This window comes from Lutra lutra, chromosome 16 (genome assembly GCF_902655055.1).
Source record: "Lutra lutra chromosome 16, mLutLut1.2, whole genome shotgun sequence".
Taxonomy (NCBI): Eukaryota; Metazoa; Chordata; class Mammalia; order Carnivora; family Mustelidae; genus Lutra; species Lutra lutra.
Genome location: NC_062293.1, coordinates 692,529 through 932,783, shown reverse-complemented (window position 1 = coordinate 932,783; position 240,255 = coordinate 692,529). Strand labels below are relative to the sequence as shown.

The window sequence follows — 240,255 nt, the reverse complement described above, 5'->3', positions numbered from 1 at the left end:
AGGCCTTCCCAGGGATACGGCTGAGGCGACAATGTGAGAGCACCCGCACCCCAGGGCAGGATGCGAAGGGTCTTCCGTGCCCAGATCAGGGCCGATGGAGCAAAGACTTGCCAAGCGCCTGGCAGCGGCCTAGGCCCCCGCACGAGCTCACTGCAGTCTCAGAAAGGAAGGTCTTCGGCCCCTCCCTGAGCGACACGTGGAACCACCACAGCCCGGCTTGTGTTCTGGGCTTGGGACCCACCCAGAAAGGGACCAAGAAATAGGTGTGTCCCATGCTGCGCAGGCTGCCGGTGCATGGAGCCCCCGCGCAAGGCTGGGGCCAGGCACAGGTGCTCACCCGCCTTGCCCCAGCTTGCATGGTGGACCCCAGCCCTCGAAGACTGTGTGTCGTGGAAAATTAACTACAGGGGCCTGGCCCTTGTCACTGTTCCCCGGACAGGATCTCCAGGCCCCTGCCGGGTCCCGCCCAACAGGCGTGTCTGGACTTTCCTGGGAGCCTGGGCATAGGGTAGTCTCGGATGTGATCTTCGCTGGGGGCTCAGGGCCTGACCTCTGGGGGGACCTGGAGTCTAGGTGTCGGCCGGCCACACAGGAAGTAGGTGATGGAGCCCCCAAGCCCCTGGACACCAAGGGTTCAGGCAAGCCTCCCTGGTTGGCAATATTCCGTGGGTGTTGTCACAGGTCAGGACTCCAGTGGGAAGAGACAGTCGGAGGTTGGCCCCTCCCAGGTGCCACCCTCTGTCTCTCCCTTTGGTGATTTTCCATATCCATTTGGTGTAACAAAACTGTAACTCTAAGTACATCTTCTTGACACCAGTGGATCATTCTAGTGACTTATGGAAACTGAGGATGTCTGGGGGTCCCCTGCATTTGTACCCAGCTGGTCTGTAGGGAGGGTGGCCCTGGGGACCCCTGAGCTTGCCACTGGTGTCTGAGATGAGGGTTGTCTCCTGGGGATGTCCCCAGGGCTGCCACTGGCTAAGCTCCTGTGCCACAGGCCAAAGCTGTAACCTCAGGGGCTTGATGTAAGGACACCTTCACTCCCGCTCCCGCCGTGGCCGGGGCCAGCCGTGCAGGGACGAGGCTGGACTGCCTCGTAGCTGTGACATCTGGACCCTGGTCGTTGCAAGAGGCAGCTGTCATGCCCTGTACCAGCCCTTGGTGACACACATTCCTTTGCCCGCGGCCAGGGCTAGGATGAGTCTCTTGGTCCCACCTGCACTTAGAGCCACTGGGGCAAGTCAGGGAGCAACTGAACGTTCTCCACTGCACCTGGCCCGTCCGGCTGCCTCTACTGATTGCGGACCGAGAGGACACACACATGCCATCATCACTCACTCCCACAAACGGCCTCTCTGAGCTTCCCAATGACCGCCCACAGTTCCCAGGATTCTCACCTCCCGTTGTCTCTGCAAACCCTCAGTGCTGGCCCTCCTCCCTCCTAGCCGATGGCCTGCAGCACACAGCCTGTCCACTCTCCTCTCCCAGCCCTGTCCCCCTGGAGGATCCCCCCCTTCACGAGTGACCCTTCCCTCCTGGCGTCCCGCAGCCTCCCCAGGAGCCTCTCGCTGCTGCACCCATAGCTTGCTATCGTCTCTCTCTCTTTTTTTTTTAAAGATTTTATTTATTTACTTGACAGAGATCACAAGTAGACAGAGAAGCAGGCAGAGAGAGGGGGAAAGCAGGCTCCCCGCTGAGCAGAGAGCCCGACGTGGGGCTCGATCCCAGGACCCTGAAAGCATGACCTGAGCTGAAGGCAGAGACTTTAACCCACTGAGCCACCCAGGTACCCCAACTATTGTCTCTTCTTAAAAGCAACCCAGGGATGCCCAGGTGGCTCTGTGGGTTAGGTGTCTGCTTTCAGCTCAGGTTATGATCTCAGGGTCCTGGGATCGAGTCCCACATTGGGCTCCCTGCTCAGTGGGGAGCCTGCTTCTCCCTCTTCCACTCTACCTGCTTGTGCTCTCTCTCTGTGAAATGAATAAATAAAATCTTTTTAAAAAAAAACAAAACCAAAAAACCAACCCAGGAACGTGCTGAAAAACTCCTTGAGAAGAAGTTGTCCTCACCAGCTGCTGCCCCAGAAAACCCATGTGAATGGAGCTCCTGTGTCCAGCCCTAGCGGTGCCCCCAGGCCCTGCCTCACTGACCTCCAGCAGTGCACGGCCGGGGGCGCCATGGGGAGGGCAACCCCGGCACATACTTGAACACACACTTGGGTCACAAGCACACACATCTGGCCACGGGGCTCGGCCGTCGGAGCAACGGGGAGGGGGGACAGGGCGGGCAGCATGCTGAGGGCCCGGGAGAAGGTCTCCAGCTTCGAGGTGCAGAAGGGGCCATGGGGTGGGGGAGGCCTCAGGCGCACGCTCGTGACAGGCCTGTGGTGCCCCTGAAAAAAGGTCCTTCCTGAGCCTCAGAGCTAACTTTAACTCAGGTTTCCTCCTTGAGAGAGGGGAGGTTTTCTTTCTCTTCCTGTTTTTCAGGGCAAGGAAAACACTCTTGAGCAGACCTGCCTGAAACTGGACCTGGCCAGGGCTAGGCTCCAGACGGGACACTCGAGCAGGGTAGGGTGGGGTAAGTCAGAGCCGGCTGGGGCCAGGTAAGGGGCAGCGCTGAGGGCCAGAGCCTGGGTACCCACTGGAAAAGGCTGGGCTGCGGGCTGCACTCAGAAGGGCGGGGGGCCTCAGGGAGGCTTGGGCACCTGACAGGCCTGGGAAGGAGGGCCCCCTCCGCAGGCCAGATCCCACCCCACTGCCTGGGCTGGGCAGTTTCTCAATCGGGAAGGCTTGACACCACCTTGAACATTCTGGGATTGGGAGGTGTAGACAGATGCGGTCCCATGTCTGTATTCTGTGCACCTGCAGAAGGAGGCCGGACGGGGAGCGGATGCCAAGCCAGACCGTCTCCAAGCCAGGGCACTCTGGTGCCACGAGGAGTGTGGAGGGGGGTTGCCCCTGGTGCCGTTCATGCTGAGCCAGAGGCTTCTCTCTGAGTGGCACGTGTCTGCTGTGTGACCCAGGGCCCAGAGCTGCCCTGGTTCCAGAACTTTCCTCATACTCCACTGGCCTCTTGCTGCCCAGCAGGCAGCACTGGTCTTACTTCATGAGGGTCTACCTGTTCCCAAGGCCAGGTCGCCTGCACTGTCCCACCCAGGCTCCCAGCCCTGCTTAGCTCCTGTCGCATCTGCCTGGAGGGGCCCCGCCCCCGCCCTGCTGGCCACGGCCTGCTCAGCTCTTTGCTCTGTGCACCTTCCTGGCATCTGGGCCCGAGAAGCCAAGCTGGGACGTCGGCTTCCCTGAGGGTCACCCCTCTGGGTTCCTGCAGCCCTGGTGTGGGCCCCACAACAGCCGCTCTGGGACTCCTGACAGCCTGAGTCCCGGGGGCAGGGCGCGCTGGGGCTCGGTTTCCCCAACAGCGGGCAAGATCTTCCATGTGTCTGTGGAGTGAGGAGCGAGTGAAGGAGTAAACGAACGAATGCACATTCTTTTTTTTTTTTTTTAAGATTTTATTTTTTTTAATTAAAATATTTTATTTATTTATTTGACAGACAGAGATCACAAGCAGGCAGAGAGGCAGGCAGAGAGAGAGAGAGGGAAGCAGGCTCCCCGCTGAGCAGAGAGCACGATTCGAGGCTCCATCCCAGGACCCCAGGATCATGACCCGAGCCTAAGGCAGAGGCTTCAACCCACTGAGCCACCCAGGCGCCCAAGATTTTATTTCTTTATTGGGATGGCTGGGGGGCTCAGCCCGTGAAGCGTCTGCCTTCGGCTCAGGTCATGATCTCTGGGCCCGGGAATCCATCCCGCCTTGGGCTCCCTGCTCTGTGGGGAGCCTGCTTCTCCCTCTCACCCTCCCTGCTGCTCTCCCTGCTCCTGTGCTCTCTCTGTCTCTGTCAAATAAATAAATGAAGCCGCACAGACACTCCAGATCAGACCTCCCCTCCTGGGCCTCTGTGCCCCCATCTGGGAGCAGGATCCAGGGCTCAGGCCACCCCAGGAGTTCAGTGTGGGGACGGCTTTGCCTCTGGGGGTGTCTGTGGGTTCAGCGCCAGGCCTCTCCTGCTTCGAACCCCCCATCTGCGGACAGGCGTTCAGGCTGTGGACACCCCAGGGAAAGGACTCCTGCAAGGTTTCCTTTGAGGATCTGGGAGCCCTGCACGCCGCCTCCGTCAGGCCACGTGGGACATGCCGCAAACCACAGCTCCTTGGCTCTTCCTCACCCGTGGTGGCCAGGCTTTACCCAGCCGCGGGGGCCCCGAGCCTAGAACGGAGAGCCCCGGGTGTCTGCGGAAGGGGTGCCCTCAGCTCTGTGGAGCCGGCTGGGGGTGCAGGCCAGAGCCACAGTGGAGGTCTCCGTCCTTCTCAGGGATTCCCAGCCCTGCCGGCCTCCAGCACCTCCTGAAGGCCCCGGGCCCACTCCGGGGGTCACCCCTCCCCTCTCAGAAGCTATTTCACAGCCTGGCGCTGGGGCTTGGAGAATGACAGGGAGGCCCTGGGTGTCAGGGTCAGTGGGCAGGGCCCCTTCCTGGAAGCTCCTGGGTCCTTGGGACCGAGCCTGCCCCCCCACTGACAGCTTCTCGGGTGGGAAAAGGCCTCAGGCTCCTGCTCCCAATTTAATGGGGTGACAGCGGAATGTGTCAGGTGTAGAGAGGGCCTTCAGGCAGATCTCCTTTGCCAAGAACCTAGTAAGCTGCTTGCTGAGGTGGTCTAATGCACAAAGCCCACGTGGGTGAGTGTAACGCGATACCTCTGGGAAAAGGCATCCGGGCTACTCCCAGGATTAGGCCTGGGGGCGGGGGCGGGCAGAACTATAGTGCTGGGAAGGGGACATCAAGCTTCCTGCTTGCAAGCTGTCTCCCTGGGCCTGTCCCTGGGCCCTTTGGGAGTTGACCCCAGGCTGCAGGCACAGGTGTCCTCCTCCCCCCACCATGCACTGTGAGTCGAGTCTGGAAGCAGAGGGCCCAGCTGTTGGGACCCAGGTAACTTTCTGGAGGTGAGGTTTCTAGGGGTTTCTCGTCCTCAGGCCAAGTCACTGAGTTCTCACATCCCTTGACCTCTCCCAGTGCATGGAGAAGATGGTCCCTTCCACCAGCATGACAGTGTCTCTGGGGAGCTGGCCCAGCTTAGATGAATTTCTGTCTCCTCAGACCCCACTAGACCCTTCCACCAGCTAGTGCTTCCTCAGGAGCAACTATAACTTGGCCCTTGGATCGGAGCAGAACAAGGGAAAACAGACCAAGATTTACAATGCGATGTCTTCCTCATAGACTGAAAATCTCGTACACTTGCTTCCAGCGGGGATGTTATAACTGGTTCCCAGACTAGCCTTCCCGCTGTGAGTAACCGTGGAGTTTGACAAATGTACCCAGTAGTGGTTTTCTGGAAATGGATAGTAGCCGGTACAAGACTTCCACCCTTGATGGATAGAAACCCCTAAGGTCAGACCCACAGATGCTCTGCCGGGGATAACGCGTCCACCGAGGGGCAGGGAGTCAGAATCTAAGCAGAACACGTGGTCCTGCCATGCAGCAGAGGCAGATCAGGGTTCGAGGCAATTGAAGGGATGGAATCTTCAGGGAGTGGAGGAGGCTGTGCCCAGGAGTTTGTGTGTGGTCTCTGTTTGCTCCCTGTCTAGTCCGTGGCTGAGGAGTGGGCTGAACACAGGCAGGATGAGATCACCCAAGAGTGGCTCAGGACAAAAGAGAGCAGTTGTTATGGGTCCAGTGCTGGGGACCTGGGAGCTCTGGCCCAGCCAGAGAGGGTACAACCTAGTGCACACCCTGGGCATCCAGCCAGGACCTGGAAAGTCTCATCCTTAGGAGTTAGGGCCAGTGCTTCTCTCTCTGAAGCCCTCACAGAAGCCCTCACAGAGTATACAGGGGAGACAGTTTGGAGGCTGAGTCCCACTGAGTTAGAGGACCCGGGGAAACGCCAGAAGTCTTCTGCAGATAACCCTAATAAAGCACAAAACCAAATCCGAACAAGTTTGGAATGATTAGTCAGTAATTAAACTGTCTACCAGAAAAAAAAAAAAAAAAAAAAACCAACGAAAACAAAACAAAACAAAACAAAACAAAAAAAACCCCAACACTCTTCAGAGGAAGATAACAAAATCCAGACTTTCTATGGTGTATCATCTGTAATGTCCAGTACACAATGAAATATATCTAGGAATGAAAAGAAACAGGAAAACATTGCCCATAGTCAAGGAAAAAGCAGCCAACTGAAATAAACATTGTCTTGATATACCAAACAAGACTTTAAAGCACATATTTAAATGTGTTCAGAAATTAAAGGAAAATAACATTTTGATGAGCAAACAATTACAAAGTTTTATCATAGAAATGGAAACAATAAAAAAGAATCAAGGAGTGCCTGGGTGGCTCAGTGGGTTGGGCCTCTTTTGGCTCTGGTCACGGTCTCAGGGTCCTGGGATCTAGCTCCGCATTGGGCTCCCTGCCCACTTGGCGGGGAGCCTGCTTCTTCCTCTCCCTCTGCCTGCGTCTCTGCCTGCTTGTGATCTCTCTCTCTCTCTCTGCCAAATAAGTAAATAAAATCTTAAAAAAGAGAATCGAATGGAAATTGTGACTTTAAAAGTACAATAACTAAAAGAAATTTGCTAGGTAGGTTTAATGAGATTGTAGGTATTAGAAAAGAGAGTCATCACACTTGAAGGCAGGTCAATAGAAATGAGCCAATCTGAAGAAAGAGAACAAAAAGACCAAAGAAAAATGAAGAGACCCTCAAGGATCCTCTGGATAAGGGTCAAATAAATGGTCTAACATGCAGGTAACTGATGTCCCAGAAGAAAAAAATGAGAAGAGAAGTAAAAAATATCTGAAGAACTAAACCCCTAAATTCTCAAACATTTGATTAAAATTGTCAACATACAGACCCCAGAGCTCACCAAACTCCAAGCAGGATAAGCAGAAAAAGAATGACATCAAAGTGCATTATTATCAACCCGATGAAACCAAAGATAAAAGGAGGATGTGGAAAGAGACCAGAGGAGGAGCTCCCATTGCCCAGGGGGAAGAGGAGCATGAACGATGAGCCCTCATAAGCCAACGAGGAGGCCAGGAAGCAGTGAAATGACATCTCCAAAGTGTTAAAAGAAAAAAAAAGTCTGTCAATCCAGAAATTCTAGACGCAGCAAAAATATCTCTCAGCAATGAGGTGAGGGGCGCCCGGTGGGCTCAGTGGGTGGGGCAGGTGACTCGATCTTGGGGTTGTAAGTTCAAGCTCCGTGTTAGGTGTAGAGATGACTTAAAAATAACACCTCAGAGGGGCGCCTGGGTGGCTCAGTGGGTTAGGGCCTCTGCCTTCGGCTCAGGTCATGATCCCAGGGTCCCAGGGTCCTGGGATCAAGCCCCGCATCGGGCTCTCTGCTCAGCAGAGAGCCTGCTTCTCTCTCTCTCTCTCTCTGCCTACTTGTGATCTCTGTCTGTCAAATAAATAAATAAAATCTTAAAAAAAAAAAATAACACCTCAGAGGCACCTGGTTGGCTCAGTGGGTTGATTCCCTGTTTTTGTCTCAGGTCATGGTCTCAGGGTCCTGGGATCGAGCCCCGCATTGGGCTCTCTGCTCAGTGGGGAGCCTGCTTCTTCCTCTGCCTCTGCCCCTCCCCTTCCCTTCCCCCCTCCCTTTTCTCCTTACCCCCTGCTCCTGCATGTGCGTGCTCTCTCTCAAATAAATAAAACCTTTTTAAAAAGATGATACATGGGGCGCCTGGGTGGCTCAGTGGGTTAAGTCGCTGCCTTCGGCTCAGGTCATGATCTCAGGGTCCTGGGATCGAGCCCCGCATCGGGCTCTCTGCTCGGCAGGGAGCCTGCTTCCTCCTCTCTCTCTGCCTGCCTCTCTGCCTGCTTGTGATCTCTCTCTGTCAAATAAATAAATAAAATCTTAAAAAAAAAAAAAAGATGATACACACTTTACAAGAATACAACCACACGCTTATACCCTGAGACACATGGACGGTTTCCAGGAGGGGTGGGAGCGGAGGACAGAACTACAAGGAACAATTGGGTGAAAAGAGGGGAACCCGGCCCAGATGGGAGAGCGTGAGAAAGGGATTCTTGGAGGCGCCTGGGCGGCTCAGTGGGTTAAGCCTCTGCCTTCGGCTCAGGTCATGATCCCAGGTCCTGGGATCGAGCCCCGCATCAGGCTCTCTGCTCTGCGGGGAGCCTGCTTCTCCCTCTCTCTGAGCCTGCCTCTCTGCCTCCTTGTGAACTCTGTCTGTCAAGTAAATAAATAAAATCTTAAGGAAAAAAAAAATTAAAAAAAAAAAAAAAGAACGTGATTCTTGGCACAAATTCCAAGAAAGGAAAAGCAAGGAGGAACAGAAGGGAGGGAAGGGGAAGGCAGCAGGCGGGAAGAATGGGGGGGTGAGGGGAGGAGGCAGGAGGGGTGAGGCGTCTCCTGGGGAGGCCTCCCAGTGCTCCGCATCTGGGGCTGTTGCTCCTTTCTCCCGGGCAAGGGGAGTAAGGGGACAGGTTAGGGGCCCAAGGTCACTCTGTGTGGCTTCAAGCTTTTAATTTATTATTTTATTTCATTTTTTAAGTGGGTGCCATGCCCAGCATGGAGCCCAGTGTGGGGCTTGAACTCTCGACCTCGAGATCAAGACCTGATGCTTACCTGACTGGGCCCCCCAGGCATCCCTCAGGTTTCTTCCAGGAACCCCTCTGAGAACTGTCTGCCCTTCCCGGGCCACGGCTACCTTGGCCTTGACCAGAGCACAGCTAGGAAAGCGGCTTCAGGAGGCTGGTGGGGCCCAAGCTCTGGCTCAAACAGGAAGAAGGACGCTGCTGAGGTTCAAGGGCTGTGGGACTGGGGAGGAAAGCCCAGCGGCCAGGCCAGGGGGCGATGAGGCCTGGGGTGCAGAGTAGGGGTGCCCTGGGCCTGGCACAGGCGCGGTGAAGCTGCCTGGAGGTGGTGGCTGTGGCCAGGGCGTGGGGACCGGAGCCCATGCAGCCCTGCACGGAGGCCGGGACCCCGTGGAGACCCCTCCTCACCGGGGCGACTCCCCACAACTGAGCTTTCTAAAGGCGGTGCTGGTGTCCCTCCTCCAAGAAGACAGAAGACCGTTGCCCCGCGGGGTGCCTGGGTGGCTCAGTGGGTTAAAGCCTCCGCCTTCGGCTCAGGTCATGATCTCAGGGTCCTGGGATCGAGCCCCACATCGGGCTCCCTGCTCAGCGGGGAGCCTGCTTCCTCCTCTCTCTCTGCCTGCCTCTCTGCCTGCTTGTGATCTCTGTCTGTCAAATAAATAAATAAAATCTTAAAAATAAAAAAAGAAGACCATTGCCCCTGCCAGGGGTGCAAGCCAGCAGCCGCGAGCAGAGGGCCCTGACCTCCACGTCCTGCCTTTTCCCGCATCTCCTCCTCCTCCTTTAAGATTGTATTTATTTATTTGACAGAGAGAGAGAGAGAGCACAAGCAGGGGGAGTAGCAGGCAGAGGGAGAGGGAGAAGCAGGCTCCCCAGAGAGTTGGGGGAGCCCAATGCTGGGCTCCATCTCAGGACCCTGGACCACGACCTGAGCCGAAGACAGTCACCAAACCACCTGAGCCACCCAGGCGTCCTTCTTTCTTCTTCCTCTTTCTTCTCCTTCCAGAACCTGTTGGTGGCTGCTGGCCTGGCTTCATGTTCCACGTCAGGAAAACCTGGCCGAGAACAAGATGGTTACCACCGGCTGAAACTAGGAGTTTGTGTCTCTGGTAACAACAGGTGACAGGTGCTTCATAAGATCCCCACCCCCGCCCCCGCCGCCAACACAGCATCAGAGCCCTGGGGCTCCCACTCCCTCTGTCCGGCCCGCTCAGGGCACAGGCCAGCCGAAGGGCTCCTCCACACTTCCCCGCTTCCATCCCGCTGAGCCGGCGAGAGCGGGGAGAGGACCGTGTCCCTTCTGGACTTGGTGCTCCTGATACTTCTCTCTGCCTCCGTTTTACCCGCTGACGCTGGGGCGACTTGGAAGCCACAGATGGTGGCCCCAGAGGTAGGGGCGCCCTGGGTTCCTGACCCTCGCGATCGCCCCGTCATGTGAACAAACGCGCATTTTGGGCTGGGTCCGTACCGCACCACCGCCCAGCCCATCCCGCTGGCCCTCCGTGCTGGCTTCTTCTTTCTCTTTCTTTTTTTTTTTTTTTTAAGTCAAAACTAATGACTTCATGGACTGATTCTAGCCCTATTTGTTGAAAGGACTCCCCCGTCGGCTTGCTCTGGGGACCTTACTGGCCCCCTGTGGCATGTGCACCTGTGTCCAGGCCGTCCTCCGGGCCCTCGGGCTCTGTGTGTGGGCCTGCGCGGCACCTGCTACCTCAGACTGCAGCCCCACCGCAGGTCTTGAAGTCTTTAACTTGGTTCTTTTCCGAGGTTGCATTTGGGATCCCACTAACGTGCCTAGTGTTTCCATACGACGTTCCGATTCGGCTGATCAACTTTTTTGTAATGTATTTGTCAGACTTTGGTACCAGAATTATACTGGCCTCACAAAATGAGGAAAAATGTCCTCTTCTGGCCTGATTTCTGGAAGGTTTTGGGTAATGTTGCTACTCTTCCCTTGAATGTTTGATAGAATTTGGCAGTGAAAGCACCTGAAACTGGGTATTTCTTTGTGGGAACTTTTTTGGTTAATACATTGAAATTGTGCAATAAATATGGGCCACTCCCGTTCTGAATCTCATCCTGGCTCACTTCCTAAACAACGTCTTTATGGAGACATCACTTGTATCAAAACGTGCCCGGTGTTGAAGTGTACAGTTTGGTGTTTTTATTATGTTCAGAGAGTTGTGTAACCACGACTACTATCTAATCCCGAATAGGGCTAATCCTATTACTCACGGTGGGATGCATCGCCACAAACACCGAGCCCTTGCTCTAGAGGGATGCGTGTGGCCTTCCTGCACGCACACGGTTCATGGAGATAATAACCCTAGCAATCGAAACACAGTTCCTTCCGGTAGATTCTGTTTGACAAAAGAGAAAACAAGGCTCAGAAGTGTCGTGTGAACTGGCTGGGAGTGGGGACTCGGCCCTGTGCCTCTGGCCCCAGACCAGGAGCCCTCTGCCCTCCATGCACACCCATCCCCACCCGCCCACATACTCGGGCCTCGGAGGCAGGAGGCAGGGCCTCACCTAGTCCGACCTCGACCTCGGCTGGGGATGCTCAGGTCTTCCACTGTCAGATGAGGACAGGAAGGACTGATCTTGAGATTACAAACAAAATATGATCAAGCAGGCCAGTCTGCAAACGCACAGCCTTCCAGTGGGGATCAAGGGGTTTTCGTGGCCCCAAGAAAGCCCACACCCATCAGCAGCTGTCCCCGTTCACCGGCTCCCAGCCCCCAGCAGCTGGCCTGCTCTGTGGGCCACTGTCCCTCCAGGGCTGGCCTGGGGCCTGGCTGCAGTGACACAGGGTGTCCTGATATTTATTAAATACTCGTTAAAAAAAATGTTAGATGGAGGCCCAGGGATGCACGATTGAATTTTTAAGCTTAATTTATAAAATTTTAACTTTTTCTGATGCTTCGTCTATTGCATGTCCATCATATGACATATTTTGTTATGCCTAAAATGCCATAAAGGAGAAAGAGAAAAATTCATTTTACTGGTTTTTGCATTTTTCAGAGACAACTAAACATTTTGGCGTTTCAGGGTGCCTGGGTGGCTCAGTGGGTTAAGCCTCTGCCTTCGGCTCAGGTCATGATCCCAGGGTTCTGGGATCGAGCCCCGCGTCGGGCTCTCTGCTCTGCACGGAGCCTGCTTCCTCCTCTCTCTCTGCCTGCCTCTCTGCCTGCTTGCGATCTCTCTCTGTCAAATAAATAAGTAAAATCTTAAAAACAAACAAACAAACAAACAAACAAAAAAACAGTTTGGCGTTTCTTTCCAGGCTTTTTGTCCTCCCTGAAAAACAAAGGCGCCAGCTGGTCTGGCAGACCACGCCGCTCCGGAAGCCGGCCAGTCCCCACTCCCCTTGGAGGCTGCCGGGGGTCCGGGGACGACTCTTCCTCCTGACCCAGCGAGGGGGTCTAGGTCTCTGAAGGGGCCCAGCCTAGTGCTCCAGCCAGCAGGTGGGCCGATTGGGCCAATCCAATGCTGTGCTGCGTCTATGCTCTGTGCGCACAGGACACAGGGGAGGCAGAGGGCCTGAGCGGCCTGGGGTATGGGAGGTTTGGCTACTGTCCTGGTCTTGGGGGACTGCATGCTCTATGTCCGGGGGTGTGAGGGGGCGTCCCGAGCAGGGACAATGCCTGGTGGTGACCTGCCGCAAGCCCTCCCGAGTGACGGGGGTCCCATGCGAACTTGCTGCTTCCAGGGCTAAGGGCATCCCTTTCCCAGGACCCCAACTGGCATCTCCCACTTCCTGGACTTCTGGAGCCCACATCTACCCGTCCTCAGGCTCCGTTCCCAGTCTGAGGCTCGGGCCGCCTCCTGGTACCCGTCTCACCCTCCACCCTGACGGCCCCCCGCAGCCCCAAGCTCGCCCGGTCTGCCTGTCTGCCATGGTGTGCGGCTGGGGACACAGGATCCTCTCCCCAGGAGCCCCGAACAGTGCGACCGTGCGCCTGGGGACAGACATTTGAAGCAAAGTGGGAAACTGCCTGTTGGAAAATTTCATAACCCAAGTCCAGCAACACAAATGGGCTGTGCTGGGGCCACTAACGAGAAAAGCCTCAAGGCCCGAGTGAGTGGACGTGAACTCAGACCCCAGCCAGAGCGGGAGAAACGGCTCAGGCTTAGCTCACGAGCCCACAGCAAATCCAAGCCTGGAGGACGGTTTGGAGAGCAGAGTGACCAGCTCAGACTTGATGGCGTCTGAATGGTAAGCGGTGTAGACAGAGCAGAGGTAGAGGGGGCGCGATTCTCCACAGCAGAGACGTCCCCCACGGGCACAGCGTGGCCCAGGCTGAGGTGAGGGCGTAACAGAGGCTGAGGAAGGGGCAGAAGGATCCCCCACCTGCCACGGACGGAGCATCACGCACACCCACATGCCCCGGCCCACAGACCGCACCGCAAGGCGCTGACCCGGTGCTGAGATCCGGTGCCCGTTTCCGTTGCGGATCCCTCCCCGGTTGCCGTGACAGTCGTGCAGCACCAAGAACACGAGGTTTCAGACTTGCTGAAATTCGCCACTCACTGAGTTTGCCTGGACCGCAGTGCTCCTATTCCAGCCCCAATGGTGCTCAGTCTGGGGCTCCTCCCGGGACTGTTCGCAGCCCTGGGGCCTGGAACCCGTGATGCTCGACTCCCAGTGACCTCCGGACCTGTCTTCCTCCTGGCGGAGCGCCATCGAACCATACACGGACACCAGTCCACACGGACACCAGTCCACGCGGACTCCAAGCTGCTGTCTGGGTGCTCCCTGCCTGCCCTATGCACAGGCATCGGTACCTACGGCCCTGCACACACGCGCGCGCACGAGTGCACGCTCACGTACAGCCCTGCACACACACACACTCACATACGGCCCTGCACACACACACTCACGCATGCTCACGTACAGCCCTGCCCTTATGCACACTCACGCACGGCCCTGCACACACACATACTCACGCACGGCCCTGCACACACGCACGAGTGCACGCTCATGTGCGGCCTCGCACACACACACATCCACGTATGCTCACGTATTGCCCTGCACACACGTACATCCACACACACTCACGTATGGCCCTGCACACACGCACATTCATGCACGCTCACGTATAGCCCTGCACACAAGCACGAGTGCATGCTCATGTACAGCTCTGCACACACGCACACTCACATATGGCCCTGCACACACGCACACTCACGCATGTTCACGTACGGCCCTGCACACACGCACATCCACGCACACTCAACGTACAGCCCTGCACACACGCACGCTCACGTACGGCCCTGCACACACTAACGAGTGCACGCTCACATATGGCCTTGCACACACACATCCACGCACGCTCACGTATGGCCCTGCTCACGCACATTCACACACGCTCACGTACAGCCTTGCACCCCCCCACGCACACACTAGTCGTCCCGCAGTGTGCTGAGAAAGCAGGCGCGACGGAAGACTAGCCTCCGGGGCCAGGTCTGCGGTGGGTCCATCGTTCCCCGCAGGTACCGCCGCCCAGCCCCCGCTTGGGACCCCACGGAAGAGCCCCACGGGCAGTTAAGGCTTGGCAAGCAGGGCTTTGAGGGGCACAGAGTTGCCTGGAGAGACCCTTCCCGGGGCAGCAGCTGGAGGCCTGTCAGCTCAGCTGCGAGGTGCCATGCTGGTCCATTAAGCCAACGAGCCAAAGAGTAACAAGCCTTTATTCACTTCCGGCAACTGCGCAGCCAGGACCCAGGACGAAAGTGCCGAGTTCCCTCATTCCCCTCTCTTCCACGGAAAGGCACAGTTAAGGCGGGCGGGGGCTGCAGGGGCGGGGGGCACCGCCCGGCAGGGGGAGCCCGGAACAGAAGGGCCCTGTTGCTTTTTGGACTTGGGGCAGGGGCAAGGTCAGGGAGGAAAAGCACTGAGCGGTGGGTCGGAGTGGAGAGACGATACAAAGACCTTGGCTGAAGGGACCGGGTGAGGCGGCCTCCGGGTGGCGATGCCTAGGGCAGGAGTAAGCTGGGTTCCGGGCCCGCTGGCCGGAGGCCTTACCGCAGCGCCTTCAGAGACCAGCCAGGTGGGGGGAGGGCGGCTCCCCGCTCCAGGCCTGGAGTGCAGCCTCCGTGCCCACTGATGGCCTGCCAACGGGGCCCACGCACGACCCTGGCCTGCAGCCCACTCAGGGAGCCTACTCTGCCCGGAACCCCCTCTCCAGCAGGGTGAAGAGGGCAGGATGGGGCCCTGGGAGCACAAGCCAGCCTCCTCCCAGGCCCCTAGGTCCCAGGGTAGACACCTTTCCTGCGGGAGCACACCTTGGGGGCTGCGCTGGAAGGAGGACCCACATCTCCCCCTCCCGCCTCTGCGGCAGCTGGTACATGCACAGCCTGGACCCTGCGTGGGGGCAGGCCGCTCACCCAGGGAGCTTGGTCACCTGGCCCGCCAGGGGCTCTGGGGGGGCGCTCTGGGGGAGGCCTGCAGCACCCCCATCTCCCTGGACGTGGTTGTGGCCAACTAAGAGAGCCAAGGGCGGAAAGGGTCAGCAACGGTCCTGCTCCCTGGGTCGGGAGTCCAGGATCACCGAGCAACGAGGTCACTCTGCTTGTGCATAGGACACCAATCCGTGTCTGGGTAGAGAAGGCAGTGGACAGACTTGAACCTGGGAAGGAAATGCGGAGGTCAGCCCTACCGGGATGTAGGTGTTGTTGGGGGTAGCGCCAGAGGCCCTCCCCACCGCCCATTTACCGTGTGGGGTCCTGCTGCAAGCTGAAGCCTCCCACATTCACCACATTATGTGGGTTCTCTGGACCCCCATAGCTCAAGGTGACCTGAGGTGGGGGGAGACAAGTCACTCCCAGGATCAGCTCTTCCCCCACACCCTCCTCTGACATCCAGAGTCAAACCAGGAGAGGCCGCTGTGCCTCTGGCTCCCCGGGGCCCTCCAGGGCAGGACTGCCCCCCATCCCGGTGCACCCAGGGCACGACCTCCCCCCCACCTTCCAGGGTAGGTGGAGGGCCCACACAGGCCAAGTCCAGACCCACCCCCCACTCTCCCCACCCAGGGCAGGACTGTCCCCCTCCATCTGGGGCATCCAGGCAGGCCCCTCACAAAGGAGCCCCTGTACCCGGGCCCCTGGGTCCCAGCTGCGGGGCTGGGAATGCTTCCCTGAGCCCTGGTGATCGGCCTGAGATCCGGGGGAAGGGCCAGGCACCTCGGGGGGACAGGCGGGGGGCGAGGCCCGGGAGCTGTGCCGTACCTGCTGCAGCACGGCGTCGGGCGGCAGCCTCCGCAGGTCCTCCAGGTGGGAGTGGAAGAGCGAGCTCGGCAACAGGCGCGCGCCCAGCAGCCCCTCCACGATGTAGCCCACAGTGCAGTCGTCCGGCAGCCGCGCCCGCTCGGCCGTGCTGATGAAGCTGCCCAGGCTGGTGGGGGGCCGGGGCCAGCGGGTCAGGGCCTCCTCCATCCTCAGCACCACCATGCCCGCCTCCCAGCCCGGGCAGCCGGCCCCCCACGCACCGCCCCTTCACCTGGCCCAGGGGCTCATCTTCAGAGCGAGGCCTCTGCTCAGGCAGAAGCCGGCTCCGCCTGTCGCGAACCAGAACTTGACGGTGGTTACCTGAGGAGGAGAGAGACGTGGGGCAGGGCGGTGTCCTCAGCTGCTCCCCACACAAAGGGCAGGGGGACCCCCGGGCACAAGTGAGGGGCTTCCTGGGGGCCCAGCTCCTCCCACAGCACCTCCTGAAGGGCCCCCACCCCAGCATGGACCAGACTCTCCACCCTGCCGCCCTTCCCCAGCGGGGTCTCCGTGCTCTCAACCGTGCTCCGGGCCCAGCACTCACGGTGCCCCCTCCCTGGACCCTTTCGGCGGCCTCGATGGGGTGGTCCAGGCTGGGCCGGCCCAGGTAGATGTCCTGGCTGGGCGAGAAGGTGGAGAGCAGCCGCAGCAGGCCTCTGGGGTTCACGTAGTTGTCGTCGTCCACGTGGCAGAACCACCTGGGAGCAGCCAGAGGTACTCTGGAGCGAGGGGCTGGTGCCGCTGGGGGCCTCCCCCTGCTGGCTCCCAAGCGTGTGTGGGCCCAGCCTCAGCCCTGGGCTCTCCCGGGGGCACTGGAGCAAGGCCACCACATACTTGCGTCCGGACTCGATGAACTTGTCATACTCCACGGCCATCTTGCAGCACAGGGCCTGGCGGGTATGCACGGCCGAGCAATTGGTGTTGATGACGTGGCTGCCTACCCGGCGCAGGAAACGGGGGAGGCATGAGGGCCAGCCCGCCCCATGGTGATCAGGGCAAAACGGGGCTGTCCAGCGGGCATGGCCACCTCGCCCTGCTTGAAGCCCCCAGGCCGGGTCCAACCGCGCAGCCCTGGCCAGCTGCTGACCCACGGGGCCCAGACCGGTGACAACCATCTGCACCACTGTGAGCGCAAAGCCGGCCCAGGTTGACGACGTGCCCAGAGTGGGGCTGCCCGGAAAGAGTGGCCCTCTGCTGGAGCGTCTTCAGGGACCGTTTGGGGACTGTGGCTCCGGCTCGAGGCCCTGGGAGGCCTGCCAGGGCTGCGGGAGGCAGAGCCCAGCCCGTGTGTGTAGGGGGCCTGGATGCTGGCCCTGCTCTCCACCAGCTGTGTGACCCTGGGCAAGCGACGACGGCCCCAACCCCGCCCCGGACTTCTCTACACAGCAGGGAGATGGGTGTCACCGCACCAAAGGATCCATGAGGGGGCCCCATGCATGCAGGCTGGGGAGTTGCACTCACCTGCCCGGAGTCGCAGTTCAGGGTCATCCCCGTCCGTGAAGATGAACGTCTGGGGAGAGACAACCTGTGAAGCCCCAGGGGGACCGGGATGGAGCTGCAGAGACGCCCCTGGGTGAGCCTGGGCTTCAGAGATGGAACTTCGGGATGAGAAGAGGGTGCCCAGGACGGGGCTGGACTCTTGGGGTTGGGACAGGGGAGCGGGGGTCCCTAGCGACGGCCTGCTGCTGTCCCCAGTGTCTCCTGCTGCGGTTGGGGCCAGGCCTGCTCTCACGGGACATCTGTGGGGTCTTGGTCCAGTGTCAGCTGAGAGAACCCACCCAGCTGGGAGGGCAGCCGTGCTTGGGTCCCCACAGACTCAGAGTGAAGGTCTGGCCATCACTCTGGGGACACAGCAGTGGGCAGGGGGTCCCGGGGATGAGGTCTCCGGGGCAGCCCTTGCAGGGACAGGGGTGTAGGGGGCGCGGACGGTTGAGGTCCGGCACCGGGGGATAGGGGTGCCGGGGTCGGGGGCTGGGGTGCCGGGATCGGGGATCCCGGGGCGAGGCCCACCTGCTGGCGGGCCCGGGAGATCCAGGTGCTCAGCAGCAGCCCCAGGCGTGGCCCGTGGTTCTTCTGGGTGGTCTTGACAGCGATGAAGACGTCGTCCGGCCGCAGGCGGGGGACGGAGGCGGGTCGGGTGGGGGATGCCCGCCGGCCGGCGCTCGGACTGGGAGCCCTGGCAGGGGCGGGGGCCGGCGCCGGTACGCGGGGTAGTGGCAAGGGCAGCAGCAGTAGCGCGGCCAGGGCCGCGGCCAGCGCGAGGCAGGCCCGGCACAGCGCCCCCCGCGCGCGGCTCATGCGGCCGCGGGACCCGCGGGCACCGCCCGGGCCCAGGCCGCGCAGCGGCCCCTTTAAGAGCCGCCCCGCCCGCCGCGCCCCGGATGCGCTGCCCCGGAAGTGGATGGTGCTGCCCCGGAAGTGGACGGCGCGCCGCGGCGGGGTCGGTGAAGATGCCGCTGCCGGTTCAGGTGTTTAACCTGCAGGTAACGAGCCGCGGCCGGCGACCCCTCCGCGCCCTCCCGCACCCCTGCTCCCGCCCCCCAGCCTCGTCGCCGCCGGGCCGGGGCCGGGCCCCCACGCGGCCTCCCCTCCCCGCCGCCCGGCGGCCTCGCGCAGGGAACCCGCCGTGGGCCCGGCAGCCCGGCCCGGCGCTAACTCTGTCTTTCCCTTCGGCCGCAGGCCAGCTGTGTGTCAGGGTCGGGGGGTGCAGAGAGTCAGGACAGGATGAGGGGTAGCCCGGCCCCCAGCTCGGCCTCCTCGTCAGTGACCGATCTGTACCGCGCCCCTCACAGCAGTAGGTCAGACCTCTTCCTGCGGGGCACGGCCGGGGACTTCAGCCTGAGCGCCAGCCTGTCGGCCTGTACGCTGCTTCACGAGGTACCTTCCAGGACAGGGGGCCCAGGAGCGAGCGAGCCTGGGAGGGGGGCGCGCCCCCGCCCGCCGTCCGGGCCCGCCGGCGCAGGACGCGCGCCCCAGGACACTGTTCCGTCGCCGCCTGGGCCCGCCGCCCCCGCTGCCGGGCGCTGCTTGAGGCTCGGAGAAGCTGCGTCAGGACGGTGGCTGCGGCCGTGAAGGGACCGCAGCCCCCCTCCCCCGCCCCGCGCCCCGCTGCCTGCCCGCGGCCCCGGAGACCCGCGGTGGAGAGGGCGCCAGGGCTCTCTGCTCAGCGGCCGCGGGGCTTGCGAGGGGCGGCGTGGGACACGGGCTGGGGAAGGGTCAGGGACGGCCAGCGCCTCCGGACTGGGTCCTGGACAGGATCCCGCAGACAGGATCCCGCAGACAGGATCCCGCAGACAGGATCCTGCCGGGGACGTGGCACCTCGGGCAGAGCCCGACTCAGGGCACAGTGAGGGTTTCTCGCCCTTCCTGGTCAGTCCGGTTCGAGTGCCAAGTGCCTGCCTGTGTTGCAGGGGGCCGTGGAGCCCATGCAGATCGATGTGGACCCCCAGGAGGACCCGCAGAATGCGTCCGATGTCAACTACGTGGTGGAGAACCCCACCCTGGTAAGGAGCCCTGCCGGCAGTCCTAGGGCAGGCAGCAGGGGCGTGTGGTGTCAGTCCTGGGGCGGGGGTAGGCTAGGCTCCCCACCCAAGCCATGTTTTTCTCTGACCCAGAAACCTCTAGGCTGTTTGGTTGCCACTGGTCATGGGGGGCGGTAGCCCAGCCAGAGACCGTGTGCCCCACTTCTCTTCATGGGGCAAGAGCCCACGAGCGGCTCTCCTCAGACCCAGGACAGGTCTTTCTTGGCACCCAGGTCAGGAGCACGGCCTCCTGACCGCTCTGCCTGGGGACTGGCAGTCGCGAGTCATGCCCATCTGGCTCTGGCCATTCACCCCTTCAGCGCCCCAGGCAGAGCTCTACCCTGGAGGCCCCCGCCCTGGCTCACGCCAGGTGGCCTTTGCCAGCACCGGAGAGCCGTCTGGCTGGCGCCCGAGCACCTTGTTCTTGCCATGGGTATAGGGCTTCTCGGATACCGCAGGAGGGTCAGTGTCTGGGTCCTGCTCCTGGCTCACCTGCCAGGGCTTGGGGTCTGGGGTCCCGCCTTGCACAGCCTCCGTCCACTCCCGCCTCCCTGACTTCAGGATCTGGAGCAGTACGCGGCCAGCTACAGCGGGCTGATGCGCATCGAGCGGCTGCAGTTCATTGCCGACCACTGCCCCCCGCTGCGGGCGGAAGCCCTGAAGATGGCCCTGTCCTTTGTGCAGAGGACCTTCAATGTGGACATGTATGAAGAGATTCACCGCAAGCTCTCGGAGGCCACCAGGTGACACCAGGGGCATGACCAGAGGAGGCAGGGCCCTTGGTGGGAGCAGACTCCAGGGACTGGGCATGGTGTGTCTCCCTTGGGTCTAGCCTGGGCAGGGGCCCTTCCTGTGCTCCTGACGCCTGACACCATCCCCTTGTGGGCACTTAATAGCGTCCCTGCCTCAACGTGGGGACATGGCCTTCTTTGTTAAAAAGCCAGGAGGGGCGATAAATGGCAAAACAGGCCAGGTTCTCAGTCGCCCTATCGTGGGGCTCTCTGCGTTGCCCTGGCCTTTCTCTGCGTGCACAGGGCGCATAGACGTCCTGGCGGGAAGCAGGGCTTCTGGAGACGGCACCTTGCTCTCCTCTGCGCGTGGCCGCACGCACGCGCCTTCTCCTGGTGGGTGTGCGCTCCAGGCTGTGGGCCTGTGTTCCTCTGCTGCCTGGGCGCTCCCTCGGCAGGGGCTGGGCAGGGGCCCCCGGGGGGCACCCCCCCGCCTGCACCTTGGCCCCTGACTGCCGGAGCACTCCCTCAGGGAGCTGCAGAACGTGCCGGACACCATCCCCGAGAGTGGCGTGGAGCCGCCGCCCCTTGACACGGCCTGGGTGGAGGCCACTCGGAAGAAGGCTCTGCTGAAGCTGGAGAAGCTGGACACGGACCTCAAGAACTACAAGGGCAACTCCATCAAGGAGAGCATCAGGTGCCGTTCTTGGGAGGCTGGGAGGCTGGGAGGCTGGCGCCGGCAAGGCCCACGTGGCCCTGGGCCAGGTCCGCTCACCTCTGGCCCCACAGGCGCGGCCACGACGACCTGGGTGACCACTATCTGGACTGTGGGGACCTGAGCAACGCCCTCAAGTGTTACTCCCGGGCCCGAGATTACTGCACCAGTGCCAAGCACGTCATCAACATGTGCCTCAACGTCATCAAGGTGGGCCCTGCCTCGGTGGGATGGGCGGCCGGAGGGGCTGCGGGGCAGTGCTGCCCCTGAGCCAGGAGGGGGCGCCCCAGCTGAGCCCACCCCACCTGCCTGCCAGGTCAGCGTCTACCTGCAGAACTGGTCTCACGTGCTGAGCTACGTGAGCAAGGCCGAGTCCACCCCGGAGATCGCCGAGGTAACGGCGGCGTCCCCACTCTGTCCTGGTCCCCGGACCGCCGCGTCCCGGTGGGCGGGGCCCTCCCCCAACTGCCCTTGCCCCTCAGGCTGGGGCAGGGCCCAGGAAAGGACCAGGGTGTGCAGGCTGGTGGCTGACGTGTCCCACTTTGCCCTGCAGCAGCGTGGGGAGCGGGACAGCCAGACCCAGGCCATCCTCACCAAGCTCAAGTGTGCCGCCGGTGAGGGCTTCGGGGCGGAGGACGCCACAGCTGAGCCCGGCCGGGTCCCATGTCGGTTCTCACTGCCAGGGTGGGGGGCCTCGTCGCAGCTGAGGACACGTCAGCTGGGGTGCCCGCAGGCCACGGTGCTGGGTGGGGAGGCCAGTGCGCAGCCGTGGTCGGGGACGGGGACGGAGGTGTGGCTAGCGGGTGGGCCTGGGAGTCCTTCGTCGGAGTCCCCGCCGCTGCCCACGGCTTCCCCAGGCCCTCGGCTCCAGGGCGCTCCAGGCCAGGCTCGCGGCGTGGCCTCGTTTGAGCAGAGTCCCTGTCCTTGACACCGGGAAGTGGCTGGGGTGGGGCGGGCAAGGGCGCCGGGCTTCACCGTGCCCCCCGCCCCCGCAGGCCTGGCGGAGCTGGCCGCCCGCAAGTACAAGCAGGCGGCCAAGTGCTTCCTGCTGGCCTCGTTCGATCACTGCGACTTCCCCGAGGTGAGGGCCCCGAGGCCGTGTGGGGTCGCGCCTTGCTGGGACTCGGGAAGCAGGGGAGGGCTCGTGGGTTACGGTCTTTCTTGAGGGACGTCCGCGGAGTCCTGCATGTGGTTCGGGTGGGGGTGGGCGGGGCGGGGCGGCCCAGCCTCGTGTCTGCGCGTCCCCCTTGGATTCTGTCTTGGCTGTCCGTGACCCCGGCCGTCTGGCCCATCCCTTCTGGCCGTAGCTGCTGTCTCCCAGCAACGTGGCCGTCTACGGTGGCCTGTGCGCCTTGGCCGCCTTTGACCGACAGGAACTGCAGCGCAACGTCATCGCCAGCAGGTGCGGGGGGGGGGGCTGGTGCGGGGGGGTGGGGGGCGGGGCCCATGGGGGCGGGTGCGGGGGGGGGGCGCCCGGGGCCCGTGGGGGCGGGTGCGGGGGGCGCCCGGGGCCCGTGGGGGCAGGTGCGGGGGGGGGCGCCCGGGGCCCGTGGGGGCAGGTGCGGGGGGGGGGCGCCCGGGGCCCGTGGGGGCAGGTGCGGGGGGGGGCGCCCGGGGGCCCATGGGGGCGGGTGCGGGGCCGGCTCTGAGGGCCGTGCGTCTGCAGCTCCTTCAAGCTGTTCCTGGAGCTGGAGCCACAGGTCCGCGACATCATCTTCAAATTCTACGAGTCCAAGTACGCCTCGTGCCTGAAGATGCTGGATGAGATGAAGGTGAGGGACCGGCCAGCTTTGGGGCGAGGGGGGCGGGGACCGGGGGCGGCGGTGCCTGAGCAGGTCTCCTCACCAGGACAACCTGCTCTTGGACATGTACCTGGCCCCCCACGTCAGGACGCTGTACACCCAGATCCGCAACCGCGCCCTCATCCAGGTAGACGCCGGGGCGCGGAGGCTGAGGCGAGGCGCTGCGGGCGGGCCTGGGAGTCCCTGGCGGCTGACTCGGCCTCGGCCCCGCAGTACTTCAGCCCCTACGTGTCGGCGGACATGCACAAGATGGCCGCGGCCTTCAACACCACCGTGGTGGCGCTGGAGGACGAGCTGACGCAGCTCATCCTCGAGGGGCTCATCAACGCCCGCATCGACTCCCATAGCAAGGTGGCCGGCCCCGGGCCAAGGCCGTGGGTGCAGGGCGGGCCCCCAGGCCGTGGGGAGCACCGCTGAACCCCATCCCTCCGCCGCAGATCCTGTACGCCCGGGACGTGGACCAGCGCAGCACGACCTTCGAGAAGTCCCTGCTGATGGGGAAGGAGTTCCAGAGGCGCGCCAAAGCCATGATCCTGCGGGCGGCCGTGCTGCGCAACCAGATTCACGTCAAGGTGAGGGCAGGGGCGGCCCCCGCGCAGACGAGCGGCAGGGTGGGTGCACACGCGTCCCCCGGGCTGAGCAGCCCCGTCTCCCCTCCAGTCCCCTCCCCGAGAAGGGAGCCAGGGGGAGCTGACGCCGGCCAACAGCCAGTCCCGGATGAGCACCAACATGTGAGGGCGCCCGCTGGCCTCCAGGACGGCTCGTGCCCCACCCGCCCCCGCCGCGGCCTCGACACACAGGCTCCCACGGCTCACCCGCTACTTGTGGAGGGCCTGTGTACCCCCCTGGCCCCCGCTCTGCAGGGCCTCCTGCCAGGGCATCCAGGCCCGGCTTCTCGTGTTCCCTCGCCCCCTGCTGTGCCCGGCGAGGGGGGGCTGCTGCTGCTCAAGGCCCTTCTCGGAAGGAGACGGCCAGGGCTCACCCGTGTGACCTCCTGGTGCCGCCCCCGCCCCCCAGCAGCACTGCCTCCCAGCCCCCTTGTTGTGTCATCGAGGGTGCAGGCGAGTTCGACGTCAGTCCATTAAAGGGCAGCCTGAGAACGTTCCCTTGTGCCATTCCTGCCCGCTAAGAGGGCTCGCGAGCCCCATCTCCATGAGGTCAGGCTCTGGGGTCAGGGCTCCCCACCCATTATGCGGGCCAAACGGCCAGGAGGGGGCTGAGGCCAGCCCACACCCCCTCCTTTAGGGGTTTCCCAAGGCAGCGGCTCCCGCCCGTGGCCACTGGCTGAGTCTTCACCGGCCCTGGCTCCGCCCTCCCAGCCTCGCGTCGCGAGGTCTCGCAGGCGCAGGGTCTGCTCGCGCCGTCTGGTTCTCTGCATCCTTTCAGAGATGCACATTTATTGTTCGCTTTTGAACACACGCGTTGCAGGGAGGGGGCAGGTCCAGCCTGGGCGCCTGCTCCCCAGTGCAGCATTTCTGGGCTCCTGGCGTTGGCCGAGGGGAGACCAGCTCTTCCTTCCGCGCTGAGTAGCGGGAGGCTCCCTGAGTAAAGGCATTTCCTTAAGTGGGACGCGTAGAGGTCTGAGCAGCAGTCCTGGGGCCTGGGGCGGCGCTGTGTCCGGCTCCAGCTGCCCCTCAGGCCAGGGCACTGCCCACCACCTCAGGAAGGCCGCCTGGCTCCCCAGGTCCTGCCGGCTGGGGCTCCTGCAGCGGGGACGGGGCCCCCTTCCAGGCCAGAGACTTCTCCAGTTTGGTTTTAAAAAGCAATCCGTGACCTGGCGGCAGAGGAGGAGGACAGTGGGGCCCAGGAGGCTGAGGGTCCCACTGCCCACTGGGGGCTGGGACTGGGGGTGGGGGGTGCGGGCAGCAGAGGCGCCCCTTACCTGGGCAGTCCGCGGCCTCTCTGAAAGCACTCTTCTTGCAGCAGCCCCGGCACAGGCTGAACACACACCTGTTGCCCTGGACGCGGGGAAGCCGATGAGCCTGCAGCTGAGGCCCCTCCACCTGAGCCAGCCCCCCAAAGCCCAGGGTCGGCCAGGAGCCCCGGCGGGCTGCAGCCCAGCCCAGGGCCTGCCTTCCACAGCGCGAGCGGCTGTCGTGAGGCGGGCAAACAGCCATCCTCCCTGGGGCTGCCCCCCGACCTCCGCCAGGTCCTGGGCAGTGTCCGTGGCACCGCCCCGCCCACCACCCCCAGCGCTGAGCTCTGGCCCGGGCAGCACGGCCAGACTCACCTTCGGGTTTCCACACTGGTCACACTTAGCGTATTTTGCTGAGAAAAGAACAGAAGCAGGTGTTGCTAGAGCCGGTGAGCCGGCCCGAGGACGCAGCACACGTGCCCCCACCGCGTACTAGGTGCTTGCCCCTAGAACCTTCTCCGGAGGGTGGCCTCAGAGCCCAGCCCCACCTCCAAGCAGCAGCCAGGGAAGCAGGTGGCAGGCCGGGCCGTGGTCACGCACCGTGGCAGCCTGGCTCCCAGCAGGCCCTTGCCACTGCGCTCCCCCGTCCTGGGGAGCAGCCCCTGGGGCCCCACAGGGGAACTGCTTACGCTTCAGCGAGGGGTCGAAGGTCTTGTGGGGGTTCCTCAGCTGCTTCTTCTGCTTGTTCTTGGACAGGACGTCTGCGCCGCCCTCCTCCTCCTCCAGGGCCCGCTTGCTCCGTGCCCCCCCGTTCTCCTTGCTCCCTTCCCCGGGCCTGGAAGGGGAGGGCAGCGGGCAGAGCCGGCCCCGTTGAGAGGTGATCCACCAGCCTGGGCCCCAGGACGTGTACAGCGCCCCAGCAGCTGGGCTCCTGGGCTCCCGGGGCTGTGGCTGGGTCTGAGTGGCCCCAGATGACAGCCCAGCCACGGCTGCAGGGACCCAGGGGAAGCTCAGGGGTTGCCTGCCACTTGCCCCCAGGACAAATCCACTGGGACCGCTTAAGAGAATCACCTTACAGGGACAGCTGGCATCTCAAGACAGAGCCGAGCCGCCAGCACCCTCCACCAGGGCTGCAGAAGGCACGCCGGGCCCCAGTGCAGGGAGCAGGTGCCCTCTCCTCCGTGTGTACCCCAGCCCGTGGGCCGCTGGGAAGCTCACCCTGGCCGCAGGTAGGGCTGGCAGATCCAGTGGAAGAAAGGCAAGCCACCAGATGGCTTCTCTCCCTCCTTCTGCCTGGATATATCCTCCTGCAGAAGCCCAGAGCAACCCACATCACAGAGCCCAGACGCCCCACCTGCCGCCCTGCCCCCCGCCAGCCCCACCACCTGCCTGACACCGCAGCTTCAGCTCCTGGTTCACGGCCACAACACCCTCCAGAGTCTTCACCTTGGCGAGCTCCTCCCGGAGCTGCTGATGCACCTGCAGCCTGAGACAAAGGCTCCGTCCCCGAGCCGCCCCCAGGTCGAGCCCCTGCCCGGCACGCAGACCCGACTCCGGAGCGAGCTCTCCTGATACACGCTTCCAGAGAGCTCCCCTTAAGTCCCCCAACACCCAGCCAGGGTTCAGACCCACCAGCATCTGCCTTGAGGAGCAACTCACGTGTGGTGCCACAGCTTGAAGAGGTGGGCGCGGACGCAGGACAGGGGGCAGGGGTGCTGCCGCACGATGTCCAGGTACTCCTCAGCCAGCTCCCACACGGCAGGGCTGCGGCCCTCAAACAGGGCGGGGTTGTGCAGGTTGCCCTCTGGGGGGAATCGGGGGGAGGACGGCTCAAGGCGGCAGGCACTCACGTCCCCGGAGGGGTGGCCCCCCACCCCTCAGGCCACACGCGGCCGAGGCCTGGGAGTGAGGCCAGCACGGGCCCCGGGCACCCCAACGGGGCCCAGCCCCTCCGTGGCCTGCCAGCCATGGCCCATCAGCCGCGGCCCTGCCTCACCTGCACTCATGACCCCCTGGACTCCTGTGTCCTGGAGGCAGCGCTCCACGTCCCGCAGGCACTGGATGTTCCCGTTGGCAAATACAGGGATGGCCACTGCCTTCCTGTCGGGAGCAGGGGGCAGACGCTCAGCAGAGGAGAACCATGTCCCTTCGTCCCCCCTACCAGGCACAGAGCTCCAGCCCCCACACTCCCTCCGACCCCACCGCACAGCTCCCTGCCAGCTCGGGCAGCCGCGGCCCCCTCCACGCACACTCACCGCACGGCCTTGATGTGCTCCCAGGAGGCAGTGCCCGACAAGGGCCCCTTCTGCTCCTTGGTGCGCCCATGCACGGTCAGCAACTAGAACACGGTGAGGCCCGGCTCTACTGTGCTGTGACCACAGACCCCAAACCAAACCCTGGGCCTCACATGCCCAGTGCCGGCCCCCCAGTACCCTGGCTTGCAACGGGGGGGCTGCTGCCTGTGGCTCCCGTGTCCCACGGATCCACCCAGCGTGCGGCACAGAGGCGGCACCTGTTGGAGGGCCGCTCTTCGTGAAGTGGCAGCACGCCAGGTCCAAAGGTGTTGGGGGGGGCACCAACCTGACCTTAAGGCTGGGGTCAGGTAGGGAGAGGGCAGCTGAGGCCTGGCCCCTCCCAGGACCAGCCTCCTCCTTGGGAACACGCAGCTCCCCCACCCTCACCAGGCCTTGCCTCGTGGTGACCATGATTCTGGCCCTCCCTGGCGAGTCGGCGCCTCAAGGGAGCTCCTGGGGGCAAGGACCCCTCCCTACCTGGTCAGGGTGCAGGGGACAGGAGGCAGGGGAGTAGGGCGTGACCTGCGAGCCCTCAGCCCCTCACCTGGCAGCCGGCCTTCTCCAGCATCTGGGCGTACCTCACGGTCTTGTCGATCTCCGGGAAGACTCGGATTTTGCACGTGACAGGCACGGCGAGCTTCTCGTGCGCCAGGAGAACTGGGGAAAAGGAGTCGGCTTCGGACCAGCGTGCTGCTCACCCTGGGCCGGCCGTGGGGAGCCCCGCCTCGCACCAGCTCCCACCTGCCCAGACACTGCAGGGCCGGCCGGGCCGGGACACCTGCCCTCAGCTCCCGCGGTCCGGTCTGCTGTCGGGTTCAAAGGGGAGTGGCTGGCATGGAGCAGCGGTTTCGCCGTCCCTCCTGCAGCCGCAAGTGTGCGCTGGCCAGGACTCAGCGGCCACCACCTTGGGGCTCCTTCACCAACCATGACCCAGCCTGATCCCCACCCCGGCCCCAGCACGCAGCCGACTCACTCATTCTCTGGAGCAGGTCCCACTCCTCCTGCAGGAAGGCACCGTAGTGACCTGCAAAAGAGCAGCACGGCCTCGGCCCCCGTTCTGCCACATCACACCTGGGGGCTGTGTGCCCGGCTGCCGGAGCTCAAGGGCACGGAGTGGGATGCCCACCACGTCTGACCAACCAGCAACCCCTCAGACTCAGCGAAGAACAATGTCTGTGCCCCAGGCCGGGGAGCGGTCCCAATGCCTAAACTACACTGGGCGACACACAGCAGCAGGGTGAGGGCGGGGGGGGGGGGGGTGTCCATCCTCCCCAGGCACTAAAGAGGGCAACGAGCCTCAGGCCAGCAGAACCCTGTCGCTCGAGGGAGGAGCAAAGACAGGTCAGGGACGCCACCAGGAGCAGAGCGCAGGCCTTCCCCTGGTCTTGCCCACACCCTGGCCTCTACGTGGGCCCCTGTGGTTTAAGGCTTTGCCCTCCCCCACCAAGGCAGTGCTCCGCACCGCGACCTGCGGCTGACCCACCTCTTTTGGCTATCATCTGCGGGCAGCCCAAATTCAGGTCGATGGCGTCACAGTAATCCTGAGCCAGGAGAGCCGCCTGGACAAACACCTCCGGGTCATTGGCACAGAACTGGGAAAGACACAGGTGGTGTCGTGAGCCCGAGACAAACCCTGGTACCGCAGCTCCCCGGCCCCACAGGACATTCAGGGTCCCCGGGGCTGCCTGCCAGATGGCATCCTGCACTAACATTTACGCGCCGACACGTGCCCACACCACAAGGAGGGGGAGTCACAGACGCACGTCCGTCCCGACGGTGACGCAACACTGGCATCACTGACTTTAGGAGAGCAGAGTGTGCCTCCCCAAGGTCCCGTAACGAGAGGACACGTGGCAGACAGGCAGGCGAGGGGGGAGGGGCTGCCAATCTCGCACAGCACCCACGGCGTCCCCTCGCCCAAACTGAGCCGGCGGCCTGGGAAGGGGTCAATCTCTGGGAGACCAGCCCCAGGAGCCCCGGGAAGCCCGGAGCTTCGCCAGAGAATGCCCGCCCCCACCCCCCGAAGCTGTTCCTGGAAAGATGCTGCACCTGGCATTCCCGGCCAGGCCCCTGCCCACCTGCACAATGAGAGGCCGGTCCTCGGGGCACACCTCGCAGTACAGGTTCTCCTTCCGATAGTTGGCGTCGCGGACGAAGACCTGGGCGTGCAGCATGGGGGTGTAGCAGAGCTGGGCCCCGTGCCGGCGGCTCAGCAGCCTCCAGGCCAGCTCACTCTGGTCCACCATGGGCGCCACCACGTGGCGGGCGCCCCCCAGGGTGCGGCTCCAGAACTCGAAGCCCTGCAGCTTTGGCATCGCCTCCACACTGAAAAGGGGGAGACCAAGGGTCAGCCACTGGGGCAGAGCGGCAGGGCAGCCGTGAAGGCATCGGGTGGAGCCCAGAGGATGCACAACCCTCCTCGAGGCCGCTCCAGGGCAGCCCGACGGTCGCAGACACAGACATCAGGGTCACCCTTGCTGCAGACCCAAGGCCATCGCCTCCGGGCAGAGCGTCCCCACCCGCTCGCCAGTGAGCCAAAAAGCCAGGGAACGCGCTGTCCTGGTCCTGCCTCCCCCCGACACCTCGGTCAGGGAGGACGGCCCTGCCCACCTGCTCCGCACAGGAAACGCCTCAACGCGCCCCGGCTCACCGCACCGGTGCTGGCCAGACGCCCTCGCTGCAGCCGCCCTTCCCCACAGGCCGTCAGAGCGGCCGTGGCCCCGCTGCCTCCCCCAGCGGAACCCCGGGGACAGCCCCCGCAGGGGCGCGCGACTCCGCGCACTGAGCTCCGCGGTCACGAAGCAGTCACCGGCCTGACCACCCACCGAGCGCGCCCCTGGGGGTCCTGACACTGCCCGACCGAGGTCCCACGGGGAGGTCCCACGGGAAAGTGCCCGGGGCACAGGCGCGCGGGGCGCTGAGGCGCTGTCACCGTCGCTGCCGCCTCGCGCGGGCGCCCGGCGGGACCCGCAGGACACCTACCCGCCCGGGCCCCTCCCGGACCGCCGGCGGGCCTCTGGGAGCCAGGGCGCGGCGGGGGCTCCCTCGGTGCCCGTAGGCCGCCACGCCGGGGCCGCCGCCCGGCCCAGGGCTCCGCGCCGGGGCCGCCGGAAGGTGCCTCCGCCAGGGCGGTCCGGGCGGCCCGCGGTGCGGCGGGAAACGCGTCCCCGGGAAACCGCGCCCGGCCGCGGAGGAGCCCCGCCCCGCGAGGTCGGAGGTCAGAGGCCGGAGGTCGGGCGGAGAAGGGAGACGCGCCGGCAGCGGGCGCCGAGGCCCGGCTCGCCCAGCTCCCGCTTTCCACTCCAGGCTCCCGCTTCTGCCTCCCGAAAGGGCCGCAAGTGCCCCGCCTCGGCCCGGCGCTCAAAGGCCTCCGGGAGCCCCCACAGGCCGGAAGCGCTGCCGTCCGCGGGGCCCCACCCCCGCACTTCCGGGGCCCGGCCAGGGTGCGCGCGCGGCTAACCCGCCTGAAACGGAGCACGCACGCGCAGGGCGCTCCCCGCCGCAGGGGCTGGCGCAGGCGCACCCGGGAGTCGGGGGCGGGGGTGGTCGCGGCGGGAGCTGCGAGCGGGAGCCGCTGCGGTGCGGGCCTTTCCCCTGGCTGTTTCCGAAACCCGCTCGCTCCCCCGCAGGAGGCCGTGCGCTCCCCTCTCCGCCGCTAGCGAGGCGCCCGAAGCCCTGCCCGTGCCTGCCGCGAGCCGCGGACGGCCGGCGCCCGTGCTTTAATTCGCGGGCCCCTGCGCACAAACCCGACAGTGTGTTGGCCGTTTAGTTCCGGCCTTGAGTACGGCCGCGTCCCCGAAGGACGGGCGTTGGAGGAAGGACAGGTCCAGACCGAGAGACGCGTCAGCCCGTCCGAAACGACGAGCGCACCGAGCACCTCCGCCGGCTCCGCGGGGCCGGCCGCTCCCGGACGCAGCCGGTCAGGGCCGGGACGTGCTGGGAGCGCGACCCGCGCCGGCTGCGGACGCTCGGGGAGGGACAGAGGCGCGAGCGTTCGTTCCTGGACCTAGGAGTGCTGATTCCGGATGCACGGGACCGTTCTTCGCTTGGCTTCAACACGTTATTAAGAGGAAGGTCGTGCGGGCGCCTGGGGGGCTCCTGGGTCGAGCGTCCACTCGTGGTTTCAGCTCAGCTGATTGTGTCGGGTTCGGGGGATGGAGCCCCTTGTGGGGGTCTCCCCGGGATTCTTTGCTCTCCTCTGCCCCTTCCCTCCCACCTGCCCTTACTAAAAACACACAACAACCCCGAAATCAATGCCATGCAGTCTTTAAAAAATACGGTAACTAGAAAATTTAAAACTATCTACATGGGCAGGATTTCTGGAATAGCAGATAGAGGAGTTTTCCAAATGCCTTCCCAAAAAAGCAATGTTTAAAACAGGGCAAATCGTTTAAAGCAACCATTCCAGGACTCTTTTTTTTCAAGATTTTATTTATTTATTTATTCGACAGAGAGAGCACAAGCTTTCTCCCAGGTCCCCATTCCAGGACTCCTGACCAAAGATATACAACATTTAAGAGCACTTAGATGGAAGTTATGAACGTCAGGTGGGCCTGGCTGGCTTCTCAGCAGAGCCAGGGGCCGGGTGTGACCCTTGATCTTGGGGTTGTAGGTATGGACCCCATGTTGGCTACAGAAATTACTCAAAAATAAAATCTTTAAGAAAAAAAAAGGAAGGGGTGACTGGGTGGCTCAGTGGGTGAAGCGTCTGCCTTCGGCTCAGGTCATGATCCCGGGGTCCTGGGTTCAAGCGTAGGTCGGGCTTTGCTCTGCGGGGAGTGTGCTCCCTCTGCTGCTGCTCTCCCTGCTCGTGTGCTCAACGTCTCTCTCTCTCTTTATCTTGCTGTCAAATAAATAACTAAAATCCTTAAAAAGAAAGGGGGCATTTTGTGGAGTTTCGGGAAGGGGCGCCTTTCCTTTCCTCCCACCCTCTGGTAATTCCACCAGAGTCAGGTGGGCCTCCAGGACCTGACACCGGGGAGGGCTGATTACAAAGCCTCCCAGGGTGTTGAGAAAATTGCAGTCATGGTGGCAGACGGCGAGCTGGACACCCAGCTGCCAGAGGCCACAGGACTGGTTAAAGCAAGGACAGTGCAGCCAGAAATTCAACAAGGAGACTCAGTCGACAAAACAGCAGTCATCGGGTCAGCTGCCGGTGGTGCCTGGTGGCCTGCAAGGCCGCGTGTGTGCCCCGCAGGGACCAGGCTGCACTCCCAGCTCCACACTCTTCTCTGGCTGCATTTGAGGCTTCGCAGCAGCAAAACGGAAAAACCAGGGCTGAACTGCGGACTGCTAGGACTTGGAATGCGTCCCCAACCTACGCAGAACTGTCGACAAAGGACGCAGCCCCCCCAAAGGACGCTGGCTCACGATGCTTACGTGCGCCTTCTGACCAGTAACTTACGGTCGTTAAGCTGTACTGACCCAGGGAAACGGAGGAGACCAGGGGCACCCGGCTGGCTCTGTCCACACAGCTCAAGAATTTTGGTCACGCAGGGTGTGGAGCCTACTTAAGAAACAAACAACCTGGCAGATACCCCAGTGACCACACTGTGGAGGGGACAGGCTCAGCAGAACCCACCATCCAGGCGCGGTGCTGTGTAAACCCACACCTGCACCAAGAACAACACTGAATTGGGTGGGGCAGGGGGTTCAGAACCCAGAGTCTACAGCACGTCATCTAAAAATGCCCCGTAGTCGATTAAAAACATTCTTTAAAGATTATTCAGTTTAGGGGGCGCCTGGGTGGCTCAGTGGGTGAAGCGTCTGCCTTCGGCTCAGGTCATGATCTCAGGATCCTGGGATCAAGTCCTGTGTAGGGCTCCCTGCTCTGTGGGGGGTCTGCTTCTCCCTCTACCATTCCCCCTGCTTGTGTGCTCTCTCTCTCAAATAAATAAAATCTTTTTAAAAATTCGTTTACGAAAATCATGCAGCCGGCAGCAAGCACAGCGGTGAGGGTCTGGGGCCTTTCCCTCTGATCAGGGGCAAGGTAAGGAGGCTACTGCCTCTCTTTACTCGAAATAGTCCTGGGGTTCTCCCGGCACCTCAGGCAAGAAAGAGGAATAAAAGGCATCCAGACAGGAACAGAAGGAAGAAAATGCCTCCTTTCGCCGTCACTGTCTATGTAGAAACTCCCCCAAAACAAAAACAACCTACAACACCCCTAGCCCTAGCCCTGCTTCCCCCCGCTCCCCGCCTCTCTGCCTACTTGTGATTTCTCTCTCTCCGTCAAATGAAAAAATGGAATTTAAAAAAACAAAATACAAATATTTATGACCCCCTCATGTTGCCTCCTGCCCCCCACAAGCCCCGTCCCTAGAAAGCACTGATCTGTTTTCTGTCCCTAGAGATTGCCTCGCCGTTTCAGCATTTTGCAGAAATGGACTCATGCTGCGCGGACTCTCCTGGTCCAGGGTCTGCGCTCAGCGGCGTCTCGAGCCCGTCCACGCCGTCCTGGGCGTCCGTGGGCCGCGCTTGCTGCTGGGCCGCATTCCTCGGTCCGGACAAGCCGCCGTCCACCTGTCGCTTCACCTGCGATGGAGGTCTCCATGTGTGCGGCTTTGGGCTACAAAAAAGGTTTGTGGACAAGTCTGTGTGTGGACACAGACTCTGTTTCTCTTGGATACATGCTTGGAGTGGAACGGTCGCCTCGTATGGTAGCTGCACGTGTCACTTTTTCAGAAACTGCCAAATTGTTTTCCGGTGCCAGCGCACCGTTTCACATTTCCGCTAGCAACACGGGGAAGTCCCAGCTGGTCCATATCCTCCAACACTTAATATTCTTTTATTTTTTTTAAGATTTTATTTTTTAAAAGATTTTATTTATTTATTTGACAGAGATCACAAGTAGGCAGAGAGAGAGGAGGAAGCAGGCTCTCTGCTGAGCGGAGAGCTTGATGCAGGGCTCGATCCCAGGACCCTGAGATCATGACCTGAGCCGAAGGCAGACGCTTCACTGACTGAGCCCCCCAGGCACCTCTCTCATTGTGTTCTTAATTATGAAATGTTATGTCTGTTCCTTTTATCTGTTTCACATCTTTTGCCCATTCAAAATTTTAAAAAAATTTTAAAGATTTTATTTTTAAATAATCTCTACACCCAGCGTGGGGCTTGAACTCACAACCCCAAGATCAAGAGTCACAGGCTCCACCAACTGAGCCAACTGGCAACCCTCTTTTGCCGATTTTTAAAAAATTAAAATGTTTGTTTCCATTTTGTTGAATTTTGAGAGGTCTTTACATGTTCTAGACATAGATCCAGTGGTCTGTGACTTACTTTTCATTTTTCATGATCTGTGTCTTTTTTTTTTTTTTAAAGATTTTATTTATTTATCTGACAGAGAGAGATCACAAGTAGGCAGCGAGGCAGGCAGAGAGAGAGAGGGGGAAGCAGGCTCCCTGCTGAGCAGAGAGCCCGATGCGGGGCTCCATCCCAGGACCCTGAGATCATGACCTGAGCCGAAGGCAGAGGCTTTAACCCACTGAGCCACCCAGGCGCCCCTGATCTGTGTCTTTCAAAGAGCAGACACAGGCGCCTGGGGGTCAGTCAGTTGAGCATCGGACTCTTTTTTTTTTTTTTTTTAAGATTTTTTATTTTATTTATTTGACAGAGATCACAAGTAGGCAGAGAGGCAGGCAGAGAGAGAGAGGGGGAAGCAGGCTCCCCGCTGAGGGGGGAGCCCGACGCAGGATTCGATCCCACGATCCTGAGATCATGACCTGAGCCGAAGGCAGAGGCTTTACCCCCTGACCACGCAGGAGCCCCTTCATGGCTCTAATTCTGTGTCCTATGTCAGTAAACGCACGGATTATTGCAGCTTTGTAATACATTTTGAAGAGTCTTGGAATCAGGCACCGCAGCTTCTCCACCCCTGCCACTCTCCAGCGCATCCCACAGGAACTGACTTTCGGGTCCGTGTGTCCCTCCAGACAGGCTTCCGGGATTTCGATCGAGGCTGTACGATGTGTGCGGGCCGGGGGGTGCCCAGGCGGCTCCGGCGCAGCTCGTGGGCCTCCTGGTCTCTGGGTCTTGAGTCCAAGCCCATGTTGGGTACAGAGATTGCTTAAAGTTAAAATCTTTAAAAAAAACAAACCCGTAATGCTCATTCTGGGGAGAATGGACACATCAGCCCTGAGTTTTGTGACCATGAGCGTGGCACATCTCTGCACCCGCTCCCTTCACCTGGCTCAGCGGGGCCGCGCCCATCTTCCATCGCACTCCCCCAGCTCTGCCTTCTCTGAGAGGCAACTGGCGCTGACTTGTTGATGGCAGCGTCTGCCGTTCGTGTCCCTTGTCGGTACTTGCGTGATGGGCTCAAACCCTGTCTCTGCTGGGGTCGTCCCACACTCACCGCCTCCATCTAGCAGGTTTCCGGAGGATCCGTCAGCGTCTCCGCACGGGGGACCATGTTGTTGGCAACCAGGGTCGGTGTCATTCCTTCCTTCTCTGCTGGACACCTTTTCCCTCCGCTCAGCGGGTTAGTCTCTGCCTCGTCCCCCGTCGCAGGGGGATGCCTGCTCTGCAGCCAGTAGGGGCGACGGCGGCTGCATCTTGCCGTCTATCCGGTGCAGGGGGTCTCGCGTCTCTAGCGGGCGGAGAGCTGCCCCCGCAGACCTGGGTTAGGCTTCACGCCTCTGTGTTCAGCACATGCTGTTTTCTGCATCCAGTGAGATGATCCCTTTTCGGCCGTTAATGTGGTGAGTTACGGTGATTGATTTTTGAAAATCCAACCAGCCTTGAATTCCTAGGATAAACCCCAATTGGTCATGATGTATTCCCCCTTAATCCGTGACTCTACATGCTAAAATGCCATCGATGTTTTGCTTGCGTGACTGTGACGGATACTGGTAGGTTTCCTGTAACGCCGGGCTTTGGTACCAAGGGGATGCTGGCCTCGCAGCAAAGCTGCACGTTACCCTCTTGCTGTGGAATGGATTGTGTCTCCCACATTCCTGGGGGAGCCCTAATCCCCAAAGGGACAGTATTTGCAGACGGGGCCCTCAAGAAGGTGCTAAAGGCGAAATGAGGCCCTAGGAGTGGCCCCTCAGCAGACAGGGCTGTGTCCTTACAGGAAGAGGGAGCGACACCGGACTTGTGTGCTCGCTCTGTGCCACGGGAGGACAGCAAGAAGGCAGCTGAGAGCCGGGAGAACAGCGCTCCCCAGGAACTGCGCCAGCAGGAACCTCGACCGTGGACTTCCCGGCTGTGAGGGTGAATTCCAGTCTGTAGTGTCATGTTACGGCAGCACGAGCAGACGGACACATCCCCGAAATATTTCGTGCAAACGGAATCCTCCGCATGCGCGGAGACTGGTCTCCCTTCTGGAACTCGGGGAGCGTCTGGAGGGAATGGGTCACCTTTTTCTCCTACACGTCCTGCAGAACTGGCCATTCCGCTCTGGAGTTAGCTCTGCAGACAGGTGTTAGCCGCAAACTCACTGTCTCCCACGCAGGTAGGGTCACTCGGGCTGCGACTCCTTCTTGACTTTGTCCGGTGTGGGATTTCGTCACCTTACCTAGGCTGCCCGGTTGTGTGGCACGAAACCGTCCGTAGTTCTCTGGCACGGGGGGGTCTCGGGGACGTCCCCTCCCGTTGCTGACGCCGGCTCTTGGGGTCTTCACTCCTCTTCCGGCTCGGTCTTCTTTAAGGTTTGTGCACTGCTGATCACCTCTAAGAACTTGGTTCTGGGTTCATTAAATTTCTGTTGTTCTGCACTTTATTCAGCTGATTTTCACTCTGGCGTGCATTGCTTCCGTTATTCTGCGGAGCCGGATCTCGTTTGCCCCTATTGTAGTGTCTGAAGGTTCATCTGCGCCGTCGGTGCCTTCGTCCCTGCCACGGCTGCCCGCCGAGTGTGGTGCTGTGCTCTCAGCTCTGACCCCGATTTCTCTTTCCAGTTTTTCTTTTTTTCTTTTTTATTTTATTATTATTTTTTAAAGATTTTATTTATTTATTTGACAGAGAGATCACAAGCAGGCAGAGAGGCAGGCAGAGAGAGGAGGAAGCAGGCTCCCCGCTGAGCAGAGAGCCTGATGCGGGGCTCGATCCCAGGACTCTGAGATCATGACCTGAGCCGAAGGCAGTGGCTTAACCCACTGAGCCACCCAGGCGCCCCATCCAGTTTTTCTTTTTTTAAAGATTTTATTTATTTATTTGACAGACAGAGATCACAAGTAGGCAGAGAGAGAGGGGAAAGCAAGTTCCCTTTGAGCAGAGAGCCCGACGCGGGGCTCGATCCCAGGATCCCAGGATCATGACTCGAGCTGAAGGCAGAGGCTTTAACCCCCTAAGCCACCCAGGTGCCCCTCCAGTTTTTCTTTAACCCGAGGATTCTTTAGAACTGAGATCTGAGGGGCGCCTGGGGGGCTCAGTGGGTTAAGCGTCTGCCTTTGGCTCAGGTCATGATCTTGGTGTCCCGGGATCATGTCCCCCGTCCTGCGGCGGGGAGCCCGCCTCTCCCTCTGCCTGTGATCTCTCTTTCTCTCTGACAAAGGAATAAGATCTTAAAAACAACAACAACAAAACTGTGGTCTGATTTCCACACATTTGAAGATATTCTAGAGAACTTTTTGTTATTCTCGTTTTATTAATTGTGGTTAGAGAAAATATTTTCTAAAGTTGAATTTCTTTTTAACTTAATGACACTGGTTTTATGACCCAGAATGTGTGCTCCCTTGGTAAACGTTCCACGTCAGTTTGAAAAGAACCGTGTTGTGCTGCTGCCCCGTGGGTGTTCTACCTCCGCCAGCCGAGTGGGCTGGTCACACCGTCCATCTGATTCACCCCCGACATCCTGTCTCCGTGTCCTGCCAGTTCAGGACAGGGCTTTTGGACTCTCCAACTTTCATTGTACATTTGTGGTTTCTCTTCGGATGTAGAACCTTGTTTCCTGTGATTTGGAGCTGTCATGGGGGCACAGAGGCCCAGGGTTGTTACAGCCTTTCAATCAGCTGACTCTTAACTTTTTTCTCATTATGGAGGAACCCTTTTTACCCCCGGTGCATTTTTAAAAAAATTTTACTTATTTACTTGACAGAGAGAGATCACAAGCAGGCAGAGAGGCAGGCAGAGAGAGAGGGGGAAGCAGGCTCCCTGCTGAGCAGAGAGCCCGATGTGGGGCTCGATCCCAGGACCCCGAGATCATGACCTGAGCCGAAGGCAGAGGCTTTAACCCACTGAGCCACCCAGGCGCCCCTCAGGTGTATTTTTTGCTCCGAGATCTGTTCCCTGTTGGCACATACAGAGCCATGTGCCAGAACAACAGCCATTCCCACAGCAGGAGATTCCAGGCGGGAACAGACTGCATCTGTCCACTGTGCGTTAGTGGACACCTGCTGGCCGTCATGAGCAGTGCCACTGTGAACACTGACACACACGTCTGTACGAGCCCTGCTGTGCCATTCTTTGGGGCATATACCTAGGAGCATAATTGGTGGTTCACGGTAATTCTACGCTGAACTTTCTGAGGAATACGGAAGATCCCCTGGTCTGTTCTGGTTTCAACTCACCAATTTAGAAGCCTGGAGGTGGGCCTGATCCCCCTGACCCTGGACTCCCTGGCTGCAGGGTCCAGCTCTCCCTGCTCATTCCCAGTTGGCCCAGAACTCACAGCTCCCCATACCCCACAGACCCACTGGGGTCTACCTCACCCCTTGGCTCTCAGGGTTCAGATGCTCAGGGGACCTCCCTGCCCCCCCGACTTCCTCAGATGCACCTTTGTCTACCCCAGCATGACGGCCAGTCTCTCGTTCGGCTCGGCTAGTTCTGCCAAGAGCAGCCTAGGTACGGCTGGGAAGGCAGTGTGCCGACGAGATTCACACGTCGGACCCCAACTCCCGGTCAAGATCATGCTCAGTCATGTGGGCGGGACCCTCAAGTGAGCAGAAGCCCCAGTTGTCCCTGAGGAACAAGGAATCCCAGCCACAAGCAGTGGCGCTGGGGACCCCACACTCAGCCTGGCCCATCTCTTCAGTCCACAGCGGCAGATTATCTGTGTCCCCCTGGCTGTGTGTTCCCAGTGGAGCTCCCGCCTGGCCCTCCAGGAGCCAGGCCCCATCCCTGTGTCTGAGGGCTGCGGGGAGCAGAGGGGCAGCCTGCCACCCCAGGTTCCCACAGCAGCTGTCAGAGGAGGGAAGGAAGGGTGACCGGAGGCCAGAGCTCAGGTGGGGTTCAATTGTTGGGAGGCCGGTGGGCCTTTACCAGGTTGGGGTAAAGATGGGACATTGTCCAGACGTGGCCCTTGACACGGACAGTTACAGTAAATTCCAGAACTCAAGCAGCAACATGGATCATGTTTCTTGAAAAACGAATACAGACGAACACAGACGGGGTGCCCGCGTGCCCTGGGCTGCTCCTTTCCACAGGCCCCTGCATCATGGGGGCCCCAGGGCTGGGGCTCCTGCGCCCCCCTGCCTTCCTGGGGGGGACGAGGCCCTGGCGTCTCCCCAGCGACGCAATAAATAGGAGAACCGGAGGGACGAGCGGGGGGCAGACCCCCGCGGGCCCCACACGGCGCACCGCCCGCCGGCCGACCCTTCACAGACCTGGCAGGTCTCCGAGTCGGTGGCTGCGGCAGCAGGGGCAGCGGCCCGGGGTGCGGGCGGGGTCCCACCGGCAGGACCCCGGTCCCCCGGGGCGCAGGGGCGGCTAGCCCTCCCGCACACTGACGCGGGGCTCAGCCAGGGCACTGTGGATGATGCTGAGGATGGACTCCAGGCCGCTGCCCTCCAGCAGCGTGCGGTGGTCGCCCTCGATCACGTGCACCGACACCTTGCCGTCGCACACCTGCGACAGGTTGTAGTCGGCGCCCAGGCCCTCGCCGTAGAGGCTGCCGGTCTTGGCGCGCAGCAGCGTCACGTTGCCATGGTAGGTGGCCTGGGGCGCGTACTGCTCGGCTGCGCGCAGCTTGTGGTAGAAGGAGCGCGCGGCGAAGCTCAGCTGCCTGCGGTCCAGGCCCGCGTGGCTGCGCACAATCAGGTCCACGGCGGCCACCACGCGCTCCTCCAAGCCCCGGAGGGGCAGCAGCGCCTCGAGCACCTGCGGGCCGGGGCACAGGACGGCTGTGAGCGGCGCCAGCTGTGGCCCCCCACCTGCGGGGCCCGCCCCCCACCCCTGAGCCTAGCCCTGGCCCCGCTCCCTGCCCCCGGCCCGCTGACCCACCCTGTCGTGCTCCACGTCCATGAACTGCTGCACGAAGAAGCACATGGCCTCGGCCTCGGCCTCGGCCTCACAACCCAGGGTCATCTTGGCGCGGTAGCTCTGCGGAGGGAGAAGAGGCCGCTGCAGCGGGGGGCCGGATAGGGGCCGGGCAGGGCCGGGCAGGGCTGGGGGAGCCCGCGGACACCCGAGGGCCTCACCTGCGTGTAGGCCAGCACGTAGGAGTGCGAGCCGTCGAACAGGAAGAGGCTGTTGTGCGTGGGGGCGGGGCTGGGCTGTGCCGCCTGCAGCTGTGAGCACATCTCGAAGGCCACGCAGGCCCCGTACGAGTAGCCGGCGATGCGGTAGGGCCCCTCGGCCTGCACCTGGCGGATGCACTCGATGTAGTAGGCGGCCAGACTCTGGATGCTGTCCAGGGGCGCAGCTGCGGGGGAGGAGGAGGTCAGCGGCAGGCGGTGGGGGTGGGACACGCCCACCACCCTGCCTTACTGGGGGTGGGGACGGCCTCGAAGGACGGGTCCTACCTCGGGTACACTGCAAGCCGTAGGTGGGGATGCTGAGCTTGGCAGCCAGGCTGTGGAACACCGTGATGGAGCCCTCGATGGGATGCACCAGGAAGAGCGGTCGCTCAGAGCTCTGCACCGAGTTGAGCCGAGTCAAGGTGGGGCCCTCTGGGTTCACCAGCAGGGTGCTCAGGTTCAGCTGGGCCTGCTGACCCGCAGGGCTGCTGTTCTTGGGCGTGGCGGCCACCAGCTCTGTAATGAGGGGAGGGTGCTAGGGAGGCCCAGCGCCGGAGAAGGGTGGGGGTCCCGAGGCCCCACAAAGGGCTCACAGGAAGGGGCCCGATGGACAAACCCTGACCTGGGGGGTGGCCCAGGGACCCTCCTCCTTCTACAGCTCTGTCCCCACAGCCACGCACCTTTAGCCGGGCCACCCTTTGAAGAAAGCTCCTGCAGCTTCCGGAGTGAGAGCTGCCGGATGTCCCGCATGGACATTAGCAGGTCGTGCTCGCGCTCTAGCATCTGCCGCACCTCCACGCCCATGAGCGAGTCCAGGCCCAGGTCTGCCAGCGTGCTGTCCAAGTTGACGGTGGCCAAGTCTCGGATGCCTGGGGACAGGGACTCAGTTGGCAGTTTGGGAGGTGGAGAGGGGGGCCCTGGGTGAGCGTAGACACGCCAGTGGCCGGCGCCCTTCCCAAACCACCGTTGCCCTGCTTCCCGCACACAGCCCCCCACCCAGCCCTGTGCCAACCAGAGGCGCCTGGCCTCTCCCGCAGTGAAAAGGCACAGCCTCTTCCTAGCCGGGATGACAGCGGTCAGCGGGGACGGTGGGCTCCCTCACCCAGGATGTGGGCCACGGCCTTCATGAGGTCCTGCTGGGTGCTGCTGTCTCCCTGGGCGGCGGCCTTCTTCTCAGCCAGCACAAAGCTGCTCAGGACGGGGTAGGGCTGGCTCAGGAAGAAATCCAGCACCCCCAAGCAGGAGCTCATTCGCTGAGGCAGCGTCCCGCCGATGGCCATGTCGTTGGAGCCCATCGCCTCCAGGATGAGGCCCACGTCACCGATGGCACCCCATTGCACGGCGAGGCCTATGGGAGGACCAGGGCCAGCGGGCCCGGGTGAGAGGGGGCACCTGTCAGGGCCGCGGCAGGCGGTGGGGGCTGCCGGGCGGGGAGCGGGCTGGCCTACCTGGGAGCCCGTCGTGCCGGCGCCTCTCACACACGCGCTCCATCGTAGAGTTCGCGAAGCCGTAGTTGGTCTGGCCGGCGTTGCCACGCCCACAGCTCACAGACGAGAAGGCCACAAAGTAGTCCAGCTCGGGGCATGCCGCCCGCGTCACCCTGTGGGTGCTCGAGTCACACCCTGCTTGCTCTCCTGGCCCACCTGCCGCCATGCCCAGGAGCCTCTGTCTGCTGAACCGCCTCCACGGCCCTGAACCCCCCGCTCAGGCCCCAGCAGAGGCCTGCTGCCTGGTCCCCGAGTGGCAGTGGGAACTGAGCTGGGATGCACGCAGGACAAGAGACAGCTGCTCCCAGCACGTGCCAGGTCAGAGCCAGGCCGGGCTGGGGGATGGGGACAGGGTTCGGGCCGGCAGGGGGTAGACACCTCACCTGTCCTGCCAGGTCAGGGCCAGACTGGGCTGGGGGACGGGGACAGGGCTAAGAGGGCCGGACACCTCACCTGTCCAAGTTCACGGTACCACTGTACTTGGGCTTGTTGACGTCCTGGAAGAACTCAGGAGTCTGATTCTCTAGCACGGCGTCTCTCAGGACCTGGGAGTCAGGGACTCTTAGCAGCTATCCTGACCTCATGGCTCTGGAGAGCGGGGCCTGGGAGAGCCTTCCCTGGGAGGGCCTGCTTGGGAACCCTTCAGAGTCACACTCACCACGGCCAGGTTGAAGACACCTCCCACAGGCCCCAGCTGCATGGCCTCCGCGATGAGGTTCCGGGCCCCGTCGAGCGAGCTGGCGTTGCTGGTGGATACCAGGACCTGCACACCTTGGCGTCTCCACTCGCGGACTTGCTTGGCCTGGTAGCCTGGGGAACACAGGGCAGTGCGGTCGGGCCCCCTGGGCTTCCAGATCCAAGAGCGCAGAGCTGAGTGGGCGTCCCGGCCCTCAAGCCCGCTCACCTGTGCGGATCCCAGAGCGAGAGGTCAACACGAGCCTCTGGGCGCCCCGCAGCACGAGCCAGTGGGCCAGCTCCAGGCCAAAGCCGCCCAGGCCGCCCGTGATGATGTAGCTCTTGTGGGCTGGGCAGAAGGTCTTGGACACTGCGGTCATCAGCGTGGGCCTGGGCACCTGTGGTGCTGCCTCTGGCTCTTCCTTGAGCACCTGCGGCCCAAGCAGCAGCCCGGCTCAGGCCCCGACCGCAGGGCAGGGCGGGGGGCGGGAGCCAGGGGCGCCAGGGGCCCCAGGGGCCGCGCTCACCTGCACCACCACTTTGCCGATGTGCTTCCCCTGGGCCATGAAGCGGAAGGCGTCCTCCACCCGGTGCTTGGGGAACGTGGTGCACTTGAGGGGCTGTACCACGCCGTCCCGAATGCCCGCCCGCAGCAGGGTCGCCACCTCCTGCCAGCCGCTGCTCACGTCGTCCAGGAGCGAGTCCAGCAGAATGCCGTGGAAGGTCACGTTCTTCAGGAAGACGGCCATGCCTGCGCGGGCAGGGGGAGGGCTCACCACTCGCGGCAGCCCCTCTGCGGCCGACCCCATGGACTGTGCCTGAGTGCGGGCCTCCCACCGCCACCTGCCTGCCGCCCGCCTCACCCAGCTGGTGGTTGTTGGAAAGGTCGAATTTGCCGATCTCCAGGAAGCGGCCGTGCACGGCCAGGCAACGCACGCTGGCCTGCAGCTTCTCCTCCGCCAGAGAGTTCAGAACCAGGTCAACACCTGGGGGCGGGGGTAAGAGAGGTCCTCCCGTCACCACTGGGCCCAGGTCCCGAGTGCCAGACCTGGCCCCCGCCTGGGCCCGGGGAGGAGGCGAGAGGTGGGTGTGCTGGGGACACTGCTCACCCTTCCCGGCCGTGTGCCGTAGCACGTGCTGTTCGAAGGACGTGTCCCGGGAGTTGGCAAAGCTGGTCTCGCTGAGCTGGGGGAACCTGGCCTGGAGATATGCCCGCTTCTCGGCGGACCCTGGCAGAGAGAGGCGTGTGCCGCTGAGCCAGGCTGTGGGGCTGGGGTCGGGCGGGGGGGCAGCCCTGGGCTCCCGGGAGGGCCGGCAGGCTTACCCACGGTGGTGAAGACACGGCAGCCCAGGCTCAGGGCGATGGCGATGGCGGCCTGGCCCACGCCGCCTGAGCCCGAGTGGATGAGCACCGTCTCCCCGCGCTGCATGCGCCCCCGCACGATCAGTGAGTAGTAGGCGGTGGTGTACACCACGGGCACAGACGCGGCCTCCTCTAGGGTCCTGTGGGCACGGTACAGGAGGTCAGCTTGGCCTAAGGCTTGGCCGCAGCTGTGCAGGGCACCGGGCTCAGAGTCCCCCTGACTCACCAGCTGGACGGCACATCCCACAGGAAGTCCTCCGACAGCAGGACGGAGGTGGCCAGGCCTTCAGCCGGCACTAGCCCCATCACGCGCTTGCCACTGGCGTCCCGGCCAGAGAACTCCATGCCTAGCATACAGTCCCGGGAGGACCATTTCCCTGGGGGCAGATAGCGGTGGTGAGCCCTGCGTCGCCCGGGGGGCGGGGGACGGTGCACAAGCTCAGGAGCCCCCAGGTCCTGAATGCTGCGATCGAGGACCCTCCTCCTCCCAGCCCCTGGCCCGGAGCGTCTGCCGCAGCCGAGGACGTGCTCCCACACCTGGGATGGAGTCGGGGGACAGCTTGCCCGTGGCCAGCATGATGTCTCGGAAGTTGAGGGAGGCATAGTTGACGGTGCAGAGGTGCATGTTGGGGTCAGTGGGCTGGGTGTGACGCAGAGGCGAGCAGACCCAGCGGATGGAGGAGAGGTCCCCCCGGGTGAGAACGTTGACAAAGGCGTGCTCGGTCTGCTCCTCCGGCAGGCCTGACGGCAAGAGGGAAGCGGGGCTGCCACGGGGGCTTTCCAGCCAGGGCCCCCCAGGCCCCGTCACCCTCAGCCCACCCAGGTATAACGCAGGGAGCTGGTGGGGGTCAGGGAGTTATCTTGGGGCGCTCACCGTGCTCCAGTGGGAAATGGCGGAAGGCCCCCCATGACCCGTCCCGGTAGACATTCATCACGAGGTCCCCCTGTAACACCTTCTGCAGCTCCGAGGAGCTTGGGTCCATCTTGGGGGTGGGGGACGTGCTGCTGAGGTTGGACACCAGGATGCATCTGGGGGCAGCCAAACAGGTGAGGGATGCTGGAGAAGGAGAAGAGGGAGTGGGGGGAGAGAGAGGGCAGAAGAGGGAGAGGGGGCAGGGCAGGCAAGGGAGAGAGCCTGCAGGGGAGGGAGGGAGCAGTGGAAAGGGGTGGGGCAGGAGAGGGAGAGAGCAGGAAATGGAGAGAGGAAGGGGGGAGGGCAGGGCAGGGGGAGGGGTGGGCGCCTGCAGCCCCAGGGCTGTCCCTCACCGAACCCGCTGCCCGCCGGGCTCCCGGCGGAGACAGTTCACCATGCCCACGACGCCCGAGGTAGGGCAGCTGGCGGCCGTCAGCCACACAGGTCGGGAGGAGTTATCTGCCAGGACGTTCTGCAAGACGAAGGAAGAGTTGGCGTCGGAGTGGGTCCCCAGGCCCGTGGGCGTGGTGCTGGGCAGCCGGGCAGACACTGACCTTCAGGGATTCCACCCAGCGGAAGCTGGTGTCCTCCACGGGCAGGAAGACGGGGCTGCCCTGCGGGGCCGGCCGGCGGCACAGGAAGAGTGCAGAGCCATAGAAGGACCTCTTCAGGGCCACCGGATGCAGGGAGACCTGGGCAAATAGCCCCTCCCACTCATCCTGCTCGGGGGGCGGGGTCAGTGCTGGAGTCAGTGTTGGGCCCAGTGCTGGGCCCGTCTCCTGCGCCGCCCAGCCCCGCCCCCAGCCCGCCTCTGCACCTGGCTCAGGAGGCTCTGCTTCCCGCGCTGGGGCTCCGGGCAGGTGAGGAAGGCGACTATCTCTCCCAGGGGGTGTCCTCTGAGCAGGGTATGCAGCAGCAGGAAGCCACCCTCCTTGAGAGCGGCCACCATGTTGCTGAGGGCCGTGGCCGGGTCGTGGAGGGTGGCCACGGCACAGTTGCACACCAGCAGGTCAGCCGGGCCCAGGCTGCTGGGGACGGGGCCCGCAGGGTCCCACTGCTCCTGGGTCAGGTCGTACTCCTGCAGCTTGGCTTGGGCGGCCTCCAGGGCCTGCGGGTGGCGGTCCGTGGCCGTGTAGTCCAGCTGGAGCATGGGCTGGGTGCCGAGCAGCGGTGGGATGCGGGAGTAGAGGCAGCCGTCGCCAGCCAGCACCTGCAGGCGGGGAGAGCATCCTGGTCCAGCGGCTCCCCAGGCAGACACCCGGGTCCAAGCTGGATGTCCAAGGTGGACATCTGGCCCCACCCACCCACCCTGCTGCAGAGACCGCCAGCTCGTGTCCTCCCCCCAGCCCACCTCTAAGCAAGGCAGAAGGATCAAGGACACGACGGCAGCCTCGGCACAGCCTCCTATGGGGCCCTGGCGCTGCTGACATCTGAGCCTGCTTGGACCTGGCCCCACACACCCACCTCGATGACGCGCATGCGGGTGCTGGTCAGGTTCTCCAGGGAGGTGTCCACGCAGGCCTTGAGTGCCGGGGCGTCGAGCAGGCCACAGAGCAGCGGGTCGTCGTGCAGCAGGGGCCTCTGCTGGGCCAGGAGCTGGCTCAGCTCCATCTGCAGGCTCCCGTTGAGCTGGAGCTGACAGGCGGCGGCCAGCAGCTGCGGCAGGCCCTGCTGCGGGGGCTCCCGGGGGACCTGGGCCCCGTCCAGCCCGGGCACCACCATCTTCAGCCCCTGCTGGGCCACCTTGGTCTGCAGGACCTGTGCCAGCCCTGAGGAGGAGAGAGATGGCCGCTAGGGAAGGGTCCCACCTGCACCAGTGTTCCCTGAGCCCCCCTCGGAGCAGGCTCCGTCGCTAACCAGGCCCGCTGCCTGGCCCTCCCCTGAAGAAGCAAACAGATGGGAAGCACAGAGTGGGCAGCCTGGTCCTCTAGGACCAGGAGTCAGGCCCCTGGGTATCACCGAGGCATGAGCTCCGCAGAGGGCAGACTTCCTACAGAGCACAGGCTCAGCGCCCCACCAGTTATCCGCCCCCATCGGTGCCGGGGCGAGGGCGGGGTGCCGTCCGCTGGGCCAGGCCCCCGGGCCCTCCCACCCCCCGACAATGGCTGGCTGGGGACAGAGGCCGGAAGGACAAATCTGTCCTCGTGCCCTGGGCCGACCCTGAATGCCGGGGGGCCTCTCAAGGAGGCGGGTTTCCGCGCCTTGTGAAGCAGGAGGTTGTCGAGCTGGAATGGGTCCGGCGAGGGGCTGCGTGGGCAGGGGAGACTCCCTCTTGCCAGAGGCAGCGGTGAAGGGCGGGGCACAGAGCAGGGATAGGGACTCACCCCTGCACAGTTGCAGCTCCTCCTGCAGGGCCGTGTCTCCGGCCAGGAGCCCCCCCTCCATGTGTGGGGTGAAGCAGAACTTCTCCAGGACGGGGGCCAGCTGTTCCTGCTGCCGCCGCGGGGCCACAGAGGCATGCAGGCCCGAGACGAGGGCGCCCCCGGCCACCGTGCTGTTCAGGCACCTGCTCACCACCACGTCGGCCACTGTGGGGGACAGGCAGGGGCGAGCTGGGGGCGCGCAGGCTTGGGTAGCCGGGGGCGCGGGGGGGGGTGGGGGGGTGGGACACGGGTCTACCTTGGGCCTGGCCCTTGAGCGAGTACACCTTCCGCCGGTGCGTGGCGGGGTCAATGTGCAGGGAGGTGATGCGGGTGGGCAGGCGCAGGCTGCGCTGGGCCGTCCCCAGGATGGAGAGCTGGAGCATGGCGTCCAGGAAGGTCACCCAGTTGTCCTTCCACAGCAGCTGGCCTGTGTTGCCTGTGGCCGAGGGGCCGTCAGCGTGGCCTCTGGAGCTCACAGTACCCTCTCCTCCACGTGCCCCCTCACGCCCTGTACAGCCTCCCCCGCCCCCCGCCCCCACCCCCACGACAGCTCCCGGATGCTGTGTGGCCTGAAGGGAGGCGACCCCAAGGCTTGTTCCCCGCCCTTCCCACGAGAACGTGGCGCCCTACCTTCAAGGTTGGCCTCCAGGACGCCCTGGAAATGGGGGCCGTAGTCATAGCCTCGCAGCCGCAGCTCCTTATATACGTCCCCCTGGGACAGGCAGAACGCAGCTATGGGGTCCGTGGGGTCCGTGGGGTCAGTGCCATCCTGGCTGTCGAAGAGCTTGGGGTCGGGGTCCTCCCACTGGTACACCTTCCCTGGGGTGAGGGCAGAACAGCCTGAGACGCGTCCCACAGAGCTGGCCGCCAAGGGCCCCCCCAGAGGCCAAGCTCCCCGGAGAGCCTGGGGCCCGGCCAGACACCCGCTGCTCACCGCTCACGATCAGGTTGCCGTTCTCAGACACCTCGAAGGCGCGGGAAGCCTCCAGCAGCCGCACTTCCAGAGCCACAGTCCCTGTTGACAGCAGAGCCGGCACTGAGCCGCAGGGGTCGGCCGAAAGCTCTCCTGCCCTCACCCAGTGGCCGCCCCACCTCACCGGTCTTGGGCAGGATGGTGGCCTGGTGCAGCGTCACCCCCTCAAACACCACAGGCATGTCGTCCATGTTCTGGCTCAGGGCCCGCGCCAGCGTCCTCCAGACCAGGCACAGGTAGCCGGTGGCGGGGAAGAGCACGCGGCCGTCGATGCGGTGGTCCACCAGGTAGTGGTCAGGGGACTCAGGACTGGTGTCTGTGTGGGCTGAACCTTAGTGCCGGTGCCTGGGCGGGCGAAGGCGAGCCCTGCTAGCACCCGCAGCCCGGCCCTTGGCTCCCCTCAGCCCCTCCTCACCGATGCTGTAGACGGTGGCCGCGGAGGAGCTGCTGGAGCCGCTGGGGAAGTCCCCGGCCGCAGGCACGTCCCAGGTCTGACTGTGGTCCCACTTGATGTGGGGGGAGATGAGGGGGGTCCCCCGGGGCACCGGGACCGCCATGGGTGGATATAGGCCATTGGGGTTGGCATCAATGCTGAAGGGGAGGGTACGGTGTGAGGTGCACGCCTGGGTGGGCGGCCTGGCCCGGGACTGCCCCGTTGTACCCACAGCCAGCCGTCTCCCACGAGGCCCTGGAGGCCACCCGGATGGGGTGCGGTGGGGGCCGTAGCAAGGGAGCTTGGGGTGGCCCGGCACCCACCTCCCACTTCCGGGGGATGACTTCAAGGCCACCGAGCGGCCCTATAAAAACGCTTTGCTGTCGGGGAGAAGCTCCGCGTGGCCCGCCCCACCCTGCCCCAGAGCCCGGCCCCCTCCCCGGCGAGCTGGCAGGGGCCGCTGACCCACCCCAGCAGGTGCAGCCTGCCCACGCTCCTGAGGAAGAACTCCAGGTTGTCCGTCTGGTCCTTCTTCATCAAGGGAACGATGGTACAGCTGGACTTGAGGCCTCTCTTCAGGACAGCCTGGCGGGGCAGACAGGCTCGACCTTCCTCGCTGGCTCCCACCTGCCCCCAGGCCCAGACCCTGGGCTGCTCTTGGCCGATGCCCCGAGACCAGGGTCCCTCCTGGGACCGGCCGGCCTCCCCCTCCCCCGGGGCAGGGCGCGCACCTGCAGCAGCGCGTGGGGGGCGATCTCCAGCACCACGGCGTGCTCGGGCACATGGTAGAGCGCCTCCTGGAACAGCACCGGGCTCACGAGGTTGTTGACGCTGTACTCTGCCGAGGATGTGCGGGCCAGGCTGCCCTGCCACTGGGCCTCGGGGATGGAGGTGCTGAGCCAGCGTGCCGAGCGGGGCCTGGGCTCCCGGATCACCTGTGCGCATGGCCCGGTCAGCACGGCCGGGTCAGCTCGAGGCCTTGGCTGCCGCTGCCCTGCCTCCCCGCCGCCCCCGAGGGCAGCCGGCCCACCTTCTTGAGCGCCTGCAGCAGTGTGGGGGCGATGGCCTCCATGAAGTAGGAGTGGAAGGCCATGCCGCCCGTCCGCACCTCCTTGGCAAACACACCCTCCTTCTTCAGCTCCTCCAAGAAGGCGACCATCTCGGCCTGAGGACAGAGACGTCTGGAGCTGTACGGTGGAACCACACCGACTGCCTGCGCGGAGCTGCCCCCAAGGGACAAGGAAGGGACCCGGGGACACGCCTGGCCTTGTGGGCCCACCTGCTGGCCCCCCACGAAGAGCTGCCCCTGAGGGACGGGGAGGGACCCAGGGATGCGCCTGGCCTCACAGGCCCACCTGTGGTCCTGAGATGGTCACCGTGTCTTCAGAGTTGTGGCAGGCGGGCACGATGCCGGGGGGGCAGCGCTGTTTACACTCCTCCCAGGACAGGCCTGTGGGCAGGGGTGGCCTCAGGGGGCGGGCTGTGGAGAGCCAGGCGCACACCACCCCACCCCTCCCCGGCGAGGACGGTGACGCCCCAGGCAGGCCCTAATGACGGGTGTGGTAATGACCGCCGCGGAGCAGGGCCTTTATGGGGCACTTTCGCTCCTGCCGCGTTTGATCTCAAGGGAAGGTGTTCTCTCTGTTGTCCCGCAGGTGGGCAGCTGGGTCCCAGACACTCGGCCTTGGCCTCTCCTGTCAGCACCTCAGGGTGGTGGCTCTTGGAGGTGGCCCTCCTGTCTCCAGCCCAGCCCGCCCGAAGCATGAGCAGGTGCCAATAGAAGGGAGCCACAGCGAGCCACCCTGACACCGAACTTTCCCGAAAGCCCTCGGGCTGCTTGCCTACAGGTGGGAGCTGGTTCTCAACCCCATGTGGCTTCAGCCCTCCCTGTGGCCACTGCACCGGTGCTGACAGACGGCCACCATGCTGCACCCAACAGGGTGCTGGGGTGGGTGGCCGCCTATGCCCCGTGGGAACATAAGGAACACCAGGGACGACACCCCCACTCTGGACCCCCAGGCTGGCAGGGGGAGAAGGATGGGGGACCTCAGTGATACCCACCCACGGCTGCCATGGTTCCCGGAGGAATGCTGGCCTCCTTGATGCACTGGCCCCGCCAGTAGGCGGTGAGGATGGTCTCCTCCCGAGTGAGGCAGCCGTCGGCGTAGCCGCAGGCCACCTCCCCCAGGGAGTGTCCAATGATGCCGTCTGGCTGCACGCCCATTGAGGTCAACAGGTCTATGAGAGCGATCTGGGGGGTGGGGGGGAACGTGACACATCACGCCAGTCCGGCCACCAGCACCACCCCAGCAGCCCCATCCTGCCCACAGGCCGTTGGGCCCCCAGGGTGCACCTGGATGGCAGTGAGGCTGACGAAGGCGTGGACGAGGTCGTCAAAGGTGGCCTCGTCCTTGCTCAGGAGCAGCTCAGACACCTGCAGACCCAGGGGCTTCACGACCTCGTCGGAGCGCAGGATGGACTCCCGGAAGCCGTGCAGGCGCATGAGGCTTGACCCCATCCCGTGCCACTGCGCGCCCATCCCTGTAAAAGGAGACAGGTCAGGGCTGCCGGCCACCCGGCGCCCACCGTCCCCCAGGGCAGGCCCGGGCCCTCACCGGAGCAGATGAACCAGACCGGACGCGGGCCGGGGGGCGGCTGTGGCACCTCCTGCACCTCCAGGCCGCCGTCCTGCACCCCCAGCATCGTGAAGCCCCGGAAGGGCATGGCGGCGGGGGGGCTGGCCGCGATGTCGTTGAGCATGCTCACGAAGGCCGGGTCCCTGTGGTGCCGGTGACCCTGCTCCAGCAGGCAGCGCACAGCCTCCGCGGTGCGCCCGCTGGCCCGCAGCAGACGGGGCAGGATGATGTGCGGGGTGGCTGGCGAGGGTGGCCGTGAGTTGGGTCTGAGGACCACGTGCACGTTGGAGCCTCCAAAGCCGAAGGAGTTGATGGCCACGATGCCGCCGCGGACAGGCAGGGGCCGGTCCACCACCTGCAGCCGCCCTTCCCGGAGGGCGGGGATCTCAGGGTTCGGGCTGCTGAAGTGGAGGTTGGGGGCCCAGAGCCCGTGTTCCAGGCACAGCAGCACCTGCGGAGGCTCGCAGTCAGTGGGGCAGCCGGCCCCGGACACTCAGCACTGTTGCCGGAGTCCTGCCTGTCCCCAGCCTCGGCCCGCCACGGTGCAGGGACCCAAAGATCTGACCTCGAGTCCCTTCCCCTCTCTGGGCCTCCTGCCTTAACCCGGGGCCCCATGGTGGCCCCTGGATGGGTGGGCTGTGGGCCTAGACACAGAGGCACCGCCCCCACCCCCGCCAGGGCTCCCCCCAGGTCCCAGTTCTTGCGGGAACCACAAATAGGTGACTACGTCAGCCCGAAGGAACCTAGAGCACCAGCAGCTACAGTGCGTGGTCTCCCCACAGGCCACCCGGTCCCCGCTGCCCCCTATTCTGGCTGAGTGTCTGACCCACAGAGAGCAAGGGGAGAGGCCTGTTATAGGCCTGGCTCCTGCTGTTCGGGCCTCTGTGGCTCACCCCCCTCAAGCATAGCCTGTGGGACCCCCCACCCTGGCCTGGCAGGCAGGATGGCTCTGGACTCGCCCACCCACCTTGGCCAGTGCCGCGAGCCCTGAGGCGGGCTCTGGGTGCCCCATGTTTGACTTTGTGGACCCGATTAGCAGCGGGTCCTGGCGGGTGGTGCAAAGGGCTCGGTCAATGCCGTTCAGCTCCTGGGGGTCACCCACCTGTGGAGGACAGGAGGAGGGTCAGGACCCCAGTCAGGTGCCTCTCGGGCGTGGGGTGTGGGGCGCGGGGCGCTGACCTTGGTGCCCGTGCCATGGGCTTCGATGTACTCCAGGGACTCTGGGGCCAGCCCGGCTGGCTCGTACAGGGAGCGGATGAGCTGCTCCTGCACCGCCCCGGAGGGGAAGGTCACACCTGTAGGACGAGTCCGGCCTCAGCCCCCGGCCGGTGACCCCTCGCGGTAGCCCGGCCCGGGGCCCCTGCAGCCCCCAGCCGGCACCCACCTTGCTCCTTGTATCCGTCGGTGTTGGTGCCGGCATTCAGGATGGTGGCGTACACGCGCCGGGCCAGGGACTTCTTGGTCAGCAGCATGACCACCACGGCCTCCGAGCGGCAATAGCCACTCCCTGTGTGCAGAGCGCACTGAGGCCCGGGCGCTAGAGCGCAGTGAGGCCTGGGCGCTGGAGCCCCCCAGCCCCCAGGCCCAGTGCTCTGGGGCTGCCGCCCGCCCCGTCCCCTGCGCCCCGCCGTTGCTCACCAGACGTGTCGAAGGACCGGCAGGCGCCCTCGGGGCTCAGCATGCCCAGCTTCATGAACTGCACGGATGTATTGGGCTTGAGCAGGACGTTGATGCCGCCCACGACAGCGCTGGGGCACTGCCCGCTGTGGATGGCCTGGTACGCATTCTGCAGAGCCATTAGGCTGGACGAGCACGCTGTGTCCAGAGCAATGCTGGGCCCTGGGAGCAACAGCACAGTGTGGGGGCCTAGCGGCTCGAGCAGCGTGGCCCCCCGGGAGCCCCGTCCAACCATCCTGGGGGACCCAGGGCCAGAGGGGCTGAGTGGGTACCCACCTTTAAAATCAAAGAAGAAGGAGAGACGGTTGGCCATCATGGCACGCTGGCAGCCCACCATGCTGTAGCCCACAAGATTCTCGGGGTCTCGGCTAAGGGCCTCCGAGGCCTCGGAGCCGCTCACGCCCACCCAGACACCGGTGTGTGTCCCTCGGAGTGACGCTGGGTTGATGCCTGCAGGAAGCAACGGTGAGACCTGGCGGCTGGGCCTGTTGTCCAGCTCTGGGGTAAGTCCGCCCCTCTCGGCCCGGCTTTGGAGGGGCCGGAGCAGAGCAGCCAGCCCAGGTGGGGTGGAAGACGGATAACTGGGTCCCAGGGAACTCAGGGCCCAGGAGACAGGTGGGGCTCCAGGCTTTGGGTCAGGCAGAGGCCAGAGAAAGCTGGAGGTGAGGATAGAAGGCACCATTGTCCTCAGGACACTCCCCTGGCCCCTGGTGTCACCAGTAGGGTCTGGCAAGCCCCAGTGACCAATGAGCACCCGAGCACCAAGGGCAGCCTGCCCTAGGACAGGCTCAGATAAGGAAACAGAGGGAGACAAAGGCTGAGTGTCCAAGCTGGGAAAGGAGGGAGGGACCCTGGCCAGCCCCCGGGGAGCGGCACCCAAGGTCTCCGCTCGCCCTTCACTCCAGGGAGCTCTGTGCCAGCGACACTGTTGAGTTCAGGGCCCGGGGGCTGGCCAGCTGTGGGGCAAGCAAGCGGGCAGACCAGGACTTTCCGCCTGCAGTGCGATAGGTCGGCCCCCGGCTCCCCCTCAGGGCCGGGCTCCTGCCACCCACCTGCTGAGGTGCCAGACCCACGAGGCCAGCCTCCTCTCCCCACCAGGCAGGGCTTCTAGGCCCTTGGGGTGGTAGCGACAGGTCTGTGCCCCGTGACAAGGGACAGCTGTCTCAGGGCACTTGTACAAGGCCAGACACAGCCCAGAGAAGGGGAGAGTGGAGGGCACGAGTCCTGGGGGCCGGCCCCCACCTCCCAGTCTGCCTGGCACTCCACCCTTGACCCAAGAGCAGCTGTCCTCTGGGGAGGGAAGAAACTGTGGCGTCAGGGCATGCCAGGGACACCTGCGTGCGCTGTTGTGAAAGCTCAACCTGCTCCCAGGCCCACACCTCCCGCACCACCCTGAGCCCACGGGCCCTGAGCCACAGCCCCGGAGAGCCACAGCGCCTTGGGATGCCTCCTTGGTGTTTCTGTGTCTTCAGACTTCTGCTTTTAGAAGTGGGAAGAGGCAGTGTTGTCACGATTTCTGGAGAGGTGGGAACCTCAAGGATGGGCCCCTAGCCCCAAGGAGGCCACGGCTGGCCCGTAGCCTCATGGGGACCCACCTCCGTCCAAGATGGCCTCGTAGGTGACCTCCAGCAGCAAGCGCAGCTGGGGGTCCATCGTGTGAGCCTGCTTTGGGTGGACCCCGAAGAAGGAGGCGTCGAACTTGGACAGGTCCTTCAGCTTCCCGGACCGCCTGGGCAGGCCGTAGAGCCCTGCGGACACAGGCAGTGGAGGGCTGTGGGACCCGAGGGACCAACGGCAAAGTCCCTGCCGTGACAGGGGGCCATGAGCTCCTCAAGAAGACTGGGCAGGGGCCAGTGTTGCTGGGTCTCGGGGGCCCTGTGGGTGACACCAGCCCTGCTTCTGAGCAGGGGCCCCACTGGGTAGCCATTTGGGAGGTGGTCTCAGAGCAGAGCACAGTGGGGACGGGGCCTCCTCCTGCTCACCACTGCCCCAGCCGGAGACCCCTGCCTGTCCTAATGCTGCCTGGCGGCCGCGGCCAGCCCTACTCCACCGGCTGACTCACACCCCGCAGATCAGGTACAACGGCTCTGCGGAAGAACCTCCTGGGCGGGAGGGAGTCAAACCAGCTTCCCGAGAGAACCTGGCATCTTATCTGGCAGTGGCTGGCTGGGCTCTGAGAGACAGGGTGGTGGGCGGTGGGACCACGAGTGCCTGCCCCACCTGGCCTCACCCTGGATCTGCCCCCCCAGTGGGTCACCTAGCTCGGCCATGCCCAGGCTTGGCTCTCAGTCCCCAGCCTTGCCTTGGTGTCCAATGGCTCTGCCGCTGGGACGGGGGCTCAGGCTGGAGCCGGTCTGCCCTGTGTGGGAGGGGAGTGCAAGGGGCCACCCACTCACCGGCCTTCCACCTCCTGTCATCGTCTGTCACCATGTCTATGCCGCCGATGAGATTGGTCCAGAACTCCTGCATGTTGTCCGACTCGGGCAGCTTCCCGGACATACCAGCGATCACCACCTCCTCCATGGCTGTTCTGTACAGGGAGGGCAGTGTGGGGGCCTAGTGCTGGTCAGCTGCGGCGGCCACACCACCAGGATGCAGCCTCCCGCCCTCTCCCCTGGCTTCCTGACCCCACAGCACCACCTATGGGTCTGAGAGCACTGAGACCACGATCCAAGTGGCCAGCTCCTGCGCCCTGCACTGGCAGGGACAGAAGCCCGGGTGCATGGGGTGGGGGTCCATGGCGGTCCAGCCAGCCCTTACTCGTCATTGGGAGGATCAGGCCCTCTAGCCTTTGGCACTGACCTGTCCCATGTGGGACCCTGGCCTGGGTGACTACCCCATGGCCCTGCTGCCCTGTACTGTGGGTAGGCGGGCTCCACACCCTGCTGCTGGGGTGCTCCTGGGACAGGGCCATCCCCGAAGGGCCAAACTCTTCCCGGGACAGGGCCACTCGGCCCTCAGTCTGTTGGGAGCTGACCCAGGGAATCAAGCAAGCAAAAGAGGGTGCCAAAGTCTGAGGGGAGTTGGGGGAGTACCGGGCCACACTGACCAGTGGGCCCTGCACCCCACACACCAGCTTGTTCTCCATTGGGGGCAGCCCATGGACTGCCAGGGCTTGGGAGGGACATGGGTGTCCCAAGAGCCAAGCCCCTGCAGGTGGACCCACCCAGCTGGTCTGACCACCCAAGCAGGGTCCAACCTGGGAGACCCGTCCTTGGTTAGGGGCCAGGCAAGTGCGGCTCGCGCCCGCACACCTGTGCAGGTGAGGCCTCAGGACACCCCCGGCCGACCTCTGCACAGCCTGGCCGACCACCCAGACTCAGGTCCCTCAGGTCCCCCTGCACGGAAAGCCCCCACGCCCCTGAGCACGGGCGCTCCTGGGCGGCCCCTGGAGGAGCGGGCAAAGCCAGGCTTGGTCCGGCCACTTCCGCCAAGGCCCCAGGGCCTCGTGGCGCTAAGGACCGGCGGACACGCCAGCCTCCGGCCGCCCCGGGTCCCCGGGCCTCTCCGAGCAAGGCCGCGCGAGCGGAGAGCAGCGTCCTCGTCGCGTGGCCCGGCGTGCCCGAGTCCCGGCCCGGAGGGAGCCCCCACCCCCAGCACCGAATAAAGAGCCCTTTTGGCGGCCCGGGCAGCCCGGCTCCGGGGCGGCCGCTGCCTCCAGAGAGCGCCCGCGGTCCCCCTACTTGCTATTCACCGAGCGCGGCGCGGCCCGGGCAGGGGCTGGAGACCCCGCGGCGCCGCCTCGCCTCGCCGCCCGCCCGCCCTCCGACGCTTGGGGCTCCGCGCGGCGCCCACGTGACGCGAGCCGGCTCCCACCCCCCCGCCACGGCCCAGCACCCCGGCCGCGGGCCTCGGCACCGGGGATGCGGGATGCGGGATGCGGCCGGGCCCTTCGGGCCGCGTGGCCCAGCCAGCGACCAAAATGGCTGTTCGCGCCGCGCCCGGCGTCCGCCTTCGCCCACCCGCCCCGCCGGCCCCCGGCGCCCCGCGCACCCACAGCGGGCGTCTCGGAGCCCGCGGCCGGACGGCCCGACCCCTCCCCGCGGGAGCGCCCCGAGACCGCAGCGTGCGGGCCGCCGCCCCGGCCCCCCGGCCCCCAGGCCGCGCCGGGCCGCTCGTACCTGGTCTGGCGCGGGCGGCGGAGCGGGCGGCGGAGCGAGGATGGAGCGGGCGGCGGAGGGGAGGCCGGGCCGCTGCCGTCTCTCTGGCTCCCTCTAGGCCGGCGCGACTCTATTTAACCGCGGCCGTCCCCGCGCGGACACGCCACATGGGCTGACAGCTTGGCTGCGCCGCCCAGGCCAATGAGCGTCGGGGCTGCGCCCCGGGACCCGGCGCGCCGCCGCCGATGGGGTGATGCCGCGCGCCGCCGAGTCGCCGGGACCCCGCGCGGGGGCGCGCAGCCGCGGGGAGCCGGCCGCTCGGGGGGCGCCGGGAGGGGCGCCTCGGCACCCGCCCCCACCCCCCCGCCCCCGGCTTCCGAGCCCCGCCCCGCGGGCCCCCGCGCGGAACCGCCAGAGGCGCACGCGCACGCGCCGGGGCCCGAGACCCGCGGCCGCCCCCCGCCCCCTCCCGGGGCCGCCCCCCGCCCCCTCCCGGGGCCGCCCCCCGCCCCCTCCCGGGGCCGCCCCCCGCCCCCTCCCGGGGCCGCCCCCCGCCCCCTCCCGGGGCCGCCCCCCGCCCCCTCGGGCCGCGGGGCCACGTGTGCACGCCGCGCGGGGGAAGCTGGACGGGGATGTGCTTGGGTGCCACTCGGGGACCACGCTGGGGGCACGCAGGGGGGCCGGCCGGACCCCCGGGAAGACCGACGGAGCGGCCCGCGCTCTGGCCGCTCGGAACGCGGCTGGCGTGGGGCGGCGGGGGCGGGGCTCGCTCCGCCGCCGCGACCAATCGGGGGCCGGGGGCGTGCGTACCGGCCCAATGGCGGCGCGCGAGTGGGCGTTGCTAGGCGATAGGGTGATGGGCCGGGCGGCGCGGCGGTCGTTGACCCCTGCCGAGGGCGCCCCGAGCGGGGTCACTGCCGGTCACCGCAGCGCGGCGCGGCGGGCCTCCCCAGTCCCGCGGACCGGCGCGCGCGCCCCACGGCTCCCGGAGCCCGCGGGTGGGGCGTGGCACGGACACCGCTTGGCGTGGTTCGAACAAAGGCGCCCCCCTGGGCAGAGGCGCTCGCGCGCGCACGTGGCCGCTTGCACCCACAGGCGCGCACACGCCCGGCTGGAGGCTCCAGCCCTGCGTCTCCGCGCACTCCCCAGCTCACGTGCTTGTACAACTTACAGAAAGACCTAGGCTTCCAGACCAAAAGGAAACCCACCGCCTGTCTAGGGGACAGCTGACACTCCAAGAGGGCTGCCTCCCTCCCTAGTGGCCATGCCTTACAGAACCCAGTCGCCGTATGGGCCCCCCAGCAGGTCCTTTGTGAGGCTATGCAGCTCGTGTTGGGCCCCAGGAGGGCCAGTGCCCTGCTTCCTCTCCACCGCCTCATTGTCTTGAAATCAATGCTGCTTTCCTCGGCGGTCCCTCCAGCTTTGCTTCCGGGAGTGCAGGGACTGTGCAGCAGGACACTGGCCAGGGACGCTCAGAGACAGTACAGAACGGGACTGGCAGGGTGACACCAGTAGCCGCAGCTTCACTTGGCCACATGCCCCTGGATGCCCCATAGTGCTCACCAGCCCGATGAGGTCCTCGTGGTCCCTCCACACCCTGATGCTTCCATCGTCCCTTTGCGTCTTGTCACTGGGGGGCTTCTAACTCCTGACAGTGGAAGGAAGCGCAGGCCAGGAAAAGATGGGAGAGTGCCCTGAGGTCCAACAGCCAAATTAATGTCCTGAACAACCTTCCCATGGGTTTTTCTTTCTCTTCCAAATTAAAAATTTTTCAGCTACCTTGTACCCTAGGCCAGGAGTCACTGGGCCATGGTGCATCACACTCCCAACCTTGGGTGACTTGAACGGTCCCAGGCTCATTTCTTGCTGGTCAGTGGGGCTCTGCTCACTGCAGCCTGCAAGGGGCCAGATAATGGGGGCCCACCCCACGCTGGGCCAACCTGAGATGGAGGGCCTGGGTTGGTACCTTCAAGGGAGGGCTCGGAGACTGGCTCATGGGCTCTCTCTTTTTTTTTTTTTTTTTAAAGATTTTATTTATTTACTTGACTGACAGAGATCACAAGTAGGCAGAGAGACAGGCAGAGAGAGAGGGGGAAGCAGGCTCCTCGCTGAACAGAGAGCCCGATGCGGGGCTCGATCCCAGGACCCCGAGACCATGACCTGAGCCAAAGGCAGAGGCTTTAACCCACTGAGCCACCCAGGCACCCCGCTCATGGGCTCTTAAGTGCCTCTTCGGAAAGTCACAATGCATCTCCGCTCAGGTTTTCAGCTTAAGGAAGTCACACAGCCACGCCTCACTTCTAAGGACACACCAGAAACGGCAGAGCCCTGGCACCACCCCGCCTCGGCAAATCTTCCTCCAGGTTGCTGCTTCCTGGCACATCGGGGAGGGCCCAGCATGGCCTCTGCAGCTCCTGGAAGCACAGTGGGCCCAGGCTGAGTATTATCCTGTGGCAAGGATGTCCCCAGGCCCGTGTGCCGTCACATGGAGCTCAAGGGTGCGCAGGATAGGACAGGAGCCACTGCAGACCACTGGAGCCTGGTCTGTGGTCTCTTGGCCCAATATCAGGGCGACGCGTGAGCTGCAACACCACCCGTTCATGGTCTCTCCCTGCGATGTGCTTCCACAAGCGCCCCTGCACCTGGGAGCCAGGTGGGGAGAGCACGTCGTGCACATTCTACATGAGGTCAACGGAAGCCACAAAGGTGGCACATGTGTGCCGGTCAGCCTTCCCCCAGCACTCTCCCATCCTCCCAGAGAAGCCGTCTGCCCGGTTCCGTGGGAGCCGCTGCCCAGAAAGGGAAAGCCTCCGCGCAGAGAGCTCAGGCTGCTTGAGGGCACAACCGCACTCTGCCTCAGGTGGGGACAGACTGTCTCCGTTACTGAGCGCTGCTGAGGGGACAGAATGGCCTGGCTCTGCCAACCAGGTGTGGACACCAGAGGAGCCAGAGGCTGAGGGCTCTGGGGGAGCACAGCAGGAAATTGGGATCGTTCCCTGCAGAGCAAGTCCGCAAGTGTCAAGCATGTGTGGTTACAGTGTGTGAGACGTTTCTCAGGTAGGGAAGTGTGGGTGTGGTTTTGTGGTACTTGGAGCAAGGGGTTCAGTGTCCAGCCCCAGGCATCAGGCTGTTGGGAATGTCTCACTTCTGTCCTACGTGGGGAGCGGACGTAGAAAGCTCCAGACTGACCTGCTGTGTTGGCCTCACGGGGCCAAAGAGGTCTGGAAGTGCCACCCCCACATCACCAGGGGCCAGATGCCCGCAGCTAGGCCGTCCCTTCTTCCAGGAGGTCCCCTCGCATGGCAGCACCCCGTGGGGAGATGCCTGTTTTGTGGACGGGCATTCTGCTCCCAGTGTCCCCCAGCACCGCAGCAGGCTTACCAGCCACGCTGCCCTCCTGGCTTCCTCTCCCAGGTGAGGACTGCAGGGCTGAGCACGAGCATGGGAGACACGGGCTTTTATGGCTCTGGGTCGGTCAATGGGGCCTCTGCTCCGGGGCTGTGGGCACACTCACACTCTCCTCGTGCACATGTGGGCACTCACACACACCCCCCACCCCGATGCGGGATGAAAGCACGGGCCCCACGTGCCAACACGGGACGGGAGGCGGGACGGCGGTTGCCATGAGGAAGGCCCGAGAAGTCAGTCCTTCAAATTGTAGTTACGGATCTTAGGGGACTGCTGGCAGCCTTTAGGTTTTGAAGGGGGAGCTCTGGCGGGTCTGGCGGGGAGGGCCTTTGCCCGAGCTTCCATTTTCATCCCTTCGACGGCAAAGGCTGCCCGTGTCGCCACAGAGCTCCCGGCCGGGTGTCCGAGGCTGTCCGCTGCTGGCCGCGCAGTGCACTCTGCAGAAGGACAGCAAGAGAAAAGCCTGTCACAGCACGAAGGGAGGAAGGGGCAGGAAGCCTGGGCTCCCCGAGGACGAGCTAAGCAGCTGCGCCTCTCGCCCGCACAACCCAGAAACCCCATGCCTTGGCCCTCAGAGTAGAGCCCGTCAGGCCAGAGGTCCTCCCTGGGGGACGAGCTCCGCGGCTGCAGCTGTGCCTCAGGGGCCCGGCACGGGGGGATCTCTGGGACACATACTCCCCAGATGCACTGCAGGGCCTGGGCCTGCTCCTCCACTGGGCACTCTGGACATACCATCTCCTGCCGTGACCATTTCGTAATGGGTCTCCTGGGCGGGTGCTGAGTTAATGGTTGACCCAAGGCAGGTCTCAGGGCGTCCCCAGCTGTCAGCCACCTTCTGCCTGCTGGCTGTGCTTGCCAGCCCCTCCAGCTGCCCAGCAGCCCTGATGTGTGCGTCCAGGCACAGGCCGAGGACCCAGGAGCCTGGCCCACATGCCGCACGCGTGGGCCCACACTCAGGGGCAGCCTTTCCGTAGTGGCCACCGAGGCTTCTCTGGACTCGGGCACAGTAGGGGGCTTCCAGTTTTCAAGCTTCTCTCTACTTGGCAAGTTTTTAGAACTAGGACTATATTTCTTTTGTAAACAAAACAAAAAAGATGGTGGTGGGAAGCAGCTACAGCTGGAAAGTTCCCTGAGAGGTCAGAGTGGCTCTCCCTGTGGGCTGGCCCAGCAGGGAGGGCCGGGGTCCCTGGAGTACCCCAGGAGGGTCCTGGCAGATGGGAAAGCTGCCCCAGAGAGCACACGTGGGGCAAGGTGGGGCCCGGCACCAGCATCTCACACACGAGACACACGGGTGACACACACACCAGACGTCTCGGAGCCAACTCCCCAGGGCCTGGACCCCACAGGGCAGTGTGCAGCACAGGTGGGGGACACCGCGTGGTGGCGAGCCCCCCGGGTAAGGTCTGAGGGCAGACCGAGGGGACAGGAAAAGGCCTGTGCTCTGGAAAGCACACACAGGTGAGGCACACTGTGGGCTTGCTAGTAGTGTCCCCAGAGCTGGGAGGTGGAGGTCTGCCATGTGTACCCAGGTCCCTCGCCCTCACCTTGGGCCTCTTCTGTCCTCTCAAGTACCCGGAACTGGTCTGTTCCCTACAGGCTCCCTGGGGTCACACAGCCTTAGGCCCCCTTCCTGGGGCCAGGCCCCGTTCTCTTCCTAGTGCCTGGGCTCCAAGCACTGGGATCCTGGAGTGGGGCAAGGTTGGTCCCTTGATGTCCCTGTTCCTCTCTGCTTCCTGAGGCCATGGCTGTCTCCCTCATGGAGGAAAGGCCTGTGCCTTTGCTTCTCTAACTGCAGACCAATTCCTTCCCCTGCACACGCCCTCTTGCCCCCACTCTCATCGGCCCCATCCCGATAGCTGATAATATCTGGGCCCGTCCTCGGCGCCTGGGGGGCTCAGTTGGTTGGGCGACTGCCTTCCACTCAGGTCATGATCCTGGAGTCACAGGATCGAGTCCCACATCGGGCTCCCTGCTTGGTGGGGGTTCTGCTTCTCCGTCTGACCTGCCCTCTTCTCATGCTCTCTCTCAAATAAATAAATAAATAAATAAATAAATAAATAAATAAAATAAAAAAAATCTAGGCCCACCCTCTGCTCCAAAGGCAGTGGCCAGCAGGGAGGGGCAGAGTTGGGACCCTGACCCTACAATGTGAGGGACCAGCCCTTGCAGGGGTTACACGGGCCTGGCCTGAGCTCCCCCTCGCCATCCACTGCCACCGGGTTTGGAGAAGCGGGGGGGAAGTGGCGCTCTGGGAGGAGGAAGAGCCCAGGCCCCGAGGCCTTGTGCTTGGGGGGCCCGTGACGCTGACAGTGGGAACAAGGCCTCTGAAAGAAAACGGCGGAGGCAGCCATGTAGTCTCGGGGGTCTCTGTCATGCCCCTTCCCGCAGAGCCCTCCCTGAGGCGGCGAGGAGGCAGCCAGTTGCCCCAGGTGTGAAGCTGGACGGGTCATGCCTGTTTGCCCTGTGACCATAACCTAAGACACGCCCTCCTCGCTCAGGCTGGTTTGTGGCGGGGGATCCCCCTCCACTCTGCCCTTCCCGGTCCCCCCCTGCAGAGCCCAGCCTGGGACTGCTCTTTCTGCGCTGGGGCCCGACTTGCCTCCCGCCGGCTGCCGGTCTGGCTCCCCTGTGCCCAGGGCCTCACAGCTAAGAACGTGAAAGCAGGAGCCTGTGTCTGTGCCGCGGCTCCCAGGGCTCTGTGAGTGCTCTGAGCTTCCCGGCTGCCTGGAGCTGCTGCTCAGCCCTCTCCTGACTTGGGGAGGCTGGCTGCTCTCCAGCCTGACTCTCCAGAGCCTTCCTTGGGGCCACGGGGGCCGCTCAGCTCTCAAGTCCTTGTTGCGGCCTTGGACACTAGGGACAAGGCCTCCTCGGGCTCACGGCAGCCTTGGCGGTGCAGGCAGCCCTCCTGGCTCCCCTCCTTCCATCCGGGGTGCTGAAGGCCCTGCTTCCCCTGAAGCCTCCCTCCTGCTTCTGTGGGAGCCCCTCATGCCGCAGGGTCCAGCCCTTCTCAAATGGATGAATTGTACCCCCACCTCGCCGTGCCCCTCATCCCAACCCCCGCAACTTTCCCTGTAAGCAGGCTCCATGCCCAGTGTGGAGCCCAACATGGGGCTTGAACTCATGGCCCCGAGGTCAAGACCTGAGCGATCAGGAGTCGGACACGAAACCGACCGAGCCCCCAGACGCCCCCCAGCCCTCCTTTTGATACATTGTTATGAATTAGATCAGGTCAAACTCCCTAGAAGCTTCCAGGGCTTCCTACCATGGTGGGATGGAGCCCAGGCCTTCAGTAGACAATGCATCATGTGGGGTGGCCTCTCTCCTAAGCCCACGCCCCAAGTCTCCAGAAGCTGCCAGCTACTTCCCAGGGCCCCGAGTCTGCCTGGAGTGACCCTGCAGGGAGCTCCTGTCTGCCCTCGGTACAGAGGCTCTGGGTGGACACTCCTGGGCACGGCTGTACTCAGCAGGGGGAGGGCAGTGCATAGGAAACCCCAGATCCTTCAGGGCCCGTCAGGCTGCCCCTGGCCTGGGGCTGGAACCCTCTTGTTAATCACACTGGCATGCCTGCTCTGCCCCCTCCTCCCTGAGGTTAATACCCAATGCCAACCCTTAATCACTCCTTCCTACTATCATTTTCGGGGTGCCCCTCCCTAGATCTGAGTTTGCCCAGGCCTGTCTGCTGATGCCTCCCAGTGTGGCCCAGTGTGGTTCCTGTCCTGCGTCTCAGGAAGCGCCGCTGGGCAGCAGGGAGCATCCTGGGGCCCCAGGGAAGGGAATTTAGGGGACATACCCTGTGAAAGCAGCTAGCCCTGCCCTTGTCGGGGGCTGATTTGTCCGAGGCGGGCAGGCAGAACCCGGAGAGCGACCCAGGCCTCCACGTGGCCTCTGTTCCTTCTCTGGGCCCTGAGGCTGGGCAGCATAGGAAAGAGGAACTGACAGAGGCCAGAGGTGGGGCGGGCGGGCCGCAGAGGTGTGGGTGCAGGGGTGGGGGGGGCCGGGACAGTGAGGACTGCAGGTCCGGGAAGGAGCAGAGAGTGATGGCCAGTCCATCAGCCCCGCAGACGCGGTGGTGGGAAGAAGTGCCTGGGCCCCAGAAGGGAAAGCGTGCAGTGGACAAGCCGGGGGTGCGGCCTGTGTGAATAGGACATCGGGACCCTGGGCCGAGGGCCTGGGGAGCATTCAGAGAGCCGTCCTGTGAGGCACAGGGAACAGAGGGGCAGGGGTGGGCTCGCACCTGCCTCCTTTCCACAGATCTAAGCCCAAAAGCTGGCTAAACGGGGTGAGATTCACGAAGGACTAGTGTCCACACGGGACCATGGCGGGCACACCGCGGTCACAGCCGGCAGGCTCCCTGCAACCCGTGCTGGGGCTGCCCGGCCTCGTGCCCCCGGCCACACGCCGCAGTGAGCTGCTCTCTACCCCTCTTGGCGGAGGCCGCTGCAGGGGACTGAGGTAATGCTCTCCTTTTTCTCGAAAACGCGGCCCCTTGAGAGGGCTGCCGCTGGCCACACGCCCACAAGCTGCCCATCTTGCTCAAGGCGCTGAGCCACTCTGGCCAGAGGCCTCCCCACACCAGACCCCAAAATGGCTCTCTGGAGGTCTGGTGAGGGCTGCATCCGGGCTGCTCTCGGGTGCCCCAGAAGCAAAGGCAAACGGACAGAATGTCCACAGGCCAACCGCCGAGGTGCCGGCGGAGTAGGGGGTCCCGCGCAGGCTCCCCTGGGTCTGGGGCCTGGCTGTCAGGCTCTGGGACGTGGCGTGCGGCTCCGGTGCGGCTCCCTGTCTGGCTGCAGCAGCGTGGGGAGCAGGAAGGCCCGTGGTGGCTTCCCGGGGCGCTTCCCTCCGGAAGGGCTGGCCACGAGAGGACACGTGTCCTGTGTGCCGAGTCCCGACGCCGAGCCAGCAGGGCTCAGGGCACAGCTTTCTGCACGCATTCCTGTCTCATCCCCGGGCCGCGGTGTCCCCGTTCCCCTTCACCGCCCCCGACCCTCTCCAGGAGACCCAGGGGACCGTGGTTAACTTTGCTCCAAAGGGGGGTGGGCGCGATAGGCATCGATGTCCCCCCTCCTCAGGAGGCCAAGCCAAACTGCACGGAGACGTGGGCCTCAGAGCCTGAACCACAGTGCCACGGCCGTGCTCCTGACTCAGCCTGGAAAGGGGCCCGGCCACCCTTGGGGGCTGGACTCCAGCTGAAATGGGGCCTCGGCTGCCCACAGGGGCCAGAGCGTCTCTCCGCCTCGTGCCCCAGCTCAGAGGAGGCTTCACGAAGCCCAGAAACCGACCTGACGGAGCCCCTGGCTTCCCCACGGGCCGCGCGGCCCACCTCCTCCCTGGCCTGACAGAATGTCAGCTATGACACGTCGGCCTGCCTAGAAGGTCCTCCACCCACAGGAAGCCAGGGGCCCTGAGTGCAGCCCAGCCTCCAGCCCAGCGGCCCGTGGGCGGCTCTGCGAGGGCCCGGGTGGCGGGGGGCAGGCGGAGGCACCACGGACAGGCCAGAAGATGGTAGGGCTGTGGAGATGGGCAGACGGCACTGGGCCCGCTGGGGGTGCCCAGCCCGGGGTCTCGGGCTCCCCGGCGATCCCTGCCCACGGTGGCCTGGAGACGGAGCCGCCTCAGTTCCGGCGCACTGGCTGTTCCCTGGACTGTCTGGCAGAGGCCCAGCCCTCAGGAGACAGGTCTGCCCTCCTGCCTCTGCGGGCTGCAGTGCCGCTGGGGACTCTCAGGACAGACGCTTCCAGAAAAGGCTCCTGTACAGAAAGGGGGGCTGGCTCTAGGGCCTGTGGTCCCCACGTGGACACCAGGGCAGGGTCACTGTGCATGTCAGAGATAAAAGTTCACATCAGAAAATGCAACGGGGGGGGGGGGGGCTGGTGACGCAGTTGGTGGAGCCTCTGACTCTTGGTTTCAGCTCACTTTGTGGTCTCAGGGTCCTGGGATGGAGCCCTGCATCGGGCTCCCTGCCGGGTGGGAAGCCTGCTTCTCCCTCCCTCTCCCCACCGCTTGTGTTCCCTCTCTCCCTGTTTCTCCCTGTCAAATAAATAGATAAAATATTAAAAAAAAAAAAAGGAGAAAGAAAAAGAATTTATCTCAGTAATGCGAGGCCAGCTTCTTCTCAGAAAATCTACACATATTTACCACATCAATAAGTGAAAAGGGAAAATGCAGAAAAAACTGATAAAGTTTAATACCTATTTGTGATGAAAACTCTCAATAAATCTGGGTTATAAAAGAAATTTTTAATTTGATGGAGGGTATATTTTTAGAACACAGCAATCATAAATATTGGGCAGAAAAACCAGCCTCATTGCCTTCAGGTTTGTGAGTGGATGAGATGCCCACCGTCCTGTGGCTGTAGGGTCCAGCCAACTCTACAAGGAAAGAGCGAGAAATCAGGAGTAGAAGGCTTGGAGGGGAAGGCGACAGTCGCCTTCTGAAAACGACCCCCTGATGTACTTAGGGAAGACGGACTGCTGGCGTGGGTGCGGATGAGGAAGCCAACCCGGGACTCTGGGGAACTTCCCTCTAGAACAGCAACCGCCGGGGGGGAGAGGATAAAATGTCAGAAGTAGGGAAATTGTGAACAGGACGGCCGCCTGCTTTGTCAGTGCATGGGCCCCTTGTTACACAGTCAGAGGCTGGCGGGGGGCTGCGTGGTGGCCCTTCCCTAGGAGAGGTGAGTGAGTATGACAGATCTGCAGCCTTCTCCAGATGTAAAATGACCCCATGAGACAAGAAGGCGGAGGTCTCACCTGAAGCCGATGGAAACCATGCCATTATACAGGTGAGAGCGAGCGAAAAAACGCAAGTAAGTTTGTTCTATACCCAGTTTAATGTCTTTTAAAGGGTAATGTCTTCACCTTTGCCGACCCGCAGGGGCTCCTGGGGCCCTTCCAAGAAGCCCGGGGGCCCCGCTGGGAGGACACAGGCTATGGTAATGACCTCCCCCAGGAGCTCCTAAGTTCCACAGCGCAGAATAATTAAGAGAGCTGAGTAAATTGATAAGAATTACCAGGATCGGGCACCTGGGTGGCTCAGTGGGTTAAAGCCTCTGCCTTGGGCTCAGGTCATAATCCCAGGGTCCTGGGATCGAGCCCCACATTGGGCTCTCTGCTCGGCAGGGAGCCTGCTTCCTCCTCTCTCTCTGTCTGCCTCTCTGCCTGCTTGTGGTCTCTGTCAAGTGAATAAGTAAAATCTTTTAAAAAAAGAAAAAAAGAATTACCAGGATCCTCGGAGGTCCCGCAGCGACCTGGAGGGGATGCAGGCGGTGTCTTCACGACAGCAGGAGAGAGACTGAGCGCACGGAGCGGAACAGGGACGCCCACCAGGAGCTGTCACTGGATTGTCGCGGCTCCTTGCTGAGAAAATCGCTTCTATCCAGTTACAACTTACGGGCAATAAAATGCACCCATTGTTTCTTAAAGATTTTATTTATTTATTTACAGAGAGCATGAGAGGAGAGAGGTCAGTGGGAGAAGCAGACTCCCCGTGGAGCTGGGAGCCCGATGTGGGAATCAGTCCCGGGACTCCAGGATCAGGACCTGAGCTGAAGGCAGTCGCCCAACCGAGCCACCCGGGCGCCCAATGCACCCATTTCTAACCGTACATCTCAATGGCTTTTAGAAAACGTACGACTCGATGCGTTTGGAACGTTGATCCCCTGCAGCCCCAAGCCAGCCCTGCCTTCTGCCACCACTGATCACACAGTCTCTTCTAGAGTTTCACGTCAATGGAACACAAGACACTAGGCACTTTCTGAAGTCTGGTTCTCCCAGAAACCGAAGAAATGTTTCCTGAGAACATTCCTGTTCTTATGAATGACCCAAGCTCCTTTACTTGCGGGTTAGTGTTCTGTTCTGCTCTGGGGGAGTGCGTGCCTCGTCCCCTACCTAGGCTCGAAGCAGCTATAAACATTCATGCTAAACTCTTCGGGTGCATCTTTTTTTTTTTTTTTTTAATTTTTACTTATTTATCGGAGAGAGCGAGAGCACACGGAGGGAGCAGCAGAGGGAGAGGGACAGGCAGACTGTGTGGAGCATGGTGGGGCCTGATGTAGGGCTCCATCCCAGCACCCCAAGACCGTGACGTGAGCCCAGATCAAGAGCCGTGTCTAACCACCGACCCCCAGGTGGCCCCGCGTGGACGTTTCCCTTTCTCCTGCACAGTAGCCTTGAAACCAGAGGGCTAGGTTGTGCAGTGAGTACACGTTTAACTGAAGAAACTGCTGAACCGCTTCCCAAAGCAGCGGCGTCACATCACCCCCACCCCCACCCCGGCCGCCCCGTGCGCACGCATTCCCGCGGCTCCACTCCCGCCCGACCAACACGGTCTCGGTCGCACGAGCGGGGGGCTGTCCCTGTTCTTCAGGTCTGCAGTGCCCTCGTGACATCACCCTCGAGCATCCGTCGTGCGCTTATTCTCCATTTAATGATCTTCTTTTGTAAAGAGTCTTTCCAAGTATTTTGGCTATTTTCTGTTGTGTGCATTTGTGTCTCATTCTTGACTTGTGAAGTTCCTTGTATGTTCTGGGTGCAAGTCCTCGACACGCCGTCCCAGCCTGTGGCTTACTTTCTCACGTCTTCACTGCGTCACTGGGAAAGCAGACTCTGCGTTGCCCACGGAGTCCAATCCATCAGTTTTTTCTTTTTTTAAAAAATATTTTATTTATTTGAGACAGCCAGAGAGAGATCATAAGCAGAGAGGCAGGCAGAGAGCCCGGGGAGGGGGGGTGAAGCAGGCTCCCCGCTGAGCAGAGAGCCCGATGCAGGGCCCTGAGACCACGACCTGAGCTGAAGGCAGAGGCTTAACCCACTGAGCCACCCAGGCGCCCCTCATTGTTCCCCACTTTTATCTTCACTATTTTCTCCTACTATAAACCTAAACTTTGAATTTAGTTTGTTCCTATTTTTCTAAGTTTTTTTTTTTTTTTTTTTTTTTTTTTTTAATTTTAGAGATGGGGTGGGGCACTCTGGTGGCTCAGTAGGTGAAGTGTCTGCCTTCAACTCAGGTCTTGACCTCAGGGTCCTGGGATCGAGCCCTGCATCAGGTTCCCTGCTCAGCGGGGAGCCTGCTTCTCCCTCTTCCTCTCCCTCTGCCACTACCCCTGCTTGTGCTCTCTCATTCTCAATCTCTGTTAAATAAATAAATAAAATCTTTTAAAAAAGAGAGAGAGAGAGAGAAATGAGGAAGGGGCAGAGGGAGAGGGAGAGAGAAAATCTCAAGCACACAGTGTGGAGCCTGATATGGGGCTCGACCTCACCACCCCGAGATCATGACCTGAGCTGAAATCAAGAGTCGGTCGCTTCAACCAACAGAGCCACCCAGGCGCCCCTTACTTGTCGAGCTTTTTGAGGTGGGTCAGGTGGATGACTGAATTTAGAACAGTGTTTTTCTCTCATTTAAGTATTTGGACGCTTAAGTTTCCAAGTACTACTTTGTGATTTCTTCTTTAACCCATGAGCATTTTTTTGGTTGTTATTTTCTGAGATACTTCTCTGTTCTTGATTTCCAATATAATATGTTTGCGGCCAGCAAATACAGTACGTATGATTACCATCTTCTCAAATTTACCAAGACCAGTTTGATGGCCAACATGTGGTCTACCTTGTCAAATGTCCCATGTGCATCTGAAAAGAATGTGTGTTCTGGTTCAGGTTACAGAGCTGTACACACGCCTGTTCGGCCGAGCTAGCTGACTGAGCTGCTGAAACCCTCTAGACCCCAGCTGACTTTTCTGTCTCCTTGTTCTGCTGATTACTGACAGAGAAATCCGCAAGGCCCCAAGTATAATGACGGATCCCTCTACATTTCCTTCCATTTCTGAGAGGGTTTTTTAAAAAAGATTTTATTTATTTATTTTAGAGAGAGAGAACACAAGTTGGGGGGAAGGGCAGAGGGAGACGAGAGAGAATCTCAAGCGGACTCCATGCCGAATGCAAAGCCTGATGTGGGGCTTGACCTCACGACCCCAAGATCACGACTTGAGCTGCATCAAGAGTTGGATGCTCAACTGACTGAGCCCCCCAGGTGGCCCTTCTTCTGAGAGGCGATAAACTCCATGCGTTTACCACGCTGGCATTAGGAGCATACACACTTGGGAAGGTTGTGTCCTCCTGATTAACTGACTTCTATGCTGTCACGAAATGTACCTCGTAATCTTAGCACTCCTCGTTGGGAAGTCCACCCTGCTGGGCGTTAGGTAGCCATCCAGCCTCCCTTGTCTCTGTCTCTGCATGTACAAGCGGGCTTCGTGTAGACAGCACACAGTCGAGACTAGCTTTCTGCTCCCAGTCGGCTTTGTAATGCAATATTTAGGCCATTATGTTTAATATAATTGTCAACATGATTGGTTTTAATGTTTTAAATGTATCTTCTTGCTAAATTGCACTGCTGATTGTTTTCTGTCCTGTCGGTCCTTGTTCTTCTCTCCCTCTGTCTGAGGCTGCTCTTGGGTCGATGTCTTCACTCCATTTTGTCTATACTGCACTACTGGCTGTTCTTTGTCATTGTTTTTTAATGGCCGTTCTGTGGTTTACGACGTGTACTTTTAACTTACCTCGTTCTGCTGTGACACGCTGCTACACAATGTCACCTCCAGGAGCCTTACAAGAGTGTGCTTCCCCTTCCCTGTCCCACCACGCCTGCCATCTCGTCACTGGTAGCATCTTGTCACCTTGTGACAGGTAGCACACACTTCTGACTTCCACATGTCTCACAAGCCCCATAAGACACTGTTAATACGTGCATTTTAAACAGTCAGTTAGCATTTGAAGAAAAATGTAAGCCTGTCCTCTTCATTTACCTGCAGACCCGCCATGTCTGCCTCTCCAGATTATTCTCTGTTGACCCCCGTTTCCATCCAGCATCATTTTCTTTCAGTCCGAAGAGCATCCTCTAACATTTCGTGTAGTGGGGGGTCAGTTGGTAGTGAATTCTATCAGATTTGTTTATCTGTGAAAGCTTTTATTTTGCCTTAATTTTTGGAGGATATTTTTGCTAGATACAGAATTCCATTTTGATGGCTTTTCTTTCAGTATTTTAAACCCAATGAGCCTTTGTCTTCTGGCTTGCACAGTTTCTGAAGAGAAGTCTGCCATAATTATTTGTTCATCTCTATGTACTGTGTCCTTTGTTTTTCCTTTGACTGCTTTTTAGATTTTCTTCATCACTGATTTTCAGAAACTCCGCTGCAGTACTCCCTGGGTGGCACACGCGTGTTTAGCCAGCTGCTGGGGTAGTTGAACCCGGATCTGTGAGAGAAGAGTTTGCATCAAATTTAGGGGGGAATCTTTTTTTTTTTTTTTTTACAGAGAGCGAGCATGCAAGTGGGACAATCTCCAGCAGACTCTGTGCTCAGCGTGGAGCCTGACATGGGGCTCAATATCATGACACTGAGACCATGACCCGAGCTGAAATCCAAGAGTCAAAAGACGCTCAACCAACTGAGCCACCCAGGTGACCCTAGTCATTATTGCTTGAAATCGTTTGTCTTCCTTGTTCTCTCCCCTTCTGTTAGACTGATGGACTCTGGAAGGAGGCCGAGGCTTTTTCTCTCTTTGCGTCTCATTTAGGACAGATTCTCTTGCGATGACTTGGAACTTTCTGTTCTTCCTTCTACCATCTTTATTCTTGGGTTAATCCCATCTAGTGAGCTTTCCTTATCAAATATTATAGTTTCCACCTACAGAAGTTTTGTTTAGAACTTTTCATATTCTCGGTTCTTCTCATCATGTGAATGTTTTCCTTTAAGTATTTGAATGCAGTCGTTCCAGTTCTTTTTAATACCTTTGTCTGCTCAGTTATTTCTGGGCCTCTTCCGACTGGTGGATTTTCCTCTTGCATGTGGATCACATTTCCCGCTTCTTCACATGTCCTGTACGTTTTGATCGGGTGTTAGGCATTGTAACATTTCCTTGAAAAAATTTTTTTTAGAGTGTTGGTTTTATTTTGGTGGGCAGTTACGTTCCTTGACTGGTCATTTCGAAGATTTTTAACTTTTCTAGTCTAAGTCTACGTGGGGCTTCACTCCAGAGGTCCCTAGGCCTACTGCTGACGTGTGACTTCTCTCGGTCTCCACTAAAGGGAGGTGACGATGGAGACTCATCCCTCGGACTGAGTATCTCCCTGCTCTGACAGCTCTGGAAATGGTTTGGCTTACAAGTTGTCTGTCTTTCCTTCCCCTTTTCGTATAGATAGCTACGCTACACGTCTATGGGCTAGTACGCAGGGAGGACTAAAAAAAATGCCTCTACAGGTTTCTGGAGCTCTCTTCTGTGTAGTACCTCCTTTCTAGACTGTCCTGCGACTGCCAGCCCCCTCTGCCTTCCCAAACTCCAATTCCCATTTTTGCAACTCAGTAAGGCTGCTGAGTTCTGTTTGGCCTCCCTCTCTGTGTCTTCAGCCCAGAAATTGCCTTCAGGCAGAAAGTCAGGGGGATTCTGGAATTCACCTCATTTGTTTTCCTTTTTTCAAGGACCATGGTCCTGTGCTGACTACTGCCTGATGCCTGAAAACACTTGTTTCATATATTTTGTCCAACTTCCTAGCTGTTTACGAGAGACATTAAAGTCTAGTCCATAGAATAGCCAGAAGACGAAGAGGGCATTAGCCATGCTGTGGCCCCAGAACACATGCTGCTGAAGAGTAAGCCGATTTGGCTATTTCTTAAAGTATTTACTTTGGTATAGAAGTCTTTCTACATAAACTTTCCCCCAAGTGGCATAACTGTTTCATCAAAACTCTTTCAAGAGAAGAGCTAACAAAGATCTACTTGACTGCCGCTTCTCGAAAAGTTTACAGGACACTCTGCACTTCTTAAAATGTCTCAGGTTGTAATCATTAGCCCAGGCAGGAAGCCGGTGCTGCTCGCTCAGGACCCGGAGCTCAGGACCCGGAGCTGCTCCCTCCTCTGACCAGAGCACTGGTTCTGGGATTTCTTTTGTTGTGATCACAACAGTGCTGATAGGTAGCGCATAGCAACCCGTAACAATTTCACTGGTATGCCAGGTACTCCCATCCAGTCCTGCCTGAGAGTGGGAACAGGCAGAGCCAAGAGGGTGAAGGGTGCTGGGCAGCAAGGGGGAAGACTCCTTGCCCCCTGGGGTCCCACGACCTAACAGTCAAAGTGCCGAATAAGCTTCCTGGCTCTCAGGGCCAGCCCTTGCCCCCACGTGGCTCACGAGGTCTCTCTGTGGCAGTGGCCAGCGAGAACGCGTGCTGAGCCCGACAGCGGGAGGTACTCCACCCATCAGCAGCTCATGCTCCCAAAGCCCAGCCAATGAGCCCTGACTGGGAATTGCCTCACAACACGTTTCTGGTGCAAAGGCCAGCCCCCCTGGCTCTAGCTGGCCTCCTTTCCTGTGGCTTATGCTGCTGGTCTCTGAGTCGGGTCTCACAAGGTTCTCCTAGGTCTATCTGTCTCACAGATGCTCACATTCCAGTAAGGCTCTCAGACCCAAGGGGAGGTCCCTGGTTAGTGCCCAGGTATGAGGACTACACAGGAAGAAGAGAATGTATTGTTCCAGGTGCATTTACAATAGAATCACAAGACATTCTTCCAGGTCACCTAACCTGTGTCATTCTAACCTGCCTTATCACAAATCCATATCACAAGTGGCCATCACTCAAAACCAGTGCTGGGCCATCAGCCTGCGGTCCCCTGTGCAAGCCCTGGGTTTCATGAGAAAAACAAGAGCATCTCTGGGGAAGCCAGATGTTAATACCCTTGGTCTTAAGCAGATGTGGATGGGGTAACTCTAAGGTCCCATGTTCACTGTATGTTTTTATGACCTCAGACCAGGGCTGGGCTCGCAGAGCCACAGCTGAAGGAAGGTCCCTTCAGAGGAACGTCCAGACCCTGCTCCTGAGCCGACGCAGCCTTCAGGGAGGGCACAGGACGGTCTCCACTCAAGAACACAGACACCAAGAAGGGGACAGATAAGATGAAGTCCTGGGGGCCCACTCAGCCCTCGTCAGAGGCAGGTGACACGCTGCAGGATGGACATAGGGACAAGCCCAGGAGGGCCTGGTGTGTTTGCCCTGTGATAACAAGCGGAAACATACCGGACTCTCCAGTAGAGAAGCCCAGTTTCCCAGCAGTCACCAGATTCCCCGGCTGGGAAGGAACCTTGCCAGAGGCTGGGCCTCTCTCTGGAGCCCACCTGGCTGATGAGTCACTGCAGCGTGTTGTCTGTCCTCGCCTCATGCGCGTGCAGTCCTGGCACAGCCCCCAGCCAGCGGGCCACACAGCATGAGGCGGGGCCGGGCTGGGCTCAGGGGAGTGTGTACCTCACAAACCAGCGGTAATTCGGCCCACACACTGTTCTGATTTTTTTTTTTTTAAAGATTTTATTCATTTGACAGAGAGAGATCACAAGCAGGCAGAGAGGCAGGCAGAGAGAGAGGAGGAAGCAGCTCCCCGCTGAGCAGAAAGCCCGATGCGGGGCTCGATCCCAGGACCCTGGGACCACGACCTGAGCCGAAGGCAGCGGCTTAACCCACTGAGCCACCCAGGCGCCCCCTGTTCTGATTTTTTAAATTAGTTGCCAATACTCAAAAATGAAAACATGCTATATAAAAGCAAGATTTCCTCAGCCCTGGTCTGAGGCCATTTTCTCTTGAAAAATGGGACGATCTGGCGCGTTGCACCATCCGCCACTGAGGGTCAACCGCGGGACGGTGTCACGGGCTCGCTAGAGCCAGCCACCGGCCCACCGCCACCGCCACCCGGAGGACCGCCCGGTGGTTAGCGCGGCCCTCTGAGGCCTGCGCGCAGCCATCCATGCCTGGCGTCCACGGGCACCGTGGCGTGGACTCTCCTCAGCCGGTGGGCTCAGGGTCCGGTGGGCTCAGGGTCCAGAGAGCAGCGGCTTGGACTCTGGTCCTGATCCCCTGACCGGGAGCTGGGAAACCTTAGGGGGTGACCTAGTGTCTGTGGGCCCAGGTCTGCTCACCCGAAGGCAGAGCCCCGGCCTCTGAGCTCCGGGAGCTGCTGAGAAAGGGACCCGCTGCTGAGAGGCCTCCATGCGCGCTCGGGCTGCGAACACGAGGCGGCTGGCTCTGTTTTTCCGCGGATCCTCGGATCGCTGGTGAGGAACCGCCTGGCAACGTGCTTATCTGATTGAGATGTCATCTCTGTAGAGAGCTCTGTTTGGAAACATTCTTACCACACAGGATTTAAAAATAATTTCGGATTAGAAGCCAGTTAGTAGCACCATGCATATAGCCTTTTCTTAACCTTTTATGCAACCTTTTTAGAGAGAAAAATGTTTAATTTCAGGAAACACTACTGTAATCTTCAAAAGAACAATAACTGAAAGAAAAGAAAATGACACCCACATTATATCCTTTGAAAGTTGTAACCCTTCCACCCCTCCTCATTTTGATCCCCCAGGGGATCCCCTTGGAGGCAGCAGGGGAGGGAGGGTGAGGGTCTCCATGCAGGGGAGCACTGGGTGCACAGAGAGACCTTTTCAGACCCCACACGAGAGCTCCCCACACCAGCCACCATGGTGCAGCTCCAGCAGGACCCACCTGGAGTGGGCGGGGCCTCCCAGGCAGAGCCCGCCTCGGACTCTAGAGGAGGTGACCCCACAGCCACATTCCTCAGGTGCCCCAGGGCCATTATCTGTCTGACCTCTGGGACAGCCTTGGCCCTTCCCCCAGCCACCTGCCCTTGCTCCAGTCAGGCCTATCCCCTCTGGAGCTCCAGGAGTGCAGGGAGGACCAGGACTTGGACCCTCTGGCTAGGAGCTCCCTGGCCTTGGGCAGGCACTCAGAGTCCTGGGCCTTGGTTTCCTCACTTGAAAATGGGACAGCAGTGGTCCTGCCGACGGTTTCCTCACGAACAGCCGCTGACCCCGTTCAGGTTACATTCATTTGTAAAAACAGATCTCTAGCCGCCCCCTTCCCAGAACAGGGTCAGAGTCCCCTCCTTCTGGGTTCTGACTTTCACAGCTCACAACGAACATGCATTTTCTTACTCTGCGAGCTTCCGCAGTCACTTTTAAACACGGTGTGAAACCTAATGACCACAGCACCTGAAAGACAGCCTGCCTCACCCATAATTTAAACCTGCAAATTAAAACCAATAATGAAATGTACTTTTCATCATCACATTAGCAAAATAGAAAATGCTTGATAAAAATCCAGAAGTGCTGGGGGCGCCCGGCTGGCACAGATGGTGAAGTCGCTCACTCTGGGTTTTGGCTCAGGCCCTGATCTTGGGGTCAAGTCCCACAAGGGGCTCTGTGCTCAGCTCTGTCTGCCTCTCTCAAATAAATAAAACCTTAAAAAAAAAATCCACCATTATGGGAGTTAGGAAACACACTCGTACGCCCTGCAGCCATGAACACAAGCTGGGCCAACTTCTTGAGGGTGATTTGGAAATAGCTCCACAGAACTCAAACCACTCACACCTTTGACCCAGTGATTCGACTTGGAGATACCATCCTGACAACAGACTCCCACAGCCCCGCACATACACAGCAGCACGGTCTTAGGAGCGAAGACCACAGGCCATTGAAACGTGCATGAATACAAAGCACTTAAAGCCTGTATTCAGCAGCGGATCAGGAACTACTGGGAGGTGTTAGCTCTGTTTGTCTGTGCCCACACAGAGAGAGAGATGGCAGATGGGGGTTTAAAGCAAGCCGTCCGCTGCTGCATACGACTAAAAAGAAAAAGGGAGGCATGCACATTTTTAAATATTTGCTTCTGTGGCCACAGAGAGCAGGGCACACCTGGAGAGGAGCAGGGGACTGTACAGTTGTGGTCTGGGGGACAGAGATGGGACTGGAGGCAGGCAGGGGACTGGTAGGGAGGGAGGGGTGAGAAGGGGACTAACTTCTCGCGGAAAACCCTCTGCACCATTTAAATTTATTTCTCAGCCATAAGGAAGTAGGTGTCCGCCATAACTGGCTGAGGTCTGGAGCCTCCTTTGCCCCAATGGGCGTTCTGCTTCCTGAGTGTCCACACACGTGGCAGGGACACTTGGGAGGCTGACTGCCCCAACCATCCCTGGGACGGACACACCAACCCAACGCTTCCTGGAAGTCCCAGTGCCCCGGCCTGCCCCTCCGAGCTGGGTCAGGCTTCCCAAGGCAGGCGCTGAGTTGCCAGTGGGGCCCAACAGCTGTGCTTTTCTGCTGCGGCCCTGGCTGAGTGCTACTGTCCTGCTCAACTGGGATGAATTACTTGTATGTGAACTTTGTCATCTTGCTTAAGAAAATCTCTCTCCAGTTAGATCATTTTTGAAGTGAAAAAGGGATTATTTTAGACATTTGTGATTTTTAAATCACATCTCAGGTTAACCTTCTGGTCTTTTGTGAAACCTCAGTTCCATTTCTGTATATCTTCAGGTTTGATTTTAAGTCATTTAAGTGTGCAGCCGGCACTGCTGGTGGAGGGCAGTCCCTTCTGCTCGGACTGGCCATTCCGGGCTGGCCTCTCCTTACTGATGCGCCGGCATCTAGAAAGCCTGGTTCTTCCCCTGTGCGACCTCTTCCCCTTGAAAACACACTCATTTAGCTTCAAGGGAAACTAGCAACCAGCTGCTTCAAGGTGGAGAAAACAGCTTTATGAGATGTAGTACTTCCTCCCAGGAAGAGTCCACTGTCAAAACCTACTTTGTCAACAATGCTGGGCACTTGCTCTAATCATAGGCTCTTCCCGGGAATCCAGATCCCTGGGCTGCAGACTAAGGGCCTCCCTGGGTTCCATTCTTTCCAGTTATCTCCCTGCTCAACTTGATTGAGCACCGATTGTGTACTGGCTCACGCTGACCACGGTGTGTGTGTGTGTGTGTGAAGGATCAAGGCCGATGCCCCCAGCCCAGGTGCATGTGGTCCCAGCATGGGGGCTGGTGCTGGTAGCCGCCTCTAGCAGGGCTTGCGGGGGAGGCAGGCAGGCGCTTGCACAGGAAGGTGGGGAGGAGGTGTCCACCAACGCAGGCCGGGGGGCGGGGTGCCGAGGTCGCAGTCCCTAGGCCCTGCAGTGGGGCGAGAGGAGAGAGGGTAGGAAGCAGGTGTGGGTCGGGGTTGTCGGAAGTGGGGCTGGGCAGAGGGCTGGGATGGAGGGTCCTACCCTTCAGACAGGATGGAGGAGCGAGTGGCGCCCCTGAGGCCCTGGCACAGCCAGGTGATCTGGACCCCAGGCCACTGTCTGGGCGCAGGGGGTCGGGCTGGGGCTCAGGCCCCAGCCTCACATGGGGGTGCAGCAGGGATGGCCAGGCCTGCTGGGGGCAGGATAGGGGTGGCTCTGGTCCCGCCTAGAAACCAAGGAGCGTGTGTGTCCTTCCAGTGTAAGAACCACGTGCCCCCTGAGATATACCGTGAACTAAAGGTAATTCTTCACGTGTGAATGCAGATGTCCCACACCATCAAACTACTCACCACTCTGACTGCTCACGATTGCTACTCACCCTGCACTGAAAATGGGCAAGCGCGGAACTGCTTCCCCCAGTTTCTAGAATGGAGCCCCCAGCCTGCTTGTCTGGGGTCCAACTTCTAGCTTTCTACTCGACCATCGGTGCTTGGGGACACACGTTTCCCCTCCAGCAGAGTTCCTGTCTGCCTAAGACTGTCTTTGAGGAATCCAGTGAGGTCTTCGAAAGTACTCTTACACGACGTCGAGAATCATACAGGTAACTCGGTTATGCGTACTCGATACTCCTGTGTAAAGCTCTGTGGCTCATTAGACATCTAAACCTCATTAATTTCAACCTATTCCTCCCACCTCAGTTTTTCAAAGGGCGAACCAAAAGCCTACACTGAAATGTGTCTGCCTTTTCATCACAAAGCCCTGCTCACCAAGGACAACAGCAACCCACCCTCCCCTGCACAGACTGTGTTGAAGGCTCCTCCACACCAGCGTTCCCCAGCTTTCCCGCTGAGGACCCCAACACAGCTACTGGCTGCTGTCCTCAGGGTTTGAGACAATGCCCTGATGAGGTGGAAGAGGGGTCTGTCAGGAGCTCTGGAGAAGCATTTCCATTTGTGTTGAAGAGAAAGAGAAGCACAGCCAACCCCGTGATGGTCGGGGCTGCTGCAGCCCTTCTGGACCACCAGGAGGAGGGAGAATCCCGGAGGATCCGGCCCCAGGCTCACCTGCCTCTGGACCTAACATGCAAATTGAGGGACTCCCCTGTGTGGGTCAGTGTGTTGGTCCCACCACTGTGCCAGGCACGCCACGGGTCAGAAATGTGATCGAATGCCCACCACCTTGGCTGCCCCGTCCTGGCTCCAGTGAGCACATGTAAGTTTCTGGGGGTGCCATGATGAGATAAAGTGTTTTAAGTCACTCCCATGAGGCTGTCCTGTGACCTGTGCACAAGCATGGCAGGCGGCTGGGGGCGGGGGCTGCACTCTTCCCCATGCAGGAGGGTCTCTGCTATCACCTGTGGCAGCTCTGCTCACCACAGGTCTGATGCTGCCGGGCCATCCCCTTCCACCTGCTTCCCGACTTGTCCAACAACCATTTCACAACTGGGTTCTGCAAGCCTCCCACAGTCGCCTCCTCTCTGAGCCGTGGCTCTGGGTCACACTTAAATACAAGCAAGAAAGGAGATCTGACCGGAGCCTCCTTTCCCACCAGCAGACCTGCTCCCAGGACAGCTCTCCAGCGGTCTCTGGCACCTCTGCTGTCAGAGCTCAGACAGCTTCTGTTCTGGACTCTCCCGTGGGTGTTTGTGTAGCCTGGCCTCAGGCGGAGAGGGCAGATGGGCCTGTAGCCCACCCCCAAGTCCGCCTTGCCCTGGTGTGGGGTAGGGGATGGGGAGACAGGGGACCCACAGCTGTTGGCTGTGCCAGGAGAGCCTCACACCTGCCCTTGGGGCCTTGTATCTTCTGCCGGGCCCCATGAAGCAGTGGCCCGTGCCCCCGTCAGCTGAGTGCACAGTTCTGGCCACCCCTAACACCCTTGCCTCTGTCCTGTCATCAAGAGAGGCCTGTCCTGTCCAACCCCAGCCCCGCATGGCCTCCGGCCCTCCTCTCCTGAGTCTGCCTCCCCCTGCGAGACCTACCGTGCCCCCCCTACCTCTGTGGCCTGCACGCAGACAGGCTTCCTCCAGCGTGGTCCTCTCTCAGGGCACGGGCTCTGGACAACTCCTCCACCCCGTCCTGGCCTCCAGCCACTCCCCCCGGGAAGCCTGGCATGACCCCACCACCAGCCCCCGCAGACCAGCCGTGACCCCGCAGTGACCTCCACCTCACCACAGTACGAGCTGCCTGACCTCCCCTGTCCTCCCCGCCACACGACCCACCCCCCCGGTGACCACTCTCGCCGTCTTTAAGACCTTCCATTGCAAAAGATACCCAAATTTCACCAAGCACACATACATGTGTGGTTTCAAGAACAGAAATAAAATGTCCTAACGCATAAAGCAGACACCGGGGCGCCTGGCCGAGCCCCTGCTGGGGCGCTCAGCCCTTCATCTCCAGACGGAGAGTCCGACATCCGTGCTGGGTGCTGGGGTTACTTAAAAAAAAAAGAAGAAGAAGAAGAAAGCAAATGGCTGTGCGCTGAGCTTACACAATACTGCTGCCCCGTTTTCCTAAGTAACGTTCGACTGGCGCGGCCGCGGGCCTGACGGCCCATCGTCTGTGGCCCTCACAGAAAAGTCAGCCACCTGCTACTTCGGGTCCTTTTGTTTTCAGTGAGGGACAGGGGTGGGGGGCGAGCTGCTCAGCTCTCACTGTCTGTAAAGTCTTCGTTTCGCCGGGGGTTGGTGAAGGATGCGTCCCCTGGTGGGGGTTCTGGGCCCACAGCACGTGCGGATGGCCCAGGTGAGGCGTCGCCAGGCATCAGTGTCAGCTGCGAGCGGGTGGTGGCCGCCGCCGCCCCCACGCCCCCGAGTGCTCGCCGCTGTCCGGACACACCCCGTGCCCCGCTTTGCAGTCACTCACGCTGGGGTTTGCGAGGCTGCCCGGGGCGGGGGTGGGGGGGGGACGAGGACCGCGCGAGGCTTCGGCGGATCTTCCCAGGGCACCTTTGGCCCAGACTCTGTTCTTTGGAGGCTCTGGCCGGCAGGCGTCACGTCACACCTGCTTACGCCGTCCTCGGGGCTCCTGACCTGCTTTCTTTCCGTTTCTCTTCCAATCGCTTTGTCTCAGAGTAATTTCTTCATATATGTCTGTGTCACCGATCTGTTCAACCCACCCACCAAGATTTTAATTTGAATAATCACGTTTTTCTTTTCTTAAAGTTCCTGTTTGTTCTTTTCTTAAGCTTGCTTGGTCTTTCTTTATAATTCTTTGTTTCCTGAACGTGCTTTCTTGTGAGTCTCTTACTTGTTTGAATCTATGAAACTCAGCCGGTCAGACCTTGTGTCTTCCAGGTTCGTGGAAGGTCTGCTCTGCCTGTCTCATTCCTGGTGCCTTGACCCCTGCGTGTGGGATCCCATTCTCAGCTGGAATCTGATTTGTGGGAATGCTTATGGCCCGGGACAAAGGGGGTCCCCTAAAGTAGCCTGTCTCCACTGCCACCCGGTCCTTGGGGGCTCCACCGGTTCAGAATCCTGAGAACTAAAATCCTCAGGCCACCCAGGCCTTGTAACTGGGAGCAACTCACATGAGAGCCACTCTCTCATGGTGACAAGTTGGAGGTGACAACCTGCTGCAGTGTCTGGGCGAGGGCCCTGACCCCGCTCTGGGCAGGCGGGACACGGAGCTGTTTCTGACTCACCTTCCCACTGAGGGTGGGGGAGACCCTTCCCAGTCTCTGTCTTTGAGCCAGGATCATCTGTCACACCCCCACCCAGGATGGGCCCTGACTTCTGTCACTTGCTTTCTGAACACCGTGAGGCTACGACACCCAGTGCCAAGTTTACCCAGTCTGACAGGGGCCCTGGGGTCAAAGCTGCTGGTGGCGATCAGCCTGCAGTCAGGGCCCCCTTTCACGGGATCTCTGGCTTTAAGAATTCTTCACCTTCTGGCCACGTACGGGTGCCTTCAAGCATGACTGTGGCATGTTTTAAGAGCACACTCTGGGCTACGTATTTTGTTGTATGTAGGCTCCAGCCAACGTGGCGCTTGAACTCATGACCCCACGACCAACAGTCAGCAGGGTCCACCGACGGAGCTGGCCAGGCGCCCTGACTGTGGCATTTCCTTCGGCAGGTTTGTGGGGCCGTGTGCAGAGGCAGTGTGAGTCCATGCCTCTGCTGGGGCGCTGGGACACGGGGCTGAGCTTTGCGCTGAACTAGAGTGACTCAGACGCGAGGCAGAGGGAACACTCTCCTCGAATAAGGCCTGAAAAAGCTTCCCATTAAAACTCTCCTTTAAAATTCTTCTGGAAGAAGAAAAACATATCCAAAGGCTACTATGAGAGATTTGCAAAGTATGTAAGGATAAGTCTAAACAAATTTAGTCAAATTTGGGCGCCTAGCTGGCTCAGTCAGTTAAGCATGTGGGTTCGGCTCAGGTCATGATCCTGGAGTCCCGGGATCGAGTCCCACATCGGGCTCCCTGCTCGGCGGGAAGTCTGCTTCTCCCGCTGACCTCTCTCCTCTCATGCTTTCTCTCTCTCATTCTCTCTGTCCCTCTCAAGTAAATGAATAAAATCTTTCAAAAAATAAAAATAAAAAAATAAGAGAAAGAACAAGAACCACATGATACTCTCAATAGATGCTGAAAAAGCATTTGACAAAGTCCAGCGCCCCTTCCTGATCCAAACTCTTCACAGTGTGGGGATAGAGGGCACATACCTCAATTCATCAAAGCCACCTATGAAAAACCCATAGCGAATATCATTCTCAATGGAGAAAAACTGAGAGCGTTTTCTCTAAGGTCAGGAACACGGCAGGGATGTCTACTATCACCACTGCTATTCAACATCGTACTAGAAGTCCTAGCCTCAGAAATCAGACAACAAAAAGAAATTAAAGGCATCCAAATTGGCAAAGAAGAAGTCAAACTTTAGCTCTTTGCAGAAAATATGATACTCTATGTGGAAAACCCAAAAAACTCCACCCCCAAATTGCGAGAACTCATACAAGAATTCAGTAAAGGGTCAGGGTATAAAATCAATACACAGAAATCAGTTCCATTTCTATACACCAACAGCAAGACAGAAGAAAGAGAAATTAAGGAGTCAATCCCATTTACATCTGTACCCAAAACTGTAAGATGCCCAGGAACAAACCTAACCAAAGACACAAAGGAGCTATACCCTGAAAACTATAGATCAATCATGAAAGAAATGGAGAAAGATACAAAGAAATGGAAAAACGTTCCATGCTCATGGGTTGGAAGAAGAAATATTGTGAAAATGTCTATGCTACCTAAAGCAATCTACACATTTAATGCATTCCCTACCAAAACACCATCAACTTTTTCACAGAGCTGGAACAAATAATCCTAAAATTTATGTGGAACCGGAATAGACCCTGAATAGCCACAGGAATGTTGAAAAAGAAAACCAATGCTGGCGGCATCACAACTGCAGACTTTAAGCTTTGTTACAAAGCTGTCATCATCAAGACAGCCTGGTCCTGGGGCGCCTGGGTGGCTCAGTGGGTTAAAGCCTCTGCCTTCGGCTCAGGTCATGTTCTCAGGGTCCTGGGATCGAGCCCTGCATCGGGCTCTCTGCTCAGCGGGGAGCCTGCTTTCCCCCCGCGCCCCCGCCGCCGTCTGCCTCTCTGCCTACTTGTGATCTCTCTCTCTTTCAAACAAATAAATAAAATCTTAAGAAAAAAAAAAGACAGCCTGTTACTGGCACAAAAACACAGATCAATGGAACAAAATAGAAAACCCAGATATGGACCCTCACCCCTATGGTCAACTCATCTTCCACAAAGCAGGAAAGAATGTCCAATGGAACAAAGACGGTCTCTTCAACAGATGGTGCTGGGAAAACTGGACAGCCACGTGCAGAAGAATGAAACTGGACCATTTCCTTACACCACACATGAAAACAGACTCAAATGGATGAAGGACCTCAGTGTGAGACAGGAAGCCGTCCAGATCCTAGAGGAGAACACAGGCGCGACCTCCGTGACCTTGGCAGCAGCAGGTTCCTGCTACACGTGTCCCCAAAGGCAGGGGAAGCAAGGGTGAAAGTGAACTCCTGGGACTTCATCAAGATCAAACACTTCTGCACAGCAAAGGAAACAGTGGACAAAACCAAAAGACAACCAACAGAATGGGAGAAGATAATCGCAAAAGTCTTATCAGATAAAGGGCTAGTATCCAAAATCTATAAAGAACTTAGCAAACTCAACACCCAAAGAACAAATAATCCAACCAAGAAATGGGCAGAGGACATGAACAGACATTTCTGCAAAGAAGACATCCAGATGGCCAACAGACACATGAAGAAAGTGCTCCACCTCACTCGGCATCAGGGAAATACAGATGAAAACCACAATGAGATCCCACCTCATGCCAGTCAGAATGGCTAAAATTAACACGTCAGGGAAGGACAGACGCTGGTGAGGATGCAGAGAAAGGGGAGCCTCCTGCACTGTTGGTGGGAATGCAAGCTGGTGCAGCCACTCTGGAAAACAGCATGGAGGTTCCTCAAAAAGTTGAAAATAGGGCTGCCCTACGACCGCAATCGCACTACTGGGTATTTACCCCAAAGATACAGATGCAGTGATCTGAAGGGGCATCTGTACCCCAATGTTTATAGCAGCCACGTCCGCAGCAGCTGACCTATGGGGAGAGCCCAGATGTCCATCGACAGGTGAATGGATACAGAAGATGTGGTGTATATACACAACGGAACATATGTAGCCATCAGAAAACGAAATCTTGCTATTTGTAATGATATGGACAGAACTAGAGGGTGTTATGCTGAGCGAAGTCAGTCAGTCGGAGAAAGACAGTTATCATAGAATCTTACTGATACGAAGAATTTGAGAAAGAAGACAGCAGCAAAGGGGAAGGGAGGGAAAAACAAAACAAGACGAAATTGGGGGAGACAAACCGTAAGAGACCCTTAGCCACAGGAAACAGACCGAGGGTGGCTGGAGGGCCGGGGCTGGGGGGCCGGGGGCACTGGGTGACGGGCACTGAGGAGGACATGGGATGCGATGAGCACCGGGTGTTGTGAGCAACCGACGCGTCACTGACCTCCGTCCCTGAAACTAACAGTTCACTCTGTGTTAATTAATTGAATTTAAAAATGAAAATGTTAAAAAAAATTTTTTTAAAGTCAAATAAGAACCTGGGAGGTGTTGGGGTGGTGAGATCTGTAATTCATGTTTTAGAAAAGGTCTAATTTCCATCATAAATGATGAGCTCCCACAAATCAGTAAGACAAAGACAGCAAACTCCATGTACAAAGGGGCAGGGACCTGAAGGCGAGGAGAAGAAGTGAGGACTCGGGAAGGGCCACCACCTCCCAACCCCAGCGGCTGCAGACACTGCCAGAGCCCCGCTGGACGGCGGCTTCCGGAACCGACAAAGCAAGGCCCCGCCCCGCGGGCTGCAAGGCCCTTCACTATAACAGGACACGTGTGACAGAAGATTGGAAATAACCCACAAAGTCCACAGCAAGGACAACGGTCACACAGGTTGAGGCACATCGACCCAACGGAGCCTGCTGCGTGGGGCCAGAGCCAGAGCGGGGACACTCTGTGCACACGGATCCCCGAGGGGCTCCACACGGGCTGCCCTCCCTCTGCCTTCTTGCCACAAGGGGGGGCGGCATGCAGCTCCCCGAGAGGTGGGCCCTCTAGGTGGATCCTTCGGACATCGAGAGCACCAGGCGGGACTAGGGCAAGGACAGAGCGGGGCTTGTGAGGCCGGCTGGCACAGAGAGTGCTGGTCTCCCAGGTGGATGCAACAGCTCCCCAGGGAGGGGACCCCCGCGGATGGGCCCAGGAATGACGTGGCCGGAGCGCCCGCACAGGAGCCCGCACAGGCAGAAAGAATGCCATGTGTCTGTCTGCATGTCAGCCTGATAGTGGTCATCCAGCCCCGCCAGGCAGCGGTGGGGACAGCACATCTCACCTCTGTTCTGACCTCCGGCCAGACGGTCGTGGCTCAAGTTCTGCCTTCCCGCTTCTCTCTGAGACCCTGAGAGCAGGGTCCCCAGTGGGGACTGAAATTCCCCTCGAGCTGGAAGGACTGAGCCAGCGGGATCCCCGTGACTGATCCCATGACAGGGACCAACCTGGCTGTCACGGCCGCCTGCCCGCACTCATGGACCTTTGTCCCATGTGGTCCCTACGTAAACTGGGACGTGTTTCCTGCACTTGGAGGGTTCTGAACGCTGGTCCGCTGGCCTCCCAGGAACGACGTCCCTGAAATAATCTTTCTCATGTCACCACTGCCGTCTCTCTGCCTGTGGCTTCTGTCGGCGGCCAGGGGCCAAGCCTGGCCTGTTGAGGACCCTGGAGCCTGCCCCAGCCTACCTGGTGCCAAGTCGTCCTGGGACGTGAGGCCAGAGGGGCTGGATCCCAGGTGCAGTAACTTCCACGTGTCCTGGAGGGGACAGCTGGCCATCGAGGAGGAGCTCCCAGCCGGGCACCTACTCTCCACGGGGCATTCGTGAGCCGGGCGCGGCTTTGGGGACCGGTTCTCTTTGTGCCAACTGCATCTGCAAGTCGCCGCAGACATTTGGTGCTGCCGCTACGGAAGTAAACAAAGACAGAATGACCCCAGAGCCGGCTCTCCCTGCCCCTGGAGTCAGCGACAAGACTGTTGGCCAGGCTGGGCAGAGGCTTCAGGGACTGTCGCGCAGAGGCCCTGGGGACAGGCCCATGCTCCCAAGCCCACTGGCTGGCCAGTGCGGGACCAGCTGGGATTCCTACGGACCCTGGAAGGACAAAGCAGTCTGGTCTCCATGGAAAGATGCCCCAGAGCCCACGTCTCTGGCTGCGCCAAGGCCCCCTCTGGCATCCGTGCCCACCCGCCCCCCCGCGCCCCGGGTGCGCCCACTCTGCGGAGGCATGAGAGGCAACTCCCTCCATCCTAAGAGGACCGTCTGGGGTGGCCACAGCAGCAGCCCCCTGCTAGGACCCCAGGCGCTCTGCTGCCCGCAGCTGGCTCCCGTGCTGAGATGGGGTGTGGTGTCCCAGCACCTTCGGCCCAGCGTACCTGCCCTGACCTTGTCACTGCTCCCGCGGCCTGGCCCTGCGGAGGCTGGGTTCTCCCAGCTGTCTGGGCCCGGCGGGGCTGCACCCTCCCCGAGCGCTCGGAGACACGGGTCTTCCTGGTGTTCTCAGAGCCCTGCCGTGGAAATGCAAAGAGAAGGAATCTGGTGTCGGTGACAGCTGATGGGCTGTGTTACCAAGGCCTCCCCCGAGATGAGGAAGGACTCCCTGTGTCAGGGACTCGCTCAGGTCAGTGGCAGCTGGGAAAGGAGGGGCAATGTCACGTCCACCCGCCAGGATGAATAGTGTCCCCAAGTACCCCTTCCGGCATTCAGGAGACCAAGCGCCCAGACATCACACAGACCGCTTTCCCGCGGCCTGGCCCCCGTGCCCCTACCCCCGTGCCCCTCAGTCTGCTGGCAGGGCCCTCCCACCCTCCGAGGGGACGCCCGCCGAGCCGTCGAGGGGAACTGTAAGGAGTCTTAGGAGGCACTGAACAGAAACCTGGAAGAAAACGGAGGAATTAAAAGGAGCCGCACTAGGGCAGATGCTGAGCAGCGGGCTACTCGTGCGGGAGCCGGCCAGACCCCCAGCATCTTCCTGGAGCCCCGGAGGACATTCAGGCCCACAGCGCCGCTCTTCTCTGCTCTCGTGGGATTAATATTTGAACTGGACTGAGTAATGCATGCACGTCTTTGGTTTTAACGAGCCGGCTCTGATGATGAACGGGCTTTTCGTGTTTGTTGAGCGACTCCCTGGGCTTCTTCCTCCGTGGTTTCTTTTCTTTTTCTTTCTTTTTTTTTTTTTTTAAAGATTTTATTTATTTATTTGACAGAGAGAGATCACAAGCAGGCAGAGAGGCAGGCAGAGAGAGAGGGGGAAGCAGGCTCCCTGCTGAGCAGAGAGCCCGATGCGGGGCTCGATCCCGGACCCTGAGATCATGACCTGAGCCGAAGGCAGAGGCTTAACCCACTGAGCCACCCAGGTGCCCCTCTTTTCTTTTTCTAAACATTTATTGAGAGAAAGTGAGTGAGCTCGAGTGGGCGGGGGGACAGAGGCAGAGAGAGAGACTCTCACCCCCCACTGAGTAGGGAACCCGACACGACACTACACGACACGGGGCTCGATCCTGGGACCTGAGGTCACGACCTGAGCCGTGATTGAGAGTCAGACACTTAACCGACCGCGCCTCATAGGCGCCCTTCTCTGTGGTTTCCGATCGTACCCGCTGCTTATTTATCTACTGGTTCAGAGAGTGGGCCTCAGGGGTCGTCCTCTCCCAAGTTGTAAGAAAGGAGTCATCTCACTGGGGTAGTGAATTCTGTGGTCTGGAGGGGTTCATAGAGTGTAAGACGGTACTTAATGCACCAGAAGGAAGTGGAGGTCCAGGGAGCAACGCGCACATTTTACTGTGACAGAGAACAGGCATATCTATGCGACACCTTGGGAGATTTTCTTCCAACACGAGTTTAGAATTTTAATCAATGCAGGTTGGAAAGTCACGAACTGCTGGTACTTCAGTGCTTCACAGCAAGTCCCACAAGCAGTGAAGGGTCCCCCAGGACAGGGGGCCGTGCGGGGGATGGGGTCCTCTGGTGGAAGTAGCCATGGTCTTCGGCCCCTTTTCTGTGGCCAGCCCTGCCCAGGTTCTCAGGCCGGCGTCGCCTCGTCGGGCAGACCACTGCCGTTGTGCAGGCCTCTCCTGCAGACCCATTTCGGGCACTGTCCACGCTGTCCCTGCCATTCGTGCTGTCCCTGCTGTCCCGTGACTGAGACGTTGCCCTTTGCCGAGGACTTGTGTCTCGGCCCAGTGGAAGGCCCCCGACCCCCAGCCCCGTGAGGTGTGTGCCCGACGGACGTGTTGGATGGGCAGCTCGGGTCTCGCCAAGCCCAAGCCACCGTTCGCCTCCCCACGGCCCAGCAGCCGGGTTCCTGCCCGCTCTCACATTCCAAAGCCATCCCACAACGAACCCTGACTTCAGCTGTCTCCAGATGTGCCACTTCTCCTGGCTGGCCACCCAGCCCTCGTGCCCGGACCCCAGGTCAACGTAGAACCTGAACACAGCTACCTTGCTCGGGCCACCTTGGGGCTCACGCCAGCCCACGGTGGAACGGGCCATCTGTCTCCCAGCTGCTACTTCACTGCCAAGGAACGGAAAAGGCAAAGCCACACACTGGAGACTACCTTGGTAGAGCACGAGCAGGTAAGGTTAGTCTCAAGACTTTAGGAAACTCCCCTATCCTTCCAGGAAACCGAACGTTGGCAAATGACACACTACACACAGCGCCAAGACACGTGCTTGCTACCGCCATCAGCTCATGACAGGCAGGAGCTCCTCGTCATGCGGAACAGCTAGTGAGGAGCCGACTCTGAAGGCAGCAACGCCTGGCCCGCACACGCAGGTGGCTGGCACGCCGGAGGCCGTAACCTCTGTGGAAGGACAGTGGCATCCCGCCGGCCGGGCCCCAGGTCGTGGTCATCGGGCTAGAGTCAGAAGCATGAGCAGACGGAACGCAGCATCTGTTCTGGGTAAGAACTCAGTAGAGCAGGAGGAGAAAGCACTTCTAACTGACGAAGGGTCTGTCTGAGGTCGAGCTGCATGAAATTGCTGATATTTAACCACTTTTGACTCACAGAAGTGGCCATTTCGTAGGATTCAACGTAATACCCAAGTCAATACCAAACTTTCTACGTGAATGTAAAATGCAAAAAGCATTTGGGGCGCCTAGCGGGCCTAGCTGGTGGAACACATGACTCTTCATCTCGGGACGGAGTTTGAGCCCCACGTTTCATGTAGAGATTGATTAAAAAAATAAAATTGTTACCAAAAAAAAATGCAAAAGAGCATTCCATAAAACAGGACAAAGGTGCGGATGGCCCTATTCCCTGTGATGCATGGGAATCCCGGACAGCAGCATGAGACAGGACTGTGAGGGGAGGAGCCACACCCTCACCACAGATGCTCTCCATCCGCACAGAGAACACAGGAAAACGGCTGCCACAAGTGTTAGTGCCGATCCGTTCTGCAGAGTTGCCAGATACAAAACATTTCATAAAAGCCAACTATGGGGGCGCCTGAGTGGCTCAGTGGGTTGAGCATCTGCCTTTGGCTCAGGTCATGATCTCAGTGACCTGGGTTCGAGTCCCGCATTGGGCTCTCTGCTCAGCCGGGAGCCTGCTTCTCCCTTGCTTGTGCGCTCTCGCTCTCTCTCTCCCTCTCTGACAAATAAATAAAAACTCTTAAAAAAAAAAAAAGCCAACTCTGCTCCTAAGCACCCGCAATAGCTAGAAAAGGTTAGTTTATTTATTTATTTTTTTAAAATATTTATTTGACAGAGAGATCACAAGTAGGCAGAGAGGCAGGCAGAGAGAGAGAGGGGGAAGCGGGCTTCTTGCTGAGCAGAGAGCCCGATGCGGGGCTCGATCCCAGGACCCTGAGATCATAACCCTGGCGGAAGGCAGAGGCTTAACCTGCTGAGCCACCCAGGCGCCCCGAAAAGGTTAGTTTAAAGAGAGCCTCGAGATGAACAAACGGGTACAGTCATCAGACAGAATGCCTCCCGGAGGGAAGAAGTGAGCTTTCCAGCCGTGGGAAGACGTGAGGCAGCTCACATGCACGTTCCCCGGAGAAAGAAGGCCACAGAGCACAGGATCGCAACCCCAGGACGTTCTGGAAACAGCAGAGCCGGGGGCAGTAAGATCAGTGGGTACCAAGGACAGAGCTGGGACGGGGGAAGGATGAGCAGAGCACAGAGAATTGTCGGATGGCGAGACTGCTCCGTAGGAGACCGTGATGGTGGACACACGTCATTACACACATGTGCAAACCCACAGAACGCACAGCGGCGAGAGCGAGCCGTGACGTACGCCACGGGCTCTGCGTGACGATGGCGTGTCCGTGCGGGCTCGTCAGCTGTGACAGACACACCATCTGTGGGATGCTGACATGTGTGTGCCAGAGGACTTTCGTAACAATGTTTACAGCAAAAAACACCCTGACTGTCCCCTGAGAGAAGAATGGATGAGCCACTGTTGTATTTACTCGACAAAAAGAACGTATACAGACCAGTATGTAGACCTGGGCTTGGCAAGCCACACCTGGCAGAGGCCAAATCCCCACCTTTGTCCAGCCCATGAGCTAAAAATAGTTTTTATGTTTTTAAATAGTTGAAAAAAATCTGTTTCATGACAGGAAGATTACATGAAATCAAACTTTCAGAGTCTACTGGGCTCTCGTGGGGTGCACCGAGGCCCGTCTTCTCACGTACCACCTGCACCACAGCTGGTCTAGCAACAAAGTCGTGCACATGTTCATGTGTCTATGTGTGTCATCCAACCGCCCATCTGTCCGTCCATCGTCCATCCACCCACCCATCACCTATCCATCTATCTAAAATGTAGGGGAGGCAGAGGGAGGGAAGAAAGAGAATGGCATAGCAAATGTAGTGATCAGTTAACAACTAACTGGTAAGTCTAGGTGAAGAGTATAGTGCTATTTTTGCAACTCTGTGTAAATTTGAAATTATTTCAAAATAAAAAATGAATTTGAAAAAGACATAAGCAAGAGTTTAAATGTTTAACAGATGATTAAAGAAAAATCCATTCAAAACCAGTGAGAAAGGGGTGCCTGGGTGGCTCAGTGGGTTAAGCCTCTACCTTCGGCTCAGGTCATGATCCCAGGGTCCTGGGATCGAGCCCCGCATCGGGCTCTCTGCACAGCGGGGAGCCTGCTTCCCTCTCTCTCTGTCTGCTTCTCTGTCTACTTGTGATCTCTCTCTTTCTCTGTTGAATAAATAAATAAAATCTTGAAAAAAAAAACAGTGAGAAAAAGGATAATTACTTAAGGGCACTATGACAGTGAAACAGAAAAGCTAGAAAAAATGGGTAGATATTTACTTAAACTTGAAACAGAGAAAAAACACAGTGAAATAAATCGTGAAAGTAGACCGACAAGAGTTCACCATATTAAAAAAAGTTACCGGTGGATTAAGAAAACAAAGAAAGGATAAGGCAGGTAACTCTGGGAAAGGCTATAATGGACAAGTAGCAGTTCCTCCACTGATAAGGAACTCAAGAGAACTAACAAGTACAAACACAATAGAACGATTAGCAAAGCATGTGTATAAATAACCCACAAAAGAGGAAATGTATATGGCCAATAAATAGATTACAGGCTTTAATACCACCAAAGAAACAAGAAAATTCTAAAAGATGAAATTTTTTTAACTCACCATATTGGTAAAGATTTGAAAAATAGGGGACGCCTGCGGGGCTCAGTCAGTTGGGCGTCTGCCTTCCGCTCAGGTCATGGTCCTAAGGTCCTGGGGTCGAGCCCCGTGTCAGGCTCCCTGCCCAGTGGGGCACCTGTTTCTCCCTCTGCCTCTGGGTGTGTGTGTGCGCTCACTGTTCTCTCTCTCAAATAAATAAATAAGTAAAATCTTTAAAAAAAAGGAAAAATAATGCCCAGATGGGTAAGGCTACTGTAAAACATACATATGATGTAATTGGTAATTTTATGTTTGCTATTTACTTAGGTCATTTTAAAATCAGCAGGAGTGGTGCCTGACTGGCTCGGCTGGTTGTGTCCGACTTCTGGTCTCAACTCTTGGGTTCAGCTCAGGTCACGATCTCAGAGTTGGGAGACAGCCCCACCGGGGCTCTGAGTTCAGCAGGGAGTCTGCCTGAGATTCCCTCTCCCCCTCCCTCAGGCCCCTTCTCTAAAATAAATAAACGAATATTTAAAACGGAAACAGGAGGAGACGCACTGAGATGTTACTGGTAGCGACACTTGGGTGTGAACATCAGAGGACTTTGCAGCCATGCTCACTGGGTTTTCCATGTCAGTAATGAAATTCCACACTCAGGTGACCCGTAAACAGGTACTAAAGGGACAGTTCTTAGATAAAGGAGAATTACCTGAGCTGCAAAACGGGGCTGCAGTTGTCCCAAAGGGGCCTCGCAGGTGACACTCCGGTTCTGGACCTTGGGGCCGGGCAGGGGGTGATGAGGCGCTTCCCCTAGAAACAAGGGCAGGAGAAGGATTTGCTTCTTTTTGGTGTTTTTGTTTGGTTGGTTGGTTTTCATGGAAGCTCTATGTGGGCCTGGAACTCACCACCCTGAGGTCAGGACCTCGTGCTCCAGCGACCGAGACGAGGCGCCGACGGGGTTTGCTCTCCGAGTGTCCGTCACTCTGGCCCCCCGTGGCCGCACAAGCACTCGGCGGGCGCGGCTCGGCCGGCCCCGCTCCCGGCACGTCTGTCTGGCGGGGCGCGGGCGGGGCGGCCGGGAGCCGGGGCGCGGCCGCGGGGGCAGGGGCCGGGGACACCCTGGAGACGCGCGAGGAGCCTCCGCGGCGCGTCCGGACCGGGCAGGGTTCCCGGCGGCCGGCGCGCGGCGTGCGGGCTCCGGCGCCTCCGGGTCTCGGAATCCAGGCCCGGCGCGTGGCGGGGCCGCCTGCCGCCGGGGGAGCGCTCGGAGCGAGCGTGCGGGGGCTCCGGCGAGGCCGGGGCGACCTGGAACGACGCTGCGGGGTGCGCGGTGCGCGGCCAAAGCAGAATCGCCGACGGCCGACGGGACGCCGCGCTGGGACCCCCAGTGCTCGGTGCGCATCTGTCCGGGACACAAAAGGACGCGGGGCCGGGTGTGGAGATGAGTTTCTTTCCTTCGTCCGCGACGCGCAGGCTGCGAGCCGGGGCGGAAGCGGAGACCGCAGCCCCGCGCCGCCCCGAGCAGCCCCGCGCCGCCCCGAGCAGCCCCGCGCCGCAGGGTCGGGGACCAGCAGCAAAAGGCCGCCGCGGCTGTGGAAAAGTTCTGCTTTGACCAAAGAGAACAGCGCGCGCGGAGGGAGGCTCGACGAGGCGGCCGCGGGCTGCGCAGACAAGGTCAGGCGCCCCACGGTCAGCTCCGCAGCGGCCTCGCCCGAGCTCGCGGGCCCGCGCCCCTGCCCTCCGTCCTCTCGCCCGCCGCGTCGCCGCACCCCGAGGAAGGTCCCTCCGAGGGACGCGGGCGCAGACCTCCGTCGCAGCGCGCGCTGTCGCCGCCGTTTCGCCGCTGGGAGCCTCTCGCCGCGCGTCGTGGACAGACGTCGCCACCGGCCGGAGCGTCCGCCAACACCGGCGGGTGCGCGCGGTTTGCTCCCGCCCGCGGCTTCAGGCGCCCGCGGGGGTCACGGGCCGCCCCGCTCCCCCCGCTCCGAGGCAGGATCTCGGGGGCCCCCGTCGGGAAGCACGTGGACTCCTCGGGCCAGAGCCGAACTCACGCGGGCCCAGAGTTCGTCCCCGGGGACGCGTGTACACGGCCGCAGGCTCGGCCCCACCCGCTCCCGCCCTCCGCGGCCGCGCCTGACCCCTGGGCGCCTCCGCTCCGACACCCGGAGGGCAGCGCTCCCAAGCGGCCTCGTGTCTCCCCGGGCCTTCCGGACGCCGACGCTCGGGCCAGAGCGGGCGGCGCGTCCCCGGGAGCCGCAGGGAGCCGCGGCCGGGCGGGTCAGGGCGCGGCGCGAGTCGGGGACGACGCCGGAGGCCGCGGACCCGGCTGGGGGACAACCCTCCGCAGTCGCGCTCTCCGAGGCCCCGGGGGACGGTGGCCCTGCCCAGCCGCAGCCTCCAGCTGCCAGCGGAGCGGCTCCCGCTCGGACAAGGTCCGACGAGCTGGTCCGTCTCACGGCAGCCGGGCGGCGCGGGGGGGGGGCGCTCAGGTCCCGGCCCCGGGGTCCCTCCCCCGCTGCCCCGCGCTGCCCCCGCTGCCCGCGCTGCCCCCGCTGCCCCCGCGCTGCCCCCGCTGCCCCCGCTGCCCCCGCGCTGCCCCCGCTGCCCCCGCGCTGCCCCCGCTGCCCGCGCTGCCCCCGCTGCCCCCGCTGCCCCCGCGCTGCCCCCGCTGCCCCCGCGCTGCCCCCGCTGCCCGCGCTGCCCCCGCTGCCCCCGCTGCCCCCGCGCTGCCCCCGCTGCCCCCGCGCTGCCCCCGCGCTGCCCCCGCTGCCCCCGCGCTGCCCCCGCTGCCCCCGCGCTGCCCCCGCTGCCCGCGCTGCCCCCGCTGCCCCCGCGCTGCCCCCGCTCCGCCTCGCGCACATCCAAGCTTTAGCAGCAAGTGAGACACCGGCGTCGCGGCCGGTCCCAGGCAGAGCAGCGGGCAGCGCGCCCTCCGCTCCTGCCCAGCTCCTGCCCAGCTCGAACCGCCCCTGGGCCTTTTCGGGGCAAAGGACGAGACCGTCACCAAGTGCACTGACGGGGAACCGCCCTGGAGGTGGCAGGTGAGCCGGCTGACTGCGACCCGCTGCGCTGCCGGGAAGGTTTCGGGCCGCGTCTCGCTGACCGTCCCCTCCTCACGGTAACTCGGTAACTCGACGCGCTCAACCCTCGAAGGGCTGACGCGCGACAGCTTTTGCCCGAGCAGTGTCTGGGATCATCTGAAATTTTTGGGTCTTTGGTTTATGGCCATGTGACAAGGGAAAGCTGATTTTATTTTATTTTATTTTATTTTATTTTATTTTATTTTTTAAAGATTTTATTTATTTATTTGAGAGAGAAACAGTGAGAGAGAGCATGAGCGAGGAGAAGGTCAGAGAGAGAAGCGGACTCCCTGCAGAGCCGGGAGCCCGACGTGGGACTCGATCCTGGGACTCCAGGATCATGACCTGAGCCGAAGGCAGTCGTCCAACCAACTGAGCCACCCAGGCGTTCCGGGAAAGCTGATTTTAAACCAAAACTTCCAATTTATAGGAAAACAATAGCCCTCTATGTCTTAAAAAAAACTTGCTAAGGAGTGTTTGAAAACTGTCTACAGGTTCAATTCAGCCTATTTTCTGGGTGCTCCATAAATTTAATCTTGAACAGCCACTGTCAGCATTGGAGTCTGCGACATTCATAATAGCATCTTCCAGAATAAACATCTGCAACTGAATTCAGTGGCAACGATTCAAATTAGTCTCAAATTAGGTAGACTAGGTATTTATGTTCTACCTTGTATCAGTTAGTGGCCCACTGATTCTCATAAGAATAATATTGGTTTTATTGATGCTGGTTTAGAATTGTAGCTGTTCTTTGTTTCTTTCAGGTTGAAAAGCATAATAAGTTCAAAGGTTTTCATTTGGTGTTGTCTTTATTTTTTTATTTTAAAGATTTTATTTATTTATCTATTTGACAGAGAGAGAGAGAACACAAGCAGGAGGAGGGTCAGACGGAGAGGGAGAAGCAGGCCTCCCACAGAGCAGGGAGCCCGATGTGGGGCTCGACCCTGGGACTCCGGGATCATGACCTGAGCCAAAGGCAGATGCTTAACGACGGAGTCCCCCCCAGGCGCCCCAGTCTCCATCTGTAATTCAGTTTCTTTATTCCGGATAAATCTGTGTACCAGCTTTTCCTTGGAACTGGCTGTAACATCTGACTGGTCCCCTCACTATCTAGTGAACAGAAGCAAACCCTAAACCTTTGCCCATTTTCATAGCTATTTGAGCCATATTTTACCTTTCTGGAAACGACCCTTTTAAACACCTGATTAAAAATACCGACAAGTGTTACCGGACATCAGAAAGGACGGCGCACAGTGTGAGCAGGCTGAGCCGCACCTCTGCGGGCACTTCACACCAAGTGGCAGCGCCGGAAGAAGGGAAGGGGAACCAGCAGAAACGCAGGGGCCGCACCAAGATTTCAATACAAAATCATGGATCTCGGCAGTTCAAGTGGACAAACACACATAAATTTAGAAAAAAATGTGAGTAAGTAAGTATGATAAGACTGCTTAATAGAACAGATTCAAAAGTAAAACTCAACACGTGTTTAAAAATAACTAAAAAATTCTAAAACTCTCCTACTCGGGTGAACTAGAAAACCCAGTGCATAACGGCAGACTGTCTGGAAGCTATAATCGTACCAACAATCCTGCCCCTCCAGATCCCCAAGGCCCAGCCACAGCAGCCCTCAGATGCAGACGCAATCACTAAACAAGAATAAGGTAACTGTTAAAGAAATCAGGGAAAGATAAAAAACCAATGAAAGAAATGAACAAACACAATATGTAACCTCCTTATAAAGATAAAGGAATCCATCCACTGGCTCCCAGCATTTCCTTTGGGGAACCCCAGGGAGGCAGGAGAGGAGGGGGAGGGAGGGATGGAGGGAGGGAGGGGCTTCCAGCAGGTCTGATGAGATCTCCAGAAGAGGTCAGAAACAAACCAGACGAAGAGTCTTTAAAGAAACGATGGCTGAGAATTTCAAACAATGGGAAGAACAACCAACCAAGATTTCATAAGTCCTAAGTTTTAAGATTCTAAGATAAGTCTTAAGATTTCAGAAAACCAACCAATTCCTGAGCAGGTAAAATTAAGGCAAACTGATCTAGTCCAGACACCAGCCAGTAACACAGGAGAAAGGCAGCCAGAGAGAAAAGGGAGGCCCTCCCCAAGGACAGAGCTCCGACTGAGGGCCAATTTCTCTGAGGACACTGGGACATTTGCTTTAAAAAAGGTTGTAAGAAAATGCCAGGTTCTTGTTCGAGCCAAACCATCATTCGAGAAAGTGGTCACGGTACCATCATTTTTGACAAGCATGTGCGCTGCCCCTGTGCCGCGGTCACGTGGGAGACACTGGCGTCCAAGAGCCAGCCCGGCACGAGTCTCAGTCAAGCAGGACACACAACATGACTGAAAATCACTGCTTCCACGGTGGGATAGTTTTACACCAGGATTTTAGATGCATGTGTAATAATGAATAATAAACGCGAATAGTGATTTTAGTATTCATACACACATGCCTAGTAAGTAGTGGTGGGTTAGCAGGCTAACTAAAGCTAGGTCCCTAATCTGTTTGTTTGTTTTTTACCAAATAATTTTTTTCTTAAGATTTTATTTGAGAGTGAGAGAGCATGATGCGGAGGGAGGGGCAGAGGGAGAGGCAGGCTCCCAGATGAGCAGGGAGCCCAGTGCGGGTCTCGATCCGGGACCCTGGCAGATGCTTCACCGACTAAGCCACCCAGACGTCCCCCGCAAGTCATTTCTTCATGAACAAAAACTTCATCAGGAAAATGACACGATAAGGAGACATGAAAGGCTCTGTGCTCCCTGATTCCAACTGTGCGACCCTGGGAGAAAGGCAGAACAGAGACGGTGAAAGGGTCAGTGGCCCCCAGGGAGGGGAGGGACACGCAGGCAGGGCACAGAGGGTTTCTGTAAAATTCCTCTGCACGATGCCACCCACAGTCCCGTGGCGGGTATGTGTGGTGACACACCTGTCCCAACCTGTATGACGTCCAGCACCAAGAGGACCCCAGATGTCAGCACAGACTCGGGTGCCGATGGCATGTCAGGAGGTTCATGGCCTGCGACCACGGAGGCCCTGTGGTGGGATGCTGACTGCGGGAGGCAGTTCTGAACCTAAAACTGCTCTGAAACGCCGCGTCTTCGCGGCAGTGCTAGATGCTGAGACCCTCGGAAAGAACCTCTGGAGGCCTCACGCAAGATCCAACGGGTGTGGGCGGCGGGGGTTTCCGGGAGCAGCAGGGTTGGCAGGACGGCGGGAAGGGACAGGCCCCACGGCAGGTGGTGTGCCGGTCTCCGCCTCAGAGGTGAGGGTGAGTCCTCAGGATGGCTGCCCCACGGCTGTGCGCCCCCCACACCAGGCTGCTGGAGCGGGCGAGGGCCAATGCAGCCTGACCACAGGCCCACACGCCGTCAGCAAAGCCCCAGGCCTGCCTGACCGGGAGCCTGACCCCGGGTGGGATGGGCACGTGGGGTGAAGTCTGGGCAGCCAGAGCTGAGGCCAGAGAAGGGGATGGGGCGCCCGCTCCCTGTGAGGATGGGGGGCCCTCCCCAGAAGCAGCTGGGGGCGGATGCACCCTGGGGCGGGTGCAGGAGAGCCCCAGGTTGGGCGTGCCGGGCGGGGCTGGGCCCGCTGAGGGGGCTGAGAAGCACCTGGAAACACGTCCAGACGGACGGAGCCTCCTGGCGCCACCTCGGCTGGGCCGTCTGGCGTTATTCGTTGTCAGATGATGATAAGATATTTGTGTCACAGTTGGGTTATAAGGCAGATGTATTCACAAACCAGATAAATGGTCTTTGTGAAAAAAAAGGCAGACAGACCAGTCTTGCCAAAAGCCTTTGCCATTGGGTCTAAGCACTCCCACGGAGAGTAGAAATCCTACCACCAGCACGCTTTCGGGGGAAGATGGCCTTCCGCAAAGGGAACAGATGAAGAGTGTTTGGTGTATTTGCAAACTGCAGATATCAAGGAAGTCTGGGAGAGAATTCCCTAAATCTCATTCACGATTTTCCTCTGCAAACCACCAACTGAAATTGCTACGTGTCCCCGCGGCCCCCTGCATCCGCACAGTCACACACCCACGTGCGCGCCCCTTCGGCGTGTCTGCTATGCAAACACACTCGTGTGCATGCTTCCTTTGCAGACATCCAGGCCGTGTGCACAGGAGGGTCCACAGGCCACAGGTCCACACGCTGTTGCGGGCTCAGGAGAAAATGATACAGAAAATGAGAGTAAGAGTTAGGGGCTGTGGTGGTCCCCTGGAACTGCTACCTTTTTCCTGTGGCTGCTGAAGTACCATCCATAATGGACTGGGATTTAATGGGGAAAAACGGCTCTGACAGGTCTGAGGCCAAGCGGAGGCAGCCCCCTCTGGACTCCAGTGCCCCAGCACGAACGTCTGGGCCGGTCCCGATGACTTTCTCATGGTAACAAAATGCTGCTAAGAACAGCCTTGAGGGGCGCCTGGGGGGCTCAGTTGGTCCAGCCGCTGCCTTCAGCTCAGGTCATGATCCCAGGGTCCTGGGATCGAGCCCCGCATGTGGTTCCCTGCTCAGCGGGGGCTGCTGCTCCCTCCCTGCTCCCTGCTTGTCTCTCTCTGACCAATAAATAAGTAAAATCTTTAAAAAATAAAAACAACAACCTTGAACACACATCTATTCCACATCAGTGGACAATCTTTTAGGTCAGTATCTAAGAGAAGCATTGCTGATTCAAAGGGTACCAACATTGTAAAACTTGACAGGGAGAGCCAAACTGCTCTCGCCAGCGTCCCTGCTCTCCTCCACACTGCGGCGACTTCTCCTGCTGAGATTCAAACTCAATACTGACTTAATTGGCCTCTGTAGGCTCCTGAGGAGGCTGCGTGTTTCCCGCACCTTCATGGGCCCTGTGGATTTCTCCCGGGCCCACACATGATCTGGATACACCTGCTTCAGTGTCGATCCCCTTCACCTGCCAGGCGTGTCATGAGCACTTCCCCCAGCCTGTCATTTCTCTTCATCCTTGTTTACAATGTCTTTTCCTTAGAGACTTTAAAAATGTAACATCCTGGGGCGCCTGGGTGGCTCAGTGGGTTAAGCCGCTGCCTTCGGCTCAGGTGATGATCCCAGGTCCTGCGATCAAGCCCCGCATCGGGCTCTCTGCTCAGCAGGGAGCCTGCTTCCTCCTCTCTCTCTGCCTGCTTCTCTGCCTACTTGTGATCTCTGTCTGTCAAATAAATAAATAAAATCTTAACAAAATATATAACATCCTGTTTGCTGATCTTTGACTTCCACTGCCTAGGGGGTGTTTTCATTTTGAACCTTATTTAGGGAAGCCTTTCTCTATGCTTGGGGTTGTTGCAAACATGAACTGAGGTAATATGTGCACAGCTGATGGGGGAAAGGCAGTTTGGACTGACTCGCAAACCACTGCTCATATGAAGGTCTTAGAAAATGAGGAGAGATAGCCACCGTGGGAGACAGTGCTATGGGCCACTATGTTCCACTCACATTACCGGCTGCAGACTACAAATAGTTTCCTGGAATGGAAATGACTAAAAGTGATCCAACAAGAGGTAGAAAATCCACACAAACAAATCACTGTAGAAAAAAATAAGACAACAGTAAAAGTCTACCATTAACGAAGTCACCAAGTATGGAAAATTCTTTGGCTGAGGTCTGCCCAACCTTCAGAGGAGGCTGCAAACGTGGTCACTAGGGATCCGTAGCTTTCTCTGACACCGTGAGGCTGGAAGTGTGCAGGCCTGACAAGAGAGGCAGTGAATTTAGCCAGATTTGAGGCCCAGAGATGCAGAAACTGCAGAAGGCAGGAAGTATCTGGCACGTAGCAGCAGCTTCTCAGTTGGATGGAAGGATGATAGACGGACAGACAGATGAACAGATGGGTGGATGGGTGGGTTTGTAGATGGATAAAGAGATGTGTGGGGGTGTGTATATATGTATGTATGGATGGATAGGTGGGTGGGTGGATGGATGGGGGGTGGGTGGGCAAGTGGATGGATGGATGGGGGGTGGGTGGGTGGATGGATGGGTGGATGGTGGATGGATGGGGGATGGGTGGGTGGGTAGATGAGGGGTGGGTGGATGGATGGATGGGGGTGATGGATGGGGGGGATGGATGGGTGGGTGGATGGATGGTGGATGGATGGGTGGGTGTTGAGTGACTCACTGAAGTACTTGGCCATAAGGCCAGGCTGGCTACAAGTGACCACAATGAGGAGGAAAGACAAGTTCATTAAATGTCAGAGTGGAAGGAGAGAGAGGCATGGTTCCAATCAGAGAAAAGTTCTCGGGCCTTGGGGCCATCAGAGAGGGCACCCTGCTGGTGGTATAGCACAGCAAGGAGGCCGAGGTCAAGAGCAGCAACATTCAGATGTGGAAGGTGTTGCTGGTTTGAGGACAGGAGAACAGAATGGAGATCTGGAGAATGGAGAAGAAACAGAGCCACAAATGCCAAAGCTGCTGGGGTCACCAACTGAATGACAGATGTGAGGGAGGAGGGTAAGGGCAGATGGCACAGCCTTCCAAAGAAACAAGGTTTTTAGTGAACTTGGCAGAAGATGGTCTGGAAATGTGTCTGACAAACAAGCAATCAGCCTTCCTCTTCGGCTGGTGACCTGGCAGGGGACGGGGACGGCTTTCACTGAGCAGGTATCGAGGCACACTGCCAGTCCTTGTCAGGGCTGTGGGCAAACGACACCGCGGCCACTGCTGTGCGTGCTGCCAACAGCTGGGGGTCCACCAAGCCGTCCCCCTTACTCTTCCTTCTTCCAGAGATGGGATCTTAGAAGGACAAAGCCTCTGAAACAGCCTCTCCTCCATTACCCTACATGGCAGAGTGAATAGCCAGCTGGGGTCTCCAAGAGCAATCTGGGCTAACTTTACCCATTAGGTCTGGTTTGCTCCACCCCTTGGGTCCCTGGGCCCACAGCAGACCCTCAGCAAGACGCCGAACACACGAGTCCAATGCAGATTTCCTCAGTGGTCAGCACCCTCCCTCCCATAGACACGGCACACCCTGCCGCTCCTCGAAGTTCTCCCACGTTCCACTTCCCACTCACTGGATAATTCTACTGGTCATATTCAGGCCAAAACACTAACATAACGAGAACTACTATTATTATCCACGTAGCTTAGCCATGGGAAGTCCTGAGGGTGAAGCACAAGGCCTGGCCTCCCTCTCCCTTCCCTTGTGTTGGGTTGTTAGGGATTAGGACGCGCCCAGGGAAGCTAAGACCATAGTTGACAGAGGAAGCATTTTTTTTGCTGATACTTCCCTTGTGGTGCCCTGGGCTTTACTTCTAAAGCTGAGCGGTTGGTGGGTCTGCAGCCCTCCAGCCTCCCCTCCGCTTCTAGACAATGGACAGGAGAGAGGGAATGGCCTGTCTCCCATTGACCGTGGGTGGAACCCCAAGTCCCTCATCTCTGATCATCACACAATCTCAAGGCTCTTGCTGGAAAAGCACAGAGAGGCAGAAGCCATGTAAGGCGAGGGGGTACAGTGTGAGGAACGGGGTGCCACAGGGCAGCGAGGACTGCTGGTGAACATGGTCTGAGAGCGGCGTGGCCAGGGGCTTGCTCTTGGTGCTAACTGAGAGTGTTCGCTCCGGGCAAGGCTACTCCCGGCTGGCTGTGCTGACAACCATGCAGCCGTCCCGTGAAGCACATCAGCTGGCCCACCAACACTGCTGCCTCTGGTCCTCTGGCAACAGGGGACCTTGGCTTGTTCTGGGAGCTGGGTGCCTGCTCTCCACGCGTGACTCTACGCCAACCCTTCCAAGGACCCGCTGGGAGGAAGGTGCAACTCAGCTAAATCAGGACCTTTTCCCTTCCATCTCTCCCCGCAGGGAACGACAGTGTGACTACTTCTCATCAATTTGGAATCTATTATTTCCTTCTTGGCTTATCAAGACAGGGTGTCCTGTAAGTTCCTGGCTTGTGGGGTATGATTAAAAATGACCATTCCTGCAGTGAACCCGTACTGACCACAGCACTGGCAGAGACCGCGTCAGTCTGAGCGCCGCCCGCACGCAGCAAACGAAGCCCTGGGCTTCTGCGTCCTCGGTGGCAGCCAGGGCTGTAGGCCTGGACGAGGACATGCCTCTTTCTAGTCTGGCTGTCTTTCTTCAGAGCCAGGGCCCTGAGACACCTCGGGGGAGCTGGGCAGCCCCTGCCGGCGGTCTCAGGCCGTGTCCCAGTGGACCCATGGCGGCCATTAGTGACAAGTCCGGGCAGGGGCAGCCGAGAACACGGCGGCTGTGGCTGCCCCCCCACAATGCAGCCCAGAAAGGCCACGGCTGTCCACTACAGTATTGTCTCACAGATGCTGCCCGAGGCGCGGGTTCATGGACAAATCCCACCCCCCCCCACCGCCGCAGGATGAAGCTCTGCTCTGTGCCTGTGACCCCTGACCCTGGCTTCCCTCCACAAGAGCAGCCACTGTTCTCCCTCCCGCCTGCCAGGGAAGTCAGGCCAGATGCCCCCACAGGGCAACACAGCTTCTCTCCTCCCTCCTCTCAGGCCCCTCCCCTACCCCTTCCAGGGGAGTAGCCCACAAGAAAGGCCTTCTGGGAGGGCCCCCGTCCCCCCGGCCCCCACTGCCTGGCAGCGCAGGCCACGCGCCCAAACTCACCCAGGGCACGACGGCCGAGCTCTGCGCGGAGTCTGTTCCCCATCTCCAGGAGCTGTTCCTTCTCCAGGCAGAGGCGGAGGGCTTTTCGGGTGGCCTCCTTTAGTTTCCTCTGGAGTCGGGGCACAGACAAGGCCTGTGGGGGCTGTGGCCCCTGGTCCTCAGTCGCTCTGGGTCTTTGGTCTGTGGGGCTCTGGGAACGAAGCCGCAGGCAGACGGCCCGTAAGACGAGCTGCCCAGGGGGAGAGGCATGAGTGGGTGGGGGCAGAGCCTGCACCACCGGGGGACAGAGGGATAAGGAGCAGTGGGCTTTGCCAGCGAGACGGGGACCTCACATCACGGATAACTCCTCTACAGTGGGGTGAATGAAGGCCACGAGCCCCTGGGCCAGGCCTATGTCTGGTCCCCTGCGGCCCCCACCAAGCCTGTGTCTTTCTAGCGAGGACGGCGAGGAACCGGCTGGAACCCATGTCGAGTCTCTGAGAGGTCCCAGGGATGCACGAGGGCTGCCTGTCTGACTGGGTCCCCTGCGGAACACCAGGTTACGGGCTGGGTACACAGGTCACAGGTACCGGGTCACATGGTGCAGAAGGGGCTGGCAGAGGCCGGACAGAGCCTGGGGCCGGTGCCTGCCTTCCCCATTTCTCTCCTGCCTGGACTGTGCAGCAGGGTCCCTGTGCCGGGCCACCACACAGTCCCCGGACGGACACCACTCACCAGGACGGTGTTTGGAACGAGGGGGCCGTGGGGAGGAAGAGAAAGGAGAAGACAAATGCATGTGGGCCGGACAGAGGCCCAGGAAAAGCCAGCCTCCAGGGCCCCAAGGGACGCAGGTGGCCTCTTCCGCTGCCCGTGAAAAGCTGCCCTGGTCCATCTTGGCCACACAAGCTGCAGCCAGAACAGGAACTGGCCCAGAGTCCCTGGAACAGACCAGCACGTTCTGTCCTGGCCCCATTTCCTGGTGCGCCTTCCCAGGGCTGGTAGACGCCCGCACACGTGGTGGCCGCTGTCCTCCAGGTGGCCGCAGCTGTGTGGCTCACATGGGCGCCTCTTACACAGGCTGCGGGCAAGCCGGGCAGGAGGACGGGAGGGGAGGCAGCAGAGGAGAGTGGGAGATGGCTCTGCGCCCACACCCTGACCCCTGACAGAGCGCGGGCCTGCCTGTGCTCTCCTGAGGACCCGGGATGTGACTAGGGTCTTCGGGCCCATGGAGGGGCTGGGACAGAGCTCGAGGGAGGAGAGAGGCGAGTGGTGACACGATGTGGGAGTCTCCGGTGCCACTTTAAGTGAGGAACGATACTGAGACCCCAAAATGCGGGAGACAGGCAAGAGAAAGCTCGCTTTTGAGAGCTGACCCAGCCCACCAGGCAGCCCCCCACGCTGGCCCCGTCAGCCCTCGCCTGCTCAGGGGCTGCTCCCAGAATCCTGGCCAGGGGAAGGGGTCCTCGTGAGGGAGGGGTCTGCTCCCAAGGGCGGTGGTAACTGCGCTCCACAGAGGCTGACGGCAGAACATGCCCCAACGTGGGGGCGCAGAGGGGGCCTGCCAGGGCTGCAGTGGCTCTCGCAGGGACATCAGGGATCCCCGTCCTTCTGCAGGTTCCAGGGTGCAGGCACAACGGGTGAACACTGCCCCCCAGTGGAGCCGGAGTGTCCCTCCCGCTGTGCTCAAGGGACAGGGCGGAGCTGTGGACAGGACGAGGGGAGAACCGCAGATCTCAGTCAATCCTCCGGGCTGGGAGGTCACTGGGAACAGACGCTGGTCCGGCAGTGGCCTCTGCTGCCCAGTGGGAAGGGGCTCTGAGTCCCGCATGGGCCCCTTTTCTGGGCTGGGCAGTGGGGGACCGGCCTCCACCTGGGGGAACGCCAGACTCGCATGGGAGCGCCAGGATGGTGCCACCGTATGCTAGTCCCTCTGCCTCACGGCCACCAGCCCCACGTGCCATGCACGCTTCCTCCTGAGCCGCGGACGGGAAGCTGGAGACATCATGCTCGTTGACACCTCAGTGCCTCAGTCCGTACTTCCGAACACGGATCTTCTCTTGGTGACCACAGTCACGCAAACCAGAAATCCACGACAGACACAACACTATGACCCAGCTCATGGGCCACATGCATACCTTGCCCACTGTGCAATCGTGTCCTACAGGTACAGCGGGGGACCCCACAGGACATCTGCCTTCCGCGTCCCTGCAGGCTCTGATGGGCACACGCTCCGCGGCGCGGGCCCGTTTTATCACATCCCTCGTGGCTGGAGTCGGCAGTGAGGCCGTGAGCCCCGCTCCCCGGCGCGGCTGGCTTGGAAGCCCAGGACGTCTTTCTGGCCCAGCATCCGTGCGAGGAGCATGTCCCTCAGTGGAGCGGTGTCCGCAGGCTGTACCCTGGGAAGCTGCTCTCTTCTCAACCCTGAGCCGCCCCCCCGCTCTGTGGGAGACACCGAGTCCCAGCCCTGTTCCTCCTCTGTGAGTCAGGATGGCTTCTGGGCGCATGGGCCTGCCATGTCTGCAGACACGGTTCTGGCCAGGGACCAGCCCTCCTCCTTCCTCCCTCTCCCAGTCGGCGTAGGCCCGGGAGTCCCACTGCTCGTGTGGTCGGCGCCTGGGGCCCTTCGGTGCCCATGTCCTTCTGTCCTGTCTCCGTATGTCCACAGGGGAGCCAAGCACCCTGCTTCCTCTCAGCAGAGCAAGAAATGCAGAAACTCGTGTCTCAGCACGGGTGACGTTCAAGGATCCCGGGCCGCCAAGGTGCTGGCCTTCCTGCGGTCAGCCTGGATCGGGCATAGTGACCGGCCACTGGATTTCCTGTGCCTCAGGTCCCCCCCAGGTCACAGCTGCTTCAGCTCCAGCCTGTCCATCACAGAATTAAACATCTTGATTTCAAATCCTGCCAATGCACCTGATTCCCTCTTGCCAGGCGAGCGGGATCTGTGAGCCAGGCTGGGAATAGAACCCCTGGTGCCACCGACCGCCAGGCTGGGCACGGGTAGCACCTGGAATGAACGCTGGGGATGGGGTGAGGCAGACATGCTGCCTGCCTCCCTGTGACTCAGTGGTCCCACGGCCTCGAGCTCAGGACAGCGGGAGTCCTGGTGCAGGGCCGGGGCTCTGGCTCTCCAGGCCGCGTCCACTTAAGGGCGGTGCAGGCAATTCTGGGTCCCGCCTCCCGGTGACCCCTGAAGGCCCCCCTCTGTGGCCGTTCTTGACCAATCCATCCCTCTGTCCGTCCCAGGGCCTGTCTGGACCCTCTTGCTGTTCCTGAGCCAGAGCGGAGTGGGCATCCCCTCCCTCCGGTCCTTCGGGGCCGGCCATCGTCCTAGAGCCGGGTCCCCCTTGTGCCGCTCAGCTCCGCCTTCCACACCCGCTGCCAGAGCGCTCCCCGCGCCGCTCAGATGCCACGGTACAGCTACAGGCTGCCACGGGGAACTCAAGTCACGGCAGGTCACCATGAGTAACGCAGGTCACTGCAGGTCACCACAGGTCATTCACCACAGGTAATGCAGGTCACTGCAGGTCGCCACAGGTAACGCAGGTCACTGTAGGTGCCACAGGTCACCAAAGATAATCACAGGTGACCCAGGTCACCAGAGGTAACCGACAGAGTAATAAGTGTGCCCTTGACAGCATTTCCATCACAGGCGTCAGTAAGAAGAGAAGCGGCCTGTGTGTCAGATCCGTGGGGACGGCAGCTGTGGACTCTCTGCACAGCTCAGAACCATGGCTTGGGCCAGCCGTGGAGCCCGCTGGACACCAGGTGCGGAGGGCCAGGGCCAGGACGGGAGCCCCACTGTCACGAGTGCAGAGGCGGCGGCTCAAACCCTCTGAAAACCCGTACAAGGGTCCTCTCGAAGGAGAAGCCCAATTCTGCATTCAGTTTGAGGGCCCTCCTGCTAGAAGGAGGACTCCCTTTTAGAGGAAACAGAACAGCCTCTTCATACGTGTGGTTTTCCCATGCCGGACTTATTATTATTATTTTTTAAGATTTATTTCTTTATTTTGGGGGGAGGGGCAGAGAGAGAGACTCTCAAGCAGACGCCCACTGAGCGCAGAGCCTGACGCGGGGCTCCATGTCACAACTGTGAAACTGTGACCTGAGCTGACACCAAGAGTCAGACGCTTCACTGACTGGGCCACACAGCGACGCGGACTTCAAGGGGCGGGGTCCTAAGGCCTGGAGGCCACGGACCAGGCCTGCCCAGGAAAGCCAGCCGCGGGGGAAGCCCGGGACGGCTCCACAGACGGCCACGCGGGGACTTCTGCAGCAGGGCCCAGAGAGGACAACAGCAGTGGCAGGAGTGATCAGCACAGGGCACCTACCTCCCTCCCAAGGGCCACTTCGTCCAAGGTGGGCAACAGCGGCCTGTTCCCAAGGTGCTCCTCAAGCTCAAACACCTGCTTCCTCAGCTCCGAGACCTGCTGGCACACCTGGTCCACCTCACGGGGAAGCTCGTGCTGGACGGTGTCCACGTCCAGGGGTCGCTGCACCTGGGAGGCCATTTTAGGGGCAATGTTAGGCCGGAGGGCGGGGGCTGGGAGGGCGGGGAAGCAGAAGGGCAGGCACACTCATCCGATGCTGCAGAACGGTGACAAAGGACACACGTCTGTCGGTCTCCCACCTCTGGCTCAATGCAGCCGTTCCGCACGCCAGCACCCCGCCCGCCCCCTGCAGCGTGCCCTGCGGGGCCTGTGGCAGGGCCTGCGCTGGACCCAAGGCTGGTCGGGGAGCATCCAGGCCTGAAACCCACTGTTCCGGAGCCCAGTTCAGGCGAAACCAGCAAGTGTAGAAAACACTGGTGACCAGGAGGGGGCAATCCAGGGCTTGGGACGGGAGCTGGAGCGGTGGGAGGGGCGAGGCCGCGGCTTTGGAGGAGCTCACTGACAAACCAGAGAGAGCCCGAGCTCGGAAGGCAGAGGGTGGAGGAGGACGGAGGGTCAGGAGGGCAAGTCCCAGGGGCAGAGCGGCCTTGGTCTTGCAGGGTCGGCCGTGAGATCCCCAGAGCAGGTCCCAGGCCAGAGCTCCAGGGCCAGCCCCTCACTCTGGACATCTGTCCTGCTGATGGAAGGAAGGAAAGAGGAGGCAACAGAATGAAAGGTGCCCCTCTAGACTCACTTCCATTTTATTCCCAGGAAGAGGAAATATGTTCCTTTTCCAGGAAGTCCTACAATGAATCGCTGGTGAATATTTTATTCTTTGAATTTGTCACATACACATCAAAAAGGTGACCACGTGCTCAAGAGATACTGTTAAATAACAAACAAAAACACATCTTGAGGCGAACATTTCTCCCCGCGATAGTCATATCAGCTACGGTCATCAAGAGAAAATTAAGAGCTTGTACTTAAATGTTCACTTCCTGTTTGTAAAGCGCGTGCGTGATGTCCCAGTGGCGGGCAGACCGGGAAGCAGCAAGGCTGAGCGCCCTGAGCCTTCCCCCGTGCCGCGAGCAGACAGGAGCCACGAGCTCCCCTCCGTCCTGACCGGCGGCACAAGGCAGTAGCCACCCCCTCCAGCGGCCAGGAGGCTCGGACACGCCACGCCCAGCGGCCAGTTCTGTTTCATGGAAGACGCAGGGCACACAGGGCAGTGGGATTTGTGTTATTTATGGACTTAAAAGGACATGTGAGAACTTCTTGTTTCCTCGTGAAGAACATTTCTGTGCAAAAGGCAACAGGACAGGATGACACCAAAATTACAAGCAGTTAAAAAAAAAATAGGCAAAACAGGGACGCCTGGGTGGCTCAGACATTGAGCGTCTGCCTTCAGCTCAGTCATGGTCCCAGGGCCCTGGGATCAAGCCCCGTGTCGGGCTCCCTGCTCCGCGGGGAGTCTGCTTCTCTCTCCCTCAGCCTGCTGCTCCCCGGGCTTGTGCTCTCTCTTTCTCTCTGTCTCTCTCTCTCTCTCAAAAAAGGAATAAAATCTTTTAAAAAATAAACAAAAACACTTAAAAAATATAAATAAACTGGAAATCATAAAAACTAAAAACATTTGTGCTTTGAAGCACATTATCAAGAAAGTGAAAAGAGGAGCCTTAGCATGGGAGAAAAATTCTGCAAACTGTGCATCTGATAAAGGACTAGTATCCAGATTACGTAAAGAACTCGTAGAACCCAACAACAGAGAGACAAACAATGCAGCTACAAATGGCACTTGATCTTAGCCAAAAGGCCGAGAAGCGATGCAGCTACAAATGGCCGAGGATCGGAATCGACACTTTCTCAAAGAAGACACACGAACGGCCAGTGAGCACACGAGAGAGTGTGCCACACGGTTCGCCGCTGGGGCAGACGCAAACCACAGCCATGGCAGCCGCCGCGTCGCACCCACTGCACTGGCCGCAGTTAAAAAGAAACGAGGTCACGTGGGTCAGGACGTGGGCTGTGGGGATCCTTATGCACGGCTGGGGGGACGGAAAACGGGGCAGTCGCATGGGGAAACGGCTGGGTGGTTCTTCGGAGAGTGAACCGCAGACTCACCACATGACCCAGCACGCCCGCTCCCACACGTGTGCCCAGAGCCACGGTGAGCAGGGACGGGCACCGAGGTCTGGAGCCCACGTTCGCAGCAGCATTATTCACAGTTGCCAAGAGGAGGGGACACCCAAGTGTCCATCGGAACCCACACATGTGGGGAACACAACGGGCTATTCCTCAGGTCTCAGAAGGTGCCAAGGATGATGGACGGACCTTGAGGACATGGCTCCGAGGGAAATGAGCGGGTCGGCAAACGGCAGCTGCTGTAGGACCCCGGTCCCGGGAGAGGCACCCAGCCCGCCAGCAGGATGCAGGTCCCCAGTGCAGCCCTGCCATCTCGTGCCCGACAGAGGGGTCCCGGGGGAGGGGTGTGGGGCTGGTGCTGAAGGGGGACGGTTTCTGTTCAGGTGATGGAAAAGTTCTGGGACTAACAGACAGTGGTGACACTTAAAGTGTTGCCAACGGACTTAATGTCACTGAACGTACGCTTGAAAATTATAAGCTTCATGTTTGTATATTTTACCACAATGAAAAAACACTACAAAAGAGAAATGGTGAATTTGCAGCAATAAAGCGTGGGTTGTGACCCAGGCCGCACGTGTAATGGGGAGAGCATGCGCCCCGAGAAGCAGCGGGCATCGGCCCAGGGCTTGACTGTGGTCTGACCCCGCACAGGCTGCTGAGGCGTGTGGACACGCTCCCACCACGCCCCGCACCCAGACCGGCCCTGGAGTGTCGTGAGCACACGGCCGGCATCATGCTCTGGGCCGCAGCTGCCCAGAGCGGCGGAGACGGCAGGCCCTGTGCTGCGCCACGGCAGCCCCTGCTCCAGACTCACTTCCCAGGCCTTCCCGGGTGCCGTCCCATGACCCCACATGACCCCACAATAACCCCTTCTTGGAGGGAAACTGAGGCACGAAGAGGTCGAGGGGTCCAGCCAGGAGAGCTGCCCGGCCCACGTGTCAAAGGGAAGCCATACCTTCTGCCTGAGTCGGGACACCAGGCGGTTCACGACATGTGCCCTGTTTCGGAGCCTCCCGAGCGCTAGCCCAACGGGGGCACCTTCGGCCGGCACAGCTCCTCCTGCAGAAAGAGGGAGTCTGTCAGGCTCAGGTCTCCTGAAGCCCCGGAGAAGGTTCCAGTCAGCTGCCCTATCTGGGGAGTCGAGCCTGTGCTGTCCAGGGCAGAGGGCCCTGCTTCTCTGCCCTCCCCGAGGGATGTCCGCTGATCCTGCATGTCCACCGGGAGGTCTAGTTCTAGAGCTGAGTGGAAGGGCCAGGTCCCCACCAGCACCGAGGGCCATGGGGCATGAAATCTCATCCTCGTGCCAAGAAAGCAGCGTCTCTGCGGGAAGACAGTGCAGCCTTGCCGTCTGGTGCCCAGGGGAGGCCGGTCAGTACCAGCTGCCCCCTCACTTGGGCATTAGGGAAACATTCCTAAACCATAGGTCAAGGAAGGAATCAGTGTAGGTTAGAAGTTATTTTGACCTGAATTATCATTAATAAACTGCTTATCCAAACTTCCGTAAAACAGGGCAGCCTGCTGGCTCAGGAGGTGGAGCGAGTGGCTCCTGATCCTGGGCTCATGAGTCTGAGCCCCACGCTGGGGGTAGAGATTACTTAAAAATAAATACTTTTTTTAAAAAATTAAGGGGCGCTTGGGTGGCTCAGTCACTTGAGCGTCCAACTCCTGATCTACGCTCAGGTCATGATCTCAGGGTTGTGAGATCGAGACCTGCTTTGGGCTCTGAGCTGAGCGCGGAGCTGGCTTCTCTCCCTCTGCCCCTCCCCATGTTTGTGTGCACATGTGTGCTCACTCTCAAATGACTCAAGAAATCTTTTAAGAAATTAAGTAAACGTGGGGCCCCGGGTGGCTCAGTGGGTTGGGCCTCTGCCTTTGGCTCAGGTCATGATCTCAGGGTCCTGGGATCGAGCCCCGCGTTGGACTCTCTGCTCGGCGGGGAGCCTGCTTCCCCCGCACCGCCTGCTTGTGATCTCTCTCTCTCTGTCAAATAAATAAATTAAAAAAAAAAAAATTCAGTAAACGGGGTACCTGGGTGGCTCAGTCATTAAGCATCTGCCTTCAGCTCAGTCATGATCCCAGGGTCCTGGGATTGAGGGGCTCCCTGCTCAGTGGGGAGCCTGCTTCTCCTCCTGCTTCTCCTTCTGCTCTTGTGCTCTCTCCCTCTCTCTCTCAAATAAGTAAGTTAAAAATAAAATAAAATTCATAGGACGATACTATGAGTAATTTTTGAAAATTCAGATGAAATGGACAATTTCCTAGTAAAATATAATATCAAAAAGTGACACAAAAAAGAAAACGTGGATCATCCTTTACTGTGAGAAAGAGTGAATTAATACTTTAAAGTCTTCTCACGAGGAAAGTCCTAAACCCAAAAGGGCTCAGAATTGAATTCTATTAACTGGCTCACGAAAAATTAACATAAGTCTAACACAAGTTTTTCAGAAAACAGAGAAATAGGGAACATCTCCCAACACATCTGAGGCCAGACTTGTGGTCCTAAAACTTGACAATGGGCATCATGAGAAAGAAAGGGTACAGGCCAAAGTCCCTCACAAACATAAACGTACTAATTCTTGGTAACATATCAGTAAAAGAGTAAATCACGTGTGGAGTTTATTCCACAGGCGTAAAGCTGGTGTTAACATTCAGAAGCCAAGGCACGCCTGCTGCTCCGAACGAGACGGCACGTGTGTGCCCCGTCCCTCTCCTTCGGCGCAGCCGAAGCCTCGAGCGACTGTGAGGGGAGGCCCAGCAGACGAGGGCCAGGGGCTCCGGGGACACTCTGCGCTGGGCTCCATGTTTTTTTTCTTCCTGTATTTCCTGGCTTTGATCCTGAAGCGGCCACAACCCAGAAAGGCCAGGGAGCTTAGACCAAGAAAGGCCAGGCCTGCTCCCTGCAGTGGAAGGGCCTGGAAAGAAAGGCAGAGGCTCCCGTGCACCAGCCATGCGGACCCTCCCGGGAAGAGCATGTGGTGAGGGTTCAGGGGGGTGGGGCGGAGAAAGGAATTCCTTAACTCTGTGCACTAAGTCCCTGCGGGGGCCCCCGTGGAAACCAGGCAGCGTGGATACAGCCAATGTGTTGCGAGCTGAGCTCTGCAAGGCGGGGAAAGCGCCAGGACCAGTGGCCTCGGGCAGAGCAGGACAGCATCATCGCAAAGGCTCTGGTGACCAAGTGGCCTTTCAGATGCAGCCCGAGAGACAGGCCAGGACATGGATGTGCGTCGTGCCCCGGCAAGAGCAGAAGAGGGGTCAGGCTTTCAGAGCACCTGCTTGGTACACACCTGTCATAGTCCAGGGCCACTCATCGCACCGACCACCAGGACAATCCCAACGGACAGGACAGATGTCAGAACCACGTGGAACAGGGAATCAGTACACAGAGTTAAGGGATTCCACCACGAGGAACAGGGAACAAGGGATTTAAAACAAGCTGATACACTCTTAAAACAATGGGAAAAAAGAAGTTTCAGCAGAGGAATAAAAGAGAAAAACCAGATGCAATCTTAGAACTGACACTGAAATAAAAGTGCCCCCAGAGGGCTCCAGAGCAGCTCGGAGGGGACCCCGGGCCTGCGAGCTGGAAGACAGAGAAATCACCCATCTGAGACACAGAGGAAACAGATGGACAAAAGTCCCAGAGCCACGGGGACCTGCGGGAGAACAAGCCGGCACTTTTGTCGTCAGATCCCGAAGGGAAAAGAGCAGGGAGTAGAGGAACATGTACCCAAGTCACGGTTGAAAACGCCCCCAACCTGGCAAAGACAAGAACCTGCAGATTCAGCGCCGAACGGGCCAGCCCAGACACACCACCATCGGTTTCCACCCCGAGCGACAGACGCGGCATGGGGCTGGTCGGGGACGGGGCTCAGAGGGCCGGGCCCTCTTGGCGGGACGCGGCACCAAGGCTGTGAGGGCTGGGAGCTCCTCCTCTCACGCCAGCAAGAAACTCCCTTCTCAGACGACGGGAAGCCAGAAGACTCAGCAGCAGCAGACCTGGATGACATGGAACCTGGAACATGGGCCTCAGGAGGGACACGTGCCAAGGGCATGAACCTCCCAGTCCGCACGAACCTCCCAGCCTCTGGCTTTCCTCCTGAGTGTTTCAGGTCACGCGGGACAGCTCCAAGCAGGGCCGAGAACACTGCCTGCCGCGGCTCCCCACGTGGGAGAGGTGGGTTTTGTGCTGCGGGGCCTGACCTCCGCCTTCCGCTGGAGGCTGTGCCGCAGGGACAGGAGCTGACCGTGGTCCTGCAGCCGTGGTCCTGCAGCCACGGACCCGAGCTGCGCAGGTGACCCGTGAGCAGAAGTCACCAAGGGACAGAGAGCAGGAAGGAAGCCGCTGCTCACGCCCCACACTAGGGCCAGGGTGGCCGGTGCACACGTGTCGGTCAGAGATGTCGGCAAGGTAGGCTTCAGAAACTGACCCACCTGTGCGCTGCCTGCGAGAGTTGCCTCGAGTGGGGGAGAGGCGGGTCAGAAGGGGAAAGGGACCTGAAGACGTGCGAAGCAGACGCTCACCAGGGGAGGCCGGGCTAGTGACCAACAGCACACGGAACGGACCCCGGGGCAGGGAGAAAGGACCATTCCAGGACCACCGAAGGGTCTGATCCCATCACAACCACGGCAATCCTACACATCCAATGACAAGGCTTCAAAACACACTAAGGAAAATTGACAGAATCACGGTAAAAAAAAAGATCGGCCTTACAACAGGAAGAGAAAGGAACTTCCTTGCTCTGACCCTGTTCCCCCCAAATCCTTACAAAATATTTAGGAGAAATGCTAAAAATTTTTCTTTGGGATCAGGAAGAAAGCCAGTTGTTATCAACATCATACTGGGGATGCCAGCCAGGAAAAGCAATATAAGAAAAAGAAATAAAAGAGACCAGCTCTGGGGAGCCAGCCAGCTCCCGAGTGGAGACTGGACGACCTGGAGGAAGAGCCCTGCTCCCTCCCTTCTCCTCGTGTAAACCCTCGAGCTGCCTGGCCTGCGTCCATCCCCCTAGTCCCCCCAGGCGGGCCCTGCACCAGGCCAGTACCCCAGCCCGGCTGGTGTGAGAGCAGGGGTGGGGCAGGGAGGCGCCCATACAGAGTGGTGAACGGGAGCAAACACCTAGAGAATGGCCTGACCCGGGGACTCCTAGGGGTCAGGACAGGGGACCTGCAGTCTGTGGTCACTCCTGACCTGTGCATTTGCATTTTGTGACTTTCTGTAGGGTTTATATTTCAATTAAAACAAAGGCAGTGTTACTGGGGCAGAGCGTGCGACAGGACGGGACAAGGACTCTTACCGGGGACATCGGCCGAGGTGTGGACGCTGGGTTGAAAGTCAGTGTAAGAGGAGGACGTCTTTAAAGGATCGAACACATCTTCTAGTTGTTCTTCCAAGGCTTTAAATTTATGCTTTAGATTTCGTATTTCTGTTTCAAGGACCGTAACGTGATCTGCCCCAAAAGACCCAGGAAACACACAGACACGCACGTTTACACGTCCCTCCACCATCGCCAAGGCAGAGGCCCACTCAGGCTGGTGCTGTCTGTCTCCCAGTGCATCCCCCACAACGGCCCCCAGCCTGGGTGCTCACTGAGGAGGGCCCCACAGCCCAGCAGACCCTCAGCGTCCCTGCCATGAGCCTTCATGCGCGGTAGCACAGCGTGTCCCGCCACTGGTGGAGCTGTGCCCTCTGCTCACAGCCACTCCTGGGCTTTCTAACGCACGTGGGGCACAGCCCACCTTGGCTACAGCACAGGACACCCTGAGGAGAGGCCTGGTGCCCTCAGCCCTGACGCCTGCCCCTCGAACACGGTGCCCAACCAGCTCCCCGTGCCAGCGGAGTCCCGGCTATAAGTGCCAAGTACACAGCCTTCACCTTCCTCTCCCTTTCCCAATGAAACGTCGTTATCGCACACAGAAGCACTGACGGAAGATGCTCTCGTCAGCGGAAACGCTGCTGTCGTTCTCGGACGTCCTGCTCTAAAGCGGACGCTTGTTTGTAAGACTCCGAGTGCAGCCCATCTTGGACCCAGTGGAGACCCGTGTCCCCTGCCCTCCCCTCCCCTCTCCTCCTGCTGCCCTCGTCCTTGCTCACCAGGCGCCTCAGCTGCTGCCTCTGGGCTTGGACGGGGCTGCTCTGTGTCGGAGGCCCGAACCCCCGACAGGGCAGGAGGAGGAACGTGGTCACTCAGAGTCTCCATTTCTTTCCTCATCTCCACGATGGCCCTTCGTAAGCTTCTGTTCTGCTCCTGGAGCCTCTGCACCTCACTGGACGGAAAACTTGCCCTTGTTTCCTCTTCCCGATGCCCGAGGAGCACCTGGCACAAGGGACAGAGAACGCTTACAGCAGCCGAAGGCACCCGCGGCTCGTGCCGTCCAGGCCGCTGCGCGCCCCCGCCTCCCGCCGCGGCTGCACTCCCGGCCGTGGGGACCCTCCGCCTCAGCGGACGGTGTGGACCCTCCAGTCGTCGCAACAACGGGACTGCTGCTGGCCAAAGGCAGTTTTTCCCGACAAGCCTGGGGACTCCTTCTTCTCAGTCCCAAAGTTGCCCTGTACCCGTGGGGCGGCCGCGTGGAAAAACCAGCCAGAGCGTGCCTGCGAGGAGGCAGACGGCGCGGGGCCATCGCCCGCTGCAAAGGCTGCTCGCGGGCGTGGGACAGTGCTTCGCCGTGCAGGACAGTTTGGCAGCTCCTCAAAGGGGCACACGCGGACCTGCCACCCGACCCGCGACTCCCCGAAGACACACGTCCACCCAACACCTCGTGCATGTGTGTTCACGGCGCTTCTCCCAGGAGCCGAACGTGCCAACACAAATGTCCCCCAGGGGATGAAGTGACAAAGAACGTGACACAATGAAGCAGCACAAGCCACAAAAGGGAACGAGGCCCTGACACACACCGGCACAGGCCGAACCGCGAGGACGCGGCTGTGCCCACGACCACGCTCCAGGGCTAAAGGAAAACAGGTCCAGAGCAGGAAGAGGAACGGACGATGACTCGAGAAGGACCAAATGGCATCTGCAGAGATGAGAAACACACTGTTTGAAATAAGAAATTCCCCGAGAGGATGGCGGGAGCGCAGCCCGGACGCGGCAGGAGGACGGACCGGTGAGCACGAGCACACGGCCGCCCACGGCTTGCCCGGTCCTGCGGCACGCGGCCGCCCGAGTGAAGGAGAGCTACTGCCAAGTGCACGGCCGGGCGGCCTTAGGACAACAGGCACGAACGCTCAGCGGCCGCGGGGAAGAGAAGGGCCACAGCCATTTACATCGTGAACCGAAGAATCACAGTGACGGAGACACACATGTCACAGAGGTGGAAAAAGGACTCAAGGTTATATGGCACAACCTGACCTCTGTGAAAATGACACGTGCACGGTGACACGTACAAGACCCGCAGGAGAGGCAACGGAGCATCGCAGCGCAGTGCCTGGAAGGTCCCAGCAGGGGGACTCCATGTCCTCGGCCCCCGTGCCGCCCGGCCCCGGCCGATGCCCTGCCAAGAGGACGCATCACACAGACGAAGGAACAGACGCTCGAGTTAGTGAGGTCCGACCCAGCCACCAGCACTGTCTCCACGCGGCCCCCACGTGCTCAACCTGCCCCCGCGCCAGGCTCTGGCCACTCATTCATTTCCCACAAAAGCGTCAGGGAAGCTGCAAGGGCCAGTCTGCTCCAGGCCAAACGGGAGCCGCGCGAGGTTGGAGCTGGGCCCGCCTGCTTCCGGAGGCCACCCCGGCGCACCGACATCACTGCACACTCGCTGTGGCTGCGCATCACTGCTTCCAGAAGGAAGCTCTTTTCCTACTGAACACAGACCCCAGCTTCCCCTCCCAGTCACAGCCCCATTGGCTCCGCTCCACACCGGCTCTGCCTTCTGGCCCCGGCTCCCCTGCCCCACTCCTCGCCGTGGACCCAGCAGACAGGAAGGGTGGCCTGTTTCCCTGCAAACCCCCAACCTCCCTGTCCCGTGCCCGTCGGAACATCTCCCACAAAACCTCACAGCTGCTCCTGCAGACCCCACAGCAGAATGGGGGACCTGCCGCCAGCCTGGAGGCTCTATCTGCCGCCTCCAGGGCCGGGACCACCCTCGCAGGGTCTTGGCTTCCTCGTCTGTAGGACGGAATGGTAGCCCAGGCTGCTCCGGGAGCCCCAATCTCGTCTGTGACTTGGCATGGCACAGGCTGTGTGTTCCCCTGCACCCTGTACTGTGATGGCCCGCGCGGTGGAGTCCAGGACCGTCCCCGCTGGGGGACTGATGTGGTTCCTGCTCAGGCTCCGTGCCCGTTCACTTGGTACCAGTGGAAGACGCCGCCACACCCCAAGATGCAGCCCCTCGGCACAGCAGGGATGGCGCCGGCTTGCCTCCCTCTCCACTGCCTGCCAACACACCCACCTGCTGCTCCCACCCCGAGTTTGCCGCGGGCCCCCCTGCACCAGTCAGGCAGCCACACTGTGAACCTGCTAACGGTTACGACACCCCAAAGCAGGCAGACCCACAGCAGACCGGCCGCGTCTGCCAGACACGCGCACGGCATCCTCCCACCCCCAGGCCTGGCTCTAAGCACGCACCTCCGACCACAGGGCACGCCGGCTTGTGCCTGCAGACGGCCTTGTGGTGTGGCCCGCTATGCCCACTCGCTTGGCTCCAGGTCCCTGCACGGACTCAGAGACGTGCGCGTTCAGGGACCGGAGTGGAGTGTTTTCTCAGCGAGGCTGGAGGGACACGAGCAACTTTGTGTGGCTTTCAGGTCAGCTCGCAGATGCTCCGCTTCCCACCTGCTTCAGACACTAACCACAGGGGAAGTGCCGGCCCCGGAGGGCACAGCCAGAGGCTGCGGGGGCTCCCTTCCCCTCTGCGACAAGCGTGAACCCCCGCAGCGAGGACGGGCCCCCAGCAGCCTGGCTGACGGGGATGCCGGGGCGAGCCGGCCTGCAGCTGCAGCACTCGTGCCTGTGTGCAGCCCCCACCAGGCTGATGTCAGACCGTAGGGAAGAGGCTGCGCTGCTGGGAAGACCCGCTACCTGAACAGCTGGGTGAGTGACTTTTCCTAGAGGGACAGAGGTCAGAGTCCTGACACACCTCCTCCTGCCCTGGAAGCAGGAGGTCAGTGTCCAACAGACCCCCTGGCTCTGCCCTGGAAGCCGCCTCCCCTGCTGGCTTCCCACAGGGGCCTTGTGGGCTGGGGATTCCCATGTGGCTGGCTGTGGGGGATGTGCCTCAGGCTGGAAGCAGACGCTCCCTCGGGGACTCTGGCTGGAACCCTTCCCGCCTCCTCCAGCCTCTAACGAGGACCCGCCCTCCTCGGCGTCCCTCGGTCTGGGGCCACGTCACTCCCGTGTCTGCCTCTGTCCGCACCTGGCCTTCTCCCTACGTCCCTGCCTTCTACATGCTGTGGTTTTCATAAAGACGCCGGTCACACTGGATCAGGACCCACCCTGCTCCGAGTGACCTCCTCTGAGCTGGTCACATCCACCAAGACCCTATTTCCAAGTAAGGTCACACCCTGAAGAGCTGGCCGTTTGGACCGGAACCTGTCCCTTCGGGGCCAGCATTCAGCCCGCGGGCCTCTCACGGTCGCTGTCAGGCTCTGGGCGGCTATCCGTCAGCGAGGACATCTTTGTGCAGAGGACACAGCCACGGCTCTATGTCGGTGGCTCAGACACCATGTGTGGAGACACGTGCCTCTGGGATAAATTCTAGGCCCTTAGTTCAGTCCTTCCTGAGAGCCACAGGCTTTAGTTCCAAGAGGGCCGCTGGCTGCACCCGGGGCTCTCCTTCCGGTCGTGTGATGGCAAACCACGTCCTCCAAGGCCAGCACCAACGCTGACAACACTACCGGGACAGGAAGCATTCCTCACAGCTTTCCAAGCAAGGAAGCGACCCGGCTCTGAGGCCAGTAATATAGCCGTATCACAGAGGGACACTCTGGTGCGTGTCCCTGCCACCCGCCAGGCCCTCCCTGTGAGCCTTCCTGCTGCCTTGCGCAGCCAAAGTTGAAGGAGCCCCCGCGCTCATGGACCATGTCCTCCTTGAGGCTGTGGCTCCCATCTGGCTGTCCAGACAGGCGCCAGGTCAGTGTCCTCGGTGCTGACAATTCTCATGAACGACCAAGGGGAGGTCATCAATTGTCAGCTCTGGATCTGAGCTGGGACGTAAAACTCCTGACGGAAGCAGCGGAGGTCCTGGGTTGCACACACAGGCTGGGACAAGTTAGGAACGTGTACGTGTGTTTTAGTGAGCTCTACACCCAACGTGGGGCTCAAACTCACGACCCCAAGATCAAAAGTCACATGCTCTACAGACTGAGTGTGCCGGGCACCCCAAATTACAAATATCTTAACACTGCTTAGGAGCTGACCTATGGACACGTGGCCACGGCATCGTCTTGGAGGAAACCTTGCCCACCTGGGTCCCTATGACGAGCCAGGAGTCTGAGCAGCTGCTGCCTTTGGGGTGGGGACGGGGACCAATGGGAAGGGGCGTGGGGACCTTTCCGGCATGACGGAAATGCTCTGTTTCTTGTTGAAGGGCTGGGTCCCACTGGCACATTCACGGCAAACACACTGACCTGTGTGCACTGAAGATCTGTGTGCTTCACCGTGTGTCACACAGGAGCCATTCACAGGCCTGGGGAGTCTTCTGCCTGCCCCTCCTGCTCTCGCTCCCCCGGCCTCACGCTGCCCCTGACCCTCTGGCCATGGACCTCGGAGCCCAGCCCGTTCCTTCCAAACTGTTCCAAAGGGTCCCCGCGTCTTGGGCCACGGCACTGGCCTCAGCATCGGAGGACCCAAGGGCCAGGACACCAAGTCCTCGGGCAGGCCTGGTGCAGGGAGGTACCCAGGCCGTCCCTGCAGATGGGATCACGGCACACAGCGACCCCCCATGACAGCTCCACAGAGAAGGCCATGGCAGCAACGTTAACACTACCCGTCTGTATGGCAGAATGTTGGAATGTGGGGTTTTTTGAGATTTCGAGAACTAAAGATGTGCAGCAGTGTCTGGGCGCAGGGTCCCCTCAGCTCCTTCAGGCGCCAGATTGGCCTCGTGGTGCCGACAGACACCGGCTGAGAAGACTGACCTCCCACTGGGGTCTGTGTGGCCCTATTCTCCCATGGCCACAGCTGAGGGAAGACTCAAGGAGCAGGCTGCTGTGTTCCTGGGAGGGCTCCGGGAGGACGGCGGTGGCACTGACCTGCACCTCCTCGGGAAGGAGGCCGCGTGTCCTCAAAGCCTGCACGGCCTGGTCTCTCTCCAGCGTCAAGGCCTTGAGCACCCCCTCCTGGTCACGCAGTGTCCGCTCTGTCTCCTGGAGCTTGGCAGCCGCCTGGGGAGAGATGTGGGACTCAGGGCCCGCTGGGAGGGTGACAAGGCAGCAGCGGACTCTCACGTCCTTCCCAGGGAGCAGACAGCAGGCGCACGGGCGAGCAGCCCCCGGGCCCAGGACCACGCGGCGCACGGGCCGGCTGAGGGCCGCCCCAGACTCGGGTGTGGCCCTCCCAGCACACAGGAGCCAGGGACCCTCCCCGCACCAGTGACAGGAACAGCTCGCACAGTAAGAGCCAAGAGGCCCTCAAAGGCTGTGGCAGGACAGGGACGCCTTCGGCTGCTCTAATCATCGTTACACGGCACGATGCTCGGTGACGCTCGGCATCTCCCAATCCCAACGACAGCCCAGAGCCCTCGTCCAGGAGCCACAGGGCGCTCCCAGGCCCTCCCAGCGCACAACGACACCCAACAAGCCCAGGGACGCAGACCTGATCCCGTGCCTCGCTCAGGGCCCGAATCAGGTCCTCGGCCTTGTGGTAGTGGTCCCTCTCCACGGTGTCACAGCGCTGCCGCCAGTCCAGCTCCAGCTGCGCCTTCTCGCGCTCCAGGCCCCGCTCCCTCTCCTCGGCTGCGGACAGCTGCTGCTTGTACCTCGGGGACAGGACAAGCACGGAGGTTAGTGTCTTGCACATGAAGCAAAGGTGGCGGGTGGGGGGAGGGCGCCACACACTGCGGTCGGGCCCCCTCCAGGCTGGCCCATTCCCAGGCACTTGTGGACACACGGCATGCCAGGGGGTGGGGGTGCACGGCTGGGAGGGGTCCCTGCAGCGTGGACACGGAGGGCAGGCTTGGGTTCAGACAGGAGCAGCCAGCAAGGACCCCCAGCTCCGAGGAAGCCAGCACCACGAAGACCAAACGCAAGAAACACAAGAACCCGTCTGGAAGAAGAGAAGGAAGAAAGCCAACACACTTGGGGGAAAGAAGGAGAAGCGGTTCCAGCAGAGAAATGTGAGAAGGTTTCAGAGTGACCACCGGAGAGCTTGGAGCCGCCGGGACAGAGAGAGCCTCCAGGGCTCAGAGGACCGACGCCCATCTCAGAGCAGGTCCAGGGAGATAGAACGGAGCAAGCAAAGGAGAAAACCCAGCGCAACCCGGGGACACACATGTCCTCGGACCAGACGGGCTCACCAAGCACTCATCCGGGGAGCCTTACGGAGGAGTACGCATAGACGCCGCGCACAGCGCTGGCCCAGGATGAAAAGCCTCAGGGGAGACAGAGTGTGTGCCAGACGGGTCCCAGGCCTCTCGTTGGCCACGTGAGGGCAACGCATGGTGGTGGCTCTGCACGGCCTCCCCCCAAGGGTGGCCGGGGTATGCACGATGGGATGGGCGTGCCCCTGACCAGATGAGGCCGCGCAAGGCCGCGCCTTGCCCACAGGAGGGAGTTCCCCGCCACCGGAGAAGCCACAGTGTCAGGCCCTCCAGACACCTCTGGGGCTCATGGCCACTGGGAAGGCCCCCACTGGCCTGAAGGAGCCTGGAAGGAAGGGGCGGCCTAGCTGATGTTGTGGCCCTAGCCCCATGAGACCCTGTGCTGGGGACACAGCTGAGCTGAGCCAGACTCCTGACCACAGACACAGAGACAGTAAGTGGGTGTTGTTCATGCCACTAAGTTAGCAGTGATTTGTTCCAGAGCAACAATAAAGTAACACACGACGGGTTCCAAATCCGGTGGAAGGGGCTCCTGGGTCACTCAGTCAGGTGTCTGCCCTCGGCTCAGGTCATGATCCCGGGGTCCTGGGATCGAGCCCCAAGTCAGGCTCCCTGCTCAGCGGGGACCCTGCTTCTCCCTCTGCCGCGACTCCCCCTGCATGTGCCCTTGCTGTCTCTCTCTGTCAAACACATGAATAAAATATTTTTAAAAACCCAGGGGAAAGCGATTTGGAATTTGGGATTCTAAGCCCAGCAAAATCAGCAGTGACACCAGAAGGCAGAGATGGGACATCCTCAGACACAAAAGCTCAGAGCAGCGGGACAGGGCTTCGCAAACGTGGTGAAAGCCCACTTGTTTATTTCTTTAGAAGATTTATTTATTTTTGAGAGAGAGAAACACAAGCCGGTGAAGGGGCAGAGGGAGAGAGAGAACCTCAGCAGACTCCCCGCTGAGCACAGGGCCTGACGTGGGGCTGGATCCCATGACCCTGAGATCACCATCTGAGTGGAAACCAAGAGTCGGACGCTCAACCGACTGAGCCCCAGGTGCCACCGGGTTGTTTTTAAATGTGCACTGACGGCCGTAGCTCTGTAGAATGGCAGGAAACGCCACAGCGCTGTCCCGTCACCACGAAGTCCCGGAATGCCTGTGCTCCCTGCACGCGGGTCCCGTGGGGCAGGAGCAGACACAGAACGTGTTCTCTGTCCACAGCAGAAGTGAATTAAAACCAGTAACAGAAAGATATCTGGAAATCTCACAATGACGGGAAACCCAGCAACACATTTCTCAACAGCCGCTGACCGAGGAAGAATCACAAGGAGAATTACGAAGTATTTTTAACTGAATCATACCAAAATTGGTGGACGGCAGCGAAGTAGTGTTCAGAAGGACACGCCCAGCACGAAATGCTTATGTTTCTCAGACAGGCAGAGCCAAGGCCCCGCCGTCATCAGCCGTGAAAAGAACGTCCAACGGGCGCCAAGCGAAGCAGAAGGGGTAAAGCTGAGAGGGTAAGAACCCAGAGAACGACGCGGAAGCTCTCTGAAAAGATCTGTAGAATCGACAGATCTCCAGGGAGACTGACCCAGAACAGCAGAGACGGCAGCGACCGGCTGTGCGCACAGCGGGGAGACAAACCCCAGGAGTGATCCCGGGCCCATGAAGCCAGCAACGACACGGGCAAAACCCCGAAAGACTCGAAGTCGCAAACTGACACAGAAACACAGAAAACCTGCTGCAAGCCCGCGGAGAAGCCGGAGGCGAGGTGCCCCCAGATGGCACGTGGAGCGGGGGAGGCTGTGGGGCTGGGGCGCGAGGAGGGGGTGCCAGCCGGCCAGGGCCAGGTCTCAGGTCTCGGCTGCGGGGGCAGCAGAGCAGGCACATGCCAGTCAAGACTCACCGACCGTACGGTGGAAACAAGTGCATCTCATTACATCTCAGCGACTCAAGAAAGCAAGTGTGCTCTTGGCTCAAGCATTCACTCCACCTGGTGACAGCAGCAGCCGCCCCGGAGACCAGAAGCAGCGACTGTCCCCACAGGACCGAGCAGCAGGAACACTGCCGTGTGCCTGCGACAGACCCGAGCCCACTCCCACGGCAGGGCCTTCTCTGGCTGCCCTCCGTCACCCCATCCCCTCACGCCCCTCTCACGACCCGACGTTCCTCTTCTTCCTGTTTCCTGTCTTTCTCCCTCAGTGGGCTATGAGGCCAGGGCCTGGATTCGGTTCCCTTTTGTACCCCTAGTGCCAGAATGGCACCGGGCCCAAAGGAGGCACGCAGTGGAAAGACCCCTTGGGGAAGCTGTGGGGACAGTCACCTTCCAATGTCCTGCTGACATCTGGCCAGATGTGCCTTGAGTTCCACTGCCTCTGCCTGCAGTGACTGAATCTGGAGGTCCTTGGAGATCATCTCCTTGGACAGCTCAGCGATCTGGGCATCCCAGCCGGATCTTAGAGCCAACGCGTCTTCCCGAAGTCTGCACAAAGAAGGGAGGCCGCATGAATGCAGGCGTGGCGCTCGCTCGAGCTTTCTTTTCCACGGTGCCCCCAACGCGCACACCCCCACACGTGCACGCCGCCCTCGAGGAAGTCTGCACACTAGCATCTCCCCGTCAGGGTGGGGCCTTCCTCACCCAGACGAGGAAACAGTCCTACCCGAGCAGAAGCACCCGCCCACCCATCCCACCAACCCAGCTGCCCGCTGAACTCCTACGACACGCTAAGTCCACATCAGCCGGGCAGGGCTCACCTGTGCCACGGCTCGCGCAGCCCTCTACGTTGGGACACACGTTTGCAAGCTCAACAGTGACATGAGCTTGTACAGAAACCCCTCCTCCACCTGGCAGAATTCCCAAAACTTGGGTAATATCCCCAGAATAAAAACCCTAGAGAAGGGGCGCCTGGGTGGCTCAGTGGGTTAAGCCGCTGCCTTCGGCTCAGGTCATGATCCCAGGTCCTGGGTTCGAGCCCCGCATCGGGCTTTCTGCTCAGCGGGGAGCCTGCTTCCTCCTCTCTCTCTGCCTGCCTCTCTGCCTACTTGTGATTTCTCTCTGTCAAATAAATAAATAAAATCTTTAAAAAAAAAAACAAAAAACAAAAAAAACCCTAGAGAAGACACCTAGAGCTGCTGCCCAGGGAAGTGCTGACGGCACTGGAGGCCCCTGGGGTTCACTCTGTCCGCAGCCCAGTCATCAAGGAAGAGGCACTGGGCCACCCCCTCTGGAGGAAAGCAAGCCTGGGGGGCAAGCGTCCAGTCTCAGAGCCCCGCTGCCTGAGGCGCCACAGGCGTCTCAGAGGACGAGGAAGATCTGTCAACCCAGAGTTCCAGCTTGACTCTTAGCCACCAGAAAAAGACCATTTTTCTTCATATGCTTTCAACAAATTATTTCTAGTACGATGCATACAAACTCGCCCTGACCTCATACCTGCTCTAATGTCAGGAAGGGCTACACAAGTGGGGCGCCTGGGGGGCTCAGTGGGTTGAGACGCTGCCTTCAGCTCAGGTCATGATCTCAAGGTCCTGGGATCGAGCCCCGCATTGGGCTCTCTGCTCAGCGGGGAGCCTGCTTCCTCCTCTCTCTCTGCCTGCCTCTCTGCCTACTTCTGATCTGTCTCTGTCAAAGAAATAAATAAAATCTTAAAAAAAAAAAGAAGATACCAGTGGAGGGGCACCTGGGTGGCTCAGTGGGCTAAAGGCTCTGCCTTTGGCTCAGGTCATGATCTCAGGGTCCTGGGATCGAGCCCCGCATCGGGCTCTTTGCTCAGCGGAGAGCCTGCTTCTCCCTCTCTCTGTGCCTGCCTCTGCCTGCTTATGATCTCTCTCTGTCAAATAAATAAGTAAAATCTTTAAGAAGAAGAAGAAACCAGTGGACTACTACGCAGCCATCAAACCCCCCGAAATCCTGCCTTTTGCAAAGACACAGATGGAACTAGAGGGTGTTATGCTGAGCGAAGTCAGTCAGTTGGAGAAAGACAGTTATCATATGATCTCCCTGATACGAGGAATTTGAGAAAGAAGACAGCAGCAAAGGGGAAGGGAGGGAAAAACAAAACAAGATGAAATCAGAGGGAGACAAACTGTAAGAGACCCTTAGCCACAGGAAACAGACCGAGGGTGGCTGGGGGTTTGGGGGCACTGGGTGACGGGCACTAAGGAGGACACAGGATGTGATGAGCACCGGGTGTTATGAACAACCGACGCGTCACTGACCTCCGTCCCTGAAACTAATAGTTCACTCTGTTAATTAATTGAATTTAAATAGAAAAATAAAGTAAAAAAAAAAAGAAACCAGTTGATGGAGAAATTGGAATCCTTGTGCTAAACAGTGCATTCGCTGTGAAAACCAGTCTGGCAGCTCCTCAAAAAGTTAACCATAGGGGTACCCGGGGGGTTCTGTCAGTTGAGCCTCTGCCTTTGGCTCAGATCCTGGTCTCAGGGTCCTGGGATCAAGCCCCACATCGGGGTCCCTGCTCAGCGGGGAGCCTGCTTCTCCCTCTGCCTCTGCTCCTCCTGCTTTACTCTCACGGTCTTGGACAAATAAATAAATAAAATCTTTTAAAAAGTCAAACGCAGATTTACCATACGATCCAGCAATCCACCTTCCAGGTGTTCCCCCACCCCACCCCAGTGAACAGGCACCCGCACACCCACGCTCGCGGCAACACTGTTCACGACAGCCACGAGGTGGAAACAACCCAAGTGTCCACGGACAGACGAATGGGTACAGACAGTGTGGTCCAGCCGGCAGCCAGGGAAAGGAAGGATGCCCTGTCACCTGCCCCAGCACTGGTGGACCCAGGAGGTGCGACGGCCAGTGGAATATGCCAGTCGCCAAAGGACAGACACTGCAGGATCCAACCCAGACGAGGGACCGAGAATCGTCAACGTCCTGGAGACACAGCGTGGACGATGGGTCCCAGGAGGTGGGGGAGGGGAACGGGAAGGGACATTTGGTGGCCGTACAATGCAGCCAACTGTGCACTTTAAATGGCCAAGATGGTAAATGTCACACGATGCACATTGTACCACAATTGCATACGTCCGCACACACGCACACATGGCGCGGCCTGAAGACGAGACGAGGAGAAGGCGGCCGAAGGAGAAGGACCAGAGACCGAACCCTCCCGGGCCGCGGCGGGCACCATCAGCCACCGGGCCCTCCCGCGCGCGCTCACCTGTCCAGGGCGGCGTCCTTCTCTCTCAGCGTGTCCCCCTGCCTCCACTCAGCCCGGCGCAGCTGCAGCTCGAGGGCCTCACAGCGGGCCTGCACCTCCCGGGCCCGGGCCTCCAGGGCCTGCAGCTGCTCCGCGTGGGCGCCCTTCACAGCCACCAGCGCCGCATCCCTCTCCCTGGCCAGACGGTCCAGCTCGTCGTGCCTGGAACACAGGCAGGTGTCACAGCGGCGCATGGCCCCGCTCAGTCCCCAGACCACACATGCCTCGCCTGTGCTCAGGGGCTGCTGTCCTGGGACCTGAGCCGTGGCACGTCCTGCCCGGCCACCGCGGCAGCGGCCACTGGAGCGCGCACTGGCACTGCTCAGGCAAATGCTGGCTGAAGGGCTCTTAGAGGCTGGGTCCCTGGGCAACTCTGGAGCTGACACCCCCAGAAGACAGACGGCAGCGACAGGGGCTCTGGACAAGCAGTGCCACCGATGCCCCCACCAGCTTTCCTACTGACCCTGAAAGCAGAGCGCAGCTCAGCAGCCGTCTGTCACCCAGAACCCTAAGGCTGTCCCTGTGACTGGGGACCGCAGGACACTGGTCGCTTTTCTTTTTTTTTTTTTTTCAAGATTTTATTTATTTATTACAGACAGAGATAATGCAAGCACGGGGGAGCTGGAGAGGGAGAAGCAGGTTCTCCACTGAGCAGGGAGCCTGGCGTGAGGCTCGATCCCAGGACCCCAGTCTCATGACCTGAGCCGAAGGCAGACGGTTAACGACTGAGCCCCCCAGGCGCCCCTTCCATTAGCATTTTTCAGTGAGATGGTGAAGCCTTATTCAACGAGGTCACGTTAACATACTTCTCACTCTAGTTACAATCAGGCTTCACCTTACCCATGTTGCGATCTGCTCCGTGTTTTCTACCCTCCGTCAGCAAACACATGAACGTGCGCTGGCGTCCAGCAGCACAGGCCTTTCCCTCGTGGAACCGGGAGATGTCCCATCGCGACGGCTGGGGAAGGAGCAGACTCACTTCCGAGCTGCACCGCGCGGCCGCTGTTCAGTGGCCAACACAGACGCCAGGCTGGGAAGCTGCCCTCCGTCACTGGGGTCCACTGGTGCCATGCGCGTCACTGCACTGTCGCACAGCGCGGTCCGACGTGAAGCATCTGGATGCGCTCTAACGTGTCACGAGTATTAGCACCAAACTGTCCTAACCTAGAGCACTTGGGTACGTTTTACAAGGTGTGCTCTGTGATTCCCAGTGTCTTGACAATTCTTCTCCAAACATGTGCAGACCCGGGGGGCCCGAGATGGAGTGAGAGGCTCTCACAGAGCGCCCTGAGGGGCTAACCGTCTCCCAGCGAGGACGGGCTCTCCCGCACAACCTCCTCAACACTGTCCCTAAACAGAAACTGAATCCAAGATCCCGAGGTTTTAGGGAGAAATGGTAAAGCTTGCGACAAAATTAAAAGCATCTTACTGTATACACATCACGCTAGCAAATGTGTTCTCTGAGTCACAACCTTCCAGTTTCCCCGCTTCTCAGGACGAGGGGTTCCCAAGCTAAGTAGAAGGGCACCAGGTATACGTAGTTACAGAGTAAGTCTCAGAAAAGCCTCTGATCCAAACTTCAGGAAACAGTGAACATGAGTGATCTGCCGATGGAGCCAGGCACCAGCAGCTCTCTGCTCTCACCAGCGGCCAGCAGACATGTGACCTAGTCACGCTGGGGGGCAAGGCCAGCAGGTGGCTCCTGGCACAGAACTGGAAGGTGTTCAAAGCCCAGGGGATGCTGCCAGAGAGTCCCCCAGCTGTGACGAGGTGGGCAGCCCCACTCAAGGGCTTGCAAACTGATGTGGGGACCCTCTCCCCTCCATCGGGGGAGCATTCCTAAGGAGACTTATACTTAATCAATGAATTTTATAGTGTGGTATATTGTTTTGTAAAGTATGTGCAAATAATTATCAGAATACCTTCACTTAGAAACCTTTTAGAGGGACGCCTGGGTGGCTCAGTTGGTTAGGCAGCTGCCTTCGGCTCAGGTCATGATCCCAGCGTCCTGGGATCGAGTCCCGCATCGGGCTCCTTGCTCGTCAGGGAACCTGCTTCTCCCTCTGCCTCTGCCTGCCATTCTGTCTGCCTGTGCTCGCTCTCTCTCCCTCGCTCTCTCTGACAAATAAATAAATAAAATCTTAAAGAAAAAAAAAAAAGAAACCTTTTAGAGGGGGAGCCTAGGTGGCTCAGTGGGTTAAAGCCTCTGCCTTTGGTTCGGGTCATGATCCCAGGGTCCTGGGATCAAGCCCCGCATCGGGCTCTCTGCTCCGTGGGGAACCTGCCTCCCCCTCTCTCTGCTTGCCTCTGCTTACTTGTGATCTCTGTTAAATGAATAAATAAAATCTTTGAAAAAAAAAAAAAAGAAACCTTTTAGAAAACTTAAGGTAAGTTTCATTGTTTTTAGTTTATATAAACATAGGTATTGTTATGTATACATACACACATGTATAGAGAAGACTGATTTCAAATTTCTTTTTTTTTTTTTTAAGATTTTTTATTTATTTGACAGAGACATAGCGAGAGAAGGAACACAAACAGGGGGAGTGGGAGAGGGAGAAGCAGGCTTCTAGTGGAGCAGGGAGCCCGACGTGGGCCTCGACCCCAGGACTCTGGGATCATGACCTGAGCCGAAGGCAGACACCCCACCACTGAGCCACCCAGGTGCCCTGATTTCATATTTCCTAAGCATAAAAAATACATTATGGGGCACCTGGTGGCTTAGTCAGTTGAACGCTTGCCTTCAGCTCAGGTCATGGTCCTGGGGTCCTGGGATTGAACCCCACATTGGCCTCCATGCTTGGTGGGGAGCCTGCTTCCCGCTTGGCTGCTCCCCCTGCTTGTGCTCTTTCTTGGCTCTCTCAAATGAATGTATAAAATCTTTAAAAAGAAAAAAAGAAAAGAAAAATACCTACTCATTTCACTATGCCATGACAATCAGATTCCTGATTTTGGCTCAGTTCATGACCCCAGGTCCAGCCATCAGGGAGCCTGCTTGAAATTTTCTCCCTCTGCCCCTCCCCCTCATATGTGCATGCTTACTCGCTCTCTAAAATAAATCAATCTTTTAAAAAAGAGTGACCAGTTTTACTTCTTTTCTTTTCTTTTTTTTTTTTTTTGTTTTATTTTGTTTTTAAGAGATTTTAAACTAATCTCCGCACCGAATGTGGGGCTTAAACTCACAACCCCGAGAACCAGAGTCGTGCTCCAACGGAGCCAGCCAGACAGCCCTGAGCAGTTTTGCTTCCAAATGTCAGTATTTACAATGTGCTAAAACGGTGCTCATCTGTGACTATTTCAGTTCATGGCTGTGTCGGTGGCGCGTGGCTCTTGATCTTGGGGTCGTGAATTCAAGCCCCACGTGGGATGCAAACATTACTTAAATAAATGAACTTAAAAGGAAAAAGGCTCTAGCTGTGGGCATGAAGAGGAACGCTGTCTGTCGCCACCGGCCCATGTGGGTCTGAGCTGGACCACATCATGCTGTGTCCGTGGCGCCCACGTGTCCCTGGCAGGGGCACAAACACCACGTCCACCCCCGCTCCCGCAAGCCAGCCTGGCCGAGGCGAGCACGGGCCGATGGCGTCTGCACAGTGGCCCAGAAGGCAGCTCCCAGCTCTGGCCTGACTACGGGTGAAAAGGCCGTAGACAGTCTGTAAAGTTCTTCTCCTCAGGGTGCACACCACACAAACATCACAGCCAGAAAACCCAGAAATGCCCCAGACTGCCCACACTCCACCACCCTCCACCGTTCCCGGGACCACGCAGCCTCACAGCCACACCTGCGCTTACCTGCAGCCTGGTGCTTTCCAGAAAAGGAAGTTGGCGACTTCTGTGGCAGGTGGAACGGTGCACACTGCCCACCCCCTACCCCGGGGCTCTCAGGGGCCCACCTAACCCCAGGTCAGGGCTGCTCCCAAGGGCACGCGCTCCCACATGCCCGCCCTCCCCCAGGAGTGTGCCTTGTGCCCTCACTTAGCCCCCTTCATCCTGCGGGCCTTGCACGCCTCAGCCCGAACGGGCCACCACGGGCTCTCTCAGGGTCCCCGCCTGGGGGGTGCCGTTCCAGCTACAGGCTGGGCGTCCCGACACCGCAGTGCAGGGCGTGCGGCCGGTCCTGAGGGATGAGCTGAGCATCTCTGCAGGAAGGTGGGGGGGCCTGGGGAAGGTACAGCCAGGAGAGCAGGAACGCTTTGCCAGGATAATGTAGAAATGAAAGGCGACTATCACCAAAGTAACCTTTGTTGCTGCGGTCTGAAACTAATGAACTGATGCATAAAACTGTTTTTTTTTTTGTTTTTTTTTTTTTCGGAAACGGCTCATGCCTGCGCTGAGACGGGGGGAGGGGCAGAGGGAGTCCCAAGCAGGCTCCATGCCCAGCGCCAGCCTGATGTGGGGCTCGATCTCACGACCCCAAGATCATGACCTTGGACGAAATCAAGAGTCACATGCTTAACTGACGGGACCAGCCGGGCACCCCCTGGTTAATAAAGCGTTTATGTTTCAAACTCTCAAAACACCAGGGTGCCCACTGGCTCAGTCAGTGGAGGGTGCACCTCTAGGTCTCGGGGTCCCGACTTAAAGCCCCATGTTGGGTGTAGAGATTACTTAAAAATAAAACCTTGGGAAAATCTTTAAATAAAAAGTTTTTTAAAGACTAAAAAGCCTAGGGGCGCCTGGGTGGCTCAGTGGGTTAAGCCGCTGCCTTCGGCTCAGGTCATGATCTCAAGGTCCTGGGATCGAGTCCCGCATCGGGCTCTCTGCTCGGCAAGAAGCCTGCTTCCCTCTCTCTCTCTCTCTGCCTGCCTCTCTGTCTACTTGTGATCTCTCTCTCTGTCAAATAAATAAATAAAAAATCTTTAAAAAAAAAAAAAAAGACTAAAAAGCCTAACTACACGCAGAAAATCCTGAACAGAGCATGGAAGCAGACCTAAAGCAGGGAGTTCAAAGGCCAGACGGCCTGTGGCTGGTGGGAGCCTCAGCCTGACCCTAACCCCTCGCGGCCAGGCTGGGGGCCAGGAGCACTCACTTCCTCCTGGCCACCTCCTCTTCTTTCTTCCTGGAGAGCTGCACACAGTTCAGTCTGTCCTCTAAGTCCTTTATCCTAAAAGGAGGAAGTGTCACTGGGAAAAGCAGACGAGGGCCCCCCCAAGCCGGCCAACCGGCGGAAGCCCCCAGCTCGAGCAGGAAGGGGCAGGCAGGCGCAGCTGCGCACCGGGCATCCTTGGCGGCGGCCACGTCCCTGAGCTCCCGGTCCCTGCGCCGCAGCTCGTCCTCCAGCCCCGCGCCGGCGGCCTCCGCGGTCCGCAGCGACTCCGCGGCCTGGGCGGCTGCCGCCTTCACAGCCACCAGCTCCTCGTTCAACACTTTCACCTTCAAGAGATGAAGAATTCAGGAAGAGGCTGGGCCTGGAACCGAGCGGTGAGGAAGACACAACACAGAGCCGCGCACCGCAGGTGTGGCACGACAGCGGCTCGGTTCTCAAACAAGCTTTCTGGGCTCAGGCTCCGCGGCCGCGAACTGCGGTTCCCGTAAGGGCTGCCGTGCCCTCATCGCTGGGGAGTGGCATCTGCCCTGCCCTCCAGGGCAGGTGTGCAGGGGTCTGGCCCGGCAGGCAGAGGGAGGTGGGGCAGGGCCCATCCCACTGTGGAGCTCAGGACATGGCCCTGCGGTCCCACTGGCCCTCTCCCCACCGGCTCTCACAGGTCCCCAAGGCCTCCTGAAGGTCACTGCAGGGCTCCTCCAGGAGTGCAGTCAGGTGCACTGATGCACGGGGCCAGACGGGGACTGAAAAGATGTGGAGCACTGGTGTCCCTGCCAGGACGTGAGGGCGGGCTGGGAGCTGCCTGGTCTGCGCCAGTCACAGGAACCGGCCAGCGTTCCTGGGCCCTCTGGCTGGCCCAGCACTGCCCTGGGACTGTAGCATTGTGGGGAGGCCGGAGGCCTGTGGGATGGGCCCTCCCTGACTGAGGGGGCGGGGTTGCTCCTACGGACACCTGCTGGGCGCGAAGCAGCTGCAACCCTGGGGGTGCCAGGCCCGGAGTCCTCCCCTGCTTCCCCGCACAGCCTCCCACTTCCTCAAAGCTGGCCCTGTGTCCGCGCTAAAGTTCAGACGTGCACGCTGCTCACTGCGGCCGGGTGCACAGGCTGCACACAGGCCCTGACCGCCTGCCTGGCCTCCTCCGCTGTCAGTGGGGGACGAGCAGCACCTCCCCAGAGGCACGTTCCCAGTGCTCACAGAGAACACACCAGAGACAGGCTATCTGGATGGGGCTGGGGGGCACTTTATCCTGGGAGGGGGCCTCCTTCCCCAAGGCCGGGGAAACCAGAGCCTGGTACCAGCCCTCCTCTCTCTCAGGAGAAGGGCCATGTAGCAGGCACCACAGTGGGCATAACCCCTGACCCCAGTACAGCAAGGGAGGCCTCTGTGTGAAGCCCGCCTTCCTGCGGCCCAGCAGCGGCACCGGATGTCTGGGGAGGGAGCGGTCATCGACCAAAGGCCGTCCCCCACCTTGAGCTCATGAGTCAAGACCACGGTGCTCATGCTGTCTGCCTGTAGGCGGAACCCCCGCTCCCGCTTCTGCATTTCTGACTTGAATTCCAGCAGCAGTTCCTGAAACAGAAGGGGCTGGTGGTGAGAGGAGGCCATCAGCCCCAGCAGAGAAGCTCCCACAACGAGGACCCAGTGAGCAGGCCCGAAGCTGGCAGGACAGCGAGGTCCCTGGAGGCAGAGGTGCCACACGGGTCATGTCTGTGTAAACCTCCAGGGGCTCCTGCAGCGTCCGAGCGCCTCGAGGGATTGCCCCCGGGCTGCCGGGAGTATCTGTTGGGCATCCACAGAGCCGCCGGGCCTGTCCGCTGGGCACACACAGATGAGGACCTGCTGGGGACCCGTGACAGAGGCCCCTGGGCCTGCTCACCCTGCCCACGCGTGGGAGCTTTCCGGCTGATTCCGGCTGGTTCCAGCTGGGTGTCCAGGCCACGCCACGGCTCCCCGCCCATCTCCCCGCCATCTCCCTGCCAGGAGCCCCATCCCACTCCTCCCAGGCTGCTGATCACGGCTCGGAGAGCAGGCAGTCTCCAGAATTTCATGCCCAGGCTGAATCTACACACCCAGTATGTCATCATGACCATGAGAGCACTCAGCGTGCACCCTCCGGGGAACAGGGACCACAGCCCACACCTGACCGCCCCTGGTTTCTCCTGGAGTTTGGGTTGCCCTCCGACCTCCCCCCCACCTCTCTCTTTTCGGTTATCCTGTGCCCTCATATCCCTTCGCACCATCCACGTGGGCAGCGTGACCCTCTCTCCTGGGGTGCGGCCCCTCCAGGGGCATCGGCCTCCTCACTGTGGCCTGGCTTCTCCCCGGACCACCGCCCAGCCGACCCTCCGGCCGTGCTTCACCCCCCCACCCCCTCACCCCCATGCGCTCGCTCCCTGCGCTGCCTGTTCTCTGTGGCTTCTTCCGGGTGAGAGGAGCCTCTGCCACCCCCCACGCCCCACGCGGCCTCACCGGGGGCCTGGAAGCTCAGCTCTGGCCTGGCCCCGGCCCACTGGCTCCTGCAGGGCACTCTGGGACTCTGAGGCTGGGGCTACTCAATCCTGGGTACGCCAGGGAGTCTGCTCGGCTCAGGCCCCCATCTCCGCTCCCATCACCTGGTTCCCACTGTTCTGAACTCCGAAGGGAACGGAGGCAGCTGAGGGCTGAGCCCTTGGCCACTGGCCAGGCTGCAGAGCACGCTCCAGTAACTTCCGGGAGAGGCCCGCTAAGCCTGGTCTCTGCAGGTGCTCCCCCCTCCCCCCGTGTGTGCGGACCGAGGGCCCCACGCACACGCCTCACGGCCGTCTGCTATTCTCCCCTCCCGTGAGTTCCCGGGAGGTCTCTGGAACATCTCCCAGTACCGCTCCAGCCTCTGCTGGCTTTTTGCTCTGACATCCCCGCCCTGAGAAGTGACCAGGCCATTCCTCCACAGTCGACCCCTTCCTGGTTTCCACTGCATGTTTCTAGAACGCGACTGCTGAACTGAACATCCTGATTTATCCTCCACATCTCTTAAATTTCTCCTAGATGTTCTTTCTTATCTACATTCTGAATTTGTTTCTTTAAATATACTTTTAATTGTCCAAATTCTTCCTTGTTTTGTGACCAGCCCATCCTCCTAGCACCCCGTTCTTGGGTTATGGAGGCAGCACTCATCTCTGGAGGCGACAGGAAGACCCCGCGACGCCCCCGAAAGCCTGCAACCCACGGCAGCACGAGGCGAGGCTGGCCCTGCCACCCCAGTGCAGACAGGCTCGAGTTCCCACCCGTGGCGAGAGCAGGGGGTCACGGGCTCGCCAGCTCGCCTGCGACAGCTAGACCGGCGCGGACACTGGAGGCCAGCGTGGGCACACCTGCCACCTCGCCCCAGAAATGGACACACAGCTGGGGTCTCAGGGTCACCGACCCGGGGTTCATCAGCCTTTCCGGGCCGTTTTCCCTTAACTCCTGGCTTCTTTCCTACGCAGCCGGCGATTCTCAAATGTCGGTCCTGCCTCAGCTGCTATTCGGGAACCCGGCAAGAAAACGCTCACTGGAACGTCACCAAATTAAATCACCTGCTGTTCCTACTATCCCGCTGAGGAAAGGAAAAGGCCGGGCCCAGGCGGAAGATCGCCTAACACACGAGCGCAAGGACCTGTTTCCGGAGCCACCGGCACTCTTCCACACCAGTACCATGAAGACAGACCATCCACCTTGTGAGAAGGGCAGAGAAAGTGAATGGACACTTCCCCCCAAAAAATATCTTAATGGCCAATGAGCACATGAAAAGATGCTTATGGGGGCTCCTGGGTGGCTCAGTGGGTTAAGCCTCTGCCTTCAGCTCAGGTCATGATCTCGGGGTCCTGGGATCGAGCCCCACATCGGGCTCTCTGCTCAGTGGGGAGCCTGCTTCCTCCCCTCTCTCTCTGCCTGCCGCTCTGCCTACTTGTGATCTCTGTCAAATAAATAAATAAAATCTAAAAAAAATTTAAAAAAATATTTGTTAAATGAATGAAGAAATCCATCATCCTGTTTCTCTGTCAGTGGCTTCTACCGATACAGAAGAAAGCTTCCCTTAACCCCACAGCCTACAACTCACAGGTACGCTAAGACCCAAACAGACGACTCTGTTCTCATCACCTTAAATTTCATTTTTCAAGAAAAAAGTCACTATCACCATTGAATCAAGTCTCCTTCTGACAAGTCCATCATGGATACCAGAGCTTCAGAAACAAGAGACAGGAAACCAGCCCAAGGAAAGCAGGAAGTCGGGGAGCACGCGGGAGCCTCGTTCAGTCACTGTAAGAGCAAGATGCGGGCAGCGGAGCTCAAGCAAGGGCAGGCTGGGCCCCAAGAACCAGCGTGGGCTCACCCTGCTCCAGAGCCGTGCCGGACAAGTGCCACGCATGTTTCCAGCAGCCACTTCGGGTAGACCAGCAAAGCCGGAGAGTCTCTGTCCTCCCAGAGGCAGGGCTACCACGAAAAGCAACGTCCCCCATGGCTGTGAGGGGTTCCTCGACGGATGCAGGGGCTCAAAGCTGGAACCAGCCCGAGTCACAGCAGAGACTGAGTGTGGACAGCCTGGGAAGCCCCAATGGCCTGGCCCAGCCACCCCAATTCCCCGGAGGTCACTGCTGCCTCTGAGGGTCACTGAGACCCTGGTTGCCCGGGGGCCTTCTGACGTTCCTGCAGGAGTGACCCCGGTGCTGCCTGAGGAAACCTCAGCGCTACCCAGCAAGCCGCAAGGGTCCGATGGTCAACCTGCTGCTCAGACCCCACTTAGTGCCCTGCCAACTGGGGCTGTTCCCAAAAGGCCAAGCTGCCCATAACGGACGAGACTCATTAGTTCTGGAAAAGTCTGAAGTCCCCTGCAGATTTCAGGAGCTGTCAGGGTGCTCTGAGCAGTCGCAGCAACCCGAGAATGAATGTGGGGCTTCCCGAGGGGAAGGAAAGGGCTGTCTGCGGGGCCTCGGCCTCCTCGCCTGTGGTCAGAGGACAGTCATGTCCCTGGGGTCTTTCCACCCTGACCTGCACAAGGCCTCTCAGGAGACACGGTTCTGTCTCAGGGGCTGACACGGCACCACGGGGCAGCAGGCCAGGCGGCCGGGCCCCAGTCCACCGGCAGGACAGGTCTGTCCATAATTGCTGCTCCAGCACCTGGAGCAGAGCCAGCACAGCCAGGCACACCATCTGATCTGCCCCACGGCACAGTCACCAAGAGACAGGGAACAAGCCCGGGGTTCGGTGCTGTGAGAACAGGCAGAAACAGGACACAGCACAGGCTGACTTCCGGATGAGTCCTTCCCCCCATGTCGTGAGCAGGAGTCTAAAACTATGATGGGAGGAGCCGGGAAAGGGTTCAGGAGGCCCCCAGAAGGTGCCACTCCGGCACACGGGCTGTTCTGAGCTGAAGGCACTTGAGATCCTGCAGGCTCCAGAGAAACTGTCCTGTTCTTAACCACAGAAGGATCTAAACTGGGCGTGTTTCCCAGAATAAGGGTCGTTAGTGGAGACAAACGTTTTCTGAGTGGCCCATCTGTGTGGTGGAGCAAACATCTTTTTCTCTTCTACACACACACACACACACGCACACACACACACGTCTAGATACGTGTGTGTTTTTTAAGTAATGTCTATGTCCGGCATGGGGCTCGAACTCATGACCCTAAGACCAAGAGTTCCACGCTCTACCGACGGAGCCAGCAGTGCACTCCGGGCAGAACCAACATCTTCCTGCCCCACGCTGGCTCTCCTCACTGCCCCGAGGGGCCTGCCTTCTCTCTCAAGTGCCCGCCCCCGCCCCTTCTCCGCGGTTCCAACTGACATACAGACCTCACTCTGCCCGACTCTGGCGTTTCCACAGGTGGACTCCCCGAACACGCACCTAGTACATCTGACGTTCTCCCGCTCGCCCGCCTCACAGCGTTCCGACTCTAAGCCCAGCTAGAAGGACCTCCGAGGGGATGTGCTCTTGTTCCCTGACAACGGCGACGCGGGGCCAGGGTAACAGCGGCTCAGAGCCTACACACTGGACGCCCAATTCCGTCTCTGCCATTTCCTGAGGGCATCTCGGGCAGGTCACCTCATGCCCCTGGGCTCGGCCCCATCTGGGAAATTCGCATCGACACTGTGTCTCTGCTGTGAATGGCACGGGGAGCTCCCCAGAGGCAGTTTCCACAAACGCTGCGGCTGCTACGGAGGACGCAAGCTCGTCACACGCTCGAAGGAGCCAAGGGGGCCCTGTCGCCCTGCCCCCGCACTCACATGGCTCCCCCACACGTGGACTTGGCCACAGATGTGAGCGGTACACTTCGACCACACCCCGCACGCCCACATCCGTCACTAGTGCAGGCCGAGTCTCAGGGTCCGGGGGCCTCTGGCGACAGGTTAGGCACTGCCTGCAGGCCGACGCGTCTACACAGACACCCAGGACAGCTCTTTTCTACACTAAGTAACTCAAATTTTGATTTTCAATACTTTCTCCTGAAATAAATAAGGTAGAAAACACGGACCCCTCGTGAGGAGAGAGCATTGAGGGAGTTTCTAGAGACGGAGGTTTAGACGCCCACTGTCTCCCTCCAGGCCACCCCAGAATGGACACCTGCTCCAGTAGCTCAACTGTGATCCCAGGGACACCGCACAGTTAACAAGAAGGCCGTCTTCTCCTCAACAACTCGGTTTCCAAGTGGCGGGCAGGGCGGGCACCTGAGAGGGGCGACGCCAGAGCATCCTACCTGCCTCTGCAGAGCTAGCTGGCCATCGAGCTCCGCGAGCTTTCTCTCCAGCTGCCGGTTCAGGCTTTCGCACTGTTGCCGCTGCTGGTGCATCTCGCCATTCTTGTCACTGCGCAAGCAGGGCGGTATGAAGACGAGTCAGATGCGTCTGCAGGATGGGCCCTCGGGAGGCTTCAGTGGGACCTGCGTGCTACGTCACGCAGGCGACTGTCTGCCGAGGAGCCTGAAATGGGGTCCAGAGTCTCCCAAGGTAATTCCCAAAGTGCCCAGGACACCAGCCCAAGTCACGGGTCACACTGAGAGCAGGAAGGTCCCCACCCAAATGGGAAAAGGCAGTCAGCACATGCTAACACCAAGACACAGACACTGAGCTTTTCCAACAAGGGTTTTAAAGGAGCCGTTATGTAAAACTTTGGTGCACTCTTAAATAAAAAAAATTAGAAACTCTCGGCAAAGGAAAACTTACAAAGAATCAAACGGAAATTGAGAACCAGGAAGTACGACAACCAGACATAAGACTCACCAGGGTGAGCCCAACAGTAGGACGAACATGTCAACATGACAGACCCAAGAGTCCATGAACTTGAAGCCAGAACAACAGAAACGGCCCCAGCAAATGACAGAAACAGACTGAAAACCAGGAGCAGGGCCTCAGGGAGCCGTGGGACAGTCACAGAAGCCGAACGCTCATGCCACTGAGCCCCAGCACGGGAGGAAAGAGAGGAGCACTGATGCGTACTTGAAGAAGTAACAGTTGGAAAGGTCTCAGATTAGGGAGAAATAGAAAGGGGGGCAAATGACGTGAGAAGACACTTGATAAGAATGATGTAGAGCCCTTTAAGGTCTCTCCAACGCAGCTGTGAGGACGAAAACCAGTATCCCCACGAGGGCAAGCTGGCCCACATGCCCCAGCACCGCGAGCACCTGCTTCAGACCTGCCACGTGCATCTCAGTGGGGGGCAGGGGGTGAACAGTGGAGCTGGGGAGCAGCCAGGATGCCAACACCCCTCCTGTGGGGGAAGGTCATGGAGCCCCGTCCCTGCTCCAGGCGACGCTGACCTTAGCTCAGCTCTGTACCGTCTTCCCTGCACCCTGGGAGGGTGGCATGGGGGTGAATGCCGCCAGCCACACTGCTCCCAGGAGCCACAGGCTGCCGGGCATTGGACCGGCGCCGTGAAGAGCTCAGGCTTCCAGGCTTCCTGAGGACGGCGGCCCCCGGGACCCGGGAGCTGGGCCTGCGCTCTCTTACAGGCCAGGCTGGTGGGGCGGAGGCTCAGAGCCGGGCTGGTCCCGCGCCCACCAGGCCCCTCCAGCGCGTGCCTGGCCCGCCACAGGAAGGCTCCAGCCACAGAGCGGCACCACACCAGCAGGCCCCGCAAACCCAGAACGGGGCCGGGTAGCCATTTAGAAGGATGTGGCAGGGGCACCTGGGTGGCTCAGTGGGTTAAAGCCTCTGCCTTCCACTCAGGTCATGATCTCAAGGTCCTGGGATCGAGCCCCACATCGGGCTCTCTGCTCCGCGGGGAGTCTGCTTCCCTCTCTCTCTGCCTGTCTCTTTGCCTACCTGTGATCTCTGTCTGTCAAATACACAAATAAAATCTTTAAAAAAAAAAAAAAAAAGAAGAAGGAGGAGGATGTGGCAGAACAGTGCAGGACGCGAAGAAAAGCTGCCCCCGTGATGGCAACTGCCCCAAGCTGCTGTAGGCCACGTCTATGTAGGCACAAAAGTGAGCCCTCCGGGGAGAACCCAACACACCCCTCAGCAGCTTCTCCCTTCACTGGGCCGCCCTCAGGAAACAGCGTCGTCCACAGGAACACCGTCGCCGGGACACCTCCCACCGGTGCTTTGAAGTGCACCTTGACAACATGAAACCTCAGGATCCTGCTTTAAGTGCAGGACGCCACCCGCCGCTCCGACGTCTGCGCTCACATGCGCTCACATGCACAGATGCACAGACATGCTCACGCACGTGCACACGCACACCGGAGGGACCCACCCCGACAATTAACGTGACATCATAAACACACACGTGGAGATCGGGGCAAGGACAGCAGGACAGTTTAAATGAAGCCCATGTTCTCTCTCATCACCGAGGAGGGCGCGTGTGACACGAGGGCAGCCGTCCCGTCGGAGGACCCAACAGGACCCTCGGACCCGAGCCTCAGGTTCTTCGCGGGCCTGCCTCACCAGAGCGCCCCGAGCTTGGGGACGAACAGCTGTTTTGCATGATTCGAACAGCCGTGGGCTCCGGTATCTTCGTGGAAATGCTACGGGTTCGGACTTCGTGGAGAAAAGCCCCTCCCTGCGCCCCCGCCGCCCCCGCCGCCCCCGGCTGCCCTGCCTCACCTGTGCACGCGCTCCAGCTCCCGCCGGTGCTCCTGCAGTGTCAGCCGGTGCTGCTGCAGCACGTCCTCCCGCCACCGGGCCTCTCGGGCCAGTGCCTGCCGCAGCCGGGCCACCTCCACCCTGAGCTCGCTCACCTCCGCCCGCTGAGCCTCCTCCAGCCCCTGGGCCCGGGTGAAGGCCGCGTCGTAGCGCTCCAGCTCGAGGTCCCGCTCCTCCAGCACCCGCAGGTTGTGGACAAAGTCCTCCCGCAGGCTCCGCAGCTCCCCCTGCGCCTGGTGCAGCCGGCTGTGCGCCTCCTGCAGCTCCGCATCCTGCAGCCGGCCACGCTGGGCCCGCGGCGCTCGCCACTCCTCCTCCTTGCGGGCCAGCAGCTGGCTCAGGGCCTGCTCCGTGGGCGGCAGCATCGGCGCGGCTGCAGCAGGGGAAGGTGGGCAGCGGGCCCGCAGTTAGAGGCTCTGGCTGTCCTTCTGCAACACCCGCCCCAGGTCCCCGTCCTCGGCATTGCTGTCAAAGTGGGGGCACCCTCTGTCTGGTCACACGTTCTGAGAGCCGCAGGGGGGCCCCCAGGGCGAGACCTTGAGGGCTCTGTTTAGCCTGTCCTCACCCAGCAGCGGAGGAAGGAAAGACAGGAAACCGCGGGCTCACCGACAAGGGCTGGGTCCTTCCGAACAGGCTCCCGAAGGGATGAGAAAACGTGGCCGCGAAGGATGTGAGCGAGTGCTGGAGCCCGCCAGCCTCCGAGAGCCGCCGGGCCCCACGCGGCACCCGCCTCGGTGTCCAGGAGATTCAGCACTCACGAGCCGCTTCCTCGCCTCTTGATCTCCAATCCACCGGACTGATACTTTCCTAAAACAGCAAAAATAAAGTAGTAAAGAAAAATAAAATTAGAATACAAACATACACAGTACACAAGCCCAATTTCTAAATTATTTGACTCAACAGCATAAAACTACTTTGTCAAACTGCTAACAAGTGTCTGAACGCTCCTTGCTCCTGCGTGTCTGCCAAGGATGGGCCGCGGGAGTGTGCACGGGGGGCGGCAAGCAAGGGCGGCCAGGCGCGCCAGAGACCCGTGGCCTGGGCATGTCCCCTCACCTGGCAGACAAGGGGTGGCTTCTGACACATAAAACCATGTGGTGCTCCGGGCCCTGACCTACGCAAACAGGCCCAAGGCCACACGGCAAGCCCAGACGGCAGGCAGGCTGGGCCCAAGGGCCACGGTCATCCTGGGGGCAGACGCTCCAGGGGCAGCCACAGCGCTTCTCTGAAAGCACCGTCCCAGAAGGGGGGGCATATGAGTCGGGCATCCGGCAGGCACATTTGGATATCACTGTCATCCCAAAGAATCTAAAATGTCTGATTCACGTGAAGTGGGTCTTTTGTAAGAAGAAGAAATCCCAGGTCACCAGGGTGGCTCAGTCATTGAGCGGCCAACTGTTGCTTTCAGCTGCGATCACGATCTCAGGGTCGTGGGATCAGGCTCCACAGTCAGCCAGGGGTGGCTTCCCTCTCCCTCTGCCCCCACCACGTGCGCAAGCTCTCGCTCTCTCCCAAATACATGAATCTGAGGGAGGAGGAGGAGAGAAAAGAAGGAAAATTCCCACCACCTCACGTCATCCTGACTCACTTCTTCGTTTGTGGTTGGGACCGGGGGAGACCAGTGGGCGGGACTCGAGAGCCCTGCAGGGACACTCTGAAACGGGGTCACAGAAGTGCAGCGGAGCCGCTCCTGAGGGGACCCCCACAGCAGCCACCTTGTCAGCATACAGCAAATACAGACAGAAACTCAGAAACCGGAGCAAGAGAAACTCAGGGCTCCTGCTTTGGCGTTCTTCACGCTAACTCGAGAACTCTCCAGTAAGCGGTCACGCTCTGAACCGGCCGTACGACGTCTTCAGGGACGTGAAGTGTCGTTTCACTCCTGAAGTTACTGATGAAAACCACCAACAGAAGATCATCTATATACTGAAATCCATTACTGTGACACTTTGGTGATAAAGTCAGAAACCGAAACCAACAGTACGCGCAGGTGCGGGCGGTGCGCTGTGAGGGCAGGTCCCCGCGGACGCCACGTGGGACTCCGGCCCGATGAGTGGGGTTTGCTAGTCACCCTCACTACAAGTTTTTTAAAAAACCAAAGGAAAGGGGGGAAAAATACAAAGTAAAAGAGAAATTGTCAAAAAGGCCTGGGCTGGTATTTGGAGAATCCCAAAACACTGTCAGGAGCCCCGAAACAATGATGAGCATTTCGCAGAGGATGTGTGCTGTGCGCCAAGCTGCCCAGGAACGGAGGACACGCGGCAGCTCTGAGCTCAGCAGAACAGCGCTCAGACCGGGGGCAGAGGGCACACCTGGGGGGCTCAGTCCGCTCCGTGTCTGCCTTCGGCTCGGGTCATGATCCCGGGGTCCCGGGATCAAGCCCCGAGTTGGGCTCCGGCTCCTGACCTCTCCCACCCGTGCTCTCTAAATAAATAATCTCAGAACACGGCTACAGTAGAAAAGGAAAACATTGCGTGACAGACATCAGGGTCGGGCAATGGAGGCCACGTAACCGCCGCCGCCAGAGGCTGGAGGCCGGAGCGCTGGGAACAGGCCGGAGCGCAGTGGCCAGCATCTTCGTAAGGAAAAGGCAAGGCGATCTGTCAGGTGGAGCCAGTATTTTCTTGGCATCGGCCATCGACCCGAATGAACTCCGTATGCGGGGCAACCTCTACAAGAGTAAGGAGTCCCGCAGCACAGGGCCTGGCCTACTCCTGCTCCAAAGGCAGCTGGTAATTCCTCAGGGCTCTGTGGGTCATAGGGCCTGTCGCAGCTCTCCAGCTCCGTGCAGAAGCAGCCACAGAGTGTGGAAGACGCAGGCTGGGTCTGGCCCGTGGGCCTGCTTTGCCAAGCACTCCAGCTCTGCGCAGGGACACTGCCACAGGTACCATGCGGCAGCCTCCAGCGCTGGCCGGCCCAGGCCCTCAGGGCTCACTTCCAGCCTAGCCGGTCTGGGGCTGACTGGGCGCTGGAAAGGAGCAGCAGAGCGCGGAGGAACAACGGCGCCAAGACCCAGAGCAAGAGGCTGAAGCAGAGGAGGGTCTGCAGAGGCTGTGGGGACCGCAGGACCTTGCCACATGCGATATAACAAGAAACACAGCGTGGCCTTTGTTCTCAGTTCCTGGCACACGGCTCCTAAAACCCTCACGACCCTATGGGGCAGCTTTTGGTCCATTCAGTGTTTGTTCCCGGGTTCTGAAATAACTTCAGGTGAGAGGGTATCTTCTGTCTTTCATAACAACCCTGTCAACACACCTGAGTTTATGAGGCGACTGTGGAAAGGCCCAGAAAACCGTGGGATGGAGCTGGCTGCCAGGGGAACCGACGCTGGGATGACAGGGTTTCCTTTCCTGCTCCCCCGCCAGCCTCCCCCGGGAGGCGGACTCGATCACCAGTGGCCAGTGGTTCCATCAGTCATGCTTATGTGCTGACGCCTCCACAGAAACCCCTGGCCAAAGGGTTCAGAGAGCTTCTGGGTCAGTGAACACACTGGGGGAACCCGAGACAGCACGGAAGCTCTGCACCCGTCACCCTGGGCATCTCCTCCGTCCGGCTGTTCCTGAGTTATAGCCTTCCATGATGAACTGGTCATCTAGAAAGCGGAATGTTCTGGGAGCCCATGGAGTGGGTCGTGGGACCTCTAATGTCCGGTGGGTTGTCAGCAGCACAGGTGACAACCCAGACTTGCCACTGGCATCTGGGTGGGGCCAGTCTTGAGGGGCTTCCCCCAGCAATGAATCGGAATCCAGTTCCACCGCAGACGGTGCCGGCGGAGGGAAAGCCGCGTGCCGTCCGAGGCAGAGCAGAGCAGAGTGTGCCCGCAGAGGGAGGGAGGCCCGGGAAGCAGAGGCCCGCTCGCTGGGGGCAGCAGAGCTCCGGCAGCCTGACCGCCATGTCCTCCCCAGGGCCGGCCCTGCCCAGGGGCAGCCCCAGGTCCCCTCCCTGCAGGGGTCTGCAGAGAGGCTGTGCTCCTCCATAGCCGGCTGCCGCCAGAGCCAAGGAGCCTCGCACCAGGCTGCAGCCCTAACCCTGCGGGCCTCTCGGCCTCGGCCAGCACACCGCGTCCCCCCCACTCCGCCGTGACACACCCTGCCAGGCACCTGCTTGCCATCCTGAGTTGCAGACCGCCTGAGCCCAGCACCCCACGCTTCTGCCCCCAGTTTCCCTGGCTCCTTCAAAGGCAGCCCTCTCTCCAGCTGCCCAAGCCACACGCGCGGGGTGAGCCTTGCCTCCCAGCTGCCTCTCAGCCCCGCACCTCAGACGCCATCATCCCTGAGCTGCGGGGAGTCACCACGAGGGCCCCGAGCTGTGCGCTCACTCGAGCACTGCCGAAGGGACCTTCTAGGAAGGGAAAAAAAGCCTAACTCCCCAGGGCTTCCCATTCGGGGACACGTGCAGCCATCGCACGCCCTGGAGCTTGCCACCTGCAGCTGCGGGCAGGGTGGTGTCAGGCCTCCAGGCAGCTCCATCATGGGAACAGGGCACCCCGTTTGCTTCCTCCCAATGCAAAATACCCAAGCACCCCACACTGCGGTCGCCAGCCCTCACCCCTCCAGATCCACGACGACTGAAACTTCAGACGCGTTAGTGGATGGATGAATCGCAGAAAAACGAGAGACGTTTACTTCTGGAAGCGTTTATTCAATGAGAAAGGGCGCCCTTGGCCTCAGGTCCAGTCAGTGACTTGTCTCCCCCAAGCAGACAGCTGAGATGCACGGAGGTCACTCAGGCTCTGTTCTGAGCCCAGGCCCCAGCACGTAGACGGTGATGACAAATGTTTGCCCCGCGCAGGAGCAAAGCCCTGCAAAGGCCACATCACCGTTAGCAGAAAGCAGCAAAACACCCCCACGGACACGGCGAGCTTCCTAGAACCCTCCTTCGCTCCTCCAGCGAGTATTTATTCCGCAGTTACCAGGCGCGAGGGGCTGGGTGGCCTCCTCTGCAGGCGAGCAGGTAAGGCCCCTGCACCCGTGCGCCACCACCCCGGGACGAGACGGAGGCACAAAAGAAAACGGGCAGAGGAGGCAACTCCGCATACCAGCAGAGAGACTGGACCCTGGGCTGCCCGGGGCAGAGGACAGGGAACCCTCCACCCACTGGCACAGAGCACGAAGGGGCCCTGCTTGGCCTTCAGGAGCCTTACAGGCCCTGCCTGGGCCACGGTCTCTGCACCAGCTGCAGGGCTCCCGGGACCACTGAGAACCCGGGACGACGGCAGGCCAGGCAGGCCGCCCAGCCCAGCAAAAGCCCAGGGGTGGAACCGGCGACCTCCATGGCTGGGGCTTTGCCCACACTAACTGAGTATCTACTAGCTGCCCAAAACCCCCAAGGTGCACGCACCCCCGCTACCAGACAGCGGGGGAGCTGTGCGCGTGGCCCAGGAGCTCCGGGGCAGGCCCAGTTTGGTCAACAAAACCTGGCGCTCGCACAGGCCACCCACACGCCTGTGCCCACTCGCAGGGGATGACTCGGGACTAAAGCAAACACACACCACCACATGAGGCCCCCGCTACTATGACCTCTGGTGACTCAGACTGTCGCCCGAAGCGCCCATGAGTCATCACCACGGTCCTTCGCAGAGAACACACCGACGTCTGCCAGGTCTACGGGCCCCCCCTCCTCCGGGGACCGCTCACGAGCTCCCTGTCCTGTGCCAGGCACCCTGCCACCAGCTTCGCCTCGTGAAGGCTCTGGTCACACCACTACCCACAGGGGTACTCCCGTAATCCAGAGAGCCGACCACGGGATACCATGTCTGTACGGTGTCTGGACATGGCTCTGGCCATTCTCAAGGTAAAGTTCAACCTGTTTGGGACAGTATTCGGGGAGTCCCGGGACAGCTCCCTCCTCGGGAGCGAGCAGCTCAGATGGTGCAGCATCCACTGGTAGCCGCCCTGCAACGGCGCACACCCCTTCCCTCATCACAGAGCAGCCTGTGCCCTGCTGCTGGGTGATCTCACCAAAGGATGATCCTAAAAGCCCTGAGGCTGACAACAATCGGCTTTAAACGTCACAGAGTCAGATGGACCCAACGGGTCGGCCAGCGGATGTCCCCAGCAAGCGTCCAGTTTTCAGGAGGGATGGCGTGAAGCTTCTGGGGAAACTACAGACATCCCACTGAGGGGAGAGACGCACCGTTACCCTGGCTTTGCGCATGGCGTTCCCAGTGTTCTAGGGGACGGGGCGGGGGGAAGCAGGGGACGGAGCAGGGCCATGCGGGGCCACACCATCACTGACTTCCGTGTGTGTGAAACACGGAGCTTTCTAACCCTCATTTCAGACCTAGCGCCTGGAAATCGCCAGGGTCAGGAAGATGGAAAGAACGCCTCGTGAAAGCCACGGTCTCCCCTGCATGGAAGGCCTGCAGCCCCCATTCGGATGTAGGCAGCAGCGGCCCCGTCTGGAAGATGACCTCAGGCAGCAACACACACAAAAGCACCCCAGGGGCCGCCAGGAGTGTGGAGCGGCTTGGGGCTCGCTCACCCGAGCCTCGCCAGCGGCCTGCAGCGGGTGCCCAACGGGAGGGGCGGCCTTGTCGGAGGCAAGGTGGGGGCAACACCTGGGTCTTGGCGCACCTTGCACAGAGCACAGGGTAAGAGAGGCTCAGAAGCGGGCACTTCCCGACGATGGGAGATACCGACGAGTCCTAGCAACTTCGGGGGGAGCCAGAGGTGGCCAGAGCTGCCAGGGGAGCCCATGCCAGGTGTTCTGACAGCTGGCGCCACGGTTAGGAGGACAGAGCTCGAGACAAAGGTAAGTCCCAGGGAACCACAAAGAACCACATGGGAGGTGCAGAGCTTCCCAAGCACGGGGGCTCTGCAGGGGGCGTGCTGTGTCCTGGGGCTGTGCCCAGCCCTCCTGCGCGGTCTAGATGCTGGACAAACAGGGAAGGAGTAGGACAGGGTGTTCCTGTCCCATGGGTTAATCTTACCACTCACCCAGGGGACCAGACCATCGAGTAAAACCCATCAGAGATGAGCCCGCAAGTTACCCGATGGGCAGATATGACACTAGAATTATTCGCACTGCGGGGCTGACCAGATTTGGAGCAACTGTTTTACAATTTTTGTTTTACAATAAACATCTGATGAGTACTTAACTGGGAAAGCGTTGCTCAAATGACCACGTTACAGCATAAGCACTTACAGACACTACAGCTTACACAAGGGAACGTCTGTGCAGGGGAAGCTGGTCACTAGACGCTTACGAACGGGACGACTGGGCACTCTGGCCGAGCAAAGAGCTGTCCAAAGCAGAGGTTCCCGTTCACCGCCTTCCTGAGGACCGCGGCCCCGGCTGCCTTAGGCTCTGGACTCGGCCACCAGTAAGATGGGCCCCGCCACTCCTAACGTGGAAGAACCCAAACGGACCTCATTAAGGAGTGTTCCCTCGTCGCTCTATAAACACAGGTAGTGAGTTTAATTTGCAAGACATTTTTGTGGAACTTGAAGGAAAGTGCAGAGGTGGCTCATCTCTGGTTCTGCACCCACGCTGGGACGCAGCGTGGGCTATCTGAGCTGAACTCCATACGTGGCCTCTTCCGGCACATCCAGGGCATGAAAATCATGGGCCTGTGACCACAAGCCTTTCTTCCCATGCTTCACTGACTGCCAAAAATAGTCCCACAACCATCTGCAAAATTGGAAATAAGAGACAGGAGCCAAAATGGATCTTAATTCCACCAGTGGCACTTGCTGGGGTCGGGGGCACCACTAGAGTGGGGGGGGGTGGGAAGTGCTCTGTTGTTGGCACGTACATCTGCCAAATCCCTTTGCCAACAATAACAGAAAACAAGTAAAAACTGAGTAAATGAGAAATAAAGTGGAAGGGAAGTTGAATCAGCTTACAGTTAAAAGCTGTTGACGTTTCTGTTGTTTATTTACGTATTTAAGTGCTCTCCACACCCAGCGTGGTGCTCAAACTCATGACCCTGGGATCAGGAGCAGTGTTCCCTGCGCTGAGCCGGCCGGCCGCCCGGGAAGCCACTGGCTTTCAGAACAACACGGTTCACAAACCGAAACTCCAAATCCGTAAGGGCTCACAATGAGAGATGAACAGAAAAAGCGAACCTAACTTCACGACAAAAGATTAACATACATGAAAAAACCCGCGTACGTGCACCAAAATAACTTGGTAAAAACATATTTGGACTCTATCTTCTAAGGATAAAAACAAAACAACTGCACGCAAATACTACATTCTAGCTAACGTGGTTTTCACAGAAGTACGGATTGGCGATTCCGAAATTCCCCCGTGTGTGGTCCAGGATTGAGCACGTAAGTAAACACAGTGACAACAGGAACCAGATTTAAAGAGGAAAAAGAACATAGAACGAACCTTGGGGTAGCTGACTGGAGATAGCAACATAAACTCACAGCTTTTATTTATTTTTTATTTATTTTTTTAAAGTCATGTAGTGCCGCAAGGCCTTTCTTTTCTTTTCTTTTCTTTTTTTTTTAAAGATTTTATTTTATTTGACAGAGAGACACAGAGAGAGACGGAACACAGGCAGGGGGAGTGGGAGAGGGAGAAGCAGGCTTCCCGCTGAGCAGGGAGCCAGATGCAGGGCTCAATCCCAGACCAGGGATCATGACCTGAGCCAAAGGCAGACGCTTAACGACGGAGCCCCCCCGGTGCCCCCAAACTCACAGCTTTAATATATACACAGATCTACACATACAGAAACAGATGCAGATGGGTCTGATTTCCTGGCTTTGCCCACCGAGAAGGCCACAAAGCAAGGCCACCGCAGTCAGCACACCCACAGCCTGATGCTGGTTTCCAAACGCGCCTGTCAGAACGAGGAGGAGCCAGAGCTCCTCAGAGAAGTGGCCGATTCTGGCCAGGACAAGGGAAGCTGGAGACGGGCCCAAGCATCCGGTGGTGCTGGGACATGTTGGGGGACGCGCTGAAAGTACACAGAAGCCCCTGGACGGGGTGCCCAAAGCCCACATCTGGAGAGTCAGCAACACAATACAGCAATGGATTACAACAAATGGAATAAAAACAAAATAAAAACATCTATACAACACGAAGAGACAAATGGGGAGAAGGGAAGGTTTCTGGGGCACCCAGCTGGCTCAGTCGGCAGAGCAGGTGACTCCTGATCTCTGGGTGCTGAGCCCATGCTGGAAGCGGACTCTACTTAAAGAAAACTGTGGGGCAGAAGGTTCCTCTTACAGTAGGATTCCAACCAATGTGTACAAAGAATAATGGAAACAGAAAGTCTTTATTTGGTAAATAGGACTAATAATTGTCTCAGAAAACACCTGTGATAGAAGTGCGGTTATATGACCTCCCTGCAAGGTGAACTACTTGCCAAGAGAAAAATGGTAAGGATTTTGTAACGGAGACACAGCTAAACCACTTACCCAAGTGTCCCCCGTCATGGGACAAGCTGGCATCACGTGCCTCTGGAGAACAGCGTGATGTCACTCTTGAGGTTTCCTTATTAAAAATGCCTAACTTGGGGCGCCTGGGTGGCTCAGTGGGTTAAAGCCTCTGCCTTCCGCTCAGGTCATGATCCTGGCGTCCTGGGATCGAGCCCCACATCGGGCTCTCTGCTCAGCGGGGAGCCTGCTTCCTCCTCTGTCTCTGCCTACTTGTGATCTCTGTCTGTCAAATAAATAAATAAAAATCTTAAAAACAAAAAACCAGATTTCTTTAAAAAAAAAAAAAAAGCCTAACTTGGGAGAGGTGCCAGGCTAGCTCAGTGCAGGTGTGGGTTCCAGCCCCAACTGGGGGTAGAGTCGACTTAAAAACCTTTTAAGAAATGCATAACCTGAGGGGCACCTGGGTGGCTCGGTGGGTTAAGCCTCTGCCTTCCCCTCAGGTCATGTCTCAGGGGCCTGCCTCCCCCTGTCTCTCTGCCTGCCGCTCTGCCTGCTTGTGATCTCTGTCTGTCTAATGAATGAATGAATGAATGAATGAAAAAAAGAAATGCATAACCTGAAACGAGTCATGAGGAAACATCAGACAAATCCAAATTGAGGAGCATCGTACAAAACAGCTAATTCCCACAAAGTCCAAGGAGCACCGTGGGACCGATCCAGATTCGAGAACAGTGGGGAACCACGCAGGTCCCGCACTGGACGCGCGGGGACCGTGGCGGACATGAGCCCGGGCTCGGTGGAGGCGCTCAGGTCCTCGGTTTGCTAAACGGCCGGTGGGAGGAGAAGGCGTGAGCGCGTTCGGGAGCGGCAGAAGCCACCATCCCTGCTCCACCTCTGCAACCTGCGCACAAGACAAGACAAAACCCACAACAAACCACTGGACCAGACCACGGGGCTGGAATCGGTCCACGCGGACGGCGGGGCTAGGGCTGCCCACCTGCTACCAGGGCCGCGGGCGCCCGCACCTGGGGACACCTGCGGGGGGAGGGGGAGGAGAGAGGAAGGGGTGACCCGCACGGGGGGGGGAGGGGTGACCCGCACGAGGGGAGGGGGGAAGGGGGGGAAGGGTGACACGCATGGGAGGGAGGGGGGGAAGGGTGACTCGCACGGGAGGGGGAGGGGGGAAGGGGTGACCCGCACGGGGCGGGGAGAAGGTGGGGGGAGACACCCGCCCCAGGGGAGGCGCCCCCACCTGGAGGCCGGACCCATCCGGCCCGAAGCACGGCGCCGCCAGCCCGGGTCCGCCGGGACCCCCAAGAAGAGAGAAGAAGCCAGTTAAGGGGGCCCGAGACGGGGCAGTGAGGACACCCCCGCTCCACGCCAGCCTCCGCCGCCGCCCCCAGCGCCCCGCGCTCGCAGCTCACCGCGCACGCCTGCCGGGAGCGGCCTCCGGGCCCTCCGCGTTGCCATAGTGACCGGAGTCCGGCCGCCGCGGTCCGGGCGCGCTCGGGGCCGCGCTCTGCTGCCACCGGCCGGAAACGCGAGCTCCGGCGCAGGGTTCCGGCCTCTTCTCACCCGCCCCGCGCGCAGGCGCCAACGGGCGAACCCAGGGTCCCCGCGCCCAGCCGCGCCGGGAGAGGAGGACCCGCGGAGCTCGTGGCGGGCCGGAGCGTAGGCGGCCGAGGCTCCCCAGCGCCCCTCCCCGAGCGCAGCCGGCGCGCGGCCGTAGTTGCTGCCCCGATGGCCCGGGGCTGGGGTCCGCTGGAGGAGGGCGAGCCCCCACGCCCCCAGCATCCCGCTCGGGCCGGGACGCGCAGCCTCGCGGGGGGCGCGCGGTGGGGGCGGGGCTGGAGCAGAGAAGCGGGGGCCGCGCGTGCACCCGGACCCGGCGCGCCCTTCTGTCCGCCGTCGGGGTCACCGGGCCGGCCCCTCCGCGGCCAGCCCGGCTCCCCGACCCGAGGGGACCCGCGGCCCGCAGGGAGGCCGGGCACTGGCCGCGTCGGCCCGGTCCCCACTCCCGCCCTGCCGCGACGGGTTGGAAAGGTTCTGCCCTCGGAGGCAGCTCCCGGGCGGAGGCCGGGGTTCATTAAGGATCGAGCAGATCAATAGTTCAAGCCTCATGAAAAATGGAGGATTTCACATCCCGCACAGAAACCAAGTGACCGCAGCGGGGCCGGCCTGGAGGCGCTGGAGAGGGTCGCCAGTAACCTTTAACCCACCTGCACCCCGCGGCCCGGGGCCCCTTGCTGCCTCCAGACCAGGCTGACCCGCAGTCCCAGGGCCGGGGCTCGAATCCTAGCCCAGTCCTGTCTTCCGTCTTTGCAGGACTGTCTGCCTCTCCACGCAGCGGGGAACACGCTCCCTTGCGGGCTGCTTGGAGGGTCAGAGACCACGCCGAACTGCTCAGGTCCTGGCTCAGCCCCTGAAGGGGCCCCAGGTGTGTCTGGGTAGACAAAGGGGTCTAGGGGACCTGCCTGTTTCAAGGAGAACAAGAGCTAACCACAAGCTCCGTTCTCGCCATCCTAGGCCCCAACCCTCATCCTGTAGTGACCCCAACACTAAGCCCTCCCTGGCCCTGAACACATAATAACCCCAAGGCACAGCATGGCCTTGCTTCTCGTGGGTAGGGCCAGCTCCTACCGCCCTTTGGTGGGACACACTTCCCTGCCCCTTCAGGACCCCAGCGACCCCAGAACTTCTGACCTTCTCACCAGAATCCCAGGTAAGGCTTCTGGGGCCCCAGGTCCCAAAAGGGGCTGTACTCGCCTCCCCCTGCATGTGACACAGCCAGCGGGATGGTGGAGGCTGGAGTGGGCCATCCAAGAGACTCTTCCCATGTGGCCAGTCCCCACACCCACCCCCCAAGGTCTGCGACGCAGCCTCCCCAGGCTCCTTATCCATGCCCCATGCCCAGGAGCCCAGTACACACCTATGGGGAGATGAAGGGACATCCTGTCCACCAGAATCAGGCCTGCAGAGCTCTTCTGAAGTCTCCGGCCGGTCTGCCGGTGCCCCTCTCAGCAGTGCCCACCCCTGCCTCAGGCCCCTGATTGCCTCATCCCTTACATATTTAACCAGCATTTACTAACCACCTAGCCAGGGCCCACCCACCCTCCCCTGTCCTCCAAGGGCTCCAGCCTCCTAGGCCCACCAAGGATAACATTGGCACACGGCGACCTCTGCAGAGGTCCACAGCGACATGGCAACCCCCGGTGAGGCCAGCATCGGCACACGCGGTGACCCCTGCTTTTGCTGGGCCCCTAGCACTGAAGCCCAGACTGCGTCTCAACACTGGGAGACAGGCTGACTCCACAGTTGGGTGTCGTAAGCCAGGAAGAGCTGTGGCTCAAAGGGCTGGGTTTGGGCTGTGGCTCCAGGATCCTGGGGTACAGCCTGACTTGGTGGCCAGAGTGGCCCCTGGGTGGACAGCCTGGCCTGGAACTATACTCCCTCCCAGGACAGTGTCCCAGGGAGATGCAGGGAGCACCAGGGGGTGCCCAAGGAGTCCCCATCCTGACGGCCCAGGACTCCTGATCCTTCTTCCTATGCTGGCCTCGGAGCGGACCTCATTTTGGGATGTCCCTTGCCTGCCTCCCATGGGGTCCCACCCGCACAGCAATCAGGGGTGGGACTGGTGTGGGCACAAACCTGCATAGCACTGAGCAAGTCATTTCCTTCTGGGATTAGGAAATGCCCTGCCCTGTGCCCCTCACCATGTTGGGTCCACAGCAACTTCCCCATTTGCATGCAGGGCCTGGGGGCAGGGGGCCCTGGGCTGCCACCGGCTGCAGGAGCGTCTTCTTGGAAGGATGCCTCCAGACGGGGTGGGTGACACCCCAATGGGGGGGGTTAGTGGGAGATGTCCTCTAACCCCCAGTGTGTCCAGCTGCTGGACAGCCAGCAACATGGTCCCTGCCCCCACAAGACCAAGGAGTGCTCTGTGAACCTGAACCAGGCAGACGGCTGGGGCGGGGGAGGGGCCCTCACGGCCCCAAACGGGGAAGGGGCTCCAGGGGGCAGGATAGTGCTCCCAGAGGGACAAAGGGACCAGAGGGCCCTATGTAGTTGTTTCCCAGAGGTCAAAGCCCAGAGGCAGACACAGCTGTCAGATGTCGCCCCCAGGGCTCGTGTGAAAGGGCCATGCTGCCCAACAAGTGGGCACCAAGAGGGGCGTGCCCCGCCAGGCCAGCCCCCAGGGCTGTCTTGACCAGGGGGTTGGCGTCCACCTTCCTTTGCTGTCCTGATTACTACACAGACAGCAGCCTGTGGGGTGATGCCCAGGGTTGGGGGACCCCATGGGACTGGCAGGTTCGTATTGTTAATCCTGGAGACTGTAAGTTTCACATCTCTGGGCTTGGAGATGATGGAAGCCAAGAGGCTTGTGTGGGCCACACACAGCTGGGACAGGTCCCGGCCCCTCCACGCCCAGGGGGAACCCACCTGAGGGCTGGCATCCCTGCGTGTGGCATGGGACTGTGCGCCTGCTGTCAGAGTCCCCGACCGCCTCCCACTCCTCTCCCAGCCCCCCAAGTGGTTCTGCCTAGCTCTCAGTGCTGACTCACCAAGGAGGGGGGACTGCGGTCGGAGCAGGAAGGTGGGGCAAGGCCTTCCCCTCCCCGCAGGCTGGAGGAGCGCTCATGCTTGGCACACAGCCCAGCCCCACTGGCTCAGCCCCAGGCCAAGGCCTGGCTGCCGCCCTCCTGCCCTCCACTCTGGCCTGCAGAAGACTGGGTACCTGTCCTTCACCTGGTGTCACTCTTCACGGTACCTCCATGTCCTCTGTCCCCTGGGCCCGGAATGCTCCACACTGAGATTAGGGGGACTTGCAGGGGCTGTGACGTCAGGTCAGCCGAGCTTGATCCTGGACAGCAGGATCAAGGAACAAGGTGGGCTCGCACCCGTGCTGCACTCAGCAGGGACACGGAGCCCAGCTGAGTATAGGGTCAGGTACTCGGTGTTGGGGGCTCCATCAGCCAGGCCATCAGGCAGCCCTCCTGGGCGGATGAGACATGAGTGGTGGCTGAGGCAGAGAGGGCGGAGGCCCAGCCAGGACACCGGACCATAGCAGTGGGTGGTTTGGTGGGAGGTTCCCTTCGGCCACTGCGTGGGCAGAGACTGGACCAGGGAGGGACAGGGCTGGTGGCTCCACTGGTTTGTGGGGGCGCTATCTCCCTTCCTTACCTGCATTCATGGAGCACCTGCTCTGTTCCAGGCACTGTCCCAGGCACTGGGGTAGGTGGAGGCTCTACCAGCCTTGGCGGGCCGTGGCCCAGGCAATATAAGCCCAGCATTTGCCTAGGTCTGGCTGTCGGCACAAAGGAGAGAGAGGGACCCAGAGGGAAGCCTGACGTGCGGAGGGCATCAGCGGGATCAAGCGGGGTCACAGACGGAGTTCTGCCCGAGCCGAGAGGTGTGGGGTCCCGGGGAGCCTGAGCTCCAGTGCTTCTCAGGGTCGCAAGCACGAGGAGGGTCTTGCGGGGCCTGAGAGTAGACAAGGCCACACCCTAGCTGGCATGGAAGAGCAGAGGTCGAGAGGCAGGGGGGACCCTCAGAGCTGCAGGGGGAGAGCCAGGCAGAGGATCCCCATGGGCTGGGGCCTGAGAAGTGGCCACTGCATTTGGGGGTTGGGGTTGGGGGGCCTGACAGGGAGCAGGGGGCAGCATGCCTTTCCCAGGGGTCCCCTGCCGGCGCGAGACTCTGTGCGCAGTCAGGCTCAGCCAACTGGTCGGGATGGCCGAGCCTCACCTGAAGGACAGGTCCAGGTGTAGGCGTGGCTTGGCCATCCTTGGGCCAAGCACAGGCCATGGGAGCAGCCCACTGCCAGCAGAGGTCCTGGAGCCCCCAGTTTCTGCTGGGACTCCACGTCCCTCAGGCAGCTAGGATGTGCAGGGCCAGGCCGGGGTAGGGGATGGGCCCCCAGCCCCTGCCCGCCACAGGTGGTGTCTGAGGACCCTCCTGGATGTCCCACCGCTCCTTAGCAACAGCTCCCTCCGCCAGGGTGGTGGTGGGCGGAGGGGGCAAACAGTTGCAGGCAAGGGAGAAGGGTCACGTTCCACAGCCACGTTCCACAGCCACTGCCTCTGGGTCTGGGGCACAGGGAGGAAGGCCAAGACCTCAGGCAGCAGAGGAGCTGTCTACTGGTACCTGAACTGGGGGGCCTGCAGGAGCAGGGACCACAGGGACCAAGGCAGGGGGACCTGGAGGGCCCAGGTCCAGGAGGACCCTGTGGGAGGAGAGAGGCCAGCAAGCACCAGTCCCAACCTAATTTGTGCCCCTCCCAAACCTGCTCCAGTCTCACCCCCCAGGGCCCTACAGCTTGGGAAGAATGGAGTCCCACAGCGCCTGCGGCGTCCATGGGGTGGAGGGCAGGAGTAGTGGAGCGAGGGGAGGAAAAGCATATGTGGGGCCGGACCAGGGCCTGGGGGACAGCAGGTGGGGCAGAGGAGCCTGCATGCTTGGGGCTGCTTCCTGTCCAGCCTCCAGGCCAAAAGGCTGAGCTGCGGGGATGGGGTGGGGGTGGAGGCTGGGGCAAGAGGGAGGAACTTTTATACCTCCAAGAGCAGTCAGGGGGCTTCACCGCACCCACTTCCCAGACAGGAGACCGGTCCAGAGAGGTGCCGGGGTTGGAATCAGCCAGGCTGCTCAGGCTCTGCTTTCTGCTGCTTCCTTTTCCCCAACTGGAGCAGATTCTGGGCACACCTGCCCAGCGATCCCACGGACCTGGGGCTGTGAATGCTCTGGCTGCAGTGCTGACCCCCACCCCAGACACCCTCAGCCTCCAGAAACCGCCACCCGCAGACACCCTCAACCTCCCCCAGGCACCCTGACCCCCAGACACTCCCAACTCCAGATACCTACCTCCAATCTCCCTCCAAACACCCCCAATGCCCCAGAAACCCCCAGTCTCCCCAAGATACGCCCAGTGCAGACACCCCCAACCCCCACCCCTGCAACAGACACCACCCAACCCCCATGCCCAACACCTGCCCTGGGTGGGGGCTGCAGGTGAGTCACGCCAGGCTGGGCTGGGGTCCGGCCTCTGCAGCCTATTTCCGCCTCTGTTCACAGACTGGGCTGGCCAAGCGGTTAATGTGTTTATTTTTCTGGGAGCCTGAACACATCCCAGGTAAAGGCCCTGGGGAGAGGGAAGGGGTGGGAGGGAAGTGGTTAGAAAGCCCTGGCCTTAGGCCAGCTGCCCTGCTGGGCAAGGGTCCCCCCCCAGCCCCCCACCCCGCCTCATCTGCAAAGGTGGCCTCTCCACCCTGGAGTGGGGGAGGGTGCGGCTGCAGGGAGTGGGGACCCGCTGTGCAGCCAGGCCACCAGCTCCCCGAGGAGGGCTGAGGGCCGTGGTGCAGCCCAGGTGTCTGTCACGCGGTTTGGCTTTCTTCACCTGCCCTGGTCCTGTCCGTTCGGCGGGTGGCATGGCCTGGAGTCCAGTGGTGGGTTCCCAGGACTTGAGAATGGCTTCATCAGCAGCCTGGTGCCCCAGATCTGGCCCCAAGCAGGAGCGGGAGACCAGTCCTTCACCCACCCTGTGGCCACTGCCCTCCAAAGCCTCTCCAGGTGTCCAGGGTCATTTCTGGAGATCAAGGCAGAGCCTGGCACCTGTGTCTGGATGCACAGGGAAAATGGAGATGGGACCAGCAGCAGACACACTGAGCAGACAGCCCTCCTCTGAGTCCATCTCCAGACAGCAGCTCAAGAAAGGCGCAGTGTGTCCCCTGGGAGCTGCAGCTGGCTGGGCAGGACTGGGGACAGCCCTGGAGGCCCCTCTGAGCACGCTGCAGGGCGTGATAGGATCCGAAGCTGTGCCTTGCAACAATGCAAGGAACTGGGAGCCTGGGAGCCAGGGAGAAGGGGGAGGTAGGGTCAGGGCCAGGTCAGGTCATCAGGGAGTGCCCCTCACCTCGTACACAGGGCCATTCTGTGGAGTCACCCCCTCGCCAGGATGGACCTCCCTTGGTCCTCCGCTCCCTTCTGTTCAGAAAGGGGCAGCCTGGGCTGTGGGGCCAGCCCAGGGCCACTGTCAGGGAACAGGCATCGGAGCCAGGTCTGGGGTGGGTGCCCTTGGCCTTCTCTGTCCCTCCCAGAGAATTGCAGCCAGTATCGCCTGCAGAGCACACGGCACCTTGGGGCTCTGTGCAGGATGGAGTCTGGCCACCCGAGACCCTCCCAGTGCTGGGCAACTCTGTTGGGGCTCCTGCCCCCCCACCGCAGGGCTGGTCCCCATGAAGCCCTGGGGAAAGACTTCCCAAGTTGTCAGCACTGCTTCCCATGGAGAACCATCTCTCCCACACATATCATTCTGCCAGCACCCCCCCCCCCCAGTTGAAGCCCCCTGCCCTGGAATGCTCTGCTGGGGGCAGGGGACAGGAAAGCCGGTGTCTGATCAGCCTGCCCTCTGTGCCTCAGCTCCGAGGGTCCGGGAGGACAGGCAGTCTGGCCCCAGGACACACACCCAAGGAAGACCATGCCTGAGGGGCTCTGAGCCTGGCAGACCGTCTCCTCTGTTCTCAGGGCTCCTGCAGAACCAGGTGTCCCTGGCTGACCACCTCCAACTCTCCTAGCTGGACCCCCAAGGCCCCTTCCCTCCTAGGAGCCCAAGTGCCGAATCCCAGGTACTCGCTCTGATCACTGGGGGAGGTGGGCGTCCTCCCAGGTCTTGGAGCTCAGAGAAGACTGAGCCATGGGCTGAGGGAAGCTGGGAGAGAGCAGGAAGACCCCAGCCATCCCCAGCTGTCTTTCCCTGTTGGCCCCTCTGTGCTCTTCAGTCTTGGGTTGGGGCAGGGATGGGGTCGGGGCTGAAGGCTGCACAGCTTCTACCCAAGAGGTATCTGCAGTCTTTGGGGTGGGGTGCACTAGCCCCCAAGTTCCAAGAAGACGGGGAGGCATCTGGGTGGTGGCAAGAGGGACTCTGAGCTGGGCAGGGTGTGTGTCTCAGTAATCTGAGGCAGGGGAGCACGGCGGCCCACACTCCAGGGGCTGGAAGTACCATCCCAGGTGGGGGGGCTCCTTTCTGCAGCTGCGCCCTGCCCCACGAGGCCTCGCCACCCCCTCGAATACCCTCCCACATGAGGGTACCCCCGCCTCCAGCTTGTGGGTTGCACAGCTGCTGGTGTAGGCAAACGGGGGTAGTCCCTGAGGCTGGGCTGGACTGTGGGATCCTGAGGGCACTGGCTTCCCCCACGTGCTCCTCCAGACACTCAGGATCCAGGCCTGCATCCAGGAGCCCGAGGACCCGCGCTGGAGGCCTGGGCTCTGCTCACCTTCTCACGGACGCGTGCTTCCACAGCCGTTTCTTCAGCAGTTTGGAGTGAGGGAGGTGGAGCTGGGAGCCGCAAGCAGGGGTGGGCACCCGCCCAGCTTCTGTGAGTGCCAGGGCTCTTTTCACAGGGGACACGTGGGGTGTGGTTTCTCAGCACCCCAAAGGGAATGCAGAAGGTCCTGGTGGACGTGGCATCTCAGAAGGGGTAGTCAGGTGGTGGACCCAGCCAGGAGGCCCACGCTGTCCTGCGAACTGCCCGTTACCTGGGAGCCGGTGACCCTCACTCATGCTGGATGCTCACTCTGCTCTCCGTCCCCATGGGCCCAAGGTCGCCAACGCGTCAGCCTCCTGTACCCCAGGAGACTTGGAGTGTCATTTCAAAGTCTCCTGGGTGGAAAGTGTTCCTGTGGTCCCCGCTGGTTGGCCGCCACCAGCAGCCACACTCCCTGGCACAGCCTTAAACTTGAGCTAGCTCCTTCTGTGTGACAGATGCGAAAATGGGGCTCCAAGCACTTACTAGGGAACAGCTGGGATCCGCCGACCCCGTGGGCCAGGGGCGGACGGTGTGGGATGGGGGGTGCCCCGGGACTGGCGTCCACCCCACAGCGGTGGTCCAGTGCTGGGCGCCTGAGAGGAGGGGCACCGGCTCTATCTGGCTTCGCGGGGCGCGGAGCCACAGGGGGAAAGGGAAGTTCGGGGAGGTCGCCTGCCTGGTCCGCGAACCCCCCCCCCCCCCGGGCGCAGGGTCCCCCGCCCGCGGCCCAGCCTGGGAGGAAGCCGAGGCTTGGATGGGGCGGGGATTCCAGGGGGCCCTGGGGAGGGAGGCCTGAGCGCCCCCGAGCTGAGCCGGGAGGTGGGAGCCCCACAGCGTCGGGGGTGCAGCCTAAGGTGGTGGTGGGGGGCGAGACCCGGGGGCTGGCCCGGGGCGTGGCGGGACGAGAAGGCGCACCTCCCTCACTGCCCGGCCCCGCGCGGCGGGGGCGGGGGTCCCTCCGCGCGGCGGGAGCTCGGGCGCCGTCGGGAGCTCTGGGCGCCCCTCCCGCGCGGCTCGGGGTCCGGGCGGGGCGGGCAGGGGCGGCGCCAGGCGGCGGTGACGCGCGGGGGACGTGCGGCGCGAGCGGCCGGAGCTCCGAGTCCCCCCGCGGGCGGCCGGCAGCCAGGCGGACCGAGGCGCGCGGCGGCCGAGCGGCGGCAGGTAGGCGCGGCGCGGGTGCTCGGCGGGGCGGGGCGGGCCCGGGACCCTCCGCGGAGCCCGCGCTCCCGCCCGCAGCCCCTTCCCCCTCCCGGCTTCGGCGCCCCGCTACCCCGCGGCGGCCCTACCCACCCCCCGAGGGTTCCGGGGAGCCAGCCGCGTCCCCGCCGCGCCCTCGGCCCCGGGCCACGTACGCCCCTGCGCGCCCCTGCGCCCGCCGGCCCTCGGGTGGGCCCCGGCCGGGAGGCGGATGCGCGGGGCCGCCCAGCGCGTCGCGGAGAGAAGAGCGCGGTCTCCGCGGCGGGCGGTGTTTGGTGGGGCTGCCGCCGGCCCGGGCCCTCCCGAGGGCGCGGGGTGCACGTGCGCTCCCGGCGTGGCGCTCCTGGCGCCTTGGCCTGCAGGCCTCGGTCTCTCTCACCTCCTCCCGCTTCTCGTCGCGCCCAAGCACTCGCCGTCCCACAGCCGCCCTGGGGCGATGGCTCCCAGCGCAGGCCGGGGGCAGAGAGGGAGGGGGCTCCCTCTGAATCAGGCTGGACGCTCTGGTTTGAGTCAACCCCTCCTCTCCTGCCAGGCCCCTAGCCTGTGGGAAACCTGGCGGAGCCTCAGTTTACTTGTCTGAAAAGTGGGTGCACAACACACCTTCCGGGATGCTGGCCCAGGCCAGTGGCCACGGGCTGCGAGTGGAAGGCTAGCTGTCAGGTCATGGCCACTGGGGGTGCCTGGCATCTAGGTGAGGGACAAAGAGGTAGCCCAGAGGCCAGAGTGCTTTTCTATCCCAGAGGCACTGAGCTGCACGTCCGTCCAGAAGTGCACTCTGGGTGTGAGGGACAGAGAGAGACAAGTGTGCCATCGAGGCTGGACCTGGCCTCTGTGGGTGGGCAGTGGGACTGAGGAGTTGCTCTCAAGCCGGAAGGCTTAGGGCACAGGTGGTAGTGCTGCGGCAGGCGCAGAGCCTTCCTGCCCTGCGGCCTGTGGTGTGGGCTGGGCCTGGGATGGGCAGTGGGAGGCCTGGTCCCAGGGCAGGCTTTGTAATGACTTGGTGTGACCTTGGGCAGGGCATGATACCCGGGAGACAACCTGGCTCAGGCGGACTCCAGCCAGGACCTCAGTGTGGAGGCGCAGCAGCAGAAGGGGCTGGTGCTCTCCAGGAGAGTGGCTGGGGAGTGTGTGTCAAGGGGGGCTGTGCTGTCCCTGGGGCCAGGCCCTACTTGCTCCAGGGTGGGTCCCCGTGGTGGCCCGGCCAGCGTGAAGGAGAAGGGCCAGTGCCACTCCGAGGTTGCGAGTCCAGTAGGGTGACGACTGCCGCACAGAGCGACCAGTCCATCCGAGGCACCCTGGATCAGGCCTCAGGCGGTCCGCGAGCCAAGAGGCCCGGGGCTCCTCACAGGGCCTCCGGGCAAGTACAGACCTTGGGGCTTCAGGCGCCATCCGTGAAATGGGCGGGGCGGGGCAGCCGTCCTGCAGACCGGCCGGCTAGGTCCGAGCTGCCTCCACATGGCCGGGCCCCTGCGGAGGGAAAATGAGGTCGGTCCGGACCTGGGCGGGGCCGCAGGATCTCTTTGGGCGGGCAGCGCTCGGCAGCGCCCGGGGCGGTTCCGGGGCTCCCTGACCCCAGCGGCCCGCGCGCCGCCCTGTACGGTGACAGACGGGGAGAGCGCCTACTCCAGGCAATACGGTGGCGGCTCCTCCCTTGGCGCGGTCACGTCCCCCACGTCCCTCGGCCCGGCGAGCGGGCCGGTGGGCGGAGCTTGCTCCCTTCCCACACCCCTCCCTGTCTCTACCGCCCCAGCCCCACCAGGCCCAACGGGCTGGTGGTGGGAAGGGTCCTTCGAGTGGGGCTAGCTGAAGCACGGACCCCGCCCTGGCCCTGGCCCCTTGGCTTTAGGGTGGGGAGCGGCTGCAGCCAGTCCAGCAGTGGGACAAGGTGGCCATGTGATGGGCAAGCCAGGTAGTGCCAGGCTGGGCAGGGTCCAGGGCTGGAGGGGGCTGCTTTGGGCCTGCTCCAGCCTCTACTGCTCCCTGGCCCCTTTGAGCCTTCTAGAGGAGGGTGCCCTGATGGGTGAGCCCACAGCTGTCCACAGGGCCACCCACAGGGCCCATGGCCCCCTCCTTGTCACAGGTGGCACAGGGTTGGAGAGGGCTTGGCCTTAGTGCAGTGTCCAATCTGACGCATGAAGCCAGCATTTTTGCCCCATTGGCCTCTTGTGAGCCCACCCGAGATCTGAGGGCACCAGGCATGCCCTGGGGGCTTCGTGGTCAGTGGAAGAGGGATGGAGGCCCCAGGCTGGGCATAACAGGCCTGGATCATGCCTGGGCAGTGCCCAAGGCCCACCTCCCTCCAGCCCCAGCTGTGCAGTCAATGGGTGGGGGGAGCAGCATCTGGGGTCCTGCGCAGGCCCTGGGAAGGGGACAAGCATGCTGACCAGTGGTGCTTTCTGAGCCCTGGGTGGGCAAAGGCATCTGGATATGCTGTTAACCTGTCTGCACAACAGAGGCAGTGGGGAAAGGAAGCAAGGGGGCCTGGGAGGCCCTCCCACCCCCGGAGGCGTGGCACTCCTATGTCCATCAACCAGCCCCTTATGCTCCAGAGACCCTCGGGGCTCAAATGGAGCCAAGCACTAGCCACAATGAGGCCGATCTCCCAGGCCTCCCTGTGCAGAGGGAGTCCAGGAAGGAATGCAATTGCCCCTTCGTGCCCCGCCCGCCTGGAGCTGGTCTCCAAGGACTGGAAGTCTGCTTAGATAACTGACCAGTCTCCTCAGAAGGTGAACCTACAGGGCGCCTGGGATAGGCCACAGGCTCTAGAGTCAGAGGCCACCTCACTGAACCCAGGGAACATGGCGGCCCCTGCACCTGACAGACCCAAGGTGGGGGCAGAGACGTCAGGCACGGGGATCTACTGGGGGCATGCCAGGGTGCACTGGGGACGGCAGTGGGTCTACAGCCTGGGGTGAAGCTGGCAGGAGGCCAGGTTGGCTCAGGGGCTGGGGCCTGGAGTCCTGACCCCAGCTGGGACTCAGCCAGCCAGTGGACTGCTAAAGGGGAAGCTGGCAGGTGCCCTTGATTTGGGAGGGCACAAGGGCCCCGGCCCCGTTGACTGTGGTCTGCTGTGTGTGGGCATTCCAAGGGATCCCCATGCTCAGCTCCTCCTTGGACCCTCCTCCCCTGCTCAGCTTACAGCTGCCTGGGGTGGTGGTGGGACCTTTTCAGGAAGTGGTGGGGGGGGGCAGCTCCCAGAGCCTCACCTGACCCGGAAGCCCCACCAGGGAGATCAGCTTTCTGAGGCCTACAGGGCGGGTTATTTCTGGGCTGGGGACGTGGTTTGCATGCTTCCCTGGGAGGGTAAATGTCATCACAAGGCCAGCTGGCTGGTGTGTACCCACAGTTGTGCCGGTGCCACCTCCTCCAGGTCCTGACCAGCTCCCAGAGGGGACCACTCCTCCCATCTTGGGTTTTCCTGGGAATGTTGCCAGTCTGGGTCTCTGCCGGCCTTCTTCCCCCCAGGCAAGCTGGGCTGAGAAGGCCATCTCCTCTTCGAAATCCCAGCGCCTTCTCTACTCCCTGCTCCCCCTGCCCCCCTACAGTCCCTCTAAACCTCGAGGTCCCACCCATTCCCTTTCCTTGCTGAGAAGCCTCACTTGGAGGACTAACCTGTGTGGGGAACAGGGAGGGCAATGTTTTAGCCTGGCTGGTACCCCAGGCTGGGGGGTTAGCTGGGAGGAAAGGGAAGAGCCTCTGGGGCCGCTAGGACTGGCTGGGAGGGACGACCATGCTCCCTACGTGGGTCTCCTGTGGCCCACGTAGGTCCTGAGCCGTGCCGTAGCACCTGCCCCTTGCCCTCCTGGGTCCTAGCTCAGAGGATGCCCTGGGTCCAATGGGTGTTCAGCATCTGTCTCCTGAAGACCAGGGAGCCTTGGGGGTGGCCGGGGGTCCAGCCTGGTGGGCAGATGAGCAGAGAACGGGGCAGCAAAGGCTGGGGGTCGTGTTCTGCTGGTGTGTGGCTGGTGCAGCCACGGGGCTCTCAGAGGGCCCCAGCTTCTCCTGAGACCCAGGGGCATGGTTAAGAGCTGCTGCTGACTTTCTGCTTCAGACACTCTCTCCTCTTGGGCCTCTGCATGCCCATTTAGTTTATTTTTAAAAATCAATGAACGTCTGTAAACCCACAACGCGAGAAAAGCCAGGGTTGTGGGGACACCTAGCCCTTCGGGGCCCCCACAGCCACCAGCCCCGTCCTCTGCCCTGGGTCTGGGGTTTGTGCTTTCTGCCCTAAACAGTGTCACCGTACACTGACGCAGTCCTGAGACGGGTTTGGGGTTTTTATTAAGTTTCCCTGCTGCCTGTACTTTGGGGACCTTTTAAGCTTGACGCTAACAAAGGGAAGGGATACCGCAGCTTGGTGTCCCCACCGGAGTGTTCTGGCTGCAGGACAGCGTTTGCCCATGTCCCGTCCCAGCGTCGGGCACATGGCTGCAGTCGGGCAGGGATCTAGAGGACAGAACCTAGGGGTGAGCCCAGACTGCCCAGGCAGAGTCCAGTCCCAGGTCCCAGGTATGCCTAGGATGCAGAAATGGGACACCTGGGGGCCAGGTCACAGGGCTGTGGGCACATCTGCAGGAGGACTGGGGGTTTCCTCAGCCTGGGTGCTCCCCCCCCCCCAGGGGCTGGGGAGCCCTTGGCCTCAGGAACACCCTGCACTTTGCTCTCTGCTCCACGAGCCTTCTGAGCACTCAGTGGGGGGGGTGGTGCCAAAGGGTACGGGGTCCGAGAGCCCAGGGAGAGAAGAGGTTGTTCTCTTGGGTTTCCCAGGAGCGCTGCCCATAGCCCTGAAGCCTGGCCCAGCCTAGGGTGGGGGCCGGGGCCATGTTCCGCTCCAGTGGGCCGTGTCAGCCTTGTCATCAGCCGGGCGGCCAGCTGGCTCCTGGAAGTCCATCATCTAACAGTCGTGCTCGTCAACAACTGCTTGGAATCACCCAGAAGGTCTTCGGCAAACACCCCCTAACACATGACACACCCCTGAATCGGAGTCCAGACCTCCCCCCGCCCAGGCTCCTGTGGCCATGATGCTGGGGGCAGGGGCAGGGTGGAGGCTGGGAGGGGGGTTACTTTCCACATCACTTCTCCCCGTCCACGCACCCGGCACTCACTCCAAAGTCCTGCCCCACGTTCCGTCTCCGGCTTGCATACAGAAAATGGGACACCCAGGGGGCTTTGCAAGGTCAAGGATATTGCTGGAAAGGGGACAGGGGGTGGAGCCAGGTGGCTGACACCGGGGCTGTTCAGTCTCCTGGTTGGGACGTTCCTGGACATCACTGGAGGCGGAGTGTTCACACCACAGCACTGGCAAGTGCTCCCCATCAGGGCCTCCTTCCCCCAGAGCTGGTCTTCTGCACACCGCTGGTGGGGGCCGCCGGGCTGCAGCAGGCCGCAGAGTGGGCTGGACCCCATAGGCCCAGGCCCCGGGGGCTTCCCTCCATTCCCCATACCTGCACCGGGGAGGCACTCTTCTGGGAACAGCCTCTGTCAGGTGAGGTGGGGGACCAGCCATCAGCCATGTCTCTGGGATTAGGGGATTTCTGGCGCTAGGATCAGATGGAGGTGAGGGACGGAGAGGGGAGGCTAGGGTCTCCAGCTGGACGTCTCGTCCCAACATTCTAAGTTATTGTGCCTCAGTGGGGCTAAGTTGTGGCTTGGAGAGGGAAGCGGGCCCAGGGCTGCTGTGGGGTTTCGGGCCGACGCTGGGTACAGGCAGCCCTCTCCCCGCTTTAGCAGTCCGGGGGCTGGAATGGTTTGCTCCAGTGGGCTGCATGGAAGCCTACCCCTTCGTTCAGCCCTGCCGCCACCCTGGGATCTCCCCTTCCTTGATCTGTGGAGTGTGGACAAGTGAGTGGGAGGAGTCGGCACCTGCTCAGCAAGGGGCCCTCCTTTGCTTGTCAGAGGGCACGGGGTGGGGGGGGATCCTCTGTGTAAGGACCGTCTGCTCCCTGACAGTCTGCAGGCCCCTGCTGGCTGCCCCCAGAGGACAGAATCGGGAGTCCTGCTCCCCTGGTCAGCACGGCTGACCACAGCTAGCTTAGATCTCAAGGGACACCACCCCAGGTGGGGCCCCAGGCCCCCTTCTCACAGGACCCGCCCACAGGCGGCGGAAAGTGCAGCCTATTCCCCCACACGGCTGGTCTCATGTCCCTGCTGGGGTCTGTTCTCCTCAGGAGGTAACCTGAGACTGTGCTGAGCCCAAAAAAGCCACTGCCCTTTAGAGCCAGCTGGGTGGGAGCAGGCCAGGCCTGGGTGGGGGAGGGAGGAAGGGCTGCCGGCCGCCGAGACAGGCCAGACGCAGGTGAGGGCCAGAGGTGGGGCTGTCAGGTGGCTCGGGCCTCCGGACCCTGCCGTGGCTGAGGCTGGACGACTGAGTCTGCTTCACTTCCTTCCTCAGGGACGCACAACCTGCCCTCCTGGCCATGGGTGGCGCCGTGGTTGACGAGGGCCCCACGGGCATCAAGGCCCCGGACGGAGGCTGGGGCTGGGCCGTTCTTTTCGGCTGCTTCGTCATCACGGGCTTCTCCTACGCCTTCCCCAAGGCGGTCAGTGTCTTCTTCAAGGAGCTCATGCGTGAGTTTGGGATTGGCTACAGCGACACGGCCTGGATCTCCTCCATCCTGCTGGCCATGTTGTACGGGACAGGTAAGGGGCCGTGATGCCCAGTGGTCGCCTCTGGTTAAGAACCTCACACACCAGCAGGAAGGGTGGGGGACTGGCAGGGGCACCTGGTGTCTGTGGCCCAGGTTCCGGGGCGACTGCAGGGGAACCCCGGAGAGGCTTCTGCTCAAAAGCCGTGGCTCCCCCACACGGCCACACTGGGCACACGTCAAGTCTGTCCAGGACATTTTGCTGTGAACTGTGCTTTGCTCAGGAAGCCGTATCCCGGGCACCTGGTGTGTCTGCCAAGCTGGGGCGGGGGGAGCTGGGGGAGGGAGGGGCCGTTCCCAGCGGCGGCACCAGGCCAGGTCTCTTGGTGAGCGTGGAGAGACTGGGCCCAGCCCCGTGTCCCCACCCCCCACAGGCCCACTGTGCAGCGTGTGCGTGAACCGCTTTGGCTGCCGGCCCGTCATGCTCACGGGGGGCCTCCTGGCGTCCCTGGGCATGGTGGCCGGGTCCTTCTGCAGAAGCGTCATCCAGCTCTACCTCACCACTGGGGTGATCACTGGTGAGTGGGGCCTGTCCGGGAGCGGGGCAGGCTGTGGCCTGCTGGGCCCTCTGAGGTGGGGGGCAACGGCTCGGGCAGCGGGGATGCTGGGGCGGCGTGCCCAGAGCAGGGCCTCTCAGGAGCGGGCAGCTGTGGATGGCCCCCCAGGCCTGGCGCCGGTCTGTCCCCCGTTCCCCAGCGGTCTCTGCTGGCGTGTCAGTGGGCGACCGCAGATGCCCACCCAGAGCCGCAAGGACGAGGGCGCGGGTGGGCTGGTGTGACGTCTCTGCCGCCTGCCCCTCCCGCAGGCCTGGGTTTGGCGCTCAACTTCCAGCCGTCGCTCATCATGCTCAACCGTTACTTCAACAAGCGGCGCCCCATGGCCAATGGGCTGGCGGCCGCAGGCAGCCCCGTGTTCCTGTGCGCCCTGTCCCCGCTGGGCCAGCTGCTGCAGGACCGCTACGGCTGGCGGGGCGGCTTCCTCATCCTGGGCGGCCTCCTCCTCAACTGCTGCGTGTGCGCCGCACTCATGAGGCCCCTGCGGGCGCCCAGGCCGGCTCCGGGCCCCGCACCCCAGCGGCCGCCCCACCGGCTGCTGGACCTGAGTGTCTTCCGGGACCGTGGCTTCATCATCTACGCCGTGGCCGCCTCCATCATGGTGCTGGGGCTCTTCGTGCCCCCCGTGTTTGTGGTGAGCTACGCCAAGGACCTGGGTGTGCCCGACGGCCAGGCCGCCTTCCTGCTCACCGTGCTGGGCTTCATCGACATCTTCGCCCGGCCCACTGCCGGCTTCATCACAGGCCTGGAGAAGGTGCGGCCCTACTCCGTCTACCTCTTCAGCTTCTCCATGTTCTTCAACGGCTTCACGGACCTCACGGGGTCCACAGCCGGCGACTACGGAGGCCTGGTGGTCTTCTGCATCTTCTTCGGCATCTCCTACGGCATGGTGGGAGCCCTGCAGTTCGAGGTGCTCATGGCTATCGTGGGCACCCAGAAGTTCTCCAGTGCCATCGGCCTCGTGCTGCTACTGGAGGCCATTGCCGTGCTCATCGGGCCCCCGTCGGGAGGTAGGTGCTGGGACGCATGCATGAGCGAGCCTGCTGGTGGGGGGGGGGCGCCATGGGAGGGCTCTTAGCTGCAGGGACCCCAGCAGGTGACAGCAGGTGTCAGGAGCAAACACTGGCCATGCCCACCTCCCGGGCCAAAGGCTGGCATGTAGGGGAAGCCCGAGGGCGGTGCCCCTGCACCTGGGCCAGCCCAGAGCCGAGGCAGGGATCGGCTTTGGTTACGCTGGGTTTTTGCTCTTCTTTGTGAAGGCTGAGAAAATCCTGGGGCGTGGGCTAGGCGGGCAGCCTGGCCTGGGTCTCTCCAGCTCACTCTGTAGGCCGCCACCCACGGGACCCTGCGAGCGCCAGGGCTGTGCCTCATTGTCCTGGGGCCCTTCTGGGGCCCTAGGCGGTTCCTATGAGGGCCACGGGTGACAAGGCCTCCAGCGAGAGACAGTGTGGTCAGGTCACTCACCTGGAGACTCAGCCTCTTACACCCGCTCGGATCCAAAGCCTCCCTCAAGCCCCCTGGTCTGGGCTACCTTGGGGGGGCGGGGAGGCTGGGACAGGGTGCCCCGGGGCTGTCCCCAACAGCACAGTGGTGCACAGGTAGCCAGTGACTGTGGGGGTGACCTTCAGCCCGGGCTGACGCTGTCACCCCTTTGCAGGCAAGCTCCTGGATGCGACGCACGTCTACCAGTACGTGTTTGTCCTGGCAGGGGCCGAGGTGCTGGCCTCCTCCCTCGTGCTGGTGCTGGGCAACTTCTTCTGCATTAGGAAGAGGCCCGAGGCGGCCGTGGAGGAGGAGCGCCGCAAGCCCCCCGCGGACGTGAGGGTGGACTCCCGGGAGGTGGAGCACTTCCTGAAAGCAGAGCCCGAGAAAAACGGGGAGGTCGTTCACACGCCAGAAACGAGCGTCTGAGCCCGGGAGGCCAGCAGGGGTGACGGAGCCGGACAGAGACGTCAACGCTCATGTTTATTTCACAGTCAGGACTAGCTTGGCCGCCCGCGTGTCTCCGGGGAGGTGGTGGGCGGGGAACCGCGTCATTCCACACTGTGGTGAAGCTGAACCGCGAGGTCACGAGCCGTCTGCACTGGGGACCCAAGCCTGCTGACCCCGGAGCTGCCCGGTGCCCACTGCTGAGCTCAGGGACCTAGAAACCCACGCTTCAGAGACAACATGGCAGGCATCAGAGGGCGGGGCTGGGGAGAGCCCGCGGAGTGGCACTGTCTCGGGAGGGGGCTTCCCCACGTTCCTGGCTGCGGCCTAGCCTGCCCCTCGCGGGGTGCCTGGGGGACAACACTCCCTTCCCGCACCTCTGAAGGTCTGAAATAAACGTGCGTGTGGGAGGAGCCACTTTGGAAGGAACCTCTTCAAGGAGTGGGATGTTCTACGTGGGGTAGGGGTCTGACCGTTCACTCCAAACTCATTTCCTCAACCATCTGGTGGTTTTTAGAGTGGCTCTGGCCCCCGCCAGGCGGGTCACGTTTCTAAGCGCTGCTGGTTCTGAACCCTGCCCTGCTGGAGCCCAGACAGCTCAGAGCGTCCACGCAGGGCCCCGGTGGCTGGCAGGGAGGGGGCCGTGCTGCAGGCGTGTGGCCGTGCCCGGCAGCCCGTACAAGGCGTGTGTACTTAAGCTGAGACATACGTGTGGTTTTTGTTCACTGTGCGTGTGTTTAAAGAGAATGATCTTCCTGCCTTCCGTTTATTCACCCCTCGGCTGGCGGGTCGTGGCCCTACAGCGCCCAGCGCAGGCGTCTGCTCCCGTCCTCCTTGTCCAGCCCTGCTCGGCCTCGCCCCGGGTACCTCACACCCACCTGCCCTCGTGGCCAGTGGTGGCCTGTGTGGCTGGGAGCCCGGTCAGAGGCCGCTGGGGCCGCCTCAGTAGGTGGTGCGTCGCGGGCGCTGGGGACGGCAGCGGGCACCCTGGCGGGCCGTGTGCAGCCGGAGAGATGCCACGTCCCTGCTCCTCTGCAATGGAAAGCAAGCGAAAGCTCACACCTTGTCCCACCCGGAGAGGTTACCCCCGAGGGGCCTGCTGCTCCCCCTCCTGCGCCTGCCCATCAAGCTGTGCGGAGGACCAGGCTCCTGCCGGCTGCGCTGGCCCGCAGCCCCAGGGCTCTGGGCACGCCCCCCTCCCCACCAAGCCCTGCCTGGTCTGCCTGGACCCTGTGCTGGGGCCTGGGCTGTGGGGGTGCCAGCAGTTGCGGGGTTCGAGGCAGAGCCGCGCAGGGGCCCTTCGCTGCCATCTGAGCTCCACTTGGCCGCTGCTGGTGACATGGAGCTGCTCCAGGCTTCCTGGACCTCATGCTACCGTGTCCCTGACCCTCACCCTCCTCGCTTCCCTGGTCCCGGCCAGAAGCGTGTGTCCTCGCCTGTCTCTGTGCCTGTGTGCAAAGGCCTGGCCCAGTCTGGGGACACTTAATATCAAGCAGTCCTGAGATGGTCAGCAGGTCAGCGTTGCTCCCACTGAGGCGGGACGCACAGCGGGCTGGGGTCCATGTAAGCCGGTGTGTGCCCCAGGGTGCGAGTTCTGCCATCCTCCCTTGGCCTCAGGAACACGGGCCCATCTGTCCCTCAGTTGGCACCTCGGTGGACATGCTAGGTGGACCCAAGGGCTTGCCCGCCACAGTATCAACAACGCCTCTGCCCCAGACTGGAGGCTGGGGTTCGAGGCCCACAGGTGAGCAGGTGGTCTTGTCTGCCTAGGTTTTGGTTCCAGAGGTTTCCAGCTGGGCCTACTTAGGAGAAAGGAAGCTTGCTGTCCTCAGAAAGCTGTGGCTACTGAAAGCTGAGGCCTCCTCCCTCACAGGAGTCTAGACCAGTCAGTGATCAGGGGGCCATGGATGGGGCCTCCCCTCACCCTCCGTCATCGCCACAGGAGGCTCATGGCCAGCACCCTTAAAGCCCGTCCTCCCGCGGACCGATGCGGATGCCTGTGCTGTGCCCCGCTCCACGGGTCCGCCCGCCTTGGGCCCTCCTCGCAGGACATGCACACATCACCCCAAGCCACCCTGGGCTGCTGGCCGTAGCCTGGTCAGACCTGGGGGCACCTGCCACACCACACATACACTTGGAAGGACCTGTGCAAAGACCCTGGCACACGCACGTGGGCTCCAAACTGGGGGGTGCCTGGGGGGGTCTGCCAGTGATATTTTGGGAGGCAGCTGCCCAGGACCTGCAGGGGCCCACGAGTGGGGGTCGTGAAGGGCTGTGCAGCCCTTGCCAGTATCCAAACCATGGCCTTGAGGACGCAGAGCCCGGTGGACACTCCCCTAGGACCTCAAACACAGCTGTGTGGGCACAGCAGCACGGAGAGCGCTGCTTCCACAGGCCCCACCAGACACAGGTGGGAGCAGGACAAAAAAAGGGGGTGTAGGAGTTTCCGGAAGAGCTTTCCAACAGCCCTCTGGGCGGGGGCGGGGGCGGAGCTGGAGGCCGCCGGATGGCACATACTGCTGAGCGCGGAGCCCGCCATCCGGCCCGGGGTTGGGCCCTGGGTCAGGAAGATGGGGGGCAAGCCAGGATGTATCTCCCAGCACGAGGGACCAAGGAACAGGACAGGCAGGCCCTGGGCAGAAGTCGGTGCAGTGGTCCCCGTCCTGCCTGCAACCGCTCCTGGCAGAACAGGGGACGGCAGCTTGGGGCTCGTGCCTCTGGCCCTTTGGCTGGGCGCAAGGGTTGGCAGCTGGCATGAGCAGCAAGGAGTCTGGGTGTTGCCTTCTCAACGCTGGGAGCCAAGTGAGAAGGGCTGAGGGCCAAGGAAGAGCCCAGCCCGATTCCAGAACCTCAGAGCCCACCGGGCTCAGTCAGTGGCAGGAAGGGGAGGGCCTGAGCAAGGGGCAGGGACTCAGGGCCCACACCCTCCAGGACACACCCCCAGGCCCCAGGGGCCGAGCAGCAGGGAGGTCAGAGCACACAGGCCGGCCCCACTCTGTCGTGCTGCTGGGGCTCCTCGGGACTCCAACAGCTCAAGCAGGAGAGGGAAGCCAGCCCTTGTAGAAGGGACGGACCCACCCAGCGGCCACGGAGTTGGGGGTGGGGGTGAGGATGGGTGGGCAACACCAGAGAGCCCCAGGCACGGGGCACGAGTGCCGGCCTCCTCGGGGATCGGGGCCAACAGGCCTGAGCCCCTTGGTCAGGCAGGGGCTCTGCTCACTTCCCAGAAGGCTCGAGGCAGGCGGGGGACTTCCTTCCGGGCTGCGCCAAGGCCCAAGGAGCTCAGGCGCCTGCTCCATGGGTTAAGCCAGGGGAGAAGGGACTGGCGCTTGGGGACGGCCTGCACGGGTGTCCGCTCTGGGAGCTCGGGCAGAGGCAGCCCACCCCTGCGGCCGGCAGGCGACCGGCCTGTCCGGACAGCACTGCCGGACCACAGGACAGACAGGAACGCCCCTTCGCAGAGGAGTCTTCACCGGGTTCACCTACATACACCGACCCCTCCCGGACATGAAATAAAGAGCAGCGCAGGGCGGGGGGAGGTAAAAGTCATCACGGGTTTATTTACACGGTGGTTAAGCACATAAATGCAGCGGTCACACAAACGAGCCAGGTCAGAGACTGGCCACCAGTACACAGGTTGACACACACGTTGCAACTACATTTCCCGCAGCGGGAGGGCAGCAAGTGTGCACGGACGGACGGACGGACGGACGGACGGCTGGCCGGCCGCACCGCTGAGGGCCCAGGCTCTGCACCCACCTCTCAAACCCAATCCAGCCATTTCAGGTCGAAGCCCTGACAGGGAGCGAGGGCAGGCCGCCCCCGGCGGTCTCCGGCACTCCAGCGGCAGCGGCGGCGGCTAACAACTCGCCCACAGGGGCAGGGCCGCCTCCCACCTCCCGAGGGTACTGGGTCACGACAGCCCCCCACCTCGCCGGACCCGGCCCGGCTTGCGCCGCACCCCCAGAAACACAGCCCCACTTGGCCAAGTCCCCGCTCGGCACTCACAAAGCAGCCAAGAGCCATGCTCTGTGCCATCCGCACACACCCAACAGGGCGTCCCTCAGACCCACGCTCCCGTGCCAGGGGCCCGAGGGGGCCGGAAGCGGGAAAACACAGGCATGGACGCTCCCGCCCCTCACTTGCCGCGAGCACCCCGGTCTCCAGAGCACCCTGCGGTGGGGTGGCAGGAGGAGGGGTGGGCGTACCCACAAACACCGATGATCGCACCTGGTTTCCCACAACGGGGGCTCCCGGCTACGGGCTGCCACCACCGCCTGGGCCGCTGCCTGCCACGGAACGAGGGAGTGACCAGGAAAACCACCAGGAGCCCAGCAGCCCCAGTGTCCTCCTTGCAGGACGCAGCCCCGCCCTGCTGCTTGACCGCTGCGGGGTCCGCTCCGGCCCAACCAAGGTCGTGGAAGGAAGCGTGCAACACTGCACCCTCCTGGGTGACGAGGTTGAGTCGCCAGCTCCTTGGCACTTCCGGGTGGATCCCCTCGGGCCGAGGCTGCCGTGGTCACGCCTGGCCCAGCGCAGACGGCCGCACCCTTGGCTCTGAGCACACAGACGTTAACGCACATCGAGGGCCAATCTACACCGGTCACGTTTACAGTCAGTTTAGAGAACGTCCCAAATTCACAGACACTAAGGCGCTGCCACCACCAAAATAACCACACGTGACCCAGAGGAGGAGCCGATGTCTCTCGGTTTGAAATCCTCTCCCGAGGGACCAGCAACGCCCATGCGAAAAGCCTTGGCCTCCGAGGTCTTCCGTGCTCGGCTTCGTTCCGTGCGTCCGGGGCACCTAGAGGACCGCATCGCGCAGGCGTTCCGGCGAAGGTGGGGAAGGGACGGGGACAGCCAAAACCAGCGTAATGAGGCCACAGGACACACGGCACACGACACACACAGACGCACACACGGCACTTACACACACGTCTACACGGACAGCACTTCTGGTGAGACAACCCCTCTCCGCAGCGGGCCACGCGGCGAAGGGACCACAAAGCAGAGGACGGGCGCCCGCGCGCGCTCTGCTCCCTGACTCGCTCGGCCTGCACAGAGACTCCACTCCAGCCTTCGCTCCAGGGCTCGTTCAAGTCAACACCGGGTTTAGGACCACAAAAACAGACGAGAAAGAAACAATAAAAAGACGGATTTCTTTACACAGATTTAAGCCAGTAATTTTTAGCAAAATGATACAAAACTGTCTTAACCAAGTAGAAGGTCGGTGGCTACAGTGGGCTCGTCAGGGAGCAGGGCGCACCGCCACTGGAGGGGAACCGGAAGGCTCTGGAGCGGGAGTTTGGTTCTCTCTGCAAGTGTCTCTCACACTCTGCTTTTCTTCCCAGCCCGCGACAACCGAGCCCACGTGGGGGGCCCTCGGTGCAGCCCCTGCGACGGCAGCGCTTTGCAGTCTGTCCGGTTTAGTTTGTGTTTTGTGTCCCCCACGGGCGTCGCTGGGTGGGCGGCCTGGAGAGCTCCCGGTGTTAACGTTTCGGTTCTAGACCGGGGGACGCGTCACTAGTAAAGCCATTGTAACAGAGTAGATCAGCCATGCATTGTCTGCCCTTCACAGCAAAAAGGAGAGTTCTCATCGGTGCACCACAGACTGAAGACCACTGGAAGCCACCCGACCGGGAATCTGTCGGAGCCAAAGCACAGGAGAAGGTCAGCATGAGGCCAGGGGCACGGGGCCGGTCGGTCAGGCTCGGGCACGAAACACCAGTGACGGCAAGGGGACACAGACGCTGCCCAGCCCTCCGCTGGACGCCCACACCCCGCCACTCTGGACGGCCCCTCTGCGGCCAGGACACGTGCTCAGCAGAACGAGTGACAGGAAGATGGGAAGGAGGAAGAGGCATGCAAGCCAGGAGGCCGGGCCGGGTGGCCACGGAGCTAGAAGCCCAAGACGGATCGCACCAGACAGAGTCCCAGCGGGAAGAAGTACTCGCTCCCAGCACTCCTTCCTGGAAAGTAATGGGTGTTTTGTAAAGCGAGGACCAGGCGCTGTGTGGGTCCTGGGGGTCCCTGTGGGGGGAGGCATGAAAAGCGGCCCCTATCGAGGTGCCCGAGAACGCAGCCGCACCGGAGCTGTGGCCGTCTCCTGGCGGCAGCAAGCCCTGGCCGGAGGGAGCCTGGCTCGGACGCCCAGCCATGCGCCAACGGCAGGGGAGCAGGCGGCTGTGGCTGACGGGTTAATACAGACGGCAGCACGGAAGGGACGCTGAGCAGAGACCGAGCTCGAAAAGAAAAACAAACGAGGACAGAAATAAATGCGAAGGAAGAGAGTGACAAAGCCAGGGCGGCAGAGACCACCAGGAGACTCCCGCAGCGAGCGCGCAAGAGCCCCCACCCAGCACGGCCGCTCAGCTGAGCACGACACGACACACGCCCCGCACCACGGACTCCGGGCCGGGTGGCTTGAGTGTCCTGGGACCCCTGGAGCCAAGCCCAAGTGCAGAGCCCTGGGCTCCTGCTCCCGCCACAGGCCCCGGACTCTCGAGACTGCCGCAGGGCCAACGGCCAGCCAAGGGTGGGCAGGGTCCTGGGGCCGCCCCCGTTCGGAGACGCTCTGGTCTGCTGGCCCCTGGACTGGGCTCCACACGAGGAAAAGCACTGGGCAGAGGGACCGCACTCACCCTGCGGCACACCTGGCATGCAAGCCCAGTCCCACCTGCGCACCCCCGTGGTGGACGCTGGGGTGGTCAGCGCCCGCCCCGCCCGGCGCCGGCTGTCTGACAAGACCCAACGCGAGCACACTCACCCGGTGCTGCCTTCCAACGGGGAGACGTGCAGCTACTTGCCGTGGTGTTCGAAAGGAATGCTATTCTGAGGTGGGGGGAAAAGAGAGCTGTTGGTAAGGGCTCTGCTGCCAACGGACACGGGGGCCTTCCTCACCTCGCTTCCGCCAGGTCCACCACTGGCTGTGCCGCCTCACGGGGACCCCAGGGACCTGGCGAGTGGCCCCCAAACGAAAGCAGCCGCTACTGCTCCTCTAGGCCGACGGGCTGATGAGGCCGACTTGGGGCCAGGCAGACCCCTCCTCACTCCTCAGGCAGTGCGTGAACCGACATCCAGACGGCGGCCTCTACACAGGCCCCTCCCGAGGCTCTGCCTGCTGCTCAGCACGGTCTGCGCTGGGGCCGGGGGAGGACCGGCCGCGAGAAGACTGAGGGGCTGCAGGCCTTGTTTCGGGAGCATGAATACAGACCAACCAACTGAAAGGACTGACTGGCTCAGAAGACTGGGTCCCCTTTTACCAAGAGCACTGGAGCCAGGAGGCCTTTTCTTCTCAAAGAAAAGATGCTGACCAGATGCTCTTTGGGCTCCGTGCTGCTCTGGCTGAGAAGCCAGACTCACACTCGGGGTCGGCAGCGTGGGGACTGGTCTAGCGTAAACCTCCCTGAGAAGGAAGTCAGGGCAAGGGGCAGCCACCCTCCGGCACAGTCTGAGTGCACCATGGCTGAGGGGTCAGAACAAAGAACAACGGTGTCCACAGCTCGCCCCGATGCCTGGCGGGAGGGTCAGCGGGGTCCTCCCATAGATGCCGGCCGTGGCTCGAGCACCTTCTTGCTGAAGGGTGAACTACTCCCTTGGTCTTGAACATCTACACAGGACGCAACATCTCCTCCTCAAAGTGTACAAAGAACCCAGAGCAACAGCAGCCACGGGGGAAGCTGGTGGAATGCGGCCTCAGCCCCAGCGGAGCAGGACCACCCGCACCAAACAGAAGCATCACCGGCTCTGCCTGCACCGCGCGTTCTGCGGGGGAAGTGCCACCGCAACCTACAGACTCGAAGACGCTGGAGCAGCCCTGCTCACTTTGGAACTTCCAACGTCCTGGGGCAGGCGGGGTGCAGGTCAGCCCCTTGCTGCGAGGCTCAGACAGAGCCTCCTGAGAAAGCGTGCTGGTGGGTGACCAGGAAAGCCAAAGAAGGGAGCCATCCCTGGGACAGGAGTGCATCGGGACACCCCCCGGGCTGTGTCCTCAACGTGAAGATCCTTAAAAACCACCGAGGGTGACCAGCGCTTCCTTCAGAGGGAAAACGGCCCCAAATCACATCTCTGCAGGCCCTTCCCTCCCGGCCAGCCCCGTATGCTTGTCCACACGGAAAGCCAAATCAAGAGCAAAGATGCTGGACCCCCGGGTGCAAGCCCGCCTCAGCTAAGGAAGACCGCACAGGAAGGCTCTGGGGCGAGCAGGCTGAGGCTGGCCACGCCATGGAGGACAAGCTGAGCTCAGACCCAGCGTTTTCCTCAGTGCTCCCCAACCATCCAGGTACTTTCTTTTCTCTCAAGGAGAATTAGGTTTGCCCCTTCCCTTCATCTCTGCTGGTGGAGGCCCCACACCTGGATCCCGAGTCCAGACAAACCCTGACTGTCCCTGACTGGGGTGGTCGGGGCCCCAGAGCAGGCCGCATGCCTGGGCTCTGGGCCACGTGTGGGCAGACACTGCCCAGCACACGTTCCCGGCTGCTGATTCATGGATTCCAGGGCCCATGGGAGAAGCCATAGCCCTTTCTGTGTCCTGCAGGGAGGGAGGGCTGGGGGCTGGGAGCCATAATGGGCCCAAACTCTTGACCCTGGCCAGACTCCTTAAACCCCACAATTCAAACTCCCTGCACCCTTAGTCTCTTCGGGAGAAAATTACCAAACAAACCCACCCCACTTCTGACCGAACCACCGACACACGAGAAGTGTGCAGAGTGAGACTGTGTGTTCTCCTGATGAAGCAAAAAGGCCAGGAGCAGCCTCTGCCCGGCTCCCGCCGCCTGTCTGCCGGAGACCAAGCCGACACCGAAGGACCACGGTTCTGGGCGGTTCTCACAGACCCTGTGCCCTCCTGACCGGCGTGCTCCAGCCGCCCACCCACCCGGCGCCAAGCACTCGCCGACGGCAGAGCCCAGTGCTAACTCGCCACAAGAGCCGCCACGGTGACCCAGAGGGGTGCTGCCCGAGTGCAGAGTCCAGGACGCGGGCTTCCAAGGCCTTCCTGAAACCAGTGCTTGTCCGCCCAGCAGACACTACGGGGCGTGGGCAGCCCGGAAGAGCCCGCCGCAGCAGCAGAAATGCCCTGTGACCCACCAGGGCCCTGAAGGCTACAGGAAGAAGAAAGTCCGTGTGTGTGTGGGAAGAGCTCATCTGCGGGGTGCACGTGCGCGAACAGAGAAGAACCGCGGCACCGAAGCCAGAGAGGAAAGAGGATCGAGTGGAGGGGACCCGCGTGGCCCCGCCATTTCCCTGAGGACACCTGCCCTGTCAGAAAGAAGGCAAGTAGGCAGGGACTTTAGGAGACGGGAACCCTCACCCGCGGCACATCGCCTGGTGCCAGGCTCCGACGGGCTGGCCCACGCAAACTTACAGGGGCCGCCAGCCACCCCCCACAGGCTGTGTGTGCCCGTGACGGACGCGGTAGGAGCAGCCAGGGCACTGCCAGTCTGCACGGGAAGACGGCCCGGCCTCCAGGGCTGGCTCGGGGAGGAGGCCGGGGCCGCAAGGACGGCGGCAGAAGAGAAAAAGCCCCATCGCCTTCTGCGGCGCGGCTGGGGAGCCAAGCCCTTTGCCCGCACAGCCCGCCTCAGGCTCCCAACCGAGGGGCTGCCCGGCCGCGAGGGGCAGAGTGTCCCTCTCCAGGTAAAACTCAGAAATGGGGGAGAAAGGAAAGGAGGGAGGAAGGAAGCCCTTCAGTACCCGCTCCCCAGTCTGCTTGGTGGCCTCAGAGCAGCCCAGACAGAGAGGCCTGTGGCCCGCGGCGCCTGACCTCGGTGAGCCGGGAGTGGTACCCGTGCGGAGCGCATACCTGAGAGGTGGACATGCGGGAGGTGTCTTGCCGGCCCGTGAGATCGGAGGACGAGATGTTGACAGGGGCGCCGCGGTGCAGCCGCATACTCACTTTCCGCTCTCTTTCCACACCGGACACGGGCCGAGGAGAGGTGTTAGCTGGAGGGGGAGACAGGAGGGGCGGTGAGGGCTCGGGGCAGACCCCCGACCCAGCACGAGGGGGCCTCTCCTCAGTGGTCTCGGCATCCAGCACCCGAGGGGGGTGGGCGCTGCCACACACCACCAGATTCCCAGGGCAGCAACAGGCAGCTGACCCCTAGCCAGCCTGCACTGCGAGTTCGAGGTCAGCAGCGGTGGGCAGGGCCCGCGGAGCACTGCCGGATGCCAGCATGCTGGCCCTGGGGGACGCTCCCAGGAGCGAGGCACAGGAGTCCAGTAGGAGGGCAGCCTGAGGCCCCCATGCTTCCAGGGTCGCTCACGGAGGCGATGGAGGGGCGGGTACTGAGAGGCTCGTAGGGAGCAATCCGTGTCATGAAAAAGAGAAACGATGGAGAAAAAGAAAGACGTACCCTGGCCGGCCAAGCCTCAGAAACCAGAGTCTACCAGGACCAGTCAGCCCCGCCCGCAACGCATGCCCGCCGTGCGCCCACCTGGGGCCCTGTGGCTCCAAGAGCCAGAGCGGCCGACACACAACCCTCTGGGGCCTGCTGGGGAGACATGGAGCTAGCCCACTCACCAGTGTGTGAGGTAGGGGTGAGGGGGGTGGGCGGAGCCACTTCCTGGGTGCCGCGCAGGCGGCCAGAGGCCGTGGAGGGGAGGCCACGGGCGGCTGGGTTTCGGGAGTGCCTCAGCCGCTCCTCCCGGTCCCGGCGCTCCCGCTCAGCATCATCGGCGGCCCGGCCGGCTCCCTGCAAAGGAAACCGCGTAAGACCCAGCTGAACGGCGTTTGGTGCAAGACAACCCCAAGGGCCCTGGCTGTCCCCTGCTGTCAGAGAAGCCATCCAAGGTGACGTAGCTGGTTGGCACGAGGCCTCCCTCCCTCGAGGACAGAAGCCTGCCCTGGACCCTGGGAGTGTGCGGACGAGGCCTTCCCAGCATTTCCGAACCCCAAACATGGACGGCAATTCGGTGGCCTCTTGCCCCTGGGTATGCACACAGAGACGGGAAATCGTAGGAGGACGGGTCAGCGGTGGGCCCGAGGTGCTGGCATCTAGGGGATCCGAGAGGCACGCGGAAGTGGTGGCATCTGGTGGGCAGCGGCCCAGCCAGAGCCGGGGCAGATGTGGGGCCAGGGCCCACGTGACAAGAGTGCAGGCAACCACGGCTAGTTCTACTTTGAGCGTACGATGACCCAGGAGTGGGGCGCGACTCCGGGGCCGCTGCAAGGACAGCGCTGGGGCGCATCTGTCTGCAAACCGCGGCCCACGAGCCGAATCCAGCCGGCGGTTTCTGCAAAGAACCTTCACTGTTGCAGCCGCACCCACCAGTGCCCGCTCCGCCCACGGCGGCTTCCCAGCTGCAGCGCAGCGCCGAGCACTCGTCCCACCACATGCACACTGTGAAGCCCAGGAGGTTCATTCTCCAGCCCTGCCCCGGGGAAGGGTGGCCAGCCAGCCCCACTGGGAGGGCGAGGATGCCAGAAGGTCGCCCCGACACTGGGCGATCGGTGATCGCACAGCCCGAGCCACCCGCTGTGGGGCACCTGGCTCTCCCCTGCAGGGCACAGACCCTGCAGACACCCTGGCACCTGCAAAGCCACAGGACAAGCCTTTCTGTCTTACGCCCTCTGAAGAGGAGGTTCCACTCCTCCATCAGATCTTGTCACTCTGGAAAGGTCCCAATTTCTGTTTTAAGCTAACTAAACAGGAAAAATTTGTAATGGAAAACGAAGTAGAAGTTCCAAAAAGACCCTGAAACTTCCTGGCAACAGTGTCTGAAAATTAATCAATGAGACATACAAGAGACTCGGATGGGACGCCAGATTAAAAAAGGAAAACATCAGGTGCGTCTGGGTGGCTCAGTGGGTTAAGTCACTGCCTTCGGCTCAGGTCATGGTCCCGGGGTCCCGGGATCGAGTCCTGCATCGGGCTCCCTGCTTGGTGGGAGCCTGCTTCTCTCTCTGCTTCTGCCTGCCGCTCTGCCTGCTTGTGGCTCTCTCAATCTCTCTCTCTGACAAATAAATAAATAAAATCTTAAAAAAAAAAAAAAAAAAGAAAACATCAAAGCTCGAGGCCTGCACGTATGCAAACAGCTGCACCCATTTAACAAGCCGGCAGCAAAGCCCACCCTGCTCGCTTGCCTGCACGGCTGGGTCAGAGGGACAAGGGGCAAGAGGTCACCCCACCTGGCCGGAGACCATGGCCTCGGCCATACCCTCCTGCACGACACGCACTCTGGAGCCACGCTGACAGCTGTCATACACGTACCTTCCAATCACAGATTTATCAGTCGAGAGTGGGCCGCAGTTCCATGCAGACCTGCACTTGGGAGACCCACTCTGCTGGCGCCTGGGGCCCAGTGCCCATGTGGCTGCCTCTGCTCTCCCTTCATGGGGCTCTTGCTTCTCAGGAAGTCCCACCCTGGGGGGGCCCCACCCGGGCCCCTCGGCCCCCCAGTGTGGTGGACGTGCCTCCTAAAGCCTGCCCTGCGTCCGGCGGAGCCTCTGGCTCACTTCTGTGCTGGGGGTGAGCGAGCTGGCGCACTTACGAACTTGAGCATGTTCCAGTCGAACACGTAGTCGTAGGAGAAGCCCTGGCGGTGGAAGAGGTTCCTGAAGAGCTGCCGCAGGTAGGAGTAGTCGGGCTTGTCGTCAAAACGCAAGGAGCGGCAGAAGTTCAGGTACGTGGCGAACTCAGCTGTGAGACAAGAGATGTGCTAACCATAACCAGCACTCCCTGACCGGGTGTCCGGCGACATGACGGCCACCATCCACTGTCGCACGCTTAGGATGCTGAGACACGGCGTCTCAAACACCGGTCACACAGGGCACGGACGTTTAAGAAAAGTGCCACAGAGCACAGCTAGTGCCACCCGCGGCCTTTCTCCACACGCACGAGGAAACTCCCTGGGTCGTGGCCCCAGAAGGTAAAGGAGCAGCAAGGACAGAAGGTCGCCACCAGCTCAAGGACACTCTTCACTGCCTGGGACCCAGCCGCCCCGCACCACCCCCACTGCCACCCCAAGACCGCGGCCACCCGGCGCCTGCCCTCGGGGACACGCACAGGGGTAGCTTTTACACAGCACTTCGATGGGAGTGGACATCTTCTTCTCGCTGATCCGCTCGTACTTCTGCCTCTTGGTGGCGGCCTTCAGCCCCTGCCAGGGCAGAGAGCCCAGATTGAAGTACATGAGCACGTAGCCCAGTGACTCCAGGTCATCTCTCCGGGATTGTTCTGGGAAAGATGGAAACGGGTCAAGGACAGCATGTACGCGCCTGCAGCCGCAAAGCTAAGACCCCAGGCACATTCTGACTGTAGAAGCGAACTTGTCAAACCACAGAAAAATGGTCTTGGATTCTGTTTTACCAGAAGTTGCCCCTGATGTGCCCCTAGGAAACTGTGACACCCCTGGATGAGTTACACCAATGTTACAAGGAGTGTCAGGATGTCCGACCACTCATTTACCCGCCGCCACCAAACCTCCAACGGGTTTTCCAGAGTCGGGAGAGCTAGACTTTGCTACAAAGGTTTGACAACAGCCTCCATGCCAAACGTGCTGACCACTTCCCCAGGGTCCCCCAAGAGGCTGGCCTTTCTCTTAAGAGATGGCCATGCCCAAGGCAGCCTAGTGACCAGGGGCACGGGAGACCCCAGCACCCACAGGCTCACCGATTCCAAGGTGCGTGTTGATGGAGGCGTACCGCGCCGTCCCGGTGAGGTTCTTGTTCTCACGGTACGGGATGTGCTGGTGGGTCCGTGCGTCCCGGTACTTCTTGGCCAGCCCGAAGTCGATGATGTACACCAAGTTGCCCTTCTTCCCCAGCCCCATGAGAAAGTTATCTGGCTTCACGTCCCGGTGGATGAAATTCTTTGAGTGAATGTATTCAATGCGACTGATCTGCAGGCAGGGAAGTAGTGACCAGAGGTTGAATTCCAGCAGCAGCCTCGGGAAAGGTCCCTGCTTGGCAGAGGGACGGCTGTGCCCTCAGCTGCACATCCTGCGGCCCTTGGTCAGAGCAGAACAACTCCACAACCAGGGAAGGCTGCTCAACAGACCATCTTCCACACCCCTGCATGGCCGGGGCAGGTCCCCTCGTTGGCCCCCTGGGTGGGGTCGACCGACAGCAGCCTGACAGGACCACCCCTCCCTGACGAGGGTCTGTACCAGCGGTCCTTCCTACAGGGACCCACTGGGAGCCACCCGCAAGTCTCCAAACCCAGCCCCCAGTCACAATCCTGCGGCAAAGGTGACTGCACCCGCACCCTCTCTCTGGGCACTAAGAGGCACAGGAGAATGGCACCCGAGCGTGCCATCAGACTGCTGACTCACGCCAAGCCACGTCCTGAAGGCCCAGGCTCCCTGTCACCTCAGAGACATCATTCTTACCATCTGGTCAGCAAGCAGCAGGACAGTTTTGAGGCTGAACTTCCTTGAGCAGAAGTTGAACAGATCCTCCAGGCTTGGCCCCAACAGCTCCATCACCATGACGTTGTAGTCCCCCTCCGCCCCGCACCACCGGATGGTGGGGATGCCAACTGCAAGAGAAACCCGACACGCCTGTGCTCGCATACAGGGGCACAAGGGACACGAGAGCCAGGTGGGCAGTGGCTGGAAGCGACACTGGGAGAGAATGGGAGCGCGTCCCAGGCAGGAGGTGAACAGATGCCAAGAAAGCTTCCTACAGGCAAGGAGCGAGCTGCACGTCCCAAACCAGGAACCCGCCTGGCTCGCTGTCGGTAACCGAAGTCCACTCTGCTCAGGTGTCCTTGGTTTTCCTGTCACACCCTCTCTCCACCCCAGTCGTCATGTCTCCCAGGCTCCTCGGGGCCGAGCCGACTCTCACGTCCCTGGTTTTGGGGGACCCGGTAATTCTTGGCGGCGGGGGCAAGTTCTGGGGCCATCCCTCCGTCGGGATCGTGTGAGGACGGGCGACGGGTTTGGGAAGACCGCAGAGCTGAAGGGCCTTCTCATTGCCTCACATCAGGGGTCTCTGTTCTCAGTGGGACTCGTCACCAAGGACGGGGCCTTGACCCCGAGCTGGGGTGTGTTCATTCTCCCCAGTGTGTGTACTGTTCTCTCTGGAAGGACGTCACTCCGTGGAGCCCACACTCTGGAGATGGGGGGGGCGGGTCATGTTCTACTTCCCGAGGGCAGAGCACCTGCACACAGTACTCAGGTTTGTCTCTTCCCTCCATATATTCACTTACTGATTTTTTAAAGATTTTACCTGTCAGAGAGAGAGACCACAAGCAGGGGAGCAGCAGGCAGACGGAGTGGGAGAAGGAAGCTCTCCACTGAGCAGAGAGCCCGATGCAGGACTCAATCCCAGGACCCTGGGATCATGACCCAAGCAGAAGGCAGACGCCTCACCAACTGAGTCACCCAGACACCTGAATTTTATTGTTTTTTTTTATTAAATCTTTTTAAAAAAATATGTATGCTGTATGGTATTCCCTTTGGAGAAAAGGTCACAATTCATCTGTTTTCTTTCTTTCTTTCTTTCTTTTTTTTTTTTAAAGATTTTCTTATTTATTTGAGAGAGAGGCAGTGAGAGAGAGCATGAACGAGAAGGTCAGAGGGAGAAGCAGACTCCCCGTGGAGCTGGGAGCCCGATGCGGGACTCGATCCCGGGACTCTGGGATCATGACCTGAGCCGAAGGCAGTCGTCCAACCCACTGAGCCGCCCGGGCGCCCCTAATCTGTTCTTTCATCTGGACTATCTGGGTTTGCTTCTACTACAAACGGTGATAAGTATACCCTTATTTATGTTCACGGGTGCACATTCTTACACACGAAATTCTTGTTCACATCCAGCCTCCCCGGGCACAAGCCTACAAACACAGAGCATAAGCTGTGTGACTATGAGGTAATGTCACCTTGTTTCCCAGACGGACCGCCCACCCCACACGCCCAGCAGCGAGCGGGTGCGAGACCACCTGATTGCTTGTCATCAGCCGAGGGGTGTGAGCCAGCGTCTCACTAACTCTCAGCTGGGATCTTTCATCCGTAAATTTTCTGGCCACACGCTGTTCCTCTCTGAAATGTCTACCCTTGTCTTTTGCCAATTTTCTTATCAGGGAGACTTTTGTCTATTTATAGCCATTCTTTAAAAATTCTGGGTACTAGGGGCGCCTGGGTGGCTCAGTGGGTTGAGCCGCTGCCTTCGGCTCAGGTCATGATCTCAGGGTCCTGGGATCGAGTCCCGCATCGGGCTCTCTGCTCGGCGGAGATCCTGCTTCCCCCCCTCTCTCTGCCTGCCTCTCTGCCTACTTGTGATCTCTCTCTGTCAAATGAATAAATAAAATCTTTAAAAAAAAAAAAATTCTGGGTACTAAACCATTGTTGATTTCATGTGAGGCAATTTTTTTTTCTTCTGGAGCCTTTTGATGAGAAATTTTAACAAAGACAAACATATCATTCTTTTCCATTATGAGGAATGTTTTTGGTATAAGAAACCCTGAGTCAGAAACAGATACTATTATTATCTTCAAAGAGTTTAAAAGCTACTCTATCAAACAAGATGGACTGACAGGAGCCCAATTCCCACTCACATGGGCAAAGACCAGCAGGCTGGAAACATAGAACATGTGGAAAAATGGTTTCTAAGACATTAAACGGGAGGCAGTGAAAACACTCAGAGCTGAAGGACAGGACAGAAGCCACGTGGGCCTAAGACTGCCCCTTCCTCCCTCGACTATCAGCAGAAACGCAAACACTGAACAGAGTAAAGTAACTTGACTTCACCCCGTAACTAAGCAGAGAAAGAACCTGAGCAACAGAGTAGAACACCAAGCACGTAGGCAAGTAAAACTCCTAAGGTCCGGCATCCAGAGACTTGCAGGGATGCGGAGCAGAGAACATCTCTACTGAGGAATCCTCGATCACCTGAAATGGGTTCAGATGCGAGAATGGGCACAGAAGGACAGTAAGAGTTACTACAGGGGCAAGTGGGTGGCTCAGTCAGTTCAGTGTCTGACTCTTGATTTCAGCTCAGGTCATGATCTCAGGGTCGTGGGATCGAGCCCCGAGTCTGGCCTGTGTCTGGCTCTGCACTCGGTGGGGAGCCTGCTTGAGATTCTCTCTTTCTCCCTCGGTTCCTCTCCACTCCGTGTGCCCTCTCTCTCTAAAAATAAATGGACAGGGGCACCTGGGTAGCTGAGTTAGTTAAGCATCCGCCTCAGACTCAGGTCATGATCTCAGGGCCCTGGAAGTGTGGGCCCACACAAAGGGACGGAAAGCGCTGGAAGTAACAACTAAGTTCACTCGTACGAGCTTTTAACATTACTTCAATCCCTTTAAAAGCTATGACTGTTTAAACAAAAATAACAATGCGCAAACGTCCGTGCTGCAAGACAGCGTCACAGGGTCCCGCAGCGGGAAAGCCACGTGTGCCGTCACAGGCCCGTCTGCTCCACACCAAGCGCGGAACGCGGCAAGGACACAGCACGATTTGTTCAAGACGACGCGATAAACCCTAACTCAGGTTAGGTTAACTGAGGTAACAAAGAGGTGCTGGTGAGCCAGCAGAGGAGCAAACCCTAAGAAAAATCGTTAAGAAATGTAAATAAAGGGGCGCCTGCGTGGCTCACTGGTGACTCCCTTTGGCTCAGGTCATGACCCCAGGGTCATGGGATCGACCCCCAAGTCAGGCTCCCTGCTTTGCAGGGAGTCTGCTTCTCCCTCTGCTTGTGCTCATCTTCTCTCTCTGACAAATAAAGTCTTAAAAAAAACTGTAGATAAAATGATTAATCAAGAAGAAGGCAAGGGAGGAGGGAGACAAAACCAGCAGCAAGATGGTCAACCAAACCCTGGCGGGTCAGGAACCACGTCAGGCGTCCATCCTCTCAACACACCACACGAGGTGCGTTTTCTCAGACGAGAGAGAAACGTGTGCCTCTTCCACACAGGCAGGTTGTCGGAAGGACAGCGAGGGACACCAACTTTAGACAGAAGGGGACACGAAAGCCAGGTCTGCACGGGATGCGTAGGCTGCGGAGAGCGTTTCCAGGGACGTGCGCGTTACAAGGATAAAGCACCAGCGTGTCCGGGAACGCGGCTCCACGCGGCCCCGGGTGCAGCCTCAGGACACACGCCGTGGAACTGCGGGCGGACGGACTGCGCACCGGCCGACAGCGCCCTCAGCAGCCCCCGGGCAGCGGCGCCGAGCACTGTCAGCGGACAGAACCCACGGCGGACGGAGACGGGCCTGTGCCCTCAGACGACGGTGGACGGTGGAATTCGATCGGAAGTGACAGGGAGCTCCCTGGGAAGCCCCCAAATACAGAGAAGCTGCATAACCCACTTCAAAATAACCCACGGACCAGGGAGCCATCGGGAGGGGAACAGAAAGCTTTCTCAACTAAATGAAAATGAAAACACAACACGTCAGGGTCTATGAGACGTGCTCCAGGAGCACCTGGGGGAAACTTAGAGCAACAAAACGCCTGTGTTAGAGAAGACAGATCGATGATCTCAGAAAATAGGAAATTAAACCCGAACAGATGAAATACAAACGAACACAGCAGTAATCAATGAACCAAGACACAAAGAGAGAAAAATTACAGAAACCAAAGCATGTTCTTTGAGAAGATTTCTGGTAACCCTCTCACCAGGCCGGCGGGAGAAAGAGAGAAGGCGCAGGGAGAGATCAGCCACCAGCAGGTTCCACAGCCGCTGAGAGGCTAGCGGAGCAGCACTGCAAACACGTTCCGCAGTCAGGTCCATCGCTCAGGCGACACGGATGAGCTGCTGGAAAGACACCAACCATCAAAGCCGCTAAATGCCGGCAAGGGTGTAAGGGACAGCCACCTGGAAAGCAGCTGACTGCGTATCAAAAAGGGAAAGTATTCACCTACTTCTGATTCTGCCATTCCAGTCCTAGACACTCAGCCACGACAAAAGTAAGTGTCCACGCAAATACCCACACAAACGTTTAGAGCATCTTTGTTTGAACGCCCACGACTCGGGGAGGGACGGAGAACCTGCTGGATGCACCCAGGGGCCACTGCACGGTACCGTGAGGACGACTCTCTCAGGGGCCAGGCCGGCTTCCTCAGGCTGGCCGGAGGTGAGGGCAGAAGGGTGCTGCGGCCGCTGCGGTCACAGCCATCGCTCCAGACACACCTGTTGCTTCTCACTGTCCCAAAGAACTGTGCCCTGGGGCCCACATTTTCAGGCTTCCAACTGCCCTGGTCACGCACAGATGGCAGATCTTGTGCATTCTAACTCTGCTCTTGATGTAAGCATTCTTCTGCTTTATGTTCCCGTGTACTTCTGCATGATGCCCTCTTTGTGCACTGGGCTCTCGGGGCGAGGAGACATTCTGGGGAGGGGGCAGGCAGCAGCCGCAGGGCTGTGTAGCAGAAGACACTCTGCCATCTCCCCAGCGTGCAGAACTACTATTTGGAGTGCACAGAGCACCCCACTTTTACCGGGGCAGCCCAGGACTTGACCTCTCCCTCCTAGAAGACTCAGGGTTCGTCTGAATAGGAAAGCTGGCGTACAGGTGTCAGGAGAAGGTGCTGAGCGGAAGCCACAGCTGGGGGAGGCTGGTCTAGACCAGTGATGAAGGACTCCTATTCTGGACCTCCAATCTCAGGACATGGGCTTCCTTCACCTACCAGATCCCTCACTCGCTCAGTGGCACCTGAGTGGTGTGCCACCTTAGTGGCACCTCTGGCACCCGCACCACAGCACCTACCAGCGCCACAGGGTTCCTGCGTGTGTCTGAAAATAGTCAAGCTGGTCATGACAAGTTGTAAGAGCCTGAGCTCCCCTGGGTACCATATGAACCAAAGACCCTAACCCTTAACCTTGAACCATGCTGGGTTTTCTTGCCTTGGCTTGCAGAGACCATGGTGTCTGGGGCCAGCATCCTGCCCCGCCACAGCAGTGGTTAGTGCCACGGTGGTGAGTGCAATGGAAGGCACTGGACCAGCCACGCCTCATCCTGGTTTCGAGCTGCCCCCTTGGATCACTGTGTCTGCTGGGCCCACAGCACTCATAAGCTGCTGGCTGGGTGATCGACAGGCAGCCTAGCTTGTATAAACACGAGCTCAACTTTCTCCATGTTCCTCTGGGGTTTTATCATTTACCAACTTGTTTTCCTACTAAGAGAAAAACAGCCAGAGGCTGACAGAAGGCTTTGTACCAGGCAGATCAGAAACCCAGCCCTGAGGGACCCCTTCTTGAAGTTTGTGCATGCACGGGGCAGGGAGGGACAATCTTAAGCCATCCTTTCTTGGTGCCCCCTTCACCTAGTTCCTATTTTGGGCCAGATCTGTCCTGAAAACTTGCCTCCTACCTTATTCCTTCCTCTATACTCCCAATGCCCCGAAAAAGCTCAAACACCCTTACATTTAATTTCGGGGGGGGGGGGGGGGGGCGCTCCACAATTCTTAAATGTTTGTGTAAAATTCCAAAGAAGCCGGCAATACTCCGTGCCTTGTTCCGAACGCCCCAAGTCAAGGCTGTTCTTTGACACGATTCAGGCCAAACACACTGCTGTATTTAGAAGGACCAAACCTGCCTCGCTCGTTTCTAATCCTGGGAAGATGTGCTAGGCCGGGGGGGGGGGGGGGCTGCTGGGAGACCAAGAGGGGAAGATGACTGGGCCTCCAAGCCACTCAGGAGCATCTGTGAAGATACAAGACACACAAGTCAAGGGGCCACAAGACTTCAGTTCCATGTTTAATGCAGGAAACCAAAGCTCTGTATGGAATCTTGAATTTCTGGGGAAGGAGGGAGAGGAGGGAAGCATGTGCCTACCTGCCCTCTCCCAAGCTCCAGGAGGCTGAGCCCCCAGGTTCAGTGACCCTGTCCCTGGACAATATGGATGTGATAGCTGGATCTGCTAACACTGTGTAACACACGCACCGACCCTTTCCGCCCCCCTCAGAAAACATAGTGAAGAAAAACATGCCCTTAATTTTTAATGCCCCTTGTCTGTGTGCTAGCCAAGGCACCCCATGCCACACTACCAAGGGATGGTGATGACGAGACCAAGAGGATGTGGCTCCAACAGAAGCCTAGATGCCACGCAGCCGGGACGGAACGGCCCCGCAGGCACGTGCAGCGCTCGACGGCATCCTGCAGGCCAAGCACTCGTCTGCTCCATGAAACACAACTCCACTCTCAGGCGGTGCGCCAGAAAAGATGTCTGGATGCCATCAAGGCACCGTCCCCAAGAGCAAGATGCCAGAGCAGGAGAGAAGTACTGCTTACGGAGATGTGAGCTTACTTGACGCAGCCGCGTTGGCGTAGGGGCGCCCCGGGAGCACGCGGGGTCGAGAGCCGTGTGCTACGTGGAGACCAGACGCACGGATTCCAGGGTGGCCTACGTCAGCCAGATGTGCATCAAGGACTCACGACGTCTGCTGACACGGATGGGGTGTTCCGATGGTGGCACCTACTTTTTCTAGTGGTCGACACCAGCACGCCTTACCACCCCAGCATCAGGGAGCAGGCGAAATGCGGTCAAAGCAGAGAGCCCTGCAGTGAGAGTTCTCTGGCCAGAAGACGCTAAGCTCTCTGTGTAGCCTGCTTTGTCCCGAGCGGACTGTCCGGAGAATCGAGGGGTGAGGCCCCAGGAAGCAATCGGCTAAGCTACCCACAGGCATGTTCCCGCTGTGTGTCCAGACTGCTCCTCTGGGGACGGCAAGATCAGAAATCGGAGAGTGCACGCCACTGCGGGGCCCACGCAGGAGCAAGCAAGGCCCACGAGGCGAGACAGCGGCGACCAGCTGCTGCCCCCACCCGTGTGCCATGCGGATGAGGAACTGGGTCACCTGGCGCCACTATGCGTCGCTCTCAACGCCTGAGGGAGTCCAGCGACGCCAAAACCTACACTTGGGAGTGAAAAACTAGTGAAAGACTAGGCAAAAGTGCTTTTCATTTTTACTTACGAGAAGTTTCAATATTCAACATTCAGGCAAGTACAAATTTTCAGTTTTTGGCAACTCAAACCTGAACCAACTGTAAACCGCCAAACCTTCTGACAAAGCCACTGGATTTTCAAAAACAAATCTCTTATGGGCGACAGAGAAACAACGACTTAGAACAAACTAGGCAGGGATGACGGGCAAACTCTGGACCGTGGCTTCTCTCCCAGAGCGCACTGGGACTGACATGAGGGCGCTCTGGGGGGTCCCTACAGCCACTCAGGCAGGTGGGAGCAGCAGGCATTCCATTTAGTACAGACCCCCACAGATTACACACGTTCTTGGCTACCGTGAACCATTTCTTAACAAAAAGATAGCGACTGTCCAAAATACAGCATGGGAACTGAGCAGGACATAGGACGAGAGACGTGAACGTGGGGACGCCGCCAGTTTCCACTGCACGGGCAGGTGCCGGCCCACCCTCACTGCCAGCCCGGACTCCTCACACGCGGCCCACTCACCCCTTGCACACGCCACACCTGTCCTGAGCCTTGACCAGAAGCTCATGTTCTTTACTGAGGGGTCACCAAAAAAGGGCTGGTCCAAAGCCACCGTGGGGACACGAGAATGGGAAAGAGCAGTTAATGTCTGGCAGTCCACCGCATTTTGAGAAGAACCTGATGTCTACCCAAGTCACTCCCCAGCGCAGCTAAACAAGACCCATCCCTGCTACTCCGCGTGTTCCATCCTGCCGGCACCCTCGCGGCAGGTGGAAGCATCTGGGGTGTGCTCCTGACCGCTGGGGAGGGCAGTGGCACACCTCCCCAGGAGCAGAGCTGCTGTGCAACAGTGGCCTGGGTGCCATGATGCTCAGGTTCAAATCTCCGTCGTCTGGGAAGTTCTGCATCCGTGTGTGCGTGTTTCCTCATTCAGGACACGAGGCTGGCTGACACCCACTGCGGAGGACTGTACTGGCAGCAGACATGCCAGGGTCTGGAGGCGAGGCGGACTCCTCCCGCAGGTGGCCGGCCCGCCTGAGCACGGCTCTCTCAGGCCAGGCTCAGTAACACCACCATCGTCCAGGCAGCGTCCAGAAGACTCTGCACGGCAAGCTAGAGAGTGCACGGCAGCCTCTCAGCTTCCAGCTTCCTCCTAGGGTACCACGTGCAAGGAAGCCCAGAACGCAGCCTTAAAAGCATTGAAGAGCCACAATCAGAGGCCCTGGCCGTCCCTTTACCACGACCAAGTGGTCTGTGTGTACCGGCACGAGACGTGATGCAGAGGGGGGCAGACAGCACGTGGACCGCTGCGCCGTCCGCAGTCCCAGCCTCACGGTGGTCAGGAGCTCACGCAACACTACAGAATCATGGACGCTGCGCTTATGGACATCATCTGTTTCAAAAATTGAGATCTTTGCTTTTTTTTTTTTTTTTTAAAGCACCTTGATAATATCTATCAAGTGCACGTCTGAAACAGAAGTACAACTCAACCTCACATGGGGGATGTCCGGGTGGGAGAAGGGCCTAGGTTTCTAGGATCCTAGAGGAGAGGCACAATCTTACAGCAAGGATTCAAAGTGAGATGCGATGCCGTCACCTGCACCCTCAGCCCCGCGGCACACAGCTGTGGTCCGGGGACAGCAAAGACCCGCCCCGAAGGGAGTAAGTTCTTCTCTGCCCAGTGTCAGCCACTTCTCCAATTCCTATTTGGGGCATCAGGGACAGTTTTCTTCCCTTCCGCCCTCTGGCCCTCTGGTTTACAGATTTTCAACCAAAATGTGGCCCGTTAACACTCAGCAGGCTTTCAAGCTGGAAGCCTTCCTCAACCCCCGGCCATCAGGCCCTGTCCAACCATGAAGGCCACACCTGGAGTCACCACCTGACAAGCTGTGTAGACTGTTCCTGATGCCTGAGAAGCCCTCTGCTGAGTGTCACCAGAGGGCAGACACACTGGCTGGGCCCTCTGTGGACCACTCCCTAGGGCCCACAGGTGTTCTCACCCCCAGGTGCCAGTCCAGAGCCCAAAGCCGCCCCCCGTCCCAAGACAGCTGGGACAGGATGCCCCAGATGCCCTCTGTGACGGGTCCTGCAGGACTGTCCGTGTTGCCCTGATATGCACCTGTTGCTAAAGGACATTTGTCGCTGCGTGAAGCAAGTAATGTTGGTTGCTAGTAGCAGCACAGACTGAACCATTTTTGTGGAGGAAAGATGCCAGAGCGGAATCACCAATGCTTCCTTCTCACCTGATAAAAGCGAATTCAGACTCTGAAGACAAATTTTCATTTGGCAAAGCGCCGAGAGCATCCCAAACTATGAAAGCACCACAGAGGCTTCTGCCACGAAGGGTCTCCGAACAGGAGGTGGCGCAGCCATTCTTCGGGCACGGAGCCTTGATCCCAAGGGCGGCTCCTTGGGGTGAAGCACGGACATGTCCTTCCTAGTGCTGCAGTGTCTTTGGGACTGTGAGACCCCCAGCAAAATCCCACTTGCTCCCTTAGCCAGACTACTTGGAAGTCCAGGGAACTCTAAAAGTTAGACTGAGTCAGGATGAGTGCTCTCAAACATCAGACGCCCTTAGGTCTGAGGTTTTACAGAATGCTGTGAGCAAAGCATGTGACGGACGGGGCACACCCAACAGTCGAGGCGTGCCTAAAAAGTCAAAATTCACATGAACCCTAAGTTCAAAGACACTACTAGCTAACGTGGGGCTAGGGAAAAGCAGAAATCATGTTTTCTGCTGAACGAGGCCCTCGGGAGGCCTCCTGATCTGAAGGAAGCCGTGTGACTGAGTCAAGTGTAGGGACGTTTTTCTCCCTTTCCCAACTAAACCAGAGGCTGCGACTCATGACGTTATTCTCCCTCATCAAATACACCCCGGGCTTTCTTTCGAACAGGTAAAGGGCATACCTCCTCCCTGCATCATTTTGTAGATTTTGCTCTCAATGTGGAGCTGAGGGTGTTTGGTTTTGACGCATTCAAGCTTGATGGCAACTTCTTCTCCGGCAGCAATGTCCGTACCTTGGCAAAGAAAGAAAACAGCAAACGTCAATAACCTGGCGTCGACCACCTAATGCAACGCACAACACACTACACACCCTCCACTGCGCTTTGCACTGTGCAACGCTGTCGGTAGTTGACAAACCCCATGGAGAATCACTATTACTCTCACTCTTTAAGCTGGAAGCCTTCGACATGTATAGAAAAGTCTTACTTCGTATTCCCTCACCCACTTCCATAGGTCCCCACTCTGATCACGTCAATAGGGGACTCAGAGACAGGGCAGTGTCCTCCTCTCTGCAAGCTTTCCCATCTTTGTTGCCCTGAACCTTCCAGTCCATCTACTGGTCAGCCCGCGTGTTCACCCACCCAGGGCCAAGCAGTGGGGGAGTTCCAGGGTGCCTGTATGTTCCCCGTTTCTCCATGCTGCCTGGACAGGCCTGTGTGGGTGGGTTTGGGCCTTTCTATGAAACACCCACCTGACTTCAGTCCACCCGCCCCAGGTGGAACAGTCAGGGCGCTTCTCAAGCGGAATGGGTTCCCATAAGGAGACTCCTGCAAACCTCTCCCTTCCTGAAGAACAGGACGTGGCTGTGCGTTTATTACTGACACCGGACCAGAAGGATAGATCCTTTCTCAAGGCCCAAATGAGACCCGTCCACACACGCCTATCATATACGTTTTGTTAGTTTTATACTAAAACTGGCAAAATATCTGCTAATCCCTCCCACTAACCAGCCCACGGGTTTGCAGGCAAACTCAGTTATTCCCTAAAAATGTTCCATCTCTGTTTTACTCCAATAAGGGAACTGCTGATGTGACAACACCCCGCCCCAGACTTCACACACAAATGCTCCTGAGTGCTCCTGTGCCCCGAAGCTGTGCCTGTGAACGCTCCTCAAGCTTCAGCTGGAGAGAACGGGGAAGAGTCCTGCGCGGCACCCACCCAGCTTCCCCTACGTTCCTTCCACGGACAGGCGTCCCCCTGAGCTGCAGCCACCTGTGCTGTTAGCAGATGCTCGTGCTCCGGCCCCACGGTGCGATCGGCAGCGGCCTCGCGAGCTCGCAGGCCAGCACCCCTCCCCTCCCTCCTCTCGTCAGGTCGGCGCGTCACCATCTCACGGCATCACCACAGAGGGGAGTAAAGCCAGTAAGGTTACTCTGAAAGACCGGGCCACAGACCTTCCAGTACAGTGCGCGCTGCAACTGCTGTTTTATCATCAGCCGCTGCTGGGAACCTCTCACTGCACATCATTGATGAACATCACCATGGGTCAGTACGTCTGGGAACACAGGTGGATGCGTAGTGTTCGGTCCCGTCTGCGGTTTCAGGCATCCCCTGGGGTCCCTGGGGGTCATGGAATGTGTCCCCTGTGGATAAGGGGGCCTGATGTATAAACCACTTTCATCCTTCCCAGCAGTACGTTTATCTGTACTGGTTCCAGCTGCTCTACAGACCCAGGACACTTGCTACTCAACGAGATCCTAGTGTTGGACAAAGCCACCTCAGCTGCCTGGTTTCTGTCTCCACAGGTCTGAGGGGAGAAGTGCAGCCTGTTTCATGAGACGCGCACAGAGAAGTGGGCTCCCAGATGCACGGCACTCTGAGATTCCCAGGCGAAGGACGAGTACGCTCGGCAAGCACTAAAGCCACGGTCAGCCTGCGGGAGTGCTGCTGTTCCTGTGGCCACTCAACGCCCAAGAGCCCCCAAAGTCTCCTCCGGGCCGCTGAGACGGCCGCGAGAAGCGCAGGGCTTCTGCTGGGCCTGACTCCAGAACCGTGCGGAGGACCGTCATCTGGTTGCGGCAAGTGACCACCCTAGACCTGAGAACTTCATTTACCGTTCCACACAGACTCTTGTGGGCACTCAGAGAGACGACAGGGAAGACGTTTTGTTCTTCCCACCCGCGCTTGCAATGATCTATCCAATTACGAGAGAAATGACTTCATCGTCAACGTGCTGTGCAAATGCGAGATGCACTGGGAGTTCCTGTGAGGACCTGGACTCTGAGCTGAACCCGCCAGCCCAGGAGACACAGAGAAACGGATGACTCAGCTTTCTGGTTACATCAGCAACTCTGTTCCCCAAAGCACAAGCAGTGGGGCCTTCAGCGAGAGGCATCTTGCTCCGCCAACTACGTCAGCACTGTCCCCCTTGCCACGAAGCAGGTCTTCAATGACAGGACGGCCTGGACCCACACAAACTACCTACCAGACCAGTACCTTCAAAAAGGCAGAGAACATTCTAGCCTCACTCCATTGTGCCTGACAACGCAAACATCTTGCCATCAATCCAGCAATACCGACCCGACGGTCTTGGAGACAAATGACCACGGGCAACTGTGGAGAACAATCTGAATTCCACTCTCCTATCACGGTGCCAGGCTCCCTGCAGGACTGCAACTGCGATACAGCCGGCTTCCCCCAGGATCACAGCAGCAACAGGGCCGGCCTCCCCCAGATCACGCCAGTAACAGAGCTAGTCTCCCCCAGGATCACACCTGAAAACAGGGCCAGCCTCCCCCTAGGAGCGTAGCCGTGAGAGTTGCCAGGTCACATGATCCAAAGAGAGCCGGCTTGGGCTCTGCAGATAGATGTGAGCACAGCAGACACTCCGGGCTGCTTCTTTGGAAGATGTCTGCCCAGCGGGTACATGTACCAAGCAGCCCAGCTTTAACTCCTGGGCACTCCTTGAGAAGCAAACATCACAGGCAACACCGAGGCCCACCGGTCCATATGGCCCTGCAGCCCTGCCCTACTTCCTGGGGCTGGCCGCACACCTCACACTTCACTAGGAGTGCTGCTCCAAGGCCGGTGCTCGGACCACCACCAGCCCATGGCGGGGACCGATACCGGGCAGTGAGAGAGCGGCAAGGAGCTCTGACAGCAAAGTGACACTGCTGTGACGTTTTAATCTTATTCTACAAAAATAATGGTCTGGGAAGAACTGGAAATTACAAAACCTGGTTCTTCAGCATAGCTGACTAACAAGCGCTTCTAGACAGGGAACAAGAGTCTGAAAGGCCCCACTGAGCACTCGGTTTCGGAGTCAGAAGTCAATCCACAGTGTGTTATGTCCCGAACAACCTCAACCCCGGGCTAGCTAAGTAAGGAACGCCACCCAGTCGGGTACAGTTCCTCTGTCCGGGCAGCGGTGCTGGTGTCCACGTAGACACAGGTGAGTGGTCGTCCTAAGAAAACGCAATCACGTCTCTCAAGTTGAGCAAAGTCGGATGGTGAACTACGTGAGCCTAACCCCAGGCCTGACTCTGTCCTGGGACAGCAGCTGTCCTTCCGCCCAACACCCACCGAGGACTGTCTTATCAAAGCAAGAGGGAGCGGCCTCTGGGTCGCCAGGCAAAGGTCACTGTCACAGGGCAACGCTGACAAGGCGAATGACGCAGGCTCACAGCCGCTCATGAGAGCCTCTCCGAGCTCAAGCCACCCCCTAGGAAAGCTTCACCAGTTCAGGCCACTGGTCTTCTCTCCCCGCGGCCAGGCAGCCGCCACTCCGGAACCCCTACCGTGTGCCGGACATCCTTGCGCGCTGCTCCCGAGGGAAAGGAAAGTCCGTGAGAGGAAAAACATGCAAACCGAGTACGAAGAGGTTACTAAGCTTAAGCTCTCTAAAGGTGTTTATGTGCCTTACGACGTCAGACCGCACAGTCCACCCAGGTAACACGTGGGCAGAGGCGGCCACCCCCTGGTAAATGGAGTGACAGGGTCTGGTCGGGCATGGGCAGGAAGAAAACCTCCATTCCGCCAATCATGAACGACAGAGGCAGGGGATGGGAGGGCCCCGAGGACCCTTCTGCCAGCCTCTAGCAGACGGACGTGGACAGGACAGACGGAACCGCGGGCTCGCGGACAGTGGCGCTCTGGCTGAACAGAACAGAGGCTGTGCCACCTGCAGCACGGCCACGGCACGCACTCCCTTCCTCCCTCCGCTCTACCGCTCACAGAGAACGCGCGGCCCACGTGGAGAACACGGCCCTCCCCGTTTTCCACGTTAGGAGGTGTACAAGAGGTACACTGACCCCCAGTGAAAGGGCTCCTGGTGTCCAGCGCCTCACAAAACATCGCCTCCGGCAGCGAGGGACCGAAGCGCGTGCGAGCTAAAGCTGAGGGAGGCGCAGGGCTGAGAAAGCTCTGCCTTACACCCACCGGCCACACCGAGTCCAGGCAACGCTCTGCCTCAGTGTGTGCCGTACAGGACACACGAGCGCCAAAGCCTTCCCAGCCCGTCCTTCCCGAGAGCCTCGGGATCTGGTAGGCTTGGAGGTAGACGGAGGATCAGGACCACACATTCTGGGGTCCACGGTGGCCCAAGTCCAGTACATAAACTTTCTGAAGTCCGGGCATTGGAGAAATAGTCCGAACGTACTGTCCCCTTTAAAAGGGCAACTGTGGGAAGGACTGGAATGACTGGCAGGCACCGGGCCGCCTGACCGTGTCAGTGCAGCAGGCCGCTGGGAAGGCAGGCCAGCGCTGGCCCCCTTGGTCCACACGGCCCTCAGCAAGTTGAAAGACGGGCCTCCTCGCAGTTTCCAACCTGTGAACGCACAGGAAGTTCAGGCGGAAATCCAAGACCCCACCTGCCAGGACCACAAGGTGGTGAACCCGTCCAGAGGAGTCGGGCGCGCTCTGATCCGTCGTGCAAGGACAGCGGAAGTGACTTAAGTCGTAATCGCACCCGAATATGGGACACATAACGATTTCCAAGACAGGACCCAATTCCTTAGCTTACGCCTTCACCTACGCAGGAGAAACTGGTGTGGATGACTCCCTCCCTCCAGTGGTCTCCGGAGCAGCCAACTCTGACACTTAACCACAGCAGCTGGTGAGCTTTCCGGCGCTGCTCATTCTCGAAACAAGGTCAGCCCTCCTCCGTGGGGCAGCGCTTACCCTGAACCCCCCACTGTGTGGGCCAAGAGCCGCCGCCAGGAAACATCAGTGGTGTCTTAGGTGCGCCTGGAAGGATGGGCCGTGGGGCTGCTGGGAGCGAGGGCATGAGAGGCACAGCCCATCGGTCCTGGGGACAGAGGACAGGTCAGCCTGCTCTGCGGACCGAGAGCTTCGAGGTGCGGCCGAGGGGGCAGCGGCGAACAGGCAGACGGCTCAGCGTCAGAAAGCACAGAGCGGGCGAGCACCCGGGCACAGAAAGTCTGAAACAGCCCCTTCCTGATTCCCGTGCAAGGGTGGCCAGTGCGGCTCCTGTGCCCTGGGTTAAAACTCCAGCCAAGGGGGCGCCTGGGTGGCTCAGTGGGTTAAGCAGCTGCCTTCGGCTCAGGTCATGATCCCAGCGTCCTGGGATCGAGTCCCGCATCGGGCTCCTTGCTCGTCAGGGAGCCTGCTTCTCCCTCTGCCTCTGCCTGCCACTCTGTCTGCCTGTGCTCGCTCGCTCTCCCTCTCTCTGACAAATAAATAAATAAAATCTTAAAAAAAAAAAAAAAAAAAACCTCCAGCCAAGGGGCACCCAGGGGGGCTCAGGTCATGATCCCAGGTCCTGGGATGGGGCCCGCATCGGGCGCCCTGCTCGGAGGAAGCCTGCTTCTCCCGCTCCCACTCCCCCTGCTTGCGTTCCCTCTCGCTGTGTCTCTGTCAAATAAACCTAAAAAAACACAAAACTTCAGCCAAAACTTACTGTTCTATAAATAACGCGAACCGTTTACATTCCGCCGCGGCTCTCCCTGAGCCGGTGCTGCGAGGACGCAGCCGGGACGACCGGAGAAAGGGCTCTGCAGCGAGCTGGGGTCAGCGGCACGGGTCAGCCGGACGGCGGGCGGAGGGCAGCGCGACCCCGCCGGCTCGCCGCGCCGGGAAGAAGGCGCCGAAAGCCGGGACGGACTCCACAGACGCGCGCCTCTGACACGGCACCCAGCACGCCCGGGGCAGGAGGGCAGGCTGGGGCGGGGGCCCCGCCAGGTACGCGGCCCCGCAGAAGGCAGCACAGCAGGTCTACCCCCACCGTGCGCCCGGCCGCGGGGCGCGCCCTCACCCCGACCTCGGACGCGCGCCGACCCGCAGCGACCCGGAGCCTCCTGCCCCGGGCTCTTCCGACCCACCAGGGCGTCCTGGCGTCGGAGGACAGCCTCGCCAGCGCGGCGCTTTCTACTCCACCCGCCTCCAATTTCGCCAGCAGGGCAACGCCGACTTCGGCCGGACTCCCCCAAATCCCACCCGGCTCCTGCCCCGTGCGCAACACGCACTCCGGGACGGCCCGCCCCGCCCCGGCGACCCCGCGCTCGGTGCTGCGGTCCAGCGGCCCGGGGCCCAGACCCGGGGGAGCTGGGGCGCCGCGGGCCGCGGAAGCGTCGAGCCGGCGCCCTGGACTGTCCCCGTGCCCACCCCCACGTGCACAGGACGCAGGGGGCCGCGCACCCGCCCGGTGGCCTTTGTCTGCCTGCGGGGACACCCAGGCGCGGACACCGGGCGGGCGGGCCCCGGCGGGCGGGCGGGCCCCGGCGGGCAGCCGGGGGCGCGGGCCGAGGCTCAGGGCCACTCCCCGGCGGCCCCGGGCGCGCGTCTGGGCAGGTGCCCCCGGGGGCACGGGCCGGGCCCCACCGAAGGGCCGAAGAGTTCGGCCTCCCCACACCCGCCTGGGGAGCTGCGGGGGCCCGGATCGGGCGGGACGAAGGGGGGGCGGGCCCGGTCCCAGCCGCAGGCCGGGGAGGGGGTCCCCGGGACGGCGGCTGGACGACGGCCGAGGGGGTCTGTCCCTGGGTCCCCGGGTCCTCAGAGCGGGGTCCCTGACCCGGGGCCCAGGGGGCGGGGGCTGGGCAGACTCCCGCCCGGGGGGCGGCCCCGGCCCGGGGGGAGGGGCGCCTCACCGAGATAGATGTCTCCGAAGGAGCCGCTGCCGATCTTCCGGCCCAGCCGGTACCTGTTCCCGACTCTGAGCTCCATGGCGGCGGCGGCGGCGGGTCCGGCTCTCTCTTGCCCTCCCGGCCGCTTCCTGGGTCTGAGCTCGGGGAGGCGGCGCCGCTGCTGCCGCTACGGCGGGTCGGGCTGCCGGCTCCGCCCCCCTCACGGCCCCGCTTTCACCATCGCTTTCCGACCGCCCCGCTGCTCCCAGAGCCTCAATACGGGGCGGATGGGACAGTCCGAGCGCCGCCGCCCCTGCTCCGGCCCCCGCCGACCCCGCTCGCCCTCTCCCCGCCGCGGATGGACTCGGATCTTCCGGGCCTAAATCCTCCTTCAGCTGCCTGAAGGAGCCGCCGCCATCGCGCTGTGACGTCACTTCCCCTAGCAACCCGGCGGGGCGGGGCCACGCTGCCCGAGGGGCGGGGCCATGGCTTCGGGCGGCGGGGCGGGGTCTGGGCGGGGCGGGGCGGGGTCTGGGCGGGGAGGGGCCAGTGCGCACCCGTCTCCTCTGGACCCTGGGACTCCCAGGCCATCCCCCTTTCTCTCTTTGCCTCGCCGCTGCACCCCGGCCCGGGAGACCCCCCGCCCTGCCCGCTCCCACATGCAGGCTCCACGTGCTGGCGCGGGGGCTTCGTTTGTCCTGGCAGGTGTCCGGGAAGCCGGCGGCTCCCCGCGACTGACTCGGGACCGGCCCCCAGGCAGTGATTTTTGCAAGAGGGAAAGAGGGAGCCGGACTTGTCTGTCTGTCCAGGTCCTGGCACCCGCAGGACACAAGCTGGGACACAGGGACACAGGTGTGCGGGGCCTCTTGGGCTGCCCGTGGTCTACCGAGCAGCTCCCCTCCAGTCCTGTGTCACCTTCCCTGCTGCGCAGCCGGCTGCTGTCCTCCCACGTCTGACATCTGTCTGGTCGTCTGGTCCTCCGCGCTCAAACCTGGAGCCTGCTGTCGGCCCAAAAGGAGAAGGTGAAGCTACCAGGGCCTCAGTCCCATCTTCCTGGAAACCGAATCAACCTTTTCATCTCGTTTGTATTGGGCCTGAGTGTTCTTCCTTGGGAAAGAAAACAAGAGTGCTAAAGTTGAGAATGACCACCAGCTTCAAAGACCCAGAGTCCTGATTCTGACCACTGGGAAGGAAGTCTTCCAGAGATGCGTCCAAAGCAAGGACTGACCATCATGGCATTGCTTCTCAAGGCCTGTGCCCACCCCATGTGGAAAGGGAGAACCGTCAAGCATCATGTTTTGTTTTTAATATTTTTAAAAAATTTTTTAAAGATTTTATTTATTTATTTGAGAGAGAGAGAGAGAGACCATGGGAGGAGAGAGGTCTGCGGGAGAAGCAGACTCCCTGCCGAGCAGGGAGCCCGATACGAGACTCGATCTCAGGACTCCAGGATCATGACCTGAGCCAAAGGCAATCGCTTAACCAACTGAGCCACCCAGGCGCCCCAAGCATCATGTTAATACACCCTCTGAACATCTAGTGGATGCCCACCGCTCTGTGCACAGGGTCCTGGCAGGTGTGGGTGAGACAGCAGCACACACTGACCTTCCTTGGGGTGGCCAGGAAGAGAGCAGGGGAGTCAGTGCCCTCCCCCCTGCACAAAGCAGGCGGGTTCTCCCCTGGCAGGTCTCCCCTCTCCAGCAGTCAGTCTCAGGAGTGCAGCCCCTGCCCCAAAAGGGTTGGGGAGGCTGGTATCAAGTCCTGAGCGGTGTGTAGCAATGCCTAGAAACAGGAGAGGCTGGGAATGCCCCATGGCCATGTGTCAGCCTGGTTTCTCTGTCTCACAGGGTGGGGGTGGGGGATTTTGTCAAACCAGTAAAAATAGGGTGTTGGCAGAATTCCCAGATGAAAAGGGGCCTGTTCCCCCTCCCAGAAAGCCATGAGTACAAACTGGGAACAGAAAGGGGCCTGGAAGTACAGTCCACTAGCCACTCCCTTAGCTGCCCTGGGCTGATCACTGGCCAGCAGTCCACCCTAGGGACTAAGTGTCCTCTCTCAAAAAGAAGGTGCAACTCTTTGGGCCTCCCCCAGGCCCCAGGGTCCTGCCCATGTCACACATTTATGCTTGGACTTGGTCAGGATAATCAGCCAACAGCAGGACCAAAGTCCTTGTTTGTGTTTTACTCCTCCTAATGTGGGTGTACCCGGAAGGGAGAGACTGCACAGGACCCAGGACCGGAGGCACCTTCCTCAAGGAGCCATTCACAGGGCCTGTGCCGGGCACAGAGGCCTGTTACCCCCACACCATGCTGCAGGCGGCCTGCCCCAGAGGCTACAGCTGTCCCCTGCACATTCCTTAGTTTCCCGTTTGTGAAGCACCTTGGGGTGTGGGGGGGGGGGGCTTGCCAAGGCCGCGCTATGACAGATGCTCCCCCACTTGCAGCCTCCAGAGGCCTGGATGCCTCGGAATGGGGCCGACCTGGCTGGTGAACTCTCCAGAGTCCTCTCTGTCCTCACGTGCTCTGCCATTCACTTGTCGTACCGGGCCGAAGTCCATGCCCCAGACCCTTGGAGCGTTGCCGGTGAGAGCACCAGGAATAATAGAGCGAGAAGGCTGGCACAGGTGCACCTGTGGTCTTGTTGGGAACAGCCTGACCCGTGTCCCAGCTCACACTGACCTCAGGCAACACCTGCAACTACCACTGGCACGTAGTGGGCCCTCAGCAAACCCGGCTTCGTGAATGACTCACACTCCAGAGCCAGGCCTTTGCCGCTGGGGCAGCCTCCCCGGGCCTCGCCCTGGGTGGGTTTCCCTGCCCTTCTGGCAAGGGCGCCTGCCCGTGTGCCGTCTGCTCCCTCGGAAACGCCAGCCCGGGTCTCCCCGGGTGTGTTCCCGAGTGGGCTGGGGGCTCCTCCGCCCCTCCCGGGGTCTCTCCCGCCAGACCCTGCCCCGCAGGCCGGCCCCAGCTGCGCCCCACCCCCAGACACGCTCCGCCCCTTGCGGTCCCGGGCGCCGCGCTTCTCCCGGCGGTGGAGCCGCGCGTGTCCGCAGACCTTTCCCGCTCCCCCGGGCCCTGCGGTTTCAGTGGACTCTGCCGGACCCACTGTCCCCTCCGCTTCCACCCAAACTGCCTCTGGCCTCCTGGGCAGCCCGGAGGCCTCGGAGGACAGCGGGTCCCGCCGCTCCACCGTCCTCCCGCGGAAGCAGAGCGCGAGCAGGCGAACCGGGAGCGCGTGAGCCGCGCCGTGGGGGGCCGCCCTCGCCCGCCGTCGCGCGTGTCTCTGCGCGTGGCCGGACACGCGTGGCCGGACTCGCTGTTCAACTCGCGCATTCGCGGGGCGCAGTTCAGGGCGTTCGTGCGTTCACGGAGCGCGCGGCCGTCCCCGCCGTCCGCTTTACGATTCCATCACCCCGAAAAGAAGCGTGTGCCCGCCCCCGGGCCCCGCACCGCTGGAACCGCCCGGGCTCCGCGCTCTCGCTCGCCGGTGTGGCGGGGGCTGGCACCGGGCTGCCGAGGTTTGTGTTCTCGTCCCTGCGAGTGCACAGTCTCCCCTCCCACAGCCGGCCTCGGGCCTGGGCTCCCGTCAGACACTCCAGTCTCGGGAAGGAGGCGGGCGGTGTGCGCACGTGTCCTTGGAAAGGTACCTGGCTCGGGACTGGGGTCCCTGCCGTGCGGGGTGGGCTCAGAGCTCCTCCCCTCTGGCGGGTGTGCGCTGGGTTCGGTAGTTTTAGCTCCTGTGACCTGAAAGAAGGTGACGCCCTGGTCCTGATTCGCCAGTTCTTTCTCTGCCGCAGGTGGCAGGTCACAGGGCAGGCCCAAGGATCTTAACCCTGGAGCTGATGGACGGGGACTGAATCATCTGCACAAATCATGAGGACCTGCGGCTCCCCTTGGCCAGAGCTTGGGGCAGCTCTCGGTCACTGACAAGAGGCTCACACCTGGAGAGAAGGTCACCCCAGCGGCCACCTCTTCGTCTGGGTCCCATGGGAGCACAGAGGTGAGCAGGCTTCTCGCTTCTGTTCCGGCGTGACAAACCACAGCGACGCAAGGGCGCTATCCCCTCAGCACCATCTTTGCCAGATGCAGAAACTGAGGCGGAGAAACTGAGGCCCAGAGACTGTCTGGTTAAAATTTCTAGGTTTTCCGGGTGGCTGCAATTTAAAATATCCTGTATGATTTTTTTTTTTTTTTTTAAGATTTTATCCATTCATTTGACAGAGAGAGACAGAGAGCACCAGTGGGCAGAGGGAGCATCGGGCAGAGGGAGAAGCTGACTTCCTGCTGAGCAAGGAGCCCTGCACCTCCCCAGAGGAAGAGCTGCGGAAGAGGCAGGAGGAGCACCGCCCGCTGGCAGGGTAGGGAAGGGTAGGGGAAGGGCAGGGTAGGGGAAGGGCGGTGTGGGACACCCTGAAGCCAGTAAGCCAGAAAGACCCAGAGAGGCAAGAATGATACACAAAGATGGTACAGAAGCCGATCTCAGGACAGGGAGGCAAAGGGATAAGGGGCCCTCTGCCAGCCCCTCCTGTATCTGCACAGGTGCGTGTGTGCAGAGAACACTGTGTGTGTGCGCATATGTGTGCACCACCAGAGAAGCAGGCACCACACATAGATACGGGCATGCATGTGTGCACCTGTGAGCTCATGCTGTGCACATGTGTGCACATACGTGCCCATATACCCATGCATGTGGGCACACATGCTTGCATGCATGCTGGTGTGTAGTGGGAATGACCATCGCTCTGGAACTGGGGAAAGGAAGTGCTAAGTAAAGACTCTGTGTGGAAAGGACCACTGGGGTGGGGGGGGTGGGTTCTAAAAAAACTGGAAGTTGGGGGCAGGGACTGAGGGGAGTAGACTTTCCAGAGGTCTCATTATCGGCAGGGAGGAGGGGAGAAAAGGGGAATAAATGACTTCTAGAGACTTCATCTTGTCGGCCACAGCGACACGGCCACAGGCACTGTTCGGAGCTCAAGTCCCATGGCAGGAGCTGCCTGCTCAAAACCAGCACACTCCTGGCGGGAGAGCCAAACGAGCAGCCGTTTTGGAAAACTGGAAAATGGTTTGGCGTTCCCTCGAAAAGGTGAAGGTCGGGACCCCTGGGTGGCTCAGTGGGTTAAGGCCTCTGCCTTCAGCTCAGGTCATGATCTCAGGGTCCTGGGATCGAGCCCCGCATCGGGCTCTCTGCTCAGCAGGGAACCTGCGCCCCCCCGCCCCGCCTGCCTCTCTGCCTACTTGTGATTTCTGTCTGTCAAATAAATAAATAAAATCTTAAAAAAAAAGAAAAAGAAAAGGTGAAGGTAGAGTTTCCGGGTTACCCTGCAGTTCCCTGGAGAACTGAAAACATCTGTCCACGCAGCAACATGCCTGCAAGTGTTCATAGCAATGTTCTATTAGGTATAATTACAGTATTCTAGCCCAAAGTAGAAATAGCCCGAATGTCCATACCAGATGAAAGGATAAACAAAACATGGTCTGTCCATATAATGGAATGTTTACTGCTCAGCCGTCAAAAGGAATGGAGCACGGATGCCACAGGGCGGATGAGCCTTGAGAACAGTGTACCGGGTGGAAGAAGCCAGACTCAGAGGGCCATGTCCTGTGGAGTTCTGTGGATGTGAAATGTCCAGAACAGGGACAGAAAGTGGATTGGGGGCTAGGGAGGGAGCTGGGAATGGGCCTGGGGGCAAACTGCTGACAGGCGAGGGGTCTACTCCTCCTTTGGGGTGACAAAAACATCTCAGAACTAGGTAGAGGTTATGATTATGTGACATCAAGAATGTGTAAAAAGCCACTTAACTGTATACTTTAATGGCAAGAATGGTAAATTGTATGTTAAGTGAATTTTACCTTAAAATAACACAAATTAGCCCTGGGGACTGAACTCAGATTCCTTGCTGGGGTTTAAATGGTCCTCACCGTGTCCCTTCTCATGCCCCCACAGGAATGACTTGCAGTTCCCTGAAAGCATCAGTGTCTCCTGCCCCAGGGCCTTGACACACGCTATCCCTTCCACCTGTAATGTTTTTGTCTCTGACCTTTGCTCAACTAAGTTCCCTTTCCCCTCTCCCCAGTGAATGATACTGATCTAGTGCCCATGGGACACACAAGTGGCAGAGGACCAAACAGGGTCAGAGGAGCCACCACCCTAAAGGCAGTGGCTAGGAGGCTGAGCTTGGCGCTTGCCCAAGCTTCAGTTCCTGCTCTGCCACCAGCTGTGCAATCTTGGGCAGGCCACTCCACCTCCCTGTGCCTCTCCTTTCTCAGCTGTGAAATGGAGATAATTCCAGTGCCAAGTCCAGAGGTAGTAGAGAGGTCTAACAGGGTTCAGAAGAGGGCCCAGAGCCAAGCAGTGGCTGTGTGAATATTAGCTGCTCACATAACTGCTGTTTCTTTGGGAAGTTAATCGTCAGGCAGGTGGCAGGTGGCGTGCGCCTGCAGAGCTGTGGATGGGACCTGGGCCTGACAGTTGTCTCCTGCTCAGATCACCACAGCGAGTCAGGACCCATGCCCACCCCTCGCCTTTGGACCTGTACCCACCTGTGCACTGAGGATGCTGGGCCCAGCACTAATGATGAGCCTCATTTAACTAACAAAATTCGTCAGCTGCCTCCCTGAGGGCATGAGGAGGGACAAGCCGACTGTTGTAAGGTGAACAGTAGTTACCAACTGGACAAGGAGCACCAGGCAGGCACAGGCTGTGGTTTAGAGCTTCCAGCAGCTTCTACCACCTCCCCTAGAGACCTGAAGGAGTGACCTCCGCCCAGAGGAAGGGAGCCAGCAGGAAGGGTCGGTGGTGGGGCCTGACGGGTCTCCCGAGGGTGAGAGGCTGCTTGTGTGTACGTGTCCCATGCAGCTGGTGTCCAGCCGCCAGCCGAGGAGAACTCCGGGAAATGCTGGGCTCACCTGGGCCCCGGCTGGCCAGAAGCACCAGGAGGAGCCCGGAGGAGCAGTCAGGTCCCAGGCACTCGACGCCAGCCTTGCCACTGGCAAGCAGAGACGTGCAGCCTGAACCCACAGCAGCAGGGAAAAGGAAGTCAGTTCATGACCCCATGCAGCTTCCAGGGATCTGGGACAGAGGCCAGGCTTGGGCTGGGAACTCCAGCCCCGGTAGGCATCTGCTTTGAAAGCAGCCACCAACCGCTCATAGCTGTTTAAACTAATTAAAACGAGGGGTGCCTGGCTGGCTCAGTTGGTTAAGCAACTGCCTTTGCCTTGGGTCGTGGTCCTGGGGTCCCGTGGGATCAAGTCCCGCATCAGGCTCCCTGCTCCTTGGGGAGCCTGCTTCTCCCTCTCCCTGTGGCTGCTGCTCCCCTTGCTTGTGCTTTCTCTCTGTCTCTCTCCATCAAATAAATAAATAATCTTAAAAAATTTTTTTTGAGAACATGATTTTTATTTTGTAATATTGATCTTTATTACATATATCCATATTTCATTTGCAGTCTTTATCTCTAACTTACCTTGATCTCTCTATTTCAATATGTTTGCTAATTAAAACAGAACAAAAGTACGAATCTGGGGCGCCTGGGTGGCTCAGTGGGTTAATAAGCCTCTGCCTTCGGCTCAGGTCATGATCTCGGGGTCCTGGGATCGAGTCCCGCATCGGGCTCTCTGCTTGGTGGGGAGCCTGCTTTCTCCTCTCTCTCTCTCTGTCTGCCTCTCTGCCTACTTGTGATCTCTCTCTGTCAAATAAATAAATAAAATATTAAAAAAAAAAAAGTACGAATCCCATTCCTCAGCCTCACTAGCCACGTTCTAAGTGCTCAGTGATGCCTGGATTGGATAGCACAGAACAGGGCATTTCTATCATTCTGGAAAGCTCTCTTGGGCAGGCCTACAGGACACCAGGGGGCCCAACCGGGCTGGAGGTGTGGGGGGCACTGGGCAATGTCTTGTCACAGTTTGTGGCTTCCTGGCCCCTCGTGGGTGGAGGTCAGGGGTGCTGCTGGGCACCACACAGTGCGCGAGCGGCCTTCCACAGAGAACGGTCCAGTGCCAAGCGTCAGTGGGGTGTGAAGCAGATGCCCTGCCCTTGACTGAGCCAGCACCTGACTAGCTTCCTTGACCGCTCTATGGAGGCCTCAGTGAGCCTGGCTCCTAAGCAGGCCTTCACCTAGATGGGGAGGGTGTGAGCCGAGGATCCTGGGAAGGGCTCTGCTGTGCCAGTCCATGAGTGGCAGTGTTGCCTGTCACTCTGCAGGCCAGGGGCCAGACTTCCAGAACGAAGCTGGTTCAGGTCTAACATCTGGAGTCCTGAGCTTTAGAGCTGCAGGGGTGAGGGACACCTACCTCACAGAACCAGCACTTGGCCCTCCCCCACATGCCCCGCTGGGAACCCTGAGGCAACTGGCCATGGGAGCTGGGCACGGTGTGGGCCTCGGGTCTCTGGTGGAGTGGAGGAGCACCCTCACGGCCATGCCCAGCCTCCGGGAGGGCGGAAGCCCTGCTCCCACCGCACACAGTAGGGCCTCAGGATTTACAGAGTGAACGACAGAGGGGCCAGCAGGGACTCGAGGTAGCCCGCTGGCTCCTCACCTCTCCTCTGGCAGAGAGGGACTGGCGGGACCCAACCCTGACCTCTGACCCCAAGCTCCCACCCCTTTTCCGGGTCCCTGTTTACTTCCCCGCTTCAGGGAGGTGGTTTCCAGCTCGAGCTGCTGGTCAGGGGGCCCGGAAACAGGAGGTGTTCTTGGAACTTGCCCTGCTGTGACCTGCTGCTCATGGACTCGGGAGGCCCCAAAGTGGCCCCACACCTTGCTCCTGGCTGGGAAGCAACCCCCACAGCTCTCCTGGAGTCCACGGGCAGAGCCCCTTGGTCTTCTAACCCTGTTCCGTGGGCTGCTGGCGACCCTGCCAAGCCCCTCCTGCAGCCTTTCCTGGCCACATCACCTCTCCCCTCTGTCCCCCAAGCCCTGCCATCCTCTCCCATCATCATCTCGTGCCAGGCAGGGTGGGGACTGTCCTCTGGTTGGGGTCTAGACCTGCTCCTGCCCTCCTATCCACACCACTCCCCAGAGAGCCCTGTCTTGGGGCCTGAAGACGGCAGGGCTATAGATGCCGTTCCAGGTACCAGGGCCTGCAGGGGGGAGGTGAGGCCCGTGGACCAGGGACCAGTAACTACTGTCTTGGACAGAATGATCTGGAAAGTGGAAAAGAGGCAAGGAGGATTGTGGCTCCTAACCAGACAAGGATAAACAAAAAGAAAACACAGGAGGTCTGTTTCACTCAGGAACTTTGGTTCAAAAAATATGAAATAAAATACTAGGTTACTGACAATTACAAGTGAGAGATTGACCTCATGATCTGGGTGTCTCTAGTCTCATGTAAAACAGTTTCAGTTCATTCATCCCATTAATAGACCGAAGAAGAAAGATCCTATGATTAGTAGGTACAGAAAAGCCTTTGACACTTGTATTGAATACAGTATTTTCTCACTGATTAAAAAGCTCTTAGTACAAAAGAAATAGAACATTTCCTTCGCAGGGGGGAGGTTAGACGCCCAAGCCTACAGCACCATGTATACAGTGGAGAAACTGGTGGCCAAGATTGCGACCAGGACAAGCTGCCTCATGACGCTCATGTTCCCACGGTCCCAGATACTACGGGACCCAGCAGTCCTGCTCTGAGGTTGACTAAATGTTAGTGTCCCCGCCCTGTTCCTATGCTGATAGCGTGAGGAGATGGGGCCTTTGGGAGCTGACGAGGTCATGAGGGCAGTGCCCGTGATGGGATTTGTGCCCTCTTAAGAAGGTGCCTGGCAGCTTCCTCGCCCTCCCTGCTGTCCACCACACCACCGGAAGACCCAGCAAGAAGACAGCAGTCTGAGTCAGGCAGCAGGCTCTCATCAGACATGGGCCCTGCCAGCCCCTCAACCTGGGACTTCCAGATTCCACAACCACGAGAAAGAAATATTTGTTGAACTAAGATGTGCTTCTAGGTATTTACCCAAAGGAGTTAAAAATTTATGTCCACAGGAAAACTTTCATGTGAATGTTTCTAGCAGGTTTGTTCATAGTTGCCCCAAATTAAAAGAAACCAAAATGTTCTTCAGAAGAGGAATGGGTCAAGAAGCTGGAACATTCGAGCGGTGGAATGTTGTTCAGCAATAAGAAGGAATGAGTTGTCAAGACACACGAAGTCATAGGTAGATTGTAAATTCCTACTGCTGGATGAAAGCAGCTGGTTTACAGTGGCTACGGGCTCTTTATTTGACATTCTAGAAAAAACAAACTATGGAGACAGTAAAAATCAGTGGTGGCCAGGGTGGGAGGGAGGAGGGATGACACACGGGGTTTTTAGGGCAATGAGACTATTCTGTGTGATACCGGAACACCGGACACGTGAAACCACACATTTGTTAAAGCCCATGGACTGTCCAGCAGAAGGAACAGGCTTTACCGTATGCACACTTTCGAGAATCATACAGGAGTGAAGGACGTCAGGGTGGCTTGAGAGAGGAATCTGGCTGCATCACAAGTGGTGAAGCCACCAGATGCAGGGGCTGGGGACACGGTGCTGAGCCAGGCCACTTGGAAGGGCAGAAGGAACGTCATGGGACACGCACTGCCATTGGTCAAGTTGTTCCCAAGGGGTACCTGTCAGCAATTCTGAAAGCACAGCCCCTGTGCTGGGACTGAGTGATTGTGTCGGAGGGTGGTGGGTGCTGGGGTCAGGTTTTGCACTGTTGGAGTGGGAGCTGACAGAGAAGCAAGGGGCAGTGTAGGTCGATCCATGTGGTGTGGGACTCATGTTAAATATGGGTACTTATGGGGAAACGTGGAACTACTTGTAGATGTGTGTGTATATGTGGGTTAGTGCACACACACGTACCTCCTTGCTCTGTCAGTGGAGAAGCAATGACACCAAGAAGAATGCCCAGCACTCAGATCTTGGTTTCTCATACCTTTCTCCGAGACAAGGAACCAGGGCCACTTGGGGAAATGGCTGATATGAGGACTGGGATGTTGCATGTGCAAGACGATACTGGGGCATCCTCTAGTACTAGTGTTATGGACTGAATTGTGTCCCCTTCCCCGCAAATGTCATAGGTGAAACCCTAACCCTCAATGCAACGGTATTTGGTGACGGGGCCTTTTGGGAGGTAATTGAGGTTAAATGAAGTCGTAAGGGTGCACCCTGATTCAAGGGGACCGGTGTCCTTGTAAGAAGAGGAAGACACAGCATGGGTGAGTGCACAGAGAAAGGCCATGTGAGACGTGGGGGAGAAGGTGGCATCTGCCAGCCATGGAGAGGCCTCAGGAGAAACCAGCCCTGTTGGCATCTGGATCTTGGACTCTGAGGGATCGACGGCTGTTGTTTAAGCTCCGGGTTGGCGGTGCCCTGCTGGGTAGCGCTGGAAACAAAACCTCCCCCACAAAAGGGGGCTACATCAGAGGGACGCAAGCTGAAGGTGGCTCCGGTGGCTAAAGCTGGACTGATTTGGGCAACAAGACCAGCAGCAGTGCGGGACTGGAGAGACGCCTGCGAGTCCACACCGCCACGGAAGTGCTCGCGCAGCACGTGCGCCGGCAGGACACTTGTGCACACGAATCGGAGTGCCCGCCCTGTGCCACGGTGCTCCCCCGCACGGAGCGCGCGTAAACGAGGACAAATGCACCTCAGCCAGGCGGTCACGGCCACATCCATGGGTCCCACGGAGAGCCCCGACCCCCGCCACACAGAGGAGAGGGCCGCTTTGCCTCTGTGGTCTGCTCCCCAAACCCACAAGGCCATCAGCCGGGCAGTCTGCAACCTGTCTCTGCCCAGCACTTCCCAGAACTGCCGGGTCTCCGGAAACCAGGTCAGTCAGAGGCAAGTCCCAGCCAGGACGCACCTGGGGGACGCGCGCCTGAATGGGATGCGGGGTCCTGGAGCGGTGAGGGGACACTCCACGACAGCTGGTATAGACTGGGGACGTCGGATAGCGGCGGCGTTTGGTTGGTGATGACGACGGTGATGACGACGGTGCCGACGCGGCAGCTTCCGCACTGGCTGCTGAAGGGTGAGGCTGTGGGCGGACGAGAGCCCCGGGACTCGCGACCGGAAACCTAAATCTCCGCTAAAACGAAAAGCGGACGTCAAAAGAGAAAGACGTTTGCCGCCGCCGGCCGCTGCCCGCCGCGCTACGATCTTCCCGGCCGGTCCAGCTTCGCTCACGACTTTAACGAGCTTAAATCTGTAGTACTTGGTGGTGGCCTCCGGCGGGGGGACGCGGTCTCCACCCGGGCGGCCGCACCGCTCTGAGGGGCCGGAACTGACCGGCGCTTCCACAGGGGAGCTCTGTGGGAAAGGCACCGGCTCTCCCCCAGGCCCCGTCCGCAACCCCGCAGCCCCCGTGCTCCGTCCGGGACGCGCCCCCACCGCCCGACTCCGGGGCCTCAGCGGCCCGGCGCTTCGTGACTGGCGGGTCAGGGCCCCCGACCCACAGCTGACCTTACCGCCCCGGGCAGGGGAACGCCGGGACTGACCACCCGCGGCGACCCCGCTCCAGCCCCGGACTCGTGTTCTCCAGCCTCCCTCCCGAGACACGGGGCCGTCTCCGACCCGCGCGTGCCGGTGCGGGACACCGGCTGGAAGTCGCCCTCCTGGGACAGAAAACACGCGAACCGACCCGACAGGCCCCAGAGAGACCCACGGCCCCGCAGCCGCCGGCTCTGCCTTAAATAGGCATCCCTGAGTTCTGATTGGTTAGTAAGAGTCATGTGCCCACCGGTGGCCCAATCGGAGAGGCCGAGGCTTGTGTTGTGATTGGCCAGGTCGGGTCAGGCGGTCGCAGCCTCGGCGGCTGGGAGCGCAGAAGCTGGTGGGCGCGCTCGGTCCCGCGCTCTCTGCGCTGGGCTCTTGGAGGGCCCTCATGTCCGGCAGAGTGTCCTCCAGCGTGAGCAACCTCGGAGAGCCCAAAGTCGTGCGTCCTCCCCTCAGGCTTTTGTTTAACGAGACATTTCATGCAGCGAGCACCGCCCAGATTGTGCCTCAGCGCTCAGGGCCCTCACCGCCCCGCCCCGTCGCGCCCCGGAATGCAGGTGCCGCAGGTGCCAACCATCTGACCGGGGTGCGGACTGAGCTACGGCGGAAACCCCTAAAGTCACAATACGCGGACCCCCGGGAGCACTCGGGGTCCTCGGCCACCGTCGCCACCCGCGGTACACCTCGGACACACTCGGTCACCCTCGGCCACCCTCAGACACCCTCAGATCCTCAGTCACCCTCATACATCCTCGGCAACCTTCAGACAGCCTCAGTCACCATCACGTGGGCCCTCAGTCACCTTCCGTCACCTTAGACATTGTCTGTCACCATCTGCTCTGGCCCCTGGCCACCATCGTCCACCCTCAGACTTCTTTGGTCACCCTTAGACACCCTCTGTCACCATCCACGTTGGCCCTCAGTCACCCTCGGTCACCCTCGGCCATCCTTGGCCACCACGGGCACAGGACCAAAGGGCTGGCATTTCATGACTTTAGTTCTCACATGTCTTCCAAAGTACAGACAGAGCCCACAGACACTTTCATGCTTAAACAGAAAAAATGCATCTCTGCTTGCAGTTGCCCCCGAGCCCCTGGTCCCGCTGGCCCCGCGAGGCCATGTCAGTGGTCTTACTTTCCTATGTCTTGAGACATTTTGCTACTTCATCATCCTAGGAATCATTTCATCATGACCCATCAAGCCCTCCCAGCTATGCCCACAATGGCTAAGATAGTAAAAAAGCAAAGAATGAGGGCATCACCGGGAAGAGTGACAGTACCGGGAAGGGCGATAGTGACACCGATGTGCGGGGCTGATTGTGCAGGTGGCGCCTGCTCACGGGCCCTGCACGCCGCTGTGCGCCCTCCTCACCTTGCGCAGCTGAGGGCTTGGATCTTCCATGTGCCGTCCATGAGCGCGAAGAGGAGAAACCTGACGGAGGACAAAAGGAAGACAAAAGGGACAGAGCACTCACGGCCCCGTTGATGGCACCAGCCAGTCAGTCCTTCAGCAGGTGGATGTGACCAGAGTCCTGTGGCCCGCACCCGGACCATCTCGTATGCCCGCAAGGACTTGGGACAGGATTCCTTCGTCTTTTATGATGTCTGTGCCTCAAAATGTACTTGGTACAAATACAAAGAGGTTTCTCTGTTTAAATTCTTATTAAAGCTTCTAATAAACATTTTTATTACCCTTTTATTTTTACTTTTATAAATTATTTGTAATCTGAATTGAAGTATAATAAGTAAGAGGCCTTTCCATTTCCTGCCGCGCAGGGGGGAGGTCTGCCCTGGGGACCCGTCCTGCACGGAGCTGGGAAATACCTGACTGTCCAGGCCTCTTCCCTTTGAGCCCACAGTGGGGGTGACAGTGGGGAGGTGCTGGCCTGAAACAGCTGAAGGGGTGAGGTGCTGGGGGAGAGTCCCATAGGACCAGGGGGCACCATGGGAGGGGAGCAGCCTTGTGTAGCGGCCTTGTGTAGGAGCACACTGTATGTTGGGGGACAGGTTGTATGCGTGTATGTTGGTGAGGTAGGCTGTAGCGGACAGGCTGTGTATGTGGGTTTGGGGGCAGTCTGGGTGTGTGTATGTCAGTAGGGCAGGCTGTGGGGGATAGGCTGTGGGCAAACTCTGTGTGTGTGTGCGTGTGCATGTTGTGTGTGTGTCTTGGGGGACAGGCTGTGTGTTTGCGTGTCAGGGGACAGGCTGTGTGTGTGTGTGTGTGTGTGTGTGTCGGGGGGACAGGCTGTGTGTTTGCGTGTTGTGTGTGCGTGCATGTTGGGGGCAGGCCGTGTGTTTGCGTGTCAGGGGACAGGCTGTGTGTTTGCGTGTTGTGTATGTGTGTGTTGGGGGCAGGCCGTGTGTTTGCGTGTTGTGTGTTGCATGTGCGCCGTGGAGCAGGCTTTTCGGGGTCTGAGACCCTCCAGGAACTTCTGCTGGGATGCGGCCTCCGGCCCCCAGGAGGGGTCCCTTCCTGTGCTCGCCGCGTGTGCTGAGCCATCATCCCAGGCCGCTCCCGTGAGGTTCCCCTGACTCGCTGGCGTGCATCAGTGAGCCGCGGCCGGCCGCGACCAGGAAGTCGTGGGCTGGGAGTGATGACACAGCTCGGGGAAGGCGAGCGATTGAAGACTCAGCCCTCTGCATGGGAGTGATAACACACGGACCCGAACCCAGCAGCCCTGACTCTTGACTGACCCAGAGTCACAGCCGATGTCAGCGCCACCGTTCTTGATCACTGTGCTCCTCGCACCGTGCCTCAAGCCTCCGCACCCTGTGTGGGGCCACCCCCAGGGCTGGCAGGGACTTTGCAGCCGGGCAGTGTCCTCAGGACCCCCTTCACAGCGCAGATAGGGGTGGCTTCTTTGGGTGACCTGGCCCAGTGTGACCCCCCAGTTGTCTGGGGCGGTGTCTGCCCCCGAAGTCCACAGAGAGTCCCTCTGAGTCCCTTGAGTGCGTCAGAGGCCCAGGGCCTCGAAAGGCCAACACCCCCTGCACCAGTCACAGCAGAGAAAACCCAACTTATTCAGCGACGGTTTGTGGGGGGCGGCAGGGCAGTGCCGAGATCGGATCCGGATTCGTGCAGAGGTGGGTATGTCTGAAGGGAGAGGAGGGTGGGGAGAGGAGGCACTGGGAGAGGAAGCCTGCAGCCCAGGGAAGGGTACAGGCCGCTGACTGGTGTGGGGGACTTAGGCTCCTGCCCCCACAGAGCCCCATCTTCCAGTGTTGGTCAGGCGGTTAAAGGCAAGGAGCAGAGGGTCCTGGAGCCCTGGAAGGGGAGTCTAGCGCCCCCCACATTCCCATATCCCCTCATTTCCCCTCATTCCACATCCCCTTATGCCCCCATGCGTTCCTCTGTCCCCCCCCCACATTCCCATGTCCCCTCCTCCCCCCATACATTCCTGTGCCCCCTCACCCCTCCACCCCCCTAACTACAGTCCCCACCACTACTTCCTGGCACTGCCCCCGCCGCCCACCCCTCCCCCCACTCCCAGGCAGTGTGTTCATAAACTTCTGTTTCCTTTGCTCTGCCCTGGTGAGTCCGTTCTCACCAAGCTGCTGGCTTTGGGTCGCCTCTCCTAGGAGACGGGATTGAGTTCTGGCCGAGAGAATGGCCTCCCCATATGGACATTTGTGACTAGGCTTAAAGCCCTGGACTTGACCGTTGCAGGAGTTTCGAGGCCAAACCCAAGTCCCCAGGGCTGGGAAGTCTGACGAGGCCTCGGACCTGCAGGGGTTCCCTGAGAGGAGATCAAAGGCCCAAACACCCCCAGAATCCAAGCTGCAGACAGCTGCGGGGGTGCTCGTCTCTCCGTGAGCCCCGCACACTGGGGAGGATGCCTTGAGGCTGGGGGTGCTCCGTTTCTGTCAAAGCCCCCTGCCGCGGGTGACCTCAGTTCTCCTGCTGTCAAGGAGAGTTCGTGAACCTGGTCCTCCTTCCAGGCCTAGCGAGGCGAGCCCCAGGACGCCCTCCCGGCGGACCCCCGCCGCTGCCGGGTCCTGCCGCCAGAGGGCGCGCGGCCCTCCTCGGAGCCGCGGCCGGCCCTGGCCTCGGGCTCTGCAGCAAGGCTGCGGGCTGTCTGCAGGTCGGATGGATTTGCCCTCCCCTGCGTCCAAGGAGGGTTGGGGACCCCACTTAGCCATCGTCTGCCAGTCCAGGGACTGCTTGTCCCCCCAGAGGCAGGCTGACGGGAAGGAGAGTGAGGTGTAGGGGGTGGGGGGCCAGGCAGAGAGATGTGGAGGCAGCTGCCCCGCAGGGCCCTTCCTTTGCTTGGACACCCCCACCCCCCAGCTCCCTGGAAGCAGATGAAAGCGGAGTCCCCAGTAAACCAGCTGTGCATGGCAGGAGATCCTAGAGGCCCTGGGAGGGTGGCTGGCTGAGATGGGTAGAGATGGCCAGAAGGACAGGGCCAGGGCCTGTGGGCAGGAGTGCATCACGTACAAGGAGGCAAGTGGCCTGACCACCCAGCGTGAGTACACAAACTAGGTGGGACGGGCCCATCAGGGCTCAGCCCAGGACAGTGTGGCCTCTGGGGGCTGATCTGAGCTCAGCGTGCCCCCCCAAGTTTGAGGAGGGAGGAGATGAGGCCAGCTTTTCAGCCTGCTGTTGGAGGCCGCAGGAGATCCCAAAGACAAATGCACTAGTTGGGGAGGTGGTTAGCAGTGACACTGGCACTGGAGCCAAGAGACGGATCTGGGCAGGGGTCCTGGATTTCAAGACCCGATCTGGGGGATGCACAATGTCTTGCAGAAGGGACAGGAAAGATGACCACTCCTCTAAGTGGTCCAGCTGCGGGTGAGATGACGTGGCCACCTTGTCATTAGGGCTCCCTGCCCGAGCTCACTGACCAGGACCAGCTCTCCTCTGACGATGTTGATGAGGACCTGGTGAGGGATGTCAGCACATCCCTGGGACCCCACGGACAGAAGGTCACAGGACCACAGCCAACTTCGGGGCCTGGCCACTGCACTCAAGGCCCCGAAACCTGGCAAGTGACAGCCCCTTGGCCAACGTGGTTAAGGCGACAGAGATGGGACAACGAGTGTCATCCCGGTCCCTCGAGAGGCTGCAGCCTAGAGGCCCAGGTGGGAAGAGACCCACTCAGGCAGAAGATGTGGGGAGAGATAAGGGCAGGCAGAGGGCCCTGTGGTCAAGGTGGTCTCTCTTTGAACATGCTGAGCACAGCCCGGACCCTCCTGCCATGTACCGTGTCCAGGAGAGAATGTGCGGTTGCCCTGATGCCCTCTGCCCCTCCCCCAGGAGCCCCCTTTGAAGAGACCGCCTGACTCACCCCATGCCTGCCCCAGACCAGAGCGTCACTCCTGTGACCCGCATCCCACAGGCCCTGTGTCACTCGGATTGTAGCAGTATGCTTGCTTTCAACAGCTTTGCCTCACCAGGTGCAATCACATCTGTGGGGTGTCACTCCCAAAGGGGTCTTCCTTCCGGGGCCTTCTACCGGATGGGGGTCAAGGTGGCCTTGAGCGGGTGGGGCACCCGCTGGACCTTGCTCTCCTGGCCCACACTGGCAGTTGCCCAGCAGCTGTGGGGTGGTGGAGTCTTTAGGAGGACCAGAAAGTTCCATCCCACCGTGATGGGGTGGGGGTCTTATAGGTGGGGAGTCCTGCAGGGAGTGGGAGCTGTCTCAAACATCAGGGGCAGCTGGTGGAGGCCCCAGGCCATGGGTAGATGGTTTTGAGGGTGATGAGAACACTGTCCCAGAGCTGAGGGTTTTCATAAGAAAGAGCACCCCAGGAGAGACAGGATGTGGTCTCCTGCCCACCTTTGAGAGACAGGAAGCCCTGCCTCCAGTGGCGTCGACGTATTGGGTTTGTAGGGTGGACTTGGCCTTGAGTAGCCAAGGGTCTGGGCTGGCTCCCTGCGCCCAGTGCCCCAGGTAGCCCTGCAGGGTCACAGAGCACGCAGGCCTTCTCCCTTCACCTCTGGGAGCTGTCCCCAGACCCTGTGGCAGGCCTCCCAGGCCTGTGGGTGATGGCCAGTAGGCCTGGGGTGTAGGGTGTGGGGAAGGGCTACCTCCTGGCTTTGGCTGGGCTGTGGCCCAGAAGGATCCTCAAAGACCCGTGGGCCCCAGGTGGCCCCATCTTACCCAGACGGCCTGGGGACCCCAGTGTCCAGCTGGTTGGTCTCTTGTCCGTAGCAGACATTCCCTCTCCCCCGGGCACCAGGTTCGGGCACAAGACGGCTCCTAGGAGCCCGCAAAGGGGTCTCTTTTCCCCACCCCCAGGTTTTCTGGTATCTTCCTCTGTGATCTCCAGGGAAGCCTTATCTTTGACTCGGGAGGCCCTGAGACTGAGCTGTGTGCACAGAGAGGAGGACAGGCGGCCGTCCCCAAGGCCTGCACACGAGCAGCCGCCTGTCCCCCGAGGCCCAGTGGGCCGACTACCCCGGCCATTCACTGGTGTCACTGGCTTTCCCCTTTCCCTTTCTCTTTTGTCAAATGGGGAGATGCCACCCCTCCCATAGGTCTTTCGGGGAAGCAGAGCCCTGTCCCCTCCCCAGCTCCGGGGCTGCTCTGATCTGAACGGTGGGGGCTGTGGTTTGTGTGACAAGCATCTTGTCCAGCTGGGGCCGTAGGACCGTCCCTGGGTGTTTGCAGTCCCTCCTTCTGGGCCATGCATCCAGTTGCCTCGCTGGCCTCTCCATGGCAGGGTTGGCTTTGTTAAAGGGGGTAGCGGGGCTCTGTGGCTGACGGAGGAGCGGCCGCAGGGCCTGGGGTGGGGGCGGGGGCCTCAGTAGTTGTGGGAGCCCCGGGCTGAGGGGTGTCCCCCGAGCAGACAGACTGCTGGCTGATGGCCAGTCCGTCCGCTGGGAGACCAGGAAGGCTTGGGGAGGTCCCGGATGAGGCCCACATGGCAGCAGGGAGATCAGAGAGTCTGGAAAGCGATGGCCGTCCCTCAGCCATCTGGAAGGGAAAAGGGGAAGAAGCGGGAGGAGGGAAAGAAAGTGGTTAAAAAAAAAGGTAAGTGGCAGATGGGGAGGGCTGGCTAAGGGCTCCAGAGGCCTGAGGGGGGAGCAGCAGGCAGGGTGGGGGCCTGGGCCTGCCTGGACCCCGCTGCCCCGGTGGCCAGGCACGCAGGGACCCGGCCTACGTTGGGGCTGAGCCCTCGCTGCAGCAGGGCTGGGGCCGGGCTTCCAGGTGGCTGTGGGTACTTGTGTGCCAGTGGCGATGCCGGTGGTGGGAAGACACTGTATTTACCCGCCTTCACCCGACCTGAGTGTGAAAGACACAGACACCCGGATGCCGGTGCTACTTTTGCTGTTGCCTCTGTGGGTGTTGGGGGGCTGCGGAGGACTCAGCGGACAGGGCTGCAGGCCTCACCAGCACTGGGGGCAGGACCGAGGCTGGTGAAGGTACTGCGGTCCCACAGCTCCTTCCTGCCTCCCCCAGTAGCCCCCCATCCCCCACCAGAGCCTCAGCCTGGGTGGGGGTGGTGCTCGGCTCTGTTTCTGCAGGGCGGACCGCTCTGCTGCTCAGAGCCCTTGAGTTCTTGGCCGGTGCTGAGGGCAACCCCAGTGTCCTGTCAAGGTCCTTCTCCTCTGCAGGATGTCTGCTCAGGCTCTCACACTCCGAGAGCCATAACCCTCACCCCCTTCTCTTCTCAGCTTGGGCCAGCCCAGCCTTGGCTTAACGTTGGCTGGTCCACCGCAGTGTCCAGACCAGACCGTTGTCATGGTCTTCAACCTCCATTTGCTCCAGGCCCTGCTGCCCTGTCCCCAGCCAGAGGGACCCTGTTATCCTCTCGGTCAAGTCACACACTCCCTTCCCTGCCAGACTGAACATGTGGCCTGACTCCCCTCGTCCACGACACCTGTCCCACCTTCCGTGGTTTCTGCACCCCTGCCTCTCATCTCAACCAGGTTCCCAGACACACCAGGAACTCCCGTCCAGCCCCTCTGCCATCTCCTTTGCCTGGACATTGACCCCACGTGTTCCCACAGCACCCCTTTCAGCACTGCGGGTCCCTCTTCTCCCCGCACCACGAGGCTCCTCCCGCACCCTGGCTTTCTGGCCCCTGGGGTCACATCTCCCTCCTGCCTCCCCGGGAATGCTGGCTCCTCGGCAACATGAGCCGGAGTTTGTTTGCCCCTGTACCCTGTGTACAGTGGCTGCTCAGTCAGGACTGTTGGATGGACATGAAAGTCCCTCACACATGTAGAGGGACAGAAAACTGCTCCTGGTTCCACGTGTCGCCCCCACGCTGGTCTCAGCCATGCGGACATCTGTCAGGCACGGCCCCACCTGTTCCTCCTGCTGGGCGTCCACTGCCCCTTCCCCCAGGGTTCCTGACCCAGTGGGGCCCAGGCGAACCCCTAGCAAGTGTGCTGTGTGGTGGGGCTGCCAATCCCCATGGCATGGGGCAACCGTAACCCCACAGTACACCTCAGGGAAGCTTCAGGACATCTGCGACCCAGGAGCAGGGCGGCCCCTCAGCCCCCTGGACTCCAGCTCGCCTCCTGTAACAGAAATGACCACCCCACTTTCCGATGACTCAGGGGTGGGGGGGCAGCATCTCTGGAGGCCGGCCGGCTGCTGGGCCCCAAGCAGGGGTGCGTCCACCTCCCGCCGCTCAGGCCTCAGCCCCAGCCCAGGCCGACGTGCCCAATGTGCATCCTCACCACAGCGGCACCGAGCCCTGTTTCCTTCCCTGTGCGGCCGTCAGGTGTCCGTGGCTTGGCCTGGAGCCCCTCGGAGTCCGGACATACATGATTTGGGGTCCACTTAGGGGCGTGTGGTCTCTCCCAGAGCGAAGAAGTTCCTGCTGTCTGTGTGGGAGAGGGATGGTGTACGGGGCTGAATGTTGCCCAGTCCCCGCCGAAAGTCATGCCCACACGGAACCCGAGAAGGGGACCTTATGTGGAGATGAGGGTCTCTGCGGACATCGTCAAGTTAGGATGAGGCCATCTTAGACGGTGCTAAAGCCAGTAGGACGGCATCCTTGAAAGAAGGAAGAAATGTGGACACAGGTGGCACCACAGAGAAGTCCCCGTGATGACAGAGGCCACAGGCTGAGGAGTGCGGATCGCAGACAGCCGCCAGCCGCGGAGAAGCCTGGAGCCGAGCCTCCCTCAGACCCCCCAGGAGGATCCAGCTGGGGCTTTCTTTTGAATTTCTGGCCTCCAGAACTGTGAGAAAATAAATTTCCATTATTTGAAGCCACCAAGTCTGTAGTAACGTGTCACAGCGGCTGCAGGGAAGAACGCGGGTTTCCTCCAGGCGCACCCGCGGGTCTCGGGAGGCTGTGGGTGAGGCCGCGGATGAGAGGGGCCCGTGTCTCCAGAGCGCCGGGAGCGAGGTGTGCGGCCTGTGGAGCGGGACGCGGGCGGCCGAAGCTGGGTGCTCGTCGGAGCTGGTGAGCACACGTTTCATCTCCAGGACGACGCAGCGTGACGACCCGGCCCAGTGATAACGGTGCCATCCCCCTTTTATTCTTTTTGGATGAGAGTCTTGAAAAGTAGAATTTCCCAGAATCCTCGTGTTTGCAGGGAGACAAGGCACAGGTCCCGTGTTCACTCAGCTGGCCAAGCACCTCCTGACCCGTGCTGTGCCGCAGAAGGACTGATATTTAAACTCTGTGCTCTCTCTAGAAAACGGCATCACAAAGTCCTGGTCGTCTGGAGGGGAGGCCAAAGAGCAGGCAGCGAAATTATGTAGCAAGAAGCAGAATGGTTGGGACGCCTGGGTGGCTCAGTTGGTTAAGCAGCTGCCTTCGGCTCAGGTCATGATCCCAGTGTCCTGGGATCGAGTCCCGCATCGGGCTCCTTGCTCGTCAGGGAACCTGCTTCTCCCTCTGCCTCTGCCTGCCATTCTGTCTGCCTGTGCTCGCTCTCTCTCCCTCTCCCTCGCTCTCTCTGACAAATAAATAAATAAAATCTTAAAAAAAAAAAAATTAAAAAAAAAAAAAAGAAGCAGAATGGTTGGTGGCGTCCATTGTTTTAAAAAGTATCGGCTCTCTGCTCAGCGGGGAGCCTGCTTCCTCCTCTCTCTCTGCCTGCCTCTCTGCCTGCTTGTGATCTCTCTCTGTCAAATAAATAAATAAAAAATCTTTTTAAAAAAATATCATTTTCTGGACGGTTTGGATGCTTTTAGAAATTTGTGATTTCTTTTCCCGTCCTGACTATGCACTTTTGTTCCTGATTTCTACTGTGATCTTGTGTTCGTTTCTGGAGGGGCCCCTCTCAGTCTGCATGGCTCAGACTTGACGAGGCTGGACTTGCTGCCTTTCCCGGGGAGCACCCACACTGCCCCGCGTTTTCCGCATCCACACAGGACCATCTGGGAGGCTGCCCGCCCAGCCGCGCCCAGGGTGCGGGGGTACAGGGTGAGGACTCGGGTGTGGTGCAGCCTTGGGGCCACATGGCCCTCAGCCTGGCCCCTGCGGACCGTCCAGGGGACTCACGACCCTCTCTGCCCCTCCTCAACATGCAGGGGCCCGCTCTCCCGTCACGCACCCGTCCCTTCCCGGCTGTCCCACCGCTGGCCTCTCGAGTATCATGTATGCCATCCCATGCCTCCAGTGAAGGTAAAATGTACACTCCTACTTTGGGGGTGCGTGTTCGTAATTCACGGAGACTGCGTTGGGCCTGTAGACCTCCCTCTGTTTCTGTTTTTGCTCAGAAACTGATGACGGTAAATGATCATTAAAAAAAAAGGTTCACCTGTGGCTTCCGCTTGATGAGTGTGGGATTCCGTATGGATGAATGGCACAATTCAGATTTGAAGGGTTGTGCTGAAACCTCAGGTTGAAATGGTTGATTTGTTGACTTCTCCCAGTGCCTCTGTCATTCCTGGGTTTACATATTTTACCCATTTATTTTTAGGTTCATATGTACCTACATTCGTTCTATATTTCTGTTCTATTGTTTTTACCAGTATTTCTATTTTGTTAGGAAATGAGATTGATAATTCCAGCTTTCTTTTGGTTCATACTTGCTTTTTATGTTTCCTACCCTTTTATTTCCAACCTATTAGTGTCCTTTTGTTTAAAGTGTTATCTCTTGGGGCACCCGGTGGCTCAGTGGGTTAAGCCTCTGCCTTCGGCTCGGGCCATGAATAAATAAATAAAATCTTTGAATAAATAAGTAAATAAATAAAATAATATATTATTATTTTATATATTATATAATATATAAAATATTATAAAATTTTATTATAAAATTATTATAAAAATATTATTATTTTATATATTATATGATATATTAAAAATAAATAAATAAATAAATAAATAAATAAAAACTTTGAAAACAAATAAAGTGTTATCTCTCACCAATCATATATTGTTGGATTTTTTAAAAAGATTTTATTTATTTATTTGACAGAGATCACAAGTAGGCAGAGAGGCAGGCAGAGAGAGAGAGAGGAAGGGAAGCAGGCTCCCCACTGAGCAGAGAGCCTGATGTGGGGTTCGATCCCAGGACCCTGGGACCATGACCTGAGCCGAAAGCAGAGGCTTAACCCACTGAGCTACCCAGGCGTCCGTGGATCTTTTCTTTTAAACCCAGTTTGGCCCTGTCTCTCTTTTTTTTTTTTTAAGATTTTATTTATTTACCTGACAGAGAGAGATCACAACCAGGCAGAGAGGCAGGCAGAGAGAGAGGAGGAAGCAGGCTCCCGGCCCTGTCTTTTAATTGGTGAGTTTGACCAATTCTCATTTATTGTGAAGGTGTTTATTGTATAATTACTTTGTTTACTTATTTATTTTTATTTATTTATAATTTTTTAAAAGATTTTATTTATTATTTAACAGAGAGACACAGAGAGAAAGAGCGCGCAAGCAAGGGGAGCAGCAGGCCCGGAAAGAGGGATCCCCACTGAGCAGGGAGGCCTTTGTGGGACTCGATCCCAGGACCCTGAGATCATGACCTGAGCCGAAGGCAGGTGCCCAACTGACTGAGCCACCCAGGCGCCCTGTATAATCACGTCAGTTGTAAGTTCTGTCATCGGGGCTAACTGTGCTTGCTGTTAAGTTAGTTTATATTGTCACCTCATTTAATATTTCCTGTTCACTGCACATTCTTCGCGTCTATTTTTTCTCTCTTTTCCTGTTTCTGCTATCCAGCTCTTTCTCCTGGTTTATGCTCTGTTTGGGTGCTCACTGCGGCTGCCCTGGAGCCCTTCCCGTTCACTTTCACGGGATGATTTCTTTTTTTTTTTTTTTTTTAAGATTTTATTTATTTATTTGACAGAGAGAGATCACAAGTAGACGGAGAGGCAGGCAGAGAGAGAGAGAGGGAAGCAGGCTCCCTGCTGAGCAGAGAGCCCGATGCGGGGCTCGATCCCAGGACCCTGAGATCATGACCTGAACTGAAGGCAGCGGCTTAACCCACTGAGCCACCCAGGCACCCCACACGGGATGATTTCTTAAGCTTAGTTTTGCCTCTTCCTTCTGACGACATAGATGTCTCAGCGCGTTCCCGCCGCCTTTCATGTCCGCCCTCCCCATCTCGCGGTGCTGGTTTTAATCTGCAGCTTCAGTTCTAGATTATCAGTAGATTTCCCATAGATTGTAGATTGTAGGATTATTTTCTTTAGTCATTGTTTTTTGGAGGAAAGTAACTTGTTTGTAATTTTCGTCTCTTTTCTCCTGTGTTTGGGTCTCCTTTATTTGAACACGGCCTCCAAGAGTGACTCCAGAGTCGATTTTTGATGGAGTGTCTGAAGACTTTATGTGCCTGAGAAGATCTTTATCACATCCTTACACTGAAGTGATAACATTTCAAGTACGGTTATTTTCTTTCAGTAGTTAAGGGTATTATGCCCTTGTCTTCCCGAATTCAGACTTGTCTCTGAGAAATCTGATGTCACTTGAGATTTGGGATTTCTCTCTTGCCCCTGGAATGTGTGGGTGCAGGCTTGCCTTCTCCCTCTCCCTTTGCTGGGGGGCTGTCTGGGGCCCCTTTACTGAGAGTCTCACTGTGCTCTGCCCCTAGGGCTCTCACCATCCTGTCCCCCTTTCTTGGGCTTCCTTGGGTAAGTTTCTCCTCTACTGCCTGTGTCTTTGAGAGCTTCTTTCCTTCTCTTTCTCCAGGAGAGTTTCTCCATCAGATCTGCCCTCCCTCTCTTGCTGTTCGTTCCTTCTATTTCTTGGGTCAACAATTATGGTTTGATTCCCAACCTTTCCAAGTAGATGTTTCGATGACTGTCCTCTATGAGTGTCTGTTACTCTGTCCTTGACTCTGGTGTTGGTTAGCCCTGTCCCCAGAGGTGGACGTGGCCAGTTGGCCGGCTGTCTCCTAATGATATGAGTATCAGGCCATGAGTCTTGAGGTGGTCAGGTCTGGTCCAGGGTTGTGGGGCAGGCCAAACTGGAGTGGGGAGGGGTGAGCCCGGGGGTAGGCTGAGACCCCACCCCTCCATGCCAACCCCATGCCAAACCCCTCCCTGTTGGCTGTCCTCCCTGGCTCGCTTCTGTGTTGGGAACTTAGCTTTCATGGGAGGGTCAGTGGCCGTCCTCTGGCTTGGGAGGCCAGTGTGGGAAGGAGTCAATGCCCTGTGGTGCATGTTTCCACTGTTCCCCACTGCACTCAACCATCCTGTTTCTCCAAGTCTCAAAGCTCCCTGCCCCCATCTGTGGCCTGGGGATGGAGGCTGTTCCTTCAAGTTTTGCTTCTCACAGTCAGGGTCTTGCTTCCACCTTCTGTGTGTGCGGTTGACAGAGCATTTGCTCAGTGGAGGCCTATTCTGAGGGTTTACCTGTGGGGTTCAGTCCTCATGGTGCCCTACCAGGTAGGGAAGCCATTGTCCCCATTTTACAGATGAGGAAATTGAAGCCTGAGAACCTCAAGTACGGAGGAAGACAGTGGGGAACCAGGACTTGGACCATGCTCAGGCTCTTTGTTATGAGAGGAACGAACCAGGCATATGGTCAGCACAGAGTGATGACAAAATTACATTGCTATCCATTGCTTGCTTTTGATACGAAAATTCACAACTCAGGAACGATCTAAATGTCCACAGGGGAGAATTGCCATACCCAGTACGGTGCACCCCTGTGGCAAGCGTTACAATGGCCTTGGGTGTGGAAAGCATGTGTGACCCGCGTTTCTAAAGCACAGACGGGCACACGTGGTTGTTTAAATCTGCGACTCCAGAATAGAAGGCCAGACGGGGGTTTGACCCTGGTTCTCCCTGGGTAGGGGGATATGCGTTCACCAGGGCAGGGAGTCACCTCAGGCTGGGGGGAGATGACTAGGAGCATGACCTCAGTGGTTCTTGTGGAGGGCACCAGGGACCTGCCACTAGGACCCAAATGGCAGTTAGGAAGACCAACAGAGACACCAAGTCCTGGTGTCCCTGCCTCCAGGGAACCCCTGCCGCAGAGGGAACGCAGGTAGCCCTGCAGACCCAGATGCACCATCAGGGGACTGCTCGCTTCTGGTCCCCACTCTTGACCACTCATCAGCACGGCCTTGGACAAGCCCTGCCTCTCTGCGCCTCAGCTTCCCCTCTGTAAATAAGGGGTCTGGGGTCTACTCTTTCTTCAGGAGGGGGGCTCTGTGGTTTCCAGGCCTGGCCGGACTTGCTTCCCACCGCCTGCCCTGGCCATCAGCTCCCAGGAGCCTCCACCCTTTCCCCACTCCCCACCCTTCTGAAGCAACTTCCTGTAGATGAAAGACATCACCTCTAGCCTCCCTCCACAGGCCCTTGTCACCTGAGGCAGGCTTGACTTGACCCCACCCTAGTGACCAGAGGCTGTGCCCCCATGGACCTACCCCCTCCTCATGGTCCCCCTCCGTCCTCCATGCTCACAATTGTCCCATGACTGTCTGCCCTTCTCTCCACACTCCAGACTATGACTACGTGGCGGGGGGGGGGGCCGCGGGGGGCCAGGGCTGGGTTCCCCTTCCACGTCCCCCACCTCTCCTGACCCTTATCTCGATGCGGGGCTCAATCCCGGGACCCTGGGATCATGACCTGAGCCGAAGGCAGAGGCTTTAACCCACTGAGGCACCCAGCGCCCCGGATTATGTCAGTTTTGTTTTTGCGGTTTTGGTGGGAGCTTCCAGGGCGCAGGACAGGGGTGGGGGTTGGGCAGCATGGTCTGCTATCTCTCAGCCCAGAGTCTAGGAGGACACCCCACAGCTCTCACTCACAATGGGGGTGCCTTTTCCTCTCCCCGGACAGCAAGCAGGTTCCCCAAGTTCCCATTGCCCCCCTTCCCGCAGGAGCACGCCCAGGGTGGGGCTCTCATTCTAGACCCCAGGCCAGCGCCCCCCTCCCACCCCCACCTCATTCTGTGGGGGAGGCAGGTGAGGACAGGTGAAGGGGCTGAGGGCTGGCTGAGACCTGGGTGAGTGCTCTGGCTGATTTGCCCCTTCTGCAGCCCCCCTGCGGCCTGGAGCATGGAAAGTACCCCCTTGCTCCTCCCCTTCCTCGGTGGTCCCGCACTTGATCACACTGGCAGCAAGAGTCCTAGAAGTTGTCTGGGGCGGGGATCAGTCAAGCCGTCCCCCTCCTTGGCTCTGAGCTGGGTGAGGAACAGATAGATGCTGGAGTCAGAAGGGGAGAAGAGAAGCTTTATTTCCGGCAAGCCTGAGTTGGGTTTGGGACTGGACTTCCCCTCCCTCTTGGCCCTCTGCCGGCCGGCCCAATCCACCCATAGAGAAGCTCTTGGGAAGGGCAGCCAGCAGCAGGACACAGGCTTCCTCCCTGGTGGGCCCAGGGTTCCAGAACCAGCTGGGCAGGGCAGCGTGGCAGGCAGGAGGTAGGCAAGGAAGGCTTCCTAGAGGAGGCCCCGGGACACCAGGAGCCTGATGGCTGCAGGGAGCTGCTGGTGTGACCTTGGTGGGTCAGGTGGTTTTCTGTGAGCTGTGCCTGGGCAGAGGGAGGCTTGGAGAGGGGCCTGCTGGGCTCACTGGTACTCATTGGGGGTGCACATCCTGTTTTGGCCTCCATAGGACATGTCCTCGTACACCACACATGCTGAGTTCTTGTCCTCTGTGCAGTACAGTTTCTTGACCTGGAAGGGAAAGCCTGTCCTCTTTGTACAGGGCCCAGCTTGCTCCGGGACACCCTCTTTCTTCAGCGCACACCTGCTTAGGAAGCTTTTAGACTCCACCCTTGAAATGCTGCTGGGCTTTGGGGTCTGCGTGAAGTCAGTTCACAAGGGGCGTTGGGCAGCCCCGAGGTCTCCCGAGCTGCCCCAGGCTGGGGGCGGGGGTGGGGTGGGATGGGGGGCCAGTGGCAGGGAGGTGGAGGATGAAAGGGACCTTGCCCCAGGGATCTGGGGGGGCTGTCTCAGGGGGACGTGGAGCTGGGCAATGGCAAGTGAGTGACCAGGGCAAAGCTGACCACTTCTGGCACCTATCTCTGTCACCCCCCAGCGCATGTTCTCACCTGCCCCCAACCTCACACCTCCAGACTCATGCACACATGTGCTCACAGTCACACGGCCACATACATGCTGTCCCCCATGCTCTCTGAATATCTGCCTGGACCCTCCTTCCTCCCCTCAGTGGCTGTCACCCTCTGGGGGCCGTGCCCATCCCTGCTAACCGCACCAGTTCCTGGGTTTCCCTCCCACCTCGGACCCTGCCACCTGAACCCTCAAACTCTCAGGGACCCCGATGAGGGGGTGGACAGGTCCTGGGGTTTCTCTGGGGCTTAACCTTCTCCTTCCCGCTCTGCTTTCTTAGAGGAGCTGGCTGACAGGGACACAGGTGATATCTGGGGGTTCACACTGACCTGTGTCTTCCTCAGCACACACGCTGCCCCTATCGCCAGCCCGAGGAAGAAGCAGCTCACAGCTAGGACCACAGGGAAGGCCGAGGTCAGCTGAGACTTCTGGCACGTGTCTGCTTCCTGGGACACTTTGTCTGTGAAGAGGAGTGGAGAGGTATGTGGCAGGTGGTGGATTCCACTCCACGAGACACTTTGGGGTTCATGAAGGGGCTCTGGAGTGGGGGGATGGGCAATCCAGGGTGCTTCCTGGAGGCAGTGGGCTCCAGCCGGAATGAACATCTCAAGCAAGCGTAGAGGACACTTCGGGGCAGACAAGGGCAGGTGGAGCCTTGCCTACCATGCAGGGAGGCGGAGTGGGTCCCAGGGTGGGCATGTTCCTTACCTGTCACCAGCACCAGGGTGCCAGGGCCCCAGACCTCGTCATCCATGACCGCCTGGCAGACGTAAGCCCCAGCGTCAGCCAGCTGCAGGCGGCTCAGGGTGATGGTCAGGTTGTGCTGCAGCCCGGAGAAGGCAACACGACCTCGGAAGCACTTGTCTACTGTGGGCTGCTTCTTGTCTTCATAGTAAATCACGCTGGTGGACTTTGGCCACCTTTGCTTCAGGTAGACCCCGGCCAGGGGCCCGCTCGTGGAGCAGGTGATGTTGATGGAGCCCCCCTCTGAGGCAATCGTGTAGGGGGGGAGCTGCCGCACCTCTGCAGGAAGGACCCCCTGCTGTCACCACAGCCTGGCCTGGGGACAGGGGGCAGGGACCCTCCTCTCTGCAGGGCACGCCAGAGGGACAGAGGGGCCCTGGGACAGCCCGCTGTGGCCGTGTCACCACAGTGAGCCCTCTCACTGGACGCTGCTCTGGGGCACACACACCTCAGTGGCCGGACACGAACACTGATGGGGCCGCACGGGAGCCAGCTGCCTGTGACCTCTGCACCCTGGGGCCGCAGGGAAGCTCGGGCTGCAGCTCCTTCCTTCCAGAGCAGCTGGTCCTTCACCGAGCAGCGACCACTTCTCCCCGCCCCTACACCTTCTCCTTCTCTTAACAGACTGTGCCCAAGATAGCCCAACAGGCTGTGCTGTCTCCTTCTCTCTTTCCTTTGCTGGCTGCCTCAGTGTCCCCATCATTTCCAGACACCTAGAGCTGGTGGCTCTGTGGGGTGGGCACATTTGGCTTGTCTGAGGGACGCTTGGAAATGTCTTTGTCTGCCCAGCTGGGGCCCAGCCAGACCAGCTTCCTGGTGCAAACATGAACCTTCTTTATTTTTATTTTATTTTACTTTATTTTATTTATCAGAGAGAGAGAGAGAGAGCACAAGTAGGGGAGCAGCAGATGGAGAGGGAGAAGCAGACTCCCCACTGAGCAGGGATCCCAACATGGAACTTGATCCCAGGACCCTGGAATCGTGACCTGAGCCAAAGGCAGACGCTTCATGGACTGAGCCACCTGGTGTCCCAGTGAACTTTCCTTAATGTAATCCAAGCATCAGCTTCTCAGCAAACTAAATTCTGGAACTTCCTTTTTCTTTTCTTTCTTTTTCTGCTGTCTCCCCACCCCACCCCACTATTTCCATCTTACTGCAGAACTTTGCACATGTATCTGTTTTAAAAAGCAAACTAACAGGGGCGCCTGGGTGACTCAGTGGGTTGAGCCTCTGCCTTTGGCTCAGGTCATGGTCTCAGGGTCCTGGGATCGAGCCCCGCATCGGGCTCTCTGCTCAGTGGGGAGCCTGCTTCTCCCTCTCTCTCTGCCTGCCTCTCTGCCTACTTGTGATCTCTGTCTGTCAAATAAATAAATAAAATCTTTAAAAAATAGAAAAAAAAACAAACTAGGGGACAACATTCTCTCATAACCAAGGTAACTTTGCTAATTATGTAAAGGAGAATCGCCAGACATTTAAGTAAAGAAAAAGATTCTGCACTCAGACGTCACTGGGGGTGGGGAGGGCTTCGTGGGGAGGTCACGCTCAGGATCCCCAGACCACCCCCTTCCCAGGAAGGAGCATCCCCAGGTGGGGGCACAGTGGGGGACGCGGTGAGGCAGGGCAGGGCTTACCTTGGGTGGCCAGAGCCCCGAGCAGGGTACAGGCATAAGAGAGGCGCAGCGGGAGCAGAGGGAGCTCTGGGGCCATGCTGGCCGCCACCCTGCCCCCCGCAGACCAGCGCCGAGGGAGAAGCAGGGCCCCCGCTCACAGCTGGCTGAGACTCTTCCTGTCTGCAGCACCCGCCTGCGAGCCACCAGCTCGGAGGCACCGCCCCGAACCCCCAGGTAACGGCGCGGCGGGAGGCGGTGGCTGGTGGTCCCGGCACTCCAGAAGGGCTTCCTGGAGTGGTGCCACCGGCAAGGGGAGGTGCGGAGGGCCAGGCTGGGAGGGGCGGTCCTCACCCCCTCTCACCCCTCCGCACTGTCCTGCTGAGAGGCCAACGGGTGACCAGTTGTCCTGGTCCCCCACCCCCCGCTGTGTCTCCACAGGCCCGAGGTGGGGGGCAGCACCAGCAGAAAGCCGGGGGAGACCCTCGGGGGGTGGGTTCAGGGGCCGGATGCCCTGGATCCTCTGGGTCACCTTCTGTCCAACCTGATTTATGCCTAGAAATCTGGCCTACCATTCAGTGACCCCCCCCCGCGTTGTGGGGGCGGAGCCCGGAAGGAGGGGCGGAGCCTGGAGGCAGGGGCGGGGCCTGGAGGGAGGGGCGGAGCCTGGAGGCAGGGGCGGGGCCTGGAGGGAGGCCCCAGAACTCAATCTTCTTACAGAAACGCGCGAAAACACAAGCAAGAAGGAGGAAATGAAAACAGTGGAGGACCCAGGCCCAGGACTTGCCTGTAGGTCTAGGCCCAAGTCAAGGGAGCAGGCAGGGCCTCCAGCCTGGGCTCTCCGCGGTGACGGAGGGGCGACCGCCCCCAGCAGCCTCTTTGGATGCCTTTCTGCCTTGTTAGTGCTTTAAGACAGGAAGCAGCTTCTTTTAGTTTTTGTGTTTTTCCCCACTTAAAACACGTGTAGTTCTCAGGTCATTTGATGATTTCTTGGTTGATTTACTTTATTCATCGTAAAGATTAGCGCTATGGGTTTTCAGAGCACCAAATGTATATTTTATTTATTTATTTTTTAAGTAGGCTGCATGCCCAGCCTGGAGCCCATCGTGGGGCTTGAACTCATGACCCTGAGATCAGGACCTGAGCTGAGATTAACAGTCCGATGCCTAACCAACTGAGCCACTCAGGTATCCCCGAATGTGTACGTCAGAAAAACCTGTGTGTCCCTCTTCAGAATCACACGTTGTGATTATGACATCTGACAGAAGGGTCAGGGACAGGGAAGGGCCTGCAGGTGGGCAGGTGGGGGAAGGGAACCCTGCGGCTGGGAGGTCAGGGTGGGGAGGGCTGTGTGGACACCTGACTGCCAGGTGCCTCTGTCCGCCTCCCTAGCCAAGGGGCTCTGGCTACAGCGACCCCTCCGTGGTGCTGGTGGCTGGAGCTCCGCCTCTGGCCTCCTTCCCCCACAGCTTGGCCTCAGGACCTGGGGGCAGGGACGCCAAACTTGTTCTTGCCCAGGGCCAAAGACAGGAGTGGGCCCAAATCAAGCTAAGACCCAAGCTGGGGCATCTCCAGGGTACAGCAGCCTGTCGCTTCTGCACCTGAGGCTGGAAGCCCAGGTCCCAGGCGCCAATGGGGCAGAGAAGGGAGAGGTTCTTTGAGGTCAAATGTTTTAGATTTCTTCCCCCGCCTTTTTTTTTTTTTTTGTAAGACTTTTTTTTCTTTTTTTAAAAGATTTTACTTATTCACTTGACAGAGATCACAAGTAGGCAGAGAGGCAGACAGAGAGAGAGGAGGAAGCAGGCTCTCAGCCGAGCAGAGAGCCCAATGCGGGGCTTGATCCCAGGACCCTGGGATCATGACCTGAGCCAAAGGCAGAGGCTTTAACCCACTGAGCCACCCAGGCGCCCTAAAGATTTTTTATTTTTTTGAGAGAGGGAGAGAGAGGAAGAGAGAGAGCATAAGCCAGGGGAGAGGCACAGGGAGGAGCAGCTCCCCTCTGGGCAGGAGTCCATCCCAGGAACCTGAGATCCTGACCTAAGCTGAGGGCAGACACTTAACCACTGAGCCACCCAGGCGTCCCTGAGATTTTCCCATTTTTGACCAGAGAATCTGGCGGGGCTGGGGGGGGGGGTAGTCGGGGAGCTGAGACAGCTGCGGGAGGCTGAGGTGGGTGGGGGTCAGCCTGGGTCACACCCTCTCCTCCCGCCCCTCCCTCCTCTGAGCCGGCAGAAGCAGGCCTCTGGGGCAGAAGGGCTGAGCGGGTCTCCTGTGCCAGAGGCAGGGATGGGGGCCTGCTTCTGTCAGCGCTGCTGCCTGGTTCATGGGACGGGCATGACAGCTGGATGGAGGTGGGACACGTGGGGCTCCACTCCTGAGGGGCGGCTTTCGGGGGCTGGTGGCCTCAGAGTGGGCAGGACTCCTGGGGTCGGCTCCGGGTTTTAGGCCCGTTCATCACCCTCCTCACAGGCCCTCCACCTGCCAGTTCAGAACCAGCTCTCCTGGGGAGGGAAGCAGGGATGAGAGCTGAGTCAGAATGTGTGGGCATACTCGGGTCACGTGTGCTCACAGGCATGCAGACACACCCGCTGGGCCCCGTGTCTTAGGTCTCCTGTAAGGAGCCGGAAGTCCAGCCTCTGTGCTGCCCCCAGGGTGTCCTGGGACAAATGAGTGCTTTGGGGACCCAGTGGGCCTGACTGGGAGGGAGGCACCTGCCACTGCCAGCTGGGGTCCTCTGAGGGAGGGGCGTGTGTCTCTCTGGGCCCGAGGTGACCCCCAGCCCCACCAGCCCACAGACTAGGTGCAGGGCCTCAGACCTGGGGTCCTGAGTACTTCTGGGGGGAGTAGCATGGGGGGCCTGAGCCTTTGGTGCAGGCTAACACGCCGAGCACCAGGAAAAGGAGGCCGACGATGACGCTGCTGACCACGAGGGCCACCGTGAGCGGGTCTCCGGCCTCGGGCGGGCACGGCGTCTCTGGGCCTGTGGGAAGTGGGGGCAGGGGGGCACTTGTTCACCTATGAGGAGCCACTTCTTGCCTTGAGCGCACCCTTGAGGGAGACATCACCCCCATGGGCCGGGAGCAGGGGGTGGGGTGTGCAGGCTGGACAGGGGTGCTGGCATGAAGGATGGGGACAGCCCGGGGGTACCTGGGTGTAGGGTAAGAACACCTACCACAGGGATTTGCAAAGAGCGGACGTCCTCTCTCCTTCAGGTCTTGGGACACTGCCCCTGACGCAGCCCCCCAGGCCCAGGAATCAGATGAGAGGAGGGTACCAGGAGTCCCCGAAGGGCTCGCTGGGTCCCTTCCCTGGGCTTGGCCAGGCCGGGGACACCATTCTCAGCCACCGCACAGCCCAGGGAGACTGTGATTGGAACCAGTGGGGCGGTCGCTGCCTGTGGGTCTGAGCAGTGTCCCGGAGGGGATTCGCGACAGGGAGCGCTCCTCCAAGTGGAGGGGAAGTGAGGAACCACTCACGTGAGGGCAGTGGAAGGGGGACGGCAGGTGGCGGAGGCATGGATGTGGACTGGTTGGAGGGGAGGCCTTGGTCTGGAGGGGACCGCTGGACCCTTCAGGTGGACAATGTCCAGGGCAAGGCTGGGGGAGCGGGACCGGCTCAGGGAGAAGTGGAGGCCTCACGGGGCATCTGGGTGAGAGCAGGGAGGCGGGCCCTTCGGGGGCAGACGAAACTCTGCAGGGGCTGCGGGTGGAACCTCTCCCCCCGAGCTGGTAGGGAGGAGGTCTGAGGCAGAGCGGGAGAGGCACACGGCCTCGCCTCCTCCCTGGACAGGGCAGCCCCCGCCTGACCCCCTCGTGGCGCAGGTCCTTGGAGGAGCGGAGGCTGGTCTTGTTTCATTCTGCTCTGTCGGAACCCAGGCCTGCATTCTCTGGGCCCCATCCTGGGGCCCTGGGAACTTTTGGGGGGAAAAGAACGGCTCCCCTGCCCTTCCCAAATACGAAAGCCCCTGGGGTGGGCTGGGGGGACGAAGATGCTGTCCTCACCTGAAACGTTCAGTGTGGTGACTCTGATATTTCTCTGCAGACCCTGCAGGCGCCACTTGTAGCATCCGGTCTGGGAGTCGCTGGCGTTGTCGATCACCAGCTGGGCCACGCCTCCCTGCACCCGGAGCTGCCACCCTTCCCGGCAGAAGCACCCCGGGGACCGCACACGGAAGAGCGGCTGGACACCGGCCCCGGGGGTGCCCAGACCAACGGCCACGCTGAGGAAGGGGTTGGAGATGTTGCAGCCCATCACGGCGCGCTCCCCTCGGGGCACGGACACCACTCCTTCGGTGCAGGTGGGGTTGTCCCATTCTGTGTGCAGGGGCCAGGTCACATATGGGTCATGGCAGGGCCTCAGGACGCTCACTGACCGCCCTCCCTGGGGTCGAGGGAGGGACGGTGATGAGACGAGGGTCCCAGGGACGCCCAGGCCCAGCTCAGGGTGCTGGAGGATGCAGGAGCTCCGTACCCACCCATCGGACAGATCAGCACGTGTGCCTCAAGCAGGAAAACAACACCGAAGTAAAAGCAGGGAGGCTGTGTGTGTGCATGCGTGTGTATCCCCATGCGCAGCTAGTGTGGCGTGTCACCAGGCCCGGGCATGTCCCCCAGAACTCCCCTCTTTGCAGGCGGATTCTGGGGAAGGAGGGCACGCGCACTCTGTGCACTCACGGGAGTGTTGTGCAGTCGTGGCCAGACCTGCAGCAGCCTCACCGTCCCCGGGGTCCTGGGCCAGGCGTGCACACCCAGCTCCACAAAGAAGGTTCTCCGCTCCTGCAGGACACCGCCACCACCACTGTCAGAAGCCACAAGCACGGGCCCCAACCTCCACCTGGCTTGCTGGCCGTGGAACCCGCCCCGCCATCTTGGGAGGCCAAGTCCTGGAACAGTCACCCATCGCCAGCCTCACCGCACAGTCTGAGCGAACTCTGACCGACAGGGACCCAGAGCCCCGGCACACGGCAATAGGGGCCTCGTGCAACGTGAGCTAGCCGGCCTAGCCCTCCTGGTCCTGCTGTGGCACTTTCCACTAGGGACTAGGCAGAGGTGGACAGATGCCAGACAGCGGCACGAGCTCTGGGCACGCCGTGTGCTGCATGAGCCCACAGTTCACCAAGTCCACATAGAGTGGCAGGTGCCACATGTGGCCCTGTGCCTGGGGCCTTGGGAGCCCACAGCAGAGGGTGTGTGAGGTGGAAATTCTGCAAGACAGGCACAAGCCTGAGCAAACCCAGAGTGCGGAGACCATGGTCCCATCCCAGGCCCCAGTCCCATGTCTGCACCTTGTGCAGCTGGCCAGGGTAGCTCAGCCAGCGGGCACAGGCCAGCAGGCACCAGAGTGGGGGGGAGCTCGATTCGGGGAGGCCATGGAGCTGGCAGGAAACTGCCCGGGTTCCAGAAGGTGGCTATGGTGGCGGCCGGTCAAAGCTCCGTGGATGTAGACCTCCACGTGCGTGTCCGCAGAAGGAGCCCGACCTGGTCTCCCCGATGTTCCCCTCAGCAGCTGGGGAGTTTGTCCTGAGGAAGGGTTTTAAAATGCCTTCTCTGCAGATGTGGTCTATAGAGGAAAGGGACACGACGTAGCCAACAGAAAGGATGAAATCTTGCCATTTACAAGTCCTCAGTGCATAAGTCAGTCAGAGAAAGACAGTTATCATATGATCTCCCTGATACGAGGAATTTGAGAAACAAAACAAAGCAGCAAAGGGGAAGGGAGGGAAAAACAAAACAAGATGAAATCAGAGGGAGACAAACTGTAAGAGACCCTTAGCCACAGGAAACAGACCGAGGGTGGCTGGAGGGGCGGGGCTGGGGGGCACTGGGTGACAGGCACTAAGGAGGACACGGGATGCGATGAGCACCGGGTGTTGTGAGCAACCGACGTGTCACTGACTTCTGAAACTAATAGTTCACTTTGTGTTAATTAATTGAATTTAAATAGAAAAATAAAATAAAATGCCTTCTCTGCATCTTTACAAAATTGTCAAAGTGTTGCATGAACACACACCTGGCACAGAAATTCAAACAACTCTGAGGCACCCCCTGC

The 240,255-nt window shown here is 60.1% G+C and overlaps 12 protein-coding genes and 1 long non-coding RNA gene across 30 annotated transcripts in view; 5 read left to right on the top strand and 8 right to left on the bottom strand.

Moving 5' to 3' along the window:
- Window positions 1–14,276: 14,276 nt before the first annotated feature.
- RFNG (RFNG O-fucosylpeptide 3-beta-N-acetylglucosaminyltransferase) lies at window positions 14,277–18,244 on the bottom strand. 3 transcript variants are annotated; one of them, XM_047708356.1, is made up of 8 exons: window positions 17,880–18,244; window positions 17,331–17,424; window positions 16,704–16,806; window positions 16,414–16,567; window positions 16,102–16,190; window positions 15,831–15,996; window positions 15,319–15,401; window positions 14,277–15,232 (listed from the first exon to the last, which is right to left on the bottom strand). In XM_047708356.1, exons 1-8 carry the CDS (start codon window positions 18,165–18,167, stop codon window positions 15,151–15,153), a joined length of 1,059 nt encoding a protein of 352 aa, XP_047564312.1. In that variant the 5' UTR covers window positions 18,168–18,244; the 3' UTR covers window positions 14,277–15,150. The 3 variants fall into 3 exon arrangements, with proteins under 3 accessions (XP_047564312.1, XP_047564313.1, XP_047564314.1); XM_047708357.1 differs by having other exon boundaries at window positions 17,331–17,394; window positions 17,880–18,243; XM_047708358.1 differs by having other exon boundaries at window positions 17,331–17,379; window positions 17,880–18,241.
- Window positions 18,245–18,273: 29 nt separating this feature from the next.
- On the top strand, window positions 18,274–23,736 carry GPS1 (G protein pathway suppressor 1). 5 transcript variants are annotated; one of them, XM_047708355.1, is made up of 15 exons: window positions 18,279–18,352; window positions 18,662–18,746; window positions 19,280–19,372; window positions 19,952–20,133; window positions 20,651–20,815; window positions 20,908–21,043; window positions 21,150–21,227; window positions 21,387–21,447; window positions 21,829–21,914; window positions 22,141–22,235; window positions 22,500–22,605; window positions 22,682–22,762; window positions 22,849–22,986; window positions 23,073–23,207; window positions 23,296–23,736. In XM_047708355.1, exons 3-15 carry the CDS (start codon window positions 19,295–19,297, stop codon window positions 23,368–23,370), a joined length of 1,416 nt encoding a protein of 471 aa, XP_047564311.1. In that variant the 5' UTR covers window positions 18,279–18,352; window positions 18,662–18,746; window positions 19,280–19,294; the 3' UTR covers window positions 23,371–23,736. The 5 variants fall into 5 exon arrangements, with proteins under 5 accessions (XP_047564309.1, XP_047564311.1, XP_047564310.1 ...); XM_047708353.1 differs by lacking the exon at window positions 18,662–18,746 and having other exon boundaries at window positions 18,274–18,352; XM_047708354.1 differs by lacking the exon at window positions 18,662–18,746 and having other exon boundaries at window positions 18,281–18,352; window positions 21,390–21,447.
- DUS1L (dihydrouridine synthase 1 like) lies at window positions 23,082–29,907 on the bottom strand. Of its 4 annotated transcripts, XM_047708349.1 has the most exons (15): window positions 29,767–29,907; window positions 28,863–29,109; window positions 28,268–28,376; window positions 27,758–27,808; window positions 27,329–27,441; window positions 26,746–26,828; window positions 26,487–26,590; window positions 26,150–26,294; window positions 25,880–25,976; window positions 25,709–25,797; window positions 25,180–25,325; window positions 24,866–24,903; window positions 24,518–24,593; window positions 23,945–24,176; window positions 23,082–23,903 (listed from the first exon to the last, which is right to left on the bottom strand). In XM_047708349.1, the coding sequence occupies exons 2-15, from the start codon at window positions 29,097–29,099 to the stop codon at window positions 23,807–23,809; spliced, it is 1,617 nt and encodes a 538-aa protein (XP_047564305.1). In that variant the 5' UTR covers window positions 29,100–29,109; window positions 29,767–29,907; the 3' UTR covers window positions 23,082–23,806. The 4 variants fall into 4 exon arrangements, with proteins under 4 accessions (XP_047564305.1, XP_047564303.1, XP_047564304.1 ...); XM_047708347.1 differs by having other exon boundaries at window positions 23,082–24,176; XM_047708348.1 differs by lacking the exon at window positions 29,767–29,907 and adding an exon at window positions 29,395–29,549 and having other exon boundaries at window positions 23,082–24,176.
- A 312-nt stretch (window positions 29,908–30,219) lies between these two features.
- Window positions 30,220–36,517, top strand: LOC125087731 (uncharacterized). The gene is made up of 3 exons (XM_047708360.1): window positions 30,220–32,238; window positions 33,230–33,360; window positions 35,855–36,517. Exons 1-3 carry the CDS (start codon window positions 31,810–31,812, stop codon window positions 36,207–36,209), a joined length of 915 nt encoding a protein of 304 aa, XP_047564316.1. The 5' UTR covers window positions 30,220–31,809; the 3' UTR covers window positions 36,210–36,517.
- Window positions 36,518–39,054: 2,537 nt separating this feature from the next.
- On the bottom strand, window positions 39,055–56,975 carry FASN (fatty acid synthase). 3 transcript variants are annotated; one of them, XM_047708344.1, is made up of 42 exons: window positions 56,820–56,975; window positions 55,095–55,228; window positions 54,294–54,446; window positions 52,975–53,148; window positions 52,656–52,860; window positions 52,406–52,524; window positions 52,201–52,316; window positions 51,989–52,123; window positions 51,001–51,472; window positions 50,739–50,926; window positions 50,447–50,636; window positions 49,741–49,835; window positions 49,416–49,550; window positions 49,117–49,320; window positions 48,855–48,970; window positions 48,368–48,543; window positions 48,077–48,268; window positions 47,914–47,994; window positions 47,610–47,798; window positions 47,236–47,415; window positions 46,941–47,144; window positions 46,081–46,385; window positions 45,434–45,826; window positions 45,171–45,335; window positions 44,970–45,088; window positions 44,578–44,732; window positions 44,241–44,444; window positions 43,930–44,080; window positions 43,665–43,843; window positions 43,450–43,569; window positions 43,204–43,326; window positions 42,868–43,091; window positions 42,570–42,771; window positions 42,324–42,475; window positions 42,119–42,210; window positions 41,627–41,778; window positions 41,281–41,526; window positions 40,859–41,047; window positions 40,464–40,694; window positions 40,140–40,363; window positions 39,943–40,041; window positions 39,055–39,819 (listed from the first exon to the last, which is right to left on the bottom strand). In XM_047708344.1, the coding sequence occupies exons 2-42, from the start codon at window positions 55,219–55,221 to the stop codon at window positions 39,430–39,432; spliced, it is 7,566 nt and encodes a 2,521-aa protein (XP_047564300.1). In that variant the 5' UTR covers window positions 55,222–55,228; window positions 56,820–56,975; the 3' UTR covers window positions 39,055–39,429. The 3 variants fall into 3 exon arrangements, with proteins under 3 accessions (XP_047564300.1, XP_047564301.1, XP_047564302.1); XM_047708345.1 differs by having other exon boundaries at window positions 52,406–52,528; window positions 52,660–52,860; XM_047708346.1 differs by having other exon boundaries at window positions 55,095–55,254; window positions 56,820–56,967.
- LOC125087733 (uncharacterized) lies at window positions 41,713–42,190 on the top strand. Its single transcript, XR_007123499.1, has 3 exons — window positions 41,713–41,845; window positions 41,899–41,983; window positions 42,061–42,190. It is a non-coding gene; the product is annotated as an uncharacterized LOC125087733 (long non-coding RNA).
- A 17,780-nt stretch (window positions 56,976–74,755) lies between the features above and the next one.
- On the bottom strand, window positions 74,756–150,893 carry CCDC57 (coiled-coil domain containing 57). Its single transcript, XM_047706932.1, has 23 exons — window positions 148,151–150,893; window positions 144,029–144,331; window positions 143,047–143,247; window positions 142,402–142,813; window positions 140,055–140,163; window positions 134,809–134,910; window positions 133,513–133,670; window positions 133,327–133,401; window positions 128,259–128,459; window positions 125,402–125,560; window positions 122,360–122,522; window positions 121,798–121,929; window positions 116,698–116,920; window positions 115,908–116,053; window positions 115,030–115,044; window positions 112,551–112,587; window positions 111,565–111,668; window positions 108,432–108,599; window positions 104,125–104,314; window positions 93,158–93,258; window positions 87,245–87,376; window positions 86,560–86,776; window positions 74,756–75,365 (listed from the first exon to the last, which is right to left on the bottom strand). Exons 4-23 carry the CDS (start codon window positions 142,803–142,805, stop codon window positions 75,154–75,156), a joined length of 3,048 nt encoding a protein of 1,015 aa, XP_047562888.1. The 5' UTR covers window positions 142,806–142,813; window positions 143,047–143,247; window positions 144,029–144,331; window positions 148,151–150,893; the 3' UTR covers window positions 74,756–75,153.
- A 5,371-nt stretch (window positions 150,894–156,264) lies between these two features.
- Window positions 156,265–161,969, bottom strand: LOC125087063 (trinucleotide repeat-containing gene 6B protein-like). Of its 2 annotated transcripts, none has more exons than XR_007123344.1 (4): window positions 159,163–160,102; window positions 158,582–158,907; window positions 156,954–158,548; window positions 156,265–156,633 (listed from the first exon to the last, which is right to left on the bottom strand). XR_007123344.1 is itself a non-coding variant. In XM_047706940.1 (4 exons), the coding sequence occupies exons 2-4, from the start codon at window positions 159,193–159,195 to the stop codon at window positions 157,747–157,749; spliced, it is 1,161 nt and encodes a 386-aa protein (XP_047562896.1). In that variant the 5' UTR covers window positions 159,196–159,611; window positions 161,039–161,969; the 3' UTR covers window positions 156,265–157,746. The 2 variants fall into 2 exon arrangements, 1 of the variants encoding a protein (XP_047562896.1); XM_047706940.1 differs by adding an exon at window positions 161,039–161,969 and having other exon boundaries at window positions 156,265–158,548; window positions 159,163–159,611.
- Window positions 161,970–162,114: 145 nt separating this feature from the next.
- On the top strand, window positions 162,115–171,836 carry SLC16A3 (solute carrier family 16 member 3). 4 transcript variants are annotated; one of them, XM_047706935.1, is made up of 5 exons: window positions 162,115–162,232; window positions 168,660–168,907; window positions 169,287–169,430; window positions 169,718–170,476; window positions 171,124–171,836. In XM_047706935.1, the coding sequence occupies exons 2-5, from the start codon at window positions 168,685–168,687 to the stop codon at window positions 171,375–171,377; spliced, it is 1,380 nt and encodes a 459-aa protein (XP_047562891.1). In that variant the 5' UTR covers window positions 162,115–162,232; window positions 168,660–168,684; the 3' UTR covers window positions 171,378–171,836. The 4 variants fall into 4 exon arrangements, with proteins under 4 accessions (XP_047562891.1, XP_047562892.1, XP_047562889.1 ...); XM_047706936.1 differs by lacking the exon at window positions 162,115–162,232 and adding an exon at window positions 164,999–165,096; XM_047706933.1 differs by lacking the exon at window positions 162,115–162,232 and adding an exon at window positions 167,615–167,753.
- A 132-nt stretch (window positions 171,837–171,968) lies between these two features.
- On the bottom strand, window positions 171,969–203,454 carry CSNK1D (casein kinase 1 delta). Of its 3 annotated transcripts, XM_047706939.1 has the most exons (10): window positions 203,047–203,454; window positions 196,126–196,236; window positions 185,727–185,875; window positions 185,009–185,237; window positions 184,403–184,573; window positions 183,888–184,036; window positions 181,918–182,089; window positions 181,201–181,340; window positions 178,165–178,229; window positions 174,933–177,042 (listed from the first exon to the last, which is right to left on the bottom strand). In XM_047706939.1, exons 1-9 carry the CDS (start codon window positions 203,120–203,122, stop codon window positions 178,197–178,199), a joined length of 1,230 nt encoding a protein of 409 aa, XP_047562895.1. In that variant the 5' UTR covers window positions 203,123–203,454; the 3' UTR covers window positions 174,933–177,042; window positions 178,165–178,196. The 3 variants fall into 3 exon arrangements, with proteins under 3 accessions (XP_047562893.1, XP_047562895.1, XP_047562894.1); XM_047706937.1 differs by lacking the exons at window positions 174,933–177,042; window positions 178,165–178,229 and adding an exon at window positions 171,969–172,427; XM_047706938.1 differs by lacking the exon at window positions 178,165–178,229.
- Window positions 203,455–205,577: 2,123 nt separating this feature from the next.
- LOC125087494 (sterile alpha motif domain-containing protein 1-like) lies at window positions 205,578–207,202 on the top strand. Its single transcript, XM_047707883.1, has 3 exons — window positions 205,578–205,604; window positions 205,780–206,539; window positions 206,819–207,202. Exons 1-3 carry the CDS (start codon window positions 205,578–205,580, stop codon window positions 206,896–206,898), a joined length of 867 nt encoding a protein of 288 aa, XP_047563839.1. The 3' UTR covers window positions 206,899–207,202.
- Window positions 207,203–230,996: 23,794 nt separating this feature from the next.
- CD7 (CD7 molecule) lies at window positions 230,997–234,803 on the bottom strand. The gene is made up of 4 exons (XM_047708396.1): window positions 234,232–234,803; window positions 232,565–232,879; window positions 232,186–232,316; window positions 230,997–231,460 (listed from the first exon to the last, which is right to left on the bottom strand). Exons 1-4 carry the CDS (start codon window positions 234,305–234,307, stop codon window positions 231,353–231,355), a joined length of 630 nt encoding a protein of 209 aa, XP_047564352.1. The 5' UTR covers window positions 234,308–234,803; the 3' UTR covers window positions 230,997–231,352.
- Window positions 234,804–236,292: 1,489 nt separating this feature from the next.
- SECTM1 (secreted and transmembrane 1) overlaps window positions 236,293–240,255 on the bottom strand; it is a 13,406-nt gene continuing 9,443 nt past the window's right edge. The window contains exons 3-7 of the mRNA XM_047708395.1: window positions 238,881–238,982; window positions 238,209–238,520; window positions 237,380–237,436; window positions 237,024–237,187; window positions 236,293–236,708 (exon numbers count right to left, since the gene is read on the bottom strand). Of these exons, the coding sequence (XP_047564351.1) occupies window positions 236,694–236,708; window positions 237,024–237,187; window positions 237,380–237,436; window positions 238,209–238,520; window positions 238,881–238,982 (650 nt within the window). The 3' untranslated portion in view covers window positions 236,293–236,693. The remainder of the gene's footprint in view (window positions 236,709–237,023; window positions 237,188–237,379; window positions 237,437–238,208; window positions 238,521–238,880; window positions 238,983–240,255) is intronic.

Excerpts from the sequence above, each read along its gene's own strand:
- RFNG (XM_047708356.1), bottom strand. The coding sequence starts at position 18,167 with ATGAGCCGCGCGCGGGGGGCGCTGTGCCGGGCCTGCCTCGCGCTGGCC. Across the intron at positions 16,191-16,413 it reads GGGTCCAGGGAGGGGGCACC|GTAACCACCGTCAAGTTCTG; the intron begins GTGAGTGCTGGG and ends TCTCCTCCTCAG. Across the intron at positions 15,233-15,318 it reads TTGCAGCAGGACCCCACACG|GTTCAAGTCTGTCCACTGCC; the intron begins GTAAATGGGCGG and ends TTTCCTTCCCAG.
- GPS1 (XM_047708351.1), top strand. The coding sequence starts at position 18,594 with ATGAGGGGTAGCCCGGCCCCCAGCTCGGCCTCCTCGTCAGTGACCGAT. Across the intron at positions 18,747-19,279 it reads CCTGTACGCTGCTTCACGAG|GGGGCCGTGGAGCCCATGCA; the intron begins GTACCTTCCAGG and ends CCTGTGTTGCAG. Across the intron at positions 22,987-23,072 it reads GCATCGACTCCCATAGCAAG|ATCCTGTACGCCCGGGACGT; the intron begins GTGGCCGGCCCC and ends CCTCCGCCGCAG.
- DUS1L (XM_047708347.1), bottom strand. The coding sequence starts at position 29,099 with ATGCCAAAGCTGCAGGGCTTCGAGTTCTGGAGCCGCACCCTGGGGGGC. Across the intron at positions 26,591-26,745 it reads GAGCACATCAAGGCCGTGCG|GAAGGCAGTGGCCATCCCTG; the intron begins GTGAGTGTGCGT and ends TGCTCCCGACAG. Across the intron at positions 25,977-26,149 it reads TTCAAGCTGTGGCACCACAC|GCTGCAGGTGCATCAGCAGC; the intron begins GTGAGTTGCTCC and ends CCTTTGTCTCAG.
- LOC125087731 (XM_047708360.1), top strand. The coding sequence starts at position 31,810 with ATGGTGGCAGACGGCGAGCTGGACACCCAGCTGCCAGAGGCCACAGGA. Across the intron at positions 32,239-33,229 it reads GGAGGAGACCAGGGGCACCC|ACGCCGTCCTGGGCGTCCGT; the intron begins GGCTGGCTCTGT and ends TCGAGCCCGTCC. Across the intron at positions 33,361-35,854 it reads GGCTTTGGGCTACAAAAAAG|GAAGAGGGAGCGACACCGGA; the intron begins GTTTGTGGACAA and ends GTGTCCTTACAG.
- FASN (XM_047708344.1), bottom strand. The coding sequence starts at position 55,221 with ATGGAGGAGGTGGTGATCGCTGGTATGTCCGGGAAGCTGCCCGAGTCG. Across the intron at positions 52,861-52,974 it reads CTTCTTCTTTGATTTTAAAG|GGCCCAGCATTGCTCTGGAC; the intron begins GTGGGTACCCAC and ends TGTTGCTCCCAG. Across the intron at positions 39,820-39,942 it reads TGGACGTGGAGCACGACAGG|GTGCTCGAGGCGCTGCTGCC; the intron begins GTGGGTCAGCGG and ends CCCGGCCCGCAG.
- CCDC57 (XM_047706932.1), bottom strand. The coding sequence starts at position 142,805 with ATGCTGCCGCCCACGGAGCAGGCCCTGAGCCAGCTGCTGGCCCGCAAG. Across the intron at positions 111,669-112,550 it reads AGGCGGTGCGGGGGAAGCAG|GAGGAGCTGTGCCGGCCGAA; the intron begins GCTCCCCGCCGA and ends CTCTTTCTGCAG. Across the intron at positions 86,777-87,244 it reads CAGTGACAAGGTCAGGGCAG|CGGCAGCACCAAATGTCTGC; the intron begins GTACGCTGGGCC and ends TTACTTCCGTAG.
- LOC125087063 (XM_047706940.1), bottom strand. The coding sequence starts at position 159,195 with ATGCCACCCGCCGAACGGACAGGACCAGGGCAG. Across the intron at positions 158,908-159,162 it reads AACGGACAGGACCAGGGCAG|GGCCTTTACCTGGGATGTGT; the intron begins GTGAAGAAAGCC and ends CCCTCTCCCCAG. Across the intron at positions 158,549-158,581 it reads GGTCAGGGTGCCTGGGGGAG|GCTGAGGGTGTCTGGGGTGG; the intron begins GTTGAGGGTGTC and ends CGGTTTCTGGAG.
- SLC16A3 (XM_047706935.1), top strand. The coding sequence starts at position 168,685 with ATGGGTGGCGCCGTGGTTGACGAGGGCCCCACGGGCATCAAGGCCCCG. Across the intron at positions 169,431-169,717 it reads CACCACTGGGGTGATCACTG|GCCTGGGTTTGGCGCTCAAC; the intron begins GTGAGTGGGGCC and ends CCCCTCCCGCAG. Across the intron at positions 170,477-171,123 it reads CATCGGGCCCCCGTCGGGAG|GCAAGCTCCTGGATGCGACG; the intron begins GTAGGTGCTGGG and ends ACCCCTTTGCAG.
- CSNK1D (XM_047706937.1), bottom strand. The coding sequence starts at position 203,122 with ATGGAGCTCAGAGTCGGGAACAGGTACCGGCTGGGCCGGAAGATCGGC. Across the intron at positions 196,237-203,046 it reads CTTCGGAGACATCTATCTCG|GTACGGACATTGCTGCCGGA; the intron begins GTGAGGCGCCCC and ends TTCTTTGCCAAG. Across the intron at positions 172,428-181,200 it reads CCCGCATGTCCACCTCTCAG|AGGAGCAGGGACGTGGCATC; the intron begins GTATGCGCTCCG and ends TTTCCATTGCAG.
- LOC125087494 (XM_047707883.1), top strand. The coding sequence starts at position 205,578 with ATGCCCCAGACCCTTGGAGCGTTGCCG. Across the intron at positions 205,605-205,779 it reads AGACCCTTGGAGCGTTGCCG|AGCCAGGCCTTTGCCGCTGG; the intron begins GTGAGAGCACCA and ends CTCACACTCCAG. Across the intron at positions 206,540-206,818 it reads GCTGGCACCGGGCTGCCGAG|GTGGCAGGTCACAGGGCAGG; the intron begins GTTTGTGTTCTC and ends TCTCTGCCGCAG.
- CD7 (XM_047708396.1), bottom strand. The coding sequence starts at position 234,307 with ATGGCCCCAGAGCTCCCTCTGCTCCCGCTGCGCCTCTCTTATGCCTGT. Across the intron at positions 232,880-234,231 it reads CGGGGCTCTGGCCACCCAAG|AGGTGCGGCAGCTCCCCCCC; the intron begins GTAAGCCCTGCC and ends TCCTTCCTGCAG. Across the intron at positions 231,461-232,185 it reads GTGTGCTGAGGAAGACACAG|GTCAAGAAACTGTACTGCAC; the intron begins GTCAGTGTGAAC and ends TTTCCCTTCCAG.